The 270,000-nt window shown below is 46.7% G+C and overlaps 7 protein-coding genes across 8 annotated transcripts in view; 3 read left to right on the top strand and 4 right to left on the bottom strand.

Moving 5' to 3' along the window:
* Positions 1-7,193, top strand: part of LOC138349683 (uncharacterized) — a 28,579-nt gene extending 21,386 nt beyond the window's left edge. For both annotated transcript variants that reach the window (XM_069333553.1, XM_069333552.1), the window contains exons 2-5: positions 2,260-3,336; positions 3,513-3,617; positions 4,248-4,436; positions 5,012-7,193. In XM_069333553.1, coding sequence (XP_069189654.1) covers positions 2,260-3,336; positions 3,513-3,617; positions 4,248-4,436; positions 5,012-5,452 — 1,812 coding nt within the window. In that variant the 3' untranslated portion in view covers positions 5,453-7,193. The remainder of the gene's footprint in view (positions 1-2,259; positions 3,337-3,512; positions 3,618-4,247; positions 4,437-5,011) is intronic.
* A 20,911-nt stretch (positions 7,194-28,104) lies between these two features.
* On the bottom strand, positions 28,105-47,357 carry LOC123765102 (facilitated trehalose transporter Tret1). The gene is made up of 7 exons (XM_045753556.2): positions 47,199-47,357; positions 40,318-40,385; positions 38,945-39,095; positions 37,175-37,337; positions 35,053-35,754; positions 33,457-33,574; positions 28,105-30,139 (listed from the first exon to the last, which is right to left on the bottom strand). Exons 1-7 carry the CDS (start codon positions 47,236-47,238, stop codon positions 29,957-29,959), a joined length of 1,425 nt encoding a protein of 474 aa, XP_045609512.1. The 5' UTR covers positions 47,239-47,357; the 3' UTR covers positions 28,105-29,956.
* A 1,884-nt stretch (positions 47,358-49,241) lies between these two features.
* Positions 49,242-200,078, bottom strand: LOC138369811 (unconventional myosin-Vb-like). Its single transcript, XM_069333554.1, has 19 exons — positions 199,434-200,078; positions 109,095-109,556; positions 67,405-67,538; positions 66,612-66,783; positions 65,545-65,717; positions 64,181-64,340; positions 63,334-63,424; positions 61,839-61,992; positions 61,552-61,662; positions 60,381-60,502; positions 59,465-59,633; positions 58,800-58,973; positions 58,255-58,444; positions 57,172-57,343; positions 56,680-56,860; positions 55,238-55,473; positions 54,682-54,940; positions 53,775-53,874; positions 49,242-52,987 (listed from the first exon to the last, which is right to left on the bottom strand). Exons 1-19 carry the CDS (start codon positions 199,522-199,524, stop codon positions 52,821-52,823), a joined length of 3,318 nt encoding a protein of 1,105 aa, XP_069189655.1. The 5' UTR covers positions 199,525-200,078; the 3' UTR covers positions 49,242-52,820.
* Positions 200,079-220,726: 20,648 nt separating this feature from the next.
* Positions 220,727-221,050, top strand: LOC138369620 (glutamate-rich protein 6B-like). Its single transcript, XM_069333044.1, has one exon. The coding sequence runs from the start codon at positions 220,727-220,729 to the stop codon at positions 221,048-221,050; it is 324 nt and encodes a 107-aa protein (XP_069189145.1).
* A 15,154-nt stretch (positions 221,051-236,204) lies between these two features.
* Positions 236,205-270,000, bottom strand: part of LOC138369619 (uncharacterized) — a 39,707-nt gene continuing 5,911 nt past the window's right edge. Inside the window, exons 2-4 of the mRNA XM_069333043.1 lie at positions 240,593-241,766; positions 237,634-237,771; positions 236,205-236,257 (exon numbers count right to left, since the gene is read on the bottom strand). Of these exons, the coding sequence (XP_069189144.1) occupies positions 236,205-236,257; positions 237,634-237,771; positions 240,593-241,733 (1,332 nt within the window). The 5' untranslated portion in view covers positions 241,734-241,766. The remainder of the gene's footprint in view (positions 236,258-237,633; positions 237,772-240,592; positions 241,767-270,000) is intronic.
* On the top strand, positions 241,732-242,542 carry LOC138369618 (repetin-like). Its single transcript, XM_069333042.1, has 2 exons — positions 241,732-241,787; positions 241,969-242,542. Exons 1-2 carry the CDS (start codon positions 241,732-241,734, stop codon positions 242,540-242,542), a joined length of 630 nt encoding a protein of 209 aa, XP_069189143.1.
* Positions 247,330-253,827, bottom strand: LOC138369617 (uncharacterized). The gene is made up of 2 exons (XM_069333041.1): positions 253,788-253,827; positions 247,330-248,369 (listed from the first exon to the last, which is right to left on the bottom strand). Exons 1-2 carry the CDS (start codon positions 253,825-253,827, stop codon positions 247,330-247,332), a joined length of 1,080 nt encoding a protein of 359 aa, XP_069189142.1.

Genomic DNA, 270,000 nt, shown 5'->3' with positions numbered 1-270,000 from the left:
GCAATTCCTGCGTCACGTCCTCCATCCTACCCCGTGACTCAATCCTGGCCAACCAGCGCCGGTGACGACCCCCACCATGCACCAGTCCCTCACCCCTCCTCCGACACCCTCACTCCTCTCTCTCTTCTCCCTCTCTCCTTTCTCCTCCTACTCTCCCCTCTACATACACATACTTGAGGTCTTCAGCACTCTCACACACTGAGAACTGATATACGAACACGCTGTGTTTACCATTTGTGTTCAGTGTGGTTACCATTGAACTGAGGACGTAAATTCCCAGACTAGCATGAGGCCTTGTGCAGCCCTAGGAACCATTCTCGGGGTAGACCTCATACTAAGTACCGCCGGACGCACATATTTACGGGGGTTATGGGTAAAGCTGGCATAAGACCACACTTCAAGACTACAAGGTGTATAATGCTAGTCCAAACGAGGCAGCAGCGTCCACACATTAAGTGCAGAAGGAAATTATTTGCAACATGTCTGGTACCAAAATTAAGAGATCTGGGATATGAGGAAAAACTAAGGAAACTGAATATGCATGGCTAAAAATAGACAAAACTAGGAAGATAAAACTGATCACAACATACAAGGTGATCAAGACATGGAACCAAGAGAGTAGAGAAGGGATCACAACGTACAAGATTATCAAAGAACTGGAATTAGAGCAAACATGTTCACAGCATACACGATGATCAAGACATGGAACTAGGACAGACATGATTACAACTTTTAAGATGATCAGACAAAAAAAAACTTTACAAGGACAAAAAAATAGCATAGGTGAACAAATCCACAAGGGCCGTGATGAGGGTTCGAACCTACGTCCGAGAGGATCCCAGACGCTGCCTTAATCGACATGGTACATCACACTATTGTGATTTCTGTGTGTAGTATAGGTGGAAACAGAACAAGATGACACAAAAATAAATACAATTATAATAGACGACTCAATGATCTAGAAGAGTTATAACAAAACACGGAGGGAGTTATCAGGAGACAATGCCAAACCATTACGACTATATAGCACTGGGAAGGGGTAAATAAAATAAAAGAAACAGAGGAAGGTCGCGGCCATTGAACCAGAAAGTAATTATCAAAAGAAGGCACCAAGCCGGGAAGGCTATGTAGCACCAATTGACCCAGAAAACCGATAGCTAAACTGCAGAACCCGGGAACTGCTCAGACACATATTAGAGATGAGAATAAAAACCCCGGGAATGTTCATGGCGGCGTTACCGTCATCCCTCAACACGTTGTAATTTGCATCATAGCGGCCATTAATACTCTCATCAGTATTCCAGCCACGAGTTGTTCCCGGCAAGAAGGATCGTTGAAAGTTTGGAGGTGGAAGGGGAGGTTAGGCCTGAAAATGGCCCTGCTTTGGTGTCGGGGAATTTTTTAGGCTTATGAGACAGGGATCGTAGGGTGTTGCGGTTGACTCACTGCGAAGAGGTTTTGTACGTCTGTGAGGGAGTGAATTAGTGTGAATATGCGCATGGTCGGTCCTTCCGTCCCTCTCCAACAGTTCGAGAAAAGGTGTTGTCGAGATCTGTTCGTCCCGCCTTCATTATAAACCTGATGGTAATAATTTGCTTCTGGTTGAGGCCTATCCAACTCCTACAATGTATCTATTCTTCCTCCTCATTTTTATTCATCATTCTCTCCCTTTTTTATAATTATTTTCATATCTAATCTCGTGCCAGTTCAGTTGACCAGCCAGGTACAGCTGCGTCGCCATCGTTCATGACAAAATAATCCGTTGGTAATGTGCCCATCCTCCAGCATGTCTGTGTACTTTCTTCCAGCATAATTCCCATCTTCAAGCGTGAATGAAACTCGGGTTTCGAGCATGAACGGATTTCTGGCTGACATGGTACATCTCTTTGACACGTCAGGTCCTCCCTAAGACACGCGAAGCCCGCCCACCTCCCTAATTGGTGTCAGCGGCAAATGTTATACTGGGGTGGGAGGGAGGGGGAGGGGAAGCTTACATTAAGCCTCCGTCAGCTGATAACAGGTTTTACGAGTGATATACAAGTTCTTAGATTATATAAAACGGAAGTATTAGCGTGTGATACATTTCATATCAGGGTTTATGGAGTGCCAGGGAGCTGTGTCGTGGGGTATATATTTTCTGTGGCTAAAAACTGAAAGGGGTGGTGGGGAATTTTGTGAACAGCAGTATGACATAATTGATAATATTGTGGTATGATCCTCGCTACTGTTATACTCAACTTGCCTCTTTTTTTCGCACAGGGAGGGTACGGCACGATGGGGAGCAGTTCGCAGTACTGTCTCCGCTGGAACAACCACCGCAATAACCTGCTGGCCGCCTTCGACCAGCTGTTGCATGTTGAGGCCTTCACCGACGTCACCCTGGCTTGCGAGGAGGGCGTCACACTTCATGCCCACCGGCTCGTCCTCGCCGCATGCTCCTCATACTTCCAGGCGCTCTTCGTTAACGCCCGCACTGCCCACCACCCCATCGTGGTGCTTAAGGACGTGCGAGCGTGTGACATGCGGGCATTGCTCGAATATATGTACAGAGGCGAAGTCAACGTCGAGCATGACCACCTTCAAAGTCTCTTGAGAGTCGCTGAAAGCCTTAAAGTCAAAGGTTTGGTGGAGGAATTGGGCAACGAAACAACCGGCCGCCACCCACCCTCCCCGCACGAAGCCGCCCGAACGCCCACCACTCCAGTAGACACCCGCCTTCACCCAGACCTCCACCGTTCTCGAGAGCCACCCAGTTCCACTGCGCCGCCTTCTTCAGCCTCCGCCCTCGACAAAGTCTGTCTCTCTTCCCCCACACCCCCACTCTACCCTCTACCCCCACCAGGTCTGCCTCCACACCGCGCACAACATCGACAAGACCACCGCCCAGACCTCAGAGACCACCGCCCAGACCACAGGGACCACAGAGAACTCAGAGACGTTCGAGAACTAGATCTTCGCGAAAGCAGAGACCTCCGCGAAATAAGGGAACAAATACGCGACCATTTGCGAGACCACCGGGAGAGCCACGAGGCCAGAGATACCCACACTCCGGGGAGTCTGGACTCCGAGCCTCGCCAACCCCTCTCTTTAGTGTCTCATCTGCCTCCGCCATGCCCAGACTCTCCACCACACAAACGCAAGCGGCCGCCCATGATGGGCGACCCCATGCTCTCACCGACGCCCATTCTACGCACTGCACTGGGACACACCCATGGGTTCCCTGGACCTGATATGAGCTCGCTGGTGTCTTTGGCCTCCTCTATGATGCCCCTACCAGGCCTCCTTAGCTCACATGTGCCTCACCTCCTGCCCCATGACCATCGCGATCACATCGAGGTAAGCCCTAACTCTACCATAATGTAAACTTCACAATATATATACATAATATATATAATATATTGCTTTTCGTGCCACAATTTTTGTAATCTCTCGATGCCTTTGTAGTGTTGTAATTGTTGTTGTTGTGGGTGTCCCACAGTATTGCATTTATAATTATCTTGTAATTATTGCAGACTCAGTATGGTGTAAGTACAAAGAAGGAACTCCACGATGATGAGTCGCGAAGCTTCTCCGACATATCCCGAGAGGACGAGCAAGACAAGATCAAGCTAGAGTCGGTAAGTGCCGTGGGACGAGAAGGAATTGGTGAATAGATAGGTGGTGGTGAGTGGTGTAAAAATGGAGGACGAGACAGAAGTTGATAATATGAAGAGCATGGATACCTGGACGAAGTGGGTGAAAGGAATGTGAATGAAAAAATGGGGGAGAGAGAGAGACTTGAGATACCCCACACACCTGACTAGATTTGTGTTACCATATAACTGTTGAACTATCTCAGTTCTCAGTTATGGTATAATTTTTTTTTAATTTATTCAAAATGTCAAGAGTTATGGTTGAGACTTGATAGTACTGTACTGTATCACAGATGCAAGCAGGGGGAAGTGAATGTTATACATTCATATATATACAGTACCTACATAGCATAGTAAAGGTTCGTATATGTATTTTCCTGTACATGCATGTATGCGTCAATAAATTTATTGCAAATTAAAAGATATGCATTTAATATAGTAAATGCCTGTTAGGTACGTGTCATTTATTCGTTACGTCATGAGGTCGTGACAAAATAATTGAGCCTGAAGAATAAGCATAATGAATTAACGGGCGAATAACAATTGCTGGATAAGAAACTCCTGTAAGTACCACACACAGAATGAACTAATACTAAAACTTTTTTCCACCACCAGCTTGCCAATGGGCCTCTGCTGCCTGAGTTCAACCCATACCACTTAGATCCAAATGGTTCTTCACACTACAGCAACTTCGTCAGTTATGTTCCAACCCCGAAGCCTGAGTGGAAGAGATACAAGCAATACACAAAAGCTGATCTCATGGATGCAATTGAGGCTGTAAAAAATGGCATGACAGCTTTACAAGTGAGTTTCATTTACAAGTTAGAGGGAGGAAAATAAGAGAGAATGAATAAGTATATATGGATGAGATATATTTATATATATTATATAAAATATATGTATATTTTATATAGTATATATATGTATATATTTTTATATATACATATAAATATATATATATATATATATATATATATATATATATATATATATATATACACACTATATGTGTGTATATTTTGTACCCTCACCTATATACATACACACATATACCTATATACCCACTAAATCATTTCCCACTAAATATGATTAAATGTGTTATACATATGTATTTTGTATTGTATTTGATAAGATCTAATATGCATATCAGTAACTGTTCTTTTTGACAAAATTATAAATATATAATTTTGGATTTGGGCCAATGAGGAATGATTATTGTGTCTTGAACAAAGAACTTGTTACTTACCCAGAGTAAGTCAGCACTTTGTCCAGACTGATGGCCAATGTGCATTATTGTGTGTTCTTAGCTATTCTGTGTTGGTAAAGTTAAAAAAAAAGAGAAAAGTTGTAATGAAATCTAATTGCTAAAACATTTGCAGGCTTCTCGCAAGTACAAGGTCCCCTCTCGAACACTTTATGATAAAATTAAGAAGATGGGCATCAGCACTTTACCTCGCCGTCTACCAAGCAAGAAACCTTCCCCATCTAATACTGACCTTGATGGAGGAGCTTCTGATCCCCATGTCCCACAGGAAACAACAGAGACATCCTCACAGGACAGAGATTCTCATCAAGACCATGAAAAGCGGCTAAGTAAAAGTCTCCCAAGTGATGAAGATGATCACTCAACATCTGGAGCTCATATAGTAGACGACGAAGATGAATCTTTAGTTTCAACACCGGCTGTAGGATCTTTCTCCCTTGTTGGTCGCAAGATGTATGAAAATGGAAATGGAGGAGAACCTTCAGCGACGCCCCTTGACCTGACAGATACGGACTCTCTGTTACTGAAGAGACCAGAAATAGAGGAACGTGCTTAATGAAGTTAAATAGCATAAAACTTCATATCAGGTCCAAGTGACCTGACTTAAGTCAGGTCAACATACTCTGGTGGATTTCACCCTTATGGACTGTGTCACAGTTTAGTTGGCCAAGTTCTCAAGGTTGAACCACTGTCTGTACTCAGGTTATCTGGAGTCGTCTCAGCAACCAGTCAAAGTCTTGGCAATGGGTCCAACATTAGAATGGCCCTGGGAAAGAGGCAGACCTCCTGCTAGGGTTGTGATCTCCCAGCTCCACAGTTGAAGGTGGTTTCCAATGTAGGGTATTATTTATTAATTTTACTATTATAAAAGCATTTCTGATATCAGGAAAGACTGCTTTTTGGTAGCCATCACAATTTGGAAACAATTTAGTTCCTTTCATTCCAAATATGCCTACTTGTGTATTATGACTGTACCAATAGTTCTGAGCCACATACAGGTTCATCAGCAGTGGACATGCTCTATAGGCTCGACTTTGCTCAGGGTATTCCTGCCTTTGCTTTGAACAGCTTATGTTGTGGTATAGGTTGTGAACAAAATACAAAATGCATTTTGTAAGCAACATACTGCAGTGTGAATGCCCAAAATACTCGATCCATCTTTTTGAAAGAAAATCCCACTAAATATGATTAAATGTGCTAAATAATTTATTATGAAAAGTTGTCTACCTACAAAACAAATTATAAGTGCACAACAAAAAATCTATTTAGCGAGTCTGAGCAGGAGTATCTACATATTACTGTGCCTGTGAGTAACTTCTGCTGAATGATTAGCAGTATAACTTTAGGTGCATAAAGGTGGCAGTTCAGCAGGAGCTTAGGGAAATGTGCATTGATTTGATAATCAACTACTGTACGTTTGTTAGATATCAAATTGTAATTTCAAATATTAGCTGATTTTATTTATTACTACTAAACATGCACATTGTTTTAATTCTAATGTAAATAAAATAAGATACAAGTTTATTGTCGAATACATACCTGTTTCTTGCCACTTGAAGTTCCCTTTTCATTACATGGTAATCAAAATTGCCCTAGTGTATATTAAATTTTCCACAAACTTGTAAATGTATCCGTAGTTATAAGATTGCAATTTTTGCTCTTGATGTATACTGAAATACCTCACCTAAACCAAGGACAATTGTATACGACCCACATTTTTAAAATTAATTACGCTAGAAAAGTATACGACCAGAATTATATATCTATATATGTTCTTAATTAGCTACTGTCTTAATGAATGCCTAGTTTTAGTGTGAAACAGTTATGTGAGTTAAATTTTTTGTTATATTTTAGTGTATATGATATTATTATAAGTACTGTATATAAATTATGCGAGTATACGAGTGGTAAGAAACTGCTATGCCTTTTTCACCACAAAGACTTGAATAGTTGTTAAAAAGCTTCATTCTGACATGACATGGATCAGTCTACAAGAATGCACTAAATTTATTCAGAAATTAATGATCTGTGTGAATCATTAAACAGAAATTGTAAATGATGTGAAAACTGAGAGGTTTCTGTGATCGTAGCAAGCAGTGTGATGCTAAGAGCTTAGCAGCCATGGTCCAAGACAGTCATGTGCATGTCTTCCCTTTTCCTTTGGGGCTTAACAGAGGAAGTAAAAGAAGATGAAGGAAGTGTATGGCATGATTACAAAAGATTGAAAATGACAAGTGTTGATAACTATCAGCTGAAATCTGTTGAGGTTAAATAAAAATTGTGTTCATAAAGCACAACATGTTTAAATTCATGATAGTTTAATACCTTGCATTGCTGCAAAGCTTTACTATTTTATTATTATATGAGAGTACATGTACTGTATATCTAAGGCTGATCTACTGTGGAGGAAGGAGTACATCGATCTAGAATTAAGAATTTGATCATATTGTGTTTTTTATTTTGTGGTTTTGATAAGCAAAATAGCACAAAAGTCATGAATTCTAAAAGCTGGTGTTTTTTGCACCAAAAGACCAATTAAAACACACTTTGGACATTACTTGCCTTGCCAATGCTGCATTAAATACACAAACATGCAAACAGGTAGTCACATACACACACACACACGATAAAGAGTGCTGGGTAGACGGGACACCACGAGCGTAGCTCTCATTCTGTAACTACACTGAAGTAATTACACACACACACACACAACTGGCAGATGAGTAAATTTTACATCACCTACAAATGTAAAATTATTTTGAAAACATGCAACTGATAACACAAATATCCTGTAAACTCATTCAAATTGCACTGGGTTTCGCTTTGTCTGTAGTGTTAAGACAAATTAAAAAGCATTCGGCTATTTTATCAGCATATGGTCGATTTCATAATATGAATATCTTTGTTTCTTAATAGGAGAGAGAGAGTGGGAGAGGGAGAGGGAGAGAGGGAGAAAGAGAGAGCAAACCTTCAACACAGAGCCACACATAGGAAAGCTCATTATGTGTAGTCACTGACGTACCGTACCATCTCTACCATTCTAGTCTTTTTCTGCGCCTCTTCTTTAGCACGTGTGTGCTCAGACCAGTGTCCTATTCCCTGCTGTTTCTTTCTCTTGGTCTTCTAGGCAATTTTACTCCATATAGCGTTAACTGATTTAGTAAAAGAGAAATTTTGTGTTATTCTTAGCAAGTCAAACTTTATTAAGAATGAAAAACAAGTCAAAAGTCACTGTCCAATTATGATTCCATAAACAGTACATATTATGTGTAGAAAATTATTATATAGCATTATCAAGATAATGTGGCTATAAGATTTTTTATTTTGTTAATCATTATTTATACACAACAATGAGTGACACTGCTCAAGTTTAGATAAACAAACAATAAAACGACACAGGAAAATATGGCTGTTTTATCTTGTTCTCTTTACTTTATGGGTTTAGTGCATATTGTTCTCTTCAAGTAAAAACATTCAAATATTAGAAAAAGTTGTAGGTATGATAGCATTCAAATTTCTTGATTAAATTTAATTTGACATTACATTTTGATGCAGAGTACCTGAATCATCTCTTAAGTCATGAAATATATTTCATTATAATTTCAAATTCCATACTTTTGCTATCTTCACAACAGGGTCTTATTTTTAAGGCATATCATTAGATACCATAAATTAATTTGTATTGGTTAATTACAGTGTCTTCAGACTACCCAGAAGAAAGAAGCTTTAATGCTTGTAATAAGACTTGAGTTTATTTCAGTATCTATGGACACCCAAGATTTCAGTTGTGACTACGTATAAACTTTATATGCTTTCGGTAATTATTTGCTCATTTACAAGCCATTTATGAAACTAGTGCAACCCATACAGGTTCAGGCAGTGTGTGAAGCAAATGCAGACAATTCATTACACACACACACACTGTATAGGTAGATATATAAATAATTATTTTGTGTTTTATCATATAGCCAGAGTTACTTAACGAGTTGAATTGCCTTTAGATAATTTTATTAATTTTTTATATGAAATGAAAAATACATTCAGACGATGAGTCTAAATATATATACCGTATTTATTTTAATATGCAAGATACGCAAAAATTTGAATTTGACCCTAAACAAAATTTGCCGCCTGTCATAACTGAATATGCCTAGAAATTTTTAAATTTGCCTAATAAACAAAAACACTATATTAGGCAAAATAGACCTGCATACTGTGCATAGTCTATTTTGCCTAATATACAATGTTTTGCAAGTGTCGTTTTGCCTCTTATATATGACACACACACACACACACACACACATATATATATATATATATATATATATATATATATATATATATATATATATATATATATATATATATATATATATATATATAAATATGGTATTATGACACTGTATTAGAGCCAACTACACTAGTTGGCACTCAAGATACAATGAGTCAACGGCATCATTAAGCAGAACTTAGGCCAGTGTTCAGCCATGTAATCTATTATACCAGATCTCTACTGCATTTGTTGGTCGACTGGGTGGAATTGCACAATGTCCATAGAGAACTTGCAGACAACAGGCATGGGACTATACTTGCATATCCACCTAGGAAGCCACATACATCACCCTCTTTGTCAGCCAAGAAAGAGCCATGACCACACTCAGAGAAAGAGAAGAGTCCAACAAGTGCAGGGAAAATAGATTACAGTACCTTTGGTCCACAAGGAGAGTATGCAAAGAGATTTCTTAACAAACTTGGTTTCAGGCTCAACGAAACAACAAGAGATCCTAGAGCAGCGACCTTCCTTTTCCAGCACCTCAGTGTGGCGATACAGACAGGAACACCCACTGCATCCTCGGTGCCAAGATCAAATGAATAACCTGTTGTGTCTGGATAAATGAGTCATCATCCTGAAAACCTTGAGGGAAAAATTTGAAAGTATTTTGTTTGTACTTACCAATGAAAGAAGTTCTGATACACTTATGAAGCTGAAGATTATTGTTATTGGTGCATAGTTCTTTAGATGATCAAGGTGGTGGTGGATGGTGTTGGGTTGACTGAATTGATCAATAGTGATGAGGTACCCTCAAAGGTTAAAGTGCTTGGGTCATTATATGATGAACCAGGTTCAGTGTGAGCTTTCTTGGAAGCATTCGCAAGTCTTCAATTCTTGTTTTCAAGAACCTGCATGTATATGCTCATCATCTCCTGAGTGTTAAACTCATTTAAGTGTTTCCATGAAGTCAAGAATGCCTTTCAAAATACTTCTTAACTTTTTCCATGTTGCCTTTTTTCCTTTTCTACTTCCTCGTTCATTTCCTCTATCACATCATTATCATTGTGATTTTGTTACTCTGGCATTTTTCTGTATCTACATCTATAATTTCACCATCAGTTAGGTTTAAAAGGGTTGGGACATCATCATTGCCTACCCACTCGTCTATTTCAGCTTGTAGTGTTTTTGTCACCAATTCAGCTCTTAATTACGGTGAATTAGTCATTCTTGACACAGGAGTTCCTCTTAATTTATTCTTTTTGCAATTTGTTTTTTCCCAAATCCTTTAAAGTTCTAGGATTTTTTCTAATCCCATCACAAGTAATATGCATTTGTGCATGCAAACTGCATTTGCACAGCACAACACAAGATATTATCCATTTGTTCAGCTTATAACCACCAAAAGGATCATCTCCATTTCTATGAGCAGTGTCTGTGGGTAACATACATCACCACAAACCAGTCTCATCAGCATTATAAATTTGCTCAGAAGATAAAATACACATATTGTTCTGAATCAGCAGCATCAGTTGACTGACTGCCATGTAATCTAATGTCATGACAGAATTTGAAGCTTCTAAGCCGTACATCAGTGTATAAACACTGGCCTTTTTTAAGAGTAACCAGCCTGACATTAGCTTTTTGATCTTTTCATGCTTCTGCTTGTACTAAACTCACACTGCATTATCAACATGCAGTACCTAAGCTTTATTCACTTTCGTTCTATTACGTATTGCTTTATCACTTTTACTTCTAGAAAAGTAGACAAAGATGGTAGATTTAGCCTTAAAATATCTGAGAGAAATCTTGCTCACTTGATATTCAGCACAAACAGCACTTTTTGGAATCCCACTCTCTACCTTCTTAATAAGTTGCATTTTTTCTCAAATGTCAGCACTGACTTCTTTCTCTTAGTTATCCTACTTGTAGAAGCTTTCACTGACAAAATACCTGCATTTGGAACCAATATGGCGCATGGATGTTCCTAAACTTTTTGGATATTGACAAAATCACAGGAAAGCAACCCTGTCCTAATAGCATGTCACATTTTGACGTATACAGTACTTTACTTAAGGACAAAAACTGTCGTACTAGAAAATGGTAGAGGCTTGCAAAAGTAACATACTCAGTAATCTCCTGTTTTCCATCTGTGGGTCCTCTGGGAGGTTAGGATAAGGCGCTTTAGTAGGACAATTTCTTGACAATGGGAACACTCATGAGAAAAGGCTGGGGACAGAATGCCCCAATGCCTCTTGAAAATTCATTGCAACGTACTGTGAACTTATGACATCACCTGGGTAGGAGGCACTCAAATGGTGCCCATAACAGTCACTGGTTCATCCCCTACCCACACACCCAATGCCTGGCATCTGTTCTATCTCACCACTTTGTCTCTCATTTTTATTTGGACCTGCTGAATATAAGAAAATTCACTTTCACAAACAGAGGGTAGACAGTTGGAACAAGTTAGGTGAGAATGTAGTGGAGGCCAAAACCATCAGTAGTTTCAAAGCATTATATGATAGTGCTGGGAAGATGGTACACCACAAGTGTAGCCCTCATCCTGTAACTACACTTAAGTAATTACTTACCTCTCCACTTTATCACTAATTTTATTCATATACAGTGGTACCCTCACTTACGAATTTAATCTGTTCCCAGAGACGGGTCGTAACTCGAAAATTCCTAACTTGAACAAATTTTCCCATACAAAATAATGTAAAATGAATTAATCCATTCCACACCCCCAAAAATATTAACTTAAAAATACATTTTATACCGAGTACCACTCTTTTTGTACTAGCTACAATACAGTATGTACTGTATATCTTACCTTCATTGAGGACATGTTGACGTATGGAAGATGGTGAGGAGGGGTGTTACTGTTTGGAAGGAGTCCCCCCTTTCATTATAACATCAGGCAGTGATGACTTCTCTGGGGTACTCTCTCTCCTACACTTTGCAAGCATACCACTAGGACCTGGTTGTGACTCACTGCTTGTTTTCCTCACTAAGAACCTTTCCATAGAGACTCGTTTTTCCCTATGTTTAAACATTTGTCTGTAGTGAGATATCACATCCATTCACTATGAATGATCTCTTGTTTTTTCTCTATGGTCATCCTCACATGTGTTTTCTTAGGTTAAACCTTACCACTGACTTTCTTGGGACCCATGGCATGATATATAATAATTACTTTTAAGTTCAAAAAAAGAAAAAAAAGCACAAAAACAATTAAATTCTTTACAAGCACGATCATTATTAAGTGGATGGCTCTAGTAAACTGAGGCGGGGTCGCCCGTGGTCTTAAGTCGAATTTTCCAACGAAATTAGGGTCTTGACTCATAAAAATCATAAGTACGGGCATTTGTAAGTCGAGGTGCCACTGTACACTCAAAATGAATAACGGGCATATCCGGATAAGTAGTGTATATAAAGTACGAGGTTGTCTGTGTGTACACACCTAGCTGTGCTTGGAGGGGTTGTGCTTCGGCTCTTTGGTCCCGCCTCTCAACTGTCAATCAACTGGTGAACAGGTTCCTGTGCCTATTGGGCTCCATCATATCTACATTTGAAACTATGTATGGAGTCAGCTTCCACCACACCCCTGCCTAATGCATTCCATTTGTTAACTACTCTGGCACTTGAAAATTCTTTCTAATGTCTCTGTAATTGACATAATTTGTAATTTGTAATCAAATTTGCAGATGACACAAAGATTTATGGGAAAGTGGGAAATGATAATGATATTGAAGACTTACAAACAGATCTACATGAATTCCACAAATGGTCAGAAGACTGGCAAATGTATTTTAATATCGACAAATGAGAGACTTTACATGTGGAGCATAACAACCCACGCCACAGCTACCTCAATCAATGCTATTGCATTACAGCAGATTGATGAAGAAAAGGGCGTGGGAGTCAAAATTCACCACTCATTAAAAGTTGCACAACAGGTAGGAGCAGCAGTCAGAAAAGCTAATCAAACCCTCGGAATAATCAAGCATACCTTCGATTTTTAAGGAAAAGGCAGTAGTGGTTTAACTGTATAAATCTCTGGTGCACCCCCATTTGGATGACTTTATCCAAACATGGAGGCCTCACTCTCAGAAGGACATAGCTGCTCTGGAGAAAATGCAACACCGGGCAACAAAAGTCATTCCAGCGCTAAGTTATCTTTCGTATTAGGAATGGCTAAAGGCCACAGGCCTAACACTGCAAACCATGCATGACATGGCAGATCTCATTGAAACTTTTAAAAATACTGTACTGAACAAGTTGGAGGATGTTGATCCTGATAATTTCTTTAAAAGGGCAGATGTAACACAAGGAGCAATGGTTTCAAGCTCAACAAACCTCAATGTAGGACTGAGAACAGATGCTTTTTCACCTACAGGATTGTAAACCCATGGAACTGCCTACCTGCTAAAGCCACAACTGCAAAACTGTTTGATTTTAAAATCCACCTGGAGAAGATCATCAAAGCAAATGGGGGGGGGAAAGGGGGTTACCTTCGACAAACTGCCTTTTTCCTGTCCTCGTCAAGGCCACTAGTGTTAGTGGCCCTCAGGTAAATTACCTAAGTGTAGTTACAGGATGAGAACTATACTTGTGTCCTGTCTTCCCAGCACTCTTTGTCATACAACGTTTTGAAACTACTGACAGTTTTGGTCTTCACCACCACCTCACTTAAATTATTCCAACTCTCTACCACTCTGCAAAAGTGAGTGGTAGATGATTGGAACAAGTGAAAATGTGGTGGTGTGTGTGTGCGTGTAATTACACAAGTGTAGCAGGACAAGGCATCCCTGTGTACAGGAGTTGTAGCTGATGTGTAGAAAAAGGCTAACATAGTTCCAATCTACAAAAGTGGCAGCAGGGAAGACCCCCTTAATTATACACCTGTATCATTGACAAGTGTAAAAGTCAAAATATTGGAAAAATAATTAAAAATAAATAGGTAGAACACCTGAAGAAAAATTATGAAATAAAACAGACAGACAGACAGTATGGTTTTTGATCTGGAAGATCCTGTGTAAAGAATTTACTTAGTTTCTATGAAAGAGCCACAGAGATTTTACAGGTGTGAAAGATCGTTAGGTTAACTGGATCTACTTGGATCTAACAAAAGGCTTTGGCAGAGTTCCACATAAGAGGTTGTTCTGAAAACTGAAACATACTAGAGGAGTGACAGGGAGGCTTCTAACATGGATGAACAATTTTCTGACAATCATGAGGGCTGTAATCAGAGGCAATGTGTCAGAATGGAGAAATATCATGAGTTCAGTACCACAAGATTCAGTTCTTGCACCGGTAATGTTCATTGTCTACATAAACGACCAACCAGAAGGAATTATATGAACATTTTTGCTGAGGATGCTAAGATACTAGTGAAGAAGATAAGAAACTTATAGGTCATAAATTTAAACTAACTAAACAAAGCTGCTGAAGAATTATAAGAAGATTCACTTTCACAAAGTGGTAGACGAGTAGTTATGTATGTATTTTGTGTGTACAAGTGAGAAGGCAGTGGAGGCAAAAACCATCAGTAGTTCAAATCATTATATGACAGTGCTGGGAAGATGGAACACCATGAGCATAGCTCTCATCCTGTAACTTCACTTAGGTAATTACTAAGAATTTAAGCAAAATTGGTAAAACAAAAGTCATTTTCAATAAAATGGGTAAAACAAAATTCATTAAAGTTACCCATATAAAGTCACAAATGAATTAGTAAACATCTATCAAAAGAAAGATAAAGATGAGGTTGCTGGAATGTATAAGGTTCCTTGTAATGATTGTAACAAAGTTTATTATGGCTAAATAGGCAGGGATCTAGAAACTCGAACACAAGAGGCGAGTTAAATATAGCCAAGAAAGCTCAGCTTTATATACAGTAAACATACAAGTGAGATTGATCACAAAATAATATTGGATAATTCTTTAATAATTTATCCACAACACTTAGGCTTCAGATGAAAAAAAAAAAGAATAATTTAATAAATAATAATGCAAATTTTAATATCTTCCCAGGGCAGTGGTTACTAGATTTGGTGATCGATTATGTATCAAGGAGGTTATTACCCAATGCTTACACTTCTCCCTAGGTCACCTGACTAGAGTACATTGCCCCGACTTACGATAATTTCGAGTTATGATGTAAATTTCATCGAAAAATGTGACTCGACTCACGATAGTGTCGTCGACTAACGATATTTGTTGGTACACATTTGGGTTGACCGAGCGCGTGGTTCCTGGTCATGCGGGCCAACCTGCCTCAGTTTACTTGAGCTGACCGCTTAGTGACAATCATGCCTATAAGAAATTCCGTTTTTGTGGTGATTTTTTATGCTTCTTGAACATAAAACTGATTATTATATATCACGCCATGGGTCCCAGAAAGTCAGTGGTATGGTTCAACCTAAGAAAATAGTTGTCAGTTGAGGCAGTAGAGGATATCCCTTCCTCATTAAGAAAATGTGTGAAGTATGGGAAGAACTGCAAAGTTTTGTTGAAAAAACTCACCCAGATAAAGCTGTAGCAGGCCATTGCATTGACCTTTTAAATGACAATGTGATGTCTTATTACAGACAAGTGTTAAAATGTAGGGAAAACAAGTGTTTCTAGACAGATTCTTAGTAAGACAAGCAAGCAGTGAGCCACAAGCAGGTCATAGTGGTGTGCAGGCAAAACATGCCAGAGTGTGTATCCCAGGAAAGTCATCACTGCCTGATGTTATAATGGAAGGGGACTCCCCTTCTAAACAGTAAGACCTCTCCTTCCCCCTCCTCACCATCTTCCATATGCCATCAAGAGTCCTCCATAAAGGTAAGATAAACATTTGTACTGTATTGTAGTTAGAGAACAAAATTGTATTCAGTATAAATTGTATTTGTAAATTAATATTTTGGAGGGTGGGGAACGGATCAATTCAATTCCCTTTATTTCTTACGGGAAAAATCGCTTCGACTTATGATCCGTCTCTGGGAATGGATTACCATCATAAGTCGAGGCCCCATTGTATATATAAAAAAAGGGATACCACATTAAGTTCAATTATTGGTTGCCAGATGCCTCACCATTGACTCGCTATCATTTGAAATGCAGAAATATTGTGATACAAACATTCTGTGATCCGTTGGAGCATCTTCATTCTTAACTGAAATTAAAGTAGATGGAAACGGTTTTAGGTTTACTATTACTCCATGTGTGTGTGTGGTGATGTATTTACTATTATATCTTTTAAATTATTATAATTCAATTTTTTCACTCTAAGGCTTGTTTTATCCTCATTATCAGTCTCTACAATTGTTTTTCACAAAAATGCATGTTAGTTGCAGTTCACATTTTGAGAGATCTTGTAAAGGGCCCTTTTCTATCCTATATAACATTCCAATTGAAATACTAATAAGAATAAAGGAGTACTGAATAATTTGCCTTAAATATTGTAATTTACAGACTTTCAAATTACTTTGTCTAAATTTACAATTAAGATGTTTTCCTCACTGATAGTACTGTAACTTCAATGTCATATTTGTATGTATTGCTATAATGCTTTAAAATGTCTGTTTTCAGGAAAAGTTCTAAACAGCATAATAAATTCCTTGGTGAACATATATTTAATACAAAAGGATAAGTAGATTTCATATGTAAATTATCCTAATTATTTAGATTTAAAATACACTGTATATTGATTAAACTTAAACCAAATTACAATACAACACACATATTCACGTCACTAATATTCAAACAATATACAATAAAACATAGGTTTTTTTTCTGTTATTACACTGTATACACATATTATACAGTGATATACTCTTAATCAAAAGATAAAACATTACTGGATTAGATTTAACAAAAAATTAAACTTGTGCATACACTAGTGAATACTGTACTCCTCTTTACTGATAAGGCCTCTGCATAAGCTCCTTAATATGAAACTTTATTAATCTACAAATGTACTATACATATTTTTATGTTTTAATTATAATATAAATTTAAATGCATGGTATACGAATGTAACTGTTAAGTCCTTGTAGAGTATAGGCCAGTAATTATTTTAACTACCACATAAAACATATATAATAATAATAATGTGTAATATGTAACAAGGTGTCTTTCTTACTGGAATCCTTAAGTGTTTCCAGCGAGGTTTCGTACAAAAAAGGGTTTAGTAAATTACATCCATCATAAATTAACAGGAACTGGAAAATTATTAATTAATTATGGTTGGACAGGATTGATCACATTGCTAACCACATGAGAACAGCATGCACAATAAGTAAGTCACTGCTAGTGGCAAAAATGTAAAAAGCAAATCTATCTAAAAGTAACTTTACACAAAAACAAACTTTAACTACAATCTACTTAAATCCTGTGTTAAAAATCTCGCAGTGTAAGTACTAGTGTAAGTTGTGGTCACTGCTATACAAAAATAATTGGGTACTGCATTTCTGTACTTTATAAAAACAAATTTGAGTTAAATTAATGCAGGGAATCTAACCTTGTACCATACTCCACTGTTGATTTCAGCAATACACATAAGCAGGAGGGTATACAAAAGGTGACATTTTACAACCACAGAGTTTAAAGGGATAGGAAATATTATATAATATAGGATAGGTACAGTATTAGATTTTCTTGGCTATATTGTACGTAAATTATGTTGGTAACTCATGTGGCTAATTTATAAAGCATTTACCTGAGGGCCACTAACACGCTAGTGGAATCGACGAGGCAAGAAGTTGGCGGCTTGTCCAAGGTCAAATCATATTTGCCCTGATGATTTTTTACAGCTAGATTATAAAATTAAAATTTTTTGACATTTATGGCTTTGGTGGGTAGGCAGTTTCATGGTTTATAGCCCTTTATTTATTAACCACCCAGTATTTCCAAAATAGGCATTATAGGAGAAATATTAACTGGTCTTTCTGGTGGTCCGAGGTGGATCTCTTCATGTCAGTGTGGAACTGGCACCTTCCACCTTATGTGGTGCTGTTCCCCGATTACAAGGCTCTCGCAGTAAATGTTTTTCAGCTGAACTGGTCAAGGTGAGCATGCATTTACCTTTTCCCCCAGTTTAATTGTTGCTCCAAGTTCTTTCCAGACTGAAGTCATTCTTGTGGTGGTCAGCTCAGCCATGGTTTCCAGCTTCTCTAACCCAGTCTTTTTTTAGGAATCGGAACCTTTTTTCTACGGCTCCACCTCTTTTAGAGAATTGGGCCAGCGATGTTCCTTGCTGGTTTAACCTTCTCCACATGTCTTTGCACCTGGACTTTTTGATGCAGGTTTATCACCATTTTATGGACCATAGGTGGCTGTATTATTAGTTTTCCACCTGCATTGGTCTTCCAGGTGGCAGTATGAAGTAGCTTGGCACTCATTTCACCTTTTTTTTGTTCCTGCACCATCTTTCTTTAATTTTGGTTCGTGTTGTATTATTTTTTCTGTCATGGCTATTTCTTGATCAGCATCTCATGGCCAATACTGTTGCCTCTTATCACGTAGCACTGGCAAAGCCACCATTGTTGGCTTTCGATGTCGATTCTTCTGTGGCTCTGTTCTTAAAGTTGTCTCAAGCATTTTCTCACCTTCAACCTGCTCATGCTTCTGTTGAGCCATCATGATCCCTGGACAGGGTTCTGGACTTTGCTGGCTTTTGCCTCTGGTTGTAGGATTGGGGAGCTTCATACTCTTTTCCAGAGGTGGGGGTTCTACTCTTTTGGCCCTGGTGGGCATTTTCTTCAATTGCAAATGTCCACTTCTTTTCTGCCAAAGAACGAGTCAGTGGGCTTCCAGAGGGGGTACTTTGGCTGTTGATGCTTGGTTGATTTTTGACCAGGGTGCATATTTATTTGTGTCTGGTGGCAGTAGTTTGTCGCTACCTGCCAGCCACCACCGTGGCCTCGGACTCTCTTTGGGTCTGTCCAGTCTCCTTCATTCCTTGTTCCAAGGCTTGTGTTTCTCAGGATGCCAGCAGTGTCATCAAGGCTAGCCACCCTGTGGTCTACCCTCACGTTCATAATGTTCTCAAATATATTGCATTCATGGACGTCTCCTCTAATATATCATCGTCAGATATTCGAGCTCAGGGATTTTGGCAGGCTAACAGGGTCATGAAGGTTAGGTATTTAGTCAATGTCTCTGGTCCTGTTCGGTCCTGTGTTGTTCTGGGTTGTAGTTCCCAGCTGTAGGTCTCTCATTCGTCTTACTGCATGCTGCCTCTCCTCCTCTCTGGCAAGTCCCTCTATTTTTCTCTGCGGGTATTTAGCTACAAGGAGCCACCAAAGGGCTCTCCCAGAAACCCAGCATTGAATGTAATGATACGTTTCTTTCTGGTAGAGCTCCAGTGGCTACCCCTGTCTCCCTCTTTCCCTTCCAGGTTTGTCAGTTTATGTCATTGTTTATCTGCTACTGAACTGATCCCTCCAAACACACGACAAAACTGCGATGTTGCTACAACGTTCAAGCAAGTTGCAACACCTAACAAGTTGTAAAATAATCTAACAAGAATCAACTTTAAAACACATCATAAAATCTTTATAACAAGATGTAACAACTTTGTATTAAGTTGTTACAAGATGACAATAGTGACCGTTTTGTTGTCTGTTTGCAGGAATGTGTGAGCAGAAAACATTTTTTTATTAATTCCAAGTCTGGAGATGTCATTTGGTACTTTTTAGTTTTACCTACTTTTTTGTTTATGTTTTGTTCGTTAAGTTATTTGCCTTTTTAGTGATTTCAAGTCTTGGAAACCCAGCTGTTGTATAGTCAGCTTTGCTGACTTTCTGGACTCTTCCCAGTGAAAAGGTAGGATGTTTGCTTCCTGTGCCTCATGTGAAGGGGCAAGGTTTTAGCTCTGATCCAAGGTAGGCCAAATTTACTCTTGCAACTGATGTGACTAGTAATTTGGAGAAATCTAAGCAAGATAGCTACAGGGAGTCACCAGAGTTCTACCAGAAAGAGGTGTTTCATTACATTTAACGCTGGGTTTATTAAAAACTCATTTTTATTCTTGTAATGATTTATTATTAATAATTAAATAATCATTATGAAATAGATATTTGACTTCTGTCATATGACATAAGAAAGGGGAAGCTTTTGTGTGATGTAAAGTCTTTAGGGGAGGCAAAAAGATAAATAATTAATATTACATTACTTTGTTTAGCATTCTTGAATTCCTTCAATGTAATCTAAAAGCCAAATAAAGAACACTGATAACTGCAGTTCACAATTAAGTCAGTCAATTATAAATAATAATGTATTATAGATAAGTAGCAAGAATATATTTTTCAGGTAATCAAGGGTATGATTTGAGTTGAACTTCATGCAAGCAATTTCATTTATTGCTTAGCAAACAAATTGTGAATCAAAACTGGACAGTGAATCAATTACCCTCGTCTTATTATTTATGGCATTATGGAATACTTCTACTCTACTGCTGGTTTCCTAGTTCCATAGAGTGGAAATGCCCATTCTCTATTGAAGCTTGACTTCATCGGAGCTATATGAAGTCCTGTGTTCCTATATGGTCTGTGTCCTGTGTTCCAGTCCTGTGTTCCAGTCACCACCACCACCTCCCTACAGTTCAAAGGGTGATGAGCTTTCATGAAGTATGGTTCTCTCCACTATGGAACATTGAGAGACCAGCAGTGTATACTCTCTGTGGATGAGAAGAGCTAAAGTATTCTGTGTTGCCATAAATAATAAATGGTAATATTGTAATTCCCTGTTTAGTTTTGATTCACACCTTGTTTGCTAAACAATGAAAGAAATTGCTTACTTGAAGTTCGTTTAAATCATACCATTAACTGAAAATATATTCTTGCTATTTATGCAAATTATTTATTAGATGTGTGCATTTCATTGTGCATTGCAGTTAGTGTTTTTTTTTTTACTTTTCTTTCTTTGAATTCCTTTCCAGTCTTATAATACTAATAACATCACTCCCTTTCCATAATATTAAAGTGCTTCCTCACAAGACTTTACATCACATAAAAGTCCCTTCCTCCCCCCCCCCCACTCTCCATCCCATATGAATGGATGATTAACATACCAAATGTTAATGAATAATTTATGTACAAAGAAAATTCAATTCAACAACAAATTTATATTTTCCTGACATTGAAAAGGAAACTATTTCCATTTCTCATATAATGAAGCAGATAGAACAGATTGAACTACCATTTGTGTTGGCTAAAGATGAGCGAGCCACATTCAACACTGTTGTGTACAGTGTTGAAAGTGATAGCAATAGCAAAGTGATGGAGTCAGAGGGATAGACTGCTTTTTTGTTTATGCATGTGTAGTTTTGTAATTACTGTAGGCCTATACTGAATTTTTAAAACTTTTTAAAAGGAATATTTTAATTACAATAATCTAGTTCAGTGTATAATAATTTAATGAAAGGTACAAGTATTTATACAATATGCACCATTTTCTATCTGTAGTCTGAATAGTATCTAAGTATGTTTTTAATAACTGGCAGTGTACAGAATTGATGTATAGTTCTGTTAATAGCTCAATAATTTTTGTCTATCCCTATGAATTACCTCAGTGTTGAAAGTAGAAATCTTTCGAATTGAGGATCAAGGAATCATGGGAACCACCCAATATGTATGCCAAATATTTCTAATGTGTGTTCAAAAGAAAATGCATGCCATGGGTTCTAATGATACAAATGTCCTAAATGTTCAAATTATACATATTGTCCCTATGTTCACAGGCTTTGTCATATCACAATTAAAGATATTTGTACATATTTTTACTTTGCTTTGCAAGTACTATATAGTAATGTACAATAGAAAAACATTTGTAAACCAATATACAGTATAATGTACAAAATATAATGATGGTACAAATTCTTCTGGTGTAACATTTTGACACTTAAATGAACAAAATATTGAAGGTAGACATTTATTGACCAATACCAATTTTTTTTTATTTGAAAAGAAAGTCTTTGTTCATATGGTATCTCCTTCAACACTTTTGCTGAATTTTAAACAGATCACTACGACGCCTGCCATAGGTCCTTGGCTAAGTTGTTACTTGTTGTTGTTTGCGTGTTTTACTGTTAAATGATCAACGAATTTTTGCACCTTCCTTTTACTGATTAATTTGTAATGTTGGTGACATAGGTTGATGTGGTCGATGTAGATAAGAGTGCAGGTCACTATTCAATTATAAATTCTGACTAGCTGATCCCAGTTGGTACTCCTCTTATTCAACACCACCTGTATACCATAATTCATGGCTTTACTAGTATCCTAACTACTATCAGAAGTTACAATAGTTTTACTATTGACTACACAATGTCAGAGGTTTAATATAAAGCATATACACCTATTGTGTTATAGTTCAGTCTTGATATAGTGTGTAAAATACAAATAATAAATATAAGATCTAGAAATAATATTTCTGGCTGACTTCTGGCCAAACTTTAGATATCTAAAGTAGCAAGATTGAATGCTGAGTTATGACTTGAGCTACAGTGATTACTCCCATCCTACCATTATATTTACATAAATGATAGTGAACTGATATTATAATGAGTACTCAAGTGATAAATAAGAATTCAAGTTGAGTGAAAGCATAAGTTAGCTCGTAGAAGCAGGACAAATTGTCATGTGTGGTTGTAGATCGCTCAAGATTTTGTGTAATTAACTGAAATTGCACAGTGATCAAGAAGACATCCTGTAATCTCAATTAGAAATATGCATACTCTAATTATACTTAACATTTAAACATGTAATATGCTCAAAATCTTTTTAATTAATAATGATAATGAAGTTAGTTACATTTAATATCTTTTGGAACATTAGAAAACTACTTTTCTTTTTGGGTGAATTAGGCAAATGATCATTTGTGCATTTTCCTTCTTATATGTCAGGGAAACTTCACTTAACTCTGGGAAATAAAGTACAAACACCAGTCAAAAATATTAGCCCAGTTCACTAACAAGAGTGGTTAAAAGTATTTTGTCTCCTGATCCAATACATGTAATTTAAATATTTCAGCTACATTGGATATGACTTTCAGTAAGATTAAATATAAATGATAATGCATTTACTCCATTCGTCTAGCAAAATAACCCATCATTGTTTTTTCCTTTAACACTGTATTGGAAGAAGAAAAAAAAAAGTGAGTGGAAACTTTGGCAAAGTATCTTACATATAAATATCTCAAAATATTTACTGCTTCTGATATGCCTTTGCCTTGCCTGACAAAAATTAAGCTTCTCAAAAATAATTGGAAATTACTGAATGGAACTTAATCACTCTTTTTATCTGAACAAGGGCATATTTTTTGTTCTCTTTGGCTTGTCGATTTGTTTTAAGCTAAAAGAAAATAGAACTCTCATAGTAATCACTTTAGATGCATAGTCTATGCATATATTAGCCAACCACTGTGTAGTCACTGTTTTATACAAACCCAAAATGTAACAGTACACCCCAAATAGGCTTTTTTCATCTAAAACTTTGTTGAACCAATTGTGAAGTAGTAAGTAGTTGTGGCTCGTACATACAGTAGGAGGCTCAAGGTGTACATTGAGAGCCACAAGAATGGGCAATGGCTGCAACTTCTTTCCTCTTCCACAAACAATTGGTTAATGCTCAACACTTGTTATATATATATATTGGTTGTGTAGTTGTACTTATATGCTGCTCTGGAGCCTCTCAGGTCACATGATCTATATATGTATTATCTTTTTTGTTTTTTTGTATTTTATTATAAAAATTACAGCAATGAATTTATAAAGTGGGAGGTCTTATTTAAATGAACAGCACAGTATTTTGGATTAGAAGTATATACAGGACTACAATTATGGTTTATATCTCCCTCAATTCTTTCCTTGTTAGACAAACATTTGCTAGAATTTCAAGCAGAATAGTTTGTTTCATTATACAGTATCCTATGGGGGTGGGTAACTGCATATCTATATCCATCATGTCTGGAATGCATTTATTATTGGTCCAAACATCTATAACTAAGAAAAATTCTGTGAATTATTTCCTAATTTCAGTGCCTATACACTCTCAATCTGTATATACTGTGACACCCTGTTCCCAAACTTGTGCTCTATTTTACAAAAAACTATAGCCAACATACCTCCAGTTAAGAGTTGAAGGGGGGCCAGTTTTATAAATTATGCACTTAAGTTACAGCTTTCTATTCATTCAAATTCAAATGTTTATTCAGGTAAAGTACATACATACAAGGGGTGATACAAATATTGATGAATTTATAGATAGAGCTAGTACATACAATGCCTAAAGCCACTATTACGCAAAGCGTTTCGGTACTCTCTTCATCTGTATAAAAAAAAAGCATTACAAATTAATTTCTATGTTATCCACCTCAAACATAAAAACCCACAGGCCCCAGAGAAAGATTGTTTTCTAGCTTGTAAGTATGGGCAGTACTCTGTAATTGGAAATTCATTATGACTTCTTGTAAAATGCCATATTTCAGTATATGCATCTGTTAAACTGCCCTTTACCAAACCCATTATTCATGTGCAATATAAACCTAAGCCTTGTGATTGATCCTGCCATCAGTTACCATAACATTAAAGGAAGGGTCAGTCATCTTCTGTAAAAAATGGTAGCAGGAACACCTTATACAGTCTTCATTGGAATCCTGTAGGTACTGTATTCATTTTTTATATAGTTGATAACAGATATAAATCTTATTGTAGGATAACAGTAAGGTCTGGTACTGCTGATCCCTATCTGAAATTTTCCCCTTATTGACTCAAGGCAGACCAATGTTTTCTGACTGAACTCAGGTTAATACATCATAATCAAAATAACTAGCAATGTAGCCATCTCTGTAGAGTGCCAAATGTCAGTAGTGACTCGGATCCTTAGACAACCAATTGTGCTTGGGTCAGGAACACCTAGCAACAAAGGAATTCCTCAGTATAAACAACTGTCTAAAATCAAGTAGGTTCTTGACTTATAGCCAATAAACGACTAAGAACACGAGCCACCAGGTAGAATAAAAGCCTTCTTCTGTAAATGTGTTGCTCAATAACTCATGAAAATATTGGAATGTCTGTTAGTCTTGCCTTTTCCTTAACATACACATACTTCATCCCCTTGTATTTTGTTTCATAACAACTATACATTAACTCTGCTCATGTTTAGTACTTCATTTACATCTAAACCTTCTAAACTGTAATTCCACATTTAATGTTTACATATGATTCAGTGTGTTTAAGGTCTGTCATTCAAGATAATACCATGGTATAAATTTCCTAAGTAGATGATATGGGGGTGTGACTAATCCATTCTAGACAACAAAAATATATTAATACAATAAATGAAATAAATGCAAATACAGTACAGTATTCACTTTACCTGCACTTAGGAGAATTGATGGCATGTGTGTGGAAGGCAGCGAGACAGAGGCTTACATCCATGTTATTCTTTTGTAGGGGAGTCCCTCCCCCCCTTCCTATGGTTATAGCTTCTGGTAGTTGTGATTCTGGAGTTCTCTCTCTTCTGTCTTTTTCCGTTTCCCTCATTAGACTCACTGGATGCTTTTCTTACAAGAAACTTGTTCAAGGATGATTGCTTTTGCCTGCACTTTAAAATGTTTCTAAAGTGAGACATAGCATTGTCATGCAACAGTTTTATAACACAGTTTGTCACAGCTTTGTCTGGGTGATAGTTTTTTCAAGAAAACTTTGCACTCCCCCCCTTTTTGCACACTTTTTATTTATTTATTTATTTATTACCGTAGATAACTAGGGACAGCCTCACTACCCTGATCCTCTGAAGAGAATATCTCAACTGCCATGTATTTGCTGCTCCCTCTGAAGGTCCTGGTGAGCTCTGTTGTGCTCCTCCGACTAACTCCACCACATCATCAGCACTAATCTTTAAACCAAATGACCTGTCCAGAGAGAGACAATTCCTCCTCAAGTGTCAAAACCTTCAAAGTCCCTTTCCGTTATAGCATCTGATCACAATTTCCTCCAGGCTTCTTCCCAGGCTTTGTCTATGAGCTTAAGAAATGGAGAATATTGAAGTAGTTCTTCCATAATTCACGGAGGGTTAACTGGGTATCAGGTCACTTCAAAGCACCTTTGGAATAGTGCTATAATTTACAGCTTCTTAGAAATGACCTGCTAGTCCATGGGTTGGATGAAAGGAGCTGTTTTGGGGCAAGATCTTCACTGTTGAAGTTAAACTCCTGCAGCAACTCAGCTTCCATGCCTGGAGGATGAACAGGGATCTTTAGAGGCAATTGATTCCTCACAAGTTATTCCTTGACACTTGGACCAAACATTTCATTAACACACTCGACAAAAAATGGCCAGGTTACCAAAGCTTTGCTGTCAGCCCTCCACTTACAGTTAAAATAAATTGATGGTTGAAAAGGGCTGAATGGGCATGTGCTGAAAAGTAACTTACTTTTCAGAACATTGTTTTTCCTTACCCTCGGGTTCTCAGAGTGGTAGACTAGCAAGGTTTCAGTTAAAAATCCCAACTTTCATTTCCACACAACAAAATCAGTATATCCTTCATTGGCTAGTTTGTTGTTGTTTAAGATTCGCTACCCGGAACAAAAAGTTCCAAGTAGCACGGGCTATGGTGAGCCCGCAAGCATTGGCTTGTGTCCTGGCAATGCCATCTCCTCGAGTGATATAGAAGCACCATTTTCCCAGAACAAACCTGTCTCAAAACTTGTTGGGTAATAAAACCTTCAGCCTTTACATAGTCCCGAAACTAACAAAAATTCTCGATAGCATCCTTGTTAGAACTTCTTTCTTGCTTTCCCGTGTCTCACTACACTGAATGTCACTTCTTAAATTTGTCAAACCCCCCATGACTGGCTTTGAAAACTTTACTATCAGCACTCATTCCAGGGTTTTTCTGTTAGAGATCACCATGCAGTTGTTTTAATAACATTTTCACAAATGATGATCTTAGATATACTATCACCAGCCAACTGTCATTCATTTATCCAAAACAACAATAATTTCTCAACCTTTTCAGTTGTCTGTGATCTCTGTTTCGTAACTGCTTTTACTCCTTTTGCAACATCAACTGCTTTGATGTACTCTATTTTTAAGTACTGTATTGTAGGTATCATCAATTTAGGCATACCAAACTCGGTAGCAAGAGCAGACATGCGAGCACCACTTTCATAATTTGCTACGAGGTCATTTTTCAGCTCAAATTTTGGTTCTAACTAATTTTCTTGTTGCCTGGATCTTATCACTAACTTATTTTTAGGTGCCATGGTGACTGACTGACTCACACATGAATATAAAAAATATCCAAGAAAACATGAGAAAGTTCAGAGAAAAGTCTAGTGGGATGTGCAATGAACAACAGTTACTGTGAAACAGACTCGTCAGACACGTGTGTTTACATTTTAATTCCAAGTAAACGGTCAACTATTGAACGTGAACACAGCATTCAAGTGCCGAATTGCTCAAGTGAGGGCTGTTCGAGTACCAAGGTTCCACTGTATGTACAGTGTGTGTATAATTAATAATTATTATACACACACAAATATATATATATATATATATACATACTGTATAATTATATATATATATTATATATATATATATATATATATATATATATATATATATATATATATATATATATATATATATATATATATATATATATATATTATTTATATACTGTAAAAGCAAATTTTTCATTATGCCCTCAGAGGGTGGGTCGGCCACCACAGAAAAAGAAATGGTTTTATAAGTTTTCTAGTGTACTAAAAATGTGCACCGTTTGCATAGATCTGATTTAATTGTAATTTTGGTAATTTTTTGATTCACTGAATACTTCTATGTCCCATTTTGTATCATCCTTCCCCTTTATGTTCAATTCATACCAGACCAATTATATTGACATTGTACTATACAGTTATGGTGATAAATACAGTGTAAATTATCTTTTATAATCACGATTTACTATTCCAAAATGATCATGTACACACTTCAATGCTAATGTATTTGTATTATTTGTTGGTAAATATGTGTCCAATAAAGGTGTTAAGGAAATATTTAATTAATATCCAATTACTATTATTGGCATTTATCTTATAGTATACTTAAGTCACTGTAATAGATATTTCAGATAATTAATTTGCACACAAAGTAATTGTAAAGTATCACAACAGTAGTGTATAAAGTTGGCTGTGTTACATACCTCCATAATACTTTACTAACCCCCCAAAAATATACAGCAAACTGCTTATGTAAAATACAGTAAAGGTTTGCATTTAAATTATGCTATGAACTAAAACTGTACAGTATTGGTATAATACAAAAATTGTATAAAACAATCACATTCAATGTTTTGGGTAGACATTATCCACTGGAGGGCACAATTCTCTCAGCTCTTGGTCACCAATTCGTGCAGTGCTAAAATATTTGACAAATAATTGAACAAATTCCTTACCTGCAAATGAGTTAAATAAATTGTATTAGGTAATAATAGCTGGAGTGATGTTCTGAAGCAGATCCAAGTGTCCTGGGTCTAATTCCTGAGTGGGACATATGGTTGGACCCATTTCATTTCACCTGACGGCTCTGTTCACCTATAGCAGTAGCTGGGTACCCAGCAGGTAAGCAATGGTTATAGAAGAAAGAACTGTAACAGCAGCACCAATCTTTTGTCAATCTGCTAATGTGGCTAGTAATAATTGCATTGATCATGCTGATTTTGAAAAAGTTTAAAACAGAAGAGAAAAACCAAATTTAACAAAACAGAACTACTTGATTATGTGAACAGAATAGTTTGAAGAAAATGAGGCAGGAAGTGTTAAATTCGGCCATACTGATTTTGGGCTTTCACTGTGATAATTACCTCCATGCTACATAACCGGGTCTGCATTTAGGGATAAGCTAAATTCTTTAGGGCCTCATAGTCTGAAGGGGCCTCTTACAATATTTTATTTTTTTCTTTGTTAGTTTTATAAGTATATATAAGTAATGATTTAACATAATTAACAACAATTAACATTAGCAAATTAGACCAGATTATTAAAAATCTAACACTCAATGTAATGAAATATCTCTTTCTGGAGGTCCCTCAAGAGTCTCCCAGGTGCTAGTTGCCTGGATAACTAAATGTATTATATCACAGCAGGCTTCTTAGAGTAATTTAAAAACCTGCCATAGAAGCCAAAATCTAGTCCACTAAAAGAGGCACAGGAATACTAGATCACCCAAACGAAGAGTAAATGCCAAGATTATGCAAAATAAAACAGATAACAGCAAGGAAACCATGACGAGCCCTGATAACAATGAATACATTAGTTTGGTTGTTACCTATGCTGGTTACACACCCTCACTGTCAAGTGCCAGCCATGAGAGCTTGGAGTCAACTGATTGGATATGTGCCACGTCAAACTACAACTGGCACCTCTAAGAGGAGAAAATGCAAAAATAGGAAGCCACTGATCGGAGGGGGACCTACCAGGAGGAAGCATTTCACTACATTAATTTCCATGGAATGTTTACACAAATTTGGTTTGACTTGAGATATGAAATAAATATGTCTGGTGTGGTGCTTATGGATTCTATTATATCTATGACAGAAAGTTTCAGTTCAGGATTAGCATTTAGGAACAAGGTTTTGTACATGTAAACAGCACAAGAGAATGTGTGGAACGAGTGTATGTTTAGCGTTCTGCATCGTTATATTTGCAGTAATACCTAGTGATATGTTTCATTTAAACAGTAATTTCCTGTATTGTTTTAAAACTTATTTAACAATTTGAAATTTGTTTTACCCCTCAGCCCACTGCTCTCCTGCTAGTTTCCTCCACGAATATACAAGTGAAGAGGACTCCCAGGAAGCTGACAATGCTGTAGAACCAGTAGAGTCCAGCCTGCGTGAGAGTTTCTTGCATGGGGCTGTAGAGCTGCAGAGCCAAAAAGGCGATGACAGTTCCAAAGGAGTAGCAAAAGGAAGATGCCTGCCAAATTGCAAATTATGTGTGCATAAATATTATATATTTTATCATATTATGCATATACAGTACAAGAATATTCACCGAAATATTAGATTCAATTATGCATAAGTAATCACAAGGAAAGAAATGAAAAATTTGAGAGCTTTCATGTACTGTATAAAATATCTTTCCTAATGGTCATTTTTTCATTTGTACATACATACACATACAGTATATACTGTTCAGTGATACCTCGGTACTTGAACTTAATTTGTTCCAGAAGGCTGTTTGAGTGCCACTATTTGAGTACAGAATAATTTTTCACAAAAGGAATAATGTAAGTTGGATTAATCTATTCCAGATCCCAAAGTATACACTTATAAAAGCAATATTATCCAGTACTTGAATTTAACAAATTTACAAGCCTAGCATGCATAAATCATACAGAATACCTAAACACTGTAGATGAAATAAATGCAAATTTATTCTCACTTTACTTGTACTTAGGAGAGTTATTGGCATATGTTGAAGGAAGAGGAGGAGAGATATTACTGGTTGGCAGGGAAGTACCCTGTCCAATGATATTTATTTTTACCTGCATTTTAAAACCGTTCTAAAGTGAGACACAGCACTGTCATTCACCGGGTTTAAAACAGTTTGCCACTGTTAAGGGAGTTTGCTACTCCTTTCTTTTCTCCTCCTCTGAAGACAATTCCTCAGCTGCCGTGTGTTGCGACAAACATTCGTACAGTCTAGTGCAGAGCAAATGGTTGACTATCAAGCATTTTTTCTCTAATAAAGTGTTTGTGTGGCAAATTGTTCGAGTTTGGATCTGTTCTAGTGCCGAGGTATCGTGTAATTACATAAGTGTAATTACCAAAGTGTAGTTATAGGATGAGAGCAATGCTTGTAGTGTCCTGTCTTCCCAGCACTCTATATCATATAGAGCTTTGAAACTACAGTACTGACAATTTTGGCCTCAGCACCCCGTTTAACTTGTTCAAACTGTCTACCACTCTATTTGCAAAAAGTGAGCTTTCTAATGTTCTTTCAGCAACTTTGTTTAATAAGCTCAAATCTATGATCTCTTGTTCTTGAAGTTTCAGGTTTCAAGAATTTTGTTTTCAATTTTGTCAATTTCCATTGTTATTTTGTACACAGTGATCATATCCAACCCATTCTCCTGTTTGGATTGTAGTTTTGTAAATATGTGCACCATAGTACAAAGACTGACATACTAAGTAATTAGATAGTAGAACTTTGCACTATTCACTTTATAGTTGGAAAAAAATGAAGCTAAAAACAAACTTAAATATTCCTAGGCCTAGTATAGCACACACATGTACTTTATTAGGCCTCGGATATTGTGTATTAGGGCCTAGGAAGGTTAGGTTAGTTTAATTTGTCTTTGCAACATACGTAGAAAATAGTTTCCAGTTTGTTCAACTCAATAGTACCGATTTCTACTTTCTAATTGCATTGTACGTTTTTTTTTTTTTTTTGAGATATATACAAGAGTTGTTACATTCTTGTACAGCCACTAGTACGCGTAGCGTTTCGGGCAAGTCCTTAATCCTACAGTCCCTGGAATACGATCCCCTGCCGCGAAGAATTGTTTTTTCATCCAAGTACACATTTTACTGTTGCGTTAAACAGAGGCTACAGTTAAGGAATTGCGCCCAGTAAATCCTCCCCGGCCAGGATACGAACCCATGACATAGCGCTCGCGGAACGCCAGGCGAGTGTCTTACCACTACACCACAGAGACTGCGACATATATGCCACGGAGTTGGCATATATACTATGGTCCTCATCGTTACTATAAAGACAGTACTGTACTACCAAAACAAGAGGCTGAGCTGTCATATCACCACTTTCTCCTGTCTTCCAGTTTTAACATATTTAATGTCTCCAACCTCTCCTCATAGCTCTTGTCTTTCAATTCTAGAAGCAATTTTATTGCATGCCATTGCACCTTTTCCAGTTTGTCGATATGCTTCTTGAGATATGAGCACCATACAACAGCTGCATATTACAATTTTGGTCTCTCAAGTCATGAATAAAAGTGATTCTGAAGATGGAAAGCGCAGCTTGTGCTCCTCGCACATTGTCCTTTATGTGATCTTCAGGTGACAGTCTACTATCCAAAACCACCCCTAGAGCTCTTTCTTTGTGAGAGTTTTTAAAGTCCTTTTCATACAATTTGTAGGTTGTGTAGAATCTATTTTCTCCTATTCTACATTCCATAACATGGCATATATTCACATTGAATTCAATTTACCACACGGTGCACCAAGTGATTAACAATTATATTATCAAGGTCAATTTGAAGCGCATGACAATCTATTTCCATCTTCCCAAGTAGCTTAGCATCATTAGCAAAAAGTTCATATAAGCAGTAGACGAGTCACAATAACGTAGCTGAAGCTGTGATGACCAAACTACAATATTAACCGTACAATATTCAATAATAGCAAAATATAGGTTGACATTTAAAAGAAATTGGGTATTATCAGTCTATATTGGCCAAGGTAGTGAGGTGCGAGCAAGAAATTCTGCCAAAGTTAATATATCACTGGAATAATTTATTGCTACGTGTACTTCCAACCGGGTATGTAAATGTCTTCAATATTTTCAAATATTGAAGATATTATATATGCAATTCATATATTTACAGAAGATATAAAATATTCAATATTCTTCAAATATACTCCTCGACTTCGCATTGAGTATGTGGCGGCCGCCTCCCAGGTAAGTCCCTTTTTTCCTTATCTTTAGGTATATAGCTCCAGGAAGCCGTTGGGGCTCCCCACACAGAAAATCAACATTGAATGTAATGAAACGCTATTTTCTGGGTGAGCCTCGGAGGCTCGCTGGCAACCCTCCCTTCCCTCTGATTAGCAGACATATTGTTTGATGTTTAACTCCCAAACTGGAGTGCCAGGTAGCTGGCACGGGGAGGTGAGGGCTGCGCAGACAAGCAGCGTGGTGGTGGAGAGCGACTTTTGCTTGTTTCCTTGGGATTAGATGGAGTTCTGCCTCTCTTTTTGGTTTTTAATTTTAATTTTCTTACCATGTGGGGTTTGTTTTGTTATGCTACCTTCCTGGGTGCCAATCCCAGTCAATGGCAGATAAGGAAAACCCCAACCACAAGGGTGTTTTCCAGGGTCATTCCTCCCTGCAATTCTCCGAAGGGGCCAGGTTCTGGCTCGTGGTCCCTGGTAGGCTGAACTCCATAGACTAATGACCCAGTCTAATGCATCACATATTAGCCTGATAGCTCTAGCGAGCCATAGGGGCTCCCCACAGAAAAAAAGCTTTTACACACAAATCACATTTACCTGGCCACGGATGTTTGTAGGAAAGTACTCTGCAGCGAGGGTGAAGGGGACAGGGTGAGCGCCAAAATTGATGGCAAACATTACCACCAGTACACATGTCAGAGGTATCCAGTTCAGCCTGAAATTCGCAATGTACTATAATATAAAATCCTCAGATTCACACACAAATAATACCATGCATGCTTTCTCTTAATTTAATGAAATTAACATATTTACAGTACTTTATAAAATTGGCTGGCAACTAGATTATCTCAAATAGTAAGTGGGTGTAATCATGTTTGATCAATACATAACCTAGCCAGGGACATTTCACACTTTATTTTGGAGGTTAAAGGAAGGCCATGGTAACAAGTCATATTAATAGTACATAATTTGTGATTTATGATTAACTCAAAGTTTTTGAATTGTACTATAACTGACAGGGTAAATATCAGAATAAAGAACTCCCTTTTGGTATCGGAACAAGCATAAATGACCTCTTTTGTGATAGCATAGTGAGGTCATCAGAGGTTTGTCTTTGAACCCAGCAAAATTCTGTGCATATACTAAAAATGATGAATAGCTAGTGTTGTATTTTAATCACAGTGGGATGTGAAAGATTAAAAGACTATACAAGTCGATATAAACGAGCTACCAGAAAGTATACAAACTTATAAAACATGTTGCTAGTAGGGAAGATAAGAAACCTCCACAATTGTTATGCTCTTCAAGAAGACCTGTACAATACCAAGTGCATGGAGTAACACTTGACAAATGGATAAATGCCATGTTATGAAATGTGGAATAGGAGAAAATAGGCCCCACTCAACCTACAAATTATGTGAAAAAGCCTTAAAGAAATCTAATAGAGATCAAGGGGTGGTTCTAGACAGAAAAGTGTCCCCCGAGCGACAGTTTGTCACCCACTGTCACCCACAAAGAACACATGCGAGGAGCGAAATGCTACACTTTCCAACTTTAGAATCTCTTAAATGCATGGATGGCAAAATATTAAATAAGAGCTGTTAACGACCTTTATTCCAAAATTGGAATATGAATTGTTTGTATGGTGCAGAAGACGGGTTCTATCTTAGGAAACAAAGCTACTGAAAAACATTGCAAAGTTAATTTATGCAAACAGTGGTAGACTGTCAAAACAAGTTAAGTGAGAAGGTAGTAGAGGACAAACTGTCAGTAGCTTCAAAGTGTCATATGACAAAGAGCACTGGGAAGAGACGACACTTAGCTCTCATTCTGAACTACACTAGGTAATTACAATGACAAATCCTGGTACATGAAATTAGACCAGACAAATCTTGGTACATAGACCAGAGCCAGACCCTTCCCCTTACAGAGACACAGGGAACAGGGGGATTCACTTACACCTAGAAAACATCCAGAAAGTAAGCGAAGCTATTATACAGACGACAAGATTCAAAGAAAGTGTTGACCAGACCACACACTAGAAGGTGAAGGGACGACGACGTTTCGGTGGGGTGGTACGCAGGCAATGGCGAACTATATCAACCATATAAAGAGGGGTGATCATTACAATATTTTACATTACACTGCATTGTAATGTCAAATATATTAAACCAATGGGCTGTGCCAATGTACCTGCTGTAAGTGTTGTCCTCGGGTTCAGCAGCTTCGGCGAGATGAACGTATATACCAAGTAACATCAAGGCAGACGAGTTGATGGCATGAGAGGTAATCAAACAGTAGCGACGACCCACATGGTCAACTAATGCAAGAGACATCATTGCCCCCACGACTCTGACAATACCAACAATGATTGTTGCCATGTCTGGATCCCATGGGGCTCCAGATGCTTGCAGAATTCTTGCTGTATGTACCATAAAAATGTAGTTACCACAGAACTGCTGGAAAAAGAATAGCATAACTATGACAACCACTCGCTTTACCACTTGGATCTTCAGGAGTTTTCTCCAGCCGCCACTTGTGGCACGATTATGCGTCTCAAGTTGTGCTACTTCTGAGTCAATGTCTGCATATGGACCTCGAAGACTCCTCAGGATTCTTGAAGCCTCTGATTTAAAACCTTTTACCACCAAAAAGGATGGTGAATCTGGTAAAAAGAAAGTACACAAGAAGAGGATGATAGGAGGCAAGGCACAAACTAGTGCTAAATGATGCCACTTAAGGATGTAACCCATCCACACAGTGTAGAGGCCACCCAAAACGATTGCAATTGTGGGAATAGAAGCCATCGTGCCCCGAACGCTTGTGTCTGCCAGCTCGACGACGTAGAGTGTACCAGCCACTGAGGATGCCCCACACGCCATGCCCAGCACACACCTGAAGTGGGACAAATACTTCAGTAATTCAATGGAAACATTTTTTTTTGTATGGAAAGCATAAGAAAGAGAAGTTGACTAGCATAGTGAATCTTGGTGGAATTATAGGTAAGAATAGTTGAACCTTATACATCAAACGTTTATATAGTAAGTTTTTCACATAACACACTTCCATTTTTATCTCGGGTCACACAATTCAAGTTTAGAACAAATATATAATGTCCACATGCTCCATCAATACAAAAAAAACAGACTTAGTTAACCATAGACGTATGTACTCGCCTAGTTGTACTTGCAAGGGTTTAGTTTTGGCTCTTTAGTCCTGCCTCTCAACTGTCAATCAACTGGTCAACAGGTTCCTGAGCCTATTGGAATTTATCATATAGCATACTTGAAACCGAGTATGGAGTCTGCCTCCACCACATCACTTCCTAATACATTTCATTTGTTATCTTTATGGCTCATCTGGGTACTCAGTTTCCACCTGTGCCCCCTTGTGATTGTGCCCCTTGTGTTAAATTGTCTGTCTATCCTATCAATTCCTCTGAGAATCTTATATGCGGTGATCATGTGAGGTTTAGTTCACATAATCTCTCCTTGTGCGCTTCAGGGGACACGTCTGGCATGATATCAAACCCCAGGTCTTTCTCACACTCATTCTCTCTCCCGCTCTCACACACACACTATATATATAGGTGAGTGTGAGTTAGTGTGTGTGTGTGATTACCTACGTGTAATTAGCTAAGTGTAGTTACAGGATGAGAGCTACGCTCACCATTGCTCATCACACTTGTTATGTATTGTGAGTACATTGTTGAGTTTTACTGTGTGTTCGCTACATAGGATTAACAGAATTAAGGTATTATTAAAACATTAAAGTTTTTATATTTCCACGTATATCATTAATAAGGAATGTATTTTCACCTAGAAATAATTGGCAGTGATAAATGTGACATGCTTAAAGTATTTTGGAATGCCAAAACACAGGTCAGAACAAAGCTTGAGACAGTAGATGTGTTGCAAGAAGAGTTTGTGCTTGAGGGACAGCTGATGGGGTTATCTTGAGATGATTTCGGGGCTTAGCGTCCCCGCGGCCCGGTCCTCGACCAGGCCTCCTTTTTGTTACACATCCCCAAGAAGTAGCCCGTAGCAGCTGTCTAACTCCCAGGTACCTATTTGTTGCTAGGTGAACAGGGGCATCAGGGTGAAAGAAACTCCGCCCATTTGTTTCCGCCTCCGCCGGGGATTGAACCCGGAACCTTAGGACTATGAATCCCGAGCGCTGTACACTCAGCTGTCAAACCTCTATTTGCTTATTTGCTGCTCAAGTAGGAAAGGTTAGAAATGACATTTTAATTGAACTTGATTACTTCACATTTATATGAACATTACCTCTAGTAGTTTAATCATAAGCACATTACCTTGCTGTAAGAAGAAGGGAAGGGTTGGGAGCGAGGGCATTGGCCAGCCAGCCTAGGAGGTAGGGAACCACCACCCACTGCATGGCTCTCAGCCTCCCCAGCTCCGACACCACCCAGCCACACCCCCACGCCCCCAGCAGCGACCCCAGCGATACCAAGCTTCCTGTTGCAGTAGCTAAGGCTGTACAGAGTTGTTGCAACATATTCAATGGGTGTGCAATTAACACCCAAAATAAAATTAGCACATGCATACTTAATCCACGGCAAATCTCTTAGATAATATAATATAATAATGATATGTGTAGGGGGACAGGCAGTTAGTGTATTTGTACACATTAAGCTTGTATCATGGTTACCCCCCCCCCCCCCTCCTAAAAGGCCGAATTACTGACCTCGCCCAGGATGCAATCCCCGCAACAAGCTGACCAACTCCTGAGTATATACTTTACTGCTAGGTGAACAGCGGCATTAGGTGAGCATCTAAGAAACAGTACTATTTTCAAATGGTCCAGGACCCATAAACATACAAGAGGGCCAGGACCCTAGGCCTTGTTTCAGCTGATTGAGCTGATTGGATGTAGGCCCAGGAGAGAGGTGGAGCCAAGACTCCACCTCCAGTGTGTGGTCAATGGAAACGTCCCATTGGTCAACATACTTTAGCTACGTTATTGTGACTCATCGCCTGCCTAGGACTCCATCTTGAAGGATACGAGACAAAAATATAGTTAGTGTGATCTTGGGAGAGCTTGAGAAGGGGGGGGGAGTGATCAACCAGGAGGGGGGGGCACAACACCGCTGAAAAGCAGCATAAAGGTATTTCTCAGAGGTTCCTATAAAATTTTTATTCCATTACCTTGCCTCTAAGGATAGGATGTCTCTAGCTTAGGGTTAATTAATCTGCATTTAAATAAAGTGATTGTTAGCGGTGACATTTACCTCGTGTTACAACTTTTCCTTGAACTCATTTTTTGTTAGCTTACTTCTCTTTTACTGTGAAGTGTTTGCCCCCACACATTTAAATAAATTTTGTCTAAATCATTTTAAGTTTTGCACAAAAGGCTTTGTATAATAGTGGTTTCATTAGTATGTGTAAAACCTGTCCCCACTATTTACCTGAATATTACTGAGAGTCACTAACGCATTAGTGGCCTCGACGAGGATAGGAAGCTGGCGGCTTGTCAAATGTCCCCCCCCCCTTTGGGGACAAACTCATTTGTCCTGATGAGTTTTTCCAGGTGGGCATTAAAATTGAAAAAAAGAGTTTTGGCATTTACGGCTCCGGCTGCTAGGCATTCCCCTGATAATGCCCTCCTTTCCCTCCGGCGGGTAGGCGGTTCCATGGGTTTATAACCCAGTGGGTGAAAAACTATCTCCCGTTCTCAGTCTTACATTATGGCTTCTCGAGCTTGAAACCGTTACTCTTGTTTGTGTCACATTTGACCTTCTGAAGAAATTGTCCGGGATCAACATCCTACAAGTTGTTCAGTATTTTAAAAGTTTCGATTAGACCGGCCGTGTCATGCTTGGTGGGCAGTGTTGTTAACCCAGAGGCCCTCAACCGCTCTTGGTGTGAGAGTTGACTTAGTTCTGGAATTATTTTTGTTGCCTGGTCTTGAACGTTCTCGAGGGCAGCTATGCTCTTATGAAGATGAGGTCATCAGGGCAAATGGGGGAACTTTGACAAGCCGCCGACTTCCGGTTCTCTATGAGTTCACTAGTGTGTTAGCAGAGAGTTAAGAACAGGCAAGTATAACCACACAGTATCCTCACCTGTCATGTCCATTTGAGAAGTGGTTAGGACCATTTCAGTGCCAACCAGTGTGGTGTTGTCTCTGGCCAGGTCGGAGAGTGCCGGTGAAGGCCAGGTTAATGTGGCACCCACGGAAAAGTGTCCCATTGATGCCATGACCACCAGACCAGTCTGTGACCAAAGGACAAGATGGAGAATGAGAGGCAGAGGGTCAGCTGCTGAAGAAATACTCATCTAAAGGCACCAAGCCTGGAAGATTATACAATATAACACTGGAGTAAAATATGTGAGAAACTGCAGGCTACAGAGTTATCTTCTTGAGGTTATCTCGAAATGATTTCGGGGGCTTAGCGTCCCCGCGGCCCGGTCCTCGACCAGGCCTTCTTTTTGTTACACATCCCCAGGAAGCAGCCCGTAGCAGCTGTCGACGGGCAGCTACCTATTTACTGCTAGGTAGCGGTAAATAGGTAGCATTTACCTATTACTCATAAGTACCTATTTACTGCTAGGTGAACAGACGCACCAGGGTGAAAGAAACTGTCCATTTGTTTCCGCCTCCACCAGGGATCGAACCCGGAACCTCAGGACTACGAATCCGAAACCCTGTCCACTCAGCTGTCAGACCTCTGGCCACTGTCAGGCCAGTAGCTGCGGTATCACACCAGTAGCCGTGATAGAAGGCATGATGGCCTGTTTTCTCCTACGCTCCCTTGCTATCCTCTTCTTATTCCTATTACTATCTCCTTCTCATTCGGTGGTTATAATAGGAGCTGCCTCGTATGGGCCAATAGGCCCTCTGCAGTTCTCATTATTACTACTATCCCCTACACCTTACTTTCCTCCTCGGCTCTCTCTTGCCTATTTATTGCCTATCTCTACCTCCTCATCACAATCGACTTGAGAATGGTCCAGGACGGACCGAAACGTCGTCGTCCCTTCACCTTCTAGTGTGTGGTCTGGTCAACATACTTTAGCCACGTTGTGACTCATCGCCTGCATGTAATAGGTACATTCGAGTGTAGAGATATGGCAGCAGAGAGCACATACTGCCTTAGAGTAATTAGTAACAGTTTGGTGAAGAAATGGCAACAGTTGTAGTAGATATAGCAATACTTCGTGATAGGTCATCGCAAGGTAGGTATGACAGAAGTTAGGTGTTGATAGTAATACAGTTGTTGGTAGATATGGAGGAATTTAGTTGAAGAAGCAGTGACCAATAAAATATAAGCGAAGTCTTCAATCAGAAGGGTGTGCTAACTTAAGATTCATTACCAACAGTGACTCGCAGGCTCGCTATGAGTCAAAAGTTATGAGGCCAAAATCAAATAATCAAAACATTATATTGAAGACACAAAGTCCTCTGGCCAAGGCTTAAAAACAAAAGTCAAATTACCTGTCGGATGAGGCGAATCCGTCTTTCCCTCTTTGATTCCTTTCTGGCGCCTGGAAGCTGCTCAGCCTCTGGTGGTGGGGTAAAATAATAACTTAAGAATGGTACATTTATTACCCTGTTACCAAACCAGTATTTACCCAGGTCTTGGGCCAACAGGTCTACAGTTTCCTGAATTCTGGTGTCCTTACATGGGAAGGGGAGTCACTTAACATAAGTTAAGGCAGGCCGCACAAATGCCTATGTACCAACATGAGTTAATAAAGGCAACTCTCTCCTGGTGCCTTTGTCACGACCCCTCTCCGCACACGGGTCGTATAACTGAGGCGGTCCACGACCCCTCTCAGGTAGCTGTGATCAGGTGTCAGGTCCAGGGAGCCTCGAACCACCTGCTCTCTCGCCGCTCTCTTCAACACCATCCTTCTACGCGGTCCTCTACTCTAACTTGTTATATTGAAAAATCTGAAATAACTTTTTGGTTATGAAACATTCAAATTAGTCTTCTGAACTTTGCCCACCCGGAAGGGCAAAGTTTCCATCTCCCAGTGAAGGGACTGGCTAGGTCGTCCTGTTACTCGACCCATTTATGCAGACAAGATATGAGGACATAAGAGTAAAGGAAACTGCAAAAAGATCTATCGGTTTATACAAAGCAACTCCTGTGTATACCCACCCGTGTGTGGGTATACAGCTGCGTATACCCACCCGTGTGTGGGTATACAGCTGCGTATACCCACCCGTGTGTGGGTATACAGCTGCGTATACCCACCCGTGTGTGGGTATACAGCTCCTCCTCACCCGGGTGTGTGGATATACAATTGTTGGTATATAAAAACTGTTGAGCACGTTTCCTTTCACCTGATGCCTCATAAGAATTGTGGAAACCTCAGAAAACTGATCTGTAGGTATTTAAAGCCAACGAATCAATGCATAGATGCTTGGAACAAGGTGAATAGAATTCCGGGATTTACCTTTAAAAGCATTAACAATAAAACAAAGTTATTTGTATCTTGCTCTTTGTTTCGCTCCCATTAGATTAGGCAGCTCCATGTTGGTCGCCATACTGTAGGATGGACAAATTCATTTGAACACCGTCAGCAAAGGACGACAAAGTTAATCCCCGGAATTAGAAACCTTCCACGTGAAGAGATATATACGTGAGAAAGTTTAATTTTCATTCTCTTGAAAGATGGAGAGTTAGTGGAGACATGACTGAAGTGAACAGGCGGATGAAAGGGTATACGGGGGATATTAATAAGATATATTTATCCACACAAAACAGAAAACTTGAAGACGTATTTTGCAATTTGCACGGAAGGGGCTAATCAAATGTGTCGACCACGTCACTCACTTTACACTTTGGTGAAGAAGAATATCCTTAATTTGTTTCTTATCAAGAGCACAATAATTTATTGCATTTGGTCTGTTCTCATGCATCTGACGAATTGTCTCCGAACATCGACTCCATGATAAGATAAAGCTACAGCTGGTTCCACAGACCTGCATTAAGGGAGAAAGTTATCTAGATAAATGATAAAGACACACCAATAAAGGATGAGAAATATTACTTACATTTCGTACCTTAGTCACGATAGTTGGCAAGGAGCAATAGTGTGGAGCAGCTTTTAGATCAGTGGGATTCTTTAAGAACTCCTTACCAAATAGCTTCTTCCTCTGGTGATAAATATATTGCAAGGCATCTATTTTCAATGCACTGAAATGCAATTATAAAAGTAGCTATTTTCAATGCAATACGCCATGCACGCAACACATCTCTGCCACTTGCCAAGAGCCCTATTCATCCAGTTTTAATTATATAAGATGACGCAAGGTTTGTTTTGATTGTACTTGAGAGGATGTACGATCCATAAATTTAGAATTTTCTAATTCAAGTGAAATGAGGATTGTGGTGGAGTTGTAGCCAGGCAGGTTGATTTTTCAAAATGACGGTGGCTGGTGTCGTCGCCTGGGGGCAAGATTTTGGTGCCCGTAGATGCAAGGTTCCAGGTGCCCCGGATGAAGGACTGACATCAATGGTTGAAAGTGACATGAATGGCTGAAAGTGACATGAATATGCCAATGACAGAGTGACCCGAGGTAACGTGACGAGCGAGAGGGACTAGAGTGATGTCTCATTTGCAGTTGTATGGGCCAGTCGAGGAGGATGTGGTGTTGGTGGATTCTTTTCTCTGTCACTGCACCCCTGGTTTGTCGGAAGTAGATTGTCTTGAGCTTGTGTGGGAGTCTGTAGGAGCTTTGGGGGGTTCGTTCGCTCATTTCGTACCGAGTGTTCCTGGGTCGGATGGTCTCCCGGTAGAACTTTATGTCTCGTTTTGGGATGTGCTTGGTTCTGACTTTATTGATATCGTTCAGTGTTGCTTAGCCAGAATGTTGCTCTCTAGTTCGCAGTATGATAGGATAGTGCAAGTTTCTTCTCGAATTGGATGCCGATTACAATGTTAAATGTAGATTATAAGATCATCTCGAAGTCGTTAGCTGAGCCTTTTAGGTCGGAGGTTGGATCCTCGGTTTCTGTGGAGCAGTTTTGTGGGGTTCCTGGTAGGTTGTTAGTTCAGTGTAATGCTCTTTTCCGGGACGTGCTTTTATGTGTGTGTCTGAGTTCAATCTACCTGCGGCGATGATTAGTTTGGACTGGTCTAAGATTTTTGATTGCGCGTTGATTGCCTTTGTGTTGCAGGTCTTTGAGCGGCTTGGCTTCCCTCCCCTATTTGTGGGTTGGATTCGCATGTTGTATGGGGGATGTTGTAGTTGGGTTTGTGTTAATTTTTTTTGTGCTCCCTTTGCTCTTCGTCAGTCGGTACGGCAAGGGTGCCCCGTGTCGATGCTCATTTACATGTATTTACAGGAGCCCTTTGTTCGTGTGGTGAGGGCTCGTAGTTCTATTGTCTCTCCACGGTTGCCGAATGGTCTAGTTTTGAAGGTGCGTGGTTATGCAGATGACAGTCTTCTTCGTGGCTTCAGAGGGTTCCGTGGTTGGGTGTGCAGACTGTGGTGCGGTGGTTAGAATTGGACACGGGGGGCTGTTGTCCATCATGACAAGTCGTATATCATGGGGTTGGGGTATTGGGCTTCTCGTTCCGTGTCGGCAACCCATCCTCGACTCAAGTCCATTACATTCAGCGGTCAACCCCACAGACGCATTCATATATTTTAACATGCTGTTCATTCAAAACGGGAATTTTCTCAAGTATAAATTAATATTATAATATATTGGCATATTGTGTATAAATAGGCATAGGTTAGGTTAGGTTAGGTGTTTAGGTTCTGTTGGCGATTATTTGTATTTGTAGTACGTGGGTGAAGCGTTTATAGCGTTGTGGTTCGAACAAAATTCGTCAGTGAAGCACTTGTTCCGGATATGTTCGAACGTCAGCAGTTGTGAGTCGTGTGTAAACCGCTTTTCATTCATAAACAGGGGGTTTGGCGGGTGCATGGAATCACTTTTGGATCTTTGTTTGGAGGACGGGCTGGTGTCGGAGAGGTCTTGGTTTCCTGTAGTTACGCTGGTTCGGGTTCTAGGGGTCACTTTGCTTTGCTTGTATGAGCAATCGTTGGCGTGGAATTGGGATGCGGTTTTGCGGGCGGTGGGGGTAACGATGGGATTGCTTTTCAAGCGCCGTCTGATGAATTATTAGCGGGTGGTTATTGTTTCTTGTAAGGTTTTGTCGAGGGTTTGGCTTATGGCTCAGTGTTTTCCATTAGATAGGCAGCGGGCCCGCACTTTGGAGTGTCGTTTATAGGTATGTGTGGTGCAGGCGCTATCAATTGGTTCCTCGTTCTTCGCTGTGTTTGTGGGTGGAGGAGGGCGGGGTCAGCATTCCGGATGTGTACATCAAATCGTTGGCGTTGTTCTGGGGGTTGGGGTTAAGGGGGGGGGGTTGAACTCGTTGGTTTTATATTTTTATTCTATGCGGTTTAGCAAGCTGGTCGAGTTCGATGATTGTCGGGAGGTGGCCTTTTCTAACCCCCCCTTCCCTCCCCGGTTTACTCCTGGGCCCGTTATGATTCTTTAGGCTCTGTCGGTTTCCGAAGTTCATGTCGGGAGGTGTATAGGGACGCTTTTTTGTCGGGGAGGGGCGGGGAGGGAGGTGTCATGAGGTGGAGGGGTTGTACACGTGTTTTCACTGGGGGGGGGGGTAGATTTGGTTGGCTTTGCGCGGGCCGTGTCTCGTGCCGCAGCAACGGTAGCTTATGTTTCGTGTGTTACATGAGACGTTACCGACGAATGTGCGGCTATTCATGTTCGGTTTGGTTGCTTAGGACGAGTGTGAACTGTTACGTACTCCTAGCAGAATACGTATATAAATTTAAAATAAATTTTATTTTATTTTATCATTGCATGTATATGTACACACATTGTGTTTTGTAAATTGTCGTATAGTGTGGCAGCGTTAGTGGAGACAGGAGCGGGGTTGCGTTGCACACGTCTATTACCTGATTGATACGGGAAAGCTGGACCTGTTCAGTTTGGGAGTTCCAGATGTCACTTTTATTTAGTATATAATTGTTATATTCTGTAATTAAACAGGTGGCATTATACTTATATATTTTGTAAGTAACTATTATCTGTAATTTGCAGTCTTATGTGTTTTGAGAACAAGTGGTTGTTCAATTAGTTTTAAATATTAAAAAGTCCTTAGTTTCCATCCCTCATCCTGGGATGAGGCAGACGGGAGGTGAGAATGTGGGTAGCGCCAGAGCGAGAGTCAGTAGCTTCGGGGAACCAGGAGGAGTAACATGTGGGAGATAAGTCTGTTATTTCTTGTTGTGCCATAGTTTACTATTATATATTACGTGCAATGACAATACTTTCATTTATTGTATAAGTTAACTTAACCATCTGTGTTTTTATATTATACTGTCTTGAATATATATCTATATAATATTTTGTATCTATTCTTCAGTCCTAAAGGAAGAGTTTTATTTATGTGCTCATTACTTATCAAGGGGTTATACTGGTGACGCGCTTTAGAGAGCAGCAGTGGTATCCCTAGACGTAATTAAAGCTTGGCTGCTGTAGGGTCATGAGCCGTAACGAACGATAGGTAACATGAACATTGTGGGGAGAGTGAATAGCAGTTGCATGCCTTTTATGATTGTAGTAAGGTTCAGGGTTTGGTAGACTGGTTGCGGAAGATGCTTGTGACTTTTTTGCGGGCCCGGGTTGCGGGTGCATGTGTTGCGATTTTTGTTTTTATCGTTTCCTCGGGGGTCCAGGAGGGTTCGGAACACGCTCTGGGTTTTAATTACAGATTATGTGTTTTTCTTATGGGTTGAGCGTTTGGAGGGGTACGATTTGGGTCGGACTGGAGGCAAATATCTCCAGTCGACCAACAAATTGGGCCACATTTGACCCGTGTCACATTGATACCTGACGCCACCAACAGCCAAACACAGATAACTGCCTCGTCATAGCACTAAGGATCAGCTGACGTCATAAACTACATCCCGCCACACCGTGCAGCAATATATTATCTCTAACACGCGCCTCTTCTTTTTACACAGTCTAAGTTACTGCCCCGCTCCTGTGGCAGGCAAGTCCACTACGGGCTCACCATAGCCCGTGCTACTTTGAACATTTTGTTCCGAATAGCCGAATCAAAAAACAAAGAGCCTCTCTAGTCGCCGCTCCTCTATCAACAGCACAACAAACACGAAACCTTGTCATTGTCGCGTCTCCCAACATTTATCCTCGTGCAATTAAACCCTTCATGCAAACTGCACCCACCATCAATAATAAGAAGAAGCAAATGATCAGGTGACGCTATAAACAACATGGAGTCCTCGCCGCCAAGGGCATCAGGTCTTAAAACATGTGGGGTTTAGTCGCCTCGACCTTGTACCATCTGAAAACAAAATGACTTCCAAACGTTGCCAAGTAAACATTAACGTGCCATTATGACGCGTCTGTCAACACTGTCACTCGTGCAGTCACCACCAGAGGATGATTCACATTAACTGCTCGTACCATGAAGACGAATAATGAAAGACAAGTTGAAAGCACATTAAGTCAGAGCGTATGCGCAAACATGACGGGTAATAATTCAGAAATCTGTACCCTAAAAATGTAGCAAATTTACATTTTTAATCTTATTTTGTATTTATTTGTACTTTTCTTTGTCAAAGAACACTATGATGAATTTTTGAGCGTTCATTTTATTTTTACACTTAATTATTGCGGGCACCCAAGATCCCCAGATCTTGCCTTAGGCCTATCCAGCCCATTCGTCCTTGACTGATAAGCGAATCAAACTGTGTAGCTAGCTCACTACAATGTCAATTGCTTATAGTTAATCATTATGCTTGGAGACTCCAATTCTTAAACCCATTGTTGATATATACATTAAGCTGTATAACTAGCTTGTCAAGACTATCTTAACAAAATAAATTTGGGGGACGATGAGTCACAATAACGTGGCTGAAATATGTTGACCAGACCACACACTAGCAAGTGAAGGGACGACGACATTTCGGTCCGTTCTGGACCATTCTTAAGTCGATGAGAATTTGGGGGTCGAGTTCCTGGTTGCATTATGTGCATGTGTATCCTCCTTCACTACCACCCACAGGATGAGCATGGGTTGTTTAACAAGTGAACTAAAAGATGCGTCGAAGCCGTAAACAAAAACACAGTTAATAGTCGATGCTATTTCCATCCAGACTTAATGGCAGAAATGACAAGGCATAATGGATTCAAGAGGTGTTATTGCACTTGAAGGCCGACAGTTAAAATGGAGATCCAGGAGCTGAAGCATGACTCGACAAAATAGTCCGACTCCGAGAGTCCACCATACGTAACCCTTCATAACTGCCCTACAGAATAGGTATTCAGGTGCAGAATTAATTAAAATGTAGCAACTTACCTACATGGTTCAAGGCTATACTTTCTGTTTCCTCTGGCATCCTCCAAAGTGCCAAGCAAGCTTCTGTCTAACAATCTCAAGAGTATCTGAGCACTTCAAGTGTAGCAAGCTCACCAGAGCAACACCCTCCCTTCTCCGTGGCTGGGAGGCGACTGGTTCATACGCTCGTTACAAAGAAAACGGAAGACTATACCAGGATTATTTTTTTTTGTGCCTAGTGGTTGCCAGGATCAGGTTGGGTTACCGTTACCTGTGGCAGGCGGCTACAGGTGACGGATCTTCCAATCTTGAGCACTCCAGGTGCAAACTCTGTGAGCAGGAACTGCGGCATGATCTCCCACACTACATCACCGAATGCCCAGACCTTTCAAACCCGTTGGTATGAGGTACTTGGAGCTTTGAAATTAATTTATTCACTCTCGTGTTTATGTTATCCTCATAATGCACCCGGAGTCTGCCAGTGCAGACTACTTATCACATGCCTCTGTACGACTAACCATCCTGTGCGATGGGGATTTTTTAGCATCACATAGCTAGCTTTTTGACACACTGTTTTCCCCTTCATGTAGTCTAGGACAGCTGCACAAATACACATGTACCTAAATGTGTTAATAATAATAAAAGTGCCTAACATGGCGGCATGTTTGGGAGATCAAGGTTCACCCACCACGAGTGTATACTCTTCCAAGACAGACTTGAGTAAGCTTAGAATAAGCTTAGTCCTAACAACCAGTAAGCTTTTGTGGCCGTGTTTGAGGCTTTTCTAAATGTTTCATTTACAACTATTGTTGCTAAACTCATTGTACTGTTGTACAATGGATTGTACATTGTCCATTGTACCGCCTCCATTGTACTGTTGTACAATGGAGGCGACTCAAGGGTTTTGCTCAAAGCCTATGTCACGTCATACGGGTTGTAGAATCCTAAGTCGGTCAATCGTCTTAGGACCACGTGGCGTGGAGTTGGCTTTAGTAAAAGTTTTGGAGTCCCTTGGTAGAGAATAAAAAAGTAAGAATACGGGTAGAGAGGGGGAGAAGAAGGAAGGATCGTTCGAGAACACCCCCCCCCCCCGTGTTACACTGGTGCTATGGTCCAAGATGTTACTGGTGCTATGGCCCAAGATGTTACTGGTGCTATGGCCCAAGATGTTACTGGTGCTATGGTCCTAGATGTTACTGGTGCTATGGCCCAAGATGTTACTGGTGCTATGGCCCAAGATGTTACTGGTGCTATGGTCCTAGATGTTACTGGTGCTATGGCCCAAGATGTTACTAGTGCTATGGCCCAAGATGTTACTGGTGCTATGGCCCAAGATGTTACTGGTGCTATGGTCCTAGATGTTACTGGTGCTATGGGCCTAGACGTTACTGGTGCTATGGCCCAAGATGTTACTGGTGCTATGGTCCAAGATGTTACTAGTGCTATGGCCCAAGATGTTACTGGTGCTATGGTCCTAGACGTTACTGGTGCTATGGTCCTAGACGTTACTGGTGCTATGGTCCTAGACGTTACTGGTGCTATGGTCCTAGACGTTACTAGTGCTATGGCCCAAGATGTTACTAGTGCTATGGGCCTAGACGTTACTGGTGCTATGGCCCAAGATGTTACTAGTGCTATGGGCCTAGACGTTACTGGTGCTATGGTCCTAGATGTTACTGGTGCTATGGTCCTAGATGTTACTGGTGCTATGGTCCTAGATGTTACTGGTGCTATGGCCCAAGATGTTACTGGTGCTATGGGCCTAGACGTTACTGGTGCTATGGTCCTAGACGTTACTGGTGCTATATATCCTGGTATTACCGTTACCTTCAATCTCTACACTGGCCGCTGACATGACTTCGTTACCACGTGGCAGTTGTGATAATGTAGTCAGCTGCCGCGGAATACTGAGGAAGATATACATCATACAATAATATGATTGACATCATACAATAATATGATTGACATCATACAATAATATGATTGACATCATACAATAATATGATTGACATCATACAATAACATCGACATTCACAACAACACCGGAACTGAGAGATACAAGAGTCTTGGATAAATTATTATTATTGGTCTGATTACAAGACGTCAACTCGATTAATTCAGAATTCCTGGGAATTAATCTCTGCATCACAAGCACTTGGACAAATACACAATTTATATACAATACAGTTCCTTAATTACGGAAATCGTCGCTATTAATATTAATGAAGTCTCCTCCAATGACAATTATTGTTTTGAACTTTATATAAAATTCACAAATGAAATGTTAGACAATAAATGGTTGAAATAAATATATATATTTCTGGAGGTGCTGGGAAGGTTTTCTCTCGCACGTCGAGGCCTCCAGCCTCACTCACAACTGTTTCTGGCATTTATGTTATTTTCCCTATACCTGGTACACGTCAACGCTATCAGGGAGTGGGAGAAATACATGAAAGCCTTAAGGAGACTGTCCACAGCCTTCCACCATACAGCCCACAGCCTTCCACCATACAGTCCACACCTTTCCACGCACACGTGCTCACACACACACACACACACACACACACACACACACACACACACACACACACACACACACACACACACACACACACACACACATACACACACACACACACACAGAGGTTGTGAACGAGGCCCCTGAAGTGATGGAAGGAGGAGATCCATGGAGTAGAGAGAAGACCTGCACACACCAGGGGCGACCAGAGCCAACAACCCACTCCTCATAAATATACAATGTACGCCAGGGGAGCGGGTTGCGTCCTCTGTCGCCCCTCCCAGTGTGATGATACAGTTCCTAAGCTTATTTGGCACGTGTCTCAACCAAGGACGCTCATGATCTCGTTTTCACACATGTTCTACATTACCGTATCTCCTTTACCTGGATACACAGAGCCAGTGGCTTGTCACAGGTGTTGCGAGAGGTACTGGGGACCGATGTGTGTGTGCCTCGGAGCAGTGCCTGGCCCTCAGAGAGGCACCTGAGGGCCAGCCTGCCGTGGCAGCTAACATTCGGAATGATATCTTCACTCAGTACACTGCCTAGCCTGTGGCGGTGCTTAACATATATGCTTAATGTACATATGCGTTACAGTCGCCTACCCACTGAGCATCACCAAGGTATCCACCATCCACCACGGCACCCACCATCCACCACGGCACCCACCATCCACCACGGCACCCACCATCCACCACGGCACCCACCATCCACCACGGCACCCACCATCCACCACGGCACCCACCATCCACCACGGTACCCACCATCCACCACGGTACCCACCATCCACCACGGTACCAAGGATCACCATCGGGCGAGTGTTGTTCCTACCAAGTGACATCAACGCTGTCAACTCAAAACTTACGCAAGTAACATTGTACAGACAACATGATGTGTGATGAGCATTAGTAAATGACCCAAATATGTACACTATTTACACCGCTATGTACACCTTGAGCACTTCCTCATAGGGTTACGGCCGCTGGCTGTGAGCATCCTCACGGGGAAGACAGGGGAATGTGCAGGTAACACAAGGGTGCTGGCCGACTGAAACTGGGGGACTGGAATGAAACATGGAAGCTGGAATGAAACAGAGGGATGGAATGAAACATGGAAGCTGGAATGAAACAGAGGGTTGGTATGAAACATGGAAGCTGGAATGAGAGGGTTGCAATGAAGCAGGATAGCTAGAACAAAACAGGGCTTGGATAAAAACAAATAACATTAAAACAAGGATGAGGTGACACAGGGATCTGTGTCACACTTGAGAGAGAGAGAGAGAGAGAGAGAGAGAGAGAGAGAGAGAGAGAGAGAGAGAGAGAGAGAGAGAGAGAGAGAGAGAGAGAGAGAGAAACAAGTATTTGTGGTGAAACAGGAGGCTGGAGTGAAACAAAGCGCTCACAGTGAAACAGGAGGTTGAATCACATATGAGGTTCTAATAAATTTTGAAACAAGCGTAGTTGACAGAGAAAGGGGTCTGAAACAAGCGTAGTTGACAGAAAAAGGGTCTGAAACAAGGGAAGTTGACAGAAATATGGTCTGAAACAAGCGTAGTTGACAGAAATATGGTCTGAAACAAGCGTAGTTGACAGAAATAGGGTCTGAAACAAGCGCAGTTGACATAAATAGGGTCTGAAACCAGCGTAGTTGACAGAAATAGGGTCTGAAACCAGCGTAGTTGACAGAAATAGGGTCTGAAACCAGCGTAGTTGACAGAAATAGGGTCTGAAACCAGCGTAGTTGACAGAAATAGGGTCTAAAACAAGCAAAGTTGACAGAAATAGGGTCTAAAACAAAGTGAGCAGCTAATGTGCCGAGACTAAGATCATGGGATAAAATTGGTTCCGAAACAACGGTAGTGAGTTAAGAAGCAGATACAAATAATAATGATTGAATGAGAACATGTCTGAAGCAATGACGGTGGTATGGCAGTGTGTGAGAAACATTATAATGGGATGTGAACGTATGAGAAACAATATAATGGGGGATGTGAGCGTGTGAGAAAGAGTGGTAGTGGGGAGAGACCATGTTAGGAACAATGGTGGTCAGACGCAAGGAGGCATAAGATGATGAAGGACAAAGTTGAGATTCAGATACATAAGGTGTGGCAGCTGTAAAGTCTCATGCAGGACTGACATAAGGATGATAATACTGTGGATTCCCAGACATTAAAAAAACAGAGACCGGGGGGGGGGAGGAGAGAGAGAGAGAGAGAGGAGAGAGAGGAGAGAGAGGAGAGAGAGGAGAGAGAGGAGAGAGAGAAGAGAGAGAGAGAGAGAGAGAGAGAGAGAGAGAGAGAGAGAGAGAGAGAGAGAGAGAGAGAGAGAGAGAGAGAGAGAGAGAGAGAGAGAGAGAGAGAGACTCTTACAAGCCAGAGAGAGCACAACACGGGGGGTTCAAAAAGCTTGTAGCACCAAAAGGCATATTATCTTAGGGGGTCGAAATGCGTTAACTTCAATGTTACTTACTCTAACATCTTTAATTATGTAGTAACAGATTCCTTTTACGGTATTCGACGACATACATAAGTAACGAGGTATATCAATCAACTTATAAAATACCTAACAATATTGGCACATACAAATATATATATACAAAATCCTTATTCAGTTAGACACTGCTAGTAGGACATATATGAGGCGGTGGTGGAGGCTTGGTGCAGCAGAAGGCTTTCCACGGTCCTCCAGCCCCGACCACTACTACGCATTATGCCATTCATTTGCTGTGCACAAGTCTTACAATTTTTCAACATGAAAAATAAGATTAGTTCACTTCGCGCACTAGCGAGCGTCAATAGAGTATTAGGGTATGATGTCAGGTACCAGGCCCGGACCGCACGCTGCCACCAGAGTGCTGTCTCCTCTCACCTTACACAGACTTCAACATGCTCTCAAAATAAATACATGCTCAATACGGCGAGTTGGTCCGAAATTTAGAAATATTTCCACACGCTGGTATGACTTCAGCCTTGAATTGATAATTTTTGTTTTTCAGTTCACTGGGACATCCTCTGTTGGTCCGTGAGAACTTGCGGCTCTCCACCGAGTCCTGACCAGCAGTTTGTATCTTCAAGCGGAACATTTTTGAGTTCCTCACAGGGGAAAAAAAATCCAATGCAAGCATTTTTAAATGTTGACTCCGGGCTGAGCTGAGGGTTTGAGCTCCATGTACTGGAAGGGGACATGGAAGGAGTGTCCCTGGTGCTCGACGAGCAGATGTCCTCGCCTGGGAGACGCGCCCGCTACCACCACCGACTCCCCCTTCAGCAGCACCGTGTCGCTCCCGCCTTCATCTGCATATGCAACAAATCCATTAGAAACAACACAGTTCGTTCTACCAGAAATTATTGTCATTGAGAATGAGTACCAAAATAGGTTATATTTTTTCTTGGAACATATATACAGCATCATTATAAGTTTTTAAATGCTCGTTTAGAACACCTTTTAGTGACAAAAGCAAAATAAAGGTAGGAAGCGGAGGAATGTTGGGTAGCTGGTTGTAGAGGCTGGGAGGGGTTGTAGAGGCTGGGAGGGGGGTTGTAGAGGCTGGGAGGGGTTGTAGAGGCTGGGAGGGGGGTTGTAGAGGCTGGGAGGGGTTGTAGAGGCTGGGAGGGGGTTGTAGAGGATGGGAGGGGTTGTAGAGGCTGGGAGGGGTTGTAGAGGATGGGAGGGGTTGTAGAGGCTGGGGAGGAGTTATAGAGGCTGGGAGGGGTTGTAGAGGATGGGGAGGAGTTACAGAGGCTGGGAGGGGGGGGGGTTGTAGAGGCTGGGAGGAGAGTTGTAGAGGCTGGGAGGGGGGGTTGTAGAGGCTGGGAGGGGGGTTGTAGAGGCTGGGAGGGGAGTTGTAGAGGATGGGAGGGGTTGTAGAGGATGGGGAGGAGTTACAGAGGCTGGGAGGGGGTGGGGGTTGTAGAGGCTGGGAGGAGAGTTGTAGAGGCTGGGAGGGGGGTTGTAGAGGCTGGGAGGGGGGGTTGTAGAGGCTGGGAGGAAGGTCGTAGAGGCTGGGAGGAAGGTCGTAGAGGCTGGGAGGAAGGTCGTAGAGGCTGGGAGGAGATGTAAGCAATGATGACGTGAGCTCACCGGGGAAATTCCTCTTCATGAGGCGTGTCTGTGGGTAACCCATCTTGTGGTTGCCGCTGATGGTGTAGGACCTACTGGGCGGCACCGGCGGCGGCCGTTCCTCCAGGAGAATGGTAATATACACGTTGTAGTAATACTTATCTTCATATGATAAATGGCACATATTGTTTAATACAACACTAATTTCACTGACACAATTAGACCAAGGAGTGAAGCGAGATAATCTTGGGAATGTTTAGAGTGGTACACGCATTACCCTGGCTCTGTCAAGGGTTACAAAGGCACACCATAAAGGGATGAGGTAGCTCAGATTAAAAAGTAAGTAAGTAGTTATAAAAAGAAGGCACCAAGTTTTTAGGCTTTTACACCAGGCTATGTAGTAGTAACCCATTATATTGAAGAGGATTAAGATGACGAAGAGTTGAGGGAGTGGCAGACGAGTAAGCAGGACAGCCATAATCGAATTTAGACAGCATGATAAAGGAATGTAAAGAGAGGAGCGTGCGCCTATCATCTCCCGAAGACGTATGGGACAAGACTTCAAGTAAGTTAAGGGCCTTAAGCATTCAACTCGGAGGTAAGAGATATCGGGCGACCAAGACCAACGATTGTCAAAGAATCCCAGAAGTTTAACAGAACCCTTTTACAAAAGAGGATCATTTATAATTGGAAAGTAACATTTATAAGTAACCCAACACACACACACACACACGTTGACTGAAAGTGAAGACTCTTCAGCTACGACTTCATGAGGGGTCCAGGATGGACAGAAATGTCATCACTCATTTCATATATGTGGGTTGGGTCATTGGGCTTCAGTCGCGTTTATTGTGACTTGCACATATATACACACATATTACATATATATTCATCAGATAATTTTATGTTAAAACAGTAGTTGAATTACCAGGTCGAGACCAAAGAGGGAACAGGTCTGTTGGATGGTCTTCTGGTCGCAGCGGTCCATGACGTCGGGCGGAGGGGTGCCGGCGATGGGTTGTGGCCGCGGCCGGACAGTGCGAGAGCGAGCCCTCAGCTCTAAGTTCCTCTTTAGCGTGGGCCACCTTCGTCGGAAGTGCCAGCCCCGCCATACTGCCTGCAGAAGGGTCGCTGCTCGGTGTCTCATCTCTATTCTCAGCATCTCTAGCTGCTGCCTCGCTCCTTCACTGTTGGGGGGAGAGATGTCTGTGTCACTGATTCTCCCAGGGTGTAGAGAACAACTCTCTAATGCTTCTATTCAGTTAAGATGTTGGAATACTTATAATTTTAGTAAAATTCTAAATATTCTATAAGGAACCATTATAAAAATGAAGGAAAAAAATGAACACATTCACAAGGATCATATTGAGGGTTCGAACCTGCGTCCGGGATGATCCCAGAGGCTCCTTAATCTTTGTTCATTTGATGTATCACGCTATTGTGATTTCTGTGTGTAAGGAAAAACAATCTTTACTTTTATTTACCTTAGAAATATATGTCTCTTTCCTAGTGCCCACTGGATAGCGACGGTGGAGGTCTTGTTAATGTCTTCCAGTGACCTCACAAAGTACTCGAGAATGAGCTTACAGTCGTCCACCGTCTTATCCTCCACGCGGCGCAATTTCTTGAAGGGCACCAGTAACCGGTAGCGCATGTTGAAGGTCTTAAACCGCATGCGGTGAGGGTAGCCGCCAGCCATCAAGTTGACGGTCTCCAGCACCTTTTGGAAACAACCGGGCATGGGCTCAACTCTATGTCACTACGCCTCACCTCGAAGGTTGAGGGATATTACGTACACCCCTTGAGATAATAGACCCCAAGACATACAATCACCCCAAAAATTGGGACAATCTACAAGGAGATGCAAGACTGGAAGAGGACAGAATAGCTACGATAAGAAAATAAAATAAATGAATAATACAGTTCAAAGAAAAAGTGACAGAACTATGTAATATTGGGATCAGAAAAAAAGTGTTATGGGCCACTTCTTGAACCACAAGTGGTTCAAGAAGTGGCCTTAACAGTCTTTATACAAACCAATTTATATCTGCAGTGAGTCAGTTACAAAGTTACACACCTGCTCCACACCCACCCAACTGGGCGGCAGGTTTAGACACGTGTATACATTACCTACAGTAAGCAAACTTTGGATACTTTACTAAGATTTCTGATAGTATATCATTATCAATGAAGTACTAACACATTTCTTGAACACAAATGAATTTTTGAATTGTTTCAATTTCGATTACAGAGTGATGCAAAGTGTGTGAATAGTTCTGCTGAGAACGTTTACATTTACAGCCTACATCAGCAGGTTGTGGAAGCTCTCAATTGAAATTGAAATTAAAATAAGTTTATTGAGGTAAAATACACACAAAGGGATGAGGTAGCTCAAGCTATTCTCACCCCGTTCAGTACAACGTGTTAATACATACATAGACACACATTACAAACAATAAACATATTAAAAGCTCTCAAGGGTACTTGTAGCCGAGCCTAAGTTTAGCAGTAATAACATCTAAAGGTCTGCTAACCTTATTGGATGATCCATAAAAGTGCGGTTCTTCCTGTACTTCCCTGCTTGTGACAAGCCAGATAACCTGTTATAGCCTCCCAGGGAAATCTCTCACAGCTCCTGTCATTATTAAACTGCTTGAAATTTATCCCAGTTTGACATCGGTGTGAAGCCTGCTACTGGGAAATATCTGAAGCCACCTGCTGGGATCTAGTACATCTCTACAAAACCTGAATGTTTATTATTCTGGCTTACTACTCAATTTCACTAAAAATCTGAAACTGGAAATCCTAATGCAACAGAAGCTGAATTCACGAGAAAGCTGCGTGAAAGGCCTCCTTCCTATCAACACAATTTTCGCAACCTGTCATCCAAAGCCTCCAATGGCGGCCAGCGGCCAACCTTACTCACCTGGAGTGCACGGATCTGCTTAATAACCGTGGCACGGTCAAACACCGCCGCCTTCTCCGTACAGTTAGATCTGAGGCAGCGGATAAAGTGCGGCTTAGCGTGTACCAGCGTCCGCAGCAGGTTGTCAAGGCGAGTGTGGAAGTCCTGCGTCAACGTCGACACTGGCTCATCTCCATTTTGCCTTGGTGAAGAGAGAAGGGCGAGAGGCTGTTACACAGGGAAATATGTAGCTCAGAACATTTTGTCTATCTGTGCCCTTATCCACCTTGTCTAATTATATATTACCGCCTAGCCATCGGTCTCTATTAACCTCAATCCAAGTTGAGGTCCTTCCTTCCCATGCATTGGGAAGGCCACACCAAGCCTCGCTTATCTACATGCACAAAAATCAATACTGGAATTTTAACAGTCTCGAGCACATACACTGTACAATAACCGCTGTATTAGCTGCATCTCTAGCTATGAGTGACACACAGGAGAGGCACTACTCACAGATCCGTGTGTGAGGTTGGGCTGATGCGGAAGGACACCCCTCGCGGCACTGGGTCCTGGGAGAAGAGGGCCTTCAGTTCCGAGCCGAAGAGGTGCGTCGCAAAGCCAAAGTTACACGACTGCTTGTGGAAGACGCAGACCAGGTCGTCGCTGATGATGTCTCGATTGGTGTCTGAAGCGCAGCAAGAATATTCTTTGTTAATGAGCATAACTTTGCTAATGCAAAGAGTAAGTTACAATAACGCGGCTCAAGATTAAAGGCCCAACCCAGAAATCTGAAAATAAGGAGAGTAGGGCCGTTTCGATCCGTCCTGGGCCATTATGGTGTCATGCAAGGAAAGAGTTGTGGAGGCAGTCAATATACAAGGTAAAAGCGTGAGATGAAAGGTGAGAAGGTTGAAGTATGCTATACTTCTTACCTTCTCGCTCTTTATCTCACATTCTTATCTTATATATATTGACTTTCTCTACCTCTCTTACACGACGTGATAATGGTCCAGGACGTCACTTCCTTTGTTTTCAAGTGTACAGGGAACTGTAGCCACCTCGCCAATGATCGCCTATATACATTGGTTAGTCATTGACCTCATTAACTAAGCTTCATGACTAATCAACCTCCCGATGACACTAATAGTGCGATTTAGGTACAGTTTTACATCAAATTTTGGCGCATGCACAGGCCGCACTGAGCCTACAGTTGCGACACAAAGGCTGCATGAACGCGCGAGCCATAATTCATTCTTAGTGAATTATGGCTGTGATTTATAAGTGTTATTTGCTTACCCGAGGAACTTCTCACGACGCGCCACTGTTGTACATGTCCAGCAACACCTTGTTTAGAGCTCGCAGAGGTGTTGCACAGCAATCAAAACAAAATGCTGTTTTCTCCCACACAACTCATTTGCAATTTGTGACAGCTGGGCAAAAATACCCATAGACTACGTGTATCAGTTGGTAGAATACATATATCCGCAATGGAAGAAGTAAAGGATAGTTGTGTGACAATTGATACAGTAATCTACTTTCTACTTAATCTACTCGAATGAGAATGGTTAAGTTACTGACCGAAAGTTGTGGGCTTACCAAGGAAGTCCGAGGCGTCGTACATGACTCTGCTGGCGAAGTGGTGGATGCCGAAGGCCCTGATGTGGTTGGCCTTAGGCTCGAATAATCTCATGTTGCCCTTGTGCTGTACCTTGACCTTCTGGATGTAGCTCTCTGGCGTGCCCCTCACCGACCCCTCCACGTCCAGCATGCTGAGGAGACCCGTGCGCTAGGGAGACAACACTCCGGTCAGGTCTAACACTACCCACCACCACCACCCTGCCATATGATAATAACTCTTTTCTGGAAAGTGATTGTATTACCTAACAAATAAAATTTAAATTCTAAATAAATAAATGTTCGACATTTTTCACTGTTGCATGATATTGCACTTACTTCTAGCTTGGAAAAAATGTTTTACTGTAGGTTACTTTTTAAATCATCATTATTATATATATATATATATATATATATATATATATATATATATATATATATATATATATATATATATATATATATATATATATATACACACCAGTGTATACGACGCCTGGGATCACGTCGTCAGGTCAGAGACTTACCAAGGAAGATATGAGGTCGATACATGGAACATTGTCTACATAGTCGACCTCGACTTCACAAGTAATACCCTCCTCTCGACATGACTCGATCGATGACTTGAAGATGTGGGTATTGTAGAAGTGTTGCATAGTCTCAGCACACAGGTTGATGCATAGGTGCTCCAGGTGGGATGGCTACAGGACAAGGGGAAAATTGATGTTAAACGGATTGCTAACACCTTCATAAATATAAAAGAAATTAACATACATTTTTGGCACCATTAGAGGCCATTGTCGTCATACAGTAACATTTTAAAATATTTAGTTTCAGAAATATTTATATGATTTAAGGTTTTCACCTCAAGAAATGTGGTGTAAGTGGTGTAGTGGTGCTCACACACCACTACAACTACATTATAATCATGACTTCTATCCACCAAGGCAGAAGCTTCCCGACTCCTCTACCTTTGGGATAGATTAAAACATTTCAGCTTGGAGTACTCTGTTGGCCTACATGATACAGAGCTTATCGCTGCGTGAAGAAATATTTTTTTTTTCTCTTTCTCTCTCTCAACCACGGAATCTGACGAAATAGTTCCCGCAGTGTCTGAGGAAGATTCGGGCCGCCACAACCACTGGGACGCAGGCCACCACCTCCTCCCCCCCCCCCACACCTGGCCACTTACTTTAGGGTCCTCAAAGCCAAACATATCGAGGATGCCAATGAAGCCGTCAGTGGCGTGCTTGACTGCATTATTGAGGACGCTCATGGATTTGGACGCCTTTGAGCCGGCCGTGCCCACCGTGGACGCGTGTTGGGACGCCACCTCGGCCTGGTGGTGGACACTCTCGTTGCTGCAACATACGGATATTATGGCCAAAATAACTTACTGGAAGCAGACAGCTGTCATAAAATTCTCACAACAATTGCTTGGTCTATGATGGTAAATATTATTTCGGCTTTTACGTTAAAAAATAAACATCCTAATTTATTAATTGGCTATTTAAGGACACTTTAGAAGCCAATGAATCGTAAGTGTACAATAATTAATTTAGGTATACCGGCTTGCCATTGTTTTGTTTATGTCTACCAAGTACAGAAGTACTTTGTTTGTTCTCTGCTTGTTTATACTCAAGGGTCACCAGACACACCTTTATGGTGATGGGATGGTTGGCTCGACATGGAATGGTTTAGGATAGGTTGGAAAGTTGGGTTGGGTTGCGATGGGAAGGGTTGAGTTGTGATGGCTTGGGTTAGGTTAGAATGGGATGGGATAGGTTGGGTTGGGATGAGAAGGGTTGGCTTAAGATGGGTTATGAAGGAATGGGTTGTGATGGGTTGGGTAGGGTTGGGATGGATAAGGCTAGGATGAGTTGGGATGGGTAAGGTTGGGTGGTATGGGTTGGGTTTGTATAAGTTTGATATACTTTGTTTAATATTAGTTTATTTTATATAACTTAAAAATTACTGCAAATTTTCAATCTTTTCCTCAAATCACTAGTATTAAATACTTTGGTAATGTTCAACTTTATTTTGAGCTTATAAATCACAACCATATTTTAAAGTCGTCCTCAAATTTATCAGAAATTATATTGACTCACCTGTCAGAGGAGAGGGTGCCTGAGGTAGAGCCGAGCCGCTTGAGGGAGTTGGCACGACGGACAATGGTAGCAACTGTCCGGCAGTAGAGGGCCTTGGCCAGGGCATCTCGAGTCATGTTAGACTGGGGAAAAAAAGATCATGTCACCAATGATCATGTCATGTCACACACACATACACACACAACTTAGGATTCAGTTTATGACCTATCCTGTTTCTCATATATGTAAACGATCTTCCAGAAGGAACAGACTCATTCCTCTCAATGTTTGTTGATAATGCTAAAATTATGAGGAGGGTTAAGGAAGAGGAGGACAGCAAGAGGCTACAAGATGACTTAGACAAACTGAAGGAACAGTCCAACAAATAGCTACGAGAATATAACTCAAGTAAATGTAAAATATTGAAGGTAGGAGGAAGAAGGAGGAGACCAGACACAAGGCACTGAGTAAGAGATAAAATTCTATATGAAACGGAGGGAGAGAAAGATCTCTCTGGATCTTCCAGCCAGTTGATCTCTGGACGACCAACAGTCAGTAGGTCACGACCAACAGTCAGTAGGTCACGACCAACAGTCAGTAGGTCACGACCAACAGTCAGTAGGTCACGACCAACAGTCAGTAGGTCACGACCAACAGTCAGTAGGTCACGACCAACCATCACTAGATCACAAGCAACCGTCAGTAGATCACTCCGATTAACCGTAAAATTATTTTTACGGTTAAATCATATAACAAATAATATACAATTACCTAGCAGTAAATAGGTACCTGGTAGTTAGTCAGCTGTCACGGGCTGCTTCCTGGTGTGTGTGTGTGTGTGTGTGTGTGTGTGTGTGTGTGTGTGTGTGTGTGTGTGTGTGTGTGTGTGTGTGTGTGTGTGTGTGTGTGTGTGTGTGTGTGGTGTGTGTGTGTGTGGTGTGGTGTGGAAAAAAAGTAGTTAGTAAACAGTTGATTGACAGTTGAGAGGCGGGCCGAAAGAGCAGAGCTCAACCCCCGCAAGCACAACTAGGTGAATACTAAATGAAGACGTTCCTGTAATATGTAACTCTCTCATGTCTGGGAACGTAAAGCTCTTCACTTTACATACCACATTTTTATGTAACAGTTATGAGTATTATGAGTAAGTGGGAAAGAGAGAGCGTGAGGTGACAGAGGGAGGGAGGATACTCACCATGTTAGCGTCACACATGGACTTGACAAGCTGGCCGCGGACGTTGTGAGTGCGGGTGGTGAGGCCTCTGTACAGCGCCGCCGACGACACCCCCAGCAGCGCCGCCACGCTCTGATCACATCAACACGAAAAGCGTTTACCAAAAATATACAGCAACTAAACAAAGTCAGGTGCATACATCAACACGCATTTAATGGTAATCAATTAAATAATTAAAATATGTATTCATGTTAAATTCTTACGCAACAAGATATATTTGCAACCATCATAGGATCATGCAGGAGTACCTTGAGTTCATGACTGCCGCCCTGGATGTCGACCTCCAGGCCCGGCCCCTCAATGAAGGTAACATTGCCCAGCAGAAGGACGGCCGCCAGCACTCTCACCACGTCCAGGAAGGGAATCCCCAGCACGCCCAGGCACGCCTTCCACGCCTCGAACCTGAGAAACATAGACATCATTAACTCACACACCTACGCCAACCCCCCCCCCTCACACACTCACACCCCTCCCCACACCACCCCCACACACACTCACGCCCCCCACACCACCCCCCACCACACCCACGCCAGACGGTGTGGGCATCCTCGCGTGTAGAAAGGAACTAAACCCAACGGTAAGAGGTGTACTCATGACCGTGGCAGCACGACCGAAGTCCCTGCTACTGTGCCTCACCGGATGAGCTCTCGGTCATCTAATGCCATGGCTCCTGACCAGCCACACTCCCTTATCTGTTGTATACATTCAAACATATGTATGATAGGCTTATAAGATTCGACTATCTTCTCTGGCTCATTTCGCATTCTGGTTACTCTCAAGTTAAACAAACGTCACCTTAAATCTCAATAGCTAATCTGTGTTTCTAGCTTGTCATGGTTTTTCTAGCTTAATCCATGACCTCTCGTTCTGTTCTTGTATATGTTAAACATTTCGCCAATATTTACCCTGTTAATACCCTTTATTATCTTATACCTAACAATCCTGACTGCTCTTTCTCATGATTTGTCTTACATAATGTAGAACGATTCCGCTTCATTAGAGTCTCTTCACACTACAACCCGCTCAGGTCTGGGACCCGTTGTGTGCTGTCTCTGAGATTCTTGCTTTTGTCTTGTGCTCCTCAAGATGGGACTCCCCGCTGGAGCCAATTACTCCTCTACAACTCAGGTAGTGTAAAATTACTTCAATATTTTTTTTCTGAAAGCTTCTTTATCGAATTATATATGTTTAGTAATATACGATAGATAAAATTAGTCAAAAAGTGGAATGAAACGAAAGAAGTAGTTGTGGAAGCCACCTCCGTCCAAAACTTTAAAGCCTGTATTCGACAAATAATTCAAACGTCAGAATAATTAACCAATAACGTAACAGGTACAACAAGGCTGGTCGGCGGGGCATGAAGAGCTTGACCTCACTTTCCCCGTGTAGTCACTGATTGCGAAGAACCATTGCCCCCCTATTCCCCATTACCAGAAACACCACCAATCCCCATTACCATCCTACCTCATCACCATTACCCCATCCCATCACCAGAACCCCTCCCTCCTCCCCCATCACCAGTACCCCCCTCCCACCCTCATCATCAGTACCCCCCTCCCTCCCCATCACCAGTATCCCCTCCTCCCCCATCACCAGTACGTCGACCAGGAGGCCTGGTCGACGACCGGGCCGCGGGGACGCTAAGCCCCGGAAGCACCTCAAGGTAACCCCCTCCCCCGTCACCAGTACCCACACCCCCTCCCACTTGCTAGCACAGAGAGGTGAAGGCGAGGCAGGACTCACCTGCGGGCGTCCTCAATGTCGTCCTGACGGGTGTCGCCCTCACTCAGGTAGCGGAGTGTCCTCACACTGTAGCCCTCCAGGTGCAGCTTCCCTGGCGGCATACAACTATACATCATCTTAGCTAGTGTAAACCCTATCATGTGTTATACACACCCTATCATGCATTATACGCCCCATCATGTATTAAACACCTAACATGTATTAAACACCTAACATGTATTATACAACCTAATATATATTATACACCCTATTATGTATTATACAATATTATATATTATTCACCGTATTACAAATCATATTAAAGATAGATATTATATAAAATCACACACACACACACACACACACACACACACACACACACACACACACACACACACACACACACACACACACACAAGCCTGACCAAAGAGTCAGAGCTCAACCCCCACAAGCACAACTAGGTGAATACATGCATGCGGGAATCGAACCCACATGCTTGACAGCCTCATGCGGCAATCGGCTGCTGTGTTGCTCTCTTCCCCCCCCCCCCTGAACACCGATCTGCATAATAATATATGTTTACTATGAAGCCTCTTTGATGTACTGTGTGCAGCCTGTCCTTTTCAGCGTTCACAACGTCACGAAACTGATGAACTAAATTGCCCAAGTCTCACCTAACCGAGAACTCATGAATAGAAAATGGAACATGACGTGAATTTTCTGAGTAACTATGATATTTAGTCCACTTTACGTCAAAATGCGATGCAGTGCTGGAGAGAAGGGGGTTTGTGTTGGAGAGAAGGGATTGTGGGAGAGAAGGGGGTTGTTGGAGAGAAGGGGCTGTAGGAGAGGAGCCAGGGCACTAACCTCGTTCCTCCTGCGTCAGCCCCGCCAGCATCTGGTAAAATATGTGGTAGTTCTTCTCGTCAGGGAGTGGCCGCACCACCCGCGTCTGGTCGAGGAAGTAACAGTGAATCTTGGTCCTGTAGAGCGCCCCGTCCGTCACCTGCACCTCTATAAAGTGACCCTGCCGAGGCAAGACAGTGCTCAAACGACCCCCTCTCACTCACCTCGCTGGCTTATCTCCCTCATATGTTGAAACGCCAGATACAACCATTTGATAAAAATACAAACAAAAATAATCTTTCATGATTTGTTCCGTTTGAGACAGAAAAACAAACGGTGTTTCCTCTCAACTGACAAAGTGAGGTGCATGATATTAATATAACAGCACATTGTAAGAAAATATTAAGACAGGCAGACGCTAACTTTATGCATAATTGACCCATTATACTATCTCAAAGTAGAATTGTTTGTTTAATAGGACAACAAAAAGCTGTGAACAATGATACACATGATACAATGATACACAATGACATGTTGCACTGTCAACATGAGCCACAAATGGCTCATGTTGACAGTCCTGGCCCGCCGCCCCACGCCACCTACCGGAGGCGCCAGTTTGGAACCACATGTAAAGTATCACTACTAAAACTGCAACTTTCTCAAAAACAAGACTATTATTATTAGAAAAGATGAATCCATAATATATCTAAATTCTCCAATAAAATGAATTTTTGGTTTCACATAATTCCCGTAACTCTGATTGATGGTAACTGAACTAACAGGACACTGTGACTGGCGGTAGCTGTGAACTAACAGGACACTGTGACTGGCTGTAACTGTGAACTAACAGGACACTGTGACTGGCTGTAACTGTGAACTAACAGGACACTGTGACTGGCTGTAACTGTGAACTAACAGGACACTGTGACTGGCTGTAACTGTGAACTAACAGGACACTGTGACTGGCTGTAACTGTGAACTAACAGGACACTGTGACTGGCTGTAACTGTGAACTAACAGGACACTGTGACTGGCTGTAACTGTGAACTAACAAGACACTGTGACTGGCGGTAGCTGTGAACTAACAGGACACTGTGACTGGCTGTAACTGTGAACTAACAGGACACTGTGACTGGCTGTAACTGTGAACTAACAGGACACTGTGACTGGCTGTAACTGTGAACTAACAGGACACTGTGACTGGCTGTAACTGTGAACTAACAGGACACTGTGACTGGCTGTAACTGTGAACTAACAGGACACTGTGACTGGCTGTAACTGTGAACTAACAGGACACTGTGACTGGCGGTAACTGTGAATTAACAAGACACTGTGACTGGCGGTAACTGTGAATTAACAAGACACTGTGACTGGCAGTAACTCACAATACGACTAGATTCCGAGTTGGACCTGGTCTTGGCAGAGCCCAGGGAGCGCAGGACGGTGAAGGCTGCAGCCAAGTGCTTGAAGGCGTCAGTCTCCGGCCCGCCACCAGCCACGTCGAACAGCTGCCTCAGCAGCAGCATCGACGTGTAGGTCTTGCCAGACCCGGAAGCACCTGCAGAGGAAGGCCGAACATTTTGTCAACATATTTTTTGGGCGGGAAAAGAAAAAAGAAAAACGGGCTTTGAAATATTACAAAAATCTAATGACTGCTCATTACCACTACATACAAATTAGCTACAAAGTCACATTACAGATGGAACGAGACAACCCAGGACACGGGCGGTGATCTTGGTGGGCGTGTCTGAGGCACGGGTTGGGGAGTGGGGGAGGGGGGATAGGGGGTGGAAGGGTCGGGTGGGGGTTGAGGGGTGGGGGTTGAGGGGTGGGGGTTGAGGGGGGGGGAAGGGAGGATCTGAAAAGGGGGGTGGGGTGATTAAGGATGAGCAACTTGGTTATCGTTTACAGTGATGGCGGGTATTGACCACAGACGAGGCAAGGAAAAAACACAGCCCCGCTCCTGTGCCAGAGGCAAGAAAGAGGTAATGAGCGAGGATAAGTGTCAGTTATTATTATTAACATCTTTATTGACAAAATTTAATTACAATTTTGGCTAATCTGAGGATTTCAATTAGTGTCAGAAAGTGACAGTGGTGATTACTGACAGGAGACTAAGTTCCTCCAGAAGCGCCTCTTGTGGCACCAGAAGTAGTGCCGCCACCTACAGAGGAACTTGTATTGGACAACACCGCAGGAAAGCCTCTTATAGAGGTCTTAATCGGATGCATCTTGGGTTGATGCCTATCTACTTAGATGTCATAAGTGAAGCTTCAGAGATAAACATGCTGAATATATGTAGAATTTTAGCGACAAAAAGCATTGCTGTAAACAGTCATGTGCTGAAGGATCAAAACAATGCTTCAGAAAACCCGTCTCAAGACCCGACAGCCAATCACAGGTTACACAGGAGAGCTTAAGGAAAGATGTTGCAGACGGAAGAATTGATTACCTGAGAGGATGATCGCCTGAGGGTAGCCCGTCTCGCTCTGCTGGCGGACTGCCTCGTGGACCACCCGTAGAAGGTGGGGACTCTGCACCGCCGCCCGCGTCGAAGTGAGGGTGAGGGCGTTGCCCACCTCATGGTACGGGTTCACCGACAGCAAGATTGGGCCCACATTGGTCTGGACCGACGGAGAGACACGACGAAGAAGGTGCAATGTTACTTCCAACAGTAAGTAATGAGTAGTCGGTCGTGTTTATCATATCCCTCAATCAGCCATTCACTAGCACACACACACACACACACACACACACACACACACACACACACACACACACACACACACACACACACACACACACACACACACACACACATATACACACACACAGGAGCAGGGGCCTGGCAGCTGCATGGACAGCGCTCGGGGGGTCGTAGTCCTAAGGGCCCGGGTTCGATTCCCGACCGAGGCAGTAACAAATGGGCAGAGTTTCTTTCACCCTGGTGCCCCCCTTGTCCAAACAGCAGAAAATACGTACCAGGGAGTTAGACAGCTGCTACGGGCTGCTTCCTGGGGATGTGTGTATATGTTTGTGTTAGAGAAATATATATCGAGAAGACATAATAGAGGAAAAACAGGCCAAAAAGGCGGGGTCTAGAGCTAATACCTCGATTCTGCAGGCACAAATAGTAAACACACACGCGCACACCCACGCGCACACACACCCACGCACACACACACCCACGCACACACGCACACACGCACGCGCACACACACACACACCTCCAGCTCACTACTTACAAAATAATGCGAGGAGCAGAACCTGGCGTGAAGAGTCTTAAGGACGGCATCCTCGGTGAGGGGTCCCGCCAGGTGGATGAGGTCCTCCACTTCCTGCACACCACCTGTCATGCCGCCCCTCACGCAGCTACCATCTGAGGGTACAAGACGTCGTGAGCTGGTCAGCAATGGTGCTGCAGGATGGCCAGAGAGACCTTAGGGTCGGGAGTGACGAGAGGTGCTCCAGACAATAATATTAACGAAAGTTGACTCTTGTTAATATTACTGACTTTGGACACGTTTTTTCAACATAAATATAAAACCTAACCTAACCTCTCCTAGCATCCTAGGCGTGGTACACGCTATCTTAGGAGGCCAAATATAGTACAAACATGTGCTATATTAGGCCTAGAAATATATATATTTTTAATCTTTTTAGGGGGAAGGGTACTTTGGGGTGTGTGTAGGGGAGAGGGGGAGAGGGGGAGAGGGGTAGAGGGGGAAGAGGAGAGAGAGAGAGAGAGAGAGAGAGAGAGAGAGAGAGAGAGAGAGAGAGAGAGAGAGAGAGAGAGAGAGAGAGAGAGAGAGAGAGAGAGAGAGAGAGAGTGGGAGGGAGGGTGTTCTTTGTGGTCTTGCCTATATACTGAGATCTTTGGGGCTTACAGTGTGGCGTCCCATAACACCGTATGGCGTCCCATAACACCTAGCGGTGCGTGGAGTACGTCTCACCAGTGCCATGATCATCCAGCGGAAGGTTGTCACGAGGTCAGGGGTCAGCTGCGCCAGTGAGCCCCGCCCGGCTCTCCCTTCAGGAAGATCAGTCAGCGACGGAGCAATACTGGCTCCCGTGTGCTTACCTAACGTGTGCTTACCTAACGAAGTCTGCATGGCTAAGCTTCAGCTTGTGGACTCAGAAATTTCATCTACAGGACGTCCAATGCAATGGCTGCTAATTTTATCGTTCACCTATAGATTATTTCGAGGTTTTTTCTATATGGTTAACGCTTCCCTGGTTTGTGGGGCTGGTTGCTATACACGTATACAGTATAGCCATCACAGCCTGGTTGATCCGGTCACTCCAACGGGAACTTGAAAAGTTCTCTCTGGAAAGTATCGCCCTTTGTTGGCAACAAGGTTTTCTTATATATATAGAAACGTTTCTGCCCGAAACGCTTTGCGTAATAGTGGCTTTAGGCATTGTATGTACTAGCCCTATCTATAAAGCCAACAAACTTTGTAAATCTCTTTATGTATGTACCTTACCTAAATAAAGATTATTATTATTATTATTATTATTATTATTATATGTTGATAGGGAGGTAAAGAGTCATGTTAGCTCTCTACAGCTACATATGTGTATGTGCGTGCAGATATCTCGCACACACAAACACACTCACACGTTTTAACAATACTTTTCAGAACTACCTAGTAATAAAACATTACAAATAACACTCAGTACAAGTGGCAGAGTAAACTTTTATATAGAGATAAATATTATGGTTACAGAGTACGCCAGTAAGGTGGCAACCCGCATTACTCTAGGGAGCCCCGAGCATACCTTGTGGGGCTGTGTGTGTGTGTGTGTGTGTGTGTGTGTGTGTGTGTGTGTGTGTGTGTGTGTGTGTGTGTGTGTGTGTGTGTGTGTGTGTGTGTGTGTGTTTACAATTTTCGCTTGTAGAATCGAGCTATTGGATCCCGCTTTTCTAACCAATTGTTTCTCTATTATGTTTACTACATATATTTCTTTCTAACACACGCACATACATATCCCCGGGAAGCGACGCGTAGCAGCTGTCTAACTTCCAGGTACAGCGTACTTATTTACTGCTAGGTTAACAGGATCATCAGGGTGAAAGAAACTCAGACAATTTATTTCTGCCTCGGCAGAGAATCAAACCCGGGCCCTAAGGACTTTGACTCCCGAGCGCTGTCCACTCAGCCGCGAGGCCCCCGTATGTGCGTGTGCGTGTGTGTGAGCGCGCGTGTATGTGTGCTTGATGAATTCATCTTGCTGTTGATTACAAAATGTTTGGTAATCAAATGGTTGCCCAATAAGCACCCTGCTCTGAACATATAACGAAAAGGTCTGATGTACCATAGTGCAGATCTTTAATTATTAAAGATCTGCACTCCATTGGGCTCACTGCAATGTTTCACACACTTGTTATGTATTTCCAATAGCTATCCAATAAATTGAACAGTGATGGTGTGGTGGTGGAGTCGCAGCTTATAAATGCACCGAACATAAGTTTAACGCTCTTACATACTCGTGCTGGTAATATAACACAACACAGCTACATAAACTGTGTTTTCATGCACTGAAAAAAAAGTTGAAAATCATTTGCAATATCTGCCCATCACGAAGTAGCAGAATTAAAATATTGAAGACACCATTTAACGTAAATATTGGAGTGTTGATGGCGGCGCTGACAACTTCTCCCCCACACACCCGCCTCTCACCATCCACCAAGAAAACAAAAGCAATGCACGTGGTCTCTGAACCAGCCAGACTTGGCTCGCCATTGTAATCTCTGCCGACAAAGTTCACATTCCCAGCCACAGTACCATAAACACCAATATCACTGCAAGGCACGACATCTTAATGATGGCGGCGCGAGGGATGAGGGCGGCCTGGGTGCATACGGAGGGGCTGGCCAGACCCAGCAAGGGAATGCCAATGTGGGGGCTGGTTATGGACGCGTGGTGAGGAATGTGGTCCCTGGCCGACCCGGTGAAGGGTCACCCAACACACTCCACTCGTCCTTCACCTTGTTACCCCTGTGTCTTGCTGTCACGACTCTGGCCGACCTGCGCGACCACTTATCAACCCGGGTATGTCCTCAACCAGGGTATCCTGACCCCAGGTCTCCTCACCCAGTGTATCCTGACCCCGGGTCTCCTCACCCCAGGTCTCCTCACCCAGTGTCTCCTGACCCCAGGTCTCCTCACCCAGTGTATCCTGACCCCGGGTCTCCTCACCCCAGGTCTCCTCACCCAGTGTCTCCTGACCCCAGGTCTCCTCACCCAGTGTATCCTGACCCCGGGTCTCCTCACCCCAGGTCTCCTCACCCAGTGTCTCCTGACCCCAGGTCTCCTCACCCAGTGTATCCTGACCCCGGGTCTCCTCACCCCAGGTCTCCTCACCCAGTGTCTCCTGACCCCAGGTCTCCTCACCCAGTGTCTCCTGACCCCGGGTCTCCTCACCCCAGGTCTCCTCACCCTGTGTCTCCTGACCCCAGGTCTCCTCACCCAGTGTCTCCTGACCCCGAGTATCCTCAACACTGGGTATTCACCTGCTCTAGATACCAACTACAATGAACACTAAGACTGGCATCCAGAACGTCAAGGGCATCAAATAACTGTCCGGACGCCTGGTGTGAACGGTGCAACGTGGGTCCGGGGGCGGCCCGCGCTGAACCTTTCTGGTGAACTATTAAGTAAAATGTGAGATGGAGAAAAACAGCGCACCACAGTAAGATCACAACAGATGACACACCACAGTAAGATCACAACAGATGACACATCACACTAAGATCACAACAGATGACACACCACAGTAAGATCACAACAGATGACACACCACAGTAAGATCACAACAGATGACACACCACAGTAAGATCACAACAGATGACACACCACAGTAAGATCACAACAGATGACACATCACAGTAAGATCACAACAGATGACACATCACACTAAGATCACAACAGATGACACACCACAGTAAGATCACAACAGATGACACACCACAGTAAGATCACAACAGATGACACACCACAGTAAGATCACAACAGATGACACACCACAGTAAGATCACAACAGATGACACACCACAGTAAGATCACAACAGATGACACATCACAGTAAGATCACAACAGATGACACACCACAGTAAGATCACAACAGATGACACATCACAGTAAGATCACAACAGATGACACACCACAGTAAGATCACAACAGATGACACATCACAGTAAGATCACAACAGATGACACACCACAGTAAGATCACAACAGCTGACACACCACAGTAAGATCACAATAGATGACACACCACAGTAAGATCACAACAGATGACACACCACAGTAAGATCACAACAGATGACACATCACAGTAAGATCAGAGAGAGAGAGAGAGAGGGCCTGAACATGTTCTCAGTACGGAGAGGCTGAAGACCTATAATTACATACATCAACGAATTAATGCGCTTGGTAATGTCATTGTATTATATCAAACTATTTGTTATTAAAGTTAAAACTGTGATTTACTACTGTGATGAGACGTGGGTGTAGGTAATGGTGGTGTCAGCCTCGGGGGAGATCACCAACCTCTCCCACTATCACCACTAATGGTTCTGACACGCTGTTGCTCTCCCATACCATTTGGGCCACAATTATGGAAAAGGGGAAGAGAGGGTGTACCTGTTTGATGGGGTTCTGGAAGTTCTTCTACTCCCCAAGCCCCGTCCGAGGTCAGGCTTGACTTGTGATAGCTTGGTCCAACAGGCTGTTGCTTGGAGAGGACCGCAGGCCCACATATCCACTACAGCCCGGATGGTCCGGCACTTCTTGAAGAAAACTATCTAGTTTTCTGTTGAAGATGTCCACGTTTGTTCCGGCAATATTTCTTATAGTTGCTGGGAGGATGTTGAACAACCGCCGACCTCTGATGTTTATACAGTGTTCTCTGATTGTGCCTATGGCACCTCTGCTCTTCTCTAGTTCTATTCTGCATTTTGTTCCATATAGTTCACTCCAGTATGTTATTATTTTACTCTGCAGATTTGGGACTTGGCCCTCCAGTATTTTCCACGTATATATTATTTGATATCTCTCTCGTCTCTTTTCTAGTGGGTACATTTGGAGACCTTTGAGGCCATCCCAATAATGTAGGTGCTTTATCGCGTTTATGTATGCTGTATATGTTCTCTGTATTCGGCGTTCTCTGTACTCTATGTCTGGTGTAGGATAGGAAAGATATGAAAGAGGGTCGGGTCGGGTCGGGTAGGTCGGGCCACAAGATATGTCTAACTTTCATTACGTGATAAAATGAAATTACTCGCACTTGAAAAGTTACGTCTGATTTCGCTTTTGTTCATCTCCATGATGAGAGGTTTGTGCTTTTACTTCCGCACCCGACTGTGATGAATAGAGCCTTCACATTCCTGTACTCACCTAGTCCCTTCACCGTTTTAGTCACCTAGTTGTTGACTGCGGGGATGAGCGTCAGCTCCTTTGTCCCGCCTCTCGACTGTCAATCAACTGGTGTACAGATTCCTGAGTCTATTGGACTCTATCATATCTTCTTCGCGATACGTGCAGTTTGCAGGAAGGTTTTTCCTTTCGGTGACTGCACGAGTGGTGATGTTAGGAGATGCGGCACTTACAGTGTCGCGTCAATGTTCATTATGTGGCAGAGGCTGGAGGAGGTTATCGATGTCTTTGTGAGAGGATGAAGACAAAAATAAACATATGAGTGGAAATGGACTCAAGATGGCAAAGATGAGGAGTTGTGTTGATGATGGTAGCAAAGTAGCGTTGTTCTATGCAAAGTGCGTGGTTTTGTCAAAAGACTGTGAGTTTGAGTCGAAGTATGTTTGGGAGTTAGTCGCAATTCAGATAGGTTAGTGTAGATTAGGGTTGGGGTAAGTTAGGGTACATTAAGTAACATGGGGTTAATGTTTATAAGGTTAGGTAAGACCTTTATATCGACATTTGAAACTGTGTATAGAGTCTGCCATACACAGCATGTGTGTGTGTGTGTGTGTGTGTGTGTGTGTGTGTGTGTGTGTGTGTGTGTGTGTGTGTGTGTGTGTGTGTGTGTGTGTGTGAGAGAGAGAGAGAGTGTGTTTACACACAAGGTAACATATCTCTAAAAGTGTTTGAAAAAAATATATCTCCTCGGTCAGATGTGAACAGACAGACCGAATAAGATGTGGAATGTTTACCTTCTGGATAGAGGAGGATAGGTGGAGGCGTCAGCTGGGGGTCCCAGGCGAGTGGTGAGGCTTGGAGGCCGGGGCCTGCCACTACCTCCTGGGCCCGCTCCACCACTGTCCGGTTACATTCGTTCACTGTATCTGAATGGGCGTTGCATGGACCCGGAGCGTCAGGTGGTGGCTCTCGGGACAGTGCGGGCCCTCCCGAGGGTCCCATGATGGATTGGTGGCCCACGCAGCTCCTTCTTTTAGGCGAGAACCACCCTCGGGCCCTCTTATTTGTTCATTGCCTTCAGTACTATGGAGCGCCTCCGGTAACTTCCGGGCGTTCCAGCGTCCACTATGTGACGTTCCTCTTGCTGGTCCTCACGCTGTAAGCCGTGTCGCCTTGTGCGTGGTCCCGTGCGTGTCCCCGTCACACGCACACACTAGGAGGGGTGCATGGCACTGTCCAGGATAGTCTGACTCTCCCCTCCAGCCTCGAACAGGCAGACAGTTCCCTTTAAATATATAGAAGGGATAACCGGCTGCACCCAGGTCTCTCCTTCCCCATATCCCATGGACTCTCCTCATTCCCATTCCCCTCGGTTCATCACTTCGTCCCCTCCTTTCGTCTTTACCTTCGTTCTTCCCTTCCTCCTTCCCTGCCCTTACCCTGGTCTCTCCCTTTCCTCTATCCGCCCTTCCCTCCCCGTTTCCCTCTCGATTCCTTCGTCCACATCCCGCACTTCCCCTCGTCCTCCCCAGCTTACCCCCTTAAGAAGCTCTGGAAACACTGCGTCTCTCAGATGGCTTTTATTATCTTCGTACATTACGATCTTTGAAACTTTACGGTAATCACACTCCACAACTCACACTGGGTTCCGTGAACATGGCCTAGGGGGTTTCGATAATTACTAATACACCTTAAAGAATTTAGCTTAGGCCTACCTCAAACATCCTATGTCCATCCCGTACCCCAGACCGTTACCCTTGCAAATTTGGGTGAGACTAACGCCAAGCGTCTGGCCTCCAACTTCGAACAGACTGACAGACATTCTCTAAGATAATAGCAGCGCTTGTATTAACCTTCAGTGTTCGTGTGCAGCCAGACCACAGGGGAGTGTCGTGTTTACTGTCAGCGGACGGGGCTCGAGTTCCAGGAGTAACTACACTCACACGTGTAATTCACTCCTCCATTGACGTCTCTAATTTGCCCCCGCGCCTCCTTAGTCATCGTGTGGCCATGTCTAACTCAACTTTCTCACTCATGGCTAATCAATTTACCAACTCTGGCCACATGACTATAGCAACGCATCCATTTGGCCAGACTTGGCTCCACCAACAATCTGTACTGGTCATAACTAACTCACCCGGCCATTCGTGTTGGACAGTCCTAGCTAGCTCAGCAACCCCGACCCCTCTGGTCAATCCTAGCTCCCCCCCCCCTACCAGCGACCCAGCAAGGCCACGCCCACCTCACCTCCCACCTTGGTCACAGACAGACAACACGCCCACTCTACACACCCCGTCCTCAAGTGGACCATTAACAATGTTAGCAGCAGCACACGCTCAAGTATTAGCTGCATCAGTACACGTAGCCACAACAACATCAGTACAAGCAGCAGCAGCAGCAGCAGCAAGGATTCCAACCGTGTCAATAAGGATTGCCGATTGTCTCAAGAAGAGTAGAGACGGCAGCAATAGCAGCAGCGCGGCCAGCTGTAGTGGAGAGAGAAGAGGTGGCTGTGATGGAGACTGTCTCCGGAACCTGTTACGTACGCTGCTTTCCCTGGGTGAAGCAGCTCCGTGTGGTGGTGGTGGCGCAGACTGGAGAGAGAGGCGCAGCTGCAGCACCCGCCGCCAGCATGGTCAGGTCCGCCGGCTACTGTGGCTTACCACAGTCATGGTAAGTAATATACGATTATGAAAATCAAATGAAACTAGTCCACATTGTTTACACTGATGACATCGGCACATCATCATGGGTTTGTCGCTTCCGTTGTTCGGAACAGGAAGTCTGTCAGCCTTATTGAAGTCACCCTGGGGCCAACTATTCCTAGGATGCAACCCACAACAGTTGGTAAAGTCCAGAAAAAAATAAAAGTGGTAAAGAGAGAGGCATAAAATGCAAGGAAACGTTCCCAAACGTCTCTACCTCGCTCGGGGGATTCGAATCCAGGGCCCATCGTTTGTGGTTTAATAGTGCTGTTTACTGCGCTGCAAGGTACTTGAAGACAGACAGACAGATAGACAGACAGACAGACAGACAGACAGACAGACAGACAGACAGACAGACAGACAGACAGACAGACAGACAGACAGACAGACAGACAGACAGCTCGTCTCGTGACGGGAAAGATATCATACAGTAGGTAATTATGAAGCTAACACACTCCGCGTAACTGGACCGTCAACACCTCACATACAGATGAGACAAGACAACGCGCATAACTGGGACATTAACACCACAGGTCACTCACCCACCATCCCATCAGAGGTCACTCACCCACCATCCCATCAGAGGTCACTCACCCACCATCCCATCAGAGGTCACTCACCCACCATCCCATCAGAGGTCACTCACCCACCATCCCATCAGAGGTCACTCACCCACCATCCCATCAGAGGTCACTCACCCACCATCCCATCAGAGGTCACTGCACACCATCCCATCAGAGGTCACTCACCCACCATTCCATCAGAGGTCACTCACCCACCATCCCATCAGAGGTCACTCACCCACCATCCCATCAGAGGTCACTCACCCACCATCCCATCAGAGGTCACTCACCCACCATCCCATCAGAGGTCACTCACCCACCATCCCATCAGAGGTCACTCACCCACCATCCCATTAGAGGTCACTCACCCACCATCCCATTAGAGGTCACTCACCCACCATCCCATCAGAGGTCACTCACCCACCATCCCATTAGAGGTCACTCACCCACCATCCCATCAGAGGTCACTCACCCACCATCCCATCAGAGGTCACTCACCCACCATCCCATCAGAGGTCACTCACCCACCATCCCATCAGAGGTCACTCACCCACCATCCCATCAGAGGTCACTCACCCACCATCCCATCAGAGGTCACTCACCCACCATCCCATCAGAGGTCCCTCACCCACCATCCCATCAGAGGTCACTCACCCACCATCCCATCAGAGGTCACTCACCCACCATCCCATCAGAGGTCACTCACCCACCATCCCATCAGAGGTCACTCACCCAACATCCCATCAGAGGTCACTCACCCACCATCCCATCAGAGGTCACTCACCCACCATCCCATCAGAGGTCACTCACCCACCATCCCATCATAGGTCACTCACCCACCATCCCATCAGAGGTCACTCACCCACCATCCCATCAGAGGTCACTCACCCACCATCCCATCAGAGGTCACTCACCCACCATCCCATCAGAGGTCACTCACCCACCATCCCATCAGAGGTCACTCACCCACCATCCCATCAGAGGTCACTCACCCACCATCCCATCAGAGGTCACTCACCCACCATCCCATCAGAGGTCACTCACCCACCATCCCATCAGATGTCACTCACCCACCATCTCATCAGAGGTCACTCACCCACCATCCCATCAGAGGTCACTGCCCGACCGACACGCTGCCAGTGAGCCAGAGCCGAGAACGCCTGAGAGTTGACTAAGGCGCCAGAGGGAAGGTAGACTGCAGGTGGGGGAGCTGGAGCAGGTGGGGGGGGAGCTGGAGCAGGTGGGGGGGAGCTGGAGCAGGTGGGGGGGAGCTGGAGCAGGTGGGGGGAGCTGGAGCAGGTGGGGGGGAGCTGGAGCAGGTGGGGGGGAGCTGGAGCAGGTGGGGGGGAGCTGGAGCAGGTGGGGGGGAGCTGGAGCAGGTGGGGGGGAGCTGGAGCAGGTGGGGGGAGCTGGAGCAGGTGGGGGGTAGCTGGAGCAGGTGGGGGGGAGCTGGAGCAGGTGGGGGGGAGCTGGAGCAGGTGGGGGGAGCTGGAGCAGGTGGGGGGGAGCTGGAGCAGGTGGGGGGGAGCTGGAGCAGGTGGGGGAGCTGGAGCAGGTGGGGGAGCTGGAGCAGGTGGGAGAGGTACACCATGGGAGATGATCCACTGTGACTCCCGGTAGGCGGTTACCGGCCGCCGCCAGGCACAGGGACCAGCTGAACACCAAAACACCCACTGTTACGGCCCATTAGCACGCCACATGGGCAAGCAATACTCCCCACGTCGACAAACAAAATAAACAATAACAAAAGGTAACACAGATCCATAAGTGTTCCGTACAACGGGACTTATGTAGGGGAAAGGGGGAGGGGGGGTTTGGGATGGGTGATTAGGGGGGGGTCAAAGCAGCTCTAGACAGTATTTATGGGCTCCTGCTGTCTCATTGATGGAAGGTGAGCATTATAGCGTCCAAATGAGCCCAGAGTCACAATACTGCACATAAAGACCCCCATCACCGCCAAATTAATTCACCGGCGAGCCTCATAGTGTCCCTGACGAGTGCTCGTCCGTCCATCATGACGCTACGCTACACACAACGCTCCTGCCTCATACATAATGACGGCCCTGAAGTGCTACCATAGTGCACACACACACACACACACACCTCCGGCACCGCCACTCTTACTAATACTGTCACACCTGTCACCACAAACCACTCATCGTCACCGTCAAACGTGTCACCACACCACAACTCCTCACCATCACACGTGTGATGGTGGTTATCTTGAGGTTATCTTGAGATGATTTCGGGGCTTTTAGTGTCCCCGCGGCCCGGTCCTCGACCAGGCCTCCACCCCCAGGAAGCAGCCCGTGACAGCTGACTAACACCCAGGTACCTATTTACTGCTAGGTAACAGGGGCATAGGGTGAAAGAAACTTTGCCCATTTGTTTCTGCCTCGTGCGGGAATCGAACCCGCGCCACAGAATTACGAGTCCTGCGCGCTATCCACCAGGCTACGAGGCCCCTACGAGGCCCCGAGGCCCCTCCCCTGGTGAGGAGTAACCCCTGCATATATTATTTACGTGTATTAGAAATAGAACTGGTCCATCAGCGATCCTTGAGGTACTCCATATGTTACTGTTAGCCTTCCCGATTTCTCGCCCCTTAATTTAATTTTAATTTTGCCCCGAGAGGCGAGTTTATTGAGAAGCGCCACTCATCCTGTGAGTGGACATGCCGCTATAGCAGCATGTACAACGTTACTCTCTGGCCTGTTAGGTAATTCCTTACCCATGTTAGGGCTTCTCCGCTTACTCCCGCAAAGATAGTATAAAATATATATAGAAAAGAATATCTTCTGGCAATATGGCTTCGGTAATGAAATACAAGCATGAGTTTATTGACGGTAATTACTACCATAAAGAACCAGAACATTTCTTGAGGAAGAATGAGGGGCGCCGTCTCATACGGGGACTGGATATGAACCCCATCTTGCGTCACAAGGATATATTAAGCGTACATAATTTGCGTAAAATAAACACTAGAACACCATAAAGAATCCAGACAAATTCGGCTTTGTTACACTTCTTGTAAAATTAACTTAATGTAAATTGTACCACAGACTACCTCACATAGGGAGCCGGTCGGCCGAGCGGACAGCACGCTGGACTTTTGATCCTGTGGTCCTGGGTTCGATCCCAGGCCCCGGCGAGAAACAATGGGCAGAGTTTCTTTCATCCTATGCTCCTGTTACCTAGCAGTAAAATAGGTACCTGGGTGTTAGTCAGCTGTCTCGGGCTGCTTCCTGGGGGTGGAGGCCTGGTCGAGGACCGGCCACGGGGACACTAAAAAGCTCCGAAATCATCTCAAGATAACCCCTCCCATCTCACCCCTCCTATCTCACTCCTCCCATCTCACCCCTCCCCATGTTTCGCACATGGAGAGGGGTGAGATATAAGCACGTTTCGTTTTCGTTTTCATGACCAAAAGGCTTGGTAAAGAGGGGGGAGAGAGGGGATTTAAAATTCAGGAAGATAAAAGATAAGGATGAGGTGAGAGTTTGGTGGCCTGTTCACCTGGGATTGGCAGTGATTGTAGTTCTCTTATATCATTGATGTTGATTGGAGAGTCCTGCGAATCTCTTAACTTTATTTAACCCTTACGGAAGAAACAATATCTACATATAACAATTTAAGTCTTATCTTCGTGCTCCCTCACGTCAGTGTTCACGTGACCGAGTGACCAGGGTGGATAAGACACCTCCCTGTAGATGGTTGCAGGTCACACGCAAGGAATGACGAAATAAATATGGTAGACGACTGCAAGAAGTTGAAGGATGACTTGAATACAACAGGAAAAAATGAATAAGTGGATGCTAGAGGTAAATTCTTGCAAATGCAAGGTAATTAAGATAGATGGTGGGTAAAGGAGATTAGACTCAAGGTGCCAACAGGGAGAGAGAAACAACTCTGGGAGTCGGACAAAGAAAAACAACGGAATGATCGACATCACATCAAAGCCATCTCACAGTCACACAAACTGGAGCGCGTCAGCAGCATATGCAAGGCTAACAAACGGAGAGGCTGCCACCAGGACTGCGCAAGAAGTAGTTTAGAACATTGTATATAGCGGATGTTAGAATTACTTTTTAAATGAGCAACACCAAAATAGTCTTCTCGTGAGTGGTATAAACAGGCTGGAGAAAGTCGAGGCGTATACCACCAGGCAGCTTCCTCGCCGGAAAAGGATGTGTTTCCTTAATAGATTTAATGGAGCTAAACCTCACGCCAACGGAGGAAAGAAGAGATCAGGGAGACATAATTACGACTTGCAAAATAATAATGGAATCTGACAAGGATGCGAGGTGGAATGACCTAGAAAGGGATGTAATAGAGGTAGACTCCATGCACAGATTAAAAAGAGGATATAATATAGTAAGAGAGAGAGAGTATATCAATCAATTGATGATTTAGATGCGAGAATCAACCGTTGAAGCTCACCACTTGATGGCACTTCCAACCACAAACCCACTCACATAATCTTCCCCTCCTACATGAACGTTCCCCCCCCCCATGAACATCTCCTCCCCCCTCCACATGAACGTCTCTCCCCCCACATGAACGCCCCCCTCCCACATCCATCCACCTACACCCTCCCTCCTGGTCACACCTGGCGATAAAGGTACTTTCCGCTGCAGCCCCCAGTTTGTCGAAACTGTGACCAGCCCAAGCCCCAAGGCCCGAAGACGAGCCCCAAGGCCCGAGGCCGGGCCCCAAGGCCCGAGGACGGGCCCCAAGGCCAGGTGTTGGCCTGCCCCGTCAGCGGACTTCTACTCCACTGCCTTCTGTCCTCCCGCATTGGAGCTCCTAACCACGTCCTGAGACCATCCACCCACGTCCTGGGACCATCCATCCGTGTCCAGGGACCGCCATCCCTGCTTTGCAATCCCCCCAACTTGGTCCATTTACCTTCACGCCAGTTGACGGCTATTCAACCATATCCTACGGCTCATCATTCCAGTAGTATGATATCTGCCTAACATGACAAGATTTTCACCCCATTTGTGGCATGTCCCCATTAGTTGTAGGCGTCCACGCTCATTCTAACTCTTCGCTTCAGTACTGGAACCTTCCCCTGTCCAGGGACTTTCACGGTCACTGTGGGATCCCAGGACATTGAAGGACAATGGCAGCATCAGGGTCTGAAGCGGTGTCGACCTGACCTGCTACTTCTGTAGTGATATACAGGACGAAGGGAAGCTACTAACGGTGAGATACAGGTTGAGACAACAACGCAGACTGTAAACAATATACAGTAGTGACTGAGCAGAGCAAGACGAAGGGGGGGAGGGGGGGCTGGTGTCCGGGATGGGGGGCGAGATGTCGGGGCTGGAGAGGGGTGGGGAAGGGGGTAAGTGGGCACAGTCCTCAAGCACTGGCAGATGCATGTCTGGTGCCCCCATTAGCTGTGGGACCCCCATTAAGTCTCACCTCAGCGGGGCCTCAAGCAGGCACCCCATTGTTCCTTACGCCACTTCCTTAGTTAGAGCCGAACAGGAACGGAACACTCGCATCCACTTCCTTGGGATCGACACATGCGCACTTATCCACTAATTCAGGTTTCTTTTTCTGAAGCACTTTTTGTAGTGGTGTTTCATGTTTTGGTACACAAGAGCGTGTTTCACTGACCACTCGTCATCACACAGCGCACGTGTCAAGGCGATTAATTACTCTTTTTAATAACAGTCACAGGAGGCAGATAGGTACTTTATCCATTGGTCGCGTGGTAATGACGGATGTGTGTGTGTGTGTGATGGATTGTGTATATAGTGATGTGTGTGTGTATGTATTTTATACAGAATATGGCATTGTGTATGAATGCATCAAGAAATGTGAGGTGCAGTGTAGTTTGTGTGCCTTAAAGGAGGAGGTGTGTGTGTGTATGGAGCAAGTACACGGGTGTGGAGGCTGTGGAATGGAGTGTGGAGCAGGTACACAGGTTTGGAGTGTGGAGCAGGTACACAGGTGTGGAGTGTGGAGCAGGTACACAGGTGTGGAGTGTGGAGCAGGGTGGTGGTAGTGGTGTGAGGTGCTGGGCGCGAGTGAGGGGCCCGGTGCCCCGACGCCCCCTGGCTCCGGACTGCCACACACCGCCACCTCACAACCCTCATAATCTGTGTTACCTGAACAAGCCTCTACAGTGACACCACACACACAGCCCAACGCTCCAGAGATCACCATATATATATATCGTACGGACATGCACTGAGACTTGCCTCAAGTGGAGCTGAACTGGGATATATTAATTCCCGAGAGACTGATTAATTTGTAATTACGATAGAAGCTGAAAAATAACAGCAAAGTGGAAGATAAGAATCCGTTTTTGGTATTGAAAACTGACCGCGACTGTGTCATCCAGTCTGAGACGCAGCCAAAAATCGAAGCACGACATATTACATAAATATAAATATATAGGCTAAGTTAGATTTCTATATTAAAGGTCTAAATAATGCAAAAACATTTAGGTAACAAAGAGAAAGCCTCGATATCTAAGTTGCCCCCGTAAATACTGACCCTCCACTTTCTTCTTTTACCATTTTCTATGACCGGTTTTAAGTTTGTTTTGGCTTCTCGTCAATAACTTTACGTGCAGCGGGAGCGAGACAACGTATATAAGAACAACTTCTCAATGAAATATAGATAAACAAATCATGTAGGCATTTACTCAAGTATTTAACTCTACATAACAAAGTGACTTCAGCTGCATAAATCTCTGACTGCGGGGCACATGACTGGTAACTTGTAATTCAATGTAAAAGGCATGCAACAAAATGTTACATTCCTAGCTCCGAGATCCACGAAGTCGCTTGCTTGAGCCTCATGATGTGAGTGGGCAACCTCTCTGCCCTGGGCACAGTGGGCATGGAACCCATAATGTGTGAACTAATCTAAATCACAAGCTTTGTGTTAGGAACACTTGAGGTCACGGTGACGTCGGCTTGATGAACGGTGAAGATCACTGTGACGTCGGCTTGATGAACGGTGAAGATCACTGTGACGTCGGCTTGATGAACGGTGAAGATCACGGTGATGTCGGCTTGATGAACGGTGAATATACTGTTGATATCTTCACATGTTAAGAGAGTGTAACTATAGATCATAAGTGCTGTAACTGCCTTAGTTTAGTTAACATTGGGGGTTCACTTCTTGAACACATTATGTGCTTTTGTGGCGTTTTTCACTACTGACCACTGGATGGGGTCCACTACTGCCCACTGGATGGGGTCCACTACTGCCCACTGGATGGGGTCCACTACTGCCCACTGGATGGGGTCCACTACTGCCCACTGGATGGGGTCCACTACTGCCCACTGGATGGGGTCCACTACTGCCCACTGGATGGGGTCCACTACTGCCCACTGGATGGGGTCCACTACTGCCCACTGGATGGGGATGGGGTCCACTACTGCCCACTGGATGAGAATGGGGGTCCGCTACTGCCCTATGGATGGGGATGGGGTCCACTACTGCCCATTGGATAGAAATAGGGTCTACTACTGCCCACTGGATGGGGTCCACTACTGCCCACTGGATGGGGTTCACTACTGCCCACTGCATGGGGTCCACTACTGGGCTGGGGTCCACTACTGTCCACTGGATGGGGATGGGGTCCACTACTGCCCTCTGAATAGGGATGGAGTGCATGATAAATGAACTAAACGATAAAAAGTGAGATAATTGCTATGAATGACGTTCGTTCAGATCGACAATCATGGTCGAGGCAGCTCTCATACCAGGACAAGTTGAGAGCCACAAGCCTAACATCACAATAAACCAGACATGACAGGGCTCATCTCATCGAGACATTAAAAATTCTAAAGAAATGAGAACATACACAATTCATCTGTCAAAAATCCTCACGCCGCCGGCATCCTGTCCCCGTCGAGGCCACTAGAGATGGTGGTCCCTCAGGAATATTCAGGTAAATAAATTTCAACCATTTACCTCAAACATCCGTTTAGCGTATGTTGTAGAAGTTTTTTTTTTTTTGGGGGGGGGGGGGGAATTTTCACATTTAAAATAATTTTAAAATCTGAACATTTCCTGGATGCATGGGAGGTCGGAGAGCTGGGCGCTGAGTGCTTGTGCGGACGACCCGCGCGAGGTAGTGGTCACCTCAGCAGTATTATTGCCTTTTGCTGACGTTGTTCCCTGGCCAACATGTGCAGTTCCCTGGCCAACATGTGCAGTTCCCTGGCCAACATGTGCAGTTCCCTGGCCAACATGTGCGGTTCCCTGGCCAACATGTGCAGTTCCCTGGCCAACATGTGCAGTTCCCTGGCCAACATGTATAGTTCCCTGGCCAACATGTGCAGTTCCCTGGCCAACATGTGCAGTTCCCTGGCCAACATGTGCAGTTCCCTGGCCAACATGTGCAGTTCCCTGGCCAACATGTGCAGTTCCCTGGCCAACATGTACAGTTCCCTGGCCAACATGTGCAGTTCCCTGGCCAACATGTGCAGTTCCCTGGCCAACATGTGCAGTTCCCTGGCCAACATGTGCAGTTCCCTGGCCAACATGTATAGTTCCCTGGCCAACATGTGCAGTTCCCTGGCCAACATGTATAGTTCCCTGGCCAACATGTGCAGTTCCCTGGCCAACATGTGCAGTTCCCTGGCCAACATGTGCAGTTCCCTGGCCAACATGTGCAGTTCCCTGGCCAACATGTGCAGTTCCCTGGCCAACATGTGCAGTTCCCTGGCTAACATGTACAGTTCCCTGGCCAACATGTACAGTTCCCTGGCCAACATGTGCAGTTCCCTGGCCAACATGTGCAGTTCCCTGGCCAACATGTGCAGTTCCCTGGCTAACATGTACAGTTCCCTGGCCAACATGTGCAGTTCCCTGGCCAACATGTGCAGTTCCCTGGCCAACATGTGCAGTTCCCTGGCCAACATGTGCAGTTCCCTGGCTAACATGTACAGTTCCCTGGCCAACATGTACAGTTCCCTGGCCAACATGTGCAGTTCCCTGGCTAACATGTACAGTTCCCTGGCCAACATGTGCAGTTCCCTGGCCAACATGTACAGTTCCCTGGCCAACATGTATAGTTCCCTGGCCAACATGTGCAGTTCCCTGGCCAACATGTGCAGTTCCCTGGCCAACATGTGCAGTTCCCTGGCCAACATGTGCAGTTCCCTGGCTAACATGTGCAGTTCCCTGGCCAACATGAACAGTTCCCTGGCTAACATGTACAGTTCCCTGGCCAACATGTACAGTTCCCTGGCTAACATGTACAGTTCCCTGGCCAACATGTGCAGTTCCCTGGCCAACATGTACAGTTCCCTGGCCAACATGTGCAGTTCCCTGGCCAACATGTACAGTTCCCTGGCTAACATGTACAGTTCCCTGGCCAACATGTACAGTTCCCTGGCCAACATGTACAGTTCCCTGGCTAACATGTACAGTTCCCTGGCCAACATGTGCAGTTCCCTGGCCAACATGTGCAGTTCCCTGGCTAACATGTGCAGTTCCCTGGCCAACATGTACAGTTCCCTGGCTAACATGTACAGTTCCCTGGCCAACATGTGCAGTTCCCTGGCCAACATGTGCGGTTCCCTGGCCAACATGTACAGTTCCCTGGCCAACATGTGCAGTTCCCTGGCCAACATGTATAGTTCCCTGGCCAACATGTGCAGTTCCCTGGCCAACATGTGCAGTTCCCTGGCCAACATGTGCAGTTCCCTGGCCAACATGTGCAGTTCCCTGGCTAACATGTGCAGTTCCCTGGCCAACATGTACAGTTCCCTGGCTAACATGTACAGTTCCCTGGCCAACATGTGCAGTTCCCTGGCCAACATGTGCGGTTCCCTGGCCAACATGTACAGTTCCCTGGCCAACATGTGCAGTTCCCTGGCCAACATGTATAGTTCCCTGGCCAACATGTGCAGTTCCCTGGCCAACATGTGCAGTTCCCTGGCCAACATGTATAGTTCCCTGGCCAACATGTGCAGTTCCCTGGCCAACATGTGCAGTTCCCTGGCCAACATGTACAGTTCCCTGGCCAACATGTGCAGTTCCCTGGCCAACATGTACAGTTCCCTGGCTAACATGTACAGTTCCCTGGCCAACATGTGCAGTTCCCTGGCCAACATGTACAGTTCCCTGGCCAACATGTGCAGTTCCCTGGCCAACATGTACAGTTCCCTGGCTAACATGTACAGTTCCCTGGCCAACATGTACAGTTCCCTGGCTAACATGTACAGTTCCCTGGCCAACATGTACAGTTCCCTGGCCAACATGTACAGTTCCCTGGCTAACATGTACAGTTCCCTGGCCAACATGTACAGTTCCCTGGCTAACATGTACAGTTCCCTGGCCAACATGTGCAGTTCCCTGGCCAACATGTGCAGTTCCCTGGCCAACATGTACAGTTCCCTGGCCAACATGTGCAGTTCCCTGGCCAACATGTGCAGTTCCCTGGCCAACATGTGCAGTTCCCTGGCTAACATGTGCAGTTCCCTGGCCAACATGTACAGTTCCCTGGCTAACATGTACAGTTCCCTGGCCAACATGTGCAGTTACCTGGCCAACATGTGCGGTTCCCTGGCCAACATGTATAGTTCCCTGGCCAACATGTGCAGTTCCCTGGCCAACATGTATAGTTCCCTGGCCAACATGTGCAGTTCCCTGGCCAATATGTGCAGTTCCCTGGCCAACATGTATAGTTCCCTGGCCAACATGTGCAGTTCCCTGGCCAACATGTGCAGTTCCCTGGCCAACATGTGCAGTTCCCTGGCCAACATGTGCAGTTCCCTGGCCAACATGTGCAGTTCCCTGGCCAACATGTGCAGTTCCCTGGCCAACATGTGCAGTTCCCTGGCCAACATGTAAAGTTCCCTGGCCAACATGTGCAGTTCCCTGGCCAACATGTACAGTTCCCTGGCCAACATGTACAGTTCCCTGGCCAACATGTACAGTTCCCTGGCTAACATGTACAGTTCCCTGGCCAACATGTGCAGTTCCCTGGCCAACATGTACAGTTCCCTGGCCAACATGTGCAGTTCCCTGGCCAACATGTGCAGTTCCCTGGCCAACATGTGCAGTTCCCTGGCTAACATATGCAGTTCCCTGGCCAACATGTACAGTTCCCTGGCTAACATGTACAGTTCCCTGGCCAACATGTGCAGTTCCCTGGCCAACATGTGCGGTTCCCTGGCCAACATGTATAGTTCCCTGGCCAACATGTGCAGTTCCCTGGCCAACATGTATAGTTCCCTGGCCAACATGTGCAGTTCCCTGGCCAACATGTGCAGTTCCCTGGCCAACATGTATAGTTCCCTGGCCAACATGTGCAGTTCCCTGGCCAACATGTGCAGTTCCCTGGCCAACATGTGCAGTTCCCTGGCCAACATGTGCAGTTCCCTGGCCAACATGTGCAGTTCCCTGGCCAACATGTGCAGTTCCCTGGCCAACATGTGCAGTTCCCTGGCCAACATGTACAGTTCCCTGGCCAACATGTTCAGTTCCCTGGCCAACATGTACAGTTCCCTGGCCAACATGTACAGTTCCCTGGCCAACATGTGCAGTTCCCTGGCCAACATGTACAGTTCCCTGGCCAACATGTGCAGTTCCCTGGCCAACATGTACAGTTCCCTGGCCAACATGTACAGTTCCCTGGCCAACATGTGCAGTTCCCTGGCCAACATGTACAGTTCCCTGGCCAACATGTGCAGTTCCCTGGCCAACATGTACAGTTCCCTGGCCAACATGTACAGTTCCCTGGCCAACATGTGCAGTTCCCTGGCCAACATGTACAGTTCCCTGGCCAACATGTGCAGTTCCCTGGTTAACATGTACAGTTCCCTGGCCAACATGTACAGTTCCCTGGCCAACATGTGCAGTTCCCTGGCCAACATGTACAGTTCCCTGGCCAACATGTGCAGTTCCCTGGCCAACATGTGCAGTTCCCTGGCCAACATGTACAGTTCCCTGGCCAACATGTGCAGTTCCCTGGCCAACATGTGCAGTTCCCTGGCCAACATGTACAGTTCCCTGGCCAACATGTGCAGTTCCCTGGCCAACATGTGCAGTTCCCTGGCCAACATGTACAGTTCCCTGGCCAACATGTGCAGTTCCCTGGCCAACAATGGCCGTCTCCTGGCCATAATGTGATGTTCCTCGGTCAATAGGGGCTTTTCCTGGCCAAAAGGTTTAACTGCTCGTTCAATGAGCAGTGGAGTGGAGGGGGGGGGGGGAGGGAGGATCGTTCCCTGGCCAGTGACTGCCGTTCCCTGCACAACTAGTTTCACTTAAGGAAAGGTACTGCCATTTCCTGTGCCTTGTTCCTTGTGGTATTGTTCTGTGCCTTGTTCCTCGTAGTAGTGACGAGGGGAAATAGCCATAAGTTACAAAATTGGCATTTAATACGCATATTTTTTTTTAGTCGATGGATTTGAGAACCATCCGAACAATTGAAATAATTGGTTCAATATTGATACTTCACTGATAATACTTCAAGGTTGTATTATAGCTGGTGAGCCAGAAAGCTTCTTAATGTGTTGTGGTGATGGCTTGAAGCAACAGTTACCTGACGAGAACATACACAGCCTCAAAGACCAATCAAGTCACCACTCAAGTCAGGCAAGACACCAGGTCGACCTGCAAGAGATGAAAACCCTCGAAATCGTCCACAGGTAAAGACGTGTCCGTGTGCGCTCGGCACTATCCCCAACGACCACTCAACGTCCTCTCGGGCTCTCTGCACGATTCAATATTTGCCAACTACAGTCCTAACTTCCTCCCAAAAGGACCCATCTCGGAGTGTCGATGCTTTAATCCTCACTTATTTCATGCTTTGAATTCCTGGGTGAAAATCCACGTCGTCTTGCTGGCTGCTGTTGAGTGGAAGCCCAGAGACGCCTCCAAGCGTGCCTTCAGCGAGCAAAATTACATCTAAAATTAAATCCGAAGGTATATTCGATAACTATATCCTTGGCCGGGCTAGAAAAAGGTGTCTTATCTCATGACCGAGTCATATAAGCAATTCAATAATTATGTCGATATATTTGTTGTGCTTGAAAGCCGGGTGTTTAAGATGTCCAATAACTTGTGTCCACAACTGTGGGCGGGGCTGCGTCATGAACCATGGGGCTGCCAGGCTTGGGTCACAAACTGGTGCCCTCAGGACGTGGCCAATAATGACTAAATCCCACCGAAATCCCAGCAGCAGCATCAGCATCATCAGCATCAGCATCAGCATTAGCAGCAGCATCAGCAGCAGCATCAGCAGCAGCAGCATCATTAGCAGCACCAGTCAGTGTTGAAGCTGCTGCTGCTGACGTTCCCGCGGTTTCTTCAAGACTCATGTTTGCGTAGCTGCCTCGGGAGCATCACTGCCGCAGCTGCCTCGGGAGCATCACTGCCGCAGCTGCCTCGGGAGCATCACTGCCGCAGCTGCCCCAGGCCCGACCCTGCAGCTGCCCCAGGCCCGACCCTGCAGCTGCCCCAGGCCCGACGCTACAGCTGCCTCAGACCCGACGCTACAGCTGCCCCAGGCCCGATCCTACAGCTGCCCCAGGCCCGATCCTACAGCTGCCCCAGGCCCGATTCAAGGGCGTAGACTGAGCCAGTGGGTGTCCAAAGGCTCACGTGCCACGCTCAGTGGTCTTTCTGATTCCATATTTACACAGAAGTTAAAGATACAACTTATCACAAAGTGACGGTGTGTTGGCCCAGGTTTTGACCGAGATGAGGGACGCAATAGAGATCCTGGTAACATAATGATTTGGCATCACGTATTTGTTTCAAGCAAAGGTCAGACACACACACACACCTGACAAAAGAGCCAGAGCTCAACCCCCGCAAGCACAACTAAGTAAGAAAACACACATGTTTGGCAAGTGTGCGCCTGGTGCCAGGGCCTGGTGCCAGGGCCTGGTGCCAGGGCCTGGTGCCAGGGCCTGGTGCCAGGGACCTGGTGCCATCGTTATCTCACCCAAAAACCTGTAGAGGTAGATGTCTGTATTGATTTCATCTATAAACATACGTACATGAGCACTCGTACGGTCGCCCTGAACTAGGATGTCTCCCTGGCCGGACGGTCCGTCATACAGGGACAAACAATGCCAGGCAGTACCAGAAATCTTTGCATAAATTGCAGGAGCATCGTTAGAGTAACAATACTGGTGCCCTCTACCCGCATACCAGTGTGCAGCACTTTGGGTACCTTCTTGTGGGGATGGCGTGTGATGCCCGATGATTCAAGTAGTTGGCACAATCCCTTCTCTTCCTCTTCATATCCTGCTCTCATGTGCTGTATAATCTTATCCGGCTCTCATGTGCTGTATAAGAAATAATGGCTTGGCACTTTCTCTGATAATAACCTTACTTCCATGTTGTCCGCTGAGATCAGAGGAAATGTTTCGTCCACATAGTTCGGAACGTCCACTGAGTTACTGATGATCTCCGCGTGGTCATATTCGCCTCTCTTGTAAACAATGTTGTTTATTTCGCTTTGGTACTTTGGGCATTTACTAAGGAAACTGAACCAGGGTTATTTCCGCCCACTGGAACGACCCTGGAGAGAGTTCACTTGATATAACACAGGAATTCATTTTAATTTATTGGAAAGGTTCACAGAATAACAATATAATTTTTCTGAAGCTTTTATATATAACAGAAAGCAAATGCAGGCGATGAGTCACAATAACGTGGCTGAAGTATGTTGACCAGACCACACACTAGAAGTTGAAGGGACGACGACGTTTCGGTCCGTCCTGGACCATTCTCAAGTCACAATCGACTTGAGAATGGTCCAGGACGGACCGAAACGTCGTCGTCCCTTCAACTTCTAGTGTGTGCTCTGGTCAACAGAAAGCAAATTGTATGTACTGAATAAATAGTAAAGTTACACAATTTCTTTCTAAAATTCTTTATTGTAGAAAGTCACATGGGTTTACTGCTGTGAGAGCGTCGGCGTAGAACACGGGTGGGGGGGCAAGCTGCCAGAGATGGGTACGCCACGCTATCAAGGGCAAGAGAAAAGAAAAACGAAGAAAACGGAGTGAGCGGAGCGGTAGAAGGCACGCAAGGTGTTAGCCGGGGGCAGAGGAATTTAATATATGATAGGTAATTACTAGCTCGGGTCGACGTGGGGCAACTGGGCATAACCCGCCGGCACGGCAGCCCAGTCCGCCGGCAGCGCTCCCAGGAGCCCCTCCTTCGCTGCCTCGCCTCCTGCCCCCTTCATCTCTTGTTTACTTCCAGCATCTATCCGTCCAGTCCTCCACGGCACTGTCGGCCAGTCCTGCCCTGCTGGGCCGGCCACGTTGCTGGAAGCTCTACCCACTTTTCCAGACGATGAATTTTGGAAACGGTTTAGATAGAGTGGTGGCGCCGGGACGTCATCTTTCAGCACCGCTTGTACTAAATGCCACATGCTTCTATATTTTCAAGTAAAGCATCAAATTATCTGTCTCGAAGCCCCCACTGAACTTCGTACTTTGTTAAAACCATACTTCGTCAACTCCAGTAGCTGGTGTGTTGTGTTGGCGACCTGAGGGGGAGACAGAGCAGAGGAGAGAGGAGGGAGAGAGAGAGAGAGAGAGAGAGAGAGAGAGAGAGAGAGAGAGAGAGAGAGAGAGAGAGAGAGAGAGAGAGAGAGAGACAGAGAGAGAGGAGAGGAGAGAGAGAGGAGAGGAGAGAGAGAGAAGAGGAGAGAGAGAGAAGAGGAGAGAGAGCGGAGAGGAGAGAGAGAGAAGAGGAGAGAGAGAGAAGAGGAGAGAGAGGAGAGAGAGCGGAGAGGAGAGAGAGAGAAGAGAAGAGAGGAGAGAGAGAGGAGAGAGAGAAGAGAAGAGAGATAGAGAAGAGAGGAGAGAGAGAGAAGAGGAGAGAGAGAGAGAGAGAGAGAGAGAGAGAGAGAGAGAGAGAGAGAGAGAGAGAGAGAGAGAGAGAGAGAGAGAGAGAGAGAGAGAGAGAGGAGAGAGAAGAAAGAAAGAAAAGAGAATAAAGAGAGCAGAGAGAAAGAAAAGAGAATAAAGAGAGCAGAGAGAAGAGAGCGAGAAAAAGAGAGAGAGGGAGGTAGGGGAAAGTGGAAAGTGTACTTACCTAATTGTGCCTGCAGGGATCGAGCTTTGTGTCAGAGGTTCCACTCCTCAATGTTCAGTCAACAGGTCTACAAGTTACCCAACCAATTGTGTTCCCAAGTTTACACTTAAATTATGTACTTAATTTTTTGTACATTCCATATCCTCACATTGCACATGATTTTGAATTGAATTTAAATTAAATATGTTATTCATAAATGTCTCATATTTATAGTTGGGTTAGTTTACACAAATTTACAGTAAATTGTTTAATAAAGAGAAAGTTATAAAAATAGCAAAACATAATATTTGTAATTACAAATCTTGTACTCAAGATTCAGAAGCAACATTTATCAATAATCTTAAAAATCACAGCAGTTTTCAAATTCAAAACAAGAAACTATTTCTGTAACTTCTACCAATCGTCACAATACTTGCTGAGCTCAACAGATGCCCACCAGTGGCCTTGTTAGGGCACCACGCACTCCGTCCTCATCTGGCGAGTCAAGCTCACTACAATTTTAATATTGTAATCCTCTCTCCTTCAACTTTTATCTTGCAGAGACAGGATATTGAATTCTTTTAATCTTTGCTCATAACTCATCTTTGGTATTGGTTCGGTGGCACAACTTCCTCTGGGGTTAATTTCGTGTTTAACAATGGCGTCGTAGGTCTTGAAATTGGTCTGACATGTGTAATGTAGAGGTCTAAGCAACGCAGCATTTAGGTCCCTACCGACAGGTCTTAAGTTGACCAAGCTTGCGCAGGCAGGTGATGCCGGCTGGTTGATAGAGGCCTGGAGACAGGTTCCGTGTCATATCAGACTCCGGGTTATTTTCTCTCGCCAACTCTAGGAAGATTTCCTCTCCGGTTTTGTACTTTGTCTGGCGTCCAGTTACTAGCTTTACTACTTTGTACTTGTTCGCGGGCGCGCGCGCGCGTATGTGTGTATTTTTTTGCTATTTGTGTCTGCAGAATCGAGCTATTAGCTCTGTCCACTCAGCCGCGAGGCTCAGTGGACAGTAAGTTTATTGAGTCATAAACTGTGTCCGGGACTAAAGTATACTTGTTGGGTGGTCAGTAAACTACTGTGGCGACCTTGATAGTCCTTCGGTGACTGACAATCGTTAAAGCTGCAACACACACGGCAGGAGCGAGTGCCGGACACACAGACGGACAGACAGACGCCGGCAGGCCACTCGCTAAGTCAGGGTTCAACCGGAGACGATGACCCTCCGGCACAGTCTTCTCTGTCCACGAATATATGTTATTATCACGAAGAGCGGAGAGGCCGCCATTCCCTATCCCAAGCTGGGATTATAATGATCAGGACTCTACTACTAGTAGACTAACCCAGTCTTAAAGTCCTCAACAGCGGTGTTATCTTGTGAAAGGGTTGATGCCCAGCAGGTGATGCTGGGGTCTGGTGCAGTCTCCTTCATTATGAGCACGTCAGTCATTTACGATTTTCAAATAGTTTAAGTTTAATTAGTGTTTATGTAAATTCAAGGACACTGATATAGTTGATAAGCTTATACCATTGTTCTTTATTCACAGTTCTATATAACCAGTGTGTAATGTGTCTGTGTCGTACACTGCTGGTGATGTAATGTATACATTAGTATATTTTGGTAGCTTTCTTGTAGAAATGTGATCTTGATCTAAGAAATTATTTTGTAATTTCACTTGAAGGGGTGAAATTTAAAACAGGATATATCAACAAATTCAACATAATTTGAATTTGTTGATATATTTGAAAGATATATTTATTCAGATTGATATATCTGAACACAGAAATAACATCACATGAGATCAGTAGGCATGGCAGGATGTGCAAAACACCCCTGTTGAAAAGCAGAGGTGCAATAGGTACTCTGAGGAAGAACTATCAACATCAAGACTTTTCAACACTCCCACTATTCGTAAGGAGCATCACTGGTCGGCCTCTCTCAGTGTTCAAGAGATAACTCGACAAACACCTCCGAAGAACACCTGGTCAACCAGGCTGTGATTCATACGTTAGACTGCAAGCAGCCGCGGCCAACAGCCTGGTTGACCAGACGACCAACCGGTAGGCCTGGTCGGAGCTCGGGCCGCGGGGCCGTTGATCCCCGGAAGCTACACAAGGTAGCCAGCCATATGTGAAATATGGCGTGTGATTTACGTGGAGTTGTCATAACAAAATAATAAATAATTTCTTAGATCAAATGCAGATGTACCTAATAGTTGACGTAGTTAGCCACGTTATTGTGACTCATCACCTGCATATGTTCCTAATATATTAATGAAAAAAAACGAAAAACCTGAGTTCCTCATAATGCACCTAGAGTTTGCCAGTGTAGACTACTTATCACATGCCTCTGTATGACTAACCATCCTGTGTGATGGGGACTTTTAGCACCACGTAGCTAGCTTTTTGACACACTGTATTCCCCTTCATATAGTCTAGGGTAGCAGCACACATGCAGACGTACCTAGATGTGTTAATAATAAAAAAAAAGACCCATACAATTGTTTCAGTGGTTCTTAATATATTTCTGAGATAAGGGAAATTGGGGGGAGGGGATAGATGTATGAATTGGTGACCATATATGAATGGATAAATAGATGGACAGTAGATGCGGATATTTGGGTGGACGGATAAATAGGGATGGACAGATGAATGTATATATAGATGGACGGACAGATGGATAGATTGGTGGATAGGTAGACGGATGGAGGGATGGATAGGTAGACGGATAGATGGGAGACAGTCCCGGGCCACGTCGGATACTCCTAGTTTGCGTACTCACCTAGTTGTACTTGCTGGGGTTGAGCTCTGGCTCTTTGGTCCCGCCTCTCAACTGTCAATCAACTGGTATACAGATTCCTGAGCCTACTGGGCTCTACCATATCTACATTTGAAACTGTGTGTGGAGTCTGCCTCCACCACATCATTGCCTAATGTATAATGTGTGTGTAATTACCTAAGTAATTACCTAAGTGTAGTTACAGGATGAGAGCTATGCTCGTGGTGTCCCGTCTTCCCAGCACTCTTTGTCATATAACGCTTTGAAACTACTGACGGTCTTGGCCTCCACCACCTTCTCACTTAACTTGTTCCAACCGTCTACCACTCTATTTGCGAAGGTGAATTTTCTTATATTTCTTCGGCATCTGTGTTTAGCTAGTTTAAATCTATGACCTCTTGTTCTTGAAGTTCCAGGTCTCAGGAAGTCTTCCCTGTCGATTTTATCAATTCCTGTTACTATTTTGTACGTAGTGATCATATCACCTCTTTTTCTTCTGTCTTCTAGTTTTGGCATATTTAATGCTTCTAACCTCTCCTCGTAGCTCTTGCCCTTCAGTTCTGGGAGCCAGTTAGTAGCATGTCTTTGCACCTTTTCCAGTTTGTTGATGTGCTTCTTAAGATATGGGCACCACACAACAGCTGCATGTGTGTGTGTGTGTGTGTGTGTGTGTGTGTGTGTGTGTGTGTGTGTGTGTGTGTGTGTGTGTGTGTGTGGTGCACCGTATCCACCGTTGTCTCCTGAACGTTGGATCGTGTCCTTCACAGTGTCACGGAGCAGCCTTGACCACCGCTGGCTCATATACGAACGTCTAAATTAACAGTTTAGACTCTTGTTGTAGTGCTTTCCCTGTAAACTATTCTGTTTTCTTGGGTACCGTGTACGCCCACTGCTCAGCCTCCGGCAGGAGAGTCCGCGCCACTACCCAGTTCACCTGCAGGAGAGTCCGCGCCACTACCCAGTTCACCTGCAGGAGAGTCCGCGCCACTACCAAGTTCACCTGCAGGAGAGTCCGCGCCACTACCCAGTTCACCTGCAGGAGAGTCCGCGCCACTACCCAGTTCTCCTGCAGGAGAGTCCGCGCCACTACCCAGTTCACCTGCAGGAGAGTCCGCGCCACTACCCAGTTCACCTGCAGGAGAGTCCGCGCCACTACCCAGTTCTCCTGCAGGAGAGTCCTCGCCACTACCCAGTTCACCTGCAGGAGAGTCCGCGCCACTACCCAGTTCTCCTGCAGGAGAGTCCGCACCACTACCCAGTTCACCTGCAGGAGAGTCCGTGCCACTACCCAGTTCTCCTGTAAGAAAGTCCGCGCCACTACCCAGTTCTCCAGGAGCCTCCGTGTCCATGCAGGCGGGCGGGGAGGCGCTGGCCGCTGATGGGCGGTGGAGGCGCTCATCACTTATTATTGGGCGGGGTATCGGTGGTGGGATCTGGCGCGCCGGGCCGTAAGTATAGCACACCACACACAAAACACCAGCTGCCGCCCGCCGCCCGGTTCTCTCCTTCCCTCCCTCGCACCAGCAGTAGTCCCCAGCCCCTCTGCTGCACCTTACGCTCCGGAGACTGACCCTGCTCTTAGGGATTTCATGGTGATGATTGAGACGGCTGCCGTAGATGACAGATATCCCGCTATCCGGCTACTTAACCCCCTTTCCTGGAGAAGTGAACGCTATAAAGAGGAGATGTAGGACCAGGAATAAGCTGTCTTGAGCGTTCAACTCCTTCGATAGTGAGATGTTTAATCATGCGTCTCTGCCAAGAAGAGAACGTATCCATTTCCACTCAGCAGCTGTATTAAGCTATGGCTCAGAGGAAGTACATTAGAGCTCATTAATCGTGTGTGATTCGCGTGATTTGCAAGCTAGCCTCAACAACCGCTTATTATCTAGAGAGTTAGTGTCCCTGGCAAAAAAGTGAGGAGTTATATCAGAATGCCTCTCAATGGTGCGCTCTGCTCCTCATATAACAGACGCCTTCACGACGAGGGTTACATAATACAGCTGAAATGGCCTGTCTTTAACGTGGTGGAGAGGTGATTTATTTTAGCATCAACAATCAGGCTGGGCGTTAACGGGGAAATACGTAGGTGGTGGCAACGTCGATAAGAGCTTCGAAGTCTCCCCTGGAGCGACCTCGGAGGGTAAAGAACCACCGTTCTCTTTGTGTATGGGATGGCAGACTGTGGTAAACCTCAGCATGCGCCTGACTAGTTTACAAAAATATTCATAAATGGCTATACACATATCTTTTCGCAGAGACACGTTGCGGCCGTTGTGTGATGCAAGTGTTGTGTATATTGGGGGTATTGCCTCTGTTGTCAGCCTGACCCCCAGGGAGCACCACGAGGAGGTAATGGTAGGTCTTACTCCTCCACGAACTGTCCTTCGTGTAAGGAATGTCATTCATATTCTTAACCATTTTGGCAAATTTCATCTCGTCGTTTCTGAAGAAATTAATTTAAATAGAAGCCGTAATCCCAAAAATATAACCAAATGTTGACTATAGTTAAAGCGTAAGAAAGTGAAGGTAGATGGATAGTTAGTTTAGTTCATTTATTATGCACCCGGCACCCATCTTGTGGGCGGTAGTGGAAAGGGTTACAGAGGCACATAATGGGCTCAGGGACTGAACCCACAAATTGGATGGATAGGAAATGTCTTTCTACCCTTCGACACAACTTTATTGCTCCAATACGTAAAATGTTCACAAAGCCAGCTTTTCACCCAGGTAGGCAGCTTCTCCACTTTGGTACGGAATTCTTCCACCTTTATTCAGGTGGAATTCCTCATCAAAAGGAATTACTGGCAATGTAGGGAGATGGATCTTCAACTTCGTAACGAACAGAACGCAGAGTGTAATAGTCAACACAGTAAAATCTGGATCATCTACCGTGAAAAGCTCAGCCTTCCAAAGTACCGTACTTGCTCCGGTACTTTTTCGTAGATGAGGGGCGAGCTACTACAGGGAGAGGTAGATGAGAGGCGAGCTACCACAGGGAGAGGTAGATGAGGGGGCGAGCTACCACAAATAGAGGTAGATTAGAGGCGAGCTACCACAGGGAGAAGTAGATGAGGGGCGAGCTAACACAGGGAGAAGTAGATGAGAGACAAGCTACCACAGGGAGAAGTAGATGAGAGACAAGCTACCACAGGGAGAAGTAGATGAGGAGCGAGCTACCACAAGGGGGAGTAGATGCGAGGCCTGTTGCGTCTCGTAGACGTGCCGCTGAGAATTGCACCAACAGATGAGTCAAGCTGGAAATCTTTAGGAAGCATTTTTTGTTTGTTTGACAGGAGCATCGCTACGGGGCAACTGCTGCTATATTAGGTCTGGACCAACCACCCACCACTGTCATCACCCCTACCCCCCTATCTCGACCCTCACCCCTACCCTTATCTCGACCCGCACCCCTCCCCTTATCTCGACCCCCACCCCTCCCCTTATCTCGACCCCCACCCCTCCCCTTATCTCGACCCGCACCCCTCCCGTTATCTCGACCCCCACCCCTCCCCTTATCTCGACCCCCACCCGTCCCCTTATCTCGACCCGCACCCCTCCCCTTATCTCGACCCCCACCCCTCCCCTTATCTCGACCCGCACCCCTCCCCTTATCTCGACCCCCACCCCTACCCTTATCTGGACCCCCCCTCCCCTTATCTCGACCCGCACCCCTCCCCTTATCTCGACCCGCACCCGTCCCCTTATCTCGAACCCCCCCGTCCCCTTATCTCGACCCCCACCCCTACCCTTATCTGGACCCCCCCTCCCCTTATCTCGACCCGCACCCCTCCCCTTATCTCGACCCCCACCCGTCCCCTTATCTCGACCCCCACCCGTCCCCTTATCTCGACCCCCACCCGTCCCCTTATCTCGACCCCCACCCGTCCCCTTATCTCGACCCCCACCCGTCCCCTTATCTCGACCCCCACCCCTACCCTTATCTCGACCCCCCTCCCCCCGTCACCTTCAGCCCCTGACAACAGTAATATAACAATAAATACGTCAGGTGCCAGGTGAACACCAGTACCTTCATTCAACGGGTATACCAACGCAATTCATCAATGGGTATACTAGGGTCAATCATCAACGGGTATACCAGGGTCAATCATCAACGGGTATACCAGGGCCATTCATCAATGGGTATACCAGGGCCATTCATCAACGGGTATACCAGGGCCATTCATCAATGGGTATACCAGGGCCATTCATCAACGGGTATACCAGGGATATTCATCAACGGGTATACAAGGGCCATTCATCAACGGGTATAAAAGAGCCATTCATCAATAGGTATACTAGGGTCAATCATCAACGGGTATACCAGGGCCATTCATCAATGGGTATACCAGGGCCATTCATCAACGGGTATACCAGGGCCATTCATCAATGGGTATACCAGGGCCATTCATCAACGGGTATACCAGGGATATTCATCAACGGGTATACAAGGGCCATTCATCAACGGGTATAAAAGAGCCATTCATCAATAGGTATACTAGGGTCAATCATCAACGGGTATACCAGGGCCATTCATCAATGGGTATACCAGGGCCATTCATCAACGGGTATACCAGGGATATTCATCAACGGGTATACCAGGGCCATTCATCAATGGGTATACCAGGGCCATTTATCAACGGGTATACCAGGGCCATTCATCAACGGGTATACCAGGGACTCGTATCAACGTAGAACAACAGGACTGTATCAAGTTACAGAAGTATCTCATGGAGAAATCATCTGTTAATAATTCTGAACTTTTTGCGTCGACGTTTTTCCAACACCAGGTCGGGAGAGACGTCGCTCTCGCTACCAGGTCGGGAGAGACGTCGCTCTCGCTACCAGGTCGGGAGAGACGTCGCTCTCGCTACCAGGTCGGGAGAGACGTCGCTCTCGCTACCAGGTCGGGAGAGACGTCGCTCTCGCTACCAGGTCGGGAGAGACGTCGCTCTCGCTACCAGGTCGGGAGAGACGTCGCTCTCGCTACCAGGTCGGGAGAGACGTCGCTCTCGCTACCAGGTCGGGAGAGACGTCGCTCTCGCTACCAGGTCGGGAGAGACGTCGCTCTCGCTACCAGGTCGGGAGAGACGTCGCTCTCGCTACCAGGTCAGTATAAACCATTTAACACAGGAATCAACGTTGAACCTTCATTATACAATGTACCTGTCAAAACAATCCCTGTTTGAGTGATACAAGTTGTTTCATGACGATGAACAGTTGTTTGTCCCCAACCACTTGGGCTGGACGGTAGAGCGACGGTCTCGCTTCATGCAGGTCGGCGTTTGATCCCCGACCCTCCAAGTGGTTGGGCACCATTCCTTCCTCCCGTCCCAAATCCTTATCCTGACCCCTTCCAAGTGTTATATAGTCGTATAATGGCTTAGTGCTTTCTCCTGATAATGACCTTCTCCCACGATAACGGATGTGTCAGGAAGAACACACACATTTACCCCCATGGTAACGGTTGATTCACCTTCAGGGCTGTGGGAGAGACGAGGTCGGGGGGGACACCGGCCACTGCGACCACCTCAGGGTAGACTAATGGTTGAGGGTGTGAGAGCCCACTCTCTCACACCAGCCGGGAGGGAGTGAGAGCCCACTCTCTCACACCAGCCGGGAGGGAGGGAGAGCCCACTCTCACACCAGCCGGGAGGGAGGGAGAGCCCACTCTCACACCAGCCGGGAGGGAGGGAGAGCCCACTCCCACACCAGCCGGGAGGGAGGGAGAGCCCACTCCCACACCAGCCGGGAGGGAGGGAGAGCCCACTCCCACACCAGCCGGGAGGGAGTGAGAGCCCACTCTCACACCAACCGGGAGGGAGTGAGAGCCCACTCTTACACCAGCTGGGAGGGAGTGAGAGCCCACTCCCACACCAGCCGGGAGGGAGTGAGAGCCCACTCCCACACCAGCTAGTATGGACAGTAACAAGGGGGTCTACAGTCTGGCTGTCAGCTATCTCACCTGACCTGAGAAGCAAAAATCGACTTCCTCTGTGCCAGCATAAAAGTCCCTGGAGACCGCTGGCACGCCCGGACAGCCTAAAGACGATAGTGTGCGATAGATACAAAGACGATCACTGTGGCTCGAGCCTTCAGGTATTTCAAGAATGACCATAAGCTGTTGTGAACTGCTAAGACATTATATGTGAGTGAGTCCCAGAGAGGAACTGTTTATTAAGAGGAATGAGAGGACGTGTTAGCCCTGACGGCCTCGGGCACACGCTCAACACTACTCCTCGGAATATATACATTAAGACAATAGAGAACACTCATTAGCCTGGACAGGTAAAAATAACCATTCACATCACCCAATGGAAGAGTAAATATGATATTCGGCGTCGCAAAACAACAGAAAGGCAAAATGACGAGACACCATGAAACTAAGAGCGGCCAGGCTAGCTCTCCCCCGCCGCCTACGGCATGGGGTATATGGTGAATAATACATGACTAAACGAGCTAAACCTTCGTGAAGACAAACCCAGCACGGATAAAACTTAACCCCAACAATTATGACGTCTGTTGTTGTTGTTGTTTTAGATTCAGCGACTTGGATCAAATGTTGCAAGCAACACAGGCTATGGTGAGCCCATAGTGGACTTACCTGGCACAGGAGCAGGGCTGTAACTGATTATAACGTGGTTCGTAATTTGATGTTGTTGCCAAATGACTTCCATACTTGTGGACCTTCACAGGGATCAATACATTCCGCAAACAACGCGCGAAATACATATCAACTGGTTGAGTACATGGAGTACAGAACATGAAGACCCTGACTCAATAAAAGGCTGGGTCTGAAGAACGTGGAAATCAATTTGCGTTTGCTCTTCATATTTTCCTAAACCAAAATTGGTAAATAAGTAGGAATATTTCCAGGAAATTCGCATCCTTATCAGGAGTCCAGCATCTTGAACGTCGGGTGTAAATGGGGCATTTAGTGAGGCAGAAGAATAACGCTGACACACACCAGGAAGAGTTTACAGGGGAGAAACCTGAGAGAAGGTTATCGCGCACCAGATCACGGCTGACCTCGGTAATTACACGGGGAAGTTGATGTACTCCTGCTTGGTGGCCCGCTCATCACACACGCTCAATTGACTCGCCGCTCAGAGAAGGCTCAGGCCCACTATCTCTGGATAACAGTGTTATGGCCACACTGTCTTGGCAGCCACAGTGTCTTGACGGACACAGTGTCTTGGCAGCCACAGTGTCTTGGCAGCCACAGTGTCTTGGCAGCCACAGTGTCTTGGCAGCCACAGTGTCTTGGCAGCCACAGTGTCTTACCTGGAATTTAGCTGGAGAAGGTTTCTGGAGTTCTACTCCCCGAGCTCGGCCTGTTGCGATAACTTGGAGCGGCCCGCAAGCCCACACATCCACTACAGCCTAGTTGGACTGGCACTTCTTACAAGAACTTATCTAGTTGCTTACAACCCCAGAGCCAGACGCGCCCCGGCCACCCTCAGAGCTTTTCTATTAGTCGCACCGTCCCAGGACACAGATATAAACAAAAGCCACATAGTGACATACCACCACATAAATGGACTTATTGTTCACCGTATAGAAGTTATCCTTCAATTATAAAAAGATAGAGCATAAAATAAATTGAAGTCTCACTGTTCATATTGTAAGCAATCAATTTCCTACATGGCTTCACCTCTCCAGCAACACCTGTAATAATTTTCAGAAATCACTGGTAAATTAGATTTAAGAAGCTTCCTTCTTAATCTGCACATAGAAGCTATCTTCTTAATCTACACATATACAGTATATAATTTAATTGATTACGTATTATGCTTGTTATTATGAATTTCTATGTAAAAATATACTGCAATTTTGTGCAAACCAACTCGATCTTTATCTAAGAAATAGAATGTTTGTCAGACTGTCCAAATTAGGAGCCCAGATGCTTGAGGCTAGTCTCTCGTACAACTTTCCAAGATGACACATATGAGGTAAGTGAGTGTCACAGGTCAGATGGGGACAGCTCCAGTGCCACTGCTCAAAAAATATCAACAACTGTTGATACCCCCATGCTATTTTCATGGTCTGAAATTAGGGATGAGTTTTCCGTAGAGATTTCAGCAGTTTTTCAGTGCTTTGCAATACAGTATTAAATTTTCTAAGAGAGAGAGAGAGGGGGGGGGAAAGAAGACAGAGAGAGAGAGAGAGGGGGGGAAGAGGAGAGGGAGGGAGAGAGAGAGAGGGAGAGAGAGAGAGAGAGAGAGAGAGAGAGAGAGAGAGAGAGAGAGAGAGAGAGAGAGAGAGAGAGAGAGAGAGAGAGAGAGAGAGAGAGAGAGAGAGGAGAGAGGGGGGGGGGGGGAAGAGGAGAGGGAGGGAGGGAGAGAGAGAGAGAGAGAGAGAGAGAGAGAGAGAGAGAGAGAGAGAGAGAGAGAGAGAGAGAGAGAGAGAGAGAGAGATGGAGGGGAAGAGGGGGAGGGAGAGGAGGGGAGGGGAAAGAAAGATATGAGAGATATGAGAAGAGAGATGAGAGATGGGGAGGAGAGTGACTTGGGTAAAGCCAGGTACCCCATCAAGTTATAAATATACAGCCGTTTATCCATAAAGATATTGATCTGACTTGATTAGATCTGCCCAGGTCGAGAAGGCCCCAACCACAGACGTCCTGACCCGGTGGTCACAATACTCGCCAGGACAACAAGGTGCTTGTGTCCAGACCCAACATCCGTCACTTCACAAGCCGAGCGTCGGTCACTTGTACTCACTATAGGCCACATGCAGCCTCATAGCCCAGTTTTTAATAAAAAGTATTCGTAATTTCACATTTAAAATGGCATTTGTCTCAGGATACGCCATGTTGAGCCTGGGTTAATTAATGAAGCAACACTCGTCATATCATGGCAGGAAGACGGTGTCCTGGGGGCTCTTAGCTCAGGAAAATATCTCCCGCTGCGCACCTTATTATCAGCCACACAAACCTATCATTTAGAAGCCTCAGTGAGACAAGAACCCACTTCATACGAGTCATTTGACATTCAAAGTAATGCAACATTATTATTTTAATTAATAACCTCCAGGGAAGAGGAAAATATTAATACCCGTAGAGGAAATAAGGCGGCAAGACATTCTCCGCCAATGGCGCCCGTGAAGGTCTGGGCGGGAAATTAAAAGATTCATGTGACAACTAAATTCTTAATCATGCTTCTAACAATTGCTGAACCTTCACTAAAGTTTGTGAGAGCTATAATGATATCTAACAATATTAATCAGAAATATCAGTTTCTGATATAACCCAATAAGCACTATTGCCACATCTCTAATTCAGGATTATAAATGATCACGAAATTCAATAAACATTAGTTACACACAAAAAATTAATCCGAAAATATTAACATGTCCATAAATCAAGGGAAACACCCAATATTTTTTAAATATTTCCTTGTACGAAAAGAATGGCATAATTACACACTAAGGACGAACGCCTTCACCAGGAGGGCAGCGGTGCCTCCCGGCGCCTGCAAGCAAGGCACTGTCTGCCCACAGTTCTACAAACGCTTATAAACTGCAAATTCAGGCGAATGGATCAATCAGTACGGGCCGTCTGTGACTCTAGAACTGCTCACAGCAACACCGATCCACAAATAATTAAAATAGTTATTTAATTTATTTGAGAGTTGAACAGGTGTCTGTGAATCGAGAAATAGCTGTCTCGTATGGACAATAAACCTTCTTTACCTGCCCTTATTCTTTAAAGAAGCTGCTGCACAATGCCTGTTGGCCCATTGGAAGTAGTTCCTATTTATAATGAGTCAAACTCAGTCATAAATGTGCCTAACCTGAGCGTGAAACAATCCACCGATCCAACGTCTGTTATATTACACAGTAATTTGCTCAGTAAATCCTCAACCCTGTTTATAAACCAGTATTATACAGGTCTTTCTGAACCTAAATTTCTCCAGTTTATATCCATTTTTTCAAGTTTTATTTTTTGTTGATATATTCAATTCCTTATATTCCCTTGGTCATAAGCTTTCATCCATTTATATATTGCAATCATGTCATCTATTCTTCGTCTTTCAAGACTATGTAAGTTCTTAATATTTCCATGTGGAAGTTTAGAAATTCCAAGGAATAACTTTGCCATCCTTCTCTGTACTGTTCACGTTCAACAAACGTTTATCCATTCTATTGTAAGGAGGCCGAACGTAAACTGCATAATCTAAATGGGGCCTGACAGAGCCACATTTATATAAAGCTGAATAATTATATTACATTAACGCTTCTAGAAATAAAACCCAGTATCTTATTTTCTTTATTCAGAAATTTTTTTGCTTTTCATCGCTTAAGATCCATACTACTCATGATTCCTAACTCATTCTCGCATGCATACTTCACAATTTCAAAATTTTCAACATCAACAGCTCATATCTGATAACTATTATTATTATCTAGGCTCAGAACTGTAAACTTTTTAGCATTAAACTGCATCTACCAATCTTTCGTCCATTTTATAAGCGCATCTAGATCATTTTGTAGCGATTTTGTGTCATCTCAATTTATTTCCTGCGCCATTTTCGAATCGTCTACAAATTTGCGAATGTTGCTGTTTAATTCTGTATAAATTTTCTATATATAGAGAGTATGATAAAGAAGAGAGGTCGCAAGACAGAAGCCCGGGGCATACCACTTACAACAGTCTCCCACTCTGACTTAACTCCATTACAACAACGACCACCATGACGCAACAACAATCACCATGACGCAACAACGACCACCATGACGCAACAACGACCACCATGACGCAACAACGACCACCGTGACGCAACAACGACCACCGTGACGCAACAACGACCACCGTGACGCAACAACGACCACCATGACGCAACAACGACCACCGTGACGCAACAACGACCAGCATGACGCAACAACGACCACCATGACGCAACAACAATATCTACAAAATGTGCAGAGGAGTCAAGGTATTATGGTCAAGACGCGGAAATAAATCGGGGGGGATAATCTGTCATGCAGCTGAGAGCGCTGGGATGCTGGGATACATTGGGATGCTGGGATACAATGGGATCCTGCGGCACACTGGGATACACAGCTGATATCTGATAACAGGATATCTGGGATATGCTGGGATGTTATTATAATGAAAAGCAGTGGGTTACGCTGGATGCTGGGATACTGGAAGGCTAGAACTGGGATACACTAGGATGCTCAGATACACTGGGATACTCTGGGATGTTCGAAAACACTGGGATGTTCGGATATTCTGAGATAATCTGGGATAATGGTACATTAGAATACACTGGGATACGTATGTATGCTGGGATACAGTGGAGTCATGGGATATGATGCGATATTAGGATGCTATGATAAACTGGGAAGTTGGGATCAAATTGGGAACCCTGAGATAAATTGGGATACCATTCCTCACTCCACTGCTGACGTCACAGCATCTGTATCGAGCCCGCCAGCTTACAAATAAAAACATTGAAAATAAATTGTACGCAAAAACACACACACACACACAAGGTTGAAAGCGGCGCCAACGTGGAGACTAACACACAGTGCATAACCGGCTATACAGCACGCACAGACCCACGCAAGAAAGTGAATAACACGCAAACATAAACATTTCTACAATGCAAGAGCAATATGTCGATATAAGCTCAAGTATAAGAGAACTACAATGCAAGAGACGGGGAGGAATGCCGGCCCTGCCAGTCTCGTTCTCCGCGCCCCAAGTGCACTATGCTCCAGGCGTCGCTACGGCCAAACGAAGATGAATGGACGAAAATGTCTACAACGCTGATGAATAATGGCGGAGGGAACGTGGAATGAGTTACGGCCGAGGGAACGTGGAATTAAGGTAATGAGGGCAAGGCATGAATATCCACCTCCCCCTCCCTCTCTCTCCCCCCATAACCTCTTCCCTCACGAATCAAAATAATCATACAATCAGTTAAGGCGCGGAGGGTGAGGGGGTACAGATGCAATCATGCCAAAGGTAATGCCTGCATTAGGAAGTTCTTGCAGTCATTATGAGAAGAGGAACGCCACAGCGCGGCACGACTTGTGGATCAGATCTTCCATACCCTACAGCAGCGTCTGGGTACCTTGTGGGAGGTCTACACAGCCTGTGGTAGCCTGTGGTGTACACAGCCTGTGGTAGCCTGTGGTGTACACAGCCTGTGGTGTACACAGCCTGTGGTGTACACAGCCTGTGGTGTACACAGCCTGTGGTAGCCTGTGGTGTACACAGCCTGTGGTAGCCTGTGGTGTACACAGCCTGTGGTGTACACAGCATGTGGTAGCCTGTGGTGTACACAGCATGTGGTGTACACAGCCTGTGGTAGCCTGTGGTGTACACAGCATGTGGTAGCCTGTGGTGTACACAGCATGTGGTAGCCTGTGGTAGCCTGTGGTGTACACAGCCTGTGGTGTACACAGCCTGTGGTAGCCTGTGGTGTTCACAGCATGTGGTAGCCTGTGGTGTACACAGCATGTGGTAGCCTGTGGTGTACACAGCCTGTGGTGTACACAGCCTGTGGTAGCCTGTGGTGTACACAGCCTGTGGTGTACACAGCATGTGGTAGCCTGTGGTGTACACAGCATGTGGTAGCCTGTGGTGTACACAGCATGTGGTAGCCTGTGGTGTACACAGCATGTGGTAGCCTGTGGTAGCCTGTGGTGTACACAGCATGTGGTAGCCTGTGGTAGCCTGTGGTGTACACAGCCTGTGGTAGCCTGTGGTGTACACAGCATGTGGTAGCCTGTGGTGTACACAGCATATGATAGCCTGTGGTGTACACAGCATGTGGTAGCCTGTGGTGTACACAGCATGTGGTAGCCTGTGGTGTACACAGCATGTGGTAGCTTGTGGTGTACACAGCATATGATAGCCTGTGGTGTACACAGCCTGTGATAGCCTGTGGTGTACACAGCATGTGATAGCCTGTGGTGTACGCAGTCTGTGATAGCCTGTGGTGTACACAGCATGTGATAGCCTGTGGTGTACACAGCCTGTGATAGCCTGTGGTGTACACAGCATGTGATAGCCTGTGGTGTACACAGCATGTGATAGCCTGTGGTGTACACAGCATGTGATAGCCTGTGGTGTACACAGCATGTGATAGCCTGTGGTGTACACAGCCTGTGATAGCCTGTGGTGTACACAGCCTGTGATAGCCTGTGGTGTACACAGCCTGTGATAGCCTGTGGTGTACACAGCATGTGATAGCCTGTGGTGTACACAGCATGTGATAGCCTGTGGTGTACGCAGTCTGTAGGTGGTCTAAACAGTTAGAGGAGAGCCGGCACATCTTGTACAGGTTCAGGTATTGTTGTTGGTAGTAAAAAAGCCTCGACGGTAGTTAGCCGAGGCCAAGAACAATCAGTTCACACAATTAGACTTGCCTAATATAAACAGCCGACTCACGCGATGGGTAATTGATCCACCTGATGAATTGCAGGCAATCTTACTGGCTCGAGGTAGGTATCTCACTGGCTGAGGGTAGGAAGTCTTACTGGCTAATGGTAGCTGATCTTACTGGTTTCAAGTACGTAATCTTTCTGGCCTAAGGTACGTAATCTTACTGGCTCGAGGTAGGCTATCTTACTGGCATAAGGTAGATAATCTTATTGGTGTAAGCTAAGTAGATTTACTGACTCAAAGTGGATAATGATATTGATTCAAGGAAGGTAATCTTACTGGTTCAAGGTGGATCCAAATCCTCCAACCACGATTCAAGCCAGTGTTTCATAGTTTGATGACGAAACCCCTCACCAGAAGATGATGAAATGATTACCTTTCGATCCATTCTGGACTATTATCACGTTGTATTTTCGGTCCAGGACGGACCGAAACGTCATCGTTTCTTCATCTTTTGGTATGTGGCTTAGTCATCATATCTTCAGGCCCGTTATTGGGATTCATCGTATGCATAGCTTCTACGTCGTCTGGAAGGTACATAGCACAACCTGTCCTCTTAAATAGAACGTCGCTTTTGGCCGTTTGCCCGTATGGCCGAATTTGGACGTAATTTGAAAATGATAAAAAAATGAAAATAAATTTAGGATTTTTTTTTTCAACAACAGTAAGTTAAGGGTCCTCTGATAGGTTAGGTGGGCAGGAAATTCTCATGAAGTTTCAAAACGTTATGAAAAACGTTAATTTAAAGTGTCCTCTTATAACCTCTGCGCGTACGCCGGACGACTCAAACAGAAAACGGAACAGAACGTCACTTTTGCGAGTCGATTTCATTTCAAATTACGTCCAAATTTAGCCATATCGCGCATACGAGCGAAAAGTGACGTTCTTTTTAAGAGGACGGGTTGCATAGCAACCTAAGACCAGGAGCTGCAGGTAAGGTCATACTTCACAGACGAAATAAGAAGTAAGTAATTATCAATAAAAGACACCAAACCGGGAAGGCTATGTAGCACCAGACGAAATAAGAAATATGTGTAAATGTCGTTCACATGCATCATAAAGAACACGACTTACCAGCGAGAAACGACTGCGAGGTGTTGAGGGCGTCGGCCAAGGTGGTGTTGGGCGGGATACGGGCGTTGAGGGCGGCTGAAGAGGGCGCGCCGCTACCGACGGGGAAGTTGGGAGGCAGGGGAGGGGCGCCGTTGTGGGATTGGGAGTTTTTGTTGTTGTTGGCGGCTGTGGTGGTGGTGGTGGTGGTGGCGGTGGTGATCGTTGTGGCGGCGGATGTGGCGTTGTTGGAGGACGCGGTGGAGGTGGAGGCGTTATTGTTGTTGTTGTTGGTGGCGTTATTGTTGTTGTTGTTGTTGGTATGGAAGGAGGAGTTGGTGGATGTGTTGGTGATGGGGGTAGGGGGCGTGGTGGGGCGGGGGTGGTGGAGTGCGGGCGGGAGTCTTGACCGCAGCGTGACCAGCTCGCAGCCCAGGGACCTCAACCGCTGCTCCAGCTGCGCCGCCTCGCTCGTGCCACACGCATCTGTGCCAGGGAGAAGGAGAGCATGAGCAGAAAAAAGTAATATTACAAGTAGACATCAAGCCGGGAAGATTATTTACCAGCGTACATCAGTAGGAGATAAACGTAATATTGACCCTTTACAAGTGACGTCACACCGCCACGTCTGGAGGTCAAACGACGTTGCGTCCCTATTATGTTTGCGTCATGGAGAACGTCAGCTGTGTTACATCACAATGGTCGAACTCTAGAGCCTCTCGGTGCTTCTCCACCCTGACACTACTGATGCAGCCACATTTGACCCCCAGTGGGGCCACAGTACATGGAATCTGTTCACAACAATGTCTTAATCCAAAATATTCCTCTCTTCCAATGTTGCACTGGTTCCTGATCTCAGAAACTCTTGCAGTTACGTTCCCTTACAGATACAGTTACACAATGCTTCAACTGTAGCTGTTTCTCTCAGGTACAGAGTCCATTACTAATCCAAATACTGTAGGAGTTGCAGTTTAGTCGTGCTGCTGTGCGATGAAATGCGATGATAACTTTATTAAATAAAACAATGGGGCTGACATGTGCACCGATAACATTAGTGATCATGTTCAGCCTCTGCTTAGTATAGTTCATTTAACGAGGGAAATATATATTATGATTTAAGCTAATGTGTGACCTGAATAATCCATAGGAAGTAAACACGTGCAGCCTGTATTATCATATGACCTGCAGTAAACTTATCACTATGTAGGCATCAATGTTGAAAGATCAGTTGGCTCTTAACAATATACAACGATGATTTTGATGACCTAACCACACATCAGGAGATGAAGAAACGACGACGTTTCGGTCCGTCCTGGACCGAAACGCGCACACACATCAAGTGTGCGCGCGCGTCACTCGCATACGATTTGATAATGGTCCAAAACGGACCGAAACGTCGTATTTTCATTTCCTGATGTGTTTTTTTGGTCATCATATCTTCAGCCACGTTATTGTGACTCATCGTCTGCAACGATGATTTTGCTAATACATCAAATGTCTAAAACTGTCCTATGAACGAACACTCCTACTCAAAAAGCCTCCTGGCATAACAAGCAGTGCGCCGAGATACCGACAGTGAGGGAGCAATATGTATAGACTACAAGAGTTTCTATTTGAAACACTCGAGCAATGGGGGTAAGAATATTGTTACCGTTTCACCAGCAGGAGAGGAGTGGGAGCTCGAAGGTGTTACGTGTGAGTGAATATAGAAACAGTGCATTACAGATTGTAAATGGATTCAAAATTAGTACTGAAATATACAGTGAGATATCCATAGATTTCATTAGAGTCATTGCCTATTGCCAGTACAGACTACTTACCACGTGCCTCACTGTATGACTAATCATCCTGTGTGATGAGGATTTTTTAGCGTCACATATCTAGCTTTTTGACACACTTTACTCCCCCTTCATATAGTCTAGGGTAGCTCCACAAATGTAGATGTACCTAAATGTGTTAATAAAAAAAAAAAGATGACCCGATCGCTGCAGAATCCAAAAACATTTGGACTTCTATTCCAAAGTCCAAATATTTTTGGACTTGCTTGAATAATATGGTTACCTTCTGGGGTTTTCTGATTGTCATGCATAAATAATACCTGCTGGTATTAGCAACAAGTATAAAACAACTGAAAGATTTACTGGGGTGAATTAAATATTATTTGTTGGGATACTGGAATCTTGCTAATGTCTCCTAATACAGTTTAGGGACTGTGGCAAAAATAACACGTAAAGGGTTGGGATAACGTTGGCACCAAACAGGCTGTTGTCTGGATATGGAGAGTGAGTATGTATGTATGTATGTATGTATGTATGTATGTGTGTCTTAGGTTGTGTTAATGATTTGAATATAACATTGAAAAGGGAGTAATAAGGCCGCATTGGGCTAAGGCTACAGTGAGATCTAATACTAACGTTACACAGCTGACATGAGGCATGTGTGTGAGATTTGACACTTGGGTGTTAATGCCTCTGAATACTGTTTAGGCAGCACTGGAAAGCGGGGTAACACAAGTTATGTTTTAAAATCTGATTTCAAGAACTGCAGAATATATATAAATCTTGCTTGCATATATGTAGATTAATTAATAAAAATATATGTATATATCGTGCATAAGGTGTGTGGGATACCGACGCCACCTACAGTGACGTGTGGGATACCGACGTCACCTACAGTGACGTGTGGGATACCGACGTCACCTACAGTGACGTGTGGGATACCGACGTCACCTACAGTGACGTGTGGGATACCGACGTCACCTACAGTGACGTGTGGGATACCGACGTCACCTACAGTGACGTGTGGGATACCGACGTCACCTACAGTGACGTGTGGGATACCGACGTCACCTACAGTGACGTGTGGGATACCGACGTCACCTACAGTGACGTGTGGGATACCGACGTCACCTACAGTGACGTGTGGGATACCGACGTCACCTACAGTGACGTGTGGGATACCGACGTCACCTACAGTGACGTGTGGGATACCGACGTCACCTACAGTGACGTGTGGGATACCGACGTCACCTACAGTGACGTGTGGGATACCGACGTCACCTACAGTGACGTGTGGGATACCGACGTCACCTACAGTGACGTGTGGGATACCGACGTCACCTAGTGACGTGTGGGATACCGACGTCACCTACAGTGACGTGTGGGATACCGACGTCACCTACAGTGACGTGTGGGATACCGACGTCACCTACAGTGACGTGTGGATACCGACGTCACCTACAGTGACGTGTGGATAATGACGTCACCTACAGCAGCATGTGGAGCTAACAATTTAGCGCCTTTAATGACGTCATGCTAATGACGTCAGCTAAAGCGGTGGTACAAGAAGTACTTTTGAGAACTGTATAATGATAGTATATTTGCCGCTTGCATGCAGTCATGGTCTTGCTGGACCAAACTGCTAGCTTGGAGATGTTAATGCAATATGAGTAATGTACTTGCTGGACCGACCTCCGTGTTATCTACTTTGAGTGATTACAGCAAGAGATTAAGGCGGATATGAATAGCAGATGCCGATAGGCCTTCTGCTGTGTTTTATTTATTCTTATGTTCAATAACCGACCTTTAAGTATGCACTAAAAACATTTGGTAGAAATGAACAATCTTTGGCCGAAACACCAACAATTTGTCATTGAAATTATGTAATCTTTAACTAGTTACTGAAAATCATTGGAACAAATATTGGATTTTAACTGCAGAGAGACAGACACCACCAGAGACAGTGAAGGAACACCTGGAGGCACCAGAGAGACCCTGCCTCCACCGCAGACAGTGAGGGCACACACACTTATGTATCTCCTAATTTGACAGGGTAAGATAACTGCTATAGAAACTAGTGTGTTATTAAGCACTTAACCACTGAAGGGGATTAAGATGCCTTGACAAGCTCAAATTATAGTTATATCACATTACATTGTATAACTGATACATTACATAGTCAGTCTTGGGTACGAGTTCAGTGTATCATCAAGTGTTTCAGTATTCAGATAGTATTTAGTACAAGACAAGGGGGAGTGTCGAACTAGGAAAGGAGGGTGTGGTAGAGGGCGTGTCATGGCATGGGGAGGAGGTGGGTGGCGCGGGTGGTGGTGGTAGAGGGGCGGGCCTGGTCGTGACTGACCGTCTGGGCGGCAGGCCAGGTCGTGACGACAGCGGCAGGCAAGTGGCGGAGCTACTATCATTACTGACACCCGCCACGCGCCACCGCCACGCCCTCCTCTCGCACGCCTTCACGCTCCTGCACGATGTCTCTCATCTGCCACAGCTTCCTGGAGGATCCATACCTGCTCCTGGACGATCCTTGTCAACTTCCAGAACTAATTCGAACCTAAGCTCTGTACTGACTTGACTCATTCTCACCCCTACTACAGTCCTGACCCAGTGTGAGAGAATGGAATTTCATGAGTGTCTTAAGTGTGAGGCATGGAGAGAGAAGAATGGGTCAGAGGTCAGTTTGGGCGTCCAGGCACAGTTGGGTCAGGTCACCAACTGCTCCAGTACACTTCCATGACCTTATTCTGACCTTCTGGTTTCCCAGCATCCACAGATCTTCAGTACCATCTATTGGTATTGTAATGGCTCCAAAGAACATCCATTTATGGGCATGCCCGAGCCACTTCTTAGGTGGCCTTAGGTGGCCACTTCTTAGTGGCTTAATCTTCATAAATCACTCAATCGTTATTGGAAGATTAGTGAAATTTAGGCTTGCTGTGTGATACGAAGACGGTGAGCAAAACCAGACTCTGAGTGCCGTGCCGCGAGCCCAGACGAGTACCGTGTTATACGCGCGCCGTGTCGTCTATCCGTGCCGTCCATCTCCGTGCTCTGATCCCGCCGCCTGCGATTGTCTTCCATGTGTTGTGCTCTGTGTAGCTGCCGGCCGCGACGCCTATTAGCCTCGACTGTAGTGGTGCAGCAGTAGTAGTGGGCATCCTTCAGTCTCAGGAGACTATGAAGTTACGCTCTGGTTGTCGGTCTAAAGTGACCTTTCCAGGGCGCATAGCCAGGGTAGGTTGATACTGGGGAGAAGCTGTTACCCAAGCAACGGGTCCCCCCCCCTATCCACGAGGCCGAATATTCCAATGGAAGGGCAAACGCCAATACGATTGGTTCCAGCACCGTCGCAGGAACTGCCAGAACGAGGTTGAAGGCAACAACGAACTGCCCTAGAGGCTCCAACTTCGGAGATGACCACGAAGTTGGCAAAATAAAGCACTGGGACTAAAAACCCGGAGACCGCCGTAGTCGGGGCCGGAGAAAACACCGCCCCAGCAAGGGCAAGAACGACCCCAGCCTCATGAAGCAGAGCTTGGGCCGAGGCCGCCTTCCTTCATGACCCACCCGAAGGAAGAGTTATAATTATTTATTACAAATATTATAATTATTATTGCAATAATAATAATTCAGTCTAGTCACACTGAAGTCAGTGTAGACTGCCTTCACTCGTGCAGTAGAGACGTCTCTACTGCACGTACCCTCCTGTACACCACGTACAGTAGTAGTAGTACAGTAGTACTACACTAGTAGTAGTACACCACGTACTACTGTATACAGTAGTACGTGGTGTACTACTACTAGTACATGTGTGTACTAGCATGCAGTAGTGGTACCACTACTGCATGCTACTCTCAACGGTGCCAATCCTCCCCGCTAATGCAAGGTGGTAACAACAGCTTCGAAAGCAGAAATGACCAAGTACTGAAGAGTTGGGAAAAGTCATACCAAACTACAAATGGTTAAGAGGAGGGTTCAAAAGCTCACTGAGGTGGTGGCTAACACCATCAGAGTTACATCAACGGAGCAGTGAACTCCAGCCTCTGGTCGGTAAACACAACCCCAGACGCAAGGACATCATTGATCAAACAACCCCAGACGCAAGGACATCATTGATCAAACAACCCCAGACGCAAGGACATCATTGATCAAACAACCCCAGACGCAAGGACATCATTGATCAAACACCCTCAGACGCAAGGACATCATTGATCAAACACAACCTCAAACGCAAGGACATAATTGATCAAACACCCTTCAGACGCAAGGACATAATTGATCAAACACCCTCAGACGCACGGACATGATTGATCAAACACAACCTCAGACGCAAGGACATAATTGATCAAACACCCTCAGACGCACGGACATGATTGATCAAACACAACCTCAGACGCACGGACATGATTGATCAAACACAACCTCAGACGCACGGACATGATTGAACAAGGAGAACACTCAATCACAGGAATCGTGCACAACGGGACCAAGGAACAGCACCGAGGCAGAAAATAACACGCTGGTGACATAAATAACTGGGTGATAACGCAGAAATAACAGTGATGGAGCGGAGAAAATGTCACGCCCTCCGGGGAGCGCTTTACATCTCTTCTTATTTGTATTTAATCTTTTCTTGAGCTACGGTGGGAAAATACGTGTGCTGTGTATACCTCCAGTGGACGGGAGACATGTACTCACCTAGTTGTTGTACTCATCTAGTTGTGCTTGTGAGGGTTGAGCTCTGGCTCTTTGGTCCCACCTCTTAACAATCAATTAACTGGTGTATAGATTCCCGAGCCTACTGGGCTCTATCATATCTACATTTAAAACTGTGTATGGAGTCTGCCTCCACCACGTCACTACTTAATGCATTCCATTTGTTAATTACTCTGACACTGAAAAAATCTTTCTAATGTCGTTGTGGCTCATTTGGGTACTAAGTTTCTTCCTGTATCCCCTTGTTTGTGTTAAACCTCCCGTGCTAAAGAGTTTGTCTTTGTCCACCCTGTCAATTCCCCTGAGAATTTTGTAGGTAGTGATCATGTCTCCTCTTCCTCTTCCTCTGTGTGTGTGTGTGTGTGTGTGTGTGTGTGTGTGTGTGTGTGTGTGTGTGTGTGTGTGTGTGTGTGCAAAATCGAGCTATTAGCGCTTGGACCCCGCCTTGTGTGTGTGTGTGTGTGTGTGTGTGTGTGTGTGTGTGTGTGTGTGTGTGTGTGTGTGTGTGTGTGTGTGTGTGTGTGTGGCCCTTCTCCCATACCATCCACTGTTGGTTATACCACCGGTGTGTATAGCAACACCCTCACTACTACACCCCACACACTGACCACACCTTCAGGACGGGTCCCACGTTCATCACGGTAAATGAACGACCACGGTAATTATCTATCATCACTGTAATCCGAGAGTGTCTGACGTGACAGAGAGCGCGCACAGGGTCCGCCTGGAGTCATCGTGTCACCCCTCGCACTGTCCCTCGACTTGGACTCGTTAGTACAGTGAAGGCATCGCTTCTCGCAGGTCGGAGTTCGATCCCCAATAATCCAAAAGGTTGGGTACTACCCTTTTCCTTCGAGCTTCTTACCGTCATATTACTTCCAAGTTTTATAAGTATATTCATATTGGTTCAGCGCTCTCTTCTCATAATTACTTGAGTTTACCTCTTGGCCTGCTGGAAGTATGAGGTAAACCTCTCGCTTGAGAGTGGCAAAGGGAAGCTACGGACGCACTCGTTATTTTGTTAGGGAGGAGTCCAGCCGGCGCCCCACACACGCCACTGCTGTTCCTGTGGGATGGTATCCCTCTCGGCCAAATTCTGACCAGTATAGGCAGTCAAAAAACTGGTAGGACTAGAGGCCGGTGAATAGGCGAGGTGAGGTGGCGGCCGCTAGGCAGCGGTGATGGCAACCCTGGGTACTGCTGAGGTGTTCCAGATGAGTGACACACACACACACACACACACACACACACACACACACACACACACACACACACACACACACACACACACAATAGGTCAGGGTGAGACGAGAGGCAGAAGGACAATACGAAAATGATATAGCAAGCAAGGCAAAGACTCAACTTAATTGCTGCACAGCCACATCAGGAGAAAAACAACAGTGAAGGAACAGGTAATGACACTGAGGATACGGGTAGACAGATTTACTACAAACGACAAGGAAGTGTACGAGGAACTCAATAAGAAATTCCAGGATGTCTTCACATTAGAGCAAGGAGAAGTTCCAGTGATGAGACATTAGTTAACCAAGCACCACTAGAGGAGTTCGGGATTACCAGTTGGGAGGTAAGGAAGCTTTTGCTAGAGTTGGATGTGACAAAGGCTATAGGCCCAGATGGAATCTCCCCATGGATACTAAAGGAAGGAGCTGAAGTACTGTGCCTGCCACTCTCCATGGTGTATAACAAATCATTAGTAACAGGCGAAGTGCCAAAAAATTGGAAGATGGCTAACGTAGTCCCGATATACAAGAAGGGGGAAAGACAGGAGGCACTGAACTACAGATTAGTGTCCCTAACTTGCAAACCATGCAAGTTGATGATAAGATAGTGCGAAAAAACTAGTGGAACATCTGGAGCGATAGAACGTTGTAACACAACATGAGCATGAACGTTGTAACACAACATGAGCATGAACGTTGTAACACAACATGAGCATGAACGTTGTAACACAACATGAGCATGAACGTTGTAACACAACATGAGCATGAACGTTGTAACACAACATGAGCATGAACGTTGTAACACAACATGAGCATGAACGTTGTAACACAACATAAGCATGAACGTTGTAACACAACATGAGCATGAACGTTGTAACACAACATGAGCATGAACGTTGTAACACAACATGAGCATGAACGTTGTAACACAACATGAGCATGAACGTTGTAACACAACATGAGCATGAACGTTGTAACACAACATGAGCATGAACGTTGTAACACAACATGAGCATGAACGTTGTAACACAACATGAGCATGAACGTTGTAACACAACATGAGCATGAACGTTGTAACACAACATGAGCATGAACGTTGTAACACAACATGAGCATGAACGTTGTAACACAACATGAGCATGAACGTTGTAACACAACATGAGCATGAACGTTGTAACACAACATGAGCATGAACGTTGTAACACAACATCAGCATGAACGTTGTAACACAACATCAGCATGAACGTTGTAACACAACATCAGCATGAACGCTGTAACACAACATGAGCATGAACGTTGTAACACAACATGAGCATGGGCTCAGAGATAGCAAGTTATGACTCACAACATTAATCGAATTCCACGACCAGGCAATAAAAATCAGGCAAGAAAGAGAGGGGGGGGGGCAAACTTTGGATTGCCAGAAAGTCTTCGACACAGTACCACAGTACCGCGTCACCAACAGAGTCCCACAGGGATCAGTCCTTGGACCTATACTGTTTCTGATATATATAAATGGTCTCCCAGAAGGAATAGACTCGTTCCTCTCACTATTTGCTGATGATGCAAAAATTATGAGGAGGATTAAGACAGAGGAAGATAGGATGAGGCTACAAGATGACCTAGAAAAACTGAATGAATGGTCCAACAAATGGTTACAACCCGTAAAGTTCAACCCGAGTAAATGTAAGGTAAAGCAAATAGGTGGTGGAAACAGGAGCCCAGACACAGGATACCAAATGGGAGATGAAGTCCTTCATGAAACGGCCAGAGAGAAAGATCTAGGAGTTGATATCACGCCAAACCTGTCTCCTGAAGCCCACATAACAATACCAACATCTGTGGCGTATGCGACGATGGCTACCATCAGAAATTTCTTCAGGAACCTGTATAAGGAATCCTTCAAAACCTTGTATACCACATATGTAAGACCAATCCTGGAGTATGCAGCCCGTACCATGTCAAATACAAGACAGAGCTAGCAAAAGTTCAGAGGTATGCCACTAGGCTAATCCCAGAAATAAGAGGCATGAGTTACGAGGAAACGTTTCGTGAAAAGCACCTCACGTGGCTGGCAAACAGGAGAGCTCGGGGTAGACATGATCACTACCTACAAAATTCTGAGAGAGAGAGAGAGAGAGAGAGAGAGAGAGAGAGAGAGAGAGAGAGAGAGAGAGAGAGAGAGAGAGAGAGAGAGAGAGAGAGAGAGAGAGAGAGAGAGAGAGACAGAGACAGAGACAGAGACAGACAGACAGAGACAGACAGAGACAGACAGAGACAGAGACAGAGGCAGAGAGACAGACAGAGAGAGACAGACAGACAGAGAGAGACAGAGAGAGAGAGAGAGACAGACAGACAGACAGACAGACAGACAGACAGACAGACAGACAGACAGACAGACAGACAGACAGACAGACAGACAGACAATATGAAAGCGATCACCAATCACGGAATTCTGACAGAAGCTTAACAAGCCCGCCTGCACGCTAGGAAGAAGCACACACCTCACGACACACAAAACCTGTTGAAGATCCGGTATGGCGGATTATGTTAGCAACGTCTATCAAACCTGTCCTCCCAAGTAACGGCCCGACCAACGCATCCCAGCACCGAATGGTCTCCGGGCAGCCACACAACTTCAGTGGGGAGTGGTCAGCCTCGCTGGTCACATACTGAGGCCTACCTAGCCCGAAGGAGGGAGGTAGGAGGCGTGCCAAATGTCTAGGAAGCCTGAGGGAGGGAGGAGGCGTGGTCGACGGGCCGCCCTAGTTGGAGCCCAATGCGCCATGGGGCTCGGGAGACATACTGCACATTTTCACCTTACAAGGATAATTAGATTCAGATTGGGAGTAAGTATTATCTTCTCTCCTCTGTCGGATGATGATGTATGAGAGCTCTTGCCACTAACTCATGATGCATGGCCACTACCACCACTGCTATAGACACATGCATGGCCACTACCACCACTGCTATAGACACATGCATGATAACAACCACTATTGCTATAGACACATGCATGGCCACTTCCACCACTGCTATAGACACATGCATGGCCACTACCACCACTGCTATAGATACATGCATGATAACTACCACCACTGCTATAGACACATGCATGATAACTACCACCACTGCTATAGACACATGCATGATAACTACCACCACTGCTATAGACACATGCATGGCCACTACCACCACTGCTATAGACACATGCATGATAACAACCACCACTGCTATAGACACATGCATGATAACTACCACTACTGCTACAGACACATGCATGATAACAACCACCACTGCTATAGACACATGCATGGTAACAACCACCACTGCTATAGACACATGCATGGTAACTACCACCACTGCTATAGACACATGCATGGTAACTACCACTACTGCTATAGACACATGAATGATAACTACCACCACTGCTATAGACACATGCATGATAACTACCACCACTGCTATAGACACATGCATGATAACTACCACCACTGCTACACACACATTAACTACACTTGCATAATATTTACCTCTGCAACAGACAAGTACATAATAACAAACACTACAGTAAGAAAATATAATAAGCTGTGTACTGTGTCATTAGTATGCATGATACACTCGTTTCCATCTGGTTCAGTACCATCAAACCACACACACACGAAACACACTGCTAGTGCCACCACAACAAATTCTATAAATCTACAACAAAGTATTCCCACCACCACTAAGCAGCTAACAGTACTTGGATATGCAGTAAGAACATTTATAGAGCGGTAGGCAGGTAGTGTAAAATTGTTTAACACCAATGTAGATGGATGTACAAATAAAGTGACTGAGCTACACGAAAAAAATATGGGCAGGAACCATAAGTCATAGGACAACATATCTACCAAGACAAGCAATGCAGTTTTCCCATAATCCAACTGAGTGGCGATCGAGGGATACAAAATAAGGGGTGAGGGTGGAGAGGGGTGTGAACCCTCCTGTCAATTACCTGTTGTTAATTGCAAGGATCAACAACCTCGTGGTCAAGTCTCTGACCAGGCTTCTTCGTTGGTTTGATCAACCAGGCTGTTTAACTTGGTTGTTCGTAGCCTGATGTATGAATCACAGCCTACTTAATACCTGCTTGATGCTGTTCCCGGAGTTTTTCTACTCACCAAGCCCGGCCCGAGACCAGGCTAGACTTGTGAGAGTTTGGTCCACCAGGCTGTTGCTTGTTTTATCCTGGTTTATCAGGTATACTTTGTTTATTATTAAGTTCTGTTTTGAACACTGTGAGAGGCCGGCCAGTTATGCCCTTTATGTGCAGAAGGAGAGTGTTGAAAAGTCTTGGACCTTTGATATTGATATCATACTCATCATACAAGTTGCACCTCTGCTCTTCAATGGGTCTAATTTGCACATCCTGCCAGGCCTCCTGGTTTCAAGTGGTGATACTCCTGTGTGCAGATTGGAACCTGTTCTTCTAGTATTTTACAGGTGTAAATTATTATGTCTCTCCAGATTTAGGATTTTTAAAATCCCAGTGATTGATTTATTGATGATTTATTGAGGAGATTCTAGAAGTAAAATATCATTGCACGCTCTCGAGGTCAGCAATTTATTCAGCTATGAATGGGGCTGTTAATGTGCACCAGTGTTCCACCCAAGAGAGTACTAGAGTCTTTAAAATTATCATTGTTGTGGACTCTCTTGTTTGAAACGTTCTTGTTATCCATCCTATAATTTGTCTTGCAGTCTTGACAGCTACTTTATTGTGTTATTTGAAAGTAAGATCTTCCAACGTGATTAGTCCCAGATATTTTACATAGCTTTTTCTCTCAAAAGTGTGGTTTGATGGCGTTTTATATTTGGTTTCCGTCTTGATATTTTCGTTTTTTTTCCATAGCGCTGGAGCTGAAGCTTATCTTCATTAGCATCGTGTTATTTTATGAGGGACAAAATATATATATATTTTGCTACCAAAATATCCACTGCTATCCAAATATCCATTTGGTAGCAGTCTTTCTTGTAGACATATATTATTGAATATGCCAGAAAATGCGAGATAATTATTCTACCACGAATTTCTCCATTTTTCTTACGTTCTTCTTCACCTGCGATGTAAGTTCAAAAATTAACACTCCAAAGTCCAGTTTACAATTTTTATTTGGCCTAGCGCTAAGAGATGCATTTCGTTAACTCTTCTTAACATTTCAAAAGCAAAGTTTCAATGGTTTGAAGATGTCGTTGTTGAGTTTTAGATTTAGCTAATCAAAACGAAATGTCCATGTAGCACGGGACCAATACTGAAGTATGCCGCTCCCGCCTGGAGTCCACATATAGTCAATGTAGACAGTTCTAACACAAGACGTAGTTAGAAAAGGTTCAGAAGTATGCCACCAGGCTAGTGCTCGAGCTGAGAGGAATGAGTTACGAGGAAATATTATTGAAACTGAACCTCACGACACTGGAAAGACAAGAGTTAGGGGAGACATGATCACTACCTATAAAATTCTCAGAGGAATTGATAGTTTATGTAAAGATAAACTGTTTAGCACGGGTGGTACGCGAACAAGGAGACACAGGTGGAAACTGAGTACCCAAAATGAGCCACAGGGATGTTAGAAACAACTTTTTCAATGTCAGAGTAGTTAACAGATAGAATGCATTAGGCAGTGATGTGGTGGAGGCTGACTCCATACACAATTTCAAATTTAGATATGATAGAGCCCAGTAGACTCAGGAATCTGTACACCAGTTAATTGACAGTTGAGAGGCGGGACCAAAGAGCCAGAGCTCAACCCCCGCAAGCACAACTAGGTGAGTACACACACACTGTCGCGCAGCGAGTGACTGGCGTCTTAAAAAAAGGTTTAGCTGGACTCCTCAGTTGTATGGCTCCTTGTTGACAGTGTTCTGGTCCGGTGGGCGGGAACACTGGGGCGGGTGGGCTGCCCTCCTGCCCACCACGCTCTCCACTCATTGCTGCCCACTCCCTCCTGCCCACCACGCTGTTCACTCCCTCCTGCCCACCACGCTCTCCACTCCCTCCTGCCCACCACGCTCTCCACTCCCTCCTGCCCACCACGCCGCCCACCGCATACATGTAGGGTAGGCACCTCACCACCTAGACACTCATCACCTGCTGTAAACATCACAATAACTGTACTCATCAGATGCACATTGGTCATGTGTACACCCTGCCGTACATGCCATCACTGCAGCGTGCACATGTTGCACACTCATCATACCGTACACTCACTGCACATCTCTGTACCGCACTGTGTGACACATTGTACATACAGAGAGAGAGAGAACTGCACACATTATTCCCATGAAACGCTGCATAAAACACACATACGCACTATAGGCTCTATACTGTGTACGCACTACCACCGTACACACACAATGTTGTACACAAGACATTAGGATATACACAGCAAACAGTGTATTGCTCCCATAGAGTACAAAGTATTGTACACTAAATACATGCCCCATACTACACATCCCTCAATACATGCCCCACACTGCACATCACACAATACATGCCCCATACTGCACATCACACAATACATGCCCCACACTACACATCACACAAGACATGCCCCACACTGCACATCACACAAGACATGCCCCACACTACACATCACACAAGACATGCCCCACACTGCACATCACACATGACATGCCCCACACTGCACATCACACAAGACATGCCCCACACTGCACATCACACATGACATGCCCCACACTACACATCACACAAGACATGCCCCACACTGCACATCACACAAGACATGCCCCACACTGCACATCACACTAAGCCTGCAACTCTCAGGTACACAGAGCACCCAGCACTGTGTACACACCCCCCAGCACATCCGTCTCGCTCAGCATACAAGTACACGCGTGGTTTGTTCCCCTTGATGAACACTACATTCACTATACACCAGTTTGTACACTTAATACAACACACACGCGCGCACGCACACACTTACACACACTATATACCACTCTGTGTCTAAGTCACTGGAGACAGGAGACCTGCCTGAAATAGGGAAGACGGCTAATGTAGTCCCAATATACAAAAAGAGTGACAGGCAAGAGGCTCTGAACTACAGTGACCCTAACTTGTATTCCATGCAAGGTGATGGAGAAGTTCGTGAGAAAAAACCTAGTAGCACATCAGGAGAGAAGAGACTGCATGACACACCACCAACATGGGTTCAGGGATGGCAGATCAGGTTCAGGGGTGAGGCTAGATGTTGAGACTGTTGGAAATTATCTGTATGTGAAGGGTGTGGGTGAGTTCTCGGAAGTTTGAATCCCATATTATACAGTTTCCTATACAGGCTTAACTGTGGTGAGCTGCATCTATATGACCGTTAGTCTGTATGTCTACTAGTCCGTCTATCACTCCACCTGTCTAACACTTCTGTCCATCAGCCAACCTATCCACCTGTCCATCAGTCCACTAGTTCGACCGTCGGACCTTCCGTGCACTCAGCCAACTGTGGTCGGTCGTTTGCTAATTACACACATTCTTGAGGTTATCTTGAGATGATTTCGGGGCTTTTAGTGTCCCCGCGGCCCGGTCCTCGACCAGGCCTCCACCCCCAGGAAGCAGCCCGTGACAGCTGACTAACACCCAGGTACCGATTTTACTGCTAGGTAACAGGGGCATAGGGTGAAAGAAACTCTGCCCATTGTTTCTCGCCGGCGCCCGGGATCGAACCCGGGACCACAGGATCACAAGTCCAGCGTGCTGTCCGCTCGGCCGACCGGCTCCCTCACATACCTCACATTCTTGTACAGCCACTAGCACGCATAGCGTTTCGGACAGGTCTTTAATAATAATTTTCCCCCGGAATACGACCCGCCAAATCGTTTAACAACCAGGTATCCATTCACTGCTGGACGAACAGAGGCTACAGTTAAGGATTGGCGCCCAGTCAATCCTCCCCGGCCAGGATACGAACCCAGGCCAAAGCGCTCGCGAACATCGGGCGAATGTCTTACCACTGTGCCAAGGAGACTGCATTCCTGGGACTGGGAAAACTTAATTTTTACCGTTCGATCTTCCACTACACGTTTGTTTGTTCGTTCATTCTTCCCTTATGAAGGTGCTCTTATACACCTTCATTTACCTAGTATGAAGGTGCTTTCATACACCTTCATTTACCTAGTAATTCATGTTTCGACAATATGCAAACAAAAACTACACGAATACAACCCTCAAATACATAGGGCAAGCACGAAGGTCTACATAAAACAAACACGAAAGCCTATTTCATCGAGAACAGTTAACAATTGTTAGAAAAAATGTACGTCAAATTGTGTGTTGTGAGTAAACCACAGGAGTTTACAGGGGTTTAGACGGGAGGCTTAAGGAGCATTTGGCCTTTGTGGTCGAGGACGAGCTGCAGTAACCACACATGAAACAAACACATACATCAAGCATGTACATAAAAAATGAAGCATGTCCAAAAAGCACATACGTAAACAATACATAAAACATGTTTACAAAACGGTCACAGGGGACAATTCGAGTATATTTTTAGCAAGTTCGCCTCTCAAACTGTAAATTTAGTTATATTTCTAAAATCGAGTCTATATATATGTATTATGTAAAGGTAATATTAGCAATCGTATAACTAGCTTCACAAAATTGTCACTTGCTTGGCTAAATGAACCAATTTGCCTCTGTAACCTTTTCCCCCACCGGCTACGGGATGGTTATGGATAATAAATGAATGAAAGACCCATGTACCTGGGAGCGCCACGCACTCCCACCTTAGGGATACAATCAGGCCCGCGTGTCGTGGTCTTCCGTCAGCGCCTGCGGCCCCAGCTGCTGCCCTGGGTTTCAACTATCCAGATATGTTACGTTTAGTAATTGTGTCGAGTCCGTTTGGTACTAAATAGAAATGTCATTGGTCTACAGTGTTCGTAGCAGAGTATTGCTTGCCGTCCAGCTACCTGCTTGGGATGTGCACTCGGACACATTCCTACCCTCACCACATCACTCATATATCGTAAATATGGTGTGTGTATTGGTGTTGCAGCAATACGGGTCACTGTGCACACTCTGTGAACGGTGTGGGCGGGCACAAATGTCCACAGCGCAACATTCCGGTTCGTTGGTTCTGGTGAGCGCCACACCACCACACCATCATAATTCTGCTTACAAATAATTTACAACAGTTCCCAACAACTTTCATTTGTGCTTAAGGTTATAGTAAAAACCTGACAGACTAGCTGCCGGACACCAGTGACGTAGCAACAGAACTGGAAAATCATTCTAAGTCTTCTTCTTAGGGACGGTAAACTGGCGTCGCAACAAAGAAAATGGGGAAGTGAAGAACAAGTATACTCGTAATACCGCTAATGGCAGGTGCTTAAATGTGCGTGTGTTTGTTTATGTCAGCTCGTGAATATATGTTGGTATTTAGGAACGTGTTTTTAATAATCAATCTTGGCGATAATTCGTTATAAATTAGTATTCATCCAGGAATACTGAGCCACCAACTCTCTGTGGCAATGGCAAATATGAGGCAGGAGCTCCGGCGGTGCGAATACCGGCCACCGCAGCCATAAGCTTGGCCGCGACGCAGAACTGGTCTCTGCGGCTGGCCCAGCTGGTTTATAATTAGGTCCAAAATCTCCAAGAATTTCTGGTAGCGGGTGAGCAAGGCGAGGAGGGTGGCAGGGGACGTGTGGGAGTGGCTCTTGTCCAGATGTTTCCAGACGGAGTGCCCAGGTCACCACCGCCCGACGGAGTGCCCACGTCCCCACCACCCGACGGAATGCCCACGTCACCACCACCCGACGGAATGCCCACGTCACAAACACACCAAACTCATCATATTTTTGTCATCCTTTTCTGTCGAGGAGAGGCAGCCGCTGGGAAGTACTCGTGCGCTGCGCGGAATTCAGTCTGCATTTCTGTTTTGCGGAAAGTGAACCTGATTAATACTTGTACTGGAGCTTGAACCACCACCAGGCTTGTTAAAACGAGTGAGGGTGAAGGGGACGAAGAACACAACGCTTTGCTGACCTGATGCGCCCTAGGCCGGCCTGGCGTCGTTGTCATGGGGTCGCTGACCTGCACCTTCATAAGACTCCCTGCCAGCCTGGAGAACTTGGAGGACTGTCCATCCTGCCCCCGTAATGCAAGACTGACCTGACCTACTCTGTCCCTTTGCACCAGACGGCCACGGCTCACACGGCGTCCTCTGTGGGGAGCAACGAGTCTGTTGCAAGACACAGCCATCGAGAGACTGGCCCGTACGTCTGGAATATACAGGGAGGAGGGAATGTCAGTGAGCAGCCTGGCCGCCACACGTCCTCCAGGCGTGACGTCAGCAGGTCCACCACAGGTCCTGGGACCCGGCGCACTAGGCGTTTGAAGTCATTGTCAAGGTGCGGTCTTTTTTGTTGGCGGGTCACCTGTGTAGAGGTAACGGTGCCGCCGCGCGCCCAGCCTCCTGTGGCTGCTCCTTGCTGCTGCTCTTGCTGTTACTGCTGATCTTGCTGCTCTTGCTGTTACTGCTGCTCTTGGTGCTCTTACTGTTACTGCTGATCTTGATGCTGAGGACGCTGCTGTTGCGCCTACTGCTCTCGGCCATATCTCTGTTATTACTTCGAAATTTCTAACAATTTATTGTTAGAAATAAAGGCGTTTAATTGGCGTTTTGTCTAGTTTTAACGCCACCTTATCTTGGCTGTGTTCGGATAAGCTAAGTGACATTGTTGAAGGCGTGGCGGCCATCACGATAAATAAGTCTGCAACCTTCTGGGTTTCTAAGCTCATTTTAATTTCTAACGGAGCTGAAGATTCCTAACACAATTAAAAGATTAAAATAAACTCTCCATACATATAGACTGAGGAGTGCACCTCACTGGGGGACTGAGAGCAGCCTGTACTCATACACACAGCCCGCACTCAAACACAGCCCGCACTCATAAACACAGCCCGCACTCATAAACACAGCCCGCACTCATAAACACAGCCCGCACTCATAAACACAGCCCGCACTCATAAACACAGCCCGCACTCATAAACACAGCCCGCACTCATAAACAAACGCCAAGTGCTTTAATGCAGCCATCAAGCCCCGCGTTTATGAATGAACAAACTGTGTGCAGACGACTCTCACTACCTCCCGCCATCAAGCTACGCTCGTCCAAGGGGCGGACGTCCCCGAAGACGTATTCATAAAGTTTAACGTACCGAATATCTAAACTCGTATTATCTGTATAATATATATATATATGTGTGTGTGTGTGTGTGTGTGTGTGTGTGTGTGTGTGTGTGTGTGTGTGTGTGTGTGTGTGTGTGTGTGTGTGTCTGTGTGTGTGTGTGTTTATTTTATATTAGAACTTTGGCATAGTTAAGGGGATGTAGGATCAGTTTAGATGTTTAAGCATTGTTGGCAAATATTTGTATTTGTAGTACGTGGGCAGCCCGTCCTCAGACTATGTTCACTCCATGCAGCGACCGACCCCAGTGACGCATTCATTAGTTTTAACAAACTCTTAATTCAAAATACAAATTTTCTCACAGATTTAATTTTATATATTAGCGTAGTGTGTATATTAAGGCGTAGGTTATGTTAGGTGTTTGGGTTCAAGCAGAGGAAGAAATCAAAGCAATGTTAGAACCAAAAAAAGAAAACTTGAACGTCATCAGTTTTGAACCTTGTGCAATATTATTCATTCATAAACAGGGGTTTTAGAAACTGGATTAATGAACTTTTCGATATTGTTTATGAGGACGGGCTGACACATAACTCACAACTGATTACATTCGAACTTTTTTTATCCAACATTGCTTCCCTCTCTTCCTATGTTCAGATTGCACCTCTGTAAATGCTTCGCTCACATACTGCAAATACAAATAATTGCCAGAAGAACCAAAATTCCTAGTCTAACCTAGAGTGCACACAACTGTGTGTGGACGATTGTTCGGATGTAGACTACATGAAACAGTGTTCGGGTGTCGGCTGCCAGCCCGTCCTCATAAACAAAGAATAAAGTTTATTCCATGCATCCGGCCATATGAATGAAAAAAATCGCTTGTTTATGAATGAAAAACGGTTTACACACGACTCATAATTGATGACGTTCGAACACTTTTCGGGGGGGGGGGAGAAAAAAAAGAGAGAGAGAGAGAGAGAGAGAGAGAGAGAGAGAGAGAGAGAGAGAGAGAGAGAGAGAGAGAGAGAGAGAGAGAGAGAGAGAGAGAGAGAGAGAGAGAAACGCGCCAATAACGAGCATGTAGAATGTAAGCTGGGTAGAGGGTTATGTATCGCGCCCTTTTATTTTACCAAGTAGACTCCTGGCAGAGGCATCAGTAGGCATGCAAGTAGCAGCACAATAACAGCTTACACAAGAGTAACACCCGGAACCTGTGAGGGGAAAGATTGCACAAATAGGAAGGAAGAGAAGGTTCATTGCAGTATTGGAAAATCTCTCTCTCTCTCTCTCTCTCTCTCTCTCTCTCTCTCTCTCTCTCTCTCTCTCTCTCTCTCTCTCTCTCTCTCAAGTTAAATCTACGAGTAGATGCAAGGGTTGTCAGATCTCGCCAGACTAGAGAAGAAAGAGAGCAGACATGATAGCAACATCAGGGATTTTCAGGTATAGCGACACAGTAGACAAAGAGACCAAGTTCCAAGTAGAGAGCAGTAGTACAGGAGGTGACACACAAGACAGAGATACCGGCAAGTCATGGAACTGTTAACAAAGATGAATCTGTACAAGGAACTACATGAGTGCAGTTTCACAGATGTTGGGAGACACAAGTGTTAAGAGTCTATGCATCAAACGAGAGAAAAAAAATACCCTAGGCGAATACATCTTTGCTGCAAGTCATTCACACACACTCACACGCCCCACACTCACAAGCCACACACTCACACGCCCCCCCACACTCACACGCCCCCCCACACTCACACGCCCCCCCACACTCACACGCCCCCCCCACACTCACACGCCCCCCCCCACACTCACACGCCCCCCCCCACACTCACACGCCCCCCCCCACACTCACACGCCCCCCCCACACTCACACGCCCCCCCCACACTCACACCCCCCCCACACTCACACGCCCCCCCCCACACTCACACGCCCCCCCACCAACACTCACAAACCCCACACGAGAGGGTCCAACCCTCCCTAGCCAACACCACGGCCCCCGCAGCAGGACCCAACAATAGCGAGAGCAGCCGGGATTAGGATCAGAAGTATATAAATGGCCGAGGTAAAGGATCCGACGTTGAGCAGATGCACTCAGATTCACTTATCCTGTGTGATGGAGAGCAGCGGATCGTATCTCAACCTGTCGCTAGGGACAGACGTAGTTTCAGACTCAACAGGTGTGAGCATTAGGAGCAAGGAAAGGTATGCCCGGGCCGGTGGGCAAGTATACATGGTGGTGTCGGGTGTGTGTGTGTGTGTGTGTGTGTGTATATATATATATATATATATATATATATATATATATATATATATATATATATATATATATATATATATATATATATATATATATATATATATATATATATATATATATATATATATATACACACATATATATATATATACACACACATATATATATATATATATATATATATATATATATATATATATATATGCGCCTGGACGCCAACACTCGCTTTATACACCAGGACGCACCGCTAGACATTTGGACGCGGGGCTGGTGAACAAATGTGATTTTCCACGAGAGGTTAATGAAGACCAACATAAAAAAAATTAAGAGCTCGATAAGGAAACTTTGTGATGTTCAAGGCAAGTGGTTCAAGACAGCAATACAAACAGTAGTGGTGTTGAGCGTACAGGAAAGCAAGAGTTTAGTAGCAAACGCACACAACGCCGTACACAACAACGCAGTGATGGACGTACACAATCCAAGCAGTACTTTATCTTAAGACATCACTGTAGGACTGGGACACCAGCGAGGCTTCCTGGGACACCAGCGAGGCTTCCTGAGACACCAGCGAGGCTTTCTAGGACACTTAAACACCTATCACAGACCCTAAACATCTTTTGTAGACGGAGCCTAGATACTGGCGTCATCCCTTACATACAACAACAGAGATCGCGCCACTTCACAAAGGAGGTAGTAAAGCAGATGCAAAAAGTTATTGGCTAATAGCTGTAACTTCACACATCATAAAAATATTTGAAAGTGTGCTAAGAAGTAAGATTTCAAATCATATGGAATCACATCATCTACATAACACTGGACAACAGGGGGTTCAGAACAGGGCGCTCCTGCCTCTCACAGTTGCTAGATCATTATGACATGGACTGAGATGCCATGGAAGACAAGGAAACTCAGATGTAATATACACAGACTTTGCAAAAGCTTTCGAAAAATGTGACCATGGTGTTATTGCGCACAAAATGCCGTGCAAAAGGAATTACTGACAATATAGGGAGATGGATCTTCAACTTCCAAACGAACAGAACGCAGAGTGTAATAGTCAACACAGTAAAATCCGGATCATCTATCGTGAAAAACTCAGTCCCCCAAGGTACCGTACTTGCACCAGTACTTTTTTATCATCCTAATATCAGACATAGACAAGGATACAAACTACAGCATTGTATAATCATTTGCAGATGACACCAAGATTTTCATGCGAGGAGACAATGTAGAGGACACGCCAAACCTCCAATCGGATGTAAATCGGGTCTTTCAATGAACCACAGATAATAATATGATGTTTAATAAAATAAGTTCCAACTCCTGCTCTATAGAAATACCGAAAATAAAAAAAAGGAAACCATATATAAAACAGGAATCAAGTCACACCATAGAATGAAAACGTACACATAGTACAACACAGTGAACATAGTACACGCCCCGCCACCGTGTACTATGAGAGACCAGTCCTAGAGTACGCCTCGCCACCGTGTACTATGAAAGACCAGTCCTAGAGTACGCCTCGCCACCGTGTACACTCCATCTAATAACAACACAGAAGGAAACAAAAAGGTTCAGAAGTTTGCAAGGAAGAATTGTGAGGGATGGGGTGCCGGGAACAACTGAAAGAACTAGACCCAACACGCTAGAAAAAGAGGAGAAGGAAGATATGACGACAAAGACGTATAAAATACCCGGACGAATGACAGAGAGGAAACGCTCGCAATGAATACCAATAAAACAAGAGGACATGGATCGAAGCTTGAGACTCAGACTAGTCACAGAGACGTTAGAAAGTTTTCTTTCAGCGTAATAGTGGGAGAATAGCGTGAACTAAAGGAGCAGGAAGCTCCTTATGAATGGAGCAAACTCCATTCATAATTTTAAGAGTAGATATAATACAGAGACTACTAGTATGTAGTGCTGGGTACAGGGCGCTGGACCAGGGAACTGGACCAGGGAGCTGGACCAGGGAGCTGGACCAGGGTGCTGGACCAGGGTGCGGGTGGGAACACAAGGTGTGTGCAGGTGGGATCACATGTTGTGTACGGGTGGGAGACATGACCAAGACACTGACGGGTCTAAGCAGGTGTTCTGGCAGGTGTTCCCAGGTGGTGTTTACAGGCGATAAGTGAGCCCAAGTGGAGTTGCGTGGTGACCGCCGGCCGGGTCGGACGTTCCTGAGGTCTCTCCGCACTGGCTAGTGTTTACGTTGGGTGATCGCTTGTTTGCCCTGCTGGTGGTGGTTTGCCACTGACGGGGTGACGTTTGCTTCGCCATGGGGACGTTTCGCCCTCCATTGCAGAGGACGCTGTCAGCTGGTCTGGCGTTTACGGTGCCGGTGGACCATCCATTGGTTGGTGTCGCCCTAGTAGACGTGCTGCATGTGCAGCTGTCTGACCTGGTGGGCATCCAGCTGCTTCAGGGCCACCGTGCTGTGGTCAAGTTCCGCCTCCAGGCTGCCTTTCAGGCGTTTCTCGAGCGGTGTGAGGGGCGTGTTTACCCTCTCCCTGATTCAGCTGGCTCAGTTAAGGTAGTGAATCTTAGTGTCACCTTGACGTCTGTGACGGTGCATGGTGCCCTCTTCGAATTTCAGGACGACTTTTTAACCTCCTGTTTCGAACGGTTTGGGACAGTGTTGAGTGTTCGTTGGAACAAGGTCGTTGCCGGGCACTGTGTTGGTATGCTTGACGGCTCCCGCACCCTGACGATGTCGCTGAAGGGTAGTGTACCGTCGTCGATGTCCGTGTTGGGATACACGCTCCGCTGCCAGTACCGGGGTCAACCGCGCACCTGTTATCGGTGTGGTCACGAGGGTCATCTGGCTGCTGCGTGCGACGTGGGAGCAACTGGTCGTGTGCATGTTCTTCGTGCGGAGGATTTTCCGCCCCTGTTGCGTTCGGGCGGTGTAGGTGCTGTGCCTGAGGCGCCTGCCTGCCTGTCTGCTGCTCCGCCTGTTGAGGAGAGCTCTCCGGCCTGTGCGACACGTCTAGTGCCAGCTGTGGCCCCTGGGGTTGTTCCTCCGGTGTGTGAGGGTGTCGGGCTGTCGCCTGAGCTGTGTGTAGTGAAAGGTGTCCCGGTGGAGGTTCATGTTCCGCCCCCGCCTGTGGATGTGGTACCGGCTCCCGGGGACGCGGGTTCTGCCGTTTTGGAGGGGGTGCTTCGTGGTGAGGTGCCTGCCGTGCCTGTGTGTGTTGACTACTGTAGCTCTGCTCTTCCCATTCCTTTGCAGAAGCGCGCGCGTCGGTGTTCTGAGGCTGTTTCCGTGGATGATGTAGACAGTGTGGGTGATGTGGCCTCTGTGGACTCTTCGGACGGTGCGGGTGTGGCCTGTGTGGATATGACGGTGGAGGCTGTGCCTGCGGCGGGGCCTGCTGGGCGTGGTGTGGTGCGGCCTGTCTCGACGCGTTCGCGGCGGGCATGGTGTCTCCTCTTCGTGGTGTGCCTTGGGAGGAGGTGGGGGAGTATGGTGCTCAGCTGGCGTCCCCCGCCGAGGATGATGGTGCTGTGAGGGGCTCCGACGTTGCTCCCTGTGCCCCCCCTCCTGCGTCTCCTGCTGTTGGGTCCCCGCAGTGGGGGGTTGTCCCTGATGGTCGGGACCTCGTCGTGAAGTTGCGGAAAGATGTGCGCCAGGGAGCCTCGGCTCCTGTGCCCTGTGGTGGGGTCGCTGCCGCGCCTGCAGTTCCCCCTCCTTCCTTGCCCCGGTCTGGGGGTTGCCTAGTCCCGTCTGCTGGGGTCGTGCCCTGTGAGGGTCCGGAGTTGGGCCCTTATCGGGATGCCCGGGTGCTTCCGATCCCGTGGTGCTCGTCAACCATCTGGGTGTCGTCAAAGAAGGAGTTTGTTTATAGGGTGCCGGATAGGATGTCTCAGCCGAGGGTACAGCCTGATGGCCGGCTGCCCGTCGACCTGTAGGTGGTTTGGGAAGCGTACCGCTTGCGCTTTCCGTACCGTAAGTTTCCGGAGAAATATTAGTTCCCGTCTTGCGCGCTCCGCTACGCCGTGCCTGGATCAGCTGCCACCGTGACCATGACGCCCCGCCCCCCGGTGCGGGGAGTCTCCCTCTGACGTTCGCCTCTGTTTTCGTCGCCACTCCTCTCTCTACGGCCCATCACGTCTACCGCTTTTGACTTTCTTCTCCTCTTTACCATCAACGCGTCTCCTTACATCTGTCCTGGTGCAGTCATCGGGAGGGTTACCCCTTCATGCAAACTGCACCTATTCTCAAGACGAAGAGAGAAGAGCCCAAGTGGCTATTGTGCTCAAGTAGCAGAAGTGTCCAAGTAAGTGGTGGGTGTAAGTGTTAGGTGTGTCCTGGCCTAGCCAACTACCTCCTCCGCTCCTGGTCAGGTTAGGTTACGCACAACATAATGTCAGTTTTGCTTTCATGAAATTACCGAGCGTGAAGTCCCGAGTACAGTAATTAGCCACTCAGCCGGGCTGGAAGCCCCATCATCTCTCCATTCAGCTCCATCTCTTGTTGTGCTCGCGTTGCTCTCTCCAGCGACTGGTCAACATGCAGGGGCGGCGGGGGATGAGGCCAGAGGTTAGAAAACTACCATTACTGACTGATAGATAACGTCTCCCACACTTTTGTGTTATTTTAGCTACGCCATTCCCTTCGTTGCTAGCCCCTCCCCCCCCCCCACACACACACTCTAATTGGTTAATGAGCTGACGTAGATGCCTCAGAGATACAAATGTTCAACCGCCCAATTAAAACCTAATTACAAGCATTAGACCTGTCGAACAACCTACGGTGGCCGTCTTCTTTCCTAGGAGTGTTTACCTAAGAGTGCTTGTGGGCAATGAGCTTCAGCTCTTTGGTCCCGCCTTTCAATCTTCAAACCACAGTGCAAAAACGCTTAGTGGGTGTTATCGTATCTACATAAAAAGCTGTATACAGAGTCTGCAACCACCACCACTTCACCTCTTAGTGATGGCTGCCTTCCCTATTTTGCACTACTGACACTGACAAAATTAGTTGTAATGTCTCTGTGGTTGATTCAGGTACTCAATTTCCACCTGTGTTCTCTTGTTCGTGTTCCGTTCTTGCTAAACACTCCATCCTCGCCTCGCCTCTCAAGTCCTCTCATAATGTTTATGCGACGAACACGTATTGCTAGAGAGTTCCTATTTCTCTGACGCAAGGTTCAATTTCTTCGACCTTTCCTCGCAACCTATATCTCTCAGCTCTGGTACAAGTCTGGTGGCATATCTCTGGACCTTCACGAGATTCGTTCTGTGTTTAACGCGATAAGAAATCCATACTGCCGCCGCATATTCCAGAATTGATTAGACATACGGTATACAAATTTCTGATAAATAAGTCCTTATTACAATTTCTGAAAGCAGTTCTTATGTTGTGGAGCCTTGCAGAGGCAGCTGATTATATCAGTTTGATAGAGACTTTGAGGAACATTTACGGTGTGATATCAACCTACGGGTATTGTTCTTGGTCCGGGTGCAAATCTCGCATTTCTTACTTATTGACGTGTTCGGTGTTCGGTCTTCTGTTCCAAGCACCCATACCCATTATTTCCATTTACTTGAGTTAAATTCTAAGAGCCAGGCCCTGATCGTGGTGTAGTTTCTAAAAACTTTCTACCGTGTATAACCTGTTTATAATTTGTGCGCCATCAGCAAATGTTGAGAGAAAGGAGAGTATTTACATAGATCAGAAAAATATATTCCCGAGTACTGACCCGCTGTGAGACTACCCTACTAGTTACGTTTTCCACTCTTAAATCTTTCCAAGTTCATTGTCAGAAGTTGCTTAACTCGTTGGTTTTGAGCAATAATCTCAAGTGAAATACTGTGTCAAAGGCTTTTGCCTAGTTAAAGAATATGCAGTCATCCTACCATTCTGAGTCTCGTTTTATATATGGCTCACAATCATGAAATGTTACAAAGTTTGAGACATGCTGACTTTGTGTTTTATAGACCCTTCTCTCCAGATCTATTGACTTCTTCCTATTGCGGTGTTGCCTCTCCTTGCATGGTATTTCGAGAGGGAAGATCGTGCCTCTCACAGCTACTTGAGCACTACGACAAAGTCACTGAGGCATTAGAAGAGAAACAGAATGCTGATGTGATATACACGGACTTCGCAAAGGCCTTCGATAAATGTGACCATGGCGTGATAGCACACAAAATGAAGTAAATGGGAATAACCGGTAAAGTAGGACGCTGGATACTCAGTTTTCTGTCAAACAGGACTCAGCGAGTAACTGTCAACCATATAAAATCTAGTCCAAGTGCAGTGAAAAGCTCTGTACCTCAGGGTACAGTCCTTGCACCGCTGCTTTTCCTTATTCTCATATCAGATATAGACAAAAATACAAGTCACAGCTTCGTATCATCCTTTGCAGATGACACAAAAATCAGTATGAAAATTACCTCGGCTGAGGACATTGAAAAACTTCAAGCTGATATTAATAAAGTTTTCGACTGGGCATCAGAAAATAACATGATGTTTAACAGTGATAAATTCCAGGTACTCAGGTACGGTAAAAATGAGGACCTTAAACATAATACAGAGTACAAAACACAATCAAATGTACCCATAGTAGGAAAACAGCATGTAAAGGATTTGTGAATAATAATGTCTGATGACCTAACGTTTAAGGAGCATAACCAAGCAAATATTGCGACAGCCAGAAAAATGATAGGATGGATTACGAGAACTTTCAAATCCAGGGATCCCATCACAATGGTTGTACTCTTCAAGTCACTTGTGTTGTCCCGTCTTGAGTACTGTTCAGTACTCACTTCCCCCTTCAGAGCAGGAGAGATTGCTGAAATAGAGGGAATACAGAGAACATATACGGCACGCATAGATGCAATAAAGCACCTAAATTATTGGGATCGTCTCAAAGCCCTTCAAATGTACTCACTAGAAAGAAGACGAGAGAGATATCAAATAATATACACCTGGAAGATACTGGAGGGCCACGTACCAAATCTACACAGTAAAATAACAACGTACTGGAGTAAACGATGTGGAAGAAAATGTAGAATAGAACCAGTGAAGAGCAGAGGTGCCATAGGCACAATCAGAGAACACTGTATAAACATCAGAGGTCCGCGGTTGTTCAACGTCCTCCCAGCAAGCATAAGAAATATTCCCGGAACAACCGTGGACATTTTCAAGAGGAAACTAGATTTATTCCTCCAAGGAGTGCCGGACCAACCGGGCTGTGGTGGGTATGTGGGCCTGCGGGCCGCTCCAAGCAACAGCCTGGTGGACCAAACTCTCACAAGTCAAGCCTGGCCTCGGGCCGGGCTTGGGGAGTAGAAGAACTCCCAGAACCCCATCAACCAGGTATCAACCAGGTATAAAAGCAAGAGTAGTGGCCTGTAGTTTAGCATTCCTGTGTCTCTATGTGTACAGGGCTCTAGATTGGATGTTTTCCAACTTTCTGGCAGTTCCCATATTTTCAATATCCAGTTGTTTCCTATTAAGCAAGTTATAATGTGTAGGAAATTAATCTCATTTGGATACTGGATATGAATCATATTAAGCAGCCAATACAAGGCTTCAACTTCCTAGCCTGGAATCCATGATGAGATCTTGCCAGGAACCGCTTTAGTCATGGCCAGCTGCAACTGAGGCCTGCTGGTTTCATTTAACTGTTACCTCAAACTAGGGGGCAAGGCGAGTGCGACGTGGGCAGGGGGGGGGGCAAGTGGGGCGTGGGTTGACAACTGGAGGGATGTTGAGGGCAACGATGAGTGGCTAAAGGCAGGAGGGAACGAGGAAGGTAACAGGGAAGGGAATACGGGAGAAGGCAGGGGAGGGGAATACGGGAGAAGGCAGGGGAGAAGGGAAGGGCAAGAGAATAGGGAAGGGCAGGATGAGCTGGACCAGGAAGCCGCTCCCCAAGGCTCCAGCTGACCGGATCCTCACGTCTTCACCAAACTCGTTCTTGGCCATTTTATTCTGAAGTCTATAAGAACATTTGTTTGAATGCATGTTTGAACACACGCACGCGCACGCACTCACATGCACACACACGCACGCACACGCACATACACGCACGCACACGTGCGTGCGAGATCTGTTGAGAGGCGGGACCAAAGAGCCAAAGCTCAACCCCTGCAAGCACAAATAGGTGAGTACAAATAGGTGAGTACACGTACATACACGCACGCACACGCACATACACGCACGCACACGCACATACACGCATGCACACACGCACTCACCAAATCCAATTTGAGTTTGGATTACTATCTTTTTGGTATATAGGTGCATTGAAATCTCCGACAGTGTGGGTGAAAAGTGTATTGACGATATTTAGTAAAAAAAAGTTTGGATTACTATCTGTCTGGTTTAGCGGTGCATTGAAATCTCCTGCACTTTGTGTTTGACTGCGACTATCTACATAATAATTGTGAATAAAGGTGATCTGATGGTATATATATATATATATAGGTACCCTTATATATATTATATTATATTATATTATATATATATATATATATATATATATATATATATATATATATATATATATATATATATATATATATATATATATATATAGACACACACACACACGGTCACACTGTGTGCGTGCACTTATGTACGTCCATGCGTGTGTGTGTATTCGTAGTTAATAATATATGGGTCGGCACTCAGGGAAATATAACCGGACACACAGATACCCGCGCATGCGTACAAGACCATGATGCTGCCAGACAAGCGTTAATATCTGCATGCATTTATAGGAACCCGCGGCCATTATGTACACCATGCAAGACTGTCCGGCCACCGGCCCACACGGCCAGGTGCACACACGGCCAGGTGCACACACGGCCAGGTGCACACACGGCCAGGTGTGCACACGGCCAGGTGCACATACGGCCAGGTGCACATACGGCCAGGTGCACACACGGCCAGGTGCACACACTGCCAGGTGCATACACGGCCAGGTGCATACACGGCCAGGTGCGCACACGGCCAGGTGCACACACGGCCAGGTGCACACACGGCCAGGTGCACACACGGCCAGGTGCACACGGAATGCAAGAATGCACATCATAATGCAAGAACACCGTTCTGGAAAACACGGAGAAGCACACGGCGTGGAGGAAGAAGCGCCCATGTACGCACGGAACACATTTAAATATGCTGATAAATATTCACAGTTGAACGAAGGAAAGCTGAAGGAGTGTTGGGCGACGCTGGTCAGTAAAGGGAATGTCTCGAGTCTGCTGAGAGAGTTGAACTCATTGTGGTCGACGCGACTGGATGATATAAACCCTTGAAACTAAAGATTAAGGTCGAAGCTCTAAGCCAGCCACATTACAGATGTTAAGTAAGTGGAGACGGGAGACCTACTAGATAGTTGGAAGACAGTCAATGCCAATTTCAAAGAAAGGCAGCATTCAGTAAGCCCTAAATCCACACCTGTGTCTCTCAGCGCTGTATACCATGCGTGGGTGATGAAAACAATAAGACTAATGGAACAATGACAATCACGAAATTCCCCCAAAAATAAAAAATAAACTCGTTTTTAAGAATTGTTGAACATTTGTCACAGATCCAACAACAAACATAAGAATGAGCAGACAGCGTATTCCTGGACTGCTAAAACACTCAACAATGCCTCAGAGGAAGTTTGATGATAATAATAATAATAAAATCCTACAAGCCGGGGTCAAAACCTACAAATACAACGCCAGCGTCAACAAGATAACAAGTGGGATCTCACAATAGTTATTACTAGGACTCGTTAGTTGCCTGTATACACAAAGGACCAACCAGGAGGGATAAAGTCTTACATGTCAAGACTTATGGAGTAGACACAACTGATGAAAAGATAAGACCTGACGAAGACTCGGAGAGGCTGCAAAGAATGATTAAGGGCACAAGGCACAGTAATGATGATGGGGTTAAGATAACCCATATCAACTAATTAAGTCGAATAACAATGACCCAATATGGAATTAAAGAACATTATTGGAAAAAAAGCAATATACAAATGAGCTAAAAATGAGGGGGTGGATTTAGAACAACAGTTATCTCAAGTTATCGCATGCTAAAATAATACATAAAAACGAAAATAAATAACGAAATACGTATTGCAGTTGAGGCAGAGACCAAGCCAAGAGGTTTCCTGCAGATATATCAAACAAAGATTAGGACAATGACCGAACCATTGAAAATTTAGGCAGGTGAATTGACAACAAATATGGGTAGTCGATGAGTCACAATAACGTGGCTAAAGTATGTTGACCAGACCACACATACCATTCCATTCTCAAGTCGATTGTGAATCGACTTGAGAATGGTCCAGGACGGACCGAAACGTCGTCGTCCCTTTAATGTGTGGTCTGGTCAACAAATATGGGTAGTATTTAGTAGAGACGAATTGGATAGTTGTTGTACATTCCTTCCGTTTGCAGTGCACATGCAAAGGAACTCCAGCAGCAGAGAAGAATCAAAGCAAAGCAAAACAAGCAACCAGGACCAGACAAAGTATTTCCCAGGGTCGTAAAAGAATGTAAAGATAAGCTCAGCGATGCCTGGTCTTGCATATCTATCAAATCATTATATTCGACCAGAGTTGCGGAATCGTGTAGGACTGTGAATGTGGTACAGATGTTTAGACAAGGATAGGTCACTTACGTGGAACAATCGGCCCGTTAAATTTTCCAACACAAACGTGAAGTTATCATATCGTATAGATATATAAAGGATTCATAAAATATATAACTAACCACTGTTCATAGTTAAAAAAAAAAGTACTTACATTATCTAGCGCATTTTGTACACTTAACAGCGGAAAAATCTGCGACATTCACGTTCCTTGACTCTAAAAAAAACCTTTGATATTGTACCTCACGAAAGGTTCACTAGAGAGGTAGACACGCATAGTATTGAGGCGGACGGAGTCATCAGTGTAGGAGTCGCCTCAGTCATGTACACCGCTGCCGGTGGAGTGGGCTCTGTTTTGGCACCTCTAGTTTAATATATATATATATATGTCGTACCTAGTAGCCAGAACTCACTTCTCAGCCTACTATTCAAGGCCCGATTTGCCTAATTAGCCAAGTTTTCCTGAATTAATATATTTACTATAATTTTTTTCTTATGAAATGATAAAGCAACCCTTTTCTCTATGTATGAGGTCAATTTTTTTTTTATTGGAGTTAAAATTAACGTAGATATATGACCGAACCTAACCAACCCTACCTAACCTAACCTAACCTATATTTATAGGTAAGGTTAGGTTGGTAGCCAAAAAAAGCTAGGTTAGGTTAGGTTAGGTAGGTTAGGTAGACGAAAAAACATTAATTCATGAAAACTTGGCTTATTAGGCAAATCGGGCCTTGAATAGTAGGCTGAGAAGTGCGTTCTGGCTATTAGGTACGACATATATATATATATATATATATATATATATATATATATATATATATATATATATATATAATATTATATATAATATATATATATATTATATATAATATTATATATAATATATATATATATATATATATATATATATATATATATATATATATATATATATATATGATTTAGACACACGAGTACACACCATCAGGGTACAGATGAGTACACACCATCAGAGTACAGATGAGTACACACCATCAGAGTACAGATGAGTACACACCATGTGAGTACACACCATGTGAGTACACACCATGTGAGTACACACCATGTGAGCACACACCATGTAAGCACACACCACGTGAGTACACACCACGTGAGTACACACCACGTGAGTACACACCACGTGAGTACACACCACGTGAGTACACAGCACGTGAGTACACACCACGTGAGTACACACCACGTGAGTACACACCATATGAGTACACACCATATGAGTACACACCATGTAAGTACACACCATATGAGTACACACCATATGAGTACACACCATATGAGTACACATCCTGTGAGCCAAACACACCCCACCATAACTCTTCCTTATAGTAATTCCTGGAATACTGACCTCACCTTCCCCCAGGAGTAATGTGTTGAGCGTCGCCCATCACCCAGCAGGAGACCAGTTTCACATTTTTATTGCCTCGCCGGTCACTAAACGTGACAGCAGACAGGGACAATCAACCCAGCGCCGCATAGCTCATGATCTCGAAGGTCCCCAATAGGAAAAGGACCCCTATGGACCCAAGCTACATCTTCACCCCTTTATCCTACGTGAATACAAGAACCTCTGAACAGTTAGCCTGGTCCATGAACGATGAAATTACTTGATTTTGGGAAGAGATATGCGTAGAGCCGGCCAGAGCTCTGAGATACGGGGAGGAGAAGGGAGAGGGAGATATATGAAGGAGAGGAGGAGGAGGAGACGGAAGGGAAGGAAGGATATGGAGGAGAGTAGAGGGTGTGAGATAGGGAGAGGGATGAAGGAAGGAGGATGGCAGGGAGATCAAGAGAACCAGGCAGTGGGATGGAAAGCGATAACATGATGAATGGTGCAAGATTAACTTTTAAGTGGAGGGATGAGCTGTTGAATATTTTTCTCAGTCGAACGGATGGGAGAGGGAGGGAGAGGGGGGTAGAGAGAGGGAGAGAGAGGGGGGGAGAGAGAGAGAGAGAGGGGGGGGGGTAGAGAGAGGGAGAGAGAGGGGGGGGAGAGAGAGAGAGAGAGGGGGAGAGAGAGGAGGGGGGAGGGGGACGTATGAAGGGGAGGTGAGGGAGGTGGTCAATGGGTTGAATACAGATGGAGAGAGCATCAGGCACCCTAACGCAAGACCAGGGGAGCCGCCTCAACGCAAGTGCACCGAAACAGCGGGCCAACAGCACTACCACCACTTGATTGACAGTTGAGCGCCGGGACCGAAGAGCCAAAGCTCCACTCCCCGCAAGCACAACTAGGCAAGTACTACCACACCAACTCATGTGTGGTAGTACTTGTGGTGGTCAACATATTATAACTAATAACGCAGCGTGTAACGAACATAACGTAATGGATGAGGCCCCAGCACCCTCATCACAGAACACGGCTCACACACCACAGACGTAACCACCATTCCAGTTAAGAGGAAACAATCGTTCCTCAATCGTTACAAGTGAACATGACCAAGCCACAACATGCTGCTACTCCTGTTCACTAACACTGGTGAACAAGGCGCAGGTTCTGAACACTGGAGAACAAGGCGCAGGTTCTGACCACTAATGAACAAGGCACAAGTTCTGACCACTGGGAACAAGGCGCAGGTTCCGACCACTGGAGAACAAGGCACAGGTTCTGAACACTATCAATAAACACACACACATCATATATATTATACGAAATTCTTATGTACTACGAAACAAGATATTATCAATAATTTTCTATACAAGTATTAATATAGTATAAGTACAGTGGACATGAGCACGGGGAAGCACGGAAGGCATTAGGAGGGGGGGGGGAGGGTGGCAACTACCATGGACAAAAGGTGAGGTCGACCAGTCTCTGGAGCCATCTTGGGCACCTCCGCACCCTTGTCTCAGAAGTGTGGCCGTACCTGTGCCCACAGGTGCAACCACGCTACTGGCACCCTCCTGGTATTGTACACGCACCGTCCCCAAGCATGTAGAAGCCCCAGCACCTTGCTGGCATGGTACAAACGCCGTCGTGACATGGTGCAAGCACCGTTACGTTCACCAGGGAACTTATTATGTTCACAAGTAAACAAGTGGTGGTGTTGAACAAGCTCGCCTAATGTTACTTAAGACTTATAGAAAAAAAACGGAGCCAAAAGCTCGACAAACTGCTCCTTGTCCTTGTGTCTCGCGTCTTTGTTCCACGTAACTTACTGCTTCTGGGAACATCTTTAGGAGCCGTGCAGTGGGATCGAACCAACGTCCGGAGTCAACCCCAGATGAGCGCATTTCGATTTCTTCGCACGACTCCAAAGTGTCTCACAGACATATCAGGCTAGTGAGGATTTCATTGCATATAATGTTTCATATTTACATCCAAACGGATCGAGACACGACTTCGATTGTACAAGTTCCTCCTTGTAGCAACCACACATTCCGGGTGTATGTACTGAACCCTCACTTATAGCGCACACTAGTACCTTCTCCCTTCTCCTCTATGACTTGACGCTGTCCACAAGCGGGCCCCAACCGTGGCCCAGGACCCGGCGGCCCGCTGACCCGTCCCGACCAGCAATTATTCGGGCATCGCAACCAGGAATTTCCTCCGCGAGTCCCCGCATTGCTGGTGATCTTTGCGGTTCTGGCTTGCCGCGCAATGTGTAACATTCGTTCCCTCTGGCAGGCGGTCCTCCTGACGTGTGTTCCCTCTGGTCTACCTTGTGTAGCTTCCGGGGATCAACAGCCCCGCGGCCCGGTCTCCGACCAGGCCTTCTGGTTGGTCGTCTGGTCAACCAGGCTGTTGGACGCGGCTGCTCGCAGCCTGACGTATGAATCCCAGCCTGGTTGATCGGGTATTCTTTGGAGGTGTTCTTCCTGACTGGCAGGCATTCCTTCCCTCACACGCGTTCGCCGTGGTTACGTTGTGGTTAAAACTATTCAAAACATCCTCTTAGAACTTCATCACTGCTGTGTTGTGTTCCTTCCGTCGCGGAAGATGCAACACCCGCCAGACGGTAACCTATTGGAATGTAAGTGATCAATAAACCTGTCCTAGACAAGTGACCCCCTTGTATGTTGTTAATTACTGCGAGGACAAATACCAGTCAGTAATTGGTTATTATCTCTAAACCTTTAATTCCCTTATAGGCGGGGTTTTACAACGTTGTGTAAATCGGGGAACTTGTGTTGCGTGGGTTGTGTTACGATGATTTTGTTGCGAGGGTTGTGTTGCGAGGGTTGTGTTGCGAGGGTTGTGTTGCGAGGGTTGTGTTGCGAGAATTGTGTTGTATTGTTGTAAACATTCATCGTGACTCCTGAACAAGTCCCTCACCGTTAACGACACCAAAGATTCAATGACGCCGGGGTAAGGTAATTATCAGAAGAAAGCTCTAAGAAACGACGACTATTTACAACTTGAGAAGGATTTGTTATAGGGCAGAGGGAAGGAATGGTACTCAGCCACTTGGACGGTCGGGGACTGAACGCCGACCTGCAAGAAGCGGGTCAGACGCTATTTTATCCAGTCCGGTTACTGTTGACGCCAAAAATCATGGAGCTTCGTTGTGTGGATACCTCTCCTTTCTTCCCACTGCAGCAGGAGCAGCAGCGGTCAATAGTCCAGTTGTGGCAGCCGGCCGCAGGGGTGAGCCGGAGCCCGGGTACCATTGGCTCTCAGTAATGACGGCGTCTGTCCATCACCCATCCTCGCCCACCCAGGAATGTGAGCACTTCCGCGGATCAGTCCTCCCGAGGGGTCCAGATTCCACAACCTGGTGATGTTCCACTTGATGAATAAGCACCGAGTTGCTAGCGAGTACGGTGCTGGTCCAGCTTAGAGGGGCAAACCGTCCTCCAACCCGTCCACAGATCAAGTCCATTCCATCCAGGGGTTGACCCTCAAGACGCATTCATCAATTTTAACATTCTGTTCATTCAAGATAGAAATTTTCTAGCTAGATATGCTAATTTTCTAGCAATATGCTATCAATATGCTATTGATAGCATATTGTGCATATTTAGGCACTGGTTGGGTTAGGTGTTTAGGTTCTGTTGGCGATTATTTGTATTTGTAGTACGTGGGTGAAACATTTGCATTTACAACGTTGTAGTACGAACAAAATTCGTCAGTGAAGCACTTGTTTCGGAAGTGTTCGAACGTCATCAGTTGTAAGTCGTGTGTAAACCGTTTTTCATTCATAAACAGGTGGGGTCTGGCGGGTGCATGGAATGGTCATTGGCCTTTGTTTATGAGGACGGGCTGTAGAGGGTGTCTCACGGTCAAATAGAGCTCTGAGTTCCTGTCACTGATATGACACACCTTTCTTCAACGTGTCGCCAAGAAAATCGACCACTAATAAATTTACCTGTGTCTCATAAGCTATCTTGAAGCTGCACTCTTAGACTTCACCAGCTGGACGATCAACTTAAGTGAACACTGGGTTCGAACACCCTCATTTCGTGACGCCAAACAAGCACGTGACATACCGGGGCCCATTCACGACCAGCTTATTTGACTTAAATAATGGACAACAAATACAGATACAACCTGATGTCAACTTCATTGCCACAGTTAATGGGTCCTAACATAAAATATTCGCAGGCGGTTATTAATGCTGATTGTAAATGAGAATGACTCGAAGCAGAGAAATGTCATGATGAACTTCAAAGTTACAACAGATGAGACCAAGGCCAGTACCGAGTGGTATATTGGCCTCGGTCTGGGAAGGCCAACATGGCAGTTAGGAAGGTATGGTGGGCTGGGGAGAGGAGCCAAGATGTGTCGACATAACCCAAGCAATAGATGGGTTTTGTGTTCATCGGAGCCTGATACATTTAACAGTCCAATACCGGCACAGTATTAAGAGAGCTCTGTTAAGACAGGTAAACCAAAGGTACCAGCAGGCCCTTAAACGCACGGTCTTAGATCCACCCCTACGGTTAGCGTATCCTTGGAACTTTGGGAGTAAATCTATTGCGGCGTTAATGGTGATGTGAAGATAGGAGAGAGGCATCTGTAATACAGCTGCCCTGGTGTATCCTGGTGATTAGGGCAATGGGTAGGAGGCGAGGCCCGCTTCTCTGGTGTACGGGGTCGGTGGTCAGTTGGTGGAGTGGTGACCAGCATCGCCACGTGTAACACAAGGCGAGTACGAGCACAAAAGCGTGATTAATAGTCTTGGGATTGTGTCCAGTCATGTTCAGTCATGGTGCCCCTCTGCCTTCACCCTCGTCCTGAGTGCCGCCGCGGGTGACACTAATAGTGAATACCTCGCCTAGCTCTCCCTCTCTGGTGCCTCGCCTCTCCCTCTCTGGTGCCTCGCCTCTCCCTCTCTGGTGCCTCGCCTCTCCCTCTCTGGTGCCTCGCCTCTCCCTCTCTGGTGCCTCGCCTCTCCCTCTCTGGTGCCTCGCCTCTCCCTCTCTGGTGCCTCGCCTCTCCCTCTCTGGTGCCTCGCCTCTCCCTCTCTGGTGCCTCGCCTCTCCCTCTCTGGTGCCTCGCCTCTCCCTCTCTGGTGCCTCGCCTCTCCCTCTCTGGTGCCTCGCCTCTCCCTCTCTGGTGCTTCGCCTCTCCCTCTCTGGTGCCTCGCCTCTCCCTCTCTGGTGCCTCGCCTCTCCCTCTCTGGTGCTTCGCCTCTCCCTCTCTGGTGCCTCGCCTCTCCCTCTCTGGTGCTTCGCCTCTCCCTCTCTGGTGCTTCGCCTCTCCCTCTCTGGTGCCTCGCCTCTCCCTCTCTGGTGCTTCGCCTCTCCCTCTCTGGTGCTTCGCCTCTCCCTCTCTGGTGCTTCGCCTCTCCCTCTCTGGTGCCTCGCCTTTCCCTCTCTGGTGCCTCGCCTCTCCCTCTCTGGTGCCTCGCCTCTCCCTCTCTGGTGCCTCGCCTCTCCCTCTCTGGTGCCTCGCCGCTCCACAAGCACAGTCAGACACCAGTGTAAACACCAGAGGCCCACGAGACCAACACTACCTGTTAACAAATCTAAGATTCTAGAGGAGATAGCAGACGATGCTGGAGTGAAAGAGGCCGCATCTTCTGTCACCATCTTCGCTACAACAACCATTATCACTGATCATTTTACCTACATACAGTCATCTTCACTATCTTCGCTACACAGACACACTTCAACACTGTAACCATCCGCATTACATACGACCACCCTTATCACTGTAAATATCTTCACTACCCCAAGAACAGCCGGGTACACCATCTACAAACATCATTATCACTACCGTCTCCATGCCTACTTCTCTACCCTTCATCACCTTCTTTACCCTTTACCACCTTCTCTATCCTTCACCACCACCACCTCTACCATTCACCATTGTACCCCAGGGCACAGTCCTTGCACCACTGCTATTTCTCATTCTTATCTTAGATATAGACACAAATACTAGTCACAGATTCATGTCATCCTTTGCAGATGATACAAAAATAACCATGAAAATTGCCACTGTAAAAGACAATGAAAATCTACAAGCCGATGTTAATAAAGCCTTCGATCGGGCAACTAAAAATAACATGATGTTTAACAGTGATAAGTTTCAGGTACTTGGGTACGGTGTAAACGAGGAACTTCAACGAAACACAAGGTACAGGACACAATCAGACCTACTCATAGACGAAAAGCAACATGTAAGAGATCTGGGAATTATGATGTCTGACGACCTGGCATTTAGGGAACATTACCAAGCAAATAAAGCGGCGGTCAGGAAAATGATAAGATGGATTATGAGAACGTTCAAATCCAGAGACCCCACAGCAATGCTAATACTAATTAAATCACTGGTGCTGTCCCGTCTTGAGTATTGCTTGGTACTCACTTCCCCTTTCAGAGCGGGAGAGATCTCAGAATTAGAGGAAATACAGAAAACATATACGGAATGCATAGAAACGATAAAATATCTAAATTATTGGACCGTCTCAAAGCTCTCAAAATGTACTCTTTGGACAGGAGACGAGAAAGGTATAAAATAATATATACTTGGAATATACTGGAAGGTCAGGTCTCAAATTTGCCCAGTAGAAAGCCATCATACTGGAGCGAAAGATACGGAAGGAAATGCAGAATAGAACTAGTGAAGAGTAGAGGTGCCATAGGCACAACCAGAGAACACTGAACTTCAGAGGTCCACAGCTGTTCAACCAACCCCATGACCTCCCACACTATTAGTTTGCTAATTTAAATATTCAGTACTATTAAGGCTTTAATCTGATTCACTGTAGGAACAAATATTGAAACTTTTACTGAGGGAAAAATCCATCTCCTTCCAAAAATTAAAACGATTTTGTTGTGTTGGGAAGAGGCTGATGGACAGTTTTGTACCACTGACGATGAACAACCCGTTTGAGAATACTGTACGTGAGAACAACCCGTTTGAGAACACCCCGTGTGAGAACAGGTGTAGTGAGGGTGAACGAGCGGAACATGAGGTGCAGTGTTCAATGATTCATAAGGTTGAGACTGGTAGTTAACAATGGAGGGTTGGTCGGGCTCCAGCACACTGCGCCAGGATCCCACTATGTTGTTGTTATAGATTCAGCTCCTGGGAACAAAAAGTTCAAAAAAGAACATAGCACGGGCTATGGTGAGCCCGTAGTGGACTTACCTGGCACAGGAGCGGGGCTGTAACTTGTCCCCCCCCCCCCTCCCTCTCCATGTGACGCTGTGCACTATATATAACCCCCTCACTCTTCCTCCTCTCCTCCCAGCACCTTCTTCCTTCTCCCAGCCCACCCGCCCAGACCCACCCGCTCACCACCCAGGCCCACCCGCCCACCGCCCAGACCCACGGCCCACCTCGGATGTGTAAGCACTGTGTACTATTGTTCAGTAGTAGTTGTAAAATCTGCCTGGCATCAACAATGAAGATCACATCAAATATCTTTAGCATGTTGCACGCATCACTGCTTGCAACGACCTCTTTTTGCACACTGCATTTATCCTTACAATGGAGGGCCCTCCTCCCCCCCCCGCCCCCACTCCTCCCCTTCCCCCGGCCCCCCACACCTCCTTCCCCTGCCCCCCTCACCGCCCCCTGCCCCCACACCGCCCCATCCCCCATTGCGTCACTCCTCACCTCCTCCACTTTGAGAAGCCACGGAAGATAAGTACTAACAAACAAAAGTTCCAAACAATGCACATTTCAAAGGAAAATCCAGAAAGCCCATTGTCCTTGACAACTACCCAATCCAACATAGGCAAAATACTGGGACTCAAAAATTATTAGAACCGGAATCAAACTGAATTTAAATGACAGAATAAACAAATAAAATCAACCTGGGGCAAATTGAGAAGATTCCGTTACCTTGCGGCGAACACACAGCTTCACTTATATCTCAAGGTTCTAGTCCGGCCGCATCTTGAATATTCTCCAGTACCTCTATACTCCTTAAAAGAACACTAACATGCAACAACTACAAGCGTAGCAAAATAAGGCATTAAGAACAGCAGCAAAACACCGTCCACCATATGATCGGACATTCCAGCAGCTCCGTGAACTCCTGAACATATAACCACTAAACATCAGACCACAGCACCAAGCCACCGGGGTGTGGAACACCATCAAAATGTTACAAGACTTAAAGTTAGAATGATTACTCCAAGATAAGACCCACACAGCTGGTGACCCAAGATGAGACGCCCCGCTCCCACAGCTGATGGCCCAAGATAAGACGCCCCGCTCCCACAGCTGGTGGCCCAAGATGAGACGCCTCATTCCCACAGCTGGTGGCCCAAGATGAGACGCCCCACTCCCACAGCTGGTGGGCAAGATGAGACGCCCCGCCCCCACAGCTGATGGCCCAAGATAAGACGCCCCGCTCCCACAGCTGGTGATCCAAGATGAGACGCCCCGCTCCCACAGCTGGTGGCCCAAGATAAGACGCCTCATTCCCACAGCTGGTGGGCAAGATGAGACGCCCCGCCCCCACAGCTGGTGGCCCAAAGAGCCTCGCTCTACTCAATGGAAGACGGGGGTAGAAATAGCCTAAGCTACTCTATCCCTTTGAGATGTATTTATTGCTTATCTCAATAAACATACTTGAACTTGAACTTGATGGAAGACGGGTCCACAGAATATAATTCCAAGATGAAATACGGACCAGAACCTTCTCGCCAACTCCCCCACCCCCCCCCCCCCCACCCCCCACCCCGAAAAAAAAATAAAACTTAAGCAGAACATCAAGAAGTATTCAAGCATCTGAGTGTGTATGTGCACATTCATCACAGCATTTATTTATATATACACCCAAATATCTTGAAATACACGAGACAAAACCTTACACTTACAGCTCCTCAATAATTGAGCCCAACCACTTGAGTTGGACGGTAGAGCGACGGTCTCGCCATGCACGTCGGCGTTTAATCACCGACCGTCCAAGTGATTGGGCATTCATTCCTTCCCCCCCCCCCCCCTCCACCCCGTCCCATCCCAAATCCTTATCCTGACCCCTTCCCTCCGGCCGGCCCTTCCCTTAGGGGCCGGCCGGCCGAGCGGACAGCACGCTGGGCACGTGATCCTGAGGTGTTGGGTTCGATCCCGGGCGCTGGCGAGAAACGATGAGCAGAGTTTCTTTCACCCTATGCCCCTGTTACCTAACAATAAATAGGTACCTGGGAGTTAGTCAGCTGTCACGGGCTGCTTCCTGAGGGGGTAGAGGCCCGGGTCGAGGACCGGGCCGCGGGGACACTAAAGCTCCGAAATCAACTCAAGATAACCTTCCCTATATAATCGTTAAGGCTTGGCGCTTCTTGCTGATGTTGGTGCTGATTGCTGATGAAGGGAAGTTCCCTTCCCTTCTCAAAAACCTACCTCTCCCTCCCTCTATCACAGTCACCTCTCCCCATCCCTCCTTAAGGGTAACTACCACTTAGACCTCAACTATCACTTGAGATAATGATACCTAACAACAGTACAGCTGGGATGACAGCCTCACTCCCTGGCGTTTAACGACAGCGACCTCGCCACACACAATCATAATAAGATCTTTGGTACTAAACGAGCGTTTACGTGTTTGATAGTCTTACTAGAGTGACGGACGGACACCCGTCGTGGCTTCTTATGGCCCGCGCTAATTGTTCCTTATCTTGTGCTAAGATAAACACTAACCTTCACAAACGGCAAATGCAGTTTCCATGTCGTCTTGTTTAGCGAGTGTGTGTGTGTTATCAGGGGTACATAATAGGACACATGTGGCAACACATCTTGGGGTGAGTGAGAGCCGTGTGTCCGGCGGGACGGTGGGTGGTGAGGGCCGTGTGGGAGGTGACCGGTATAGGCCACTATGTTCCGTGTTAGTGCGCTCATGATGACACGGCTGCGGGCTCCTGCCGTGTCCGTGGCTCCTGCCATGTCCGTGGCTCCTGCCGTGTCCGTGGCTCCTGCCGTGTCCGTGGCTCATGTTGTGTCCGTGGCTCCTGCCGTGTCCGTGGCTCCTGCCGTGTCCGTGGCTCCTGCCGTGTCCGTGGCTCCTGCCGTGTCCGTGCCACCTGCCGTAATTCTTTGGCTTCAAAACTTTCGGAAAACCTTTATAGAGTACCTCACATTCTTATTGTCCGTGTCCTGCTTCTCTTGCGTGTATCGTCCTCACTTGCTCACTCCCTGCCATCTTCTCGCCTGTGATAACGGAGCAGTTTAGGCTGAGTCTTCGCTTGAGGTGCTGTCTTTCTCGTATAGTATCTTCACAGCTCAACTCATTCTTATTCATTCATTTTTTTACTGTTTGATGTTTCTTGTGATTGTTTTCTGTTCTCTCTATATCCTATACGCTGTTATGCTCCGTTGCTGCCTCCAGTCACTGCGGCGTGTACCTGCATAAGTGACGTGGACACGGACGTGTCACTGCATGAGTAACGTGGACACGGACGTGTCACTGCACGAGTGACGTGGACACGGACGTGTCACTGCACGAGTGACGTGGACACGGACGTGTCACTGCATGAGTGACGTGGACACGGACGTGTCACTGCACGAGTGACGTGGACACGGACGTGTCACTGCACGAGTGACGTGGACACGGACGTGTCACTGCACGAGTGACGTGGACACGGACGTGTCACTGCATGAGTGACGTGGACACGGACGTGTCACTGCACGAGTGACGTGGACACGGACGTGTCACTGCATGAGTGACGTGGACACGGACGTGTCACTGCACGAGTGACGTGGACACGGACGTGTCACTGCACGAGTGACGTGGACACGGACGTGTCACTGCACGAGTGACGTGGACACGGACGTGTCACTGCACGAGTGACGTGGACACGGACGTGTCACTGCAGTAAGACTGCCGTGCGCCACACTAGCCAGTGTGGCGCACTATGTTATGTCATTTATAACAATACTAAAAAATAAATAATTATCTAAAGCACTATTAAGCGCTATGGTATACGAGTGGAACACCTTCAAGCAATTTAACTAATAGGTAGTTGAGGCCAATTCAGTCCACAGCTCCAAAAGCAGTTAGATTACGTTAGAGTTGTATAAAAGGGAGAGTAAACATTACTCTTCAATGTTGTATCAATTACCTTAAGTTAAGAGTCAGGCTACCAAGCCTCCCTACCCGCAAGTGCACATATATAAAGGTCAAAATAAACAAGTAACAAACTCACACAACTCATAACGGTCGCCACTGATGGAGGCTGGAACCCTCACCTGCAACACAGGTTAATTAATCATTAGAACACTTGTAGGGAATGGAAGGTGCTCTCAGTGTGGGGCTGGGCCAGCACCCCCCTCCTTGTCCAGCCTCACGCACCCCTCGTGTCCAGTTCCAGCATCACCCCACCGCCCGCTGCGTCCGCTCCCTACCTGGAAACCTAATCTTTCTTCTCTTACCTCCTACCATATTTGTACCCAAGGTTATTTTTGTTCTTAAGACCATCTTTCTATCCGAGACCATCTTCTTGGGGGGGCCGACGCCGCCGCCTCCTCCTCTTCTTCCCACACCTCGCTAAGCCTCTCCCAGGCATGTGCTTATCACTGAAAATCTTTCTAAATGGAACGATCTTCCTCATTTCACCATTGTCTTACCTGGTGACATCTCATATAAACTACCAGAGGTAATCTGCCTGAGATAAGGTATCGACCTGAAATATTCTGAGATAATCTTTCCAGTATCATCACATTCCAGTGTCATCACTACCCATAGTGGCATCACCACCCCATAGTGTCATCACCACCAGAACTACCACCAGCAATCATCGTCAGCACCAGAGTCGTCACCAACGACGCTCTAACTGCCACCACCACCATCACAGGTACCGCCACCACCACCATCACAGGTACCACCACCACAACCACCACCACCATCACAGGTACCACCACCACAACCACCACCACCATCACAGGTACCACCACCACAACCACCACCACCATCACAGGTACCACCACCACAACCACCACCACCATCACAGGTACCACCACCACAACCACCACCACCATCACAGGTACCACCACCACAACCACCACCACCATCACAGGTACCACCACCACCATCACAGGTACCACCACCACAACCACCACCACCATCACAGGTACCACCACCACAACCACCGCCACCACAGGTACCATCACCACCACCACAGGTACCACCACCACCACCATCACAGGTACCATCACCAGATATCAAAGATCTTACCTTCTCACCAATTAACTCAATATAAAGGGTAAGGAGGTCACTTGGATCAATAATATAAAATTAAGATCAAAACAGCCTGGGGAAACATAATAAGGTACGAGACTCGCAGAACAAAACAGAAAAGTGGTCAACATACGGAATGTTAAAAAGTCACCTAAGCTGAACAATTTAACAAATATGAATATGAGAAAGATCTGGAAGAAATGATTAGTAGAAATCTTGATCCCTCTCTCACAAAAAGAGAAATGAGTGAAGTATACAAATGAATGCAGGAGTATAACGAAGGGGATATTAACACAGGTAAATTTATCAACACAAAACAGAACCCAAAATAAAGGTTTCATATTGGATAAAGTTTGAATGAGATAAGTCCTTGTTAAATACTGGTTTGGGAATAGAGTTGTAGACTTCTGGAACACATTACCAGATAACGTAATAGAAGAGAGATAACATACATGTCTAGCCATAGGTTAGACATATATATATTATTGAGTTTGGATGGATATAAATAGGAAGTGCCTCGCTTAAGCCAACAGACCTCCTGTAGATTGATGTATTCTAATTCTAAATTTTGACTTTGGCAAAGACTGTGGCCAGTGATCCACATCAGAGAAAGTTCAAGCAAGTTGACTGATATAATGAAATACATCGCAGAAGGACAGGGCAACACAGACTATTTCTCCTCTCCTGTACAGGAAGCTGAACGCATGAGACGTGTCCCGACCACCATAGTGCTGAACAGGACCGATCCCGACCATCAGAGTACTGCACAGGACCGATCCCGACCATCATAGTACTGCACAGGACCGATCCCGCCCACCATAGTGCTGCACAGGACCGATCCCGCCCACCATAGTGCTGCACAGGACCGATCCCGCCCACCATAGTGCTGCACAGGACCGATCCCGACCATCATAGTACTGCACAGGACCGATCCCGACCATCATAGTGCTGCACAGGACCTGTCCCGACCACCATAATGCTGCACAGGACCTGTCCCGACCACCATAATGCTGCACAAGACCGATTCCGACCATCATAGTACACACTGTACTCCCTTTCATATAGTCCAGGGCAGCTGCACAAATGCAGATGTACCTAAATGTGTTAATACAAAAAATAATAATAACATAATTATATTTATATTAATATAAATAGCAGCAGAAGTAAATTTGCAGACGTTACTATAGGAGAAAGTCCTGCCACACGTCAGTCACTCGGTAAACTGCAGAAAACCCTCGAAAAGCAACACGAACAACTGCTTCTTGAGCGTATATTTTGAGGAATTATTCCTCTGTTGGTAACAGTTTTCCCTGTCACCAGGTCTGAGTGTTGCCACTTCCTCAGCAGCCTCTCGTGCGGCACTTTATCGAATACCTCTTTAAGGTTCAGGTAGAAGCTGCTCATGTAGAAGTCCAGGTAGAAGTTCAGGAAGAAGATGTCTTCTCAGCCGTCTCTGTCCCGTAAGATCTCTGTGGTCTTGTCATAAAAACCAAGTCAATATGTTACGCTTGACCTTCCAGTTCGAAAACCAAATTGCCTGTTTGTTATTATGTGTTTTTTGCTAGATATTTCACACAATTGGTTCTTTATTGTTTGTCTATTGACAATAGTTACCACACTGGTCGGTGGAACTGCTCAGGGGTTCAAAGGGTCTACTCTCTCTCTCAATGGTTTTATAAACTATCTCTATCGAAATATTAAAAAGGGTTTTGTGCCTTCCATTCACCGGGGCTCCAGGAGACTCGAACCGTGGACCTCGTGTATCTTGAGGCCGAAGCTCTATTAACCGACCTATTGAGAAGTCTTAGTATTCTCAAAAAACATTATTTATAACGTTTTTATGCTTGCAAAGATGTGAGCAAAATAGGGTGTAATGCGCTGGTGCGCTGGTGCACTGGTGAGGTGGTGCACTGGTGCGCTGGTGCACTGGTGAGGTGGTGCGCTGGTGCGCTGGTGCACTGGTGAGGTGGTGCACTGGTGCGCTGGTGAGCTGGTAAACTGGTGAACTGGTGCAACTAGTGAGCACCCACTCTCAGGATCCAAGGTGAAACTACGTCTGGCCTTAAGACTACGGATGGTTTCTGCCCAAATCTATGAGTAATTATTTGTTCACCTCGTCTCTAGGTGTTCTATGTAATGTTCCAAAGACCGTGGTGAGCGTGGAGCTGTGCAGCCTTCACTGTGCACCAACACACACTCGCCCTGGCTCCTGCTTCCTCCTGACTTTGTTACGCTCAACAACACAGGTAAACGTTATACACTTTGTAAAGAACCTCTCAAGCTCTCCTTACAATTTATTACGTGTTAACTTCACATTTTCTCACAGTACTGTACTTACACAATGTTCATTTGTAATTGTTACAAGGTGCAACAAAACTCATCTTTTTGAAAACCAAAAGTATCAGTCAAATTAATAGTGAGTGGAAAGTGTACGTCCCTTCCCCACCCTGTTCTGGAGAGGTTACGTGACCGTCGTCCTTCCACACAAGAGATACATAATATTGTGGATTGTATCATATGAAACCCATTATCTTTGTTGCTAGCCAACTGGTCTAAGTAACAGCAATTATGAGCCATTTACATCATGGAGAGTGTAGGCCATGGTTCTCTCCCTGAGGCCAGCATACACAACTACCCTTGGATAACATGGAGGTCGAGAGAGACGGTCCAGATCCACATAATTACATGCCGCTCACCACCAACACTAACGAGGCAAAAATTAAGACCTGCTCCGATTACAGGCACGAGTAAGAGGGCGGTGGGAGGATTAGGCCTGGTAGACAGGCGAAACACAAGCCGCAGCAAGCGTGGAGGGGCACGGGGGACCTGGCGACGGGCACGGGGGACCTGGCGACGGGCACGGGGGACCTGGCGACGGGCACGGGAGACCTGGCGAGGGGCACGGGAGACCTGGCGAGGGGCAGCGACCCGCAGGAAGGTTGACAAGGGCCCAGGTAATGAGAGGTGCGCCTGGGGCGGCGCCGTTACCCTGGTCACAGCACTACCTGCAGCCTCGCCAACACACAACGTCAGGGAACCGCCGCCACCTGAAGAATCCCCACCTGATGAAACACATAAGGAAACTGGAAAAGGTTCAGAAGTTTGCGACGAGGCTTGTCCCAGAATTACGAGGGATGGGATATGAAGAGCGCCTGAAGGAACTGAATCTTACGACACTAGAAAAAAGAAGGGAGAGGGGGGATATGATAGGAGCGTATAAAATACTCAGGGGAATTGACAAAGTGGAAATAGATGAAATGTTCACACGGAATAGTAACAGAACGAGGGGACATGGGTGGAAGCTGGAAACTGAGTTGAGTCACAGAGATGTTAGGAAGTATTCTTTTAGCGTGAGAGTAGTGGAAAAATGGAATGCACTTAAGGAGCAGGTTGTGGAAGCAAACTATATTCATAATTTTAAAACTAGATATGATAGGGAAATGGAACAGAAGTCATTGCTGTAAACAACCGATGGCTAGAAAGGCGGGAGCCAAGAATCAATGTTCGATCCTGCAAACACAAATAGGTGAGTACACACACACACACACACACACACACACACACACACACACACACACACACACACACACACACACACACACACACAGTGGCCTCGTAGCCTGGTGGATAGCGCGCAGGACTCGTAATTCTGTGGCGCGGGTTCGATTCCCGCACGAGGCAGAAACAAATGGGAAAGTTTCTTTCACCCTAAGTGCCCCTGTTACCTAGCAGTAAATAGGTACCTGGGAGTTAGTCAGCTGGCACGGGCTGCTTCCTGGGGTGTGTGTGTGTGGTGTGGAAAAAAAAAAGTAGTTAGTAAACAGTTGATTGACATTTGAGAGGCGGGCCGAAAGAGCAAAGCTCAACCCCCGCAAAAACACAACTAGTAAACACACAACTAGTAAACACACACACACACACACCCACACACATACACACACACACACACACTCATACACACGCACGCACACCCTCCCTTGTCAAACTCGCTGAATCTTCCCTCCAAATTACTCCGCAAATTGGAGTAATTGATTAACGAAATTGGGCGCTCGTGTGCTTGAGGTTTGGCCGCCCAGATCAGCGAAGTCGATTTCCACCCAGCAGGAACTGGTGATCTGTTAATCTGACGGCGAAGATGATTCATAATGGGATCAGGCGATGGAGGCATGTGATTACCCAAGGCTCTGTAATTAGCTGCGGACTGGTGGAGAAACATCTATCATATCGCTCACTAATCGCTTATCCCCTCAACCCGTGGGTTGTAAAGTTCGCGGTTTACGGCTCTTGCCCTTTACCGAGCGTCGCCGTTCGTCAAAACTCTACCAGAGAGCGCATGCAAATATCGCGCTGGTACTGTTGTCCTCAGGGGCCACCATGACCACATTTATTGAATTCATATTTTGAGTGGTTTGTGGTGGTGGTGGTGGTGGTGGTGGTGGTGTGGGTGTATAAGGTTGGGGGGAGTGTTTGTGGTGGTGGTGGTGGTGGTGTGGGTGTATAAGGTTGGGGGGAGTGTTTGTGGTGGTGGTGGTGGTGTGGGTGTATAAGGTTGAGGGGAGTGCTTGTGGTGGTGGTGGTGGTGTGGGTGTATAAGGTTGGGGGGAGTGTTTGTGGTGGTGGTGGTGGTGTGGGTGTATAAGGTTGGGGGGAGTGTTTGTGGTGGTGGTGGTGGTGTGGGTGTATAAGGTTGAGGGGAGTGCTTGTGGTGGTGTGGGTGTATATGGTTGGGAAGTGTTTGTGGTGGTGGTGGTAAATATTAGTGGTATTCAAGGTTCTGAATGATTCCTTACACAAGTTTCTAAAGGCAATTCTTATGTTGGCCAATCTAGCATATGCCGCTGATGTGTATGTGTGTGTGTACTCACCTATTTGTGCCTGCAGGATCGAGCATTGACTCTTGGATTCCGCCTTTCTAGCCATCGGTTGTTTACAGTAATGACTTCTGTTCCATTTCCCTTTCATATCTAGTTTTAAAATTATGAAGAGAGTGTTGCTTCTACAACCCCTTAAGTGCATTCCATTTTTCCACTACTCTAACGCTAAAAGAAAACTTCCTAACATCTCTGTGACTCATCTGAGTTTCCATCTTCCACTCATGTCCCCTCGTTCTGTTAGTAATCCGTGTGAAGTTTTCGTCTATTTCCACTCTGTCAATCCCTCTGAGTATTTTGTATGTTCCTATTATATCTCCCTCTCCCTTCTTTTTTCTAGTGTCGTAAGATTCAGTTCCTTCAGGTGCTCTTCATACCCCATCCCTCGTAATTCTGGGACAAGCCTCTTCGCAAACTTCTGAAACTTTTCCAGTTTCCTTATGTGTTTCTTCAGGTGAGGGCTCCATGACGAGGCTGCATACTTTAAGAATGGTCTCACGTAGGCAGTGTAAAGCGCCCTAAATGCCTTCTTACTTAGGTTTCTGAATGAAGTTCTAACTTTTGCCAATGTAGAGTACGCTGCTGTCGATATCCTATTTATATGTGCCTCATGCGTTAGATTAGGTGTTACGTCCACGCCCAGGTCTCTTTCTCGAATCGTTACAGGACGGTAGTTTCCCTTCATTGTGTACTGTCCATTTGGTCTCCTGCCACCTAATCCCATTTCCATAACTTTACATTTGCTCGTGTTGAACTCCAGTAGCCATTTCTCTGACCATCTCTGCAACCTGTCCAAGTCCTCTTGGAGGATCCTACAATCCTCATCTGTCAGAACTCTTCTCATTAATTTTGCGTCATCCGCGAACATCGAAATGTAGGATTCTACTCCTGTAAACATGTCATTAACGTATATTAGAAATAGAACTGCACCCAGCACCGTGTGTGCTGGGTGCTTCACAATGTAGGAGGCGAGACACTTTGAGCTGAGGAGGGGGAGAGGGGGGAAAAGTGTCCTCCTCAACTTTCACACATGCAACACGGGAGTATGTGATTGTCACAGGCCAGTTGGGGTCGGCCCAAGTGTCATGCTTTAAGAAATATCGGCAACTATAGCGAACTTCTGCGATTTCTATGAAGTCTGACATAACATTGGGGGAGATGGGGGAATAGGGGAAGAGAGGATGGGAGATGGGAGGAGAAAAGATTGGAGGAAAAGGAGAGGGGGGGGTGGTAGGGGCGGGGTTGGGTCCTGACGTCCCCACGGGGCCCCAGACCCTCCCCCTCCCAGCACCCCCCCCCCACCTTAACACCACCTTTCTCTCCCAGAGAGCAAATTAGCTCTCTCTCTTAACTGACCGTCTGCCGCAAGCAGGTTCTTCCGTCGTCCCCACCCCCCACCCCCATCCCGCCCCCCATTCCCTCTCTGCTGCCCATCACCCCTCCTCCCCCCTTCCCCCCACACCTTACTTTACATCCCAGGTGCACAGTCCCATTACCCCCCGGCCGCAGGTGCCACCTCCCCTTCACCTTCATCCTGGCTGTGACCCTCCCTCCTCCCCACCAACCACTCTCCCCAGGTACATGATTACTTTCTCCCCCAGGGAACACCCACCCCCTCTCTCTGGGGTGCTGTCTTTCATCAACCACCCTTTATTTCCCCCCCCCCCCCCTTACAGGCGAGGAGTCACAATAACGTGCCTAAAGTATGTTGACCAGACCACACACTAGAAGGTGAAGGGACGACGACGTTTCGGTCCGTCCTGGACCATTTTCAAGTCGATCCCCTTCCCGCTCTCACTCACATTCCGCTGTCGAGGGCTGCTGTACTGGGGCTGCTGGGGCTGCTGGGGCTGCGGGGACAATATCAAAGATGCACGTAAGTGTCACCGTGGTGGGCTGTGGTGGGGGTGGGCGGGGCGGCGCCCCCTCACCGCTCGCAAAGTCACCGGCCAGGTCTCCACGTCCACCGTCAGAGGCCAGCCAGGCCAAGAGCTTCGCAGGGGTTAGTGTCTCGGGTTCAGCTTAACATAATGCAGCGTCATAGTAAATGTCTTTGTTTTCCCAGATGAAGACTGAGCTAACAGTGCACGCGAGAAGTGTACACATGGGCGAGTACATCACAGCTGGCTCCAGGTGTGTACATCACAGCTGGCTCCAGGTGTGTAAATCACAGCTGGCTCCAGGTGTGTACATCACAGCTGGCTCCAGGTCTGTAAATCACAGCTGGCTCCAGGTGTGTAAATCACAGCTGGCTCCAGGTGTGTAAATCACAGCTGGCTCCAGGTGTGTAAATCACAGCTGGCTCCAGGTGTGTACATCACAGCTGGCTCCAGGTGTGTACATCACAGCTGGCTCCAGGTGTGTAAATCACAGCTGGCTCCAGGTGTGTACATCACAGCTGGCTCCAGGTGTGTACATCACAGCTGGCTCCAGGTGTGTAAATCACAGCTGGCTCCAGGTGTGTACATCACAGCTGGCTCCAGGTCTGTAAATCACAGCTGGCTCCAGGTGTGTAAATCACAGCTGGCTCCAGGTGTGTAAATCACAGCTGGCTCCAGGTGTGCAAATCACAGCTGGCTCCAGGTGTGCAAATCACAGTTGGCTCCAGGTGTGTAAATCACAGTTGGCTCCAGGTGTGTAAATCACAGCTGGCTCCAGGTGTGTAAATCACAGCTGGCTCCAGGTGTGTAAATCACAGTTGGCTCCAGGTGTGTAAATCACAGCTGGCTCCAGGTGTGTAAATCACAGCTGGCTCCAGGTGTGTAAATCACAGCTGGCTCCAGGTGTGTAAATCACAGCTGGCTCCAGGTGTGTAAATCACAGCTGGCTCCAGGTGTGTAAATCACAGCTGGCTCCAGGTGTGTAAATCACAGTTGGCTCCAGGTGTGTAAATCACAGTTGGCTCCAGTTGCGTGGCTCACAACTTGTTCAGGTCACTGCTGGCTCTCCCCATATGCGCACGGAACCCCAAACACGCACACACACGGACCCCCACGTGGACCCAGAAACCATACACACACGCCCACGGATCTCCCAGCGCTCCCCCCACACTCACAGAAGGACCTATCCTCATTCTGGTGTAAGTGATCTCCCAGAGCGAATAGACTTGTTCGTCTCAGTGCTTACTGATGATGCATAAATTATGAGGAAGATTAATACCGAGGAAGATAGGGAGAAGCTACAAAATGACCTAGACAAACTGAAGGAATGGTCCAACAAATGGCTATTAAAGTTCAACCCATGTAAAGGCAAGGCAATGAAGCTAGGTGGAGGAAATAGGAGGCCAGACACTGGATACCGAATGGGAGATGAAATCCTTCACGAAACGGACAGAGAGAAAGATCTAGGAGTTGATATCACACCAAACCTGTCTCCTGAAGCCCTTGTCAAAAGAAAATCAGCGTGGTATGCAAGGCTGGCTAACATCAGAACTACTTTTAGAAACTTGTGTAAGGAATCATTCAGAACCTTGTATACCCCATATGTAAGACCAATCCTAGAATATGCCGCCCCAACATGGAGTCCATACCTTGTCAAGCACAAAACGAAGCTGGGGAGGGTTCAAAGGTATGTCACTAGACTAGTCCCAGAACTAAGAGGTATGAGTTACGAGGAAAAGCTACGTGAATTGCACCTCAAGTCGCTGGAAGACAGAAGAGTTCAAGGAGACATGATCACCACATAATAAATTACCAGGGGGAATTGACAAGATAAGGACAGATTATTTAACACAGGGGGCCCACGCACTAGGGGACACAGGTAGACGCTGAATACCCAAATGAGCCACAGAGACTAGAAAGAACAATTTTCAGTGTTTGCACGTCGTGCAATTTACAAAGTAGACGTGAAAAGCAGCGGCTCACAAATATCCACATCTTCTATGTATCGATTAGTTAGGTTAGGAGGGTTGCTTGGGTTCGTGCATTTCTGGTTAGGATGGGGCTTTGTATTTTGTACGTTGTGGCAAATCAAGAGAGTGGCCTTCATCCTAGCAATCATTAATGCAAGAATTATGAGAAACATTTCCTTTGCCGATCTCCAGTAAACATAAAATCAGACACTTCTCCTGCGAGTTCAACACAAACCAAGTCGATGAGTGTGTTTGTAAACAATGTGGCACACTTGTTATGACACGCCGCGACGTAAACATAACGGTAATTACCCACACCAAGCAGGTAGAAGGTATTGATAAGCATCACAGCACGCATTCGGGCGAGATAACAGCCTCGTCCAGCCGCAAGATTGGCTTTCCCACGTGACTAATGCAGGAGGCGGAGACTCCCGCTGTCACCCGGGACACTGGTCCTAAAGCCAGCCTACCACAAGGGTCATCCACACGCCCTGGTGTCTCCTGTACTCCCGCCCCTCCTCCCCCCCCCCCCCACTTGTAGCCAGACGGTCCCAGCTACATAATTATATACACCGCCATTGTGAGCCACCAAACCTGCCTGGGTACGCTTCTCCAAGGAATACGCTTTTTCACTCGTACGCAGTGCGAGTCTGCGGGTGAGTCTGCAGCGCCCGTCTGGCGGGTGAGTCTGCTGCACAACCAATCCATCCAAGAGCCCACTCCGGGCGCTCCGCTTCCCTTCCACCTGGCTGCTCTCCGTCAGGTGTACAGATGTCTCCTGACGGCGGTGCTGGAGAAAATTGATTAACTCTCCTTCCTGGTAACCCAGTCGCTGTTCAGTCTGGAACATTAAGACTTTCTGGGGACATACCCTTCAAAGTCCCTCTAAAGTTCTGTTCTTCACGGCGAAGCATTCTCTGTGACCTGTGACCTGATACCTGATCAACCAGGCTGTGACTGATACGTCAGGCTGCGAGCAGCCGCGTCCAACAGCCTGGTTGATCAGTCCAGCAACCAGGAGGCCTGGTCGACGACCGGGCCGCGGGAACGCTAAGCCCCGGAAGCACCTCAAGGTAACCTCAAGGTGACGTAAAATGAAGAACATCTTTTTTAAATAGCGAGCGAAAAATTGCAAGAAATTAGAAGCCTAAAGAAAACATCGAAATCTCTCGGCAATTCAAGAATTTGAAGATACTTGAAAATGTGCAAGTTTGCAATATCGTTTCGAATGAGACGTGAAGATGACTAAAGGTAAGAGAAGACAGTAAGTAAGAAGAGGCGAAGGATGGGACGAGAAGGCTGCTAGCATGAAGGGAAGTCCTGCTGGACAGTAACCAGATCTCCTTCCTGCTGACGCCCACTAACTCCCTGGGAAGCTGCTCATCTGCTGACGATGAGTCAGCTCCTCGGTCTCACGGCGCACGCAACACTTGCATGCCACACAGCGCCGCTCCTGTGCCAGGTATGTAACACGGGCTCGCCATAGCCCGTGCTACTTGGAACTTTTTGTTCCCAGTAGCTGCATATAAAACAACAAAAACGTACACGCAACACTGGGGTCCACATACACCTTGCGTGATCCCGAGCGAGCGTGACCCGTGTGTGCGTGCGTGCATGTGGGCGGGACGTGCTCTCGCCCGCTGCCGCTGGGAAGTAACTCACCCACAAAAAAAAAGAACATAAAAGGAAATAAGTGTTAGGGAGAGACAAGGGGGAGAGGAGGAGGAAGAGAGTGATGAGGGAGGGCAACCCGCACTACGTCAGGGCTCAACGTGCGCTGCTCCCGCCAGGTGAACTGGTCAACTTCCGCTTCGTGAAGCATCACTTACACCTGCTGGCACAATTTTCTTGAGGGACTTTCCTCCTCCTCGCTTACATAACCTTGACCTCGTCATCACGTCCCTCCCAAAGCTAACTGCCTCGTCTCTCCTGGGTGCCGTAGCCGGGTTGTTAGTGGTGGTCCGGCGACGAGTCCGGGTCGAGAGGAGCACCAGCCCGCTAAGACAGGACATACAGCTATGAGGTCCGGACAACGCAGGCATCTCCAGGCTCCTGCGGCAGACGTGAATGGTCAGAGGTAGCCGTGTCGAGACGCCGCGCTCTCTCTTTCCCTCCATATATGGCGGCGACTCCATGACTTGCTGCTCGGGGTCCTAGTCTCACGGCTCGGGGTCCTAGTCTCACGGCTCGGGGTCCTAGTCTCACGGCTCGGGGCCCTCATATTGTGGTCCCAGGCCATAATCTCTCAGCCCCGATCCCACCTTGGGGCCTGACAGCCGAGTGGACAGCGCTCGGGATTCGTAGTTCCGAGGTTCCGGGTTCGATCACCGATGGAGGCGAAAACAAATGGGCAGAGTTTCTTTCACCCTGAAGGACCTGTTCATCAAGAAGTAAATAGGTAGCTGAGAGTTAGACAGCTGGTTCCTGGGGATGTGAAATAAAAAGGAGGTTGGTCAAGGACCGGACCGCGGGTATGCTAAACCCCGAAATCATATCAAGATAATCTCAAGACAATCTTGCCTCTCAGAGGCAAATTTCTTTATGATCACTACTGAAAACAAACTCCATCTATACGAGTTCATTTAAAATTCAATATATAAGAATAAGAAAATGTTGAGAATTATATATAAAAGATCTTAAATAACAGCAACATGAACACATATGCCACTTTTAATTGCCAGTATAATATTGAGCCTAAATACATATCCTGAAGCATACAAGTCTCAATTATACATGGTTACATTTCCTTACCTTAAACAAATATTTGCTTAGTCTAACAATCATTCTGAAACATCAAGGATTCAAAGTTTTAAAAAGAAGAGAATTGAATGTCGTATTTAAAATTGCTCTAGGCTTCAGGCACAACACTTACAATGTACCAAAGAGGAAATTTTATATGGGAAAGTTGAGACATTCTTTGCAAAACGTTTGCCAACATGGACGCCTCGGCTCTACTATGGTGTTCGCACGAGGCACAACTCTTCCCGTCGCGTAGGGAAGATGGTCATAGCTAACACAGCGTTACCTCAGCTGTGGCTCCAGTACCTGGTGTTCGTTGCCCGACTCCTGATAAACCCACAGAACTCCTCCAAGAATCACGGGTGACACAACAGTTGCAGTAGAGATGTAAATGTGTGAAGCTGGACCTTGTCTTCACGCACAACCGCTTCCGCTGGTGTTTATCTCTCAGTCTCTCCTTTACACTATCAGCGCAAGCAGCAACACTTACCGCAGCCAGGTACATGTACTTAAACCACTTGCAACAACTTTAAAGACGCTTGTCCGGACATTATAACCGAACATTCAACCGCTGAACTGAATGAGGCTTTCTTGGGATCCATCCAAATCAAGGGCAGGTGGGAGAGTGCAGGGAGAAAGGGTTAACAAGTGGCGCCTCACTTATGATTCCCTCCGTACGCTGGTGGGACACACAGTTGCTTAGGTCATTGAGAATTCTCCTCAAGTGCTCATTAGCGGTGTATGTGGAACTCATTCATTGAGCCACTACTTAGCGCTTCTATCCTCACTCCTCCTTCCTTGGCTGCGTTGACACTTTTTTCACTCGAGGAGACCAGGTGGGATCTGGTCGATCTGGCTCAACCAGTGCAAAACAAAACAATATACTGTATATTATATATATATATATATATATATATATATATATATATATATATATATATATATATATATATTATATATATATATATATATATATATATATATATTTATATATATATATATATATATATATATATATATATATATATATTATATTTATACATATACATGTATATCCCTGCATCTCGCCCAGATGACATCACAATATATCCTTAGAAGAGGGCCAGACAGCTGGTGTGGGAGTACACATGTGTATCCACCCTCGCTGACACCTACATAAAAAAAAAATCGGTGGGCACAGTCACAAACACCAACGCGGACACACAAGCACCAACGAGGACACACAAACAACAACGAGGACACACAAACACCAACGAGGACACACAAGCACCAACGAGGACACACAAACACCAACGAGGACACACAAGCACCAACGAGGACACACAAACACCAACGAGGACACACAAACACCAACGAGGACACACAAGCACCAACGAGGACACACAAACAACAACGAGGACACACAAACAACAACGAGGACACACAAACACCAACGAGGACACACAAACACCAACGAGGACACACAAGCACCAACGAGGACACACAGACACCAACGAGGACACACAAACAACAACGAGGACACACAAACACCAACGAGGGCACACAAACAACAACGAGGACACACAAACAACAACGAGGACACACAAACAACAATGAGGACACACAAACACCAACGAGGACACACAAACAACAACGAGGACACACAAACAACAACGAGGACACACAAACACCAACGAGGACACACAAACACCAACGAGGACACACAAGTACCAACGCGGACACACAAACACCAACGAGGACACACAAGCACCAACGAGGACACACAAGCACCAACGAGGACACACAAACACCAACGAGGACACACAAACACCAACGAGGACACACAAACAACAACGAGGACAAACAAACACCAACGAGGACACACAAGCACCAACGCGGACACACAAGCACCAACGAGGACACACAAACAACAACGAGGACACACAAACAACAACGAGGACACACAAACACCAACGAGGACACACAAACACCAACGCGGACACACAAGCACCAACGAGGACACACAAACAACAACGAGGACACACAAACAACAACGAGGACACACTAGCACCAACGAGGACACACTAGCACCAACGAGGACACACAAACACCAACGAGGACACACAAACACCAACGAGGACACACAAGCACCAACGAGGACACACAAGCACCAACGAGGACACACAAACACCAACGAGGACACACAAGCACCAACGAGGACACACAAGCACCAACGAGGACACACAAACACCAACGAGGACACACAAGCACCAACGAGGACACACAAACACCAACGAGGACACACAAACACCAACGAGGACACACAAACACCAACGAGGACACACAAGCACCAACGAGGACACACTAGCACCAACGAGGACACACAAACACCAACGAGGACACACAAACACCAACGAGGACACACAAACACCAACGAGGACACACAAGCACCAACGAGGACACACAAACACCAACGAGGACACACAAGCACCAACGAGGACACACAAGCACCAACGAGGACACACAAACACCAACGAGGACACACAAACACCAACGAGGACACACAAACAACAACGAGGACACACAAACAACAACGAGGACACACTAGCACCAACGAGGACACACAAACACCAACGAGGACACACAAACACCAACGCGGACACACAAGCACCAACGAGGACACACAAACAACAACGAGGACACACAAACAACAACGAGGACACACTAGCACCAACGAGGACACACTAGCACCAACGAGGACACACTAGCACCAACGAGGACACACAAACACCAACGAGGACACACAAACACCAACGAGGACACACAAACAACAACGAGGACACACAAACACCAACGCGGACACACAAACAACAACGAGGACACACAAGCACCAACGAGGACACACAAACAACAACGAGGACACACAAACACCAACGCGGACACACAAACAACAACGAGGACACACAAACACCAACGAGGACACACTAGCACCAACGAGGACACACAAGCACCAACGAGGACACACAAACAACAACGAGGACACACAAGCACCAACGAGGACACACAAGCACCAACGCGGACACACAAACCCTAAGCGTAGTTTACTGTTCGTCCACAAAGTGCACTAAAACTATATTTCTTTGCTTGCTTGCTAGTACTCAGTCATCTTGCCTCTTTCACCTCTTACAACTGGGAACCTAACAATATTTTCTACCTGTATTATAGCCCTGAGTGCCTTACTACAAGTCCTAGAAGGCATCGCTACGACCCAGTTACTTATGCAGTACAATTTCTTTATTGCTTTGTAACAAGTTAAATGCCCCCGATGCTGCTGACACTGCCTCGTATGCAGGCCAGGCTTTATGCGTATGCAAGAAGAATATCGATGTGTAAATGTCCGGTGTTCCCTTACTCGGGCAGCTGGAGCCTGAGTGAGAGGGGGGGAAGATGAGGGCGTACAGTTCCTTCTGGGAGGAAGGAACTACCTCCTTGCTGAGAGCAGAGGCTTGGCTTGTGTGTACTCATCTAGTTATGCTTGCGGGGGTTGAACTCTGGCTCTTTGGTCCCGCCTCTCAACTGTCAATCAACTGGTGTACAGTTTACACCAGCTGTAAAGCTGGAGCCCAATAGGCTGGAGCCTATTGGGCTGTATCAAATCTAAATTTGGCACTGTGTATGGAGTCTCCCTCCATCACATCACTGCCTATAGCATTCCATTCGTTAACTACTCTGACACTGAATTCATTCCCAGGGGGGTTTCATATGTGACTTCCCTTATGTCTGACTCATTCAAGGTGAATATCAGGTCGAGTCTAGCTGGTTCGTCATTGCCTCTCATACTCTTGGGTCCCCTTGACATGTTAGCTCAGAAAGTTTCTGATTGCCACTTCTAAGAATTTAGCTCTCCATGTATCTGCACCTCCATGTGGGTCTCCAATCTCCCAGTCTACCTTTCTATGGTTGAATTCGACCATGATTAAGAGTCTGGATCCGTTGCTATGTTGTTCGTATCGAACTCATGTCTGGGTCTTATAGGCGCGTGTGTGTGGGGGGGGGATGCGTGTGTGTGTGTGTGTGTGTGTACTCACCTAGTTGTGTCTGCAGGATCGAGCATTGACTCTTGGATCCCGCCTTTCGAGCATCGGTTGTTTACAGCAATGACTCCTGTCCCATTTCCCTATCATACCTGGTTTTAAAATTATGAATAGTATTTGCTTCCACAACCTGTTCCTGAAGTGCATTCCATTTTCCCACTACTCTCACGCTAAAAGAAAAGTTCCTAACATCTCTGTGACTCATCTGAGTTTCAAGCTTCCATCCATGTCCCCTCGTTCTGTTACTATTCCGTGTGAACATTTCGTCTATGTCCACTCTGTCAATCCCTCTGAGTATCTTATACGTTCCTATCATGTCCCCCCTCTCCCTTCTTCTTTCTAGTGTCGTAAGGCACAGTTCCCTCAGGCGCTCCTCATACCCCATCCCTCGTAGCTCTGGGACGAGTCTCGTTGCAAACCTCTGAACCTTTTCCAGTTTCATTATATGCTTCTTCAGATGGGGACTCCATGATGAGGCGGCATATTCTAAGACTGGCCTTACGTAGGCAGTGTAAAGCGCCCTAAATGCCTCCTTACTTAGGTTTCTGAATGATGTTCAGAATGATGATGATGATTCAGAACAGATGATGTTCAGGTGTGTGTGTGTGTGTGTGTGTGTGTGTGTGTGTGTGTGTGTGTGTGTGTGTGTGTGTGAAGGCGTGTATGTGTGTGTGAAGGCGTGTATGTATGTGTGAAGGCGTGTATGTGTGTGTGAAGGCGTGTATGTGTGTGTGTGAAGGCGTCTATGTGTGTGTGTGAAGGCGTCTATGTGTGTGTGTGAAGGCGTCTATGTGTGTGTGTGAAGGCGTCTATGTGTGTGTGTGAAGGCGTCTATGTGTGTGTGTGAAGGCGTCTGTGTGTGTGTGAAGGCGTCTGTGTGTGTGTGTGAAGGCGTCTGTGTGTGTGTGTGTGAAGGCGTCTGTGTGTGTGTGTGTGTGTGAAGGCGTCTATGTGTGTGTGTGAAGGCGTCTATGTGTGTGTGTGAAGGCGTCTATGTGTGTGTGTGAAGGCGTCTGTGTGTGTGTGTGAAGGCGTCTGTGTGTGTGTGTGTGTGAAGGCGTCTATGTGTGTGTGTGTGTGTGTGTGAAGGCGTCTATGTGTGTGTGTGTGTGTGAAGGCGTCTACGTGTGTGTGAAGGCGTCTATGTGTGTGTGTGAAGGCGTCTATGTGTGTGTGTGAAGGCGTCTATGTGTGTGTGTGAAGGCGTCTATGTGTGTGTGTGAAGGCGTCTATGTGTGTGTGTGAAGGCGTCTATGTGTGTGTGTGTGAAGGCGTCTATGTGTGTGTGTGAAGGCGTCTGTGTGTGTGTACTCACCTAATTGTACTCACCTAATTGTGCTTGCGGGGGTTGAGCTCTGGCTCTTTGGTCCCGCCTCTCAACCGTCAATCAACTGGTGTACAGATTCCTGAGCCTATTGGGCTCTATCATATCTACATTTGAAACTGTGAATGGAGTCAGCCTCCACCACATCACTTCCTAATGCATTCCATTTGCTAACTACTCTGACACTGAAAAAGTTCTTTCTAACGTCTCTGTGGCTCATTTGGGTACTCAGCTTCCACCTGTGTCCCCTTGTTCGCGTCCCACCAGTGTTGAAAAGTTCATCCTTGTTTACCCGGTCGATTCCCCTGAGGATTTTGTAGGTTGTGATCATGTCCCCCCTTACTCTTCTGTCTTCCAGTGTCGTGAGGTGCATTTCCCGCAGCCTTTCCTCATAACTCATGCCTCTTAGTTCTGGGACTAGTCTAGTAGCATACCTTTGGACTTTTTCCAGCTTCGTCTTGTGCTTGACAAGGTACGGGCTCCATGCTGGGGCCGCATACTCCAGGATTGGTCTTACATATGTGGTGTACAAGATTCTGAATGATTCCTTACACAGGTTCCTGAACGCCGTTCTGATGTTAGCCAGCCTCGCATATGCCGCAGACGTTATTCTCTTTATGTGGGCTTCAGGAGACAGGTTTGGTGTGATATCAACTCCTAGATCTTTCTCTCTGTCTGTTTCATTAAGTACTTCATCTCCTATTCTGTATCCTGTGCCTGGCCTCCTGTTTCCACTGCCTAGTTTCATTACTTTGCATTTACTCGGGTTGAACTTCAACAGCCATTTGTTGGACCATTCACTCAGTCTATCCAGGTCATCTTGTAGCCTCCTACTATCATCCTCTGTTTCAATCCTCCTCATAATTTTTGCATCGTCGGCAAACATTGAGAGGAACGAATCTATACCCTCTGGGAGATCATTTACATATACCAGAAACAGTATAGGTCCAAGGACTGACCCCTGCGGGACTCCACTTGTGACGTCTCGCCAATCTGAGACCTCACCCCTCACACAGACTCGTTGTCTCCTGTTGCTTAGGTATTCCTCTATCCACCGGAGTACCTTCCCTCTCACTCCAGCCTGCATCTCCAACTTTCGCACTAGCCTCTTGTGTGGCACTGTATCAAAGGCTTTCTGACAATCCAAAAATATGCAGTCTGCCCACCCTTCTCTTTCTTGCCTTATTTTTGTTGCCTGGTCGTAGAATTCAAGTAACCCTGTGAGGCAGGACCTGCCATCCCTGAACCCATGTTGATGCTGTGTTACAAAGTTCCTTCGCTCCAGATGCTCCACTAGTTTTTTTCGCACAATCTTCTCCATCAGCTTGCATGGTATGCAGGTTAGGGACACTGGCCTGTAGTTCAGTGCCTCCTGTCTATCCCCTTTCTTGTATATCGGGACTACGTTAGCTGCTTTCCAAGTATCTGGCAGTTCCCCTGTTGCCAGTGATTTGTTATACACTATGGAGAGTGGTAGGCTCAGTTCTCTTGCTCCTTCCTTTAGAACCCAAGGGGAGATTCCATCTGGGCCTATAGCCTTCGTCACGTCCAACTCTAGTAAACACTTCCTTACTTCCCCACTGGTAATCTCAAACTCTTCCAGTGGTTCCTGGTTAGCTATTCCCTCACTTACCTCTGGAATTTCTCCTTGTTCTAAGGTGAAGACCTCCTGGAATTTCTTATTCAATTCCTCACACACTTCCTTGTCATTTGTAGTGAATCCTTCCGCCCCTATCCTTAATCTCATAACCTGTTCCTTTACTGTTGTTTTTCTCCTAATGTGGCTATGCAACAATTTAGGCTGAGTCTTTGCCTTGCTTGCGATGTCATTTTCGTATTGTCTTTCTGCCTCTCTTCTCATCCTGACATATTCATTCCTGGCATTCTGGTATCTTTCTCTGCTCTCCAGTGTCCTGTTATTCCTATAGTTTCTCCATGCCCTTTTACTTTGCTGCTTAGCTAGCCTACATCTTTGATTAAACCATGGGTTTCTCATCTTCATTTCTCTGTTTTCCTTTTGGACTGGGACAAACTTGTTTGCTGCGTCCTTGCACTTCTGCGTGATGTAATCCATCATATCTTGGGCCGTCTTTCCCCTGAGCTCTGTTTCCCATGCTATATCTGTTAGGAATTTTCTTATCCCCTCATAGTTTCCCTTTCGGTATGCTAACCTTTTGGTTTCGGTATCCCTCCTCGAGTTCAATAACCCTTCTTCAATCAAGTACTCAAACACCAGTACACTGTGGTCGCTCATTCCTACTGGGTCCTCAAAACCGATTTCTCTTATGTCGGAGTCGTTCAGAGTGAAGACTAGGTCGAGTCTCGCTGGTTCGTCATTGCCTCTCATCCTTGTGGGTTCTCCGACATGCTGCGTTAAAAAGTTGCTTGTCACCACCTCCAATAGTTTGGCTCTCCACGTATCCTCGCCTCCATGCGGTTCCTTGAAGTGTGTGTGAAGGCGTCTGTGTGTGTGTGTGTGTGAAGGCGTCTATGTGTGTGTGTGTGTGTGTGAAGGCGTCTATGTGTGTGTGTGAAGGCGTCTATGTGTGTGTGTGAAGGCGTCTATGTGTGTGTGTGAAGGCGTCTATGTGTGTGTGTGAAGGCGTCTGTGTGTGTGTGTGTGTGTGTGTGTGAAGGCGTCTATGTGTTTGTGTGTGTGTGAAGGCGTCTACGTGTGTGTGTGAAGGCGTCTGTGTGTGTGTGTGAAGGCGTCTACGTGTGTGTGTGAAGGCGTCTATGTGTGTGTGTGAAGGCGTCTATGTGTTTGTGTGTGTGAAGGCGTCTATGTGTGTGTGTGTGTGTGAAGGCGTCTATGTGTGTGTGTGTGTGTGTGTGTGTGTGTGAAGGCGTCTATGTGTGTGTGTGAAGGCGTCTATGTGTGTGTGTGAAGGCGTCTATGTGTGTGTGTGAAGGCGTCTATGTGTGTGTGTGTGTGTGTGAAGGCGTCTATGTGTGTGTGTGTGTGAAGGCGTCTGTGTGTGTGAAGGCGTCTATGTGTGTGTGTGTGTGTGTGTGTGAAGGCGTCTATGTGTGTGTGTGTGAAGGCGTCTGTGTGTGTGTGTGTGAAGGCGTCTATGTGTGTGTGTGTGTGTGAAGGCGTCTATGTGTGTGTGTGTGTGAAGGCGTCTATGTGTGTGTGTGAAGGCGTCTATGTGTGTGTGTGAAGGCGTCTATGTGTGTGTGTGAAGGCGTCTATGTGTGTGTGTGTGTGAAGGCGTCTATGTGTGTGTGTGAAGGCGTCTATGTGTGTGTGTGAAGGCGTCTATGTGTGTGTGTGTGTGAAGGCGTCTATGTGTGTGTGTGAAGGCGTCTATGTGTGTGTGTGAAGGCGTCTATGTGTGTGTGTGTGTGTGAAGGCGTCTATGTGTGTGTGTGTGTGAAGGCGTCTATGTGTGTGTGTGAAGGCGTCTATGTGTGTGTGTGAAGGCGTCTATGTGTGTGTGTGAAGGCGTCTATGTGTGTGTGTGAAGGCGTCTATGTGTGTGTGTGAAGGCGTCTATGTGTGTGTGTGAAGGCGTCTATGTGTGTGTGTGAAGGCGTCTATGTGTGTGTGTGAAGGCGTCTATGTGTGTGTGTGTGTGTGTGAAGGCGTCTATGTGTGTGTGTGTGTGTGTGAAGGCGTCTATGTGTGTGTGTGAAGGCGTCTATGTGTGTGTGTGAAGGCGTCTATGTGTGTGTGTGAAGGCGTCTATGTGTGTGTGTGTGTGTGTGAAGGCGTCTATGTGTGTGTGTGAAGGCGTCTATGCGCGTGTGTGAAGGCGTCTATGCGTGTGTGTGAAGGCGTCTATGTGTGTGTGAAGGCGTCTATGTGTGTGTGAAGGCGTCTATGTGTGTGTGTGAAGGCGTCTATGTGTGTGTGTGAAGGCGTCTATATGTGTGTGAAGACGTCTATGTGTGTGTGAAGGCGTCTATATGTGTGTGTGAAGGCGTCTATGTGTGTGTGAAGGAGTCTATGTGTGTGTGAAGGCGTCTATGTGTGTGTGAAGGCGTCTATGTGTGTGTGAAGGCGTCTATGTGTGTATGAAGGCGTCTATGTGTGTGTGAAGGCGTCTATGTGTGTGTGTGAAGGCGTCTATGTGTGTGTGTGAAGGCGTCTATGTGTGTGTGTGAAGGCGTCTATGTGTGTGTGTGAAGGCGTCTATGTGTGTGTGTGAAGGCGTCTATGTGTGTGTGTGAAGGCGTCTATGTGTGTGTGTGAAGGCGTCTATGTGTGTGTGTGTGAAGGCGTCTATGTGTGTGTGTGAAGGCGTCTATGTGTGTGTGTGTGTGAAGGCGTCTATGTGTGTGTGTGAAGGCATCTATGTGTGTGTGTGAAGGCGTCTATGTGTGTGTGAAGGCGTCTATGTGTGTGTGAAGGCGTCTATGTGTGTGTGAAGGCGTCTATGTGTGTGTGAAGGCGTCTATGTGTGTGTAAAGGCGTCTATGTGTGTGTGAAGGCGTCTATGTGTGTGTGTGAAGGCGTCTATGTGTGTGTGTGAAGGCGTCTATGTGTGTGTGAAGGCGTCTATGTGTGTGTGAAGGCGTCTATGTGTGTGTGTGAAGGCGTCTATGTGTGTGTGTGAAGGCGTCTATGTGTGTGTGAAGGCGTCTGTGTGTGTGAAGGCGTCTGTGTGTGTGTGTGAAGGCGTCTGTGTGTGTGTGTGTGTGTGAAGGCGTCTATGTGTGTGTGTGAAGGCGTCTATGTGTGTGTGTGAAGGCGTCTATGTGTGTGTGTGAAGGCGTCTATGTGTGTGTGTGAAGGCGTCTATGTGTGTGTGTGAAGGCGTCTATGTGTGTGTGAAGGCGTCTATGTGTGTGTGAAGGCGTCTATGTGTGTGTGTGAAGGCGTCTATGTGTGTGTGTGAAGGCGTCTATGTGTGTGTGAAGGCGTCTATGTGTGTGTGTGAAGGCGTCTGTGTGTGTGTGTGAAGGCGTCTGTGTGTGTGTGTGTGTGTGTGAAGGCGTCTATGTGTGTGTGAAGGCGTCTATGTATGTGTGTGAAGGCGTCTATGTGTGTGTGAAGGCGTCTATGTGTGTGTGTGAAGGCGTCTATGTGTGTGTGTGTGTGAAGGCGTCTATGTGTGTGTGTGTGTGAAGGCGTCTATGTGTGTGTGTGTGTGAAGGCGTCTATGTGTGTGTGTGAAGGCGTCTATGTGTGTGTGTGAAGGCGTCTATGTGTGTGTGTGTGTGTGTGTGTGTGAAGGCGTCTATGTGTGTGTGTGTGAAGGCGTCTATGTGTGTGTGTGAAGGCGTCTGTGTGTGTGTGTGAAGGCGTCTATGTGTGTGTGTGTGTGTGAAGGCGTCTATGTGTGTGTGTGAAGGCGTCTATGTGTGTGTGTGAAGGCGTCTATGTGTGTGTGTGAAGGCGTCTATGTGTGTGTGTGAAGGCGTCTATGTGTGTGTGTGTGAAGGCGTCTATGTGTGTGTGTGAAGGCGTCTATGTGTGTGTGTGAAGGCGTCTATGTGTGTGTGTGAAGGCGTCTATGTGTGTGTGTGAAGGCGTCTATGTGTGTGTGTGAAGGCGTCTATGCGCGTGTGTGAAGGCGTCTATGCGTGTGTGTGAAGGCGTCTATGTGTGTGTGTGAAGGCGTCTATGTGTGTGTGTGAAGGCGTCTATGTGTGTGTGAAGGCGTCTATGTGTGTGTGAAGGCGTCTATGTGTGTGTGAAGGCGTCTATGTGTGTGTGAAGGCGTCTATGTGTGTGTGAAGGCGTCTATGTGTGTGTGTGAAGGCGTCTATGTGTGTGTGTGTGAAGGCGTCTATGTGTGTGTGTGAAGGCGTCTATGTGTGTGTGTGAAGGCGTCTATGTGTGTGTGTGAAGGCGTCTATGTGTGTGTGAAGGCGTCTATGTGTGTGTGTGTGAAGGCGTCTATGTGTGTGTGTGAAGGCGTCTATGTGTGTGTGAAGGCGTCTATGTGTGTGTGTGAAGGCGTCTATGTGTGTGTGTGAAGGCGTCTATGTGTGTGTGTGAAGGCGTCTATGTGTGTGTGAAGGCGTCTATGTGTGTGTGAAGGCGTCTATGTGTGTGTAAAGGCGTCTATGTGTGTGTGAAGGCGTCTATGTGTGTGTGTGAAGGCGTCTATGTGTGTGTGTGAAGGCGTCTATGTGTGTGTGAAGGCGTCTATGTGTGTGTGAAGGCGTCTATGTGTGTGTGTGAAGGCGTCTATGTGTGTGTGTGAAGGCGTCTATGTGTGTGTGAAGGCGTCTGTGTGTGTGAAGGCGTCTGTGTGTGTGTGTGAAGGCGTCTGTGTGTGTGTGTGTGTGTGAAGGCGTCTATGTGTGTGTGTGAAGGCGTCTATGTGTGTGTGTGAAGGCGTCTATGTGTGTGTGTGAAGGCGTCTATGTGTGTGTGTGAAGGCGTCTATGTGTGTGTGAAGGCGTCTTTGTGTGTGTGAAGGCGTCTATGTGTGTGTGTGAAGGCGTCTATGTGTGTGTGTGAAGGCGTCTATGTGTGTGTGTGAAGGCGTCTATGTGTGTGTGTGAAGGCGTCTGTGTGTGTGTGTGAAGGCGTCTGTGTGTGTGTGTGTGTGTGTGAAGGCGTCTATGTGTGTGTGAAGGCGTCTATGTATGTGTGTGAAGGCGTCTATGTGTGTGTGAAGGCGTCTATGTGTGTGTGAAGGCGTCTATGTGTGTGTGTGAAGGCGTCTATGTGTGTGTGTGAAGGCGTCTATGTGTGTGTGTGAAGGCGTCTATGTGTGTGTGTGAAGGCGTCTATGTGTGTGTGTGAAGGCGTCTATGTGTGTGTGAAGGCGTCTATGTGTATGTGAAGGCGTCTATGTGTGTGTGAAGGCGTCTATGTGTGTGTGAAGGCGTCTATGTGTGTGTGAAGGCGTCTATGTGTGTGTGTGAAGGCGTCTATGTGTGTGTGTGAAGGCGTCTATGTGTGTGTGTGAAGGCGTCTATGTGTGTGTGTGAAGGCGTCTATGTGTGTGTGTGAAGGCGTCTATGTGTGTGTGTGAAGGCGTCTATGTGTGTGTGTGAAGGCGTCTATGTGTGTGTGTGAAGGCGTCTATGTGTGTGTGTGAAGGCGTCTATGTGTGTGTGTGAAGGCGTCTATGTGTGTGTGAAGGCGTCTATGTGTGTGTGAAGGCGTCTATGTGTGTGTGATGGCGTCTATGTGTGTGTGAAGGCGTCTATGTGTGTGTGAAGGCGTCTATGTGTGTGTGAAGGCGTCTATGTGTGTGTGAAGGCGTCTATGTGTGTGTGAAGGCGTCTATGTGTGTGTGAAGGCGTCTATGTGTGTGTGAAGGCGTCTATGTGTGTGTGAAGGCGTCTATGTGTGTGTGTGAAGGCGTCTATGTGTGTGTGAAGGCGTCTATGTGTGTGTGAAGGCGTCTATGTGTGTGTGAAGGCGTCTATGTGTGTGTGAAGGCGTCTATGTGTGTGTGAAGGCGTCTATGTGTGTGTGAAGGCGTCTATGTGTGTGTGTGAAGGCGTCTATGTGTGTACTCACCTAATTGTGCTTGCGGGGGTTGAGCTCTGGCTCTTTGGTCCCGCCTCTCAACCGTCAATCAACTGGTGTACAGATTCCTGAGCCTATTGGGCTCTATCATATCTACATTTGAAACTGTGAATGGAGTCAGCCTCCACCACATCACTTCCTAATGCATTCCATTTGCTAACTACTCTGACACTGAAAAAGTTCTTTCTAACGTCTCTGTGGCTCATTTGGGTACTCAGCTTCCACCTGTGTCCCCTTGTTCGCGTCCCACCAGTGTTGAAAAGTTCATCCTTGTTTACCCGGTCGATTCCCCTGAGGATTTTGTAGGTTGTGATCTTGTCCCCCCTTACTCTTCTGTCTTCCAGTGTCGTGAGGTGCATTTCCCGTAGCCTTTCCTCATAACTCATGCCTCTTAGTTCTGGGACTAGTCTAGTAGCATACCTTTGGACTTTTTCCAGCTTCGTCTTGTGCTTGACAAGGTACGGGCTCCATGCTGGGGCCGCATACTCCAGGATTGGTCTTACATATGTGGTGTACAAGATTCTGAATGATTCCTTACACAGGTTCCTGAACGCCGTTCTGATGTTAGCCAGCCTCGCATATGCCGCAGACGTTATTCTCTTTATGTGGGCTTCAGGAGACAGGTTTGGTGTGATATCAACTCCTAGATCTTTCTCTCTGTCTGTTTCATTAAGTACTTCATCTCCTATTCTGTATCCTGTGCCTGGCCTCCTGTTTCCACTGCCTAGTTTCATTACTTTGCATTTACTCGGGTTGAACTTCAACAGCCATTTGTTGGACCATTCACTCAGTCTATCCAGGTCATCTTGTAGCCTCCTACTATCATCCTCTGTTTCAATCCTCCTCATAATTTTTGCATCGTCGGCAAACATTGAGAGGAACGAATCTATACCCTCTGGGAGATCATTTACATATACCAGAAACAGTATAGGTCCAAGGACTGACCCCTGCGGGACTCCACTTGTGACGTCTCGCCAATCTGAGACCTCACCCCTCACACAGACTCGTTGTCTCCTGTTGCTTAGGTATTCCTCTATCCACCGGAGTACCTTCCCTCTCACTCCAGCCTGCATCTCCAACTTTCGCACTAGCCTCTTGTGTGGCACTGTATCAAAGGCTTTCTGACAATCCAAAAATATGCAGTCTGCCCACCCTTCTCTTTCTTGCCTTATTTTTGTTGCCTGGTCGTAGAATTCAAGTAACCCTGTGAGGCAGGACCTGCCATCCCTGAACCCATGTTGATGCTGTGTTACAAAGTTCCTTCGCTCCAGATGCTCCACTAGTTTTTTTCGCACAATCTTCTCCATCAGCTTGCATGGTATGCAGGTTAGGGACACTGGCCTGTAGTTCAGTGCCTCCTGTCTATCCCCTTTCTTGTATATTGGGACTACGTTAGCTGCTTTCCAAATATCTGGCAGTTCCCCTGTTGCCAGTGATTGGAAAGCAGCTAACGTAGTCCCGATATACAAGAAAGGGGATAGACAGGAGGCACTGAACTACAGGCCAGTGTCCCTAACCTGCACTGAAGGGGCCAGTGTCCCTAACCTACAGTGTGTGTGAAGGCGTCTATGTGTGTGAGTGAAGGCGTCTATGTGTGTGTGAAGGCGTCTATGTGTGTGTGAAGGCGTCTATGTGTGTGTGTGTGAAGGCGTCTATGTGTGTGTGAAGGCGTCTATGTGTGTGTGTGAAGGCGTCTATGTGTGTGTGAAGGCGTCAAAGTGAAGAAAAATAAGAATATAAACATGGCGGGAAAAGTCGAGAGAAGCGCCAGGTTGGGTACTGTTGTAATAATAAAGAATTTGACGATATAATTACCACAGGGAAGAGAAATGGTGTATGCGTATAAGGGAGTACGAGGCGGAGTGCCACGACGCCTCTCTCTCTCTCTCCTTCATCAAACAGTGCGCTTTTGATGACATTTTTGCGTCTTGTCAAAATGTTAAATGGCTTTAACATTTTACATTAAATGGGTTTACACTTTACCAGACGTCTGCCACTTTGCCAGACGTCTGGCAGGTGAAGCAGGATGAAGAGAAGTGCCACACATGGGGTCACAGGTTGCCAAGAGGGAAAGTGAGGTAACTATCAGGGGAAAGCGCCAAACCATTACGACTATATAGCACTTGCAATGGATTAGGATTTGGGATGGGACGGGAGGAAAGGAATAGTGCCCAATCACTTGGTCGGTCGGGGATTGAACGCCGACCTACATGGAGCTAGACCGTTGCTTATAGATGTAAAAATAAATATATAAATGTCATTCAATTTTAAAACAAAATTTATGCTCGCATAGGAGTAAATGGCCCCCTGGGAGATACACAACTGTTGAGCACTGAAACCTGGGAAAGGTCAGTCAGTCGCCTGCTGGAACCTTGACAACTAACAGTCTTCCTGTCCCCGAAAATGGAGAGCTATTAGGCACACTGGCGAAGTCAGTGTGCCTAATAGTATATTAAATAAATAAATTTAAATATAATAATATAAATACAACAAACAATTATGTAAATATATCATAATAAAGCAAATTGGTCTCCAACATCGGGTGGTATTGGAGACCAATTTGTATACCTCTGTAGTGATTATTTTATCCTTGTACTGTGGCGTGTCCCCCTGCCACACTGTGGGCTGGTGCGTGTCCCCCTGCGACACTGTGGGCTGGTGCGTGTCCCCCCTGCCACACTGTGGGCTGGTGCGTGTCCCCCCTGCCACACTGTGGGCTGGTGCGTGTCCCCCTGCCACACTGTGGGCTGGTGCGTGTCCCCCTGCCACACTGTGGGCTGGTGCGTGTCCCCCTGCCACACTGTGGGCTGGTGAGTGTCCCCCTGCCACACTGTGGGCTGGTGCGTGTCCCCTTGCCACACTGTGGGCTAGTGCGTGTCCCCCCTGCCACACTGTGGTCTGGTGCGTGTCCCCCTGCCACACTGTGGGCTGGTGCGTGTCCCCCTGCCACACTGTGGTCTGGTGCGTGTCCCCCTGCCACACTGTGGTCTGGTGCGTGTCCCCCTGCCACACTGTGGTCTGGTGCGTGTCCCCCTGCCACACTGTGGTCTGGTGCGTGTCCCCCTGCCACACTGTGGGCTGGTGAATGTCCCCCTGCCACACTGTGGGCTGGTGCGTGTCCCCTTGCCACACTGTGGGCTGGTGCGTGTCCCCCCTGCCACACTGTGGTCTGGTGCGTGTCCCCCTGCCACACTGTGGGCTGGTGCGTGTCCCCCTGCCACACTGTGGGCTGGTGCGTGTCCCCCTGCCACACTGTGGTCTGGTGCGTGTCCCCCTGCCACACTGTGGTCTGGTGCGTGTCCCCCTGCCACACTGTGGTCTGGTGCGTGTCCCCCTGCCACACTGTGGTCTGGTGCGTGTCCCCCTGCCACACTGTGGTCTGGTGCGTGTCCCCCTGCCACACTGTGGTCTGGTGCGTGTCCCCCTGCCACACTGTGGGCTGGTGCGTGTCCCCCTGCCACACTGGGGGCTGGTGCGTGTCCCCCTGCCACACTGGGGGCTGGTGCGTGTCCCCCTGCCACACTGGGGGCTGGTGCGTGTCCCCCTGCCACACTGTGGGCTGGTGAGTGTCCCCCTGCCACACTGTGGGCTGGTGCGTGTCCCTCTGCCACACTGTGGGCTGGTGCGTGTCCCTCTGCCACACTGTGGGCTGGTGCGTGTCCCCCTGCCACACTGTGGGCTGGTGCGTGTCCCCCTGCCACACTGTGGACTGGTGCGTGTCCCTCTGCCACACTGTGGGCTGGTGCGTGTCCCCCTGCCACACTGTGGGCTGGTGAGTGTCCCCCTGTCACACTGTGGGCTGGTGCGTGTCCCCCTGCCACACTGTGGGCTGGTGCGTGTCCCCCTGCCACACTGTGGGCTGGTGCGTGTCCCCCTGCCACACTGTGGGCTGGTGCGTGTCCCTCTGCCACACTGTGGGCTGGTGCGTGTCCCCCTGCCACACTGTGGGCTGGTGAGTGTCCCCCTGCCACACTGTGGTCTGGTGCGTTTCTCTCTGCCACACTGTGGGCTGGTGCGTGTCCCCCTGCCACACTGTGGGCTGGTGCGTGTCCCCCTGCCACACTGTGGGCTGGTGCGTGTCCCCCTGCCACACTGTGGGCTGGTGCGTGTCCCCCTGCCACACTGTGGGCTGGTGCGTGTCCCCCTGCCACACTGTACTCACCTAGTTGTACTCACCTAGTTGTGTTTGCGGGGGTTGAGCTCTGCCTCTTTGGTCCCGCCTCTCAACCGTCAATCAACAGGTGTACAGATTCCTGAGCCTATCGGGCTCTGTCATATCTACACTTGAAACTGTGTATGGAGTCAGCCTCCACCACATCACCCCCTAATGCATTCCATTTGTCAACCACTCTGACACTAAAAAAGTTCTTTCTAATATCTCTGTGGCTCATTTGGGCACTCAGTTTCCACCTGTGTTCCCTTGTACGTGTTCCCCTTGTGTTAAATAGACTGTCTTTATCTACCCTATCAATCCCCTTCAGAATCTTGAATGTGGTGATCATGTCCCCCCTAACTCTTCTGTCTTCCAGCGAAGTGAGGTTTAATTCCCGTAGTCTCTCCTCGTAGCTCATACCTCTCAGCTCGGGTACTAGTCTGGTGGCAAACCTTTGAACCTTTTCCAGTTTAGTCTTATCCTTGACTAGATATGGACTCCATGCTGGGGCTGCATAGTCCAGGATTGGCCTGACATATGTGGTATACAAAGTTCTGAATGATTCTTTACACAAGTTTCTGAATGCCGTTCGTATGTTGGCCAGCCTGGCATATGCCGCTGATGTTATCCGCTTGATATGTGCTGCAGGAGACAGGTCTGGCGTGATATCAACCCCCAAGTCTTTTTCCTTCTCTGACTCCTGAAGAATTTCCGTGTCCCCCTGCCCCCTTTGGTGCGTGTCCCCCTGCCACACTGTGGGCTGGTGCGTGTCCCCCTGCCACACTGTGGGCTGGTGCGTGTCCCTCTGCCACACTGTGGGCTGGTGCGTGTCCCCCTGCCACACTGTGGGCTGGTGCGTGTCCCTCTGCCACACTGTGGGCTGGTGCGTGTCCCCCTGCCACACTGTGGGCTGGTGCGTGTCCCTCTGCCACACTGTGGGCTGGTGCGTGTCCCCCTGCCACACTGTGGGCTGGTGCGTGTCCCTCTGCCACACTGTGGGCTGGTGCGTGTCCCCCTGCCACACTGTGGGCTGGTGCGTGTCCCCCTGCCACACTGTGGTCTGGTGCGTGTCCCCCTGCCACACTGTGGGCTGGTGCGTGTCCCCCTGCCACACTGTGGGCTGGTGCGTGTCCCCCTGCCACACTGTGGGCTGGTGCGTGTCCCCCTGCCACACTGTGGGCTGGTGCGTGTCCCCCTGCCACACTGTGGGCTGGTGCGTGTCCCCCTGCCACACTGTGGGCTGGTGCGTGTCCCCCTGCCACACTGTGGTCTGGTGCGTGTCCCCCTGCCACACTGTGGGCTGGTGCGTGTCCCCCTGCCACACTGTGGGCTGGTGCGTGTCCCCCTGCCACACTGTGGTCTGGTGCGTGTCCCCCTGCCACACTGTGGGCTGGTGCGTGTCCCCCTGCCACACTGTGGGCTGGTGAGTGTCCCCCTGCCACACTGTGGGCTGGTGCGTGTCCCCCTGCCACACTGTGGGCTGGTGCGTGTCCCCCTGCCACACTGTGGGCTGGTGCGTGTCCCCCTGCCACACTGTGGGCTGGTGCGTGTCCCCCTGCCACACTGTGGGCTGGTGCGTGTCCCCCTGCCACACTGTGGGCTGGTGCGTGTCCCCCTGCCACACTGTGGTCTGGTGCGTGTCCCCCTGCCACACTGTGGGCTGGTGCGTGTCCCCCTGCCACACTGTGGGCTGGTGCGTGTCCCCCTGCCACACTGTGGTCTGGTGCGTGTCCCCCTGCCACACTGTGGGCTGGTGCGTGTCCCCCTGCCACACTGTGGGCTGGTGCGTGTCCCTCTGCCACACTGTGGTCTGGTGCGTGTCCCCCTGCCACACTGTGGTCTGGTGCGTGTCCCCCTGCCACACTGTGGTCTGGTGCGTGTCCCCCTGCCACACTGTGGGCTGGTGCGTGTCCCCCTGCCACACTGTGGGCTGGTGCGTGTCCCCCTGCCACACTGTGGGCTGGTGCGTGTCCCCCCTGCCACACTGTGGGCTGGTGCGTGTCCCCCTGCCACACTGTGGGCTGGTGCGTGTCCCCCTGCCACACTGTGTGGCTGGTGCGTGTCCCCCTGCCACACTGTGGGCTGGTGCGTGTCCCCCTGCCACACTGTGGGCTGGACAAGTGGTGTACGCGACCACTAACAGACCGCGGAATATTAAATATTACATGTTGATGGTTAACACTTAATGTGAATACACAGCGGCCAGTAAATAACTTACACTTACATTCACCCAAGGCGGGGGCTGCTGGGGTCTAGAGTGGGGAGGAGGGGGTCAGGTGGGGATGGTCATCACCCAGGACGGGGGCTGCTGGGGTCTAGAGTGGGGAGGAGGGGGTCAGGTGGGGATGGTCATCACCCAGGACGGGGGCTGCTGGGGTCTAGAGTGGGGAGGAGGGGGTCAGGTGGGGATGGTCATCACCCAGGACGGGGGCTGCTGGGGTCTAGAGTGGGGAGGAGGGGGTCAGGTGGGGATGGTCATCACCCAGGACGGGGGCTGCTGGGGTCTAGAGTGGGGAGGAGGGGGTCAGGTGGGGATGGTCATCACCCAGGACGGGGGCTGCTGGGGTCTAGAGTGGGGAGGAGGGGGTCAGGTGGGGATGGTCATCACCCAGGACGGGGGCTGCTGGGGTCTAGAGTGGGGAGGAGGGGGTCAGGTGGGGATGGTCATCACCCAGGACGGGGGCTGCTGGGGTCTAGAGTGGGGAGGAGGGGGTCAGGTGGGGATGGTCATCACCCAGGACGGGGGCTGCTGGGGTCTAGAGTGGGGAGGAGGGGGTCAGGTGGGGATGGTCATCACCCAGGACGGGGGCTGCTGGGGTCTAGAGTGGGGAGGAGGGGGTCAGGTGGGGATGGTCATCACCCAGGACGGGGGCTGCTGGGGTCTAGAGTGGGAAGAAGGGGGTCAGGTGGGGATGGTCATCACCCAGGACGGGGGCTGCTGGGGTCTAGAGTGGGGAGGAGGGGGTCAGGTGGGGATGGTCATCACCCAGGACGGGGGCTGCTGGGGTCTAGAGTGGGAAGGAGGGGGTCAGGTGGGGATGGTCATCACCCAGGACGGGGGCTGCTGGGGTCTAGAGTGGGAAGGAGGGGGTCAGGTGGGGATGGTCATCACCCAGGACGGGGGCTGCTGGGGTCTAGAGTGGGAAGGAGGGGGTCAGGTGGGGATGGTCATCACCCAGGACGGGGGCTGCTGGGGTCTAGAGTGGGAAGGAGGGGGTCAGGTGGGGATGGTCATCACCCAGGACGGGGGCTGCTGGGGTCTAGAGTGGGAAGGAGGGGGTCAGGTGGGGATGGTCATCACCCAGGACGGGGGCTGCTGGGGTCTAGAGTGGGAAGGAGGGGGTCAGGTGGGGATGGTCATCACCCAGGACGGGGGCTGCTGGGGTCTAGAGTGGGAAGGAGGGAGTCAGGTGGGGATGGTCATCACCCAGGACGGGGGCTGCTGGGGTCTAGAGTGGGAAGGAGGGGGTCAGGTGGGGATGGTCATCACCCAGGACGGGGGCTACTGGGAACGAGTCTGGAGATAATTGTGTTGCAACTCCTAGAGAACTGGGCCGGGTAGCAGGGGCAACAATTAGAGACCAGAACGTGTCATTAGTTTCAGAAATGAATATGAAGGGACTTCATTACCCACCCTGGAATCTCCCTTCAAGGGTCGCATTTTTTACCCATTTCTCAAATTGATTTCACGCAACCCATAATCCCACGAGCAATATGCACCTGTATATCTGGCTTTGATCAGGCTTAAAGCACACAGACCCATCCGCAACAACGTGTTTTAATTAGAGAAGACATCTTGCCCAGCCGGAATAAAGCCGGCTGACGGGCCGTGTGGACTTTACTCCCCGTAAGGCACCAGTGTTTCTAGCGTTGATATACGATAACTGCTGTACATGCTTATGTTAACCCTTGGTCTTAGTAATTACCATACTGTTAAAGAGGCCATTTAGAAGACTATATCAGGAAATTCGCTACAGTTTTTTGTAAGTAATGAGAAAACCTGATAATGTGTTTTGTGAGTAGTGTATTTACTGTACAGGAAGTCCACACGCCTGGAGATGCCAGCATGCACGCACACACACCTGGCGATGCCAGCATGCACGCACACACACCTGGCGATGCCAACATGCACGCACACACACCTGGCGATGCCAGCATGCACGCACACACACCTGGCGATGCCAGCATGCACGCACACGCCTGGCGATGCCAGCATGCACGCACACACGAGTAGGGGTGCTGTTCAAGCCGGGTCTAAGCCTCTGGTGCACACAGGCAAGACGACTTTGGTTATCTGTCGTCCACCAGAATCGACTTAACTCTCCTCCATGTGCTGGAGTATCGTCACGCCCCTGCGGGCCGGCGTTGCATCCCTCCACCCACACCGGCGCACATCAGGGGAGCCCACGACCCCCGGCTGCTCCCTACGCCCATCTCGGAGGGTGCAAGGGGCGAGGCAGATTTCACAGCCCATCATAATGTTGACTCTAGCACCTCTACCCGGGCCGCTCAAAGACGACCACTCAACACGTACCCAGGCGCCCGAACTGTGTGAGACGACCACTCAAATTCGTACCCAGGTCTACACTGTCTGGGACGACAACCCACACGCGAACCCAAATGCACGTGTAGGACACCGGGACCTGGCTTGGTGCAGGCCAGACATGTGCACCTGGACCTGGCTTGGTGCGCGACTGTACCGGTGCACAAACCAATGACGTAATAACAGACACGCCGAAAGGATGAAAATGAAGGTGAATAACAAGGTCAACAGTAGAGAAACGGGAGATGATGCTATGACGCGGACATGCACACAGAGAGATGTACCCCACTTCTTGGTGTATACACCAAGAGTTTACTTTAGTTCTGACGTATGTTCAGGACTAAAGTATACTTGCAGGTTTGTTATTAAGCTGTTGTGGTGGCTCTAATCTACAGAGGCTCCAGAGGTTGACACCAGACTTGATACCAGGACGATATAGGAAATGTAGAGTGACATGGGAAAGGTGAGAAAGACGAAGACAAACTGAGGCTGCCAGAGTCCGGTCATCATCGTCTTTGAGAGAAACAATGAAGGAGAGGCGTCGGGTCCTCACACACTACTAATTACGCGGGAGTATTGAGAGCACCGATCCTGCCCCACCAGAGCCATCACCCCTCAACATGATACCCTGCCTTGCTACTCACACTTTATCTCAAATAAGAGTGCAATCAACGCCTAGAATGCAACCACCATGAATCAGGACACCACAAATTTCACCCAACGAGGAGGCTAACGGGCAGCTAAACGCGAACTTTAAGACCACGATAAGTGGTGGGTGTGGGCGGGCAGGCGGGCCTCAGCATCGTGACCAAAGGGACACACATGTTTGGAAAACCACCTTCCACACGTGTCCTTGTTGCCCGCGCCTTCTCCCGCCAAGGGGTCTCCAGCAAGTTTTGTCCTTTCATTCCCCGGTAACCGTGATGAGCCCCGAGGCAGTCTGGTGGACCACTCTGGTACCTTGCCTGCCTCTACCTTTCCCACCCTCACTCACAGTCCACTCTCACAAACCTTCCTCTTCACAACCTTCCCCGATCCTCTCTCTTATACCAGCTAGGGGTGCCTGACAGCTGAGTGGACAGCGCTTCAGATTCGTAGTCCTGAAGTTTCGGGTTCGATCCCCGGTGGAGGCCGAGACAAATGGGCAAAAATGTTTCTTTTACCCCTGATGCCCCCTGTTAGTTTTGTGATGCCCGCCTGTTACTTAGCAGTAAATATGTACCTGGGAGTTAGACAGCTGTTTCTTGGGGGGGGGGGGTAACAAAAGGGAAGCCTGGTCGAGGACCGGGCCGCGGGGACGCTATGCCCCGAAATCATCTCAAGATAACCCTCACCATCACACACATACCCCCCTCCCACCTCACAACTCTCCACCACCCACCCCCTGACAACCCTCCCCCTACTCACAATCCGTCTCCCTCACGTGCGTGCCCGCTGTCTCACCTTCACCAACACCCACACTCCTTCAACACTCTCTTCTACATCTTCACCGTAAGATCTGTCGCGAAGGAAAAGCAAGAGCTGCGTTTGAGGTCGAGGCTACGAAGGTCCTGCTCCAGGTGGCAGGAGGAGGCAGGCGAGGGAGACACGATTAGCTCTTCCAGATCACTGAAAACAACGTGGCCGTGCATGGTCCCTTGCTCAGCCAGGGTCTTCGGACATAAGGACTGCTTGGCCTCATATCCTTTAGGGACGGCTTGGCCTCATGTCCTTTAGGGACGGCTTGGCCTCATGTCCTTTAGGGACGGCTTGGTCTCATGTCCTTCAGAGAGTGCTGAGAGTACACAACGTCCCTGTGGAATTTGTGTATTTCCATCAGGCAAGGAAATGATTTCTCTGTATAAATCAAAGACATCAGACATGTAGCATAACTAATGTAAATACGTAGCCGAGCAAGCCCAGACACAAATGAATCAGCAGGAATAAACGGACCCGTCAGTCTTCCTCGCAGAGCGTGATAGGGAGCCGGTCGGCCGAGCGGACAGCACGCTGGACTTGTGATCCTGTGGTCCTGGGTTTGATCCCAGGCGCCGGCGAGAAACAATGGGCAGAGTTTCTTTCACCCTATGCTCCTGTTACCTAGCAGTAAAATAGGTACCTGGGTGTTAGTCAGCTGTCACGGGCTGCTTCCTGGGGGTGGAGGCCTGGTCGAGGACCGGGCCGCGGGGACACTAAAGCCCCGAAATCATCTCAAGATAACCTCAAGATGTGGAAGGAGTCTCCACCCCCACAGAGGAAGCCCGACGCTGACCACATCAAAGTCAGGAATATCCATCACCTGGCTGTCATCGTGGTATAACTGATCGCAAATCATTTGAAAGAAAGTTCATTAATATTGGAGAAGGAAAAAAAATTAAGCCATAAACCGTGTTAAACCCGAAACAACGCGGCGAGGAGTCATGAGTCCTCTACTTCAATTACCTTACACGTACGCAAGGGGCGTGTTGGGGGCGGGGAAAGTGGGCTCCCCGCTCCAGAAAATGATTAGGAAACCGATAACGAAGACAGCAAAGATAGATGGAGAGATGAGGGAGGGAGAGTGGTGCGGACGGTGGGAGGGACATTCAAACCTTAAACACCAGACAGCCACAGTCCGACACAGTCACCAAGAGCCGCACCATCATCAAGAGTCCATCAACGCACAACCATCGATGGATGGGGTGGCCGGGCATCACTGTCGTCGCCTACACTGTAATTTTTACCTGTTTCCCCGCCTTACTCCTAGTCCGGGGTCCCATTCCCCAGGACCATCCACACCCGTACTCTCTCAGTCAGGTAATGGAGAGACGGGCAGGTACGGTTAGGGGGGGGGGGGTTACAGTGAGGGGCAGGAGGTACAGTGAGGGAGGGGCAGGAGGTACAGTGAGGGGGGGGCAGGAGGTACAGTGAGGGAGGGGCAGGAGGTACAGTGAGGGAGGGGCAAGAAAGACCTGATCATTATACCACAAACATTCCTCTACTGTTGACTAGCCTTCCGGCGCTGGCCTAGCACACTTAGCCCTAACCCGAACCTCAGCTGCGGTGTCCCAACTGCGGTGCTCCAGCTGCGGTGTCCCAACTGCGGTGCTTCAGCTGCGGTGCTCCAGCTGCGGTGTCCCAACTGCGGTGCTCCAGCTGCGGTGCTCCAGCTGCGGTATCCCAGCTGCGGTGCTCCAGCTGCGGTGTCCCAACTGCGGTGCTCCAGCTGCGGTGCTCCAGCTGCGGTATCCCAGCTGCGGTGTCCCAGCTGCGGTACTCGAGCTGCGGTATCCCAGCTGCGGTGCTGGAGCTCCACCACTCCAGCACCGTAGCTTGAGGCCTCTATAGCATTTTTTTCAAATTGGCATAGTTCACCCATAATTAAAGTTCTCAATTATTGGCACACGGACAAGGGGTATGGAGGTCCTGGCTGACCGGATTCGAATCCTTCAGGACAGGTGAAGGGAGGGAGATGAGTGGTGCGGAGGGAGCTTTGTCGGACCTCATCCTTCAGGGGTTAAGAGTTTTCAGCTATATTATATAAATAAATAATATATATATTATATATATATTATATAATATATATATATAATAATATATAATATATATATAATAATATATAATATATATATATATATATATATATATATATATATATATATATATATACATATATACATATATATATATATATATATATATATATATATATATATATATATATATATATGTCGTACCTAGTAGCCAGAACTCACTTTTCAGCCTACTATGCAAGGCCCGATTTGCCTAATAAGCCAAGTTTTCATGAATTAATTGTTTTTCGACTACCTAACCTACCTAACCTAACCTAACCTAACTTTTTCGGCTACCTAACCTAACCTAACCTATAAAGATAGGTTAGGTTAGGTTAGGTAGGGTTGGTTAGGTTCGGTCATATATCTACGTTAATTTTAACTCCAATAAAATAAAATTTACCTCATACATAATGAAATGGGTAGCTTTATCATTTCATAAGAAAAAAATTAGAGAAAATATATTAATTCAGGAAAACTTGGCTTATTAGGCAAATCGGGCCTTGCATAGTAGGCTGAGAAGTGCGTTCTGGCTACTAGGTACGACATATATATATATATATATATATATATATATATATATATATATATATATATATATATATATATATATATATAACTGAAAACTCTTAACCCCTTAATCGACTGTGCCGCGACATGGTTAAAAGAATTGCAACCGGGAGTTCTACTGATCTCACACGGATCCTACAGTCTCTCCGAGACACAAACCAGGGTTTTACACAATTCCCCCCATGCATCCTGGCTCTGCCAATAAGCTGTTCTACCTCTTCGCCCTTCATTGTGTACTGAAGGCCAGTGTGGAAGTGCCTCACACCACTAGCTTGCCATCCTTCCAGGGAAGCATAGTGCCCCAGCCACGACGCCTCTGAGTGCCATTGGAACTGTATGTGTGTGGTTATCTCTCTGTGCCGGGCAGCAGGATGTGGCGAGGCTCGTCTTGATAATGTCGTTGATTTCTTCAGGGCTTACAATTTTGCCCTGTGATTTACAACATATCAGACCGTGGTGGCCGTATTTGTCGGACCGCACAATTCCGCAGATGCACCTGTGTTGGGTGAGGTCAGCCAGGCAAAGGGCCACTCCAGTACGAAGGGCATCGCGATGTGCATGGGTACGTGCGCAGGTGTGTGCATGGGTACGTGCGCAGGTGTGTGCATGGGTACGTGCGCAGGTGTGTGTGTGTAAACCGTTTTCACAAGCATTCAAGTGCCTACTTTTGCAATAAAAAGGAGAGAGAGAGAGAGAGAGAGAGAGAGAGAGAGAGAGAGAGAGAGAGAGAGAGAGAGAGAGAGAGAGAGAGAGAGAGAGAGAATCGTCCCTATGTGTAAGAGTTGGGTTAACAGTATCCATTACACGTGAGTAAAAGTACAATTTTGAAATTAATTAGTGTGGGCCTATAAAGAGTGGGAGGGGGAAGCCCCCAAGATGTAGTGATGCCGTAACAACATGCTTCAGGGTTCCGTTAGCTGACACATTGCGAGAGGAAGTGATGCCGCCTGGAGAAGCAGGCGGCTCGCTGGAACCCGCCGCTTCTCCGAATACTAATTCACTCTCTTCGCACCGCCCCGCCTATTGTCTTCATGCTAAAACAATTCACTGTAAACAATCGCAGCTATAATTACTAGAGTATAATGAACCCATGTTTAAGGAAGCCGGGTACTCCATTATGTGTACTTTTAAAGTTCCTTGGCTTCTGCAGAGATGCTGGGAGAGGCGAGGGAGAAGGAGGGTCCGCCAACATTAAGATCGTCTGATGTGGCTGTGTGGCTAACTACCACGCTGGGGAACTATACTTATTAATCAACTCTTGTTGAGTCATCAACCGCCAGGAACGAGGGAGAGAGAGAGAGAGAGAGAGTTGTGAGAAGTGTGTCGCTTTGAGTACCCTGTGACGGTGGAACCTCTTCATCTTTAAGGATGGCTTGGCGCAGTCTGTGGCATCGTCAGCACAAAGACACATAAAAATCATGTCCGATATTGAGGCGACTCAAAACAATATTCGTGAAACAAATCGCAATGAAAACAGCCTACAGTAACTACTGAAGAATGGAGACGGCCCAACTAGACCATCCGGACGCAGGGAGGTGGATGAAGGGCTTCCCTCTCTGATATATCCGAGGACCAGTTTATTAGGCAGCAGAGCCTCCGTGGGTCTGCGGGCAAGCAGGTGTGTGTTGTGGGTCTGGCCGGGAACACACACACACACACACACTGGCAGGTAGGCAGGCAAGCCGGGTACGCGGAGCCGGTTCCTTGCTTCCATCATTATGTAGCCAACACGTTGATGGTTCTAATATGCATAACTCAAAACCTGAAGCCTTAAGAAACTTCTGAAACATTCTGACTGAGAGATAGGTCGCTCTGGTTGCTAAAGTCTTCCATTAGGATATCTGCACGGCCATCTCTCCGGTTACTGGCTGCATAGCCCTCCGAGAGGATCATCATTATTCTTTTGATACCTGAGTAAGATTACAGAGTAGTAATGCACTATATATAATCCCAGTTGGCTACGCACTGACGTACAGGTCCCCAGTGGGTGTCTGAGGTGAGGGAGAGCGCGTGTGTGGAGGCGTCCAGGAGCGTCTGGCCACCAACCTCCTCCATGCCTGGTCCTCGGCCGCCTCACCCCAAGGCAGGGGAACAACACACTGTGTACACATCGTCCCTGGCTGGTGAGGGGGTGGGCACTCAGGCTGTGGAATATGCATATATCTACCCCGAGGAATGCCAGCCTGCAATGTGAATACAAGCGTTCGAGGAATGTATCTCACCGCCTTCCTATAACAACAACAAAAAGCAACAACTCTACGTGATTATGTTGAGGCAATAAAGGGTCATACCTAACACTGCACGTACACTCTTCAAGACCTGGACAATTAATTACATATTCTCACTACAGGCGGAATTCAACAATTTACTTCAGGGCATCGACCCCAGGAGGAGTACTACCGAAGATGAATGAATCTCATCGAAACATTTACAAAAACAAGACTCAGTCAGCACAGCTTATTAATAACAAATAATAATAATGGTGGTAGTTATTGCAGCAATATATGCTGTAAATATTAAAACGGCTAGAAAAAAATATCGTTCATAAATGGGGCCGTATACTAAAGTGTTGAGTGGTGGCGGCGCTCCCACACCTCGTGGTCTAAACCCACACCTCGTGGTCTACACCCACACCTCGTGGTCTACACCCACACCTCGTGGTCTACACCCACACCTCGTGGTCTACACCCACACCTCGTGGTTGGCGTAGGACCCTTATCCCCTACACCTTAATTATTGGTTTATTTTATCTTCGGAGGTAAGCTGTTCTGTTTTATACATTACTGTGAAGAGCGGCTCGTCACGTCTTCCTTTCTGTCTGTCTGTCTGTCTGTCTTTAAGGGTCATGCCTCAGTAATGAATGACATCAGCAAGTTTAGGCTTGGCACAGGCAGTGGTCGAGAGTGCCGTCTTGACGAGGTTCAAGGTTCAAGGTTATCGGGTCAATAATGTACATTGTGGCTTGCCTTCGTCTACACTAAGTTTGTCTTCGTGAAATATATATGTGAAAGAAATGCGTTTGGGGACGTGGGCTGTCATACCACTGTGAAGAGGAGCTCAGTTCACGTACCCAGACGTTACCATGTGATGGTGTCAACGATGACTCGTGATTTTATATAAATATATATTATAAATATATATTGCATGTATTATTTGTTGCTATTTTCTACAACTCTTGGTGTCTTGGCAAAACAATTTCTTCCCTCTTCAGAAGTGAAATATTACCTGCAAGTGTTCAGAGCTGAGAGCGGCGAGACACTTCTCCTGACACAGCTGTCTACCTTCGCAAATTTCCGAGTTCAACCTTATCAAAACCAGCCAACATCTTGTCGAGTCTAACAGGTTTTAGCTTGTAAAAAAAAAAACACGTTATATATGGACCTGGTACATTCCAAGTGCATTGTAACAGAAAAAATGTCTTCCACAACATCTGGGGATTTTATCAACTGAGCCTCTGCCTAACAGGTTTACAGCTGACTTCGTCTGACTCGCTCAGGAATGTCTTCTGACTGATGGAAAAAGTTCTAGATGTACTAGCAGTGCAGAAAGGATTAGAGGAAGAAAGATGGCACAAAATCCTGACAGCATGTGCAGAAGCCTCTGGCACTAATATCCCTCTCACTCTGGATGAACTCAATCGGGCTAAGAAAAACTCCAAAGATTTTGTCGTCGCCCCAAAATAACCTATACAATTATTAGAATCCTCGACCCAGAGGGAGACGCTGCATATCTGAGGTTAATTAATTTAGACTGAACTTCTCAAACTAGACCTATAGTTAGGTCTAGTTTGACCTAACTAGTCTAGTCTAGTTAGGTCTAGAATAGGGCAGACATCCCAAAATGTCGCCGATCCCAAAACCCAAAGATGCAGCTAATCCCAGGCCCATCTCTCCAAAGCTGTGCAGCCAAGACAGCTAACAGAATGGCACTTGTGTGGAAACTATGTAAACTGCACCAAGACATGTAAGTCTATAGAATAAGGGTTGACACGGTGGAATGTATTACGACTCTGTTAACCCACCTGAATAACAGACCAGGAATACTGATATTCCTGGACCTCATGATAGCCTTTGAACTAGCTAACGCTCCAGCTATTCTCTGCTGCCTCGTCGGCAAAAAGGTCACAGGCAACCTGCTCTCCTGGACCAAAAACTGTCTCAAACAGAGAAGCAAGAATTAAACTTCATGGCACAGTCTCTGAATACAAAAGACATGAAACGGTACACCGCAAGGAGGCATTCTCAGCCCCCTACCCTTCAACTGTTTAATGGAAAGAATAATGAGGCTGAAACTCCCACAACACTGCAGGCTGCTAAACTATGCGGACGACTTTGTTCTCATCATAAAATAAAAGGATGCGGCGCGCCTTACACCTAAATGCTTAGATTGCATCAGTAAAGAAGCAAAGCAGATTGGAATACAATTCAACTCCACCAAGACAATAGCCATGCCCATAAAAATAATGAAACCCAACAACCAATTCAAAGTACAGGGTCAACCAATTGAAAGTTAGTATCTAGGAATAATCTTATCAGTATCTAGGAATAATCCTGGACACACAAAATGAGCTCTGGTGCTGCTCATTGTATGGACAGCGAACAGTTATATTGGAGACTGGGAGGACCAGTATCATCAACCCAAACTGAGCTGTCTGCCACACAACAGGTATTCGCATATGTGATTGCACAAAACACTCAAAATGCAATCATACACACAGACTCAAAAACTGCACTTCAAATATTACGAAAAAAAAACAGTGGAAAGACAACGTGTAAATAATTATCACAATTTTGTATCTTGGAGCAGTAGCTAAAGGCAAAAAACTCAACATAACCCTAAACTGGATCCCATCCCATGTTGGAGTCCCGTTAAATGAGAAAGCCGATGAAACTGCTAAACTGGAACTCATCATTCAGTGATCCACAAAACAATCCAACTCAGCCTTAGAGTACATACAAAATACCATCACCAAAAAACTTGCACACCTCAACAAAGCCACCTCAGCAACAGAGAGTAGCAGAATGTTCGCTCTCTGCAATATGGTATCTTCAGGTCCACCAAGGTTTAATATTCCCAAAGGAATCTACAGGGAAATAGCAGTTCGGTTATAGAGATCGCGTCTAGGTTACAGATGCAACTGTGAAATTGGTGAACCCAGACATAGGGAATGCATCTTCTGCTAAACAATCACAGAAAAGCCACTACTTCAATATCTCCTGGAATGTCAAACAACCAACGACCTTAGAAGAGCTTTAAGAGTCCCTGAATCTTGCAGTAACTACCCTGCAGCCATCAACACTGCCACTCTTCTGGTCAAAAAAGGTGTCCAGCAGCTGGACACCGTCAAATACTGTCAAGCAGTATCCTTTCCCGCGATAGCAGCCACATAGTATGGACTGACGATATAAATGCGAGCTCAGCACACAGTACATCCTCTCACGACCAAAGATCACATTCCTCCCCCAATAAAATCTACCACTTACGGGCTGGTAAGATGTATATTCTACATGCATATATATTCATGCCCATGCCACCTCTTGGCTGGCTTAATCTCTATCAATCAATCAATCAATCAAATACTCTGGTTGTGCAATAATTGTGAATTGGAAAATTGGTATTTTATAATATTATACTACTTAGTAAACTTTCAATTTTCAGCCGAGTTTCGCCTCAGTATAGAAGCTGTGTTATGTTGGAGGTGAGGACTGAGGACTAGTTACTAGAACCGGTTAGGTTATTCAGAGGCAAGTGTGTGCTATGTTGTGTGTGTGTGTGTGTGTGTGTATTCACCTAGATGTACTCACCTAGTTGGGCTTGCGGGGGATGAGCTTTGGCTCTTTGGTCCCGCCTCTCAACTGTCAATCAACTGGTGTACAGATGCCTGAGTATACTGGGCTCTATCATATCTACATTTTAAACTGTGTATGAAGTCATCCTCCACCACATCACTGCCTAATACATTCCATTTACTAACTACTCCGACACTGAAAAACAAAATTTAATGTCTCTGTGGCTCATGTGGGTACTCAGTTTCCACCTGTGTTCCCTTGTTCGTGTTCCGCCCGTGCTAAAGAGTTTGTCTTTGTCCACCCTGTCAATTCCCCTGAGAATTTTGTAGGTAGTGATCATGTCTCCCCTTACTCTTCTGTCTTCCAGTGTCGTGAGGTGCATTTCATGCAGCCTGTCCTCGTAACTCATGCCTCTTAGTTCTGGAACTAGCCGAATGGAATACCTCTGAACTTTTTCAAGCTTCGTCTTGTCCTTGACAAGGTACGGGCTCCATGCTGGGGCCGCATACTCCAGGATTGGTCTTACATATGTGATATACAAGGTTCTCAATGATTCCTTGCACAGGTTCCTGAAGGCAGTTCTGATGTTAGCCAGCCTTGCATATGCCGCAGATGTTATTCTTTTTATGTGAGCTTCAGGAGATAAGTTAGGTATGATATCAACTTCTAGCTATTTCTCTCTGCACGTTTCATGAAGGACTTCATCTCCCATTCGGTATCCTGTGTCTGGCCTCCTGTTTCCACTGCCTAGTTTCATTACCTTACATTTACTCAGGTTGAATTTTATTAGCCATTTGTTGGACCATTCGTTCTGTTTGTCTAGGTCATCTTGTATGTGTAGGTAGCCTTATGTGTGTGTGTTGAGTGTGGTGTGTGTGTGTATGGTGTGTGGCGTGTGTGGTGAGTTGTGTGGTGTGTTGTATATGGTGTGTGTGTGTGTGTGTGGTGTGTGTGGTGTGTGTGTTTGTGTGTGTGTGGTGTGTTGCCTCGTCATTAGCCTGACCCAGTGCTCCATTAGGAATTAACGCAAGTCTTATCATTAAGACTTGCTCTCCTTCCTTTAAAAATATGTATAAAACACTTAATTTGCATAATTCTGGTAAATTTTCAAGTCTATCATATTCAATAATCACTAGTAAGCTAAAGCCTCCAGGAGACTTTAACAGTACAGTAGAAAGTTATCTTTAGGAGCAAGTTACATACCGACTTACTACGTACAAGAAATGACCCATTCACAATATTTAAAACAACAATTTCTCACTCAAGGTGTGACCCGCAATGTGTTTAATGGCTAAATCTTCCTGGACAGTGTAGGAATGTTTTACACAGTCAGAGCGTCATCACAAGAGCACTCTTCCCTGACAGAAAACGTCTCGCTCCCTCTCCGTGTGCTCTAATGGAACACTTCCGCTGCCGGAGGAAACATTGCCTCCAGGACCATGCAGAGTTGAAGAGGTCGGTGGTACTGCACGTGTGGTGGAGTGTCAAGTGCAGGGCGAGGCTCTCCTGGCCCAGGGTCGACCATGGTGTACAACATAAGTTTTTCCAGCACTGTGGGACCAAGAGTCACGGTAGCCTACCACAGGACTTGGACAGCTGATACAAATGGTAACCAACAGCGCGGCGGGAGTAAACGTGGAAATTTCTGGCCAGATATTCTCACGGTGTGATGCAAGAGGAAAGTCGTAATACGAGTCCCATAAAGAGTCAAGGTTGTGGTCAATTGCTCCACGTGGAGTGAGACAAACGTCACAGATACGTCATAGTCACTCACCGATACCGAGTACAAAATGTTACATTTATATGTTTTAAAGGAAATGGTAACCAAGTTAATATATAGATGTTGTTAAAGTATTTACAAAATCAAGAGGTAAGGGGCAAGAAAGCCAGAAGCTCGGCTACTGGGGTTACGGTAGTTTGAGGAGTTTGTAATAAGTGGTTGTCCATCATGTGGCGGGCGAGGCGCTCCGCCTCAATACAACCAACAACCCCTCTAATTATCCCCACCAGAAATGCATTTGTCAAGTTATCACACATGCAAAACATTCGTATATGCTGGGCACACATCTCACCTTGAAGTTTCTTCTCCGTTTCCCAGAATTTTTGAAGCTCTGTAAAGTATTTATCGAGGATGAAGACTTTTGAGAGCCCTAGAGTTGCCATCCTAACGGGCGGTGTCGGGTGGGCTGCTCCGGCGGAGCGGGTGGCAGCCACCTTGGATCATAGGGCAGCTCGGGATAGGGTTCCTCGCACATGGGTTGAGAGTGAGGCTTGGGTCCGTGGTGCGCCCAGGCCGCCGAGCTGGCCAGACCGGGCTCCAGTAGCTATTTGTCAGTGAGCTGGTTATGCCCACCACTACCGACTGGCCGCTGGCCCACTCATCTTGCCAAGACACACTCAGCGCACGCAACGCTGCCCGCCACTCCTCGCAAGTCTGGTCCACCCGGCACCAAGTGACACACTCCACTCAACTTTGAACACTGTTGACACGAACGCACAACTCCACCTTTGGGTACACACCACCAGTTATATATGACACGAAATGAGCATTATCAGGCAAAATCTTTCCTCAACCATGATTTCCTTCCGACACCACTACATCTCTGCACGTAATGAGCGTGAGACACTACGTCGGTCTACAGTACGGGCCGGACACTAGGAATTTCCTGAATCATCGCGAGGATGGACGACTCGGCGTCTCTCCATCTTGCTCACTGTTTACCTCAGCACTGCGCCAGGTGAGCACTAGCCTCCCCGCCGCCACACCTGAGCACAGATGGCAGCACCGTGGCGGTCACGTGCTCTCCCAGGCGCCCGCTCATTGGCTCACCCTAACAGCATCCACTCTTTGGGAAATTTCGATAAACGCGTGCACTGGTGCGCTCCTTTCCAATCGAATTATCTTGTGTGTTAAGCTTTTATCGCGTGGTTCTGCACGCGGCGTAGCGCTAAAAAGCTATCGTGTTGTTTGTCAGGCTTTAGTCTGAGTCTCATAAAAAGATGTTTGGCAACCTGGGAGGAGGTCCCCCTCCCGTAGAGATGAGGGTGGGAGGAATGGGCGCCGCATACAGAATAACACCACCACGCTACCATCCCCCAACGGGCATATGACCACCCTCGTGTCCCACTCCCTACATTCTTGGCTTCCTGAATGCGCGACACCAACACCCCTGCACGCACACGCCTGGCCTCAGCGCCAGACGTGTGTGCTCCAGCCTTCCCAACACATTGCACTCGAGAGAGAAATAAATCATGGTGTTAATCTGGCTATCTTGTCATCCCCTGATGGCCCGAACGCTTCCCCGATAATTACACGGGATACTTGCCCTTAAGGCCAGCGGCGGTGAGCAGGTTCTCCCGTGCCGGAATGCCCGGAGATGATAACAGATTCTAGAGTGGGTATGGTTAGTCGCTTGCCCGTTCTCCCGCCCATCTGCCCGCCCGCTAAATCGCATATTGCTGCCCACTTCTCAGTGCAAGCCTGCCCTCCCTTCTGTTGCCGCCCACCTGATCTTACTGGCACCCACATGGCCGTCCACTCTCTCTAATAGTCGATGCCACCCAATGAGCGCACCACCCGCTACTAGCATCAGCCACCCACCCACCTGCCGAGTCCACCCTCCCTGCCACCTAATGACAACCACCCACACTTATTAGCACCCAATGTTAAGCCACCTTGCCGCCCGTTGTTACCCGACAATACACTGCCACCCGCCCTGCCACCCACCCGCGCTGCCACCGGTGCCTGTCCGCTGTGTGAGTGCCACCGCGGCCACCCACCTGGTGGGACACTAAACAGACAAACTCGCATGCAGTATTTGGGAGACGCAATGAGCAAGTTGTTGCTCATTCAAGATCAGATCTCGCCTTCACCTCATCCAGGATGAGGGTAAATATAATTAATAATTCATTGTGTCGGGGCTGTTCATGTTCTCTCCTAGTTCATTCTATTTATATAGAGGCTGATAGTTTCCTGTTGTTGGGGACAGGAAGACTGTTGGGCTTCGCGACATCCCCCCTTGGCCAGCATTTGATTTTGGTCAGGATGTAACCCACAACAGTAACCTTACTCCTGGGTATGAGTTTTACTGTTAGGGAAACAGAGACATCAGGTGTAAGGAATAATGGCCAAACGTCTTGTCCTGCCCGGGAATCGGCATCGGGATCATTCATTAGTGAGTACATTGTGCTGACCACTGCGCCACGAAGACTCAGAACAGATCAATGAGAACAAAAAATCTGCCGACTGGAGTAATTATAAATTATTGCAATATTCAAGAAAATAAAAAATACAACAAAATAGAAGGAGACGGAGCCTCGGCTAACCAGCATACCTTACCAAGTGATGGAGTGTAATATGGAAGAAGACGAAGACGAGAAGATGCTCTCGCTCAAGATCATTAACTTAGTAACAAATCCCGAAAACAGATTCACAAAAGAAAAGTCATGCATGCAAGACCTCATGTGCTTTCAACTTGGTGAGGGTGGAGTCCCTCGATTGTTTCAAACGTGGGTTGGATATGTATATAAGTGGGACTGGGTGGTTATAAATAGGAGCTGCCTCGTATGGACCAATAGGCCTTCTGCAGTTTCATTTGTTCTTATATTCTCAAGTTTAACAATAGGCAATAACGAGAAATTCCAGGTTTTAGCACTCTATAACAATAAGCATCTGTACATACCTAAAATTAGGACAAACAGATATTAAGCTAGAAATTACATTGTACCAACCTGTATACAAGCTCGACCCGGCGAAGGTCGAACATATTTACCACACTACATAAACACATATTTTTCTTGTCTCTCCAAGCTCAACCTGTACAGAAAATGTGTATGTTCTCTCATGTATGAAGTGAAGATGGGAAAGATTTACATTTAATTAATTAATAATTTGTAGTTATAATTGTGCTTGGCTTTTACATCTGCGATCCTTCTTCCAATGGCTCGTTAACTGTTACGACTGTACAGAGCCATTACTGTCTATCCACTGTGTTTACATTGGCGAGGGGGAACAGGACTGTCTTCCCGGTGTTGGGATCGAACTGTTGACAACCCAACACATTTAATTTAGGTTTATTCTGAATGTTTATCCTATGCTTCGTTGTACTACAACGGGGTACATGAATCTGAACAGGTGTCAGCCTCAGCCGGACCTATTGTCAGGTGCGACACACTTTGTGCTGAGGTCTGACAAAGGACAAGAAAATAAGATGGTATAAAACTTCATCATGGATAAATTCGGATATATGTCTAATCACCTTATATACAATATATTACATATACATACACACACATATTATATATATATATATATAGAGAGAGAGAGAGAGAGAGAGACACTGCGACCATGAAATGGTCGTCTCTTATCCGATTGTTCTTTCCACTTATAAATTCACTTGTCCGTAATTTTGGACCACTATTCGGAAAATCAGCGCGTTACCACACGCCGATCTCTAAATCTCAAAAGCTGTTATCTTCCATAACTTTCAAGAACGTCGACCATGCCTCGAGGTCCTCTTCCTTCGTGAGGGTGGAGCACACTAACAGTTGGGTCCGTTGGTCACACATCCAAACGCGACGACAGCCTGTTGACTCAATGGAGGGGAGTAGATGTCTGTCTCTCCACATGCTCCGGCCAGCACACGTTACCTCGCCCGGTGGTTCTGATTGGCTAACAGAAATTCCCGCCACCGGACGAGCCATACCGTGCTGACCGTTAACGACCTCCATGGTTGTTAACCTCGTTCTTCCTGTAATAATGAACGTATGACTTAAATAATCGTGCCTTTATGCGATGAAATAACACGATACGATATATCGTAACACCGGGCACACGGACACCCTTCTGGGTGCTGCACGGCACGCCATTCATCATCTTGGAAGACACCCCACACCTGACACCCCACACCTGACACCCCACACCTGACACCCCACACCTGACACCCCACACCTGACACCCCACACCTGACACCCCACACCTGACACCCCACACCTGACACCCCACACCTGACACTCCACATTTGTCTTAACTCACTCACTCACGATAATTTGGTGATATAACATACCATAGCGGGATGTATATTTGTAGAAATAATAGAATTTTGTTCCTTTACAGAAGGAAGGGGAGCCCAGATGCTGCCCGCGACACTCAACACATCACAATTATTTAGTTATTAATAAATATGGGTATTAATCAGTGTTTTAACTTATCTTAAGATGTAGTCTTTACTTTAACAGCTTCTTTATTAATAGAGAAAATTGTTCCCGATTTTCGGCTTAAAATGTGTAAGTAATAAAGACGTAGGAATTTAATGAAATATTTATATTAATTGTACAGGGGCTTCAAAATATAACAACTCCTTATTCAGAACTTAATAAAGGAGAATGTGAAGTCAACAAGCATAAGGAATTAGTCCTCCGTTTAGGAGTTCGGGAGTGTTCCTTAAGGATCTGCACTAGACTCAAGGATAACTCCCCATGTCGAAACTATACACTACTGTGATGAGTAATTAATAATCCTTAAATATAAAATTTTGTAAACTAAATAGTTTACGATAATTAAATTCTCCGTTTCCAAATAATTAAATTAAATGAACAGGTCATAACTGCGCAGTGAGGCCATCATTCGTCACTCCCTCTCTCTACCCCTGGTACCTCTCACTACCTCTCTCTACTCCTGGTACCTCTCATTCCCTCTCTCTACCCCTGGTACCTCTCACTCCCTCTCTCTACCCCTGGTACCTCTCACTCCCTCTCTCTACCCCTGGTACCTCTCACTACCTCTCTCTACTCCTGGTACCTCTCATTCCCTCTCTCTACCCCTGGTACCTCTCACTCCCTCTCTCTACCCCTGGTACCTCTCACTCCCTCTCTCTACTCCTGGTACCTCTCACTCCCTCTCTCTACCCCTGGTACCTCTCACTCCCTCTCTCTACTCCTGGTACCTCTCACTCCCTCTCTCTACTCCTGGTACCTCTCACTCCCTCTCTCTACTCCTGGTACCTCTCACTCCCTCTCTCTACCCCTGGTACCTCTCACTCCCTCTCTCTACCCCTGGTACCTCTCACTCCCTCTCTCTACTCCTGGTATCTCTCACTCCCTCTCTCTACTCCTGGTACCTCTCACTCCCTCTCTCTACTCCTGGTACCTCTCACTCCCTCTCTCTACTCCTGGTATCTCTCACTCCCTCTCTCTACTCCTGGTACCTCTCACTCCCTCTCTCTACTCCTGGTACCTCTCACTCCCTCTCTCTACTCCTGGTACCTCTCACTCCCTCTCTCTACCCCTGGTACCTCTCACTCCCTCTCTCTACTCCTGGTACCTCTCACTCCCTCTCTCTACCCCTGGTACCTCTCACTCCCTCTCTCTACCCCTGGTACCTCTCACTCCCTCTCTCTACTCCTGGTACCTCTCACTCCCTCTCTCTACCCCTGGTACCTCTCACTCCCTCTCTCTACCCCTGGTACCTCTCACTCCCTCTCTCTACTCCTGGTACCTCTCACTCCCTCTCTCTTCTCCTGGTACCTCTCACTCCCTCTCTCTACCCCTGGTACCTCTCACTCCCTCTCTCTACCCCTGGTACCTCTCACTCCCTCTCTCTACTCCTGGTACCTCTCACTTCCTCTCTCTACCCCTGGTACCTCTCATTCCCTCTCTCTACCCCTGGTACCTCTCACTCCCTCTCTCTACTCCTGGTACCTCTCACTGCCTCTCTCTACCCCTGGTACCTCTCACTCCCTCTCTCTACTCCTGGTACCTCTCACTCCCTCTCTCTACCCCTGGTACCTTTCACTCCCTCTCTCTACCCCTGGTACCTCTCACTCCCTCTCTCTACCCCTGGTACCTCTCACTCCCTCTCTCTACTCCTGGTACCTCTCACTCCCTCTCTCTACCCTTGGTACCTCTCACTCCCCCTCTCACTCCCTCTCTCTACCCCTGGTACCTCTCACTCCCTCTCTCTACCCCTGGTACCTCTCACTCCCTCTCTCTACCCCTGGTACCTCTCACTCCCTCTCTCTACTCCTGGTACCTCTCACTCCCTCTCTCTACTTCTGGTACCTCTCACTCCCTCTCTCTACCCCTGGTACCTCTCACTCCCTCTCTCTACCCCTGGTACCTCTAACTCCCTCTCTCTACTCCTGGTACCTCTCACTCCCTCTCTCTACCCCTGGTACCTCTCACTCCCTCTCTCTACCCCTGGTACCTCTCACTCCCTCTCTCTACTCCTGGTACCTCTCACTCCCTCTCTCTACTTCTGGTACCTCTCACTCCCTCTCTCTACCCCTGGTACCTCTCACTCCCTCTCTCTATTCCTGGTACCTCTCACTCCCTCTCTCTACTCCTGGTACCTCTCACTCCCTCTCTCTACCCCTGGTACCTCTCACTCCCTCTCTCTACCCCTGGTACCTCTCACTGCCTCTCTCTACCCCTGGTACCTCTCACTCCCTCACTCTACTCCTGGTACCTCTCTCTACCCCTGGTACCTCTCACTCCCTCTCTCTACCCCTGGTACCTCTCACACTGAGCCTGAGAGTTCTCCCACACAGTGAGTAAAGAAGAAGTGTTGCTGCACGTGCACCGTCTTGCACAACACTGTTCTGTCTGGCGTGTTAAGAGTGTCTCGACTCATCATTATAAAGTAGACAGTACAGGTTAGCGCAATTGTGGGCTAAGACCTTGTACCAACACTGAGCCATGACTGTTTTACTGTGTGCGTCTGTGTGCGTGTGTGAGTGTGTGTGTTTGCGTGTGTGTGTGTGCGTGTGTGCGTGTGAGTGTGCGCGCTTACGTAATCAGGTTGGAATTCGCCTAGCGGGATTTGAAATTCGGCTCTTTGGTACAGCCTTTCAACATTGAATTAATTGTGCACAGGTTCCATTACCTATTGGGCTCTAACATGTCTACACATGAAGTAATGTATGGCGTCTACCTCCATCGCTTCGCTACTAAAAGCACTCCACTTTTTCACTACTCTGACAGTGAACACAAATTGTTTCCGTGGCTCAACTGCATAATGTAGTTTTCGCCTGCATCCCCTTGTACGTATACCACCCATACCGAATAACTTTTTCCTATTTCTCCGGCAAATTCTTTTGAGGAATTTGTTGGTGGTGATCATGACTTTCGTATCTCTTCTGTCTTCCAGTGACGTGAGACTTAATGACTTTAGTCTTCACTCGTAGCTTATAATTCTTATTTCTGGGACATGACTATTGACATTCCTCTGACATTCTCCAATTTTATTTTGTTTTTGACGAGATAAGGACTCCGCGATGGCACCGCAATATTCTTGGAGTGGAGTGGACATTGTGGTGTATAATGTCCTGAAGGATTGCTTATTCAGATTTCTAAGCAGTTCTTAGGTTGACTAACCTCGCATCAGCCATTTCCAGCACCTACTTTTATTACCTTGAACTTGCTCGAGTTATAATCTAGTAAATGTCTACTGGACCAAACTTTTTATTTATGCAGATAATTTTATGGTCACTTGCTATCTTCCTGCGAATTGATCTTACTCGTTTATACTGAGAGGAATGAGTATCCTATCTGGAAGATCATTTGCTTATATCAGGAAGAGGATATGCACTGACGTCTGTGGGGATTCATCTGGTGACATCTCACCACTCTTGAGATCTCTCCCCTTATGGTAACGCTATATTCTCTTGCTTAGAAACAATAACTCCCATATCCAGCTTGGAGCACCTTCCCTGCCTCTCCTGCCTGCTTCACCGTCGGCTGCCCTCCTCTCTCCTGGGGCACGTGCTCCAGGGTATGGGTACTTATAGGAAAGAGAGCACTAAGCCAGTATGACTATATAGAACTTGGAAGTGATATTAGGACAAAAAGCTGGGACATGAGGACGGAGTGAAGGAGTGGCGCTTTCCCCCCTGATAGTTCCCTTCCCTTCCTACCTAATCACTTGGACCATCATAAATCAAGCGCCAACCCGGCCTGAAATGAGGTCGTTGCAGTCTAAATCGATGTACGTACATTATCGAAAGTTTTCTGGAAATCCAAAAAAAAAAGGTTGTTTGCTCAACCTTCTCTATCTTGTCTGATTTTGGTGGCCATGGCATATAAATCTGGCAGGTTTGTGAAGCAGGATCTACCATCCCTGAACCACTGCTGGGGTTCGTTAATCGTTTCTTTCATGTTAAATGACTAACTTCTGCCTCACATTTTCTCCATCACTCTGCACAGTATACAAATTAGGGCCACTGGCCTGTAGTATAGTGCCTCCAAATCTACCTCCCTTCATCTCTACTAGAACTATAAAGCTATTTTCGAATTACCTGGTAGTTCTCATGTCTCTAGTGAATTATTTAACACCAAAAGAAAGTGAGGCACAGAAACATCCGCTATTTATTTTATCGTCTGAGGTGTGCTCTGGTCACACTGACTTGTAGTGTCGAGTACCAACAGTGGTGCATACAGAGGCAGACAACAGTGGTACACAGGGAGGCAGACAACAATGGTGCATACAGAGGCAGACAACAGTGGTACACAGAGAGGCAGACAACAATGGTGCATACAGAGGCAGACAACAGTGGTACACAGGGAGGCAGACAACAATGGTGCATACAGAGGCAGACAACAGTGGTGCACAGAGAGGCAGATAACAGTGGTGCATACAGAGGCAGAAAACAGTGGTGCACAGAGAGGCAGACAACAGTGGCACACAGGGAGGCAGACAACAGTGGCACACAGGGAGGCAGACAACAGTGGCACACAGGGAGGCAGACAACAGTGGCACACAGGGAGGCAGACAACAGTGGCACACAGGGAGGCAGTAGTGACGATGGTGAAGGGTGCAGCAGTAGTGGTGGAGGAAGCCAGCGGGCGCACCAGCCAGCGTGTGGGTGCGTATCTGATGGAGGGTGGGCGCTGGCCAGCATAACTAGGACCTCTTGTCACAGGGACTCTCCACACCTCACCTCAACACCAAATAACGTTCCAAGAAGCATATTAACGTTTTCCATTTCTTAAACAAATCTTAAAGTTAAGTGGTTAAGCCACTTAACTCTTAACATATCCGGTTAAATTACAATACTTAAAATAAAGAAAAAGAGTCATGAATTTAGGCTATAAACTGAAAACATATTTGAGGAAACCATGAGAGTAGAAGAACAGACTCGATGACATGCTAATTTGACTAAGGAAATGTTTTTAGGCGAGAGTTATACAAAGGAGAATCCTGAGTGGCTGGTTAAAACAAGCAAATGCATGTTTTCTTTTTCAAAATATTTCAGACACACACCCTAAATCAGTAACAAGGTTGGAGTGTATACATACACGATGGTTTATTATTATATATATATATATATATATATATATATATATATATATATATATATATATATATATATATATATATATATATATATATATATATATATATACACACATATATATATGAGAGAATGTAAGGAATGACCTTGGAGAAACTATATTAACAGGAAAGGGTACAATCTCAGACAAACGGATTGGTAAGCGTACGAAGTAAAGCGCTGATTAATGGACGCAAAGTCTGACGAATGTCTGCTCTGCGGTATGTTTCTAATGGACCAAAACCCATAAGAGATGTTCCATGTACCAGCATTTCCTAACCATCGCCGGAAATGGGGAACGGTTGCCAATACAGGTTAGTCGCAAACATCTGAGCACGGCAAAGCTTTATCCAAAGGCACCGCTTTATATCGGGAGCGCCGCTTTAGCAAGTGATGCCCTTTACCCAGGGGGGCCGCTGTACCCCAATGAAGCCCTTTACCCAAGGGCGCCGCTTTACCCAGGGAAGCCGCTTCACCTGGGAATACCTTGAGGTTACCTCGAGGTACTTCCGGGCTCAGCGTCCCCGCGGCCCGGTCGTCGACCAGGCCTCCTGATTGCTGGGATGCAGTCTAACACGGACTGCAAACCTAGGAGTGCCACCTTGAGGCAATGTGCACACGCATATATTCCAAGTTTGATTTTATTATCAAAATATTTTATTTGATATTATATTGTTCATCACTGGTCGTGTGTTACGAACCCGAGCCCAGCGTCCGAGCACGGAGCAGTGACGACCGCGCCATCTGTGGGTCAGCTCCCGAAACCCCCTCCAAATGGACGACGCCACCTAGTGAGGACGAGATATACTGGCCGCAAGGGCTAGTTTCCCGTCCTGATCAGCTCATAACACAGCCGCTGCTGACCTCTGGTGAGGTGGAGCTTAGACAGCAACGCCATCTATGGAGTGGATAGGCGGGCGTTTGTGTCTGAGCCTGTAAGTGAGGTGCCTTAGTGTCCCTATTACTGATGACGTGTCTGATTACAGAGTCGACCTGGGACTGCTGTAATGGAAGTTGGATCAGTCTACCCAAGGCAGCCGTCTTGTCTCCAAGTATTTGCTGCAGCAGCTGCGAGTCGCCCCCCGGATGAACACTGTGGTGTTAGCCTGCCTGTAACGTGGCAGTTGAGGGATTGTCATACCCGGGACTGACTGGTGGAGACGCTTAACCACTGGGGTATTGTAGTGAGGAGAGTGACCTGTGGGATCACACGAGGCTCCTGACTAGGGCTCGCTACCCTAGTATCGGTCGTGGAGTGGCCTAACCAGCGTCGCTGATTGGAACCTGCCAGCTACCGGCTGGACTTGTGGTTGATGGCCTCCACGACGGTGCCCCCAGTGGAACTGTGATTTGGCTGGCCTGTGGCCAGGGTAGACTCAAGAGAATCGAAGGATTCATCGTAAGGCCACAAGAGGACTAAGAACTTAGCCTTGTTGAGCACCGTGAACGTCCAGAGTCTTCAGAGGAAGACTACGTTGTATATAATAGTGTTTAACCCCCCCCCCCCCTGTGTAACCTTTTATATATTATTTATGGTGACGGTAATAATTATATTATTAAGGTTTTGCCTTTATTTCCCTTCCCCTTTAATTTACTTGCATTACGGATCACATCCCTTGAAAGCCACTACTAGCTTGGGGCCGGATACCCTACCTCTAACAACATCAGAGAAAGAACCCGGTTGCGACCCGAGAGGGCCATAACATTGTGCACTAGTCTCAGTACGGCCACCGTACGCAGGGGATACACGGAATGTTTGGCTGAAATAAACAATACTAGTATCATGTCAATATATTCAATATATTGACAAACAAATTGGTCATCACATAGTGCCGTCGTCTGAAGTAATCGCTAGCCAGCTCCAAAAGGAGGCTGAGTTTCTCCCCTGACTTTTTTATCGTGTGCTTTCATGAGGTGTTGGCGTAGGCAGAAGTGAAGAGCTCCTGCGAGCCTTCTCTCCTCGTGTCTACCTCTGAAACCATGTGTTGAACCCTCTTCTGAGTCCCATTGACACTTCTGCCTTGCACTTCAGCTGCCACACTTCCAGGCATGTGCCAGAAACTTGCCATAAAGTGGTTACTATTTGATGATTCGATACTCACGCGTCCATGTTAAGGTCCATCCCAAAGCGAGCTTGTAAACAGCCCAGTCATACTGCATGCAACCTTATTTAGTTTGCCTAAATAATTTAAGTGGAGCCTTACTGAAATATATATTCATTCCTGTGAGTTAGAACAGAGTGCCTTACGGGCTCCCCTTTACCAAGGGGCGTTGACTTACACAGTAGCGCCACCTTACATAGGGGCACCATCTTACCCAAGGGGACCACTTTACATAGGGGGGGGGATGGGGAGGATCATACCTTGGGGGTCAGCCTAACCTTGGGAAGTCATATTACACGGGATCACCTCCTTACTTCTTGACCAGTTCTGCTATGTTAAATGTGTCCTAACCAGGGCCTCTCCTGCTCAATATGGGAGGAGGTTTTATCAAGACCCTCTTTTACGCCCCCCGCACGTTACCCCATATATTGACCGGAGAGCTGTCTTCACCCGGGAACTCGTTCTATCTACAGTACGAAATAACACTCTGCTGGGAGCTTAACGTCATACTAAAACATCATAAACTTCGTAGAATGTAGTATTTATTAAGTCTTACATTCGACTTGCATTATTTACGCACGATAGCACACGTGAGCCCTTAGACACCACTCCTTCACACCGGATGATTCTTAGATGATTGGTCGTAACTGACGTATTTAATTACCATGGAACGCCTGAGGTGGTCAGGGTGTATAATTTATGGGGCAGAGATGGCAGTGGCGAGGCTGGCTGCAGCGCGGCAGGGCGCCCTTCACCCACCATACAGAACGGGACTGGCCAGCATGTTAAGGCAGACCAGAGACCATCATACACTGCCCGCAGCTAACCCGGGACGATCCCCGGGTCGTACCATCCACGACCCACGATCCTCTGGGCACAGTCCATGACTCGCCGCTATCAGATAGGAACACCAGGCCGCACCATCAATAAGACGGGCGCAAGGAACCCACCAGAAGGGGTGTATAACACAACCCGCGCACGCTCTCTTACCGCTGACATCTCACGCTCTCTTACCGCTGACATCTCACGCTCTCTTACCGCTGACATCTCACGCTCTCTCACCGCTGACATCTCACGCTCTCTTACCCCTGACATCTCACGCTCTCTTACCGCTGACATCTCACCTCGAATTCCTCTGCCTAAAGAATGGAAAGGAATTATCAGGGAAAGCGCCAAGCCATTACGACCCTACAGCACTCTGCCTGAAGACGTATAAGTGGACTCATTGACCAGATGCTTTCTCTATTTAGGTAAAATCAACGCAAATGCTTAGAGATGTATAGCTACGTCACAGCGTGCAGGTCCTCTCGGCTGGGCAGCAGAAAATAACATGATGTTTAACAGTGATAAATTCCAGGTACTCAGTTACGGTAAAAAAAAGAGGACCTTAAACATATTACAGGGTACAAAACATAATCAAATCTGCCCATAGTGGGAAAGCAACATGTAAAGAATTTGGGAATAATGTCTGAGGACTTAACGTTTAAGGAGCATAAGCAAGCAAATATTGTGTCAGTCAGAAACAACGATAGGATGGATTACGAGAACTTTCAAATCCAGGGATCCCATCACAATGGTTATACTCTTCAAACTACTTGTGCTGTCCCGTCTTGAGTTCTGCTCAGTACTCACTTCCCTCCTCCAGAGCAGGAGAGATTGCTGAAATAGAGGGACTACAGAGAATATACGGCATACATATACGAGATAAAGCACCTAAATTATTGGTTCATCTCAAAGCTCTCCAAATGTACTCGGTAGAAAGGAGATGAGAGAGATATAAAATATTATACACTTGGAAAAAACTGGAGGGACAGGTCCCAAATCTACACAGTAAAATAACAACATACTGGAGCGCACGATATGGAAAAATGCAAAATAGAACCAGTGAAGAGCAGGGGGTGCCATAAGCATAATCAGAGAACACTGTATAAACACAGAGGTCCACGGTTGTTCAACATCCTCCCAGCGAGTATAAGAAATATTGCTGGAACAACCATAGACATCTTCAAGAGAAAACTAGATAGTTTTCTTCAAGAAGTGCCGGACCAACCAGGCTGTAGTGGATATGTGGGCCTGCAGTCTGCTCCAAGCAACAGCCTGGTGGACCAAACTCTCTCAAGTCAATTCTAGTCTCGGGCCTGGCTTGGGGAGTAGAAGAACTCGCAGAACCCCATCAAGCAGGCCAGGCAGCAGAACGGACCCTATCCCCGCGAGGGTCGCCTGGCAGAACAAGCCGCTGACAGGCAGCAGGACGGACCCTACCCCCGCGAGGGTCGCTAGGTAGGAGAACAAGCCTCGGCCAGGCAGCAGGACGGACCCTACCCCCGTGAGGGTCGCTAGGCAGAACAAGCCTTGGCCAGGCAGCAGGACGGACCCTACCCCCGTGAGGGTCGCTAGGCAGAACAAGCCTTGGCCAGGCAGCAGGACGGACCCTACCCCCGTGAGGGTCGCTAGGCAGAACAAGCCTTGGCCAGGCAGCAGGACGGACCCTACCCCAGTGAGGGTCGCTAGGCAGAACAAGCCTTGGCCAGGCAGCAGGACGGACCCTACCCCAGTGAGGGGTCGCTAGGCAGAACAAGCCTCGGCCAGGCAGCAGGACGGACACTACCCCCGCCAGGGTCGGTAGTAGAGCAAATATTTCAACAGGGCCCCGCCGCCATATTAGGGGCTTGGGCGTGCGTGATGCTCGGTGACTTGTCAGTCTCTCAATAGACATCGCCGCGGCCTGGGACACGGACTCCTTCTGGTAGAGAAGGCTAGCTCCTAAAAGTAGAAGAGGCTAGCTCCGTCGGTTAGAAATGACTTGCTTGGTCAACTAGGAAGGGCCAAATCCTTCAGCTAAAAGAGACCGGTTCCGTCAGGTAGAGGAGAAGGGTTCAGTCAGTTAGATGAAACTGCCTCCGTCAGTTAGACGAGACTGAGGCACATGAGACTGGTGCCATTAGGTAGAAGTGTCTTCCTCTGTCAGCAAAGAGAGACTGGCTGTTAGGTAGATGAGACTGGCTCTGTTAGGTAGATGAGACTGGCTCTGTTAGGTAGATGAGACTGGCTCTGTTAGGTACATGAGACTGGCTCTGTTAGGTAGATGAGACTGGCTTCGAAAAGGCAGAAGAGACCGACACCGTCAGATAAAAGAGACCACGGCTCCCTCAGGTAGAAGAAATTGACTCCCTCAGGTAGAAGAGATCGGCTTCTTCAAGAAGAATTGACTCCCTCAGGTAGAAGAGATCGTTTCCACGAGGTAGAGGAGACCGAGAGTTACTTAGTCATAAACCACGTGTGGGGAAACTCTTAAGACGCGGTAGCTCACTGCTGGCCAAGCTCTGATTTTATGACTGCAATTTACGTTCGTTCGAATTACAAACACCAATCAAGTGGCTCCTGGACCCGCCCTCTTGCTCCCGCGTCGCGCCAGGCGGCCAGCAGCCGGCTACTGTACGCCCAACAGGGAATACCAACACGTACGCCCGCCGTGAATCATGCAGGTACGCTTGTACGCGTGTTCTCTAGAGGTACTACGACGTCTCTTCTGTGATATGTTTTGCTGCCATTTTTGTTTTATTACAGGTTAAGTGAATTGAATGAGATGTGATGAGAGTTGTGAGCCACGTCATATATACGCGTCAAGCATGAGTGGTCCCCAAGCCATCATGCATCAGAAACCTCTTGACCCCTGAAGGATTCGAACCAGGGGCCAGATTCACGAAGCAGTTACGCAAGCACTTACGAACCTGTACATCTTTTCTCAAAGATGTACAGGTTCTTTTCTCAGCTGCCAAATACCACACGTGGTCTTTGGCGGCTTTGTTTACAATTATTAAACAGTCAATGAGCTCCGAAGCACCAGGAGGCTGTTTATAACAATGACAACAGTTGATTGGGAAGTTTTCATGCTTGTAATCTGTTTAATAAATGTAGCCAAATCCGTCAATGGTTAAGGAAAGGTGTTCACGTTCGTAAGTACTTGCGTAACTGCTTCGTGAATCTGGCCCCCGGTCAGCCACGACCTCCATGGCCCTTGGCGTGTCCAGTACTATAAACACTCTGCCAACAGATTGTATTGGAAAGTCGCCTGTATAATATATATATAATATATATATTATACAGGGGCCTGTATAATATATATATTATACAGGCGATAATATAAAAGATATATATATATATTTCTCTTCCATTCAAAATATTACTGAACATTCTGCAGGTTGAAAACATTAATTTCTTCCTGTATACATACAGTATGATACTAATCGTAAACACAATTACTTTTATGACAAAATACATAGCCATAAATAACATAACAAATGGACTTTCAGACATATCAACATAGGTTACAATCTTGGTGCAAGAGGTACCCTCTCGTCCACTTTAGCTCTGTCTCAGTCATCTCTGTTTGATTCTCAAGTTTGTTTTGCAGACATTTTCAATTGTATTAACTGCCTTCTAACATTCCAAGAAAGCACAATCTGACCATCATTTGCTTTCCTGCTTCATCGCCGTAGGGAAAGCCTGTGGGCGTCACTGGTCTGTTGTAGCTTAGGACCTTTCACCTCTCTCTTTTCTTTCATAAAGTTTCGATGATGGATGTCTTCCATCAGAGAGATAGCACCGCTCCTGTGCCAGGTAAGTCCACTACGGGCTCACCATAGCCCGTGCTATTTGCCCCGCTCCTGTGCCAGGTAAGTTACGGGCTCACCATAGCCCGTGCTACTTGGAACTTGTTCCGAGTAGCTGAATCTATAACAACAACAATGTCTTCCATACTTTTGGCGTTTGCCTTTGTCTTGTTGAAGTGTTGTATATCATAGTGAACGTCCTACTCAGCTGTTTTTCTCTTACACTTGTCCACTAATAGGTTTATCACTTCCTCTAATGACACATCTGCGTTTCTAATTTTGTTCGCCGGTGGACATTCTGCCTAGAACTATGTGGTAGTTCCTTTTAAATTCGGGTATAAATTCCCATAAAATTCTATAGAAATCTTTCATTGGGTATATCACACAAAATTCCTCCATCTTTATTCTTTCAGTCTGGTGACTTATTAACTGATACCTTCTACTATACTTGACCAGCAGCTCGAGTTGTGTTGTGCTTTTCCCTGACAGCAGTCTTACATCCAAATATTAACTCCTCGCTCTTTTATAGGAGTCATTTTATAGGAGTCATATATATATATATATATATATATATATATATATATATATATATATATATATATATATATATTAGTATATTTTGGTAGCAGTCTTTCCTGTAGACATATATTATTAAATATGACCGAAAAAGTAAGATTAATAATTCTAACACGAATTTTCTCAATTTTTCTCAATCATATTTAATAATATATATATATATATATATATATATATATATATATATATATATATATATATATATATATATATATATATATATATATATATATTATATTTCTTCAATTGTGTGTCTGTGGGCGCTTCATCCCATGTGCCTGTACGTTTGATCGTGGAACCTTGAGCACATTAGGTGTATCAGTTAGCCTTGAGCCATTCCGACACGTAATCTCAGTTTATATGACAACGAGAAGATGTACAAGACTTGATCCTATTTAATTATTAGTCCCTCCCCCAACTCCCACTCCCTTGCATACATGTGGCATCACCTGAGATGGAGGGACAAGAAATATTAGAATTTTATTTTTTTTTATTTTTTTTTTTTATTGTCCCTACAATCATTTGTGATTTAGTTATCGTGTTATGTTGTTCTCCGCGAATTGTTCAAACATTAATCTACTTCACTCAGTCACTCGCAAATATTCTTCGTGATTTTATTCTATATCAAATTCTGCTTATAATAAATATGGAGCTCACCTCCTGGATTATAAATAGTCCCTAATATGAGATTAGACTTATCGTTTACCCTTTACCTGACGACCATCTCCAGCGATAAGGACCGCGCATGGTGGCCGAGGACCCGGGGGATCTGCTGCGGGGGTCTGCTACGGGGGTCTGCTGTGGGGGGCTGCTACGAGGGTCTGCTGTGGGGGCTAGCTCGCTTCTCATGGCTAAAGAGTAGTACCTCTTCCAGTGTTACAGTTGAGACGTTCTCCGCATGTTGTTTCTGTACCTTGGGACACAGCATGTGGTACAGTGAGACAACCTGCATGTGGTGAGGAACAGTTAAAAGGAGCACTGTCACGTACAGTAAGGACACTGTCACGTACAGTAAGGACACTGTCACGTACAGTAGGGACACTGATACGTACAGTAAGGACACTGTCACGCACAGTAAGGACACTGTCACGCACAGTGTGGACACTGTACGTGACAATACAGTACTTCTTTGATGAGCGGCCAGCAACTTACAGCCAGCCGTCCTGAGGTGTGCTGCCAGTCTTCCCGTCCCTCGTTACTTTGTCTCACCCTCATAATCAACCAACAGATTTGTTATTTGTTAAAAGCTCACTCATGAAGACCCCTTGCGAGTGTCGACGAGTGGTGACGAGTAACCCAAGGGCCGTCCCTCTTACGGCTCTACCGGTCCTTACGTCTCGTCAGACACGTACACCTTAACCCGGGGAGGGTTACCCTAGGGAGAGGAGGCATGGAGAGAGGGCAAGGGGGGCCTTGGGGGTAGGATGCTGTAAGGGGAGGCCTTAGGTGGGAGGGAGGTGGAGGTAAAGAAATGGGAGGGGAGGCGGGGTTTAAGGTGCATTTTGGGTACTTATCCTGGCCACACACGCACTCTTTAATCCACACGTGTCCTACACTCAGTGTCACAGCCGCTGCACTCAGTGTCACAGCCGCTGCACTCAGTGTCACTGCCGCTGCACTCAGTGTCACAGCCGCTGCACTCAGTGTCACAGCCGCTGCACTCAGTGTCACAGCCGCTCCACTCAGTGTCACAGCCATATGACTAACCTACTTAACCTGGTGATTTCATATTCCATACATTTTTGATGATCTGTGAATTGTGTATTTGAGAATCGAGTAAGTTTTCCCGGTGCCTTCTGGCAGCGTGCTCCGTTTGTTTACTACGAGCGCCGAGCACCGGCACGTCCACCCACTTGAAGAGGTGAGGGCGTCGCTCCGTCCTCACCTCTTGCATGGTTGGTGTTCGGACCGAGTGGTTGGGCACCGCTCCCTCACTCCATCTTCATATCCCGCTTGAGACTCTCACCTTATACCTTTTCTAAGTGCTGTATAGGCGTACACTGACTTAGCACTTTCTCATCATAATCACCTTTATAAAACGCGTTTACCAGAACAAATTTTGTTTCAAATTTCAAATATGTCCTCTCGTCCTGTCAGTCTTCACGTGGAAAGGGCGATTATTTACATATTTTATTCCCCTCAGTATCTTAGACGTTGTTATAACATCCTCTCTGGTCCTCCTTTCTTCCAGAATAATTAGGTAAAGATCTTTTAAGCTGTTCCCATAACTCAAACTCTCTTATGTCTGGTGTTGACGATGTGGACCACGTCTCCTATAGTGGTCTGACGTAAGCTGTGTACAATGTTCTCAATGATTCCTTGCTCAGAGTCAGTGGAGGGCTTGGCAGGGGGGTTGCAAGGGTGATGTGAGCTTGAGAAAGTGTAGATGAGGAAGTGAGTACTCACCTAGTTGTGCTTGCGGGGCTTGAGCTTTGGCTTTTTGGCCCCGCCTCTCAACTGTCATCAGCAGGGTGGCAGCGGCAGGGTGGCAGCTTCAGGGTGGCAGCGGCAGGGTGGCAGCGGCAGGGTGGCAGCGGCAGAGTGGCAGCGGCAGGGAAGAATGAGGGAGAGCGGAAAGGGTCGTACAGGAAGTTGAATAAAGATTGGGAGAAGGAAAATAAACAACGACAGAATGAGAGGTACAAAGGATGGAAGAAGCGGGGTGATGAAAGGAAGGGACAGAGGAAGAGAGGAGGAGGAGGCAAAGCAAAAGGATGAGAGTCAGGTGATGGAGGGATGTCAGTGGAGGGAGGACCAGAATGTTGGGAGGACAGAGTATGGGAGATGGCATGGGTGTACAAGGAGTAGGACGGGTTGTGAGACGGGTTATGAGACGGGTTGTGAGACGGGTTGTGAGACGCGAGAGGGGGAAGAACTGTCGTATAACTGGTGATATTATCTTGTGTTGTCGTCACCGTGTTGGTGGCGTCATAAACCAAAGGAGACACAGGAGGTCACACCCAACAAAGATGGGTAATGGTCTCCTTCACAGCAACCCGCCTCTTGCCAGGTCGGGTTTATTACGGACGGAGATAACAAGACCAGGCTGGAGGAGCGACACGTGGTAAATCTTCACGCTCATATTGATGGGGCTGCTGCTACCCGCGGCCATAATTATAACACTTCAGTAAATACGACCCACAAATCCCCACATGTCCACCCTCGTACTAGATGGCCGTACAGAGCCTCTGGAAGGAACTCTTGGTTAATCAAGACGACTGCTCATGTTGCTGCCTAAACGTGACAAATAAATCATAAAAACACCTGTGCTTGAGAAGTAGGATTAGGTGTATGAAAAGTTATATTCTCAACTTCATATATTTGCTGGGATAAAATCAAAAAGTTACCTGCAGCAATCAAGCTGGGAGAAAAAATATGTCTTACTGGTCTTACAGGTGGACGAGACACGCCCACCACCGCTTGTAACTTGAGAATGACTTGACGCCTCTCAAATATGTTTACGAGTGACTTTACTGCCTCTCAACCGCCTGGTTGGCGGATTCTGATGGGATAGAGGGAGGGGGGGTGAAGGGCTTCAGCTCTCATCTTATTAACATAGGTCTCGCATCCCTCAAGATGGATTACTAAAACTACATCTAAAATCAGAATATATCAAGTTTATAATATTTACCAAGCGAGACAACAACGGCACTTTCTTGTACAGTGGGAGATCACCTCTTTCCAAACTACTATCCATCCCTCCCCGCCCAAGAAGATGATTAAAAGATCATCCCAGGCTAGAACTTGATGCCATGTACAATGCCATAAACCAGACTGATGCTCTGCTCACAGAGCGCTCGCTCTCCACAACCTTTCGTGATGGTTCCGGAGGCGCAGTCGGTCCCGGAGGTGCAGGCTGCACATATAGTAAGCAAATTGTGGATACTTCGCTAAGATTCCTGGCAGTACATCATTATGAATAAAGTACTTACACATTTCCTGAACACTAATAATGGTGTTTTCTCTGAATTCCATGATTTTTTCACATTCCATAATATAATGATGCAAGATATGCGAACAGTTCTGCTGACAGAGTTTACATTTAGTCAAATCTACATCAGCAGATGTTACAAACTCCCAGAGATACTTGTAGCTGAGCCTAAGCCTAGCAGTAGCAACATCTAGAAGTCTGCTAACCTTATTGGCTGACCCATAGACGTGCTGTTCATCCTGCATAATAGAATGATGATGATAGATGGAGTAACTGGAGTGAATTTCACTTTGCCTCAAGTGTACGAGATTTTGTTAATGTTCCCAGAATATTACTGCCCTCAGGCTGCTCAAAGACAGTCCAAGATGGTAATCAATTCCCTCTTTATGAGCAAAAGTTTTGGCCAACTCATCAGTTCTGTCATGCATTCGGAGACCAATATGGGAAGGAATCCACAGGAGACAGACTCTGACTCATTCATTCTTAACGGAGGAGAGTCCTACAACCTTAAGATGACGGCTTGGTTGGGTTAGGTTAGGGCATGGGGTTGGGTTAGGTTAGGGCATGGGGTTGGGTTAGGTTAGGGCATGGGGTTGGGTTAGGTTAGGGCATGGGTTGGGTTAGGTTAGGGCATGGGGTTGGGTTAGGTTAGGGCATGGGATTGGGTTAGGTTAGGGCATGGGGTTGGGTTAGGTTAGGGCATGGGGTTGGGTTAGGTTAGGGAATAGGATTGGGCTAGGTTAGGGCATTGTGTTTTGGGTCCCCGTTTTCTGCCCCTTGTGTCAACTCGAGAGGACAGGGTGCCACGTGAGGGAGATGGACCTGGTGAGGAAGGAGGACCTGGTGAGGAAGGAGGACCTGGTGAAGAACGAGGACCTGGTGAGGAAGGCGGACCTGATGAGGAAGGAGGACCTGGTGAGGAAGGAGGACCTGGTGAGGAAGGAGGACCTGGTGAGGAAGGAGGACCTGGTGAAGAACGAGGACCTGGTGAGGAAGGCGGACCTGATGAGGAAGGAGGACCTGGTGAGGAAGGAGGACCTGGTGAGGAAGGAGGACCTGGTGAAGAAGGAGGACCTGGTGAGGAAGGAGGACCTGATGAGGAAGGAGGGCCTGGTGAGGAAGGAGGACCTGGTGAGGTAAGAGGACCTGGTGAGGAAGGAGGACCTGGTGAGGTAAGAGGACCTGGTGAGGAAGGAGGACCTGGTGAGGTAAGAGGACCTGGTGAGGTAAGAGGACCTGGTGAAGGTTCAGGGCCAAAAGAAGGAACACCTTTACCTCAATAATACCACAGAAGCGTCAGATAATGAAGCCATCGTGTGTGAGATAACACAGAAGGCCACAGACAAACGGTCAGGCAGAATACAGAGAAGACGTGCATGGAGCGTATATGCATACAACCATGTATGACGTAATAGAAACTGGTCAACATTTGATACGGGTGAGTGAAATACAACCCCTTTGGAATGAGTCATGATGAGTTATTGGATAATTATACGCTCCAGGATCAGGTCTGAATACTTCAGGTTTTATAGGGCAAAACCTGTTTAGAAGAGCCGCTGTGTGGAGGCTGGGAGGGTGTACAGGCAGCGGGATTACTGTGTGGCTACTCCTTGACGCCTCCCTCCCTCCCCCTCTCCCTTCCACCCCCTCTCCCTCTCCCTTCCACCCCCCTCTCCCTCTCAGACCCCTCTCTCCCTCCCTCCCTCCCTCTCAGACCCTCCATCCATCTTTCCCTCCCTCTCAATCTCTCCCTCCCTCCCTCCCTCCCAAACACTCCCTCCCTCCCTACTTCCCTTCCTCTCCCCCTCATTACTTCCTTCCTTCCTTCCTTCCTTCCTTCCTTCCTTCCTTCCTTCCTTCCTTCCTTCCTTCCTTCCTTCCTTCCTTCCTTCCTTCCTTCCTTCCTTTCTTCCCTCCCTCTCTCCCTCCTTCTCTTCCTCTCTGTTTCCCTCCCTTACTCTTTCCCTCAATACCTTCCTCTCTCCTTCGCTCCCTCCCTCCCTCTCTTCCTCCCTCGCTCATTTCCTTCCTCTCTCCTTATATGTCGATGTTCGCCAACGATGCGAGACTGATGAGAAGGGTTGAGATAGATGAGGATTGTAAGATATTCCAAGACGACTTAAACAAGCTACAGAGCTGGTCCGATAAATGGCTGCTAGAGTTCAACACGAGCAAATGTAATGTGATGGAAATAGAAACAGGAGTCAGGAGACCGACAGACCAATACATGATGAAGGGAAACTATCTCCCTATATTGAGTAGAGAAAAAGGCCTGGGAGTGGATATGACACCAAACCTAATTCCAGAGACTCATTTAAATAGAATAACGTCAGCCGCGTACTCTACGCTGGCAAAAGTCAGAACATGCTTCAGGAGCTTAAATAAGGAGGCTTCAAGATCACTGTAAGAGTTTTTGTAAGATCCTGCCGCCCCATCGTGGAGCGGCAGGATCTTACAAAAAACAATATAAGGAAGCTCGAAAGGGTTCAGAAGTTTGCAACGATACTTATTTCAGATTTGCGAGGAATGAGGTATGATTAGAGGCTGAAGGAACTAAACCTGACGACGCTAGAAAGGAGGAAAGTGAGCGGAGACATGATACAGATGTATAAAATACTTAGGAAAGTTGATAGAGTGGAAAAAGAGGAAATTATTACAATGTATACCAATAGAAAAAGAGACGGAAGCTCGAGTTTCCGATGTGTCATAGAGATGTTAGGAAGTTTTCTTATAGCGTAAGAGAAGTGGGTAAATGGAATGACCTAAAGGAACAGGATGTAGAGGTAAACTCCAGTCCACAACGTTAATAAGCAAGTGTGATGAGGAAATAGGTCAGGAGGCATTGCATTAGACACCCGGCGGCTAGAAAAGCCCAAGAGCTAAAGCCCAGTCCTGCAGGCATACGTAGGTAAGTATAAATAGGTGAGAACACACACACACTCTCACATCCCTACCCCCCCCCCCCCACACACACACGAGTCATATTCGACTGTTAAAGCAGGATACAAAATCAATTGTAGAAAACAGACAATTGAAACAAAAATGAAAAGAAAGAAAATCAGAAGAAATCAAGGAGCAGAATCAAACAAATATCAAAACAAATAATCAGTTCAACTCTTAAAAACCATTAACCAAACAATGAACTCTTAACTTGCTAACAAGTAAACTCGAAGATGTTTAAAGCAAATGAATACATTAAACCAGTAAAGTGAAGACAATTATAACATGGCAGAGAGGACGTCAAGAGAATATGTGATAGCGTTCAAGAGGAATAAAAGCAGGTGCTTGATTAAGGCTCTGGAGGAGCTGGCCTGTGAGGACGTGACTTCCCCCAGCAGGTGAGGGGCCTGCATAGTGAGCAGCGCGCCTCACCAGGTATGGTGGTCACGGGGACGCGAGTAGCGGTCTCTACGCTCACACACACACATACCCTAGCGGCAGTGTGGGGGTGGGAGGCGGCCCTCGTAGTCGGAAGGGGACAGGTGGCAACACATGTTGGAGGTTGTAGGTGTTGGTGGTCGTGGTGTTGGTGGTGGTGACGATGTTGGTGGTCACGGTGTTGGTGGTGGCGATGTTGGTGGTGGCGATGTTGGAGGTCGTGGCGATGTTGGAGGTCGTGGCGATGTTGGAGGTCGTGGCGATGTTGGTGTAGGGAGCAGGAGGCCAAACACAAGGTACCAGCTGGGTGAAGAAATCCTACAGGAGTCAGGACGAGAGAAAGATCTAGGACTTTATATCATACCAGACCTGTCCCCTTAAGCCCACACCAAAAGAATACCACCGGCGGCGTAAGCAAGGCTGGCTAACATAAGAATTGCCTACAGCAACTTGTATAAGGAATCATTTAGAACTTTGTATGTCACATATGTCAGACCAATACTTGCATATGCGGCTTCAGCGTGGAGTCCACATCTAGTCAAAGACAGAACGACGTTAGAAGAGGTTCAGATGTATGCCACCAAGCTAGTCCCCGAGTTGAGAGGAATGAGCTACGAGGAAAAGTTCCTGAAACTAAACCTCACGACACTGGAAGACAGAAGAGTTAGGGGAGACATGGTCATTACCTATAAAATTCTCAGACGAATTCACAGGAAAGATAAAGATAAGCTGTTTAGCAAAGATGGGACGCGTGCAAAGGGACACAGGTTAGATATGATAGAGCCTGGTAGGCTTAAGAATCCGTACACCAGTTGATTGACAGTTGAGAGGCTGGACCAAAGAGCCAGAGCTCAACCCCCCGCAAGCACAACTACGTGAATACACATACACACACCAGGAGCACTCCAGAGCGTGTACCGCAATGGCTACAGTGTGTGGAGGTTAAGACGTCAACCTTGTGTAGCTTCCGGGGATCAACAGCCCTGCGGCCCGGTCTCCGACCAGGCCTCCCCCAGGCGTCCCTTACAGCTAAACAAAGATACACACCGCAGGTCGTCAAGCTCACACACTCTAGGTAAGAATTCAGGCCATTCTGCAGTTACTGGCTGCGTGCATTGCAATCTAAGGGGGAGGGGGGGATGCAGACCCACACACACACACACACACACGCACATATGCATGCATATATACATACACACCAGCATAGCCAGAAGCCAACACGTGGAATGTATAAAGTCCTCGCGAGGTGACCTCAACTCCTCCCCCGCATAACAGCTTCCATATTAGAAACACATCGTCGTTCTCCGTAAGTTCCGCATCTGGTCTACTTCTATATTATAATGGGAGTATACAATAATGTAATGGGAGTATATATATATATATATATATATATATATATATATATATATATATATATATATATATATATATATATATATATATATATATATATATGTACTTAAGTCTCTTCTTAGTATAACGCTTGTTGGTATACGTGTTTGAATGTTATTAGATATTAATTATTATTAAGGGAATATTACTGATTCAGCTGCGAGACCATGTCTGAGTGACGGAGAGAGCGTGAATGAGTAGCTGGGGACCTTGTATGAATGGCGGGGAGTATACTTAATAGTATATAGTAATAGGAGTATACAATAATGGAAGTATACAATAATGGGAGTATACAATAATGGAAGTATACAATAATGGAAGTATACAATAATGGAAGTATACAATAATGGGAATATGAGATAATGGGAAGCGCTTTCATGTAAGCTTCAATTTGTATGACAGAATTCTATGGACACCAAATAAATTAATCTAAAATGATTGATAGAGATTCTTAATCATCAGTGAACCACACAAACGCTAAAAATAAGTGCTGCGTAATTTAACCAAATTTAAATGAAGCTTTCAAGTACCTTTGATGGAGAAACGTTAAGAGATCACTTTCAACATAATTAATACCAACAGTGAAATATGCAGAAGTTAGTGTACTTGCTCACACAGCCACTACTGACACGATTTATAAACATCTGTACGAATAAAGTGTCTGAATTGGTAGGCTGACCGCACTTAATAGAAATGTAAACAATCTAAAGACATGGAACGAAGTGGCTTACAGTACTAACAAATATGGTAAGGAAAAAATTAATTTCAGAACTAAGATAAAAGAGAATAATAGTGGTTCCGGGAGAGTTCTTGTGGAAAAACACGAAAAAGGAATACGATAACCACATATTAGCTTCCAAAGAAATGTTCGGAAAAAAGGCAGCGTTTTTGAGCCAGAGGTAAGCAGATCTAGGGGGTGAGGGAGTCACAGCTATACACCACACAAAAAGAAGAAGCAGTCAGTTTTTCATACTTCCAGAATGTAAACTGGTGTAAGAAGGTAGAGGAGGTGGTGTGTGTTGTAAGCCCACAGGAAGAGCTCAAGTGATGTACAACACTGAGACTACGGTACACGGCCAGATATGCAACACATAAACACATAATTATGTGTTAAGTGGTTGTTGATTACTGGTCTTGACTTTTTGATGTGTAGGGCCTCACTGATGTCCAGTTTTCTGTTGTAGTTATCCCTGTCGATTATTTCAGTGTTGCTTGCCTCTTCCTGTAACGAGAGACGGGCACTAACGCACATGCGTACGCTCACAACGGACAAGCACACACATGTTCACACTATACCTGCACAACATGTATATCATGGTGCCTGAGCCTTGCCGACGGAGGCTCCTAGGGCATGATACGAGCCTCCAAACGAGCCGGTGTTGTCCCTCGCTGGTGGACCTGTGGTGGTAGAGGGAGGGGAGGGCACGCGGCTATTTGGTATGCATGCCTCAAGTCTGCCCCGGGCCCCTCTGCTAGTAACTGCTTCTGCGGGCCCACCCTCCACCGCCACACAAACCCTATTCCTGCATATCATTCTCTTACACACACACAGTTCTGGTGCGAGAGCTAGGGTAAACACCGACTCCTTTCATCATCCACTTCTTTATTCCCAGACCCTGACTTGGTCTAGCCCAGCCTCTATCCCTTGAGAAGAGGCGGCGAGGACTGGATAAAAGACAGATGGAAGGATAGGGGCAAGAGGTGGAAGAATAGGGGGGCAAGAGGTGGCAGGGTTGGGGTGTGTGTGTGTGCGGGTCTTGATAAATCACTCACCTTAGCAACTCCGACTGGAACGCTCCGCGAATTTTTGTTCTATTATGAGAACACTTCTGACTGAAGCATCCGCCAAGGTGCTATTTGATTATTTGTTTCATTGGAGATGAGCGTGGCGAGAAGGGTGAGAATGCGGCGCTGGAGAGTGTGAGTGTGGCCCTTGGTGGCCGACAGTGGTGTCCTGGCCGCGTCCAGCAGTAGAGGGCCATCACAACCCCCACCAGTCCCACACCCCTCATCACTGCCCGCCCCTGCGCCCTCACTCCTCATCCACACTCACATCTCAAGTCTCCTCTTACCTGTTATTACTGACATACTGACCTTGTCCCTGGGCTCTTCCTCCCCTCGCCTCTCCCCTCACCACTGCCCATCCAACCTGTCCTCTTACGTAGAGCCTCGCTTTTCACTCATATGTGTTACACAAGGAAATGGAAGAAAATGGAAAATGGAAAATGAAAATACTACTAGAAAATGGAAGCGGCTCGCGAAAGTGAACTTCTGTCCCGTTTTCAGTTTTGGGTCCTCTGGTCTGGTAGGTTAGGAGAGGACACTTTAAATTGGGCGTTTTCTTGACGTTGGGGAACTTTAGGAGGAAGGGCTGGTCCTTCACCAGGACCTCACTACCAGTGTCTCCTAACTCACACTCGATCCTGGTTCTTAAACTTGCACTTTCTGGGTCCTCTGTGGCCCTTGATCCAGTTGCACACCCACCTCACACTCAGCGTAACCTCACACTTGATGTTGCCACATTCTGTAGTGTTGACACCAAGTGTGTCACTACAGGAGTCACGTGTAGCCTTCAGTCTCCCACACCTACCTGTTCACAACACGAAATTTCTGCTAATTCCCGAGATGAGTGAATAATGGTGTGCATATTAGTATAAGATTTTTTTTTAAGTTCGTTTTGAAAAATTAGCTGTGTAGCTGGCGGGTACTGCCACACACACACACACACACACGTTTTAGAGAACGTGTGTGTCTGTGTGTGTGTGTGTGTGCGTGGGTACACATTGTGTAAAAAAAGAAGCGCAACCCGTTAGAGAGCGCAGATGTCATTAGAAGCCAATGCTTTTACACTGTTTCAGTGATCATTCAGTACAAGAACGTAGCCCACAGGTCAAGGAAGAAGAGGAACCCGGGTTATGGAGCCACCAGGGATGACTCTCAACACATACCGGAGTGCCTCTCAGATTTAGGTTCAAATTCCTCCCTTGAGGAGGAGAAGGGGGGGGGGAAGGGAATAGAGGCAGTAACAAGACTAAGGAGAGTACCACAGGCTAGATAGGTAATAGTAAGTAGTAGCCCCCACAGGAGAGGCAGTAGTCTCAGCGGAAAGGCAGAAAGTGCAGAGAGGCAGTAGCAGATGGAGAGGCAATGGCCAGGGCGGAGAGGCAGTAGCAGGTACCCTAAGACAGTGCAGTAGCTAAGGTAGAGAACTCTGCGATGGTCAGAGTGAAGGAGCCTAACTCCCGGGTGCTAGCCACCACTCTGTAATTACTCCATTGACTAATGGACTAATTTTGCGAAGTGGGAATACTGGATTACCAAGTCCAGTTTGGCAGATACGGTTGATTAGTATGACTTGCTGACGAGTCCCGAGTGCTGGTGGTGAGTCCCGAGGGCTGGTGGTGAGTCCCGAGGGCTGGTGGTGAGTCCCGAGGGCTGGTGGTGAGTCCCGAGGGCTGGTGGTGAGTCCCGAGGGCTGGTGGTGAGTCCCGAGGGCTGGTGGTGAGTCCCGAGGGCTGGTGGTGAGTCCCCGAGGGCTGGTGGTGAGTCCCGAGGGCTGGTGGTGAGTCCCGAGTGCTGGTGGTGAGTCCCGAGGTCTGGTGGTGAGTCCTTAGGGCAACAGTCCCGAGTTGGTGGGACTCTGTATATCAGTACACCGGAGTTGAAATAAAGCAGTACACATGAGGCTACAGTGCAGACTTTCAGCTTTAATTGGAGGGGATTTACACACACACACACACACACACACACACACACACACACACACACACACACACACACACACACACACACACACACCAGTCAACACTTACTACAAGCACCCGTGTGTTCCACCATTCATCACAATGCACGGATCAAGAGCATCTCCCACAACCCATCATTATTACTGCCCCATAATTTGTGACGGAGACTACTGCAAAGCCAACCATTGCAGCTTCACCTCTTCTGAAACTGCATAAAAAAAAGCCCTTTGTACAGCATGAAAGCGTACAAGTGTCATTCATTGTGGCGTCTAACGGAGAGTACGCTCCCTGTTGTTCTGTCAGGTCTTTCTCCCAGGCTGGAACTGACGTACCCTCAGCTTTGTTGGGTTATATTGAGTCTGAGAGTGTGAGAAGTCGTCAGAATAAAAACTAGCTTGGAAAACAGTAAAATGATCAGACATGGTAATGATGGTGGGGTCTGGGGGAAGCCTGCCTGCCACCCGAGTCTCCTAGTCTCTTCCCTACCTCACCACCTCTGAATGGATGTCCCTCTCCTTCACACTCTCTCTCTCTCTCTCTCTCTCTCTCTCTCTCTCTCTCTCTCTCTCTCTCTCTCTCTCTCTCTCTCTCTCTCTCTCTCTCTCTCTCTCTCCCCCTCACTCTCTCTCTCTCTCTCTCTCTCTCTCTCTCTCTCTCTCTCTCTCTCTCTCTCTCTCTCTCTCTCTCTCCTATTCCCAGCCCGACTCACATCCTGATCACTTCTTATGTTTCTCCTTGTGTCCATCCCTTTCTCTTCCATTTGGTGGTGTGGCCACCTGCCACAGCCAGGTACTGTGGGCTGGTCAACCCCCCCCCCCCCCCCCGTGTGGCCTCAGGTGATGGAGCCGAGGTGGGGCTGATGGCCACACTGCTGAAGAGTTTTATCATAACCTGACCCGCCTCCACCCTCGCCCCACTCTCTTTACCCACACTGAGATCTGTGTTGTCTTCAGTCAGGTCTTTTTGGTTATCTTCTCTTTCCGTGTCACTTCCTCTGCTTGTGTTCCTCTGTCAAGGGATGACTTTTTGCGCACAGATTTTTCGTACCCCCACAGAGAGGGGTTCCGCCTTCTTCCGCGAGCAGATGATTCAGCCCACCTCAGGGCTCAGGTATAATATTCCTCGAATGCATACATACATACACACACACACACACACACACACACACACACACACACACACACTTACACACAAATGCCTGGGCTGAGTGGACAGCGCTCTGGGGTCATGGTCCTAAGGGCCCCCGAGTTCGATCCCCGGCAGAGGCAAAAACAAATGGGCAGAGTTTCTTTCTCCCTGATGCCCTATGTTCACCAAGCAGTAAATAGGTACATGGGAGTTATACAGCTGCTACGGGCTCCTGGGGATGTATGTGTGTGTGTGTGTGTGTGTGTGTGTGTGTGTGTGTGTGTGTGTGTGTGTGTGTGTGTGTGTGTGTGTGTGTGTGTGTGTGTGTGTGTGTGTGTATTAGAAATATATGTAGTAGACATAGTAGAGGAAAAAAATAAATTGGTTAGAAAGGCGGGGTCCAAGAGCTAATAGCTCGATTCTGCAGATATAAGTAGTAAATACTGTTTGCTGGTCAGATTTAGCCAGACTTTACCAGGGCTCGAAACCCGAGTGTGGTGATCGCTGGTGATTCCCTGAGGCAGCGACGGCCGTCAGTGGTGAGACGGAAGAAGAACACAGAGGTACTCAGTATGCTCCTGGAACTCCGACCAAACTGGTTTTCTCCTCACCTTAAAAACTCCAAACGCCACTCGCCACTCACCATCAGATGTTTCGGCAATCAATCAATTTAATTCACGGAGCGAAATGGCAACATGGAAATTAAATTATAGCGTTCTGATCACTACCTTCCATTGCTAATTAACTGGAGAATTCACCTGCAGCATCTGTGTGTTTTTTGTTTATCCTGTCAAGAATGATGCTCTGTGCATCTCTGGGGGCACTTGTACTTCCCTCTCGTCTTTTCTACAGCTGGATAGATTGCTAATTAGTATAATCATTAGTGCTATAACCTTGAAGCGTCTGGAGTATTGCTTACTATAGTAAACTCACACATCAACCTCATCAACCTACTAGTTTCCCTACGGTATCAACAGATACCTACCAAGCGTGCTGCGCTCTACATGCACTATATCCATATACATAACTCACTCAAACTACTGCACGCTACCTTCATGCAGTGCTCCACACACACAAAAAACGCACCACTCACACACCATCCACTCGCAACACCCTCCGGCAGCCGCGTCTGTTCTTCAGAAAGTAAACCTTCGCCTTGGTTCTCTCCAATCTTTCCAGCTACAAAATATTAATTTGAATAACGTCTTTTTCCCACTCCCAGAGCCTATGCACCTGGAGTGTGGCGGGGTGTAAGATGCAGGTGGCTCTCGCGACCTTCCAACACTTACCGCTGTCAGTGGCAGAGTGAGTATGGTAATGCGCGTACCAGTAGTTGACGCCCTGGCGGACCACGTCTGAATCTTTGAGGAAGAATTAAAGTATTGTTGATGAAACTGATGTTTTGGGGGAATATGCAAGCTAAACATTTATTTCGATGAATATACATGCATACAGGGTGGCTCCCCCCAAAATGTATACACACTTAACCAGCTGACAGCTCAATTGATGTTTGTTTCTTTTCAGGTTTAACTATTGGAATTAATACTTTAGCCAGGCGCCACACTAAACTTTGAACAAAGGGCTGGAGAAACATTAAAGTTCAGTTAGTCTTTCCATGTTGTTGCTGGTCTCGCCAGCCAGGTGACGCCTTCAAGTACACACGCGGAAAGGACGCACGAGAATACCCAAACAACATGTAGCAGATCAACATATGTAGAGACAACGTGTAACAGATCAACATATGTAGAGACAACGGTCACGATTGTGCTTGGGTGAGGTGACCCTCGACGCTTGAACTGCTAGATCAGGTAAAGGGTGTAACAGTTGCCTTACTCGAGGTGCACCTTCCCTCCTGGCCAAAGGCCATTCACCAAACTACTGTATGTTAGATGTCAAATTCTTCTGTGTGTTTTATCGATGGGGATCCGGATCCCTCACACCTGCAGATCCTCCACACCTGCAGATCCTCCACACCTGCAGATCCCCCACACCTCCAGATCACCCACACCTCCAGATCCCCCACACCTCCAGATCCTCCACACCTCCAGATCCCCCACACCACCGGATCACGTCAGTGTGTCAGGTGTTCTGCCACATCAGTGTGTCAGGTGTTCTGCCACGTCAGTGTGTCAGGTGTTCTGCAACACTTACACTCATTCTTGTGCATCAAACATAAGCTAAACACCAGACTTACTTTTACTTGATGGAAAATTCTGTGAACGCAAATCCACACAAAATTTGGTCGACTGGAAATGTTCACATCTCAGTTCCAAATATAATTAGATGAACTAGATTCGTATATAAAAAGACAGGTGCACAAATAATAACAATTATATAAAGTCCTTTCTGAGTGTACGGGCCTCGGCAGTAGCCTGTAAACCAGTAGCATTTCTCCTCGTTTGACTTTACGATAAAGAAAGATGATAATAATAAGCGAAATAATAACAATAATGAAGATTTTTCCTCCTGAGTAGGAATACAGGTTGAGCAGGTTCCAGCGACCAGCGCAAGTAGCACTCTTGTCCTGAGGACGCGAGCTGATGTGTATCTAGACGCCAGGAAGCCAGCCCGGTGCTCTCCCATGATGCACGGTTACACTTACAATCGCCCGGGTTCTCGTAAACCTTAGCCCATCATTATGCACCCGAGGGAACCTTTTTTCATTCTTCTTTTTGCCAAACAGTTACAACCCGCACGCCTTCTCCGGACCCGCCGACCGTCTAAACAAGAGCGCTAGTGGTGAGAGGTTTCTGTACTGGAGGCCACGCACGAACGACTACCCCAAAGAACTCACCATTGCCATAAACTCAGAATTTCACCGGGAAGTAATTAGAGACATCCGCCTCCGTATAATAAGGTTTATCAAGAACACAGGCACACAAGGCCCAGATCAAGGCCAACCAGTTCCACCGTACAGCAAAATGCAAAAATAGTTTCGCGGAAGAAGGCATTAAATGAGACGCAATGATTACAGCGTTGGGGAGCTGGCAAGCACGATAGACATTAAGCAGCGATGTGCTACACGTCCTCCGTTTGTAAACAGTGGCCTGGTGCAGGAGCGCTCGAGACACGCCACGCTCTCATACAGTGTGTCGTCCCCGGACACTGTGAACTCACACTTACTACTGCGGACTCGATTCACATTTATTCGAGTTAATAATGACGATTACGAACAGAAATAGTTATTTTCAGTCGGAATGGATTTACGGAAAGAAGCAGTCCGCAGCTGCAGAATGGTGGCCGCCAGTCACTCTGATAACACACCGCAGGCTTCCCACAGACGCAACATTGCCTCCACCTCTACTAACTTTGAATTCAAACAACTGAAACGAGAACTACCGAAGCAGCAGCTTCTGCTTCACTAGTTCCCGCAACGACTGCCGCTGGAGAGAGTTGACTGGCAGAGGCGGAGATGATGACAACACCAGTGAGAGAGGTTGGGTGCAGGTTCCACAGGTGTACCTCAGAGGGGGCAGAAGCCTGGTACCTGCACTCTGGACTCACCCACCCAGACTGACAAGTCAGCCACACTGCAGTCCAGGACGAACCAAAACCCGCAGTGAAAACATCTGTTTCCTCGAATGAGCAAGTCAATTTAGCCCGACGCAAACTTCTCACGGAAGTATACCGCAAACAATTTTTGTTTAGTTTTGAGTCCTAATTAATTATAAGAACTCTAATAAAATTTCCCAATAATGTCAGATGACGCCAGCCTTAAATTGTGGTGGTGTGATGTGGCCTGTGGTGGTGTGTCCCCAGAGTGTGGTAGTGTGATGTGGCCTGTGGTGGTGTGTCCCCAGAGTGTGGTGGTGTGAGGTGGCCTGTGGTGGTGTGATGTGGCCTGTGGTGGTGTGTCCCCAGAGTGTGGTGGTGTGATGTGGCCTGTGGTGGTGTGTCCCCAGAGTGTGGTGGTGTGAGGTGGCCTGTGGTGGTGTGTCCCCAGAGTGTGGTAGTGTGATGTGGCCTGTGGTGGTGTGTCCCCAGAGTGTGGTGGTGTGAGGTGGCCTGTGGTGGTGTGTCCCCAGAGTGTGGTAGTGTGATGTGGCCTGTGGTGGTGTGTCCCCAGAGTGTGGTGGTGTGAGGTGGCCTGTGGTGGTGTGTCCCCAGAGTGTGGTGGTGTGATGTGGCCTGTGGTGGTGTGTCCCCAGAGTGTGGTGGTGTGATGTGGCCTGTGGTGGTGTGTCCCCAGAGTGTGGTGGTGTGATGTGGCCTGTGGTGGTGTGTCCCCAGAGTGTGGTGGTGTGATGTGGCCTGTGGTGGTGTGTCCCCAGAGTGTGGTGGCCAACAACAGCGCGCGGGCACCACCTCTCTCTTCTCCCTTCTGTCCTCATGAAAGGTGTGTTTACATCCTTCCTGTACACCCTAACCTTACCTGTGCCTCACTTGGGCACTTCTGAGTCCTCTCTGCCCTGTCACTCATCCCTCCATCCACGTATCCCTACACCCACTTACCTATCCATCCATCCATCCATCTACACATCCACCGATCTAAATATCCATCCACCTATACAACCATATACTGATCCAACCATCTAACCACCGACTTATCCATAGGTTGAATAATGCATAAATTTGTTGCCTAATACATACACAGCTTAACTAATTTATACATTGCTTGACTAATACGAAAAATAGTTAAGTAATGTTGACTAGTGCATACATTGGTTGACTAATACATGGTTGATTAATAGATACATGGCTAACGAATCATACATTGGTTGACTAAGCATACATTGGTTGACTAATGCACATATAGCTTGACAACCAAGCACAGCTCGATTGGAACAAATGCAGAATTTCCGTTCCTTTAAGAACTTTACCCTTTTTTCGCTTCCGAATTGTGTAATTATTTAATTCAACTTTTTAGTCAAATATCTCCAGTCTTCTAACCGCAGGATGTGCATGGGAGTGATTGTAACCTTTCCTCCGCCGCCTCTGGATGGGAGTAGTGTGTGCACAACAACCAAATCGAATTAGGAAACTAGCTCCTCACATATGTAAGTTGCTCTGCTTAACGACTGTACTTGTGGTCGTTCTTGAACCCTTAAATTGTGTTGCTAGTTTCTAAAGACTGTGACTTGATTATCTACATTAATTTTAGGGTTCAGTTCCTGATCTCATGAGGTGCCTCTGTAACCTTTTCCGCTACTATCCGCATGTGTATGGGGCCCACTGCCGTCGACAGGAGATGTATGGGGAGCTCACTGCATCCATAGGATAGATATGGGGCTGGCTGAAGTCCACAGAAGAAGTTTGGGGTCCATTGCGTCCACAGGAAGGGCAAGGGCCCACTGTAGTTCACAGAAGGTGTGTTGGGGGCCCACTGCTGTCCTTGGGATGTTCTTTCCTAAGACGAAGCTCTTTCCTAAGCGACTTTCCTAATTCATGTCCTGTCCCGCCCCACCTTACCTGTCCTGCCCAAGGCTCCCCCGCTGCCGTGTGGTGAGGATTCCCCCGCTGCGGTGTGGTGAGGACTTCCCCGCTGTGGTGTGGTGAGGACTCCCCCGCTGCGGTGTGGTGAGGACTCCCCCGCTGTGGTGTGGTGAGGACTCCCCCGCTGCGGTGTGGTGAGGACTCCCCCGCTGCGGTGTGGTGAGGACTCCCCCGCTGCGGTGTGGTGAGGACTCCCCCGCTGCGGTGTGGTGAGGACTCCCCCGCTGCGGTGTGGTGAGGACTCCCCCGCTGCGGTGTGGTGAGGACTCCCCCGCTGTGGTGTGGTGAGGACTCCCCCGCTGCGGTGTGGTGAGGACTCCCCCGCTGCGGTGTGGTGAGGACTCCCCCGCTGCGGTGTGGTGAGGACTCCCCCGCTGCGGTGTGGTGAGGACTCCCCCGCTGCGGTGTGGTGAGGACTCCCCCGCTGCGGTGTGGTGAGGACTCCCCCGCTGCGGTGTGGTGAGGACTCCCCCGCTGCGGTGTGGTGAGGACTCCCCCGCTGCGGTGTGGTGAGGACTCCCCCGCTGCGGTGTGGTGAGGACTCCCCCGCTGCGGTGTGGTGAGGACTCCCCCGCTGCGGTGTGGTGAGGACTCCCCCGCTGCGGTGTGGTGAGGACTCCCCCGCTGCGGTGTGGTGAGGACTCCCCCGCTGCCGTGTGGTGAGGACTCCCCCGCTGCGGTGTGGTGAGGACTCCCCCGCTGCCGTGTGGTGAGGACTCCCCCGCTGCCGTGTGGTGAGGACTCCCCCGCTGTGGTGTGGTGAGGACTCCCCCGCTGCGGTGTGGTGAGGGCAGGACACCCAGGACCTTCACCACCTCCCCGCCCCGCTCCCCCCACGCCCAGGTACACGCCGGGGCCTCAGCCTCTCAGTGACCGCGCGTGTTACACCCCCTATTTGAAGTTGTCGTTAGATTGATCGGCCTGCAAGAGGGGCCGGATCAAAGTAATCTACAAGGAGAACTGGAGTTGGGAGCGTGTAGTGAGCACGCTTGTGTGTGTTTGTGTGTATGTACTCACCTAGTTGTGCTTGTGGGGGTTGAGCTTCGGCTCTTTGGTCCCGCTTCTCAACTGTCACTCAACTAGTGTACAAATATTGGAGCCTATGAGGAGCTATCATATCTACATTTCAACTGTGTATGGAGTCAGCTTCCATCACATCACAGCCTAATATATTCCATCAGTTAACTAATCTGACACTAAAAAAGTTCTTTCTGATATCTCTATGAATCATCTGGGTATTCAGTTTCACAAGTGTCCCATGTGCGTGTGCCCCCTGTGTTAAATAAATTGTCTTAGTCTATTAATCCCTATCAATTCCTCTGAGAATCTTATATGTGGTGATCATGTTCCCCCCCCTATCTCTTCTTTCTTGCAGGTACGTGAGATTTAGTTCCTGTCGTCTCTCCTCGTAGCTCATACCCCTCAGCTCGGGTCTGGGGCATTCCTCTAAACCTCCAATTTAGTCTTGTGCTTGACGAGATACAGACTCAATGCTTAAGCTGCATACTCCAGGATTGGCCAGGATGTGTGTGTGTGTGTGTGTGTGTGTGTGTGTGTGTGTGTGTGTGTGTGTGTGTGTGTGTGTGTGTGTGTGTGTGTGTGTGTATGTATGTGTGTGTGTGTGTGTATGTATGTGTGTGTGTGTGTGTGTGTGTGTGTGTGTGTGTGTGTGTGTGTGTGTGTGTGTGTGTGTGTGTGTATGTATGTGTGTGTGTGTGTGTGTGTATGTGTGTGTGTGTGTGTGTGTGTGTGTGTGTGTATGTGTGTGTGTGTGTGTGTGTGTGTGTTCACCTCACTTCTTTGTGCCTGCAGGATCGAGCATTAGCTCTCTAGTCATCGTTTGTTTTAAGCAATGAATCCTGACCTACTTCCCTATTATATATACTTTTATAATTATGAATAGAGCTGGCTTCCACAGCCTCCTCCTATTATTTATTCCATTTTGCCCCTATTCTTATGCTAAATGGAAACTTTCTATGTTTCTATATGTTGAGTGTACCTATCCTATGATAGGTACCCCTCAACATATTTCTTAACATCAGCCGAGAATTTATAGTACTTAAGGAACAGGTGAATAACCAGCACTGGGAATACTGTTGCAAGGCATCAATCTTGCAACATCCTCATCTCAAATGTAGAATAACATTAAAACGTTTTCGCATCCTCACACTTCTCAGCTGCCTTAATGCAGCTGCCCTAGACTATATGAAGGGGAGTACAGAGTGTGTCAAGAATTAGCTACGTGATGCTTAAAATCCCCATCACACAGGATGGTTAGTCATACAGAGGCACGTGATAAGTAGTCTGCACTGACAACCTCTGGGTGCATTATGAGGATATCATCAAGAACGCGAGAGTGAATAAAGTAATTGCAAAGCTCCAGGTACCTCATGTCAACGGGTCTGAATGGTCTGATAACTGGAGAATCGGTCATGTAGTGTACGAGATCTGGCCCGAGTTCCTGCTCACAGAGTTTGCACCTGGAGTGCTCAGGACTGGGAGATCCGTCACCTGTAGCCACCTGCCACAGGTAACGGTAACCCAACCTGATCCTGGCAACCACTGTGTCGCACAGGCTGGTGGACGTTTTGTACAGCCCATAAACATAGGTTTCACATCTGAACAAATGATAGCTGTTTATACTAGTACTTTCAGGTCGTTGAGAGTCAGTAATTTCTTTCCTATCAAGCCCGAGTGTTTGGATCAATACAGTTTTGGCAGCAGAGATGGGGATACCTAGATCTAATTCAACTTCATCCTTGCTACACGCTAATTTGGCTGCAATGGCTGTCTCATTATGATGGGTTATATTTATGTGTTATGGTATCCATACAAAGGAGATTCGAGACCAAAAAAAAAAGGAAAATCGTCACCCGCCCGACCAACTCTACGGTGGTCGCCATGCATATTTCACATGGTGTGAAGCAGTCTTCTTCGAGAGCTGTATAAAGACACATTATCAAGTAACGCAGATAACCCTCTAGATATTACCCCACTTAAGTAGCAACACCCTCAGGCAGCAACACCCGCAACATTAACACCCCCAACAACAACACCCGCAAGAAACAACGTCCAGAAGCAACAACATACTCAAGTAACAACACCCGCAAGCAATATTAATTGCACTTAACACGCGTCACAGCCACACCGCTACGGTACCAAGAGTGACGCGTCACATCTACGGTACCAAGAGTGACGCGTCACATCTACGGTACCAAGAGTGACGCGTCACATCTACGGTACCAAGAGTGACGCGTCACATCTACGGTACCAAGAGTGACGCGTCACATCTACGGTACCAAGAGTGACGCGTCACATCTACGGTACCAAGAGTGACGCGTCACATCTACGGTACCAAGAGTGACGCGTCACATCTACGGTACCAAGAGTGACGCGTCACATCTACGGTACCAAGAGTGACGCGTCACATCTACGGTACCAAGAGTGACGCGTCACATCTACGGTACCAAGAGTGACGCGTCACATCTACGGTACCAAGAGTGACGCGTCACATCTACGGTACCAAGAGTGACGCGTCACATCTACGGTACCAAGAGTGACGCGTCACATCTACGGTACCAAGAGTGACGCGTCACATCTACGGTACCAAGAGTGACGCGTCACATCTACGGTACCAAGGAACCAAGTGGTGCGGTACCAAGGTCTTCACATCATCACCATTGAGATCCTCCGCCTCTCACTCTACACCACATTAATAAAGGTCAGGCGATAATAAACACTAATAAAGTCGTAAAACAAAAAACTCAATAAATATAAACAATTCTTTAAATATAAAGTTTCAGGACGAGAATTTTAACTAATGATTATATATTATTTATAAGTTGAAGTAATGTATTATATTAAGCAACGTTTTCTTATTATTATGTCTTATAATTATATTGTGATATTTACTTTCCTTGTAATTGACAGGCTTTACAAATTATAGGAAATTAATTTAATATTTAGCCTATGTAAATCTCACCATTCAAATTCTATGCAATATGTTTAAATAATATAATTCTCTCCTCCTGAATGCAAGCTCAGTTTTACGGGTGTAATTTGTTCAGTCCAGCCACAACTGGAAGCAAGTTACGAATAAAACTTCAAAATACAAAACTTAAATGATGAAAGTAGTATGAAAGTAGTGGGGAGTAGAAGAACTCCCAGAAACCCATCAACCAGGTATGTCGGGGTCTAGTCGCTAGAGCCTGTGCGTGGGAACACCCACCGCATAGGTTCGAACCCTCATCACGGCTCCTACGGAGTTTCTCGCTACGAGAATTCCTAGTTATGTTTAAGAGTCAAATGTCACACCATGAAAGAGAAAACTATGAACAAAAAAGTCTTCAAAGCAGCTAAACTTCTATATAAGCACATTTATTATTATTATTTTTTTTTTTTGCTGGTAGATGGTGGCCAGGTCGTTGAGGTCTGGCGTCTCTGGTCTGACGCTCAGACAAAAAAATATACACGAAAGTATGCAAAACCTTTCACATCTGTTTGCATAATAATCTGACGGAGTGCTCTGTTGTATTCTGAAGACCTTAAATTATACTGTGGGTGAGCTGTGAGTCATGACAGGTTATAACCAGGGAGCCGAGGCAGTGGCCACAGTGTGGGCCCCTGGGCCCCGGTGTGGGCCCCCTGAGCCCCGGTGTGGGCCCCCTGGGCCCCGGTATGGGCCCCCTGGGTCCAGGTGTGGGCCTCTGGGCCCCGGTGTGGGCCCCTGGGCCCCAGGTGTGGGCCAGGGACCGGCTCGGGAGTGAACGCCTCTCCCAGGTGCTCTCAGGTAATCATAATGACAGCCAAACCAACTCCCTCTGGACACACTTCCACTCTGCCTTACAGTTATTTGATTCTAGACTATAGGCCTATCCTACTTGGAACTCATGGCGATGACATTTCTAATGAATCACTAAGAACCAGTATGTATGTGGCGAGGAAGTCAAAGGAGAAGAGTACTGTATATAGACACCTGGATGGACCTGACCCTTGACTCGCCTCTACACCACTATATATGTTGGGAATAAATAAACAAATTAACAATGTCAACTTTATACAAAATACTTCGATCTGTATATTTTAAATACATCAAGATTCACTGCAATTTTTATGTGGGAAATATCTGGCACATTCAAAATATTTACTCCAGATTACAACTAATTCACACAAAGGAAAAAATCGTCACTAGAAAATTGCACTGGGAACCAACTGCAAAAACAAGTGCCAAGATAGAACGTGGTGACAACGCTGAGTGTGGAGGCTGAGGGCCCGGTGCTCGTACAGGAGGCTGAGGGCCCGGTGCTCGTACAGGAAGGCCTCATCCCTGCTCTTCCTCCTCCCCACCCCTTGTCGCCCTCGCACTATACCTACACAAAATAGTCGTGTAAAACATATAGACACAGCCACACACACAGCTTGACAAGACAGAAAGGCCGCCTTCATAAGAAGCAGAATATACCATAACAGATCCAGTAACACTTATTCATATCGTGTCAAATTGCTACACTCCTATTATTTCTGGGGTACGCTCTACATAAGCAATGTGTCGCAAGACATCTCAAAATGGCATGAAGGTTAATTGTAATAATTTGTTGTGATGACTTACCTTTATGGGCTGGTCTTCTGCGTGGGAATGTGCCGAAATGCGAGTATGACCCCCTGGGTACGACTGACCCTCCAAGGTCATCAGGCAGGTTGGGCGCGCACACGGCTCGCGGACATTTCTGAGGCGGCGTCATATGACCATTTTCCGCATCCCGAATATCACTAATTCTTGAAGGTCGAGGCCATGAGCCCATTTGTCTCTCTGCAGAGGAGCCGATGCGTCCTGCTGCAGAGGAATAAGACCGTTTATTAGGCAGAGAACTGCCAGAAACCCTTTGATGATTGGCGGGAACCTGACCGCCGCACATGGCCAGATAATATGGACTATCACTGTCTCTGTGGCTGGGGCTCTCCACCCAGGGTATGAGGTGCCCCCCGAGCTGCACTCTGTGGGGCGTGAGAGACCTGGGTGGTGGCACGCCAGCCCGCGCCTCACAGATCTCGCTACTCTGAACTTGAGACATCCAGCCCGCTACCTCCTCCCTGATGGCCGACCGGTTCTTACTGCTGTTGTTGCCGAGGTCTTTCTCCTGATTTCTATTCTTCGTTACAATGTTAACTTTCTTATTTTTCTCGTTGTTGCTGCTACAGCTGTTTGATGACGCGTCCGAAATACGGCTACGAATTTTGCTCTTGAGATAATTTGCATCTCGACTTACTTTGCCATCTGTTTTTCTACGTGGCTTAGCATTTTCTTCTGGTTCGAGTAACTGCTCGGTGTCAGTCTCTGTTGCTTGGTCAGAGGCCAGAGGTGGTCGCCTGAACTTTGCCCTCCACTTGCTGATGGATGAGTTCCTCACCAATTTGCTCCGGTGAGCACTCATTGTCTCCTTCGGGATTCGTGTCACCCTGGCAGACTTGGCTTTACTCGGCTCAACCGTGATCAGGGTCTGGGTCGACTCCCTCGACCTGCTGCCATGGACACTGCTGGAAAAGTCTTGACAGTACTTCACATTGGCGCTCCTCACCACGCCCCTCCTGAGAATACCCGGATCCGGGTCTTCTGCTTTCCTCAGCGGCTGCTCGCTGATGAGACTGCGGACATCGTCCTTGGCGATTGGCGGTGCGGGCGAGTGGTCATCGTGGTCGTGGTGGCGAGGCCGGGACGACCTGCCCAGGGTGACGGCCAGCACCCGCATCATGGACGCCACCCTTCACCCCCGCGCTACCACCGCCTGCAACACAAAAACAACACAGTCAACTGGACTATCAAGCTAAAACTACATAATCACAATAACACTGACACGCATTTTATTTTTTTAAATTAGATATTAAACCAGAAAGTCAATCACTGGACAAGGTCATTTGTGTAATGGACCAAAATTGGTCAATTAAAATAGTTACGGAAGGAGATAGATCCATTCAACTATGAGACAGCACACTCGATACTGAGGCTCAGGGATACAGTAGTGAGCTGGACTCCCAGGAGGCTCAGGGCTACAGTAGTGAGCTGGACTCCCAGGAGGCTCAGGGATACAGTAGTGAGCTGGACTCCCAGGAGGCTCAGGGATACAGTAGTGAGCTGGACTCCCAGGAGGCTCAGGGATACAGTAGTGAGCTGGACTCCCAGGAGGCTCAGGGATACAGTAGTGAGCTGGACTCCCAGGAGGCTCAGGGATACAGTAGTGAGCTGGACTCCCAGGAGGCTCAGGGATACAGTAGTGAGCTGGACTCCCAGGAGGCTCAGGGATACAGTAGTGAGCTGGACTCCCAGGAGGCTCAGGGATACAGTAGTGAGCTGGACTCCCAGGAGGCTCAGGGATACAGTAGTGAGCTGGACTCCCAGGAGGCTCAGGGATACAGTAGTGAGCTGGACTCTCAGGAGGCTCAGGGATACAGTAGTGAGCTGGACTCCCAGGAGGCTCAGGGATACAGTAGTGAGCTGGACTCCCAGGAGGCTCAGGGCTACAGTAGTGAGCTGGACTCTCAGGAGGCTCAAGGATACAGGTAACAAATCCCTCCCTCCCCCACTTGTTTATGAATGAAAAACGGTCTCTACACAACCCGTCCTCAGAACAAGTCCATTCCTTCCAGCAGATGGAATGGAGACGCATTCTGAGGATACGTGTCAATATAGACGCGGATGGAATGGAGAAGTACCCGACATGCACTTTGCCGAGTGCATGGAATGGATTTTGGCCTTTGTTTATGAGGACGGGCCGATACACAAGACGGGTTACAAATGATGTTTGAACATTTCTCGAACAGTGTTTCGCTGACGACCTCTGTTCAAATCGTAACTCAGCAAATGCTTCATCCACATCAGCCCGTCCTCATAAACAAATGTCAAAGTTCATTACATGCATCCGGCAACCCCCCCCCCCTCCCCTGTTTATGAAAGATAAACTATTTACATACGACTCAACTGATGACGTCCTAAAAACTTCCGGAACAAGTACTTCGCTGACGACTTTTGTTCAAACCACAACGCTGTAAATGCTTCACCTTCGTGCTACAAATACAAATAATCGCCAACAGAACCTAAACACCTAACCTAACCTATGCTTATATATGAACAATATGCTAATATATTATAATATTAATTTATATTTGAGAAAATTCCTGTTTTGAATGAACAGCATTTTAAAATTGATGAATGTGTCTGTGGGGTCGACCGCTGGTTGGAATGGACTTGAGTCGAGGTCGGGTTGATATCCTGACCTGCGGCCGCATTCATAAAGCAGTCTCCCAAGTACTTACGAACCTCTACATTTGTCCTCAATCTTCAGCGGCGGTGTTTATATTTACTGAACAGTTTACAAGCATCGAAGCTTCCCAGTCAAATGTTGTTATTTTTGTAAACAGCCCCTGGCGCTTCGGAGCGCATAAACTGTTAAATGAATGTAAACAAAGTCGCCAAAGATTGAGGAAAGATGCACAGGTTCATAAGTACTTGCGTAACTCCTTGATGAATCCAGCTCCACGCTGGCAGCAAGAAGTTTATTGGGCAAGATGGACAGGAAGTTGCGAGTGTCTGACGTACGACAGGCATAACTGTTGTGTGTCTGACGTACGACAGGCATAACTGTTGTGTGTCTGACGTACGACAGACATAACTGTTGTGTGTCTGACGTACGACAGGCATAACTGTTGTGTGTCTGACGTACGACAGACATAACTGTTGTGTGTCTGACGTACGACAGACATAACTGTTGTGTGTCTGACGTACGACAGACATAACTGTTGTGTGTCTGACGTACGACAGGCATAACTGTTGTGTGTCTGACGTACGACAGGCATAACTGTTGTGTGTCTGACGTACGACAGGCATAACTGTTGTGTGTCTGACGTACGACAGACATAACTGTTGTGTGTCTGACGTACGACAGACATAACTGTTGTGTGTCTGACGTACGACAGGCATAACTGTTGTGTGTCTGACGTACGACAGACATAACTGTTGTACTACACTCAACAGTGTAGTACATTCACTCAACAGTGTAGTAGAGAGTAAAAGTAGTAAGTAGTAAAAATAAGTGTAGTAGATCTGGCATAACAGATCTACTACACTCATTTTCACCTCGACAAGAGGAGACAGACACAGTATAACTGGCAGTTAACTACTCGACGAAGAGGAATCACCTTAAGACACAAGCCAACAACAGTCTGAGGTGAGAAGCAACCTGTTCCTCGCCCCACCGACTCCACATGCTTGTAATGCTTGTGTTGCGTGTCTGTCTAGTTATATTCGTTGTATGTGTGTATGTCTGTGCTGTATGTGTGTATATACTCAAGTGTGTATGTACTCGTACCAATGTACGCTAATAGGCAGAGCAACTGTATACCTTGCCTTCATTGATCGCCCCTGTACACCCAGCAGTAAATTGGTTGTAAAACGATTAGCAAATTGTGTTCTGGGGAAAATATATAGAGTTAGGATTAGTTTGTGCTGAAGCTTTATTTCATATTATTTTTTCAACAGGACACACACTGCTGTGAAACGGGAAATGATACTTAGTATGTATCTTATCGCGATTGATTTTCACATCGCTCATTATTCGGCGATTTCCAGTGTGTATCTCCAGGACGTGCTGATTCTTGAACATTGACACCGGGTTAGATACGTATCTAAATAAAAAAGTTTACCATCTAGTGAATTCATTTTCTTTCAGGAGGATTGCTACCCGTTTTCTATCGCAACTCCAAATATAATCGTACATATAACTGTCGGCAAAATCATCGCACACCTGCGTCACTATATGATGTGCGAAGAGATACATGAATTGAAAGACGTCTCGAAAATAAATGTTCAAAAAATGTTCAAATATTTCATTCAAACTGATTTACTACCATAAATTCTAGCCAAACAATTTTTTAATAATTCACTTATTATTGATTTTTAATAATGATTTTTAATAATGACTTGATATTTAATAATTCACTTATTATTATAATAATTCAGCTCTGCCTTTCCTTTGCAATGTTTTTTTTATTTTTTTATTTTTATTTATGTCATCTTTGTTGTTGACATTTCTTGTTTTTTACTCTTAATTATTTGTTCTTAGTTAATCCCCTTGTCACTAAACCTATGGTTCTTTATTACCTATTAATTTAAAGTAACTTGGAATTTGTTTCTTAGTAATCATTTATTGGAATTAATTGTTTATATAAGCATCTACCTCAGTATCATAGTAAAATCTTCCATATAAATATAATCTCACCCTAAATATTTTTACGCTTAGAATTATATTAGAGTAAATTTCTAGATTTACTTAAATTTATATGTCATTTTTTTGGAATTATCTATTTGATCTCACTTTGTTTTCTTAGGTCCATACTAATTATAGGATTTTAACTAACCATTACTAAGCTAATTATCTTTAAGATCATTTTACTTTATGATTATTATTTTTCCTATTATTTTTTATTTTACATTTATATTGTCAGTCTTTACTGATTTTTTTTCTTTTATCTAACTTCTGTGTCCTTCCTTGCTATCTATTGGATCTTTATTTTACTTCTAATTTGTTACTATTTTATGTGTATTTGCTTCTATTCTTGTGTTTTAAGTAAGTAATTATCAAAAGAAGGCACCAAGCCGTATTCCGGGGAAAATTAAGAATAAGGACCTGCCCGAAACGCTATGAGTGCTAGTGGCTTTACAAGAATGTAAGAATGCTTGAACATATAAAATAAAATAAAAAAAATGTTGCACTGGAGCCTCGTACACACGGCGTAAAACATTGGGCAGTGGAGGAGATATTTCCAGGTAGCCTCCTGGTTTAGACACCAGTGACTGTAAGGAGACTCAGTCAAGAGGAGCACTGCGAGGCAGGAATTCCCGACCCAGAGGCGGGTGAGGCCGTGCTTAATAACCTGGTGCAATGTTGAACACATGTATATGGGTACTCATGTATAAAGTGCCCTTTGCAAAGGCTCGCCAGAGACGATACTCGAAGGGTAAGGGGCAGGTCAGCCACCCAGTATGCATGGCAGGTCATAGAAATCGCCGGGTAAAGATCCAGTGACACAGACGTGTGCTATTCCCGCCCCCGCTTCCGTCATTTGTCGTACCCGTGTACCAAAGATATATCAACATAGGACGGGATCCACTATACAGTAATGGACCGCCAAGGAATCTCATAGTACTAAAACAATCACTAATATTATGTTGATGTCCCTGTGGGCGTCGATAACATACGAGGTGCTTTTGTGGAGTCCGCATATAGCACAACCGCGCAGGTGTGGGGACACCCGTTGAAGGAGGCGGAAGCCTAGCAAACAGTTCCCATGAGAGGCTTGTATGAGCGTTGGGGAGTTTCCAGACACACGAACCAATCAGACACATTAACCAAGCAGACATACTAACCAAGCAGACACACTAACCAAGCAGACACACTAAGCAGACATACTAACTAAGCAGACATCTCAGCGACACAGCATTCAATCTCACATTACGAGAAATTAGCTCTCCGGACCCGTTATAGTGACCCCCGAGAGATATTTACAAAGATGAGGTCATGGGTTGGAGAAGAGGGGGGGAGAGGTAGGAGGGGAGAGGGGGGAGGAGTGAGATAGGGGGGGGTAATGTAGGCGGGGAGCGGGGCACCTGGAGCCCTGGCGATGATGACAGGTAAACAATGCTTCAGAACTCAGCTAAGTTGGGGATGCCTTTTTTTTAATTGATGCATTAATAATGATTTCAGGTTAAATTACAGCGAGTATTATTCGGCAGTGGTTGTTACCGCTAGACTTAACCCACACAATCCTGTGCAGGCGATGAGTCACAATAACGTGGCTGAAGTATGTTGACCAGACCACACACTAGAAGTTGAAGGGACGACGACGTTTCGGTCCGTCCTGGACCATTCACAATCGACTTGAGAATGGTCCAGGACGGACCGAAACGTCGTCGTCCCTTCAACTTCTAGTGTGTGGTCTGGTCACCACACAATCCTGGTCCTCCTGAACGGGACGAAGGATTTCAAGTCCTTCAGTATTGCACAAGTGTGCTAGAGAAAACCCCGCAATGTGAAGAAGGAGTGAAGGAACTAAACCTGATGACGCTGGAGGAAAGGAGAGGGACGAGAGACGTTATAGAGATGATTAAAATACTTGGGGGAAATGTCAGAGTGGAAATAGAGGGTATATTCACAAAGAATACCAACAGAACAAGGGAACATGGGTGGAAATTTGAGACTCAGATGAGCCATAGTGACGGTAGGAAGTGTCCATTTAGCGTACTAAAGAGTTAGAAAATGGAATGAACTGAAGGAACAGGTTATAGAAGCAAACTCCTCACATAATTTTAAAAGGAGTGAAGGAGTGTCCTGGCGTGAAGGAGTGTCCTGGCGTGAAGGAGTGTCCTGGCGTGAAGGAGTGTCCTGGCGTGATGGAGTGTCCTGGCGTGATGGAGTGTCCTGGCGTGATGGAGTGTCCTGGCGTGAAGGAGTGTCCTGGCGTGAAGGAGTGACCTGGCGTGAAGGAGTGTACTGGCGTGAAGGAGTGTCCTGGCGTGAAGGAGTGTCCTGGCGTGAAGGAGTGTCCTGGCGTGAAGGAGTGTCCTGGCGTGAAGGAGTGTCCTGGCGTGAAGGAGTGTCCTGGCGTGAAGGAGTGTCCTGGCGTGAAGGAGTGTCCTGGCGTGAAGGAGTGTCCTGGCGTGAAGGAGTGTCCTGGCGTGAAGGAGTGTCCTGGCGTGAAGGAGTGTCCTGGCGTGAAGGAGTGTCCTGGCGTGAAGGAGTGTCCTGGCGTGAAGGAGTGTACTGGCGTGAAGGAGTGTCCTGGCGTGATGGAGTGTCCTGGCGTGAAGGAGTGTACTGGCGTGAAGGAGTGTCCTGGCGTGAAGGAGTGTCCTGGCGTGAAGGAGTGTCCTGGCGTGAAGGAGTGTCCTGGCGTGATGGAGTGTCCTGGCGTGATGGAGTGTCCTGGCGTGATGGAGTGTCCTGGCGTGAAGGAGTGTCCTGGCGTGAAGGAGTGTCCTGGCGTGAAGGAGTGTCCTGGCGTGAAGGAGTGTACTGGCGTGAAGGAGTGTCCTGGCGTGAAGGAGTGTCCTGGCGTGAAGGAGTGTCCTGGCGTGAAGGAGTGTCCTGGCGTGAAGGAGTGTCCTGGCGTGATGGAGTGTCCTGGCGTGAAGGAGTGTCCTGGCGTGAAGGAGTGTCCTGGCGTGATGGAGTGTCCTGGCGTGATGGAGTGTCCTGGCGTGATGGAGTGTCCTGGTGTGATGGAGTGTCCTGGCGTGATGGAGTGTCCTGGCGTGAAGGAGTGTCCTGGCGTGAAGGAGTGTCCTGGCGTGATGGAGTGTCCTGGCGTGATGGAGTGTCCTGGTGTGATGGAGTGTCCTGGCGTGAAGGAGTGTCCTGGTCTCACCGTGAGGGAAAGAGAGCACTGTGGGGTGGTGACCCCCACGGGTCACCAAACTCTAAATGGATGAGAACTTGCCTTACGCTCTCCGCTGGCGGCGAGTGCTGGCTGTGGGGGAGACCAGAGTCATAGTGCTTCCTCACTCGTGCCGGATACCTCCCTCCGTTCACACACTCCATAAACTCCAAGACGCTACACGCACTGTACACACACTGCCTCTGCGCTTAACGTTTAGTACTTCATGTGTATTTAACAGTCCCCTCGGGGTCTTATGTGCACTCGTGCACAAGGTCTTCCCCTGCACCTACAGTTCCTACTGTATTCTTACACCCGAGTCCCAATTTTACATTGATCATTTATACTTCACGTAAACACGAAGATGGCAGCTATTGTGTGACGAAATGATACCAAATGTGTGAAATGATACCAAATGCCCGCCAAACACACACCGAAACTACGAAGTTGGTACAACGTTCGAACAAGTTTTAACACCTCCTAACCAGTTATAACAACCAATATAGCAAGTCGTAACAACGTTATAATACGTCATAAACACGTTAAGCCAAGATGTAGCAACTTTATTACAAGTTGTAACAAGCGGAAAATAGAGACAGTTACGGTTTGTGTTTCCAGGGATAGCTGTTTGTACATGTTTACTGGGACAATTCTCCTGCACTCCGGCCCCTGGGGACTCCAGTCTGCTGCCGACACTCAGGGTCGCGGTACAAGTGAAAGCAAACACTCCACGTTAAGTTAACAGACATCTCCAGCTAACGTCAGCCTCATTTTCGACCACTACGAACTGAACGCAGGTGTACGCGCTAGTATTGGGGAACCTCCAGATGAGTATTGGAGGCTGGTCCTCAGTAGCATCCGAGGAGCAGCGCTTCAGGTCAACGCTGTACTAGACACAAGAAGAAGAAGAAAAAATCCAGTTTCAATTGGCAATGAACATGTGAACTGCTCATCTTTGTTTCTCAAACTCCGATTACCCTCACAACACTTCACAACCATACAACCTTACAACGTTACGTCAGCCATAACACCCTGGCTACTTGTAGCAAACGTCCTTGACAAGCAGGCAGGGAGAAGACAGCTTGACACGCAGGCTGACAGGCAAATAGGCGGGCGGGTAGGCAGGCAGGCAGGCAGGCAGGCAGGCAGGCAGGCAGGCAGGCAGGCAGGCAGGCAGTCTGCCATTCCCGACAATTCAAACGAGTTGAGTTACTAAGTTTTGGCTTCACAGGTAATGCCTCTTCCTCTCTTGAATTATACGACTTCAATGCTAACCAGTGTTACCTCTTGTAACTCCCATTTTGCACGCTCGTTACTCCCTTCACCTTACCCTAGCTAGTGGGTGGTCACTTAGCCAGTCAGTGGGTGGCGACCTGGCCAGAGTCAGTGGGTGGAGACCTGGCCAGAGTCAGTGGGTAGCCACCTGGCCAGAGTCAGTGGGTGGCCACCTGGCCAGAGTCAGTGGGTAGCCACCTGGCCAGAGTCAGTGGGTGGAGACCTGGCCAGAGTCAGTGGGTAGCCACCTGGCCAGAGTCAGTGGGTGGCCACCTGGCCAGAGTCAGTGGGTAGCCACCTGGCCAGAGTCAGTGGGTAGCCACCTGGCCAGAGTCAGTGGGTAGCCACCTGGCCAGAGTCAGTGGGTAGCCACCTGGCCAGAGTCAGTGGGTGGCCACCTGGCCAGAGTCAGTGGGTGGCCACCTGGCCAGAGTCAGTGGGTGGCCGCCCCCATCACTCGCTGCCAACAATCTTTACCAGTTTGCATCAGCTATAAGGGATTTCCTATCGGAGGCTAATAATTGAATTATGCATCTTCATTCTATTTAATGCGAGCGTGTTCGCCAACCTGCAAAGCAATCTGTTCTTTAATTAAACCAAGGCAACTTCTCGCAGCGGCACTTAGGCTATGCGCACAAATATACATACCTATGAATATATGCATGGTTTTCCGACGTAAATATGTCCCTCGTGGGTTGTGGAGTCACTTAACTTCCTGCTCTAAGATGCACCTCGCTTATCGTCAAGGTCCGTAAGCATTGTGGTGATCAGGACATTAATCAACCATCAGTCAATCGGTGGGCCTCGAGCGGCGAGATGCTCCTCCACGCGACGGATAGAAAGTCCCAGCTGCAGCAAGCTGTCCCAATCAGCATCATAACAGATCAGAGAACAAGACGATGTTAGTGAGACATTGCCAACCATCGGAATCCCATATCAGAACCCTGCCACTCAGGAGATGGCGTGTCACCTCCTCCATCAAGTTAAAGGACATGAAATTATGTATCTTATTTGTTTACACGGTGAAGCCAGCGTGCTGGTGTATATTATGAGGACTGTGGTAATGTTTTGTGTGTACCCCTCTGCCTACACTGTGCTGCCCCCTGCCTACACTGTGCTGCCCCCTGCCTACACTGAGCTGCCCCCTGCCTACACTGTGCTGCCCCCTGCCTACACTGTGCTGCCCCCTGCCTACACTGAGCTGCCCCCTGCCTACACTGTGCTGCCCCCTGCCTACACTGTGCTGTCATACACCTACACTGGGCTGTCATACACCTACACTGGGCTGTCATACACCTACACTGTGCTGTCATACACCTACACTGTGCTGTCATACACCTACACTGGGCTGTCATACACCTACACTGGGCTGTCATACACCTACACAGTGCGGTCATACACCTACAGTGTGCTGTCATACACCTTCAGTGTGCTGTCATACACCTACACTGGGCTGTCATACACCTACAGTGTGCTGTCATACACCTTCAGTGTGCTGTCATACACCTACACTGGGCTGTCATACACCTACACTGTGCTGGCATACACCTACACTGTGCTGTCATACACCTACACTGTGCTGTCATACACCTTCAGTGTGCTGTCATACACCTACACTGGGCTGTCATACACCTACACTGTGCTGTCATACACCTACACTGGGCTGTCATACACCTACACTGGGCTGTCATACACCTACACAGTGCGGTCATACACCTACAGTGTGCTGTCATACACCTTCAGTGTGCTGTCATACACCTACACTGGGCTGTCATACACCTACACTGTGCTGTCATACACCTACACTGGGCTGTCATACACCTACACAGTGCGGTCATACACCTACAGTGTGCTGTCATACACCTACAGTGTGCTGTCATACACCTTCAGTGTGCTGTCATACACCTACACTGGGCTGTCATACACCTACACTGTGCTGTCATACACCTACACTGGGCTGTCATACACCTACACAGTGCGGTCATACACCTACAGTGTGCTGTCATACACCTTCAGTGTGCTGTCATACACCTACACTGGGCTGTCATACACCTACACTGTGCTGTCATACACCTACACTGGGCTGTCATACACCTACACAGTGCGGTCATACACATACAGTGTGCTGTCATACACCTTCAGTGTGCTGTCATACACCTACACTGTGCTGTCATACACCTACACTGGGCTGTCATACACCTACACAGTGCGGTCATACACATACAGTGTGCTGTCATACACCTTCAGTGTGCTGTCATACACCTACACTGTGCCGTCATACACCTACACTGGGCTGTCATACACCTACACAGTGCGGTCATACACATACAGTGTGCTGTCATACACCTTCAGTGTGCTGTCATACACCTACACTGTGCCGTCATACACCTACACTGGGCTGTCATACACCTACACAGTGCGGTCATACACATACAGTGTGCTGTCATACACCTACACTGGGCTGTCATACACCTACACTGGGCTGTCATACACCTACACTGGGCTGTCATACACCTACACAGTGCGGTCATACACATACAGTGTGCTGTCATACACCTTCAGTGTGCTGTCATACACCTACACTGTGCCGTCATACACCTACACTGGGCTGTCATACACCTACACTGTGCCGTCATACACCTACACTGGGCTGTCATACACCTACACTGGGCTGTCATACACCTACACAGTGCGGTCATACACATACAGTGTGCTGTCATACACCTTCAGTGTGCTGTCATACACCTACACTGTGCCGTCATACACCTACACTGGGCTGTCATACACCTACACAGTGCGGTCATACACATACAGTGTGCTGTCATACACCTACACTGGGCTGTCATACACCTACACAGTGCGGTCATACACATACAGTGTGCTGTCATACACCTACACTGTGCTGTCATACACCTACACTGTGCTGTCATACACCTACACTGGGCTGTCATACACCTACACTGGGCTGTCATACACCTACACAGTGCGGTCATACACATACAGTGTGCTGTCATACACCTTCAGTGTGCTGTCATACACCTACACTGTGCTGTCATACACCTACACTGGGCTGTCATACACCTACACAGTGCGGTCATACACATACAGTGTGCTGTCATACACCTACACTGTGCTGTCATACACCTACACTGGGCTGTCATACACCTGCACAGTGCGGTCATACACATACAGTGTGCTGTCATACACCTACACTGTGCTGTCATACACCTACACTGTGCTGTCATACACCTTCAGTGTGCTGTCATACACCTACACTGTGCTGTCATACACCTACACTGTGCTGTCATACACCTACACTGTGCAGTCATACACCTACACTGGGCTGTCATACACCTACACAGTGCGGTCATACACATACAGTGTGCTGTCATACACCTTCAGTGTGCTGTCATACACCTACACTGTGCTGTCATACACCTTCAGTGTGCTGTCATACATCTACACTGTGCTGTCATACACCTACACTGTGCTGTCATACACCTTCAGTGTGCTGTCATACACCTACACTGGGCTGTCATACACCTACACTGGGCTGTCATACACCTACACTGTGCTGTCATACACCTACACTGGCCTGTCATACACCTACACTGGGCTGTCATACACCTACACTGGGCTGTCATACACCTACACTGGCCTGTCATACACCTACACTGGCCTGTCATACACCTACACTGGGCTGTCATACACCTACACTGGCCTGTCATACACCTACACAGTGCGGTCATACACATACAGTGTGCTGTCATACACCTACACTGGGCTGTCATACACCTACACTGGGCTGTCATACACCTACACTGGCCTGTCATACACCTACACTGGGCTGTCATACACCTACACTGGGCTGTCATACACCTACACTGGCCTGTCATACACCTACACTGGCCTGTCATACACCTACACTGTGCTGTCATACACCTACACTGTGCTGTCATACACCTACACTGGGCTGTCATACACCTACACAGTGCGGTCATACACATACAGTGTGCTGTCATACACCTTTAGTGTGCCGTCATACACCTACACTGTGCTGTCATACACCTAAACAGTGCTTAATCCGCTCCACATTCTCTCTGTACTCTTTATTCCTGGGTCTCCATCTTGCTCCTCTACCGACATCCTGCCCATGTCTATACATCTCCCACCCCCACCTCTCCTTCACCCTTCTCTCACTTCTCCTCTCCCTCATCCTCTCCCTTTACCTCACTTCCTCCCATCCTCCTCTTCCTTCCCGACCCGCTTCCTCCCCTACATCATCTATCCCCCCAACCCCCCAACCCCCACTTCCTCTCCTGCAGTTATCTTGCGCCGCTCCTGGATAGTAATTGGCCATTTAAGACGCAGATAATGACATGATTGGTCTATTACTGCTATCCCTCCCCCCCACCCCCACCTCTCCCAGGGCTCCGCTAGGCCGCATGTTGCGTAAACCGTCACAGTCTCTCACTCAACACTTGTGAATGCGAATACAATTTATTTACGTAAATGAATGAAAAAGATAACAATGTAAAAACAGAATAAACTAGGACGTGGAGAAGCAAATGTTTGCCTTCAGGACGAACCCGTCCTCACACACCCGTCCTCACACACCCGTCCTCACACACCCGTCCTCACACACCCGTCCTCACACACCCGTCCTCACACACCCGTCCTCACACACCCGTCCCCACACACCCGTCCCCACACACCCGTCCTCACACACCCGTCCTCACACACCCGTCCTCACACATCCGTCCTCACACACCCGTCCTCACACACCCGTCCTCACACACCCGTCCTCACACACCCGTCCTCACACACCCGTCCTCACACACCCGTCCTCACACACCCGTCCTCACACACCCGTCCCCACACACCCGTCCTCACACACCCGTCCTCACACACCCGTCCTCACACACCCGTCCTCACACACCCGTCCTCACACACCCGTCCTCACACACCCGTCCTCACACACCCGTCCTCACACACCCGTCCTCACACACCCGTCCCCACACACCCGTCCTCACACACCCGTCCTCACACACCCGTCCTCACACACCCGTCCTCACACACCCGTCCTCACACACCCGTCCTCACACACCCGTCCTCACACACCCGTCCTCACACACCCGTCCTCACACACCCGTCCTCACACACCCGTCCTCACACACCCGTCCCCACACACCCGTCCTCACACACCCGTCCTCACACACCCGTCCCCACACACCCGTCCTCACACACCCGTCCTCACACACCCGTCCTCACACACCCGTCCTCACACACCCGTCCTCACACACCCGTCCTCACACACCCGTCCTCACACACCCGTCCTCACACACCCGTCCTCACACACCCGTCCCCACACACCCGTCCTCACACACCCGTCCTCACACACCCGTCCCCACACACCCGTCCTCACACACCCGTCCTCACACACCCGTCCTCACACACCCGTCCTCACACACCCGTCCCCACACACCCGTCCTCACACACCCGTCCTCACACACCCGTCCCCACACACCCGTCCCCACACACCCGTCCTCACACACCCGTCCCCACACACCCGTCCCCACACACCCGTCCTCACACACCCGTCCTCACACACCCGTCCTCACACACCCGTCCTCACACACCCGTCCTCACACACCCGTCCTCACACACCCGTCCTCACACACCCGTCCCCACACACCCGTCCTCACACACCCGTCCTCACACACCCGTCCTCACACACCCGTCCTCACACATCCGTCCTCACACACCCGTCCTCACACACCCGTCCTCACACACCCGTCCTCACACACCCGTCCTCACACACCCGTCCTCACACACCCGTCCTCACACACCCGTCCCCACACACCCGTCCTCACACACCCGTCCTCACACACCCGTCCCCACACACCCGTCCTCACACACCCGTCCTCACACACCCGTCCTCACACACCCGTCCTCACACACCCGTCCCCACACACCCGTCCTCACACACCCGTCCTCACACACCCGTCCCCACACACCCGTCCCCACACACCCGTCCTCACACACCCGTCCCCACACACCCGTCCCCACACACCCGTCCTCACACACCCGTCCTCACACACCCGTCCTCACACACCCGTCCTCACACACCCGTCCTCACACACCCGTCCTCACACACCCGTCCTCACACACCCGTCCCCACACACCCGTCCTCACACACCCGTCCTCACACACCCGTCCTCACACACCCGTCCTCACACACCCGTCCTCACACACCCGTCCTCACACACCCGTCCTCACACACCCGTCCCCACACACCCGTCCCCACACACCCGTCCTCACACACCCGTCCTCACACACCCGTCCTCACACACCCGTCCTCACACACCCGTCCTCACACACCCGTCCTCACACACCCGTCCTCACACACCCGTCCCCACACACCCGTCCCCACACACCCGTCCTCACACACCCGTCCCCACACACCCGTCCTCACACACCCGTCCTCACACACCCGTCCTCACACACCCGTCCTCACACACCCGTCCTCACACACCCGTCCTCACACACCCGTCCTCACACACCCGTCCTCACACACCCGTCCTCACACACCCGTCCTCACACACCCGTCCTCACACACCCGTCCTCACACACCCGTCCCCACACACCCGTCCCCACACACCCGTCCCCACACACCCGTCCCCACACACCCGTCCTCACACACCCGTCCTCACACACCCGTCCTCACACACCCGTCCTCACACACCCGTCCTCACACACCCGTCCTCACACACCCGTCCTCACACACCCGTCCTCACACACCCGTCCCCACACACCCGTCCTCACACACCCGTCCCCACACACCCGTCCTCACACACCCGTCCTCACACACCCGTCCTCACACACCCGTCCTCACACACCCGTCCTCACACACCCGTCCTCACACACCCGTCCCCACACACCCGTCCTCACACACCCGTCCTCACACACCCGTCCTCACACATCCGTCCTCACACATCCGTCCTCACACACCCGTCCTCACACACCCGTCCTCACACACCCGTCCTCACACACCCGTCCTCACACACCCGTCCTCACACACCCGTCCCCACACACCCGTCCTCACACACCCGTCCTCACACACCCGTCCTCACACACCCGTCCTCACACACCCGTCCTCACACACCGGGATCACGTGATCTGCCAATATCACTCAGCAGAGAAATACGAAGATTCTTAAGCCTCGCTTTAGATGTGGATCAATTTATTTAAGATTCGGTAAGTCAGAGTGTTTGTGTGATGAGAGAGAGAGTGTATCTGGATATGGGTGATGTGGTTATATATCTTGAAGTTATCTTGAGATGATTTCGGGGCTTTAGTGTCCCCGCGGCCCGGTCCTCGACCAGGCTTCCACCCCCAGAAAGCAGCCTGTGACAGCTGACTAACACCCAGGTACCTATTTTACTGCTAGGTAACAGGGGCATGGGGTGAAAGAAACTCTGTCCATTTTGTGTGTAAGACAACGAGTGACTGACAGTCTTACGAGGGCGACGTAAGGTAAACCACTCATCAATAACTTGGGATCAGGTTTACGTGCTTTTTTTGAGCTCTCCAATGGCAAGAGTTAGGTGTTTTAAGAGGCTTCGTTCTCGACTCACAGTCGGAGATTCCAAGTTCGGTTCTCTGGTTGTGCAGAAATGGTTAGAAATGTTTTCTTTTACCTATTTTTTTTTTTAATTTTGGGCCTTAAGTACTAGACATTTGCTGCGTGTTCATGGTTCATCTTCCATAAGAAACACAGTTCGTCTAACCCCACGCACGGGGAGACATCTCCCGTCCACGAGGCTAACCATAGCCCGTGTTTCTTGCCCCGCTCCTGTGCCAGGTAAGTTACGGGCTCACCATAGCCCGTGCTACTTGGAACTTGTTCCGAGTAGCTTAATCTATAACAACAACAACAGTCTAACCCCAATTAGAGGCCTCTCAACCATCCCGGTTCTGGGTTAGCCTTACCATTTCGACTTTATTTTCCCCTCACAGGAATGAAGCACCAGAATATAAAGTCTTTTGGCCCAAGGTGAGCGTACGGATCATTCCCAGAGGAAGCAACTTTGTGTAAATTATCTTTAGGTTATAAGAGGACATCACAACGATCAAGGACTCTCCTTCGCCATCGTGACAAACATCCTCCTCGTCTTACATACTGGGTCAGGTATGCTAGCCCCGCGCGTCTCTAAACCTTTCTATAAGGTCATACTTGAGGTTATCTTGAGGTTATCTTGAGATGATTTCGGGGCTTTTTAGTGTCTCCGCGGCCCGGTCCTCGACCAGGCCTCCACCCCCAGGAAGCAGCCCGTGACAGCTGACCATCCCATAAACTAGGAGTACTTCTCATACTTCTTCTCATAGGTCATACATTCATACTTCTCTGACACACGGGCTTCTGTTTCAGATCTCCATTTCAGACCCGCTAATGGTGCCCCCCCCCCCCCCCCATCAGTCCATATTCGACTCTCCGACTGCGTATTTATTATTGTTGTTGCTAGCAATAATAGCGACGGTGAGACCACTTCCGCCGTCATCAGTTCAGTACGTTGGATGGGTTGACCTGTAGCTGGCAGTAGTGTACATATATTCCTTGTTGGAGGTATATCTGAGCTGTTGTAGTGCTAGTGTAATGCTGGTGTAGTGCTGGTGTAGTACTGGTGTGCGATGAGTTACTGGTGCTGGACGTAACCATTGCCGAAAGAGCATAGATCTTTAACTTCGCTAAATTAACATATTCTTCTTTTGAACAGTGTATGGTGTCATCCTCAACCATTTATCCTCCCGGTCCACGCCTTTACCCAAGCCTTATACAACCTTCCTGGTCTCTCATTCAGCTGCCAGCCATGGCCCCAGATTCTGGGTCTAGCTCTTGTAATCTTTCCACTTAGCTCTTACCCCTTGAACTCAAGAACCAGTTTGGTGGTAAAACTCTGTACTCTCTTGACTTTCTTTGTGTGTTCGGTTAAGTGGCGCGTCAACTATTGGAGAACTGCATTTTAGACGATTGGTCTTACATATGTTATGTTTGGTGTTATGTATTATCCTACATTATAAATCTTGAAGGTTATTACTACAGCAGAATTGCTTATAAATGATACTCTACCCCAGTCAGAGCCTTCAGATACTAGGTAATTGCAGGCGGTAATATTCCTGTGATGTATTAAAGTAACTGTTGGGGATTGTCTCTCTCGCATAACATTTCAGTCTTCACCACCAACAAGCTCACACTCTCACAGACGGTAGACAGTAGAGCGACGGTCTCGCTTCATGCAGGTCGGCGTTCAATCCCCGACCATCCAAGTGGTTGGGCACCATTCCTTCCCCCCGTCCCATCCCAAATCATTATCCTGACCCCTTCCCAGTGCGATATAGTCATAATGGCTTGGCGTTTTCTCTTGATAATTTCCTCCCTCTCACAGACTGTGCAGCATCGCTCTTGCCCGAGTGTCACCGCCTCAACTGCTCTAGTGGCAGTAACTTGTACTACAATCAACCACTAGGTGTCCCTAACTGCAGTAAGATACATGTAAACATTGTCACACACACACACACACACACACACACACACACACACACACACACACACACACACACACACACACACACACATTACTCAAAATTGTGACCAAAGGACAAGAGGTCCGGGAAAGGAGACTTGATTACAGAAAAGGGGACTACAGAAGGATAAGGGACTACCTGGGAGAAGTGCAGTGGGAGGAAGAACTTAGAGGAAAAACAGTGCAAGGTATGATGAACCAAGTCATATTGAAATGCAAGGAGGCTGAAGAGAGATTTATTCCAACAATAAAGGAAAAAAGCAGGAGGGAATATAATAACCCATGGTTTAATAGACAGTGTCAGGAAGCAAAGGTGAGAAGCAGGAGGGAGTGGAGGAAGTACAGAAGACAAAGGACAGAGGACAACAGGATTAGATGTAACAGAGCTAGGAATGATTACATTAACATAAGACGAGTGTCGGAAAGAAATTATGAGAATGATATTGCAGTCAAAGCGAAAACGCAACCTAAATTACTACATAGCCATATAAGAAGGAAGATGTCGGTAAATGACCAAGTGACAAGACTGAGGAAAACAGAAGGGGCATATACAGAAAGCGACAAGGAAATCTGCGAGGTACTGAATGCAAAATTCCATGGAGTGTTCACAACCGAGCCTGAGCAGCTCCCATTGTTAGAAGAGATTACCCAAGATGAAAGACTATCAGATATAGAGGTGACAGCAGAGGATGTAATGAAACAGTTGACAACACTGGATGCCAGTAAAGCAGTTGGACCAGACAAAGTATCACCGTGGATACTTAAAGAGGCAGCGCAGGCTCTCAGCGTGCCTCTGGCAATGATCTTTAATGAGTCACTTATGTCGGGAGAATTGCCCCGTTGCTGGAAGGAGGCAAATGTCGTACCGATTTTCAAGAAAGGTGATAGGGAGGAGGCACTTAACTACAGACCCGTATCACTGACAAGCATCCCCTGCAAAATACTTGAAAGAATAATTAGGCTAAGACTTGTTGAGCACCTGGAGAGCATTGGGTTTGTAAACAAGCACCAACATGGGTTCTGGACAGGGAAATCATGCCTAACAAACCTTTTAGAATTCTATGATAAAGTAAGAAGGATAAGGCAGGACAGAGAAGGCTGGGCAGACTGCATATTTCTTGACTGCCAAAAGGCCTTTGATACAGTACCGCACATGAGACTGCTATACAAACTTGAGAGGCAGGCAGGAGTAAACGGAAAGGCCCTAGTATGGGTGAAGAACTACCTAACAGGAAGGAGCCAGAGGGTAATGGTAAGGGGCGAGAAGTCGGACTGGCGAACAGTAACAAGTGGAGTACCTCAAGGATCGGTGCTGGGACCAATCCTCTTTCTAATTTACGTAAATGATATGTTTACAGGAGTGGAATCATACATGTCGATGTTTGCGGATGACGCAAAATTAATGAGAAGAGTTGTGACAGACGAGGATTGTAGGATCCTCCAAGAGGACTTAAACAGGCTGCAGAGATGGTCAGGGAAATGGCTACTGGAGTTTAACACCAGTAAATGTAAAGTTATGGAAATGGGATCAGGTGACAGAAGACCAAAGGGACAGTACACAATGAAGGGGAACAGCCTACCTGTAACGATTCGAGAAAGAGACCTGGGAGTGGATGTGACACCTAATCTAACTCCTGAGGCACATATAAATAGGATAACGACAGCAGCGTACTCTACACTGGCGAAAATTAGAACTTCATTCAGAAACCTAAATGAGGAAGCTTTTAGGGCGCTTTACACTGCCTACGTGAGACCCGTCTTAGAGTATGCCGCGCCATCATGGAGCCCCCACCTGAAGAAACACATAAAGAAACTGGAGAAGGTTCAGAGGTTTGCGACGAGGCTTGTCCCAGAGTTACGAGGGATGGGATATGAAGAGCGGCTGAAGGAACTGAACCTTACGACACTAGAGAAAAGAAGGGAGAGAGGAGATATGATAGGAACATAAAATACTCAGGGGAATTGACAAAGTGGAAATAGATGAAATGTTCACACGTAATAATAACAGAACGAGGGGACATGGGTGGAAACTGGAAACTCAGATGAGTCACAGAGATGTTAGGAAGTTTTCTTTTAGCGTGAGAGTAGTGGAAAAATGGAATGCACTTGGGGAACAGGTTGTGGAAGCAAATACTATTCATACTTTTAAAACTAGGTATGATAGGGAAATGGGACAGGAGTCATTGCTGTAAACAACCGATAGCTGGAAAGGCGGGATCCAAGAGTCAATGCTCGGTCCTGCAAGCACAAATAGGTGAGTACAAATAGGTGAGTACACACACACACACACACACACACCGGGGAGCCGGTCGGCCGAGCGGACAGCACGCTGGACTTGTGATCCTGTGGTCCTGGGTTCGATCCCAGGCACCGGTGAGAAACAATGGACAGAGTTTCTGTCACCCTATGCCCCCTGTTACCTAGCAGTAAAATAGGTACCTGGGTGTTAGTCAACTGTCACGGGCTGCTTCCTGGGGGTGGAGGCTTGGTCGATGACCGGGCCGCGGGGACACTAAAGCCCCGAAATCATCTCAAGATAACCTCAAGATGTAAACACGCGCTGCTTCCTATGAGAAAATAGGTTCTGTAGCACAGTGGTATGCGTCCTTGACTCTCAACCGAAGGGACCCGGATTCAATCCTCAAACAAGAGAGAGGCAGTTGGACACGTTTTAAGGCTCTGAGTATGGTGTAGTGGGTTAAGTGCGTACCTGCCATCTTGATGGCCAGGGTTCAAGTCTCCTGGTGGGTTTGGGTGTCTAAACGTTTGTATACATGTTGTTGAATATGACCGAAAGGGTAAGATTAATAATTCTAACCCGAATCTTATCAATATTTCTATTATATTTATTATTCCCTGTCAGTAGTTTCAAAGCGTTGTATGACAAAGAGTGCTGGGAAGACGGGACACCACGAGCGTAGCTCTCATCCTGTAACTACACTTAGGTAATTACACTTAGGTAATTACACACACACACACACACACACGGGGCCTCGTAGCCTGGTGGATAGCGCGCAGGACTCGTAATTCTGTGGCGCGGGTTCGATTCCCGCACGAGGCAGAAACAAATGGGCAAAGTTTCTTTCACCCTAAGTGCCCCTGTTACCTAGCAGTAAATAGGTACCTGGGAGTTAGTCAGCTGTCACGGGCTGCTTCCTGGGGTGTGTGTGTGTGGTGTGGAAAAAAAAAAAAAAAAAAAAAAAAAAAAAAGTTAGTAAACAGTTGATTGACAGTTGAGAGGCGGGCCGAAAGAGCAAAGCTCAACCCCCGCAAAAACACAACTAGTAAACACACACACACACGTATTTTTACAGTTTCCATCGATAAGGTGTTTAAGAACGATGGTTCTTGTGGATCAATACCACCAGTGAGTTGTATTGTTAAGGCATTCCCGCCGAGGTGTCAGCGAGTGCTTCACATTCCTGCCAATGGAGAGAGAGAGAGAGGTAGAGGAGGGTGGAGGCAGCGTTCTGCGGTCACCCGCCCGCCGCCAAAGGTCGCAATGTGCCCGAAACGTTACAGCACAGGAAAAATTTCCTGCATCTTTGTTTGTGTTGTTGCTGCTGAGTCTACTGATGTGTGTGTTAACGATGGAGTTTCAGGTGGTGTTGCGTCATCCACTGAAGGCCTTCACTGACTTTTGGCTGCTTCTGTTGAGGTTCGTGCAGCAGCCGCTGATGATGACGGCAGCTTTAGCTCCTGTTTCTCGCAAGGATATTAGCTTTTATGTTCCAACTTTTGCTTCTGCTCTTGCTGCTGCCGCTAATGATGCCTTTGTTGCTGTTACTGCTGCTGTTCTCGTTATTAACGCTGCTTCTATTGCTACTGGGTTCTTGCTGTTGTTGCTAGTGCTGTTGTTTTTTATGCTGCTTTCCCCGTTTACTGAAGCTGCTTCTTCAGTCAAGTCTGATTCTGTTCTTGGGATTATTGAAAACGAAGCAGCTGCCGAGGACGACGTTGCTTCTGCTGCTGTCATTACTGCTGCTAATATCGTTGTTGAGGCTGTTGCGAGTGTTGCAGCTGCTGATGGCAGCATTCATATTTCAACTTTTAGATAATATTAATGTTGGTGGTGATGTTGTCACCGGTATTGCTGTACCCGCTGATGACTATCCTAGTGGGACTGTCTTAAGGTACTGATAACGCCGCTCATAGTGTACCGCCTGGTGCTGCTGGTTCTGCCAACATCAATGATGCTATTATCAGTTGCAATATAGTCGTTGTGCCTACAGCAAAAACAGCTGTGGCTCATTTTATTCCAGCTTTTTTCCCTCCTGAACTGAATAATGAGGCCACAGTGTATTTGACTGTGGTCTTACGATAGAATTCTACTGATTCCATATTCCGTGTAGAAGACGTAGCATTCTTTTGTCAGAGCAAGAACACTGTCAGGTGAGGTACAGACGAGGACCCACAGGGACGACAGCACAGGTGAACTAGAGAAGCAATATAGCTTTACCCCTTTTAGACCGAAGGCTATACATAGAAAATTACTGAAAATTGTAACTGTTTCACCTCCCTGACACAGCGGACACTATACAAGTTATTTTCAAGCTCTGGCACTTCCCAAGTTGTCACAATACTGACCGAGTTTCATGACAGGCTTCCAGAGGGAAGGTGTGTGTGTTTACTAGTTGTGTTTTTGCGGGGGTTGAGCTTTGCTCTTTCGGCCCGCCTCTCAACTGTCAATCAACTGTTTACTAACTACTAACTTACTACTTTTTTTTTCCCCCACACCACACACACATACACACCCCAGGAAGCAGCCCGTGACAGCTGAACTCCCAGGTACCTATTTACTGCTAGGTAACAGGGGCACTTAGGGTGAAAGAAACTTTGCCCATTTGTTTCTGCCTCGTGCGGGAATCGAACCCGCGCCACAGAATTACGAGTCCTGCGCGCTATCCACCAGGCTACGAGGCCCCTCGTGTGTGTGTTAGTGCTCCTGTTTGTACACAAACCAGCTGTAGAGATCATTGCATTATTATTCGACGATGTCAAAACATGAGATAAGTGTAAGATAATTTACCTCATATATCATTTAAGTCTAGGTTAAGTGATATATGAGGTAAATGCTGAGGCTGCGTGACAGACAGGAGCAATGACCAGAGGGTGTAGACACTGACAATGACACACACACACACAGCGAGGGAAAGGAATAATGAAAACGAAACTTCATTATGCCTTTGTTGTTGGCTGTCGTGAAACTGAAACAGTTTATGGCAGGTTTTGCGGTGCGGGGTTAAAGCGGCGGCATTCCTGGAAGCAGAGTTGAACCTCAACTCATTCACATGTGGCTATCATCTCGGTCTCGTGTCCTGCCAGGAAAATAATGCATATGTTTACTTAATGTAAAAATTCCTGACGTTTCAGCACCAGTCTTTGTTCTTGAGTACCTCTAAACACAAAGATTTCTGTAGCTACATTAATATTGATATTCCTGCATCACTTGCTACTTTCTTTACCCTCTGCCCCTCCCCACCTGCTGCTCCCCGCCTGCCCCTCCCCACCTGCTGCTCCCCGCCTGCCCCTCCCCACCTGCTCCTCCTCTCCATGTCCCACCACTCTCTCCCCCCCGTTTCCGCCCCTCCCCCCCCCCCCCCCGCCATAATAATCACCTCCATGCTGTACTAGCGACGCACAAACAAGACCACCTCCCTCTCCCACCCCACTTGAATAATCTCCCGCCAATCTCCCCCTCTCTCCCACTACCTTTTCCACCCTCCCACCCACACCCCCACCATCCCCCTTCCATGACCCCACCCCTCCCACTACCCCACCCACCCTCCCACCATCAAATCAACCTTCCCAAAGCCCTTCCCGCCTTCCCTCCCGCCAACTCCTGCCCTTCACCTCTCTGCCACTTCCGGCGGCATGCCTCCCTGCGGGTACACCGCCGCCACCTGCTGGCCCCGGGTCCCTGAGGTAGACCATTATGGTCTGGCCAGGGCCCCGGGTCCCTGAGGTAGACCACTATGGTCTGGCCATGGCCCCGGGTCCCTGAGGTAGACCACTATGGTCTGGCCAGGGCCCCGGGTCCCTGAGGTAGACCACTATGGTCTGGCCAGGGCCCCGGGTCCCTGTGGTAGACTATTATGGTCTGGCCAGGGCCCCGGGTCCCTGAGGTAGACCACTATGGTCTGGCCAGGGCCAGAGCGTTGGCTGATGGCAGATCATAATGACCTGAACAGTTCGTGGTCTCCTCCTCGTCCGGGGCGTGACGGACTCGTCCTGCCGTTGTTGGTCAACAAGATTTATCCACAAGAGGTGAGTCCAGGTAGCCTGGTGAAGCAGTGTGTACTCGCCTATTTGTGCCTGCAGGATCGAAGTCCAGCTCCTGGACCCCGCTTTTTTAACCGCCGGTTGTCTAATGCAATGACTCCTGACATATTTCCCAATCATACTTGCTTTGAAAGTTGTGGATTGAGAATGCCTCGACGACCTGTTCCTTAACTTACGTCACTCTATTTGCTTACTACTCTTACGCTTAAAAAAAAGCTTTCTAACATGTCTATGACAGAAATGTGAACCCTTGCGTGTGCGCTCAGTCCAACTTGACGTAGCACCCGAGTTGCCTTCCCGAAACACGTCGTATTATATAACAACGTGCTATAAACTGAGTAATATGTGGGACAAAAATAGGTTCACGTTCCCAGACACGACAAAGTTGTACATTACAGGAATTCGTCGATTTAACCACGTGTGCATGTAAGTGAGTGTGCTCACCTAATTATGCTTGTGGGGGGGGGTTGAGCTTCGGCTCTTTGGTCCCGCCTCTCAACTGTCAGTCAACTGGTCTACATGTTCCTGACCCTGCTGGGCTCAGTCATCTCTACATCTGAAACTTCAGAGATTTTAATGGACTTTAACCAAAACAAATGCAAAGCCGGAGAGGAGAGGAGCCGGACACTACACAGTCACAGGGCAACACCTCCCGGAGCCGGGAGAAAGGTATCACAAAGAGTATACGCCGAGCTTATAACCACATTCCTACATTACCAGAATAATAAGAGCCGCAGCTAACCTTGAGGAAGAGAGAAGCTGGTGTTAAGAGTGCTCTCCCACACGTGTCGGACAGTGCTGGAACATGATGCTCTCGCAGGGTTTCCAAGCATAAACAACCACTAAACAAAACTAAGATAAAGTGGAGAGTATTTAAAAATTGATACGAAAAAACTGTAAAGGAATTCTATCCACCTGTCGTTAAAGGATTGAATGGCGTACACCAAGTGAGGCGAGTACACGCTCACACTGTGTGCTGCTTTATAATAATAAATGCTGAATTGACAAGAAAATACTCTCTTACACACACACATTATATATATATATATATATATATATATATATATATATATATATATATATATATATATATATATATATATATGGAGGATACCATGCAAGTACAAGAGCATTTTAGACAAATATTTCAACATTTAAAGGAATCTCACACATTTGTTGTTGGGAAGAGTCGCTTAGCGAGCGGTACGGAAGGCTTCCTCCTGCCCTTGGTGTACTGTACACACCTGAGAGTCCTCAGACCGTTAGCAGCAGGCGGGTGCTCCCAGACATCTCCGAGCTGGGGGGGAGGCTGGGGGCGAGAACACCCCGGCGTCATCCGCCCCACATCAAGCCCCACCTCTCCCAGCGACCAGGTCACTCATGCACGCATTCACCTCCAGGAAGTCTCAGATGAGCGCAGCCACGGGGATCAAACCCATCATCGCAACAATGGTACAAGCAATAATAAGAGAGGCAGACAAGTGGTGTTAGCCGTGGTGGCCATGCTTCAGACGGGGAGCGCAGACACGGCGCTGAGCCACAAGAAAGCTGCAACATTAATAAGGCTCCACAACCATTGTAATATTAATTTCCATGGGCTGAAAACACGTCTCAGTAATAAGAAGAATGCGACTGCTGGCTAATCTATTTATTTACAAAATCGGTGAGCGTGGAGAACACACATGTCAGGGAACGTCAATATCTGACGGAGACGGTTGATCTGTTCAAAGTCAGCCAATAAAATAGGTCAGCAACAACACAGGTTAGATACAGAGCCTCCAGCAGGGTAACACACTGCCCCCTGTCTCATACTTAGCATCCGCTCACTGTAGTAGTGGCTGACGACCTCTGAGCACCGGGCCAGGTGGTGGGTACTTCACAGAGGAAGTTGTTACGCCCAGAACTGGGTTACTGCTGTCCCAGGACCACCACTTGTCACCGGCTCTCACTCTCTTCCCTTCATCTCACAACTCTTATTAGTATCCATACGTTTAAGAGAGAATGTCTATTTGTCTGTCTGTTTGTCCAAAGTTGGAGGCCATACGCTTAGGGCCTCATACGCCTCAACCAAATTGACAGAATGGTCTGGGGTACGGGAAAAATATAGACTGATCGGGTTAGCCATAATTCATAAGGGAACTGCGTGCCAGGGTCACATTCAGACCCCCACGACGATTTTTAGCACTGGTTATCGGCTATACAGACAAATATCTTGAAAACACATTTTAATTATTTTTCTTATAGTAATATACACCATTATTCACTGATCATGACAAAATTAACATAAATTTCCTGCTGTCCATAATTTGCAGCAGTCACATAAAACAGACAATTCTCACAGAGCTTCAAAGGTTTCTCAAGCCACGTTCCTTTCTCAGTGTAAATGGGGTAATTAGTGTATTTTTTATAGTATTTCACTCCACTAAGTTCCTCTCACTGGCGACCACCCACACACCAGTGGTAGATAATTATATTTTTGTTAATGAGAGAGAAATAGAGAGGGACAGACGGAAGATGCATATATGTTTTCTTATATTAATAATGCATAGTGGATTTGTAATATAATTTTATTGGAGGTAAATATAAATAAAAAAATTAATCCACCATGCACAGTGAATATAAAAAGGAAGAAAGAAGAAAGGATAACAAAAGAAATAATCCGTAAAGGAGTAACTTCCCTTCCCTAACAAAAACATTGACATCATATACTATAAAACAGAGAAGACTTCCGACCTTCTCATTAAAATCAGGCTGAAGCTGACGGAGAACCTTTACAGCAGCCAAACGTAATATATATGTACACCTGCCCCCCCCCCCCCCACGAAAAATGTAACCTTCATTCTAAGCACATAGTTATGACGACGACCAAACTGACGAGGCGGTTGACCTGTCATCTTCAATCAGGTGTCCCTAATATTGACATGAGACAAGCCCATGATATCACCCTAACAAGTGAAATGCAGAATAAAAACATCTGCATATTAGACAAAACACAATTATATATATATATATATATATATATATATATATATATATATATATATATATATATATATATATATATATATATGTCGTACCTAGTAGCCAGAACTCACTTCTCAGCCTACTATGTAAGGCCCGATTTGCCTAATAAGCCAAGTTTTCATGAATTAATTGTTTTTCGACTACCTAACCTACCTAACCTAACCTAACCTAACTTTTTCGGCTACCTAACCTAACCTAACCTATAAAGATAGGTTAGGTTAGGTTAGGTAGGGTTGGTTAGGTTCGGTCATATATCTACTTTAATTTTATCTCAAATAAAAAACAATTGACCTCATACATAATGAAATGGGTAGCTTTATCATTTTATAAGAAAAAAATTAGAGAAAATATATTAATTCAGGAAAACTTGGCTTATTAGGCAAATCGGGCCTTGCATAGTAGGCTGAGAAGTGAGTTCTGGCTACTAGGTACGACATATATATATATATATATATATATATGTATATATATATGTATATATATATATATACATATATATATATATTATATATACATATATATATATATATATATATATATATACATATATATATATATATATATATATATATATATATATATATATATATAAACAGAAAATCGTCACCCCAGAATGATTTCGAACCCAGACAGCCACTAGGGACTCCATACACCTTATAAGTGTATCTAGACTTCCATCATTAGGCCACATTAACTGTTAAAAGAATTGGAAGTCGTAAGATCATTAACCCAATTCCCAGAAGTGAAAGTTGGGAATTGGATCAACCATACTGCAGTAGCCATTCGCCTTGGTGTCCAAATTCACACCAAGTACAAGCATATTTGCAACAAGGTTGGGGTCTGCACTGCCGACGCTGCCAGAGTTCTCACTGGTGAAGCCAAGGACACCCGACTAAGCTGAAGTGATTTCGTTTAATCATAAGCGTCTGAATATGTCGAGTCCAAGGGTCATTAGCCTAGTTAAGCGTCAAAATCAAGATTCCAGTTAACTACCTCAATTTGGACGCCCATTCCCCCCACCCGTTCTCCTCCCACGCGGTCTCCCATATAGTGCATTTCCTCCCACACGGCCTCCAATTTTTTTTTCCCATGCTAACGCTCTCCCTGCCACCCGAAATCATATGCAGGCGCCAGAACCCAGGTCAAGCCCTTCCTGGAAGAGGCGGAGGACGGTTACCTCATCCAGAAGGGCGCCTCCAGCGGGGTTACCTATGTGCCTACCTATAACTGCTTCACAGCGTGATGTCATTTATATATTGATGTTTACCAAAGAAAATACCGTCGTCAGGGGGGTAGAAATAGCCTAAGCTACTCTATCCCTTTGAGATGTATTTCTTGCTTATCTCAATAAACATACTTGAACTTGAACTTGAACTTGAATACCGTCGTTGGAGGTCATGTGCTGTTAATAGGAAATGTAAAAAGAGCA

This window comes from Procambarus clarkii, chromosome 29 (assembly GCF_040958095.1).
Source record: "Procambarus clarkii isolate CNS0578487 chromosome 29, FALCON_Pclarkii_2.0, whole genome shotgun sequence".
In the NCBI taxonomy this organism is placed as follows: domain Eukaryota; kingdom Metazoa; phylum Arthropoda; class Malacostraca; order Decapoda; family Cambaridae; genus Procambarus; species Procambarus clarkii.
Note: the sequence above shows the minus strand (reverse complement) of the source record. Positions and strands in the feature narration are given on the sequence as shown.

Bases quoted from the DNA above. Each gene is read 5' to 3' on its own strand.
- LOC123765102 (XM_045753556.2), bottom strand. From the start codon at position 47,238: ATGCCAGAGGAAACAGAAAGTATAGCCTTGAACCATGTAG. The intron at 39,096-40,317 runs GTAATTTGACTT...CTTTGGTCACAG, and splicing joins GGATTCGCCTCATCCGACAG to ACTGGTCTGGTGGTCATGGC. The intron at 37,338-38,944 runs GTGAGGATACTG...CTACTGCAACAG, and splicing joins TTCTCAAATGGACATGACAG to GAAGCTTGGTATCGCTGGGG.
- LOC138369811 (XM_069333554.1), bottom strand. From the start codon at position 199,524: ATGGCAACTCTAGGGCTCTCAAAAGTCTTCATCCTCGATAAATACTTT. The intron at 109,557-199,433 runs GTGAGATGTGTG...TCCCTGGCACAG, and splicing joins AACGGAGAAGAAACTTCAAG to ATGCGTGTGGCACGAGCGAG. The intron at 59,634-60,380 runs GTGAGTCAATAT...CGTATGTTGCAG, and splicing joins GGCACCCTCTCCTCTGACAG to CAACGAGAGTGTCCACCACC.
- LOC138369620 (XM_069333044.1), top strand. From the start codon at position 220,727: ATGGACCTGGTGAGGAAGGAGGACCTGGTGAGGAAGGAGGACCTGGTG.
- LOC138369618 (XM_069333042.1), top strand. From the start codon at position 241,732: ATGGACGCCACCCTTCACCCCCGCGCTACCACCGCCTGCAACACAAAA. The intron at 241,788-241,968 runs GTCAACTGGACT...ACTATGAGACAG, and splicing joins TGCAACACAAAAACAACACA to CACACTCGATACTGAGGCTC.
- LOC138369617 (XM_069333041.1), bottom strand. From the start codon at position 253,827: ATGTCGGTAGAGGAGCAAGATGGAGACCCAGGAATAAAGA. The intron at 248,370-253,787 runs GTACAGAGAGAA...CCTTCACGCCAG, and splicing joins TGGAGACCCAGGAATAAAGA to GACACTCCATCACACCAGGA.